General features: G+C 38.6%; 2 protein-coding genes across 9 annotated transcripts; one reads left to right on the forward strand and one right to left on the reverse strand.

The window, feature by feature from the left end:
* Nucleotides 1–15,170: 15,170 nt before the first annotated feature.
* On the forward strand, nucleotides 15,171–189,736 carry MEF2A (myocyte enhancer factor 2A). Of its 8 annotated transcripts, XM_032621895.1 has the most exons (13): nucleotides 15,171–15,650; nucleotides 40,737–40,822; nucleotides 48,130–48,167; nucleotides 96,813–96,995; nucleotides 111,977–112,180; nucleotides 143,867–144,004; nucleotides 146,142–146,361; nucleotides 147,106–147,165; nucleotides 159,682–159,869; nucleotides 176,460–176,483; nucleotides 180,431–180,557; nucleotides 184,210–184,336; nucleotides 185,648–186,653. In XM_032621895.1, the coding sequence occupies exons 4-13, from the start codon at nucleotides 96,942–96,944 to the stop codon at nucleotides 186,009–186,011; spliced, it is 1,506 nt and encodes a 501-aa protein (XP_032477786.1). In that variant the 5' UTR covers nucleotides 15,171–15,650; nucleotides 40,737–40,822; nucleotides 48,130–48,167; nucleotides 96,813–96,941; the 3' UTR covers nucleotides 186,012–186,653. The 8 variants fall into 8 exon arrangements, with proteins under 8 accessions (XP_032477786.1, XP_032477784.1, XP_032477789.1 ...); XM_032621893.1 differs by lacking the exon at nucleotides 48,130–48,167 and having other exon boundaries at nucleotides 185,648–189,736; XM_032621898.1 differs by lacking the exon at nucleotides 176,460–176,483 and having other exon boundaries at nucleotides 15,173–15,650; nucleotides 185,648–189,736.
* A 28,705-nt stretch (nucleotides 189,737–218,441) lies between these two features.
* LYSMD4 (LysM domain containing 4) lies at nucleotides 218,442–224,540 on the reverse strand. The gene is given in 5 exon segments (XM_032624188.1): nucleotides 218,442–220,335; nucleotides 220,337–220,497; nucleotides 220,500–220,908; nucleotides 222,997–223,286; nucleotides 224,413–224,540. Coding segments are annotated over 4 exon segments (891 nt in total). The 5' UTR covers nucleotides 223,279–223,286; nucleotides 224,413–224,540; the 3' UTR covers nucleotides 218,442–220,296.
* Between the last annotated feature and the right edge of the window lie 47,086 nt (nucleotides 224,541–271,626).

Below are 271,626 nucleotides of genomic sequence, written 5' to 3' on the forward strand. Positions count from 1 at the left end.
AGAATGATGGTCACTTGTTTGGGTTGAGTCACCTGCTGGATGGTGATGTTTCCCAAGATGGGGAAGCCTGGGTCAGGTTGTGTTGAGGGGTCAATCAAGTCCAGTTTTCAACATATTAAGACTGAGATGAGGTTGAGGTATAAAGCAGTCACCTGGGCAGTAGGAGAGCAAGCTTACCAAGGAAATGTAGTCCGATTGCCACAAGTGTTGGGTTCCCATTTGAGGTTTAAAAATCATGAACTAAATATCAAGTTGTGTCTAGCCATATTCAACTGCTTAGGTGCAGTGAGCAAAAAGTCAGGTGATGGGAATTCCCTGGCAGTCCAGTAGTTAGGGCGCCACGCTTTCACTGTTGAGGGCACAGGTTCGACCCCTGGTCAGGAAACTAGGATCCTGCAAGCCATGTGGTGCGGCCAAAAAGATAAATAAATAAATAAAGCTGTTATAAACATTCATGTACAGGTTGTGTGAACATAAGTGTAAAAACAAAAAGGCAGGTGATGACTTAATCATAAGTTAGGGTGTTGTCAGCTACTTGTAAAGAATGCAGAGAAGGGCTAGAGAATTGAAGCTATTTGTTTGCAGGAAGCAGCTATAGTGATGCAGTAGAGACTACAGTGGTTCATCAAAATCCATTTTCCTCTTCTTCTTGGGAACATAGTCGGACTATATTTCCCAGATTCCTCTGCAGTTATATGTTACCATATGACTAATTCCTGCCAATGGAATGAGAAGAGAAGATCTGAGGGCCACTTCTTAGCCTACCCATTAAAACTTTCCTCCTGTGCGTTTCCATGTTCTTGTCCCCATTCAGCTGACTGTTTTGGTGACCCCTAGGTGAACCTTAGCTATTGTTGCAGATGGCAGAATCATAGTCAACTCATGTGTCTGAGACCTGTAGAAAGCAGGACATCCCCCAGCCGCACACATAGACACCTTACCCTGCTACCTGGATTGTTACCTGAGCAAGAAAATTTCTCTTATGTTGAGCCAGTACACATTTGGGTATATTTGTTACTAAAACTGTGCCTGCTCTAACGAGTACAATAACAGGTCATATTAGAGCAAGAAGAAAGGGTGGGGACTAATGGATCAGAGGACCACATGGGGGCCCATTTCCAACTGAAACCTCAATGAACTGAGTGGATTGCCTGGAAGAGCTAGGGCAGTGTTTCTCAACCAGGGCTGCACATTCAAATCGCCTAAAGATTTCTAAAATCTTCAATATCCAGACTGCACCCCAGGCCAATTAAGTCAGAAGATCCGTGAGGAAAAGTGGGGCCCAGACATTTTTTAAAGCTTCCCAGTTGATTCCATTGTGCAGCCAGAATTGAGAACCACAAAACAAGGATGAAAGTCTAGATAATCTGATTCATGGATCTCTGTCCTATAAGGTTTTACATGCATTTTATGACCAGTAGGTCACCTGGAGGAGCCTCACAGCTGGGAGAGGGTCACTGCATCCCCACCTCAGAAAACACCAACCAGAGTGTACTGCGAATCTTTGGGGGATGCCAATTGGTTACAGAGAATGGCCATGAACCAGTGCCCCCCTTCCCCACCCCAATATAGGTGAATCTCAGGGAGAAGGAGGGGGATTCCTGAACTGGATGCAATTCAAAATGAGAAATAACTCATTTTGCTGCCAGTTGGCTAAGATTTACATTATCTGCTATCAGAAGGAATTAAACAAATGATATATTTAGACACTGGATTACATAGCTTGGGAAATGTGGGCCTGCTTGAGTGCATTTTAATCATGAGCATTTTATTTTAAATCAGCCTCTGTTGTCAACTCTAGGACTCAAGGGTAATGGTGGCGATTTCAGGTCCTGGTCTATCTGAGGGAGATGTGGCAACTGGTCCTCAAACCAGACTGGCCTAGTTCATGGGCCTGATCCTCACTAGGGAGCTGCCTGAGTCCCTAACCCTGGTTAGCTAGCTTGCAGACATAATGTAGTGTAAATTTGTCACTTTAGCTGGCATGTGACTCAAGGGGTCTGTGTTCACATCTGACCCATCTTTATCTCTTTTGTAGACTTAACCACAATGCTTTTTGCTTAGAGTACACACTCAAAAATACTAATAGATCAAGGGATAATAGTAAACATAACAACAACAACAACAACAAGATGTTGTATTCAAATTTGTTCAATGGCATCACTCATATCTGAAGGCTCATATATATGCCCTTTTACTGTACATTGATTTGGCTCTATGTAATTTTAAAGAACAGTTTTAAATTGTCTATTTAATTTGACCATCCCTGGCCTCTTTTACATTCTGATTTTTCTAAAATTTTCTTTCATAATATATGTCATGTGCATTTTTATAAACAAAAAGGAATACTGAAAAAAATTTTAGAAGGTGCATGCTTTTGCCATCCTGATAACCTCTGTTGAAAAAAATTTTTAAATAATGCGTGCACATGTACATGGTTAGAACATTAAAAAGCATGTGAGGGTATGAAATACCAAGAGAACTGCCTGTAACTCTCCCTATCCCCCTGCCCTCAGTCCCTTTCACCAAAGAAGCTACTGTTAAGAGTTTCATATTATTCTTTCCAGAAAGCAAAACATGCATATGCCAAGATGGAATTTTAAGTATTTCTTTTTTTTGTAATTTATACAGAAAGAAGCCTATCGTATACATTGTTCTATAACTTGCTTTTTTCAAGTGATGTATCTTAGAGATCGTACCATATCAGCATGTGTGGCTCTATCTCATTTTTTTAACAGTAGCAGAATATTCTGTAGAATGACTTAGATATAGTTTATATAATATCTTTCTCCTGGATACTTTTCTTATTTTCAGATTTAGATTTATAAACAATGCTTCAATGAACATCCTACTTTGGCAAACTTTTGTGGGTAAATTTTTATTTGCTAAACTCAAAACTGTGTTTAAAATATTTTAAGGGGTAATTTATTATTTGAAATATAAAAACTGCACATTCAGGCTATTAGAGAGGTATATCCCTGAGTTTACTTATTTTATTGATACATACGGGGAAGGAAAAGAGCCTTTGCCTTTCTACACCAAGTTCTAGAATCAACATGAGCAGAAACAAGCAAAAAGAAAGTTACACTTTACTTTTAGAGTCAACACTTCAGTGATATTTCTGTCCCTGGGTGAGCAGAAATGGCCCAGGAACTTGTTAATACAAAGTACTTTTTCTCATCTTCAAGCTCACTTATGGTGTTTGTCATTTGCTCAGAGCAAAGACGAGATCTGAGGCAAGAGAAGGCAGAGAAATGGTTCCCACAGAGCCTGTTACTTTCTGATACCCTGCCTGAGAGAGCCTGGGAATGAACATTTTCAAACTGCTTCATATGGAGTACATTAAGTGTGGAATATACACATCTATACAATTTCCTTCAGGACAAAGTGTTACATTCAGTCTTCCAGTTTCCCTTCTCAGAGACAGCTACTATTGTTACTTATGGAAACTTCCAGATTGTCTGGGAGAAGGGTTTCTCATCTTCAGCACTATTGAGGTTTTATATGTTATATGTTTATATTTCTAGATAGTTATATGTTGTTGGAGAGGAGGAGCTGTTCTGTGTACTGTAGGATGTTTAGCAGCATCCCTGGCCTCTACCCACTAGGTGCCCTGTCCAGTTGTCTCCAGATATTATCAGCTGTTCTTCCTATTGAAAACCACTGGTCTTGGGACACACACACACACACACACACACACACACATACTGCATGTATGTGTGTGTGTGTGTATATATATATATATATATATATATATATACACATATATATATGTACATATATATCTACATATATATATATTCAGCTATGTATATATATGTATATATATGGTAGCAGAATAGTATTTGCTTGTATGATTGTACCATAAATTATTTACCCAATCTCACTTTGATAAATATTTATTTCTTTTTAAAATTATTTTGCTGCTCTAAACAATTCTGCCATGAATATATGTAAGCATCTCTATGGGGGTAAATTCTTAGATGTGGAATTGCTGAGCCAAATGTACGTGTATTTAAAATTGTGATAGATATTAACTAAATGGCCTTCCAAAGAGATTGTACCAATTTTCACTCCCAGTAACATGGTACCAGAGGGTCTGTTTCTATATACCCTTGCCAACTCAATGTGTTAACAAACCTTTTCATCTTTTTTAATCCAAAAGGTGAAAAAAAGGAGTCTTTCTTTAACCTCAGCTCTGCCACTGTGTTCAGTTCTAGAAGAGGTATTCTGAAGAGAAGTTGCTCAAAAATGCAACTTTTATAGATCCAAAGACCAGGAAAGAGAATTCTGGTGAAGAATTTTGATAAAGCTCTTCAGTTTTGTTTTGTTTTGTTTTGGCATGCTGAATCTAATTTATCCAAACTCTTGGAAATTGCAAGTGATTCTCAAGGAGAGAACCCAGCCCCTTGAAACTGTGTGCTTAAATCACACAACGTGTTGAAGCATGATTTCTGGAAAGACTTTTTGCATTCCTGTAGATATATATATATATATATATATATATATATATATATATATGATAAATATTTTGTTATCATTCTTCTGTGGTGCTAAGAGGTGCTGTCTGCTTTAACGTATGTGTAGAATTACAGATATACCTGATCAAATAAAGTCAAGACAAGAATCAAGCCTCATAAAAATCTTGCCTACAGCATGTACCAAAAAATGTCAGTCGTGCCAAGACTATGCAGGCCAAGCAAACCCAGGGGTTGTGCAATTACCCGGCAAAGGTTGAAATTTCTGACAAAAACAGGGACCTCACTGAAAACAGCATGAAAATGAAACCTCATTTCAAAAAACAAAGGTCATTTTGATACTTCGCTAATGTGAACATTGAAAACCATGGCTTCTGACCTCCAGTATTTCCTTTTTCTGTAAAGCCCAGGATAAAATAGATTTTCCATTCTCAGATTTTCTGGGTTGGTCACTTTGACTCTAACTTAAACCAAGTTTTCAAGGGGTTGCGTCAGATCAGAATGTTCCACACTTTGCCATTGCCTGATTGAAGACAAAGATCCATTCTTTCACTCAGGGACCAGTTATTGGAAGCCTACTATGTATCAGGTCCTCATCTAGACTCTCGAAAAGGCACTAATGAGCAAGATGCCATGCCTGATGGCCAGATCTCATATTAAAGAAGATCATCTGGGAAGAGAGGCTGGGAACCAGGGGTGTGGAGAAGTCTGCCTGTATATGCAGAGGCCCCCAGGACTCACAAGCAGGAGCTCTCAGGGTTTATCAGAGTCCAGAGGGCTGAAATTTACTGACCAGTGCAAATGGCTCAGACTACTCTTAGAAAAGCTATTGAGGTCTGTGATCTGATCACCCCCTATTCATCCCATTGGAGCAGGAGGGATTTCCTGCCCTAAAAAATATGAGATGGCCAAACTCATGACATCCAGCAGTGGACAGATGAGACTGGCAACAGATTATGAGTCACATGTACTCAGAGCCTGAGGGAGGAGGAGACTGAATGCTGTGCAGGGCCACACTGGGCTTGCACTCAGGAGCTGGGTGAGAAATGCTCTCTAGTAACAGGAGGGTGAGATGCCCACTAGTTCCTGCAGGAGAATGTGATTTGCTTGTTTGAATAATTGTGTGGGATGGCAGGGACATGAAACCTATGAGGTTTAGAACTGGGTGGGGTCTGGCTGGCCTGGCTGGTCTGGCTGATAGGGTCACCAGGTGGTTAGGGGCCATGCATGTCTGGTAAGAACAGGGAACTCATGGTTAGGACTCTGCAGCCCTGTGAGGCTCAAAATGTCAAGGCAGAACATGGAATTTCAGGCTTTACAATATAGTCTGTTAGGTTTCTTACTGATAATTTTCTTTCTGTGTCTCTTTTCCATTAGGAGCCCAGGGTTAGCCTTGAGGGTAGGAACAAAATTTCTCCACTCACAGTCTAAATACAAACATACAATCAACTCTTGCCACTCAATTGTTGTGATGTCTGTAACTGAGCAGGACCCTATGGGGCCTTTCCAGAACAGACCCCCTCCCAAGTCCTCTGCCTGCCTTTTGTCTGCAGAAAAACTTTATAATCAAAGAATAAATTTAATCAGAGAAGTGAGAAAATGCAGAAAGAAAGGAAAACAGTCGAGCAAAACAAAATAATGATCGTTTAGCCATTAAACAAAGTCAAGGAACTTTAGTTCATCTTCAAGGGCTATAGAGAATATTCTGAGTCATGTCCTTTGAGCTGTTTTGCAGATACTGAAATGCCCACCAGGTAGAAGAAGTTAACTGTATGCTGCCCACAAGCACGTAGACCCCAGACTGGTTGAAACCAGAAGGTTGATGATGTTGACTCCTGATTACCTCACCACCAACCAATCAGAAGAATGTCCACGAGCTGATCACACACCCCACAACCCCCCTCCCTTACCCTGTCTTTAGAAACTATTCCCTGAAAGCCTTCGGGGAGTTTGGGCCTTTCGAACACTAGCTGCCTGGACTCCTTGCTTGGCACCTGCAATAAATGCTGCACTTTCCTTCACCACAACCTGGGAGCAGTAGGTTATCTTTACTGTGTCCAGGCAAGTGGACCCAAGTTTGGTTTGGTAACAATGTCTATTTTCTCTCTGGCACACAGGTCCCCTTCAGATGATAGCTCAATTTGTGGGGAACTACTCCACCCACTCTCAGCCCATGTGTTCCTGGGTTTTTGGTGAATTCGATTCCCCGTCCAGGATTCTAGTGGTGGGTAATGACCCAGATGTGACCCATCAGAGCATTCTATCACCCTGGCCACAGTGATTGGTTCAGAGAGAGATGTGTTAGCCAGGCCAGGCTTAACTCTGGGACTTTGATTGATAGAAATTTAAAGAAAGCTCTTTCTCAGTGGAAACTGTCTTAAACTGTTTGGCCTGCTATAACAGAATGCCATAGACTGGGTGGTGTATAAATAACATAAATTTATTTCTCATAGTTCTGGAAGCTGGAAAGTCCAGGGTCGAGGTGCTGGCAGATTAGGTGTCTGGTGAGAGCCTGCTTCCTGGCTCATAGATGGCCTTCTTGCTTTGTCCTCACATGGCAGAAGGGGAAAGGGAGCTCTCTGGGTCTATTTTATAAGGGCACTAATCCCATCCTGAGGCCTCCACTCTCACAACCTAATCACCTCCCAAAGGCCCCACCTCCTAATACCATCACATTGGGGATTATGTTTCAACATATGAATTTGGGGCACAGAACAGGGTAAATGAGAGAGAGGGAGAGAGGGAGGGAAAGAGAGGGAGAGAGGGAGAGAGAGAGAGAGAGAGAGAGAGAGAGAGAGTTTTAGTTTCCAGTCCAGCAACGCTGGAATTAGAAATGGCAGTGAATTTTCAGTCGAACGAGCCAGTAAATTCTCCCTATTTTTGGTTTAAGCTGGTTTGACTTGGGTTCCTGTTACTTATAGCTAAAAAACTGCTGACTAATAGACTGACAGACAGTTGCCTCACTTGTCCCTTTTGAATGTGAAGGGAGCAATGTACTAACATGCTGGTGATTTACTCTGTTGTTTTTTCATTGTATTCCCACTTAGATAACAATGCCACAGCAACAGCCCTCCAATGGCTTAAAAACCATCCCAGGCCCCCCAGTCTTGCTTCAGCCATACTTGCCTTCTTTCTATTCTTTGAACGAAATAAGCTCAGTTGCACCCTGGGGACATTGTCCTTCCCTCTGCCTGAGACACTCTTCCCCAGGTCTTCACCTGTCCAGCTCCTTTGTCACCCAGTTTAAATGTCACTGCCTCAGAGAAGCCTTCCCTGAACCCCTAGCTAAGATCTCCTCTCAATGGCTCTCTCATGATCTTGTGTTATTTCATTATAGCCCTTATTGCCATCTGACATCTTCTTGTTTACATATATTTTTTATTGTCTGTGTACCTGCATGACTACAAACTTCCTAAGAACATTGATCTTCTCTGTATTCCCCATGCTTAGGACAGTGCATGGTACACAGTAAGGGCTCAGTAGAAGTTTGTGAAATCAATCAGTGAACGGCCAAACATGTAGCTACTATTTATGCATGCAGATTATGTAAGCACTTTATGTGGGTTACTCAGTCCTCAAAACAACCTTGAGGAAGGATTCCTATCATTTTATAGGTAGGAAGATAGAGGTTTGGAGAAGTTGAGCACCTTGCCCAAATTTACACACCTGGGAAATGGTAGAGGCGTGATTTAAACAAAAGACCACTGGACTCCAAAATTTGTAGTCTTATTTTTTTCAGTGACTCCCAGATTTATTTCAAATTTCAACATTCTAAAATCCTAACAGATAAAAATCTTTGCTAGATCATAAGTAGCAATTTGGGAATGATGTGTATAATGTGGCCATCACCAAAAGAACTGACCTTCCTCTCTCTATGAGATCTTAGGGACACATAGGCCCAAAATAGGTCTAAATGGAGATCCTAATAGACAGGTAGAGCTTGGTAATGCCTGGGATGCATCTGGAAATAAATTATTGAGGGGGAACTAGGGCAATTCCAGGATTTAGAAGAAATACCTGTGACAACAATATATAGGCAAAGAGGACAGGAGAGAGATCATGATCTCATATGCAAGGGGTAGATGTGGGTGGCATATTGGGAGGGATATTGCTGTGAAATGCAGCCTCTCTTTGGATGGAATACAAAAAGTGAAAAGAAAATAAACTGAAGGTTGGGACTTACTATAATTGACATGCGAATGTATTGTTGGTTGTGGAGAGGATCACAAAGTCAGAATAAACTCTGTGCAGAGGAAAAATATATATAACAAAATAACATATCATAGAAATTGAAAGACTTATTTGAAGTTCGATTGTAAAAAACATCCAGCTGTCAAAGACTCGATTTCTTATATTTTTGAAGTTTGTTTAATCTTCATGTAGACTTTGACATGTAAGATTATAAATTGAGCAAAGGAAACGTCTTTTATCCTCTTCTTCGAGAACCTGAATTCATCCTTTTCATCATAAGGCATTCAAGAATAAAAGCCCATGACATAAGGGAAGTGAAAACAACATTTTTATTGCTTGAAAAAGATGTAATAGGCAATGTTAGAATTTATATGTGTGTTTCACTTTCTGGTGTTTAGGAATAGCCATAGACATGGCAGTCATGGATCCTATTGCTGTAATAAATGGAAACATTGCTATATTCTGTGGGGTTTTTTTCTCAATTCAGAATATTGGCCACCTCAAAACATTCATACTTATAAATATTTTCCCAATAGTTTTAATATTGCCTAATTTGAAGTTGAACTTTCCATTGTAAAAATGTTTTATATGAGTTATTTAAACGCCACATGATGGTTGTTATTGGGGAGTTGAGTAAATTATAGAATACTAAAATATTTTGTCACTTAAAAGTTTTTTTTATCTTGAAATACTTTCAGACTTACCAAAAGTGAAAAACATAGTGCAGAGAATTCACCCAGCTTCCTTGAATGTTATCTTACATAAGGATATTACAATTATCAAAACCAGGAAATTAACAGTGACATAACACTATTAACTAAACTACAGGCCTTATTCTAATTTCACCAGTTTTCTCACTAACGTCTCTTTTCTGTACCAGGATCCAATCCAGGGTCCCATTTTGCATTTAGTTGTCATGTTTCCTTGGTCTCCTCCAATCTGTGACAGTTCCTCTGTCTTTCCTTGTCTTTCATGATCTGGACACTTTCAATGAATACTTGTCAGTTATTTTGTAGAATGAACCTCGATTTGTGTTTGTCTGAGGTTCTCTCATAATTAGATTCAGGTCATACATTTTGGGCAGGAATACCAGAGAAGGGACGTGCCTTTCTCATTGCATCATACACATAGGGTGCATAACGTCGATAAACATTGTTGCTGGTGATACTAGCCTTGTTCACTTGGCTCAGGTGGTGTCCTCTGGGTTTCTCTATCATAAAGTTACTATTTTTCTCTTTGTAATTAATAAACATCTTGCAGGTAGCTACTTTGAGACTATGTAAATGTCCTGCTCTCATAATTTTTTTCCCACCAATTTTTGCATCCACTGAACCTCCTTGCCAGCAAGAAGTTATTAACTGTGGTGTTTGCCTAATGGTGGTTTTTATGTTGTTCTCATTCCTTCTACATTTTTTTAAATGGGAATTCTCCTGTAAGTAAAATCTATACTTTCTCTCCTGTTAATTTATTCAGCCAATTATTTATTTGTATCAGTATGGGCTCATTTTATTCTATAGGTTATAATCCAACACTAGCATTATTTACTTTGTTGCTTCAATTGTTCCAGCTTTGGCCATTGGCAGCTCTTTCAGATTGGCTCCAATGTCCCTTTGACCTATCCATCATTTTTTTGAGAACTTCCTTGCTTTCTGGAACCATAGGTTTATCTAGGTTTTTTTTGTTTTGTTTTGTTTTTTGTTTGTTTGTTTGTTTTTCCTTCTCCAATCCTGAAATCAGCCATTTCTCCAAGGAGCCCTGGTTTCTTTTATTGGAAAATGCCATTTAGATCTGGGTGTTTGTCATGGAACTTGCAATAGAAAAGGAATGCACAAAAGGTCTCTTTCTTTCACATATATGTTCGTGATTTTAACTCTAAAGCACTTATTGTGTACAGTACAAAGTAGATTATGCCTTTAGCTTTAGGTTTAATTTAAAATGTGGAATTTTGATTTTCTGAAATATTTACAAGTCATTAGATCCTATGTCAGATTTACAAGTAAAATTTACAATCAGGTAACTTTACAAGCAAGATATTTCTCTTAAATATGATATTTCTCAACAAGACACAAATTCTTACACAAAGTTAAATTTGGAGAATTTGCTAATTTGAAACACATTTAAAACCTTCAATTTTTAATTATTTATAGTTGTACAAGATTGAGACATCATGAAAAATGTTACTTTGCCTGGTTCACACCATATTTAATAAATATCAATTCTGTGTAAGTGTGGGGACACAAGACTGAACATGACATGACCCCTATCTTCAAGCAGCTCACAAACTGAAACCCCTGTGAGGCTCTTTTTAGTTTCCCTCATTCAAATAAACTTGCTTCCCCCCCACCCCCCATATGAATCCTTTTTTCTTTCTTTCTTTCTTTTTTTTGTTTTTTACTGTCCATCCCTCTCATTGTCATTCTGATACGTAGTTATGTTTTTTCTCCAGCCCATATACCACAGCTTCAAAATTCTGTTTAAAATTCTCTTCCCCCAGGAAGCCTTCCCTATATTGTCCAGTCTCAACTAGTTGTTTCTTTTTCCAACCCCACGAGGCTAAGGATACTTTGTCCCACAGGCATGTCAAATTCAACATGAGCAGAATGAAACTCATCGTGCTCCCCTCATCCAGCTTCCTCAACCTCACATTCCTCCAGTGTTCCCCACTTAAATGATGCTGCTATTATCTACTCAGGAGCCTAAGCCAGAAACCTGGAGGCAGCTGAGACTCCTCTACCTTCCCTGACCCCATATTCAATGGTCAGCAAGCAGGTCAGTTCTCCTTCTAGCTCCATGTTTTGCTTCTGCCCTCTCTTTACCATCAGGCAACCGTCTTCATTCAGGTCCTCCTTCTTTCTTATCTCAGTTGCAATTTGTCTTAAATGGGTCATCTGAAAAGCAGACCCCAAAACAAGGATTTTGGTGCAGGTGGTTTCTTTGGGAGGTGATTCTGGGAAGCGCTCTGGGGGAGTGGGGAAGACTTGGGAAATGAGGACAGACATCAGAACTGTGCTAATGAGTGGATCACAACTGAGGACAACTGGGGCCCAATCCACTGGGGCCCCTGAGAGACTTTGGGGTACATGCCTTAGAATTGTCTTCCTAAGGTGTGACAAAGCTGGAGTCTTTATCTCCTGACCCAAGGGAGCCCTCTCTTGGGGCCAGAGCCTCAACAGACACAGGAAGTCATCAGCATGTGTGGGGAAAGTCTGCGGAGATGTCCAGGGATGGGAAGGGTGGGGGGCTCTGCCAGCAGCGGCTATACCATCAGTGCATTCTAACTGGTTGTCCTGCCTCCAGTCTTGCTCCCTCCCACCCACCTCCAACTACTGCCCTCAGTGATCCTTCTAAAATGCCAAATAGATCTTGCTATCCACCTGCTTGAAATCTGTCAGTGCTTCCCTTTGCTTTCAGAAAGAGATCCAAATGGCCTGGCTTGATGGGCTAAGGCTCTGCACCGTTTCACACCTGACCACTCCCCAGCTCTTGATCAGACTCCAGGCTCCAGGCACACTACTCTAGCTGTGGTTTTTCTCTTGAGCCACACTCATGGGGTCCTTGCACACATCAATCCCTCTGCCTAAAGGCTGCTCAGAAATATTTAACAAACATCTGATTGTCTACCACACGCTAGGCACTGTGCTAGATATGGCAAATCAAGTAAGGAATATATCACATTTCTTGTCTTCAAGGGGCTCATTCACCAGAAGGAAGGAGACAGACATACATATAGAAATACACTTCAACTAAGCACTGTATTAGAGAAGCGTTCTTAGAGAAGATGCCTAGTGGAGACTTGATGGATAAAAAGGGGTTTACCCTGCAGACATAGGAAGTAGCCTGGTGTGTGTTTAAGATTCCTGAATGCAGACAGTGAGGTATCTGGCAGGAAGGGGTGAGAGTAAGGCTGGCCAGTGCTCAGGGATCTCTGCCTCCCAGGGAGCTTGGGCTTTATTCTTCAGATCAAGACATAATGAGAGGACCCCTTTTCATCCTTCTTTGGAGGCTTTTTAGATTCACTGTGGGGTTGCCTCATCTAAGAAGCCTACCCTAATTCTCTTCCCTTCTTAGATATTCATCTTCTGTGCTCTTCTAGTACCCTTGGAAACCCATCTCTTGGTGCTTACCAGGCTGGCTTGTGTTTTAAGGTGTATGTCCCCCACCATGGCCTGCCAGCCCCTTTGAAGGAAGGGCTGCTCTTCCTTACCTCTATATCACAGTGCCTAGTACAATACGGAGCCCCTTCAGTTGAGGCACACTTGGACACCTAAGTGCTTTAAGGAGGACAGAAAGAGTTGGAAGACTAACAGATGCTGCCCTTCAGACGTTCCTTCCAAGCCAGTGGCGCATGGTCTAGACCCAGCTGAGTGCAGCAAGTTGCTGGACTTCAGGTACATGTTTTTGAGACCATAGGGGCTATGATGATTTCCTAAAATTGGTTACTTTAATTACAAACAACAGTGATTATACCTTGCTAATGGATTTTACAATAGCTGTGCTCTAAAATTCTTAAATTTACTTTTTTTCCCTCTCTTCTTTCCTCCCTTCCTCCCTCCCTCCCTTCCTTCCCTCTCTCCCTCCTTCCTTCTTTCCTTCTTTCCTTCCTTCCTTCCTTCCAACTCCCTGTAATTGTTAGACAAGGGCTTTGACTTGCAGGGGGTAGTGGGGAAAGAGGTGCTCTCTTAGGTGATGCAAACACTCTTCATTTCTGCTTTGGCTGGACTCAGAGCCAAGTTCTCTGCCTGGCTTTCTGGAGTGACCAACAGCATTTGAACAGGTAGGGGATGGGTAGTCTGAGCTGAGTCTTCTCTGCCCCAAGAGGGTCAGCTTCTGCCAAGGAAGGGAGATGGGGTGAAGCAATGAGCGTATGAAAACCTCTTTCAGAAAAGTCTAGTCTCATTGTTCCTCTTCTCCTTCCAGGGCAGGTGGGAATAAGGGAGCCATTGGTCATGGCCCTCCCACCTCACCTTTTCCTTTCTGAAGGAAAACTGTTCAACTCTTCTATTTTCTTGGAGCAGAGAAGCCAAATCCAGCTGGCTTTGCAGCTTCTGGCAGATTAAAAAGTGTGCATTTCCACATGACTTGCTGAGTTACACCAAATTCTAACGTGTTTTTTAAAAAACCTCCCTGCTGCAGGCTCCTCTGAACGCTGACATTGTGCAGCTCTGAGCACAACTCCAGGTTAATTTTCCAGTGTCTGGTGTTTATGTGTCACTTTCGTTTTGGGTTCTCCCCAGTACATTGCCTTGTCCTTGAGGGAGGAAGCCTGTTAGTCTCCAGCTTCCTTTGTAACTTCCCCAGTTCCTCTGCCCACAGCCTCTGCGCATCTGCTCACCCACCCCAATCACTTTGTTTCAAAGTGCTGTGCGACTGAATTTCTCATCTTCAAATGAAAATAATTATTTGGCTTTGTATCCACTGCATAGGTACCTCTGGGTGCATAGATAGGCAGCGTGGCCGTAGAAACTCCAGAGGCAAGCAGCCTTCATGATGCAAAGACTACAAATGGCTCACCTCCTAACGACCTCCCTCGGCAAAAACCAATAGCCCCCAAACACATTTCCTTTGAACTGCTCTCAGAAAAGGCAGTATGTAGAGTGGTCAGGAGTTCAAGTGCTCAGTGCCCTTCTCTTAAGCTGTAACCTCAAAAGGTCACTTTAGCGCTCAAGCTTCCCTTTCCTCCTATGTAAAATGGGAATAGAAACTGAAGCTACTTTATGGGGATGTTGTAAGGATGATGAGCTATCATATTGCAAACTATTCAGCACACAGTTTAGGGCTCAAGGAATACTAGCTGTGCCTATCAGTAACTAGCTATTACTAGTAGTTAAGATTAGTAGTTTGAGTCTCTCCCCGGACGTGGCGAGCTTGGCTTGGGTCGAAAGCCAGAAAGGGATCGCCCGCCTTCCCGCCTTTCAGGCCCCTTTAAGTCCTACTGTCTGGGGGCCGGGGTACGAGCCGCCTCGGCGCGCCAGGGGCCTGAGTCCCAATTGTGCTTGCTCAGTGAGGGTGACCCGGTGGCCGCGCAGGCGAGGGCACTGGTGCGGTCCCAACCGCAATGTGGGTGTGGGCGCGGGCGTGGCGAGCGGAGATCTAGGGCGCCAAGCTTGCCCCGAGGGCGGGGGTCTGGCAGCGGCTCCAGGAGCCCGGCAGGGGGTGTCTGGGGCCTCCCGAAGGACGCCGTCTGGCACCGAACTCCGGACGACTGACGGACTCGCGCCCCGAGCCCCGGCCCCGCCCCTAGGACCCCGCCCCCCGGCGCCCCGGGTTGGCTGGAGCCGGCGGCCAAGCGAGGCGATTTGCCACGCGCCGCGTCTCTGGAGCGGCTCTGAGCCTGGCCCCCGCGGCTGGTCAGGGAGGCAGCAGTGGGGGAGGCAGGGCTACAGGGCGCGACGCCGCCGGGCTGCCCCGCCCTAGGAGGCGCCCGGGTCCTCATCAAGTGACCAGTATCCCTTCCAGGAGAACACGGTCCTTCAGAGGGAAGCGAGCTCCAGCCTGTAGCCCCGGCGCCAAACCGCCGTCATCTCCTTCCTGTGCCGGGTGATCCGTCTCCTCATCCACAAGAAAACATAGTCCGCCCCTCATGTCCTTGTGGGGTAGTGCTCGCTTCCAAACAGTGTGACTCTCTTTGCCCGCACCCTTGTCTTTCCCACTCCAAGTGCTCTAGGACCCACCAAGAGGATAAATCAGCTCTATGAAGAAACCTTAAGGGAGAAGCCAGAGAGGGTGCGAAGGGAGGTGAAGGAAAAGGCGAGATTGGCGGAGGGACACAGAGTATCGTCGAAATAGTGCGCACGCGCGCCGACAGGAACGAGTTCCGGTCTGGCCCGGGCCTCTCTCCTAAAAATAGCCCCGGTGTGGGGATCCGTGCGCTGATGTCCCGACGAGTCCCGGGCTGAAGGAGGCGGCTCCGGGCGGCGCGGAGCGCTGGTGGCGGGTCCCCGTTGCGGTTTGTGTGCGCCCGCCAGCTGCGCCGGAGAGACGGTGAGGGCCGCGGGCGGCAGGGCTCAGTCCGCGGGGCCTGAGGGGCGGCGTCTCGGCGAGGGGGCTGGGGGCGCCGGGGAGGGGGGCGACGCGGCCCAGGAGGGGCGCCTGCGGGGCACCGGGGACAGCGGGACGGTGTGGTGTCCGGCTGGCTGAGAGCAGGGGTCGAGGCGCGCGGCGGCGGGGCGGGTGGGGTGAGGGGAGGCGGCAAGCGGTGGTCGCGTCGGGGTCGGAGGCGAGGGGCAAGGCGCCTGCGGAGGTGGGGGCGGGGTGCCCCGAGGGCGGGCCCGAGGTCTGAAGGGGTGTCGCGGGCCGGTGGAGGGAGGCTCGGCCGCGCAGGCTCGGCGCGAGGAGCCTCCCAGGGCGCGCACCGTGTTTGGGGCTGGGGGGCGGTGGTGGACGTCGTCTCCTTGAAAGTTGAAGGAGTTCCCTGGGGGCCCGGAGCCTCTCTGTAGGGGAACGCCCGAGAGCCGTTTTCCTAATCTTTCAGTGTGAGGCCGGGGTCTCCCCGAAGCGGTTTACCGGGGGGTGCGGGGGGCGTTTTGCGCTGTTGTTGGACTCGAAGAAGTTCCCCCACTTCTGTTTGGGAGAAGGTTGGTCTAACGGAGTGGAACTCTGTGTGTGTGTGTGTGTGTGTGTGTGTCAGTGGTCGTGTGTGTGTGGATGTCAGTGGCCGGGTTGGTACTTGGGGCCAGGAGGTGGCCCGGGCTGGGGGCACCTGCGGGTGCGGACGCCCGACAGTGCGGGGAGACGTCGCGGGGAGGGAAGGGGCTACAGAGGGAACCGCTCGCTGCCCTCACCCAGGACGTCCATCTAAGTAGATCCCGGCTCGCAGGGAAGGTTTTGTGTGATAAGAAACTTTGCCTTTTAGTTCGATTCCATCTGTCTTTGATCAGTGAGGATTTATTAGTAGGTGAGATAGTGCAAACGAGTTTGGAAAAGATGAGCATTTCTGAATTAGAAAAGCAAGGGATTTTTTTTTGTTGTTATTTTGTTTTTTTTCCCATTTAAAGTGTAACTATAAAAATGTCCTCAGACCTGATGACTGAGATAAGAAGCGAGCCTTCTGTCATGATCCAGTAGGGAACCATGTGTAGATTGAAGACTAGCAGCACCGTGTTAACCTGCATTTTATTTTACAATGAGATTGTGATTCCAGTAAGTGTGCTTTTAGAAAGGCCTGCTGTGGTGTGTTGACAGTGTGTGTATTTTAAAACAAATACTGTCTAAAAATTTTCAAGTTTTAGCACAGTATGTTTTCATTGTGTCTTGTATCTATTACTGTATGGAGACAAGGTTCTCTAAAGCTGTAATTAGGTGTACATTACAGAAGAGCACTTTTCCTTTAAGAATCCAGCTGTGTTGTTTTGGCATCTGCCAAGTACTCCAGTTGTCAGTTTTAAAATCTGTTACCTTGGCAGTCCTTGTACAGTCTGTGGAAAAGTTAAACAAAATAACTTAAAGATTTTTTCTGCAAACACAAAAACGGCATTTATTTTAATAGTGTGAATTTAGGAAATGAGGATAAAATAACTCTATTGTGTTATTATGGCTTTTGTATATGTCTTTTGGTTTGGGGTGTTTTTTGTTTTTTTGGTTTAGGTTTGGAAGGCTCAGTCTTCACTCATTTCTTTTCCTGTGAATGGCAACTTTTAAGAAAAAAGTGTTTTCACTAAAGTGGAAGACAATTTTAGTTAGACTTTATATAACATGTGTTCACTATGTTTGATATAAAACATTAAGATTAGTTCTATATGATGATGCACTAACTGATTCTGGAATCACTTCTAATTCTCAGTGAGCGTCGTAGTAAAAAGTTGTGATAATGGTGTTAAAATGAAAATACTCTGAAGAGCCAAAACTAGTGATTTAAATACTTTGCAGACACGGGCTTTAATAATTCTGTTGGAAGAGTGCTTCCAATTGAAACTTATTTACTAAAGCTGTCAACAATTGTGAGATGGTAGTGACCTCTCTAAACACAGGTTTTTCGTTTAATTCACACTGTTGTTATAGATGAAACTGGTTTTATTCATACTGGAGCAAAGGTGATAAAATCATGTTAACTCCTTAAATTGCTTCCTAGCAAAAGTCCAATAAAATTTTTTAGGGCAATGAGTGAATGAGTGGTGGGGAGTGCTCAGTAGAAGGAAAATAGCTCTTTGGGGCTCAGAAATAATAATTGTAAAGTCACCATGTTGAATTAGGGATTGAGAATAATCTTCTATATTATTAGAGTTTTTATGTTTCCTTAATGGGTATGTTTGACAAAGGTTATTTTGTAAATGCAACTGGAAATAATCTTTTAAAGATGAGTTGTTTTGAATGGTGATGTTTTATTTTTCAAGGCAGTTGCATTATTGCTTTGTATTTTACATTAAGAAAGCAGTGCAGGTTAATATTAATTTTATTAATATTCAAGCAGTAGCAGTGTCGTCACTCATTAATTTTTTGGTTACCAAGAGAAATATCTAAGTATATTCTGAGAGTGGTTAAGTAATTGTGGAAATGTTTATTAGAATGTGATTTTGAAGTTTGAAATATTTTAATAAAATCTTTTTAGTAGATTTGTTTTCCGATTTAGGAGGGGGAAGCCATAAGTAAATTTGTTACTGGGAAGTAGCATGCTTATCAGTGTGGTTTTGGGAAGCCACTTTTTTTCCCTCCCTTTGCTGCTTTTATAAAGTCTGGCAAGAGGAATTTAGAGTAACACACAATGATGATGGTCCTAGATTTTCTTTGGGCATTTCTAATTTTATATATTCTGTCTTGTAATCAGACTATGCACCTATTTTTTGTTTGTTTTGGAAGATATACTCATGGTACATATGAATGTTACAAAGTCTAGCTGAAGTTTTCTTTTATCAGCGATGGGGCAATGAAAATACTGCTTTGTGGACTGAAAATGATCAGCATTGCCTTTTTCTAGATTAGAAAGAAAATTTCTGAATGTTCTTAGTAAATTGAGAAGCGAGTGCGCTCTCAATGTTTGAAGTAATAAGGGAAGTGTAAATATGGAAAATCAAATCTGTCTTCTAGTTAGATAACTTCCTGCATAGAACACTCTAATACTGTTGTGCTGACTTGCAAGTCCTCATAAAGGAAGGCTGCTTGACTTTGTCATCAGATCTTGGTTCTGATCCCAGCTCTACCATTGAGTTATGAGACGTCTTCTGTAAAATGGGAAGGAATTACACCACCTGCCCCATAGAATTGTTAGAATTAAATGAAATAATGGTGTGATAGTTCCTAGGGCGTTCCCTGAGACTTGATGTACAAAAATGCATATTGCCTCGTCTCCTTTCATCTCTTCCTGCATACATCCCTTCCTTCCTATGTAGATTGTATAGGTACTCTGCCCAATACCTGTACCTTTAGTGTTTGTTACCAAAAGGACTTCATGTAATGTATAAATACAGGAGAATGCTCATATATTTGTTTGGGATAAAATATCCCAGCATCTTAAATTCATTGTCAGATTAAACATAAAATGTTTAGTTGACTGATCTGCAATCATTGTTGGATTCTAACTTCCATGAGCTCTCTACATAAAAAAAAAAAAAAAAATATTTTTCCTACTTTTCACTGAAACATGTCGTTAAGGAATTATCTGTGGGAGTTATCTTTAAGATATGATATTTAAAATTTGAAATTACAAAAATATTTTTATAACATACCTGGAATAAGTATATCTAAAAAATAGGTTTTCTTTAGTTGGTAATTTTAATTTTTTATTCTTCATTTTACTTGCTTGGTGGAACTAAATTATTTTATTTAGGTGTGCTTTATCTGTGTATGGTTTATCTGTATATTCTATGTTAAATGGATCCTGTGTCCAGTCTATTATAATTGAAAGTATAAGCTCATTTGTTAATAAGTCTCATGCATGGCACAGGATATGTGTTGGCACATATTTAATAAGTACTGTATTATTGATATATGTTATTTACTGATTTTAATATTTTTGTATTTACTAAATTGATATTTACTGAACTTAGTATTTTATTTAATATTGAATCATCTTAGTAATCACTCAAGATGAAATCATAAGCATATGAGTTAAGAAAATTAGCTGGTTTATGAAGTGGAATACCAGATTTTTGAATATTGGTGTATGACAGCAGATAATTTACTTCTTCATCAGTTTAATACCTGTTGATGCTGAAAGCCAGAGGAATTGTTAACATGGGTGAAAAACAGACACTAGCTGATCAGACTTCTAATAACTATCAGCCAAGGCACATCTTTTTATGGTTGTCTTGAATCAATACTAATTTTGTTTTCTTCCTTACACAAAAATGTAAAGCTTTAATTTATGGGCTTAAAGTCAGCCATCAATAAAGTTACATTGTTATATGTTTTGAGAAACGTTTTGGTAGTGGGTGGTAAATTTATATTGCATGAGCTGGACCTTTTCACCAGGTTATTTTTGTTGCCAGCAGCATGCATGTGGAGCTTGACTTGGATTAGTTTGAGGTATGATTTGTGACCCTTGGAACAAAAGGATACTCTCCATTTAACCTGGTAAGATAACTTGTAGCTGTTGGCTTATTAAAACAAGGTGCTCTTGCATTGACTAATATTGTATTTGCTTGTTTCACTTTTTATCCCCAGCCCTAGCAATCCATCTTTTACATAGAGATTAGGATTACATTTCTAAAATTCAGATCTAAATTGCATTCTTCTTTAAAAAAAAAACTTTGAAGGCATGTAAAATCAGTAAAGAGGCAGTAATTTAAAAGATAAGAGGTTAACCTCTAAAATCTGACTGCCCAAGTTTTAGAATACCCACTCTAGCACTTTTTCTTTGGCAAGTTCTCAGTCTTCTTGAGGCTCAGTTTATAAAATAGTGATTATAATGTTATTTACTTTGTAGAGTTGTTGAGACGATTGAATGAGACGTGTATTGTCAAGCTTTTAGCACAGTCCTTGGTACCTAAAATGCGGTAATTTTTTCTCCTGCTGTTACTATCATTACCACTACTGCTGTTGCCATTATTAGTCACGGTTCACTTCATAGTATGATTCTATCCTATCTTTCTAGGCTCATTGTCAGCCACAACTCTTCAGTTTCTATGACCCAGTTAAGGCCAGCTATTTGCTCCTCTCTGAAAAGGCTATTATTTTCATGCTGATGTCTCCCACTTTTATTTTTCTAGCCCGGAATTTTCCTGAGCTTGATATTCACTTGGAAATCTAGTTGGGATTTCAAACGTAATGTTAGCCACGTGACTAAGATATAGCTATTTATTCCTCTCCCCCAACCTTCTTCCTCTCTCCTACCCTCAAACCCTGGTGTCTCTACTGGCCCTCCCCATCTCAGTAAATGGCAGGACTCAAGCCAGAAACCTAAGATATCATTTTGGATTCTTTTCTTTAATCTCAGATCCAACCCACCCACACATTATGTTGTACCTTCAGAATCTATCTTGAGCCAATCCACTGCTCTTAGCCTTCACTGCCTTCACCTCTTTATTTCAAGGCATCATTATCTCTTGCATGAATTACTGCAGTAGCCTCCTGACTGGGCTTCTTGTTTCTTTTTCTGTTCCTCACAAGTTCTTTATTCACACAGCAGCCCTAGGAACCATTTTAAGAGCCTCAGTCATGTCATTTTTCCTTAAAATCTTCCAGTGACTTCCTATTCCTTTCGAATGGCCTGTATCCTTTTCTGCGACCTGAATGGCCCTGAATGATCTTTCTCTCCTTCTCATTGTTCTTCCCTTCATTCACTGGATGCCAGCCACTTGCGCCTCTCAGTGTTCTTTAAACGTTTTACTTCCTTTTTAGGGTCTTTTGCACTTCTTGTACTACCTGCTTGAGATGCTTTTCATAAGGCTGGCCTGGCCAAACTCTTTGGAACTTGGCCCAGATCTCACTTTCTCACTCAGACCATCCTGTTTAATGTTGCAGTCCGTTAGTTACTCTGTCACACATCTTGTTTATTTTCTTTAAGACACTTAGTATAATTTGTACATATCTTGTTTAGTTATTGCTTAATTATGGTTTTTCTCCATTATCTGAATGTAATATATCTATATCTTCATTCATGTTTTTGCCAGGGATTGGAATGCTCACTTGCTCATATTTATCTTTTAAGTTGTAGCTCAGATGTTATCTTGATACCGATTTTAATGTTTTCCTCCCTTGCTCTTGATGCACACACTATTTGTAAAATCCATTATAGACTATTTAAAGTATTATAATTGATGTCATTCTCTTCTGCTAGGCGGAATTCCTATGTCAAAGACTGTTGCTCTTTCTGTATGCTCAGTACCAACCAGTCTGTCATGCCACATATTAAATCTCCGTAAATGCTGAATTGAGTGGAAGTTGTCCTAATCGACTGAAATGACCAACACAAACCAGTTTTCCCAAATGAGACTTTAAAAATTATAAAAGTACTTTCCAGATTATAAAATACTAGTTTGTGCATTTCCTGTACATATTAATATATGTATTCTGGGTCAAGGCAGGAATCCCAGAGTTATCGAGCCTAAGTATAATAGCATTTCCTGAGATTCCATTTTGTGAGAGCTTTCGTGGCCAGCATTAGGAACCTAACAGCTATTTGTAATGGTGAAGATCATTCCACATTCTAAATACCTAAATTACAAATGAGCTTTTGGAACATAACCTGTTTGCAAGTTGGGGACTATTTTAGCAAAATGTTTATTTTGATGCTGAAAACCTTTTTCTTAATGGTGTTAAGCTTATTTTCACATGAATTATGAAGGGAAAGGGAGAAAAGAATCTGGGAATTGAGATTTTGTTTTTCAGAAATGGCTCGGTTTTCCCAAAGTAAAGTTTTGGTATTGGCAGAAGGTGGTGGTTGTTTTAATGTTTTGCTTTGGGAAAACCTTAGAAGTTACAAGACTAGTACAGTGAACTCATATACCTGTCACCTAGATTCACTGATTGTTAATATATTTAGCATATTTGCCTTATGATTCTCTGTATTTGCAGAGTGGCCCCAAACTCTGGAAACAGATACTATTATTTTATTTTATCTATAATTTGAAGCTCCTTGATTACATTTTCTGGAGTATGCCAAAGATTCAAGTTTATTCAGTTAAAGTCAGAAGCATATCATCTGAGGCAGAACATCACAGATGCATACAAGGGATAGATTGGAAATGCTGCATTAATGTACTTTGCTAACAAGGAAACCACATATTAAACATATTAATGTCATTCAGCATATCATGTATTGTGCTGTAATAGCAGGAATCCACTCTGTAGATCTTTTTCCTCTTCTTTTTTTTCTTTTCTCCTTTTTCTTCCTTTTCCTATTATAATTATTTTTATTGTTAACCATTTGAGAGTAGGTCTCACACATCATGATCCTTTACCCCAGGTGCTTCAGCAATATTGTCTAAGAACGAGATATTCTTACATAACCACAGTATGATGGATTCAAGAAATTTAATATTGATACAATAATTTACTATACAGTTCATGTTGAAATCTCTTCAGTTGTGCCAATAATATCCTTTAATAGTGTTTTTTTTTCTAATTCAGTGTTATTTATTGTATTTTAGTTGTCCTCTCTCCTTCAGTCTGAGACAATCCTTCAACATTTTTTTTCCTCTGGCATGAATAGTTTTGAAGAGCACAGGTCCTTTGTTTTGTAAGATGCAGGAATATCACGTAAGTGATGATATATCCTTCATAAAAAAAGGCAATATAATATAATGTTTGACCCATAATATTGTTGTTTACTTGGATCACTTAGTTAAGGTTTGAAAACTCCATGTAAAAGTTTTCATTGCTCCCTTTGTTATTGTTGAATAATCTTTGGGGAGACCCTTTGAGACTGTGTAAATACTCTGTCTTCCCCCAGAATGTTCACATAATGGTTTTAGCATTTGTTGATGATTCTTGCCTGAATCAGTTATTACACAGCAGTTTCAAAGTGGTGTTTTTATATTATTCCTTCTATATTTGTTAGTCGGCCTTCTATTCAATTGTAAATTAGAGCTTTTCCTTTTCATTGCTTATTTAATAACAATATAAGTTTATAGATTCTTTTTTTATGAAGTAGGTTATACTCTATCACCTGTAAGTATTTATTTTTAAAAAATATTTATTTATTTTTGGCTGCGTTGGGTCTTCGTTGCTGCACACGGGCTTCCTGTAGTTGCAGCAGAGCAGGGGCTACTCTTAATTGTGGTGCACGTGCTTCTCATTGCAGTGTTTCTCTTGTTGCGGAGCACGGGCTCTAGGCGCACGGGCTTCCGTAGTTGTGGCTCGCGGGCTCTAGAGCGCAGGCTCAGTAGTTGTGGCGCATGGGCTTAGTTGCTCCATGGCATATGGGATCTTCCCAGACCAGGGGTCGAACCTGTGTTCCCTGCATTGGCAGGCAGATTCTTAACCACTGTGCCACCAGGGAAGTCCCCTGTCAGTATTCATTTTGATGTTCCAAATTAACTCAGGTTTGGTCAGTGGGAGCTCCTTCAACTTAACTCATTGATTGTTTTGACATGTTTCTATCATTTTTGGAGCACTTCCTTACTTTGGGGACAGAAGATACTCCAGACTCATCTTCTTCCTTTCCTGCAGCTGTCCTAGGATCAGCCATTTCTTCAGGGGGGTCCTGGTTTCTTTCATTGGGTTAAGAGTATTTAGAAGTCAAGAACTGGGCAGTAGGTATGCTCGTTGATACTGGAATATCATTGTTTTAGAGCCTTTTCAGCTGACCAAGCTGAGAAATTTTGAGTTTATGCTGATTGCTCAAGCAGTAGATTGTAATTTTTCTTGACGTTCCTGGAACTCCTTAGCACAGAATCTTTTCTTTTGAAACTGTTAACAGTTTAAGTGACTAATTTGTCATGTAATTTTTCTGTTTAATTCTGTAATGGTTGGGTCTCGATTTCCAAAACTTATTTTAAGGTTCTTGGGAATAGGAGTCCTGTTTTATATCTCTTTGTATGTTCAGTGAATATGTTTCATAGTGCCTTGAGCATGATTGGTACCCATAGGTGGTTTATAATGTATAAATATAATAATGACTCAATATTATGTTTATTACTCTTACACCATAGTTAACTATTCTTGTGTTTTGTTGTAACATTTCAGGTGATTTTGTGGAAACTTTTAAGTTAATTGGTGATTTATTTGTTCTGTTTTTACTAACTTTGTTAACCTTGAAGTAATGAAACATCTAAAAGTTTTTCAACTTAAAAATTTTAAAAACCTAATTGTTGAGATTAAAGTATATAATTAAAAGAACATCAAAACGACTAATTTTGACATTGCTGTTTTATAGTGTTTTGTTCTTTAGCCCTTTCTGGGATTCACTTTAATTATAGTGAGATGATATCTAGATCCTTTTTAAGTCTAGGTTACATGCTTTATATATAATTAACGTTGACTTGTTTATGAAAGTGAAATTAAGTGCTACAAAGTGTAGTGGAAAGAATATTGTGCTACTGAGCCAGGAGTCATTGGGTTCTAACTCTTTGTAAACATTGTGTTACTTTGGCAATTTCACAGTTTGATTTTCATTATCCTATTCATTCAGTCTATGGGGCTAGGTGATGAGGAATAAGAGTGAAAAGGCATGGCTTTCACAGTCATGTGGGAGTATGGATACATATAGGTTTATAATTCACTTTGCTATGTGCTTGATATGTATAGTACAGAGCGCTACAGGAGCACATAGAAGGGGCAATTAACCCAGTTTCAGGGAAGCCAGGAAAATTTATTCCACTGGAAGTGACATTTTCAACTTAGGATGAAGTCTAAAGAGTGAATAGGACTTAGCCTTGTGAAGAGAGTAGGTAGAGTTTACTAGACCTGTTAAGGGCAAGAGATACACTTAAGAACCTTGGGTTGCTTGGAGAAACTCAAAGAGTACACTATGGATGGATCAGGCAGTGCCAGAGAGATTAGACTGGAGAGATAAATAGGGACCAGATTATGAAGAGCCCTTAAGCTGTGTTAAGGAGTTTGTACTTTATTTTAGGGAAAATCTAAGCATCTTAAGCCTGGGAGGAAATTAATTTAAAAGGTGATACTGATTGCACTGTGTAGACTTCTTCAAAGAGAGTTAACAACTGGTAGGCAGGGCTTCCCTGGTGGCGCAGTGGTTAAGAATCCGCCTGCCAATGCAGGGGACATGGGTTCAAGCCCTGGTCTGGGAAGATGCCATACGCTGCGGAGCAACTAAGCCCATGCGCCACCACTACTGAGCCTGCTCTCTAGAGCCCATGAGCCACAACTACTGAAGCCCGTACGCCTAGAGCCCGTGCTCCGCAGCAGGGGGAGCCACCGCAATGAGAAGCTAGCGCACCACAACGAAGAGTAGCCCCCACTCACTGCAACTAGAGAAAGCCTGCGTGCAGCATCAGAGACCCAACTCAGCCATAAATAAATAAATAAATTTAAAAAACCAAAAAACTGGTAGGCAAGGAGAATAATTAGGAGGATGTTACAACAAATTAGTTAAAAGGGGTTAAGGTGGCCTGGACTGTGATAGTGGGATGAGGATTGAAGAAATAGTTGGATTTGAGGAGATATATAGGAGGTAGAATGAAAGGACTCAGTGATGGAGGGCTTGTGGAAGATGAAAGAGAAAGAGTTAAGGGTAATGATTAGGTTTATGGCTTGGGCAACTGAGGGAATGAATGGGTGGTTTACTGAAATAGGAAGCACAAGTGGAGATTTAGGCTTTGGAGAAAGATGATGAATTTACTTGTGATAGAGTGCCTAGATGGATAAAGAGGGTATAGTCAGAGAGTGGGATGTATAACTTACTCTCAGAAGTGAAACAGTTCCTGTTAATGACAAGGCCTAAGGAGTTGTTTGAAGAGGACTGGAAGTGAAGGTGTGTAGTGGTCCGGGAACAGAGAGGATTTATCTATTAAAAAAAGCCTATGGATATGCCTGCCCTAAGGCAGAGCACCCTGTTTTAGATTATCTCAAGGTTTTCAGCATTTTATCTTGGAAACTAGAAGTGAGAAATTTCAGATACTGTGGTCTTAATAAGATTGTCTTAAGTTAAACAAAAAAGCAAAAAAAAAAAAAAAAAAAAAAACCCCACAACAATAAACATTTTTTTCTGAACAAAGCAGGAGACTGTTTAATTGCTCCAGACTCATCTTGTATTTTACCTTTCCCAATCCTGGAATCATCCTCTTTTCTGAAGAGCCCTGGCTCCTTTCGTTGGAGGATGGCATTTAGAAACCAAGATCTGGGTGCTAGGTGTGCTCATTGCTCCTGGGGTGTCATTGTTTCTAGGCCTTTTCAGCAGAGATAAGAAATATGTGTGTATATACTAACCCACACATATATATATGTGTGGGTTAGTATATGATTATACATATACAGTCACTTCTACTATGGCGTGGCATGTGTGTTCCTGAAAATCACTGTGTGATGCAAAGTTGTATAATAAAGACCACGGGGTTCGTGGCATCAATGGAGCTAGGAAAACAATACTCAGAAACTTTGTCAGTGACACATTAAAGAGAAAAGATAGGAACCTAATAAACCTATTTAAAATAGCAGTCATGCTGTTAAACATGTTAAATGGTTAAGTATTACATAAAGAGTAAATATGGCTCTTTGCTATGAAAAAGACATGAAGTTTGCTTATGTAGGTGAGTTTTGGAAAGGTTGTGGCTTGTGAGTTATTTTGAAGTGGTGGATTGAGAGTTATCTGAAATCAAATGAAACACCACCAGATGTGGATGGATGTGGCTCATAACACATGCTGTTATGTTATGGACTGTGGTAGATCATTTTCATTTGAGTCAGTTCTCCCTTGGGTGCCTTGCAATTTATTCTTCATTTCTGCAATAATTTTTTTTTCTATTTCTTCTTTGAATTCAGTCAGCTTTTTAAGTTTCTCATTTTTGTTTTTAGTTTTTCAGTTTCTGTCTGATTCAGAGTGGTTTTCATATCTTCAAATGCTTGTTTGAATATGTTTAATCCAATTATTAACATATTAGGAATAATATATTAACAGAATATATTTAATTCTATTTGGAATACTGACTTACAGAGTTTTTGCTGCTTTGAGGTTGTTTTTGGTAGGAGGTTTTCCTCACATGATATGTCAAAATCTGTTTCCTGATTTTCTGGATTTCACTTTTCTTTTGTTCATTTTTGTGATATTGGGGGGTTTTAGAGTATTCCTAGTTTAATGGTGCCCTTTTCTGTCAGTATAAAATAGTCCTGTTACTTCAGTAGTTCTTATTTGTTTGTTTTAATGGTTGGAGAGAAGGGTTGTGAGACTTCCAATTTTATGATTCTTTTTGGTCTTGCAGGACCTTAAATTTTCCCCTTTTTCTTTTTCCCTTTACCATCCAATTGCCAAAGGACACTCTTTCCTTCCTTTTGCCTGTCTTCTCCCAGAGGCCATGTGTTTCAAGGTTGTGCCCCCTTACATGGCGGCTAGCGCTTTAAATGGCACCTGTTCTTTAAATCACCAGAAGTTTGAACTTCCTTCCCTGTACTCTGTATTCTGATCTGCCCATTTTCCCAGTATTTTCCCAGATTTAGGGTGGTTTTAATATTTTTGGTGGTCCTTGCAAATGACCCTTAGGCCTGTTTGCTGGCACCAAGACACTTGGTGAGTGGGGGTGGTGTGACAGCTTGGGAGATCAATCAAGTACTGGGATTTGGTGAGTTTTCTGTTTCCATTCATAGAGAGCATTTTTTTTTTTTTTTTTTGTCTTTAGGCTATGCTGAAAGCTTGCTTTTGTGTAGGATTTCCTTTTCCACCTTGTTTTTTCATATGGTTCAGGGGAATATTTTTAGTTAGTTAGATAATGCTACCACCATTGTCCTCACTAAAGTGTCTACTTTTGGGGGAGGGGGAGCAGGAATCTATTGACTTATGCTAAGGTTTTAGTAAGAAAAGACATAGGTAGTCAACTTAACACTGGTGAGCTAGAGATGTTAGAAAGTACCCTGTAGGAGATATAAACCAATTTAAATACTCTTGCTTCATTCTGCTAGCATGTAAATGCAGGTTCTAGGTTATTGCAAGAGTCTTAAGTGATTTTTTTCTGTAAAGTAAGGTTATTAATTCAAATATTTATTTCTGTAATGTATATTGGAAATGCTTTGGTTTTATTTATAACATGAATGAGTTACAGGCCTATATTCAACCTAGCACTTCTTTGGTACTTCTTTATTCTAATGACAATCTAATATGTGAAGTTTTCAGAAAAGGTAATTTCTTTTTTGGAATTTAAATCATTTTTAATAAAATTTTTTATACTTAGAGGTGGAGATGTAAATAATATATAAGAAATCTAATGGTATATAAGGAATAATAAAATATTCACTTGTGGATCTACTGCCTCACTGAAAAAGTAAAACTACCAGTATTGTTGAAGTCCCCTGTGTGAACATTCATAGTCTTATTTCTATCTCTAACCCCAGGATTAAGAGTTGTTAAGAATTTGTGGTTATTATTCTCTTGGCCTATATTCTTAAGCAGGATACTATTAGTACATGTAGCTAAAGTCCATTTATTTTCCATGCCCTCACATGCCATTGTGTGACTACTTCACAGTTTATTTATCCATTCTATTTGTTTCCTTGCTGGTTCTGTTAGTAGGATAGTAGATTTTTTTTCTTTTTTTTTTTTTAGAAAGGTAACTTCTAAACTTGGAAATTGATCTGATAGATGTGAACTTCTTTGAAAGTTAAACTACTTGTATCTCTTCTCTTTCTTTTTCTACTCTTTTGGCTTTCTCAGTTTTATTTTATGATTGAGCTGTTGTCCTTTGATTACAATAAATTGTAGGTGTCGTGTTATTTCTTGGCTATACACTTTTATTGTGTTTAATAAGATGGCACTGTATCTGTTGATTGTAGTTGAAGTTAACTGGTTCTCTGTCTTATATGCTTTATATCTATGTCTTTTTAACATGAGAAATTTAACAAAGTTGGAGTTATGTGTGGAAGTTCTTTATGCTTAGTTTCTAGAATTTAGTTGCTTAAAATATTTATTACCTTTAAGCATTTCTTTCCCTAGAATTAACAAGTTTTTTTTGTCAGTGTTTTACGTTGTTGGGGTAGAAATTGACTTGTTCCATTAGTCATACATTTCTTTTTAAAAATATAAACCAAAATTAAAAGGCCTATTGACTTTAAACATCAGAAATCTTTCATAATATAAATTAAAACCTTTGCTATTAATGATGTGTTTTTGGAATTCTCCACCTGGCTTTTTAATGGTGTTTAAAGGCAGTCAGTACCTATGCCCAGCTGTCTGTCTTTGGAACCTCATATATGAGCTTTCATTTCTTTTTTCGTAGTTTCCCCAAGTCTTAAGTAATGACTTGACAGGCTCTCTATACAATTTCTTTTTACTGCCCTACCCCTTTTCTTTCAGCTGGCAAATATGGTAGCCCCAAAGCAATGTCCATTGCTCTGCTCCCTTACCCCTTCCTTTAGACTCTATTCCTTTTCTATTTTCACTACTTTAACTATTGTTTCTGTATTGTTGTTGAAGAAATATAAACACATTTAAGATATAGCTCTTTGCTTCTAGTAGGTAATGGTGTAGAAAGGGTAAAACCCCATTAGTTACTATACTACATTAATTACCAAGTGATGTGTAAATCTTAGACACAAGGCATGGATTAGGGAGTTCAGGGAAGGAAGAGTTCAGAAGTGACCAGGGAATGCTTCATGGAAGAATTGATATTTGAGCTGGATGTCAGGTTTTATCAGAGGTATAGAAAAGATATTTCACATAGAGAAATCATTTTGAGCAAAAGAACTAAAACAGAAAAGTGAGAGGTATGTACTGGACACAGTTTGGCTAGATTGGAGGGTGTTTCAGAAGTAGAAGATGGTAAAGTGGGAAAGAGAGCTTGAGACCAGATTGTAGAGCACGTTGGATGTTGAGCAGTTTGGACTTTGTTCTTCAGCTAAGGAAGAGCTGTTGAAAAGCCTTTTAAGCTTGGAAGTGACCAGGGCTGTCTTTAATATGCCCATATAACAAGATAACAAAGATGACATTATGTCCTTCCTTATTAATAAAGCTTGGTTCTGTAAAGAATAATGCTCAACAACACTTGTTTAAAAGGACAGTGCTAGTCTCATTCTTAATTTGATTGTTTGAAGGAAATTGGTGGGAATATATGCCTTTCAAGTAGAAGACATGAATAAAGATAGATGATTCTCTTCTCATTCTCCTCTGTATCTCACTTCTTGAGCTCCTTTCCCAGGTCAGGCCAAATGCTGTGCTTTCCATAAAGAACTGATTCCTTCCATTTAGAAGAGTTTTCTTTTGAAATCCTTATAGTACTTCTTAACTGTCTTATTGTACTTACCATGTTTGACCTTATAATAAAGGGAGTAAGTGTATACATAGTGCATTGAAGGTTTTTATGCTTGTGTCTTAGTTGTTCTTGCATTCTTTTCATGTAGATTCTCAGTAAATATATAGTAATCTATTAAGTCTTTCACATGACCCTAGATTTTACATGAGGATTTGTGCTGAACTAAGGTTTTGGACTGAGCTTAAAGTCTTTAACACTGCTGGTCTAGATCAGTAGTTCTCAACATGTTTTCTGCTGTGAGATACAGTAGATGAAATTTTGACACATGGACTCCCATGCATCTACTTAGCAGGGAAGTAAAATGTTACAGTGATTTATAATTGCCACAACTATCCTAGGATTTGTTGTCAGTGTAACAAGTGGTAGATGATGTATATAGTTCTTAGGGCAGTAGCTTTAACTCTTCCCAATTCTCTTCCACTTAAGAAGGCATACCAGAATGCAAGGAAAGGTAGTACTATGAGGATAATCTGAAGCCCCCTCTCTCTATTTTATGGTTCAAAGCAGCACTTTAGAAGTATCAAATTATTTGCAATAAAAATCCCAAGTTATAGTATCCATCTTTCAACATAACTTTAGGGTTTGGATTTCTTCTTTTCCATTAGTGCAGATATTTTTGTTGTTAGTATTCGTTTGTTTGAAATGGGTAGAATCCTGTTTTGATGCGGATTAGACTTGTAGTCTGGGTATTACTCCTGGATTCCATTTCATTTCTGTTAAGTTTTAGAGTTTGTGTTTCTAAAAAGACCTCTGAGGCCTCTTCCAGTTGAAAACTTTAGGAAGTTGCAGAATATCGCAACTTGGTGTTCAGACTTTTTCTAGAATCTGACCAACATCCTTATTAATACGGACATCTGTTTGACACCCTTTGCCAGCTTACCAGACTTTAACCAAAGTGATGTATATTTGGCCATTTTTTATGTTAAGTGCCTAGTGTCACATTTTAAAGTGTGCTCGTTTTTGAACTTTGTTTTTTTGTGGACAAAATATACTTTTTGTTATTGGGGTGTAGGTGGTTGAGGACTGTAAAAATGATAGGTTCCAGTAACTATATGCCTGACAAGGAATACTAGGAGTGTTAGCCCTTAGTTTGGGTTGAGGCGCGTAGAACAAATGGAACTTCAGCATTTAAGAAGTTACATCCTCCACTTGATGAATGATAGCATTATCAGAACATGTAATAAATATTAAATATCAGTGTGTACACTTCCAGTATGGTTGCTGATTATAGATTGGGGGGTGATAAATTATTTGGGAAAATAAAATAGGAACTAGTAATTTACCTAAAATGCCTTATTATTTGTGGCATAACCACCGGTATGCGTATCGTTATGGGGAAGATGTTAGATACCATAATGAAGTAGGATGATAGAAAATAAAATGTGAAGGCACTCTAAGTTATTTTATTATAAGAGTAGAAGCTAAAAATAAACACATATACCCACACAGAAGCTTGTATACCAGTGCTTAGAGCACCATTACTAATAATAGGCAAAAAGTGGAAAGAAATGTCCATCAGCTGATGGATGAATGAATAAATAAAATGTGGGGGCTTCCCTGGTGGCGCAGTGTTTGGGAGTCCGCCTGCCGATGCAGGGGACATGGGTTTGTGACCCGGTCCGGGAAGATCCCACATGCCGCGGAGCGGCTGGGCCCGTGAGCCATGGCTGCTGAGCCTGCGTGTCCGGAGCCTGTGCTCCGCAACGGGAGAGGCCACAACAGTGAGAGGCCTGCGTACCGCAAAAATAAATAAGTAAATAAAATGTGGTATTTCCATAGAGTAGAATATTATCTGGCAATAAAAAGGGATGAAGTATGAATGCATGCTACAACATGGATGGGTCTTGAAAACATTGTTAAGTGAAATAAGGTAGTCATGGAAGATTATATATTATATGGTTCAATTTATATGAAATGTCCAGAATAGGCAATTCTATAGAGACAAAAAGATGCCTCACTGCTTAGGGCTGGGGTGTGGGGTGGGAATAGGGAATGGGGAGTGACTGCTAATGGGCACAGGTTTCTTTTAAGGGTGATGAAAATGTTCTGGGATTAGTGGTGATGGTTGCACATTCCTGTGAATATAAAAAAATTCAGGTGTATACTTTAAATGGGTGAATTTTATGGCATGTGAATTATATCTCAGTAAAGCTGTTTGCTTTTTTATTTTTTAAAAAAGAACTGAGGCTGTGTGAGGAGGTGTTTTGGACCTAATGGGTACTTTGGGAGATATAGATGGAGGTGGAAGGGCATGGGGGAAAATAGGCATTTCTGGCATTAGTATACTATCACTTTGTAACACCAATGCTACCCTCTCTGTTTGCTGGCTAAGAATGTAATAGGTTGTGTTTTAGTGGGCATTGTAAAAGAACGCAGCTTTTTAACCTTACCTAACGCTGAGACTGGAATTGTACATTATTCCACTTGACAGGATTAGTCTTGCCTTTCTCTTATTTGTGTATTTTTTGTCATATTAAATTCAAATGTTTTCCTGTTTTCAAGGTAGTGCATAATTATGTTCTGCACATCTATCCATAGTACACCCTGCTTTGCTCTTTTTGTTCACACCTACTCACATTTGTGTCATCTTTTTACCTCCTGTAATTGGAACAGTCCCTAGTTTCATGTGTGCTTGAAATCACTTTCTTTCTTAAATGCTTGCTTCTGTGAAATTAACTGACTTGAAGATATTGTTTCTTGTGGCTTAGTCTTTTTATATGTTTATAAATCTATTCTTTTAAGGCCTTATTAGTATCGTTTTTAATTCTAGAGTCATATTAAATGATTCCAAATATATTCCCAAACTTCTCATTTTGCTTTTGCTGTATGTAGTGTTTGCCTTTCTGATTTCTTCAACAGTGATGACTCTTTAATAGGAACGATGCTAACCAATTGACTTCCAGTGGCAGTCTCCATTTGTTTCATTTGCCCCCTTTTCTGGGTTATTTCTTTATGAAGCTAGCACTTATTGAGCTCATACTGGCACTATGTGAAGTAATAGTGTAGCATATATGCTTATTTAATAACAACTATTTAATTAATTTAACAACTAAATTTATGAAGTATACAAACTATTGCTACACTGTTTTACAGATGAGGAAACTAAAACTCAGAAGATGATGATTGTTCTTGATCTTAACTGTGTAAAGTCAGAAAAATCTTTTAACTATGTATGTATAGCTTCTCTGTGTTGAGTATCTGTTTTCGTAATGTGTATGTATTTGTACGTATTTGGTGGTTGCTCAAAGTTTTGCAGATTTATTCCTAAATGGAATCATACAGTATGTACCCTTTAATGTCTGGATTTTTTCCCTCACCAAAATGTTTTTGCAGTTCATCCATGTTTGTGTCTATCAGTATTTTGTTCCAGTTTACTGTTGCCTAGTGTTCCTTTATATGTTTATACCACAATTTCTCCATTCCCCTTTCATGGACATTTTGGTTGCTTCCAATTTGGAAATAAAATTTTCTCCCTCTCATTCTTTGTGCTATTTTTGTCATCCATTTTATGCTGCATGTTTTTACTTTTATACATTATTGCTACGTTTGCTTTAAAAACCATTATCTCTTTAAAAAGTAAAAGTAAGAAAATAAAAGGTAAACTCACATACTTACCATTTCTATTGGTCTTCCTTCGTGTAGAAATAGGTTTCTGTCTTTTGTTTCTCAGAGCAGTTTTAGGTTTACAGAAAAACTGAACAGGAAGTACAGAGTTCCTATATACTCTCTCTCTCTTGTCTCTCCCCCTTCCCTATTAGCATATTGCATTGGTATGGTACATTTGTTAGAGTTGATATTGATGCATTATTATTAACTAAGTCCATGGTTTACATTAGGGTTCATTCTGTTGACAGATTCTCAGCCTTTGTTTGTCTGAAAATGTTTTTATTTCTCCATCTATGGAGGATATTTTTGCTTTATGTAGATTTCAGTTTACAGGTTTTTTTTTTCTTCTTAGCACTTTAAAGGCGTTATTCCTTTGCTTAAACTTGTTCACGTTACTTTCTGCAAGGAGTCTGTGGTAATTCTTTGTTCCTCTATATGTAATGTGCCTTCCCCTCACTTTGGTTGCTTTTAAGATTTTCTTTACTGGATTTCAGCAGTTTGATTGTTAATTATATGCCTTGGTACAGTTTTTGTGTGCTTAACCTGTTTTTTGTTCATTGAGTTTCTTGAATATATGGGTTCAGTTTTCCTCAGATTTGGAAATTTTTTGGCCTTTGTTTCTTCAGATATTTTTTCTATCTCTCCTTCTGGGACTACAATTATACCATTTTTAGACTGCCCTTGATATTCTCACAGGTCCTTGATGCTCTGTTCTTTGTTTCTTTTTTTGCTTTCTATTTTCACATCTTCAATTTAGGGATCTTTTTTTCCTACACTGTAGAATCTGTTGCCAAGTCTATCTAGTTGTTTTTTATTTGAGATACTGTATTTTTCTTTAGAAATTCATTTGATTCTTTTCAAAATAGTTTTTTTTCTGTTTTTCATTAAATCCTTTAATATATTTATAAAATTTTAAAGCTTATGTCTTTAAAGATATCATCATCTTGTTTCTGGATCTGTTTCTTTTGTCAAATTTTTTCCCCCTGGTATAGGTTACACATTTTTCCAGTTTCTTATGTTGAGTAAGTTTTGATTGACTCTTGGATGTTCATCATGCTGTTGTCTGGATTTTGTTGGTTTCTTATCAACAGGCTTAAATTTTGTTTTGGCAGTGTATTCCATTTCTTATGAAAAAGTAGTAGTAGTTTAGCACTACTACTAAGGAGGTGATTCTGCATCAGCGTCTACTCGTTGCGCCAGGTTTCAATGAGATTTTTCTTTCCTCTAGTTGGAATTTGAACATCTCCAAATCTTATGTAACCTCTGGTAACTTTTGAGCCTACTGCTTCCTAGTCATTATTCTTTGCCTGGCCTTGTAGAGTTTCACTTTACTAATGCTGCAGCTTTATTTTCAGCAAAAAACTGTGTTGTCAAGTATGATAGCAATTAGCTATATGTGGCTTTTGAGAGCTTGAATTGTGGCTAGTTCAAATTTAAATATTCTCTAAGTATAAAACATACTGAATTTCAGGAACTTATGGAAAAACGATGTAAAATATCTGTTTTTTAAACCAATTGTATTCTGAAATGATAACATTTTGAGCATTCTGGTTAAAGGAATTATGTTAAAATTAGTTTCACCTGCTTCATTTTACTTTTTTTAAAAAATTTACTTATTTTTTATTTTTGGCTGTGTTGGGTCTTCATTGCTGTGCATGGGCTTTCTCTCGTTGAGGCAGGTGGGGTCTACTCTTTGTTACAGTGCACGGGCTTCTCATTGTCATGGCTTCTCTTGTTGCAGAGCGCGGGCTCTAGAGCGCAGGCTCAGTAGTTGTGGCGCACGAGCTTAGTTGCTCAGAGGCATGTGGGATTTTCCTGGACCAGGGATCGAACCCGTGTCCCCTGCATTGGCAGGTGGATTCTTAACCACTGTGCCACCAAGGAAAACCCATTTTACTTTTAAAATGTGATTATTAGAAAATTTTAAATTACATTTTGGGCTCATGTTATGTATGTTTTGGACAGAGCTGCTGTAGAATCCTCTGTGCAGATTTCAGGTGCAGTTTGTCTTCTTGAACTGTATTCTATTACTTTCCCACACAGTTTCCGGCTTCCTTAGCCTCCCTAAATTTCAGTTTCTGCCTCTTTTACTCGCTTAGTCCACCATATTCTGCTTGGCTTCTCATTTCTGCACTGCTCTCCTGACTCTTCATTGTAGGGTTGCAGTCCCCAACCTCCTTTCTGGCACCAGAGACCGGTTTTGTGGAAGACAATTTTTTGATGGGACGGGGCGGGGGGGTGGGGGTGGGGGATGGTTCAGGTGGTAATGCAAGCGATGGGGAATGGCATGTGAAGCTTCGCTCACTCCCTTGCCCGCCGCTCACCTGCTGTGCGGCCTGGTTCCTAACAGGCTGCAGGCCAGTTGTGGTCCGTGGCCCCCGGGGTTGGGGACCCCTGTTGTAGGGGACACTTTCCGTTTTCTCAGGTGTTGCAGTGCTGAGCTCCTTTTTGTCCAGTGTTTTAAAATTATAGTTTTATATATATATATGATCAGTTTTCTCGTTGAGTTCACTGGGAGAGCGTGACTGGTACTAGTTACCACATCATGGCTAGTAGCAAAAATCTTCTTAAGGCACGAGTAAGTTGACCACATATGAGAACATGAATTAAAAACACCATTTTTAAACCTCAGTTTTGATTACAAAATGAAATTCATCTTTGAGCAAATAAATACTTTGTATTGTGTTTATAGACTGTACTTTATGTTTTGGGGTTTTTTTTTGCCTGCTTCATTTTTATCTTAATCTGGATTGATTTTTAAAGCTGTTTGTTTTCATATAGAAACCTATTTTCTTTGACACTACATTATGCTCAAGGCAGAAACTGATAATTTCCAAACATAAAGCAGTAATTTTCTTCATAATTGTATCGATAATTTTAATCAAGATTTGAGGAGATACTTTTTAGGCCCTCAAGATTTGAAGCTAGGAATGTCAGTATCATGTCAGCAGCACTTTGGTTTCACTTTGCTTTCTAGTTTATTGGCATTCACTGATTAGGCACTTAAATAACCAGCAAATATGGCAAGAGATAGGAGTTAGGGAGCAAATTACTTATTTTAGGCCATTCAGGTCTTCAGTTGTCAGCAGTTGTGCTGGGTTTTGTCTGTTTGCTTTGTAAAGCGTATTTGGGACATTTGAAGAAAGGAGTTTTGAACCTTGGTCATTTCATTTAACCCTTTTTTGTTAATATGGAAAACTGGAAGATGACAGTAACTTGTGCCACAGTATAAAATATGATATTCAACATTTGTCACTGAAATGTGACAATGAAAAGCCTTCAAAGGTCTCATTTGTTTCAGAGGACCTTTTTTAAAAGTTTTCTTTTTTTTAAATGACCTCTCCATGTGCTTTTTGTGATATTGTTTGTATAATTTTTAGTTCTGGTAGTTGTCATATAGGAGCTTAAAATGTATTTTTAAAGTTATAGAGAATTATCACTGTTTATAATTTTTGTTCACAGCAGGCACCGACTTGTTATTTGTCAGGATGTCTTCATATGTAGATATTGATGTGCATTGTATATCTGAAGCCGCTCAAGTGTATCAGTCCTCTGAGGCTGATATGCTTTGCTCTCTTTTGAGTCTGTTGCTATAGTATGCATTCGTTTATCTCACTTATTAAATTTATTCAACAAAAGCATTAACTGAACTGTGGTTAAAAGCATGCCTGGGTTCTAATCCTGGCTTTTCTAATCCTGGCTTTACCACTTTACTGGTTTAGCTGTGTGACCTTGGCTAGCTGCTTCTTAGTCTTTCAGTTTCATCTTGAGGATAATAGTGAGGTTATTGTTGGCTTTACATCACTTAATATGTGTAAAGCAATTAGGCTACTGATTAGCATATGATAAATACTTAAATGTTATTGCTGCTGTTGAAGTTATTATTACTATTATTGTTATGTTAGGCCTTTCTTGGACACGTTTTCTCAAATTTTAATCCCCTCCATATGACAGTACTTCCTTCTCTGCTTTATTTTTTTTTCATTAAGGACTTTCCACTAGCCTGCTGTATACACTATATATCCCTTATTCACTGTGTGCTGTAGGTCTCCCCCACTAGAATGTAAACTCCATAAAGTCAGGAATAGATATAGCGATTTATTCCTAGCACCTAGAGGAGTGTCGGGAGTATATTGGATGCCCAGTAAATGTTTTCTGAATGGATAATGTTGAATTGTGTGCCAGGTATTGACTAGATATTGGGGATATAGAAATGAAAAAAGTGCAAAAAGGTTTCTTCTCTTAAAAAGCATGTAGTATAACAGAAGAGACTCATACCTACAAAACTAACTATAGTTATTTTGCCCCATGTAAGTGATGGTGATGGTGGTGGTAAAGGATATCTGAGGATGGCCTCATAGAAGGTGTCAGTTGAACTGGACATTTGATCCAGATAAGGAAGGTTGTTTCCAGGCAGAGGTAAAATCTTGAACAAAATTACAGAGTTTGACAGTTTGGGCAATGGCTTGTAGTCCAGGTTAACAACAGTGTAGGTTAATTAGAAGTAGAGGGAGCTAGGAAATTGGTTGGGACCAGGTTTGGGAAAGATAGCTGTTAGAGGTACAGGTTGTCTAGCTCTTACCTGGACAGAGTAATGGGATTTTTGATGTTCAATATGTGAAATTTAATGATAACTGGCTGTAGCACTAACATTTTAGTTTTGGTTTTATTTTTTGAAGGTGAGAGTGTATTTCTTTATAGATTGTTATAAACAAACTATAAAAACTTGGTTTTTAGAATATTGCTTTTTAGAAACTATTTGAGAGTTGTGTACAAAACAAACTTGTCAATAATGGTTAATTTATAGAATTGAGGAATTAATATTTTTTGAATTAAGAATGTGTACCACGTGTGTAATTATTAAATTTTTATTTAATCTGTTATTTCCCATGGGTCAAATTGCCAAACTTTAATTCCTACTGTGGCACTGACACAAAGCTGGTGTCAAAATATATTTAAAAATAATTAGTTTTGTTTAGAATGAGAACACATGAAAAATAGTTTCATTTTGAATTATTGGATTTTAGAAATTGGTAATGTATTGGTATTTGAGGAGATTGTTCTGTATTTCGGTACAATTAGACTAAAAGCTGAAATTGGCTTTTTAAAGCAAGCTCCTTTTAACCTTGGCAAAAAAAAAAAAAGGCTTATTTATGTGTGTGTGTGTGTGTGTGTGTGTGTGTGTTTTAAAGTTCAAGCTTTTAATGCTTAATTCGTTAATATAAAAAGAATATTTGGCAGACTGTGGCTTCCCCCCTCCTGCTTCTAGAGGGGTTGTACATTTCAAATAGAAACAAAATTGTAGTATCACAATAATTAGTATTGCTGAACAAGATTCAAAAGACTGGTGTTTGTGTGGAGAAATTACCGTTTTCATTTGATGAAGCAGATTTACTTGGGGATTGTCATAATTACCCAATCATGCAATTCTAAATTATTAGATTAGCATCATAAATTGATCCTGGCCAGTCAGGGTGAGGAGGCTTTTACCATCTTTCTCTTTCTACCTAAGTGTCTTGCTACTATTTCCAAGCAAAAGTGTAGCAGGACTGGATTATTCTTTATGCACTACTGCATTGGTTAGCATTTATTAGTGTTCCTTTATTAATGTGAATTATTGACATTAATCTGTTTTTGGCATTTTTATGTTGATTTTCATTTCATTGTTCCCTTTAAAAGAGCGGAAGCTATAAGTATACACATAGCATTTGAATATATACACATTTTATGGCAATGCAAGTCACTGACCCATTGACAGTTTTTTTTTCTAAATGAGAACGTAATACAATGAACATTTTCAGAATGTAACTATTTTATCAAAACGTAAATTCAGTAGGCTGTGTATACCAGTTAAATATAAAGTATATCATGTGATATAGAGGATAGGAAAGTGGGACCTAGGACACCAATTTGTGAATCTTGGCATGGATAGAATATTACTGAACATTTAAGTAATACTTCCTGAAAAAAATGGATCAGTGACATTAGCAATGCCCAATTGGCTAACATTGTGTTTTTATTATACAAATTTTAAAAAATTTATTTTTCTATTATTCAGTAAGTATTAGTGGAACTATCTGTTGATTGTTGAAATTTGTAGTAATGAAATTATATTTAATTTTGTTTTAGAGTTAAGAATAATTACCAATCTAATATTTTTTTCTTTATTAAGGAATTGGATTTTGTGAAAAAGTAACAAAGAAGAATTCTCTGCAAGGATCACATCTAAGTGCACTTTTTGCTGATACATCATTTCTAGTAAGACATTTTTCCTTTTTTCTATGTTATGAAGTAAATAAACAAAATGGGAATTTTTTTTTTTAATAAGACTGTCTTGTAACCTTGAATAGCAGTCACTTTGGAGTTCATTTGGGGGATTAAGGTAGATTAATTAAGGAAATTCATAAAATCCTGTTGAATATACATACATATGTATGTGTATATACACACACACACACAAAATATACATAATGTGGTATAGTGACAGTTTCTCATATAGTGGCACCGCTGAGATAATCCCATACTTTTACATCTTTTCCACTTCCATTTTCCATGTCCATTACATGTATTTGAAAACAAGGAAAAAAAATCTAAAGTCCATATTTACTGTGACAGTAAGTTGGAGGAAGAGAGGGTTTGAGGACATGAGTTACGTATTATGAGGAGAGATTTTCAAATGAAAGACAAAGTGGACAAATCTAGCCATATTTCTTGAAAGGTGGAAGGGTTGAAGAAAAAAATTAAGCAAATTTAAGAAATCTTTTTAAAATGTAGACTTTTTTTGTGACTTGGAATTTTTTGCCTTAAGTCGTAGGTCCACATTTGCAAAGCTCTGGAGTAGGCAGTTTTGATTTAAAAACTTACATTGGCCTAGGTTAATGGTTCCAATATGCTAGTAAGATGTGTAGTTCTCCTCAAAAAGCTTTCATAAGTGAAACTTCACTTGAATTCTACCTTCTATTCAAAATGGAAAAGAATTAATACTACAATATTTCAAAATAATGTAATTTCAGAGAATGTTAGGGGATAGTTTTTGGTGTGTTATATATAATATGTGAACATTCTGAATGTTAGATACAGTTGATCAAGCCTGATGGTTATGTCAGTAAAAACTGGGGAAAGCTACTTACAATATTTGCTCTTGTTACTCTTGTTTTAAGAATACTTCGCTGTTTAACGTTTAAATTTTTTCTTGAATAATTAAACAGTAGAAAGAACTTTTATGAGCTTACAAAATGAGTTTTTGTTAAAATACTTTATTCCAGTGTCAGTTTCTTATGCCCATATATTTTTCTTTTTAAACCTTGACTGCAGAACAGCCCATTTTATCATATCCTTCAGTTTGGGGAACTAGGGGAAAAGGTATTGTTTTTCCAATTGAAAAGTATCCTTCAGTCGAAAAATTGTATATGTACAGGAAGGATGGGAATAATGAAGTTTAGTTCACATTTTAAAATATAAACTTTGGTTAGTCTTCTGTATATCTTTTAATGTTTATTTTTTTTTCTTTTCTTATCTTTTTTACATTTCTCATATATATATATATATATATATATATATATATATATATATATAGTTCAGTAACTGCTCAACACTGAGTGATTTGAATTAAAGCACTATAGGAATTTAGACATTCTCATTCCAGAGAATTTCACCTATAATTTCCCTATAATTCTGTACCTTCTCTGAACCTCCGTGATGGCTCTGAGCATAACTTCAGTTGTTATATTTGGGTTATGTTTAAGCTTTTGGGTATCCTCTATGATACTTTTTTCACTAAGTTCTGAAGATATAAACAGTGTCTTATTCTTTATGGCAGGTTTTGCATGGTTCTGAGGGCTGTGATTGAGTTAAGAGCTACTTGTTTTGGAGTTACTCTGAGTACTTAGATGGGAAACACTCTTTCCTTTTGAGTAGTTTCAAATACTGACTGAAGAACTTCAGATTTGTTTTCCCTATAATTCTGCCCTAATTCTGAGTAGAAATTGGAGGAGTTGGCACAGACATTGGGCAAAATTTTTTCTACCTTTTTTCTTTTCCTTCATGTCTTAGAACTGCTTTGGGCGCTTATATTTTAAGTGTTTGGTCCCCTTTGAGTTAATTTTTATATATGGTATTAGGTAAGGGATGAGATTTATTTCTTTGCATATGAAAATCAAATTGTTCAAGAAGCATTTTTGAAAAGGCTATATTTTCCCCTACTGAATTACTACCTTGGCACCTTTGCTGCAGATCAGTTGACATTATATGGGGGTCTATTTCAGGATTCTATTATGTTCTATTGATTTATGTATCTATCCTTATGACAATACTGTACTGTCTTGATTACCATAGCTTTATATTAAAATCAGGTAGCGGGGCTTCCCTGGTGGCGCAGTGGTTGAGAGTCCGCCTGCCGATGCAGGGGAGAAGGGTTCGTGCCCCGGTCCAGGAAGATCCCACATGCTGCAGAGCGGCTGGGCCCGTGAGCCATGGCCACTGAGCCTGTGCGTCTGGAGCCTGTGCTCCGTAACAGGAGAGGCCACAACAGTGAGAGGCCCTAGTACTGCAAAAAAAAAAAAAAAAAAAAAAAAAAATAAGATAGTGTAAATCCTCCAAGTTTGCTCTTCTGTTTCAAAGCTGTTTTTCTATTCTAAGTCCTTTCCATTTCTGTGTATTTTAGAATTAGCTTGTCATTTTCTACAGAAAAGCCTTAGTGGGATTTTGATTATGAATGCTTTTATCATAGAGGCTAATAGGGAGATAGTTAATCTCTTAAGGATGTTGAGTCTTCTGTTGTGTGAATTTGGTATATTTCTCCATTTAAGCTGTCTTTAGTTTCTCGGCAGTATTTTGTAGTTTTCAGTGTAAAGGTATTACACGTATTTTGTTGAATTGATCTCTGTTTTCTATTTTTATGTTGTTGTAAATGGCGTCTTAAAATCAGTTCCCGATTGTTTGTTGTTAGTGTATAGAAATATAATAGATTTTTACATAAACCTTTGTAATTTATGATTCTGCTAAACTCACTAGTTCTGGTGGCAGTTTTGTGTATTCCTTCAAATGTTCTGTGTAGACCATCATCTTGTCTGTGAGTAAAGACTATTTTACCTCTACCTTTTCAATTTTTGTACCTTTTATTTCTTTTGCTTGCTTTATTGCACTGCCTAGTAGTCCCAGTGCAATGTTGAATAGAAGTGGTGGGCTCACATTGTTGCCTTACTCTTATTTATTTATCTATTTATTTATGGCTGTGTTGGGTCTTCGTTGCTGTGTTGGGTCTTCGTTGGTGCACATGGGCTTTGTTGTGGTGCATGGGCTTCTCATTGCGGTGGCTTCTCTTTGTTGCAGAGCATGGGCTCTAGGCATGCAGGCTTCAGTAGTTGTGGCTCACGGGCTCTAGAGTGCAGGCTCAGTAGTTGTGGCGCACAGGCTTAGTTGCTCCGTGGCATGTGGGATCTTCCCAGAGCAGGGCCTGAACCCGTGTCCCCTGCATTGGCAGGTGGATTCTTTTTTTTTTTTTTTTTTTTTTTTTTTTTTTATGCGTTACGCGGGCCTCTCACTGTTGTGGCCTCTCCCGTTGCGGAGGACAGGCTCCGGACGCGCAGGCTCAGCGGCCATGGCTCACGGGCCCAGCCGCTCCGCGGCATGTGGGATCTTCCCAGACCGGGGCACGAACCCGTGTCCCCTGCATCGGCAGGCGGACTCTCAACCACTGCGCCACCAGGGAAGCCCCGGCAGGTGGATTCTTAACCACTGCACCACCAGGGAAATCTGTTGCCTTACTGTTGATCTTAGGTCAAAACCATCCAGGCTTTTACCATTAAGTATGATTACCATCATACTTAATGTAGGCTGTAGGTTTTTTATAGATGTCCTTTATCAGATTGAAGAAATTCCCTTATATTCGTAGTTTGCTGAGAGTATTTTTTTTCTTATTATCAGTGAGTATTTTTATCAAATGGATTTTTATCAGATGCTTTTTCTGCATCTTGAGATGATCACATGTTTTTTTTCCTTTTGTATGTTAATGTAGTTGATTGATTTTTGAATATTGAATGAATAAATCATACATTTCTGAGATAATCCCCACTTGGCCATGATGTGTTAATACTTTTTATATATTGCTGGGTTAAATTTTTTATATTAAGAAGCCGTTTATTTTGGTGAGCTATCCCAAGAATTATCTCACTTTCAGTCTTTTTAGGTCTGTGATACAAAGGCATAAAATAATTCCGATGTTGAAGCCTTGAAGAAAGTTGTTACAGATACAGATAATAGACAAAAATTGCAAATATGTAAATGTTTTCTGGTATCTTGAAATAAAGGTAATTTTGAGTTAAATTGTTGTGTAAGTTCAGATTTGTGTTAATGAGAGATTTTTTTCATCTGTGTTCATAGTAGACATTGGTATGTAGTTTTTTAATAATGTCTTTGGTCTTTGTATCAGGATAACAGGGTGAGTTGGAGAGATTTCCTCTTCTGGAAAAGTTTTCATACAGTTGGTGTTATTTCTTCTTTAAGTGTTTGGTAGAATTCACCAATGAAGACCACTGGCCTTGGAGTTTCTTTGTGGGAAGGTTTTAAACTATGAATTCAATTTATTGGATTGATATTGGGCTATTCAGATCTGTATTAATTCCTTTTGAATAAGCTTTAGTTTTTTCCGTCTTCTAAGGAATTTGTCTATTTCATGTAAGTTGTCTAATGTATTGGCATGAAGTTTTATGTTATATTTCTTTATTCTTTTAATGTTTGAAGGATCTGTAGTGATACCCTCTCTTTCATTCTAGTATTTGAGACCTTCCTACTTTTTCTAAAGGAGCATTTAATATTTAAAACGTTTCTCTGTCTGCATTCTGCAAAGTTTCTTTACGTGTGTTTGTTTACATGGAGTTAATTTTTAAGCTCCTTTGTGATTTTTTTTGGACCTATATAATTTCCAAGTATTTTGTAAACTTTCCAGATATTTTTCTCTAATAGGTTTTTAATTTAATTCTTTTGTGGTCCACATATTTTGCTTTGTGGGTTTATTATAGAGTGCAGAATGTTGTCTGTATAAATGAATGTTTTGTGTCCACTTAAGAAGAATTGTATGCTGTTGAGTGGAGCTTTCTAAAAATATTAGGTCAAATTGATTGATAGTGTTCGTCAAGATTTATCCCTTCTGATTTTCTATTTGTTTATAGTAATTGCTGAGAGAAAAGTCAACTTTAATTATGGATTTGTCTGTTTCTCCTTTCACTTACTGGTTCATGTATTTTGAAGCTTTTTTAATAGGTGCATACATATCTTTTTTAAAAAGTGTATTCTTGATGAATTGGGTCTTCTGTCTTGTCCCTTTCTATCTCTGGTAATATGTTGCAAAGTCATTTCTGAAATAGCTTGTATAGTTTCTGACAGAAAGTCTGCTGTTATTTTTACTTTGTTGCCTCATATGTAAATTTTCTATTTTGTTTGACTGCTCTTCAGTCTTACAACTTTTTTAGTGACTATGATGTCACTTGATTATAATGTGCCTTCATATGGTTTTCTCTGTGAAAATCCTGTTTAGTTTTTTTGAGTTTTTTTTTTTTAAACCAAATTTAGAAACATATTGACCACTATTTTTTCAGATATCCCACTTATCCCAGGTGATATTTTGGAGGGGAGGGAATTTCAGTTATACTTTTGAGATTGTCTGTCTCAGCACTTAACTCCCCCTTTTTTTTCATTCTTCTTTTCCTCTCTGTTTTATTTGGATGGTTAATGTCATGTCTCACGGTTCACTGATTGTTTTTTCAATATATAATCTGTTCTTAATATCATCCAGTATGTGTTTTGTTTCTAATAATTATTTTTTATCTCTGGAAGTTTTATTTTTCATTTTTCTCCTCATCATATTCTTATTTTTCTTTACCTTTTCTAACATATAAAACTTACTTATAATCATTGTTTTACTGTCTTCATCTGTTAATTCCATTAACTTTATCGTTCCTGGTTCTCTATATTGATTGCCTATTATTTATGGGCCACATTTCCTGCTTTTCGTTGTTTGAATGCTGGACATTGTTGGGTATAGCGATTTTTTGGCACTTTTTATACAGTGTTGAACTTTGTTTTTGTACACGTTTAAGTTACTTGGTATCAGCTGAATCCTTTTGAGGCTTTTTTTCTTTTTTTTTTTAAAAGCTTTGTCAGCATTGGTCCAGAGTAGCTTTTATTGTGGGGTTAATTTGGCCATCCATTAAGGTTATGTTTTTCTGAGGGTTATAATCCATTTTGAGCATTATTCTCAATTCATTGTAATCCCAATGGATATTATAAAAAAATTTTATTAGTTTGTTTCTGTTTTGTGTTTTAAAGGAAATTTTGTGGTCTTCCCAGGAATAGCTTAGTCACGAAAAAGAAGATCAAATCAGAAGACTTTCTCTACTCAAAGCCTATAAAGCTACAATAATTACTTTCATGAAATAATGCCACAAGGATAAACAAAAGAAATAAAGAGTCTGAAAGAGGATCAGTTTGTACATGCGCACTTACTTTATGACAAAACTGGCACTTTAGAGTGGTAGGAAAAGAATTATTCAATAAATGATATTGGAACAATTGGTGATAAAGCAAAAATATGACTCATACTCTATACCATATGCAAAAATCAATTAAAGATTGATTTGTACATCTCAGCGTGAAAGGCAGAACTATAAAACTTTAGAAGCTAAATGTAAGGAGAACATGTTCATGATCTCTGGACAGGAAAATATTCTTAGAAAGAAGTAAAAAGTGCTGATATAAATAACACAATTTATAAGTTTGATTACCTTACAATTAAGAAACTTTGTTCTTGCAAAGTCACCATTAGAATAGAGAGGGAAGGCAGGGTGGAAGATGATATTTGCAACACATGTAACAGACAAAATGTATATATCAGAATATTCAAAGCACTTCTGCACATCAGTGTGACAAAGACAAAAAATCCAATAGAAAAAGGGGTAAGAGACATAAAAAGGCACCTTCTGGTTTTTTTTGGCTGCACGACACAGCATATGAAACTTCCCCGATGAGAGATTGAACTCACATCCTCTGCAGTGGAAATGCGGAGTTTTAACCAGCGGACCACCAGGGAAGCCCCTTAAAGGCACTTTCTAAAAGAAATACAAGTATTCAAGAAATATGTGAAAAGGGTGCTTAACTTCATTAGTAATCTGGGAAGTACAAATTAAAACTGCAAAGAGGCTCCATAAAACACTAGAGTGTCTGAATTTAAAAAGTAGATTGACAGTACAAGTTTTGGAGAGGATGTTAAGTTATAGCAACTCAGTAAACACTGCTGGTAGGAATGTATGTTACTACAACTGCTTTAGGAAACAGTTTGTTACTTGCTTACCCTTGTGACCCAATAATTTCCTTCCATGAGTATACCCCTGAGAGTAGTGAATGAACATGTGTACCAAGAGATATGTTGATAATATTGGTGGCAGCAGTGTTTTAGTAGCTTCAAACTCAATTCAATATCATCAACAGTTGATTGAATAAAATTGTGATATGTTTATATACAGATAACATATATATGTTTATATATATATTTATATCTGTTTATTTTATAGCAATAAAAATGGATGAACTACAGCTACATACTACACAGGTAACACAAATCTGTTTCTCAATAGAAGCTAGAAACAAAAAAATTCATTATTTGTGATTCCACTTATGCAGAGTAAAATCAAAGCACATAAAAATAAAAACACGTAAAATGTATACATTTCATGCTTGTGTATATTTTATGTTAACACCAAATATGCCAGTTTTAGTTGTATTGCATGCCTACCCATATTGCTATACTTCTTTTCAGATTCATTTAGAAATCTTCTGATTCTGAATATAATGGTATATGCCAAATCATATTTATCTTTATAAATAAAGATAAAGTTAGACCTAGAACAGCATTTATATACAGGTTTGATTCAGGTGATACAAGGTTAAAAGATTTAAATGTATTTTGTATTCGTAATAATATAGAGAATGGAGATGGTTTCTAGTAAGGATAATTTATCTTTTTACAGGATGCAATTATTGGCAAAGGTTTTTTTCCAGAAATCATTATGATCTGGGATAGGTATAAGAATCTACATTTTAAAAATGACAGAGTGCTAATATTGAAAGTGAGTTGGTGGTGGAGGACTAGAATCTCATTCTCATTTTCACACCTTGCCTTGATGTGTCCTTTATTTTTTCTGTGTGTCCCATGTGAAGACGACATTGCTCTTATGTATGTGTAATTAATCTGGGAATGAAAGGTCATGAATGGATGGGATTTAGTCTTAATAAGGGCAGTTTACAAAATATCCTTTTCAATAATAATTTTAATAATATGGTGCTTATCTCTGAGGAGCCCAAGGTGCCCTGTGCTTATATCCTCATAATTTCCTGCAAGAGTTTCAGCTATATTCTTGCTCCACTTTGTACAACTGATTTGAGTAGTGAAGATATGAGTCACTAAAAGTCACATGGCAATTCATTGGTATATCTAGAAATAAAATACACATTTTATAGGCTGGTCATTCTGATAAAAATTTCAGTTATAATGTCTTTTTAGTCAGTAGATTGGATTATTTATCATGATTAATAATTTGTATCATTTAAAAATGTGTGTCTTTAAGGAAACACAATTAAAAAAAAATCTTCAAACTCCCTGTACCATTAAATGAAAGGAATGATAGTGACCTTAAAAAGATTACTTCTAGTTTCCGTCAAATTTAGTTAATACATAATTTTTCACACTATATATGTTGTGTAAAATAAGTTGTATATTTCTCTATTAGGAATAGGTTCTTAACAATATACCCCTAAGCTCTCCTCTAATTTTTTAGCATTCAGCTTTAAAATGTCTCTAATCTGAATATATAACCAGTTATTAATCAGAGAAATCCAAATGAACTAGAAGGATACAATTTTAGAAGTTTAGATGATTTCTCCCCTCCCTGAACCTATTTATGTTTTGCTGTATTAACGCTTTTACCTAAAACATTCAAAATAAACTCACAGTGAGAAGTGATATTTTGGAGTTAATGATTTTAGGAAGGGTACCAATATTTAGTATTTCAATTGTCCTAATTTTTCTAAGAACTAGTTGTTTGGATGTGTTACAGCCAAGTCACAGCTAGCCCTTGCAAAGTTAGAAAAAGGCTCTTCTCCCAGTTTTAGGTGGATGCTGCCCTCTGCTAGGGTTCAGGGTTTAGAGAGTGGAGAACAAACTGGATTCAGTCCCCACTTGCCTTCTCTTGGCCCTATGCCCATGTGCAGGGTACAACCTCCACCATTGTTCAAAGTGCCTTGAGTCGTAATGATTTCTTGCCTTTCTTTTGATAGACTTATATCATTTAAATTGTTTTTCAGGCCAGAATATCTATCATGATACCCATGAATTTGTTAAGCAGTCCCTTTTGTAGTTAGTATGGGATTATTTTCTCAGTGATATCTATGTTTCATACTTTTATTGATCATATGTTAATGTTTTTGAATTTTATCTAAAATTTATAACCAAATATAAGTCAGAGCTTTATAAAATTAAGTGTAATTGTTTGTAGGGCATGTTCTGCCTTTATGAAAGTTATATAATACAGAAAAACTTTTCAAGTAATAGCTATAAGTTCAAAGTAAAGTTTGTTTTCCTTATTGAATCATACCTTTAAATACTGAGTAGTAGCCATCATTAAGTTCATACAACATATTGTATTTTAAAAATGTGTAATTAGATATAGCATGTGCAATTCTGGCTGAAATGGAATGCTTTGCTCATTTTCCATAAAACAATAGTTAAATGATAGTCTTAATTTAGAATTTGAATTTCTGGCTGGATTTAATTGTTTGTAAACAGTAATAAAAATATCCTATTTTACAGTGAAGAAAAATGTTCTTGTATTAAAAGTAACTGAAAGATAAATCTGTAAGAGCAAAGAATCTCTAATCACATTGAAAATTACAGTAAGATAGTCTCCCTCAAGTTCGTGCGACTAAGGGAATAGCGGTTATTTTGTTTATATAGTTAATAAGGGAACGCAAGACATCATTTGTGACTGTGTGTATGTGTGTGCACATATGCGTGTGCATAAGGTAGTTGCATTGCCCAGTACTGAAATTGGGATTAAAATTGTTTGGCATTGCTTGATTCTGATTTTTTAAGATCTTTTAGCAAAGTGGATGGCTATTAGGGTTTCTTGCTTATTTAGATCAATTTTTTCCCCCTTGTAGTAGATAAAAATTAGAGGACCCAAGGCAATTCGTGTTTAACTGCAATAAAAAAAATTAACAACATGCTACTAAAACACCAATGGGTCAACAGTGAAATCAAAGAGGAAATCAGAAAATACCTTGAGACAAATGACAGTGAAAACAGAACATTACAAAATCCATGGGATGCAGCAAAAGTAGTTCAAGGAGGGAAGTTAACAGTGATATAGACCTTCCTCAAGAAACAAGAAAAATCTCAAACAACCCAACCTACCACCTAAAAGAATTAGAAAAAGAAGAAACAAAACCCAGAGTCAGTAGAAGGAAGGAAATATGAGAGAGGAAATAAATAAAATAGAGATCAAAAAGCAGTAGAAAAGATCAGTAAAACCACGAGCTGGTGTTTTGAAAGGGTAAACAAAATTGCCAAGCATCTAGCTAGGGTCACCAAGAAAAGAGAGAGAACCCAAAGAAACAAAATAAGAAAAGAAAGAAGAGAAATAACAACCAATACTGCAGAAATACAAAAAACCGTAAGAGAATACTGTGAACAATTATATGCCAGCAAATTGGACAACCTGGAAGAAATGAACAATTTTCTGGAAACATACAGCCTACCAAAACTGAATCAAGAAGAAATAGATCATTTGAATGGACTGAATACTGGAAGTGAAATATAATATGTAATTTTAAAAAACTCCCGGCAAGCAGAAGTCCAGGACCAGATGGCTTCACTGGGAAATTCTACCAAACATACAAAGAAGGACTTACACCAATCTTTCTTCCAAAAGATTGAATATGAGGGAACACTCCCAGAGTCATCCTATGAAGCCACCATCACCCTGATATCAAAACCAAAGAAACTACCAAAAAAGAAAATTACAGGCCAGTGTCTTTGATGAATGTAGATGCAAAAATTCTCAACAAGATATTAGCAACTTGAATCCAACAATACATAAAAAAGATCGTATACCACAATGAAGTTGGATTCGTCCCAGGGTCACAAGGATGGTTCAGCATACACAAATCAATCAATGTGATACACCACATTAACAAAAGACAAAAACCACATGATTATCTCAATAGATGCAGAAAAATTATTTGATAAAACTCAGCATCCATTCACGATAAAAACTCTCACCAAAGTGAGTATAGAGGGAACATATCTCAACATAATAAAAGCTGTTTATGACAAACCCACAGCCAACATAATACTCAGTGGTGAAAAGCTAAAAGCCTTCTTCCTAAATTCTGGAGCAAGACAAGGATGCCCACCCTCACCACTTCTTTTCAGCATAGTATGGGGAGTCCTAGCCACAGCAATCAGACAAGAAAAGGCAATAAAAAGTATGCAAATTGGAAGGGAAGAGGTAAAATTGTCATTATATGCAGATAACATGATACTCTATATAGCAAACCCTAAAGACTCCACATAAAAACTAATATATGAAATCAGCAGGGTAACAGGATACAAGATTAATATACAGAAATCTGTTGCATTTCTTTACACTAACAATGCAATATCAGAAAGAAAGTTAAAAAAAATCCCATTTAAAATCACGTCAAAAATACCTAGGCACATATCTAACCAAGGAGGTGAAAGACCTATATGCTAAAAACTATAAAACATTGATAAAGAAAATTGAAGACAATTCACAGAGATGGAAAGATATCCCATGTTCTTGGATTGGAAGAATGAATATCGTTAAAATGGCCATACTACCCAAAGTAATCTACAGATTTAATACAATCCCCATCAAAATACCCATGACATTTTTTCACAGAACTAGAACAAATAATCCCCAAATTTGTATGGAACTATAAAAGACAAAGAATTGCCAAAGCAATCCTGAGGCAAAAGAACAAAGCTGGAGACATAACCCTCACAGACTTCAGAAAGTACTTCGTAGCTATGGTAATCAAAATAGCATGGTATTGGCACAAAAATAGACATATAGATCAATGGAACAGAATAGAGAGCCTAGAAATAAACCCACACACCTATAGTCAATCTTTGACAGAGAAGGCAAGAATATACAATGGAGAAAAAAGTCTCTTCAGTCAGTGGTGTTGGGAAAGCTGGACAGCCGCATGTAAGTCAATGAAGTTAGAACACACCCTTACACCATGCACAAAAATAAACTCAAAATGGGTTAGAGATGTAAATATAAGACATGTCACCATAAGACTCCTAGAAGAGAACATAGGCAAAACATTCTCTGACATAAATCGTAGCAATATTTTCTTAGATCAGTCTCCCAAAGTAAAAGAAATAATAACAAAAATAAACAAATGAGACCTAATCAAACTTAAAAGCTTTTGTGCAGCAAAGGAAACCATCATCAAAACAAAAAAAACAACATACAGAAGGGGAGAAAATATTTTTAAGTGATGTGACCGACGGGCTTAATTTCCAAAATATGCAAACAGCTTATAAAATACAGTATCCAAAAAGAAAACCAACTCAAATCAAAAATAGGCAGAAGACCTAAGTAGACATTTCACCAAAGGAGATATACAGATGTCCAACAGGCACATGAAAAGATGCTCAACTTTGCTAATTATTAGAGAAATGCAAATCAAAACCACAGTAAGGTATCACCTCACACTGGTTATAATGGCTATCATCAAAAAGTCTACAAATAATAAATGCTGGAGAGGGTATAGAGGAAAGGGAACCTTGCTACACTGTTGATGGGAATGTAATTGGTATAGCCACTATGGAGAACAGTATGGGTGTTCCTTAAAAAAACAAAAATAGAGCTACCATAGGATCTAGCAATCCCATTCCTGGGTGTATATCTGGAAAAGATAAAAACTCGTAATTCGAAAAGATACATGCACCCCAGTGTTCATAGTAGCACTATTCACAATAGCCAAGACATGGAAGCAACCTAAGTGTTGAATGGATAAAGAAGATGGGTGTGTGTGTGTGTGGGTGTGTGTGTGTGTATATACACACACACACACACAAAATGGAATATTTCTCACCCATAAAAAAGAATGAAGTATTGCCATTTGCAGCAACATGGATGGACCTAGAGAATATCATACTAAGTGAGGTATGTCAGACAGAGAAAGACAAATATTTATATATGCAATCTAAAAAATAGTACAAATGAATTTATTTACAAACAGAAACAGACTCACAGACATAGAAAACAAACTTATGGTTACCAAAGGGGAAAGGGGTAGGGAGGGATAAATTAGGAGTCTGGGATTAACAGATGCACGCTACTGTATATAAAATAGGTAAACAGTAAGGATTTACTTTATAGTACAGGGGACGATATTCAGTGTCTTAAAATAACGTATAATGGAAAATAATATGAAAATCGTGTGTATATATATATGTATGTGTAGATACATAACTGAACCACTTTTCTGTACACCTGAAACTAATACAATATTGTAAATCAACTATACTTCAATAAAAAAACTTAAAAAATAAATATAATAAACTTCTGATTACTCTTTTTAAAATGTCATTCTACATTTTTGAAGTCAAGAATCATAGAGTGAAAGCAGTGATATCCATAAGTGAAATTAAGAAAACAGTTCTATTTATAATAGCATCAAAAGAATAAAGTACTTAGGAACAAATTTAACAAAAGAAGTGCAATACCTGTACTCTGAAAACTAGAAAACATTGTTGAAAGAATCTAAAGGCAACCTAAGTAAATGGAAGACATACAGTGTTTATGAATTAGAAGACTTACTACTATTAAGATTGCAGTACTCCCCAAACAAATTCAGGGCAATCCATATCAAAATGTTAGCTGGCTGTTTTTGCAGAAATTGACAAGCTGATCTTAAAATTCACGTGGAAATTCAAGATACCTTGAATAGCCAAAAACCAGTCTTTAAAAATAATAAAGTTGGAGGATTCCCATTTCCTGATCTCAGAACTTAACTACAAAGCTATGGTAATCAAGACATTTTGCTACTGGTGTAGGGATATACATAGAGATTAATGGAGTAGAATTGAGAGTCTAGAAATAATCCATACAATTTATGGTGAATTGGTTTTTTTGATGGGGGCGTCTGGAGATTTTTATTTCATAAGTTTTTTTGGTTACAAAATCAATTTCTTTAATAGATACAAAGTTACTCAAATAATCTCTTTGATCTGTTTTGAGTTTTGTTTTTGAAGAATGGATCACTTTGCTCCAAAGGTATAGAATTTATGTGTGAAGCATTGTTTCTAGTAGTCCCTTATTTTCCCTTTAATGTCTTAGGGGTCTGTAGTGATATTTTCTCCTTCATTTCTGATATTGTATTTTCTCCCTTAGTTTGTCAGTCTTATAAGAGATTTATCAATTTATTGGTCTTTTCAGAGAAACCATTTTTCATTTCATTGATTTTCTCTATTTTTTTCCCTTTTCAATTTCATTTACTTCTACTCTTATATCTTCTTTCTTTCTTTGCATTGGGTTTATTTTGCTCTTATTTTTCTAGTTTCTTAGATTGGCAGCTATGATTGTTAATTTGAGACATTTTTACTTTATAGTATAAGCCTTTGAAGTTGTACATTTCCTTCTAAGCACTGCTTTAGCTGCATCCCACGTATTTTGCTATGTTCTACTTCATTTTTGACTAGTTAAAAACGTTTTCTAATTTCCCTTCATTCATGAATTATTCTGACTTGTATGGTTTATTTCCCAAGTATTTGGAGATTTTTTTGTTACAGATTTTAGTTTTAGTGGGACACCTAGATATACACATGTAAATGAACAAAGTTGTTTCCTAGCTTTACGTCATATACAAAAATTGGCTCAAAGTGGATCAAAGACTTAAATGTAAGAGCTAAAACCATGTAAACTTAAGTTTTCAAGACCTTGAATGAGGCAGTGGTTTCTTAGATATGACACCCAAAACGCAAGCAACCAAAGAAGAAATAAGACATACTGAACTTCGTCAAAATTAAAAACTTTATCCTTCTGGGGACACTGTCAAGATAGTGAAAAAACAGCCTGCTGAATGGGAGAATATATTTGCAAATCATATTTCTGATAAGGGTCTAGTATCCAGAGTATATAAAGAACTCTTACAAGGTAACAGTGACAAGCCAAATAATCCAATTTACGAAAGGATTTGAAATATACGTTTCTCCAAAGAAGATATACAAATGGCCAATAGGCTCATGAAAAGATGCTTTATATCATTAGTCATTAGAGAAATGCAAATGAAAACTACATTGAGATACCACTTCACATCTACTAGGATAGTTGTAATAAAAAAGACAATAACAAGTGTTGATGAGGGTGTGTAGAAATTGGAACCGTTGTACATTACTGGTAGGATGGCAAAATGGTTCAGACCCCTTGGAGCACAGCCTGGTGGTTCCTCAAAAAGTTAAAGATAAAGTTACCATGTGACCCAGCAATTCTTCTCCTAGACATACACCCAAGAGAATTGAAAACATATCCACACAAAAATCTGCATACCACTGTTTATAGCAGTTAATAGTTAATGAATGGAAGCAACCACATATCCGTCAACTATTGAATGAATAAATAAAATGTGGTATATCCATAAAATACAACATTATTCAGCCAAAAAAAGAATGAGGTACTGATAATACTTAACATAGATGAGCCTTGAAAACATTATGCTAAGTGAAAGAAGCCAGACACAAAGGGCTGCATATTGTCTGATTTCATTTTATGAGATGCCTCAAATAGGCAAATCTGTAGAGTCAGAAAGTAGATAAGTAATTTTCAGGAGTTGGGCAGAGGAAGGAATGGGGATTGATAGCTAATGGGCATTGGGCTTCTTTTTAGGATGATAAAAATGTTCTGGAATTATATTAGGGATGGTTGCAAAAAAAAAACCAACAATGAACTCTGAATTGTACACTTCTAAAAAGGTGATCTTAATGGCACACATGAATTATAACTCAATTAGAAATCACATAGAAATGAAAACAGTGGCCTACTTCTGATATAAGTTATCATCAAACCAGGATATCCTTGAGAGTGAGGAGTCTTGCTTAATAATTATACCCATACAATAAACATAAAGCTGGCTGTCCCAGGTACACCAGAGTGTATGTTCTCCTTGCTTCTTGGTGTGTTTAAGCTATTTTCTTTCTCACATAGAAGACATACGAGAGAGATAAAATTTTTCTTGTCCTTCATTATTGAATGTGGAAAAAGAAAAAGACTAAGACAGCCATATTATTCAAGGAAATAGAGAAGGTATTTCTGTATGGAAATGAATGTAAATGTGTGTATGAAGTGCAATGTGTAGCTATAATACAATTAGATCTTTATTCATTTATATGATTTTGTCACTTAACTGTCACACATAACCAACCAGTGTTTGAATGAATAAGAAGTTTAGTGCTGTAACATAATAAAACAGTTGCTCTGAGCTAGGGATGTGCATCATAATAATATGTGGAGCTTTTAAAAATTACTCTTGCTTGGACATCAGTCTCAATTATGATTTGATAGTTTTGTTGTGGGGCCAGGGTAAGTTCATGCATGCAAAATATATGTTATAGCTGCTCAGTTGAATTTAGTATCCATTTAATTTGAGAGCCACTGCATTAAATCAGTTTTATTGATTCATTTATTGAAATATATAGTTATTACTGTTTGGTGGATAAATAGTAAACAGCTGTAGGACCTGAGAGAACCTTAGTCTAAACAATACCCACCTACCTTTTTCCCACCCAGGGCTACTAGCCCTGTTGGTAATCCAGAAATTGTGATTCCTCTACTCCTCCAAGAACAGAGATTGGGAGGGATCTTATTTATTTATTTATTTAGGTTACATTGAAGCAGGAGCAGTAGTGGGAAGTAGGTAGAGGCTCAAGTTCCTTTGCAAATGCTTGAAACTTATATCCTTGGCAGACAGGGAAGGGTATTTTCATCACTGTGTGGAATAGGAGGGATTGGAAGATGGAGACCTTGTAAGAGGTCAGAACTCTTTCATTTAGCTGATAACTGCCTACGGCCTTTGTTTTTTGACAGCCCATTTTAGTGCCAGATAAATTGCCCTCTGATGGTGGAATGGGGGGAGGACATAGTGCAATGTTGTGGTTTCTCCTGTACAGCCACACATCGTTTAGAAGACATTATCTTAATGCTAGACTCATGAAATTGGAGTTGCGTTACTCCTTGAAGATTTTGCAGTTTAGCTTATTTAGTGATGGATCATATATGTACAAAAATGTCCCCATGACATTTTTAATTGATAGCCTTTCTTCAGCCACTGCTTAAATTGTCCTACTGGTGATGCTATACTGTTATACTACACATGGCATTAGAGCCAAAATTTTAACTCTGCCTCCTTGTGCTGACTTTGGATGAGAGCTAACTATTTTGGCCTCAGTTGCTTCACCCTAGAAATGGAGCAAATGCTAACTACCTCACAGGATGATTGTGACTACTAAATGAGATACTGTACATTAATTTCTGACACAGCTGTTGGTACATGTAGACATTGGATAAATGTTAGTGACCTGTAAGTAGTTCAGTGAAGAACAGCTGACTGCCTTCAAAAGGTTGGCTTTTAGAGAGTTTTCACAGCCTGGGGCCTGAAATCTTTCTTACACTTTGATTTACTGCTTCCATTCGTTAACTAAGCAATTGTTTGTTAACCATCTGTTTTTGGGCTAGGCACTTCGGTAGCTTCTGACGTTTTAAGGGCAAATGCAGCAGACGTAATCCTCTCCCTCCCTGAGCTTGCAGTCTGGCAGGGGGAAAAAGAAATTAAACATTCATTTGTACAAGTAATTTATTTGTGGTAAATGCCATAAAACAGAAGTAAAGAGAGCTACGGAGGAGAGCGCAGCAACAGGGGTGCAGAGGGAAAAGCGGAGAGATTCCTGCACAGAGGATCGGTGCCGACCAGCACTCACCAGCCCAAGAGGCTTGTCTGCTCGCCCTCCGGGACAGGCCGGGGCTGGGAGCTGAGGCTCAGGCTTTGGTCCGATGCAGGGAGAGGACTGGGGTTGGCAGCGTGAAAACAGCCTGAAGGGGTTAGTGCACCATGGCTAGCCAGGAGGGAGTCCGGGGAAAAAGTATGGACCTGCCAAAGAGATAAGAGACTTTTCCTTGCCTCTTTGTTTCCTGGTGCGCGAGGAGAGGGGATTAAGAGCCCTGCTTAAAGCAGCTCCAGAGACAGGCAGAAACTGCAGCTATTGTGGCAGACCCCAGAGAGGCGCACGAGTTTCTAAGGCTGCTGCTGCCGCCACCAACAAGACTGTGTATGAGCACAGGTCACTATCCACACTTCCCTTCCCTATCCACACCTCCCCTCCCGGGAGCCTGTGCAGCCCGCCACTGCCAGGGTCCCGTGATCCAGGGACAACTTCCCCAGGAGAACGCATGGCGTGCCTCAGGCTGGTGCAATGTCCCGCTGGCCTCTGCCGCCGCAGGCTCGCCCCGCATCCGTAACCCTCCCTCCACCTGGGCTGAGTGAGCCAGAGCCCCAGAATCAGCTGCTTATTTAACCCTGTCCTGTCTGAGCGAAGAACAGACGCCCTCAGATGACCTACACGCAGAGGCGGGTCCACTTCCAAAGCTGAGCCACAGGAGCTGTGGGAACAAAGAAGACAAAGGGAAATTTCTCCCAGCAGCCTCAGAGGCAGCGGATTAAAGCTCCACAATCAACTTGATGTACCCTGCATCTGTGGAATACCTGAATAGACAACGAATCATACCAAATTGAGGAGGTGGATTTTGGGAGCAAGATATATTATTTCTTCCCCTTTTCCTCTTTTTGTGAGTGTGTATGTGTATGCTTCTGTGTGAGATTTTGTCTGTATAGCTTTGCTTTCACCATTTGTCCTAGGGTGCTATCCGTCTGTCTTTTTTTTTTTACCTTTAAAAATTCTTTTCTTAATAATTATTTTTTATTTTAATAACTTTTATCATACTTTATTTTATCCTCTTTCTTTTCTTTCTCCTTCCTTCCTTCCTTCCTCCCTTCCTCCCTCCCTCCCTTCCTCCCTTCCTCCCTCCCTCCCTTCCTTCCTTCCTTCCTTCCTTCCCTCCCTCCCTTCCCTCCCTCCCTCCCTCTCCCTTTTATTCTGAGCCGTGTGGAGGACAGTCTCTTGGTGCTCCAGCCAGGCGTCAGGGGTGTGCCACTGAGGTGGGAGAGCCAACTTCAGGACATTGGTCCACAAGAGACCTCCCAGCTCCACGTAATATCAAACAGTGAAAATCTCCCAGAGATCTCCATCTCAATGCCAAGACCCAGCTTCACTCAACAACCAGCAAGCTACAGGGCTGGACACCCTGTGCCACGCAACTAGCAAGAAAGGAACACAGCCCCATCCATTAGCAGAGAGGCTGCCTAAAATCATAAGGCCACAGACACCCCAAAACACACCATCAGACGGAGACCGGCCCACCAGAAAGACAAGATCAGCCTTATCCACCAGAACACAGGCACTAGTCCCATCCACCAGGAAGCCTACACAACCCACTGAAACAACCTTAGCCACTGGGGATAGACACCAAAAACAATTGGAACTATGAACATGCAGCCTGCAAAACGGAGACACCAAACACAGTAAGATAAGCAAAATGAGAAGACAGGAAAACACACAGCAGATGAAGGAGCAAGGTAAAAACCCACCAGACCTAACAAATGAAGAGGAAATAGGCAGTCTACCTGAAAAAGAATTCAGAATAATGATAGGAAAGATGATCCAAAATCTTGGAAATAGAATACAGAAAATGCAAGAAACATTTAACAAGGACCTAGAAGAACTAAAGATAAAACAAGCAACAATGAACAACACAATAAATGCAGTTAAAAATATTCTAGAAGGGATAAGTAGCAGAATAACTGAGGCAGAAGAAAAGGTAGGTGATGTGGAAGATAAAATAGTGGAAATAACTACTGCAGAGCAGAATAAAGAAAAAAGAATTAAAAGAACTGAGGACAGTCTCAGAGACCTCTGGGACAACATTAAACGCACCAACATTCGAATTATAGGGGTCCCAGGAGAAGAAGAGAAAAAGAAAGGGAGTGAGAAAATATTTGAAGAGATTATAGTTGAAAACTTTCCTACTATGGGAAAGGAAATAGTTAATCAAGTCCAGGAAGCACAGAGAGTCCAATACAGGATAAATCCAAGGAGAAACACGCCTAGACACATATTAATCAAACTATCAAAAATTAAATACAAAGCAAACATATTAAAAGCAGCAAGGGAGGGCTTCCCTGGTGGCGCAGTGGTTGAGAGTCCGCCTGCTGATGCAGGAGATATGGGTTTCTGCCCCGGTCCAGGAAGATCCCACATGCCGCGGAGTGGCTGGGCCCATGAGCCATGGCCGCTGAGCCTGCGCGTCCGGAGCCTGTGCTCCACAACGGGAGAGGCCACAACAGTGAGAGGCCCGTGTACCACAAAAAAAAAAAGAAAACAGCAAGGGAAATACAACAAATAACACACAAGGGAATCCCCATAAGGTTAACAGCTGATCTTTCAGCAGAAACTCTGCAAGCCAGAAGGGAGTGGCAGGACATATTGAAAGTGATGAAGGAGAAAAACCTGCAACCAAGATTACTCTACCCAGCAAGGATCTCATTCAGATTTGATGGAGAAATTAAGACCTTTACAGACAAACAAAAGCTGAGAGAGTTCAGCACAACCAAGCCTGCTTTACAACAAATGCTAAAGGAACTTCTCTAGGCAAGAAATACAAGAGAAGGAAAAGACCTACAATAACAAACCCAAAACAATTAAGAAAATGGGAATAGGAACATACATATCAATAATCACCTTAAATGTAAATGGGTTAAATGTTCCCACCAAAAGACACAGACTGGCTGAATGGATACAAAAACAAGACCCATATATATGCTGTCCACAAGAGACCCACTTCAGACCTAGGGACACATACAGACTGAAAGTGAGGGGATAGGAAAAGATAATCCATGCAAATGGAAACCAAAAGAAAGCTAGAGTAGCAATTCTCATATCAGACATAATAGACTTTAAAATAAAGACTGTTACAAGAGACAAAGAAAGACACTACATGATGATCAAGGGATTGAACCAAGAAGAAGATATAACAGTTTTAAATATTTATGCACCCAACATAGGAGCACCTCAATGCATAAGGCAAATACTAACAGCCATAAAAGGGGAAATCAACAGTAACACAATCATAGTAGGGTACATTAACACCCCACTTTCACCAATGGACAGATCATCCAAAATGAAAATAAGGAAACACAAGCTTTAAATGATACATGAAACAAGATGGACTTAATTGATATTTATATGACATTCCATCCAAAAACAGAATACACATTTTTCTCAAGTGCTCATAGAACGTTCTCCAGGAGAGATCATATCTTGGGTCACAAATCAGTCCTTGGTAAATTTAAGAAAATTGAAATCGTATCAGGTATCTTTTCCGACCACAACACTATGAGACTGGATATGAATTACAGGAAAAGATCTGTAAAAATACAAACACATGGAGGCTAAACAATACACTACTTAATAACGAAGTGATCACTGAAGAAATCAAAGAGGAGGTAAAAGAATACCTAGAAACAAATGACAATGGAGACACGACGACCCACAACCCATGGGATGCAGCAAGGGCAGTTCTACGAGGGAAGTTTATAGCAATACAATCCTACCTTAAGAAACAGGAAATATCTCAAATAAACCACCAAACCTTACACCTAAAGCAATTAGAGAAAGGGGAACAAAAACACCCCGAAGTTAGCAGAAGGAAACAAATTATAAAGATCATATCAGAAATAAATGAAAAAGAAATGAAGGAAACGTTAGCAAAGATGAATAAAACTAAAAGCTGGTTCTTTGAAAAGATAAACAAAATTGATAAGCCATTAGGCAGACTCATCAAGAAAAAAAGGGAGAAGACTCAAATCAATAGAATTAGAAATGGAAAAGTCAAAGTAACAACAGACACTGCAGAAATAAAAGGATCATGATGGATTACTACAAGCGACTACATGCCAATAAAATGGACAACCTGGAAGAAATGGACAAATTCTTAGAAACGCACAACGTGCTGAGACTGAACTAGGAAGAAATAGGAAATATGAACAGACCAATCACAAGCACTGAAATGGAAACTGTGATTAAAAATCTTCCAACAGGGGCTTCCCTGGTGGCGCAGTGGTTGAGAGTCCGCCTGTCGATGCAGGGGACACGGGTTCGTGCCCTGGTCTGGGAAGATCCCACATGCCGCGGAGCGGCTTGGCCCGTGAACCATGGCCGCTGAGCCCGCGCGTCGAGAGTCCGTGCTCCGCAACGGGAGAGGCCACAACAGTGAGAGGACCGGGTACTGCAAAAAAAAAAAAAACCTTCCAACACACAAAAGCCCAGGACCAGATGGCTTCACAGGCGAATTCTATCAAACATTTAGAGAAGAGCTAACAGCTATCCTTCTCAAACTCTTCAAAAATATAGCAGAGGGAGGAACACTCCCAAACTTATTCTACGAGGCCACCATCACTCTGATACCAAAACCAGACAAAGATGTCAAAAAGAAAGAAAACCCCAGGCCAGTATCACTGATGAACATAGGTGCAAAAATCCTCAACAAAATACTAGCAAACAGAATCCAATGGCACATTTAAAGAATCATACAGTATGATCAAGAGGGGTTTATCCCAGGAATGCAAGGATTCTTCAATATATGCAAATCAGTCAACATGATACACCATATTAACAAACTGAAGGAGAAAAACCATATGATCATCTCAGTAGATGCAGAGAAAGCTTTCGACAAATTCACGCATTTATGATAAAAACCCTGCAGAAAGTAGGCATAGGGGGAACTTTCCTCAACATAATAAAGGCCATATATGACAAACCCACAGCCAACATCATCCTCAATGGTGAAAAACTGAAAGCATTTCCACTAAGATCAGGAACAAGACAAGGTTGCCTACTCTCACCACTATTATTCAACATAGTTTTGGAAGTTTTAGCCACAGCAGTCAGAGAAGAAAAAGAAATAAAAGGAATCCAATCGGAAAGAAGTAAAGCTGTTAGTGTTTGCAGATGCCATGATACTATACATAGAGAATCCTAAAGATACTACCAGAAAACTACTAGAGCTAATCAATGAATTTGGTAAAGTAGCAGGATACGAAATTAATGCACAGAAATCTCTGCCATTCTTATACACTAATGTTGAAAAATCTGAAAGTGAAACTAAGAAAACACTCCCATTTACCATTTCAATAAAAAGAATAAAATATCTAGGAATAAACCGACCTAAGGAAACAAAAGACCTGTATACAGAAAATTATAAGACGCTGATGAAAGAAATTAAAGATGATACAAATAGTTGGAGAGATATACCATGTTCTTGGATTGGAAGAATCAACATTGTGAAAATTACTACCCAAAGTAATTGGCAGATTCAGTCCAATCCCTATCAAACTATCACTGGCATTTTTCACAGAAGTAGAAGAGAAAGTTTCACAATTTGTATGGAAACACAGAAGACCCCGAATAGCCAAAGCAGTCTTGAGAATGAAAAACGGAACTGGAGGAATCAGGTTCCCTGATTTCAGACTATACTACAAAGCTACAGTAATCAAGATAGTATGGTACTGGTACAAAAGCAGAAATATAGATCAATGGAACAGGGTAGAAAGCCCAGAGTTAAGCCCACGCACATATGATCACTTTATCTTTGATAAAGGAGGCAAGAGTATACAGTGGAGAAAAGACAGCCTCTTCAATAAGTGGTGCTGGGAAAACTGGACAGGTACATGTAAAAGTATGAGATTAGAACACTCCCTAACACCATACACAAAAGTAAGCTCAAAATGGATTAAAGACCTAAATGTAAGGCCAGACACTATCAAACTCTTAGAGGAAAACATAGGCAGAACACTCTATGACATATATCATAGCAAGATCCTTTTTGACCCACCTCCTAGAGAAATGGAAGTAAAAACAAAAATAAACGGGACCTAATGAAACTTCAAACCTTTTGCACAGCAAAAGAAACCATAAACAAGACCAAAAGACAACCCTCAGAATGGGAGAAAATATTTGCAAATGAAGCAAGTGACAAAGGATTAATCTCCAGAATTTACGAGCATCTCATGCAGCTCAATAACAAAAAAAAAACAACCCAATCCAAAAATGGGCAGAAGAGCTAAATAGACATTTCTCCAAAGAACATATACAGATTGCCAACAAGCACATGAAAGAATGCTCAACATCATTAATCATTAGAGAAATGCAAATCAAAACTACAATGAGATATCATCTCACACCAGTCAGAGTGGCCATCATCAAAAAATCTAGAAACAGTAAATGCTGGAGAGGGTGTGGAGAAAAGGGACCACTCTTGCACTGTTGGTGGGAATTTAAATTGATACAGCCAGTATAGAGAACAGTATGGAGGTTCCTTAAAAATCTACAAATACAAGTACCATACAACCCAGCAGTCCCACTACTGGGCATATACCTTGAGAAATCCGTAATTCAAAAAGAGTCATGTACCAAAATGTTCATTGCAGCTGTATTTACAACAGCCGGGACATGGAAGCAACCTAAGTGTCCATCAACAGATGAATGGATAAAGAAGATGTGTCACATATATACAATGGAATATTACTCAGCCTTAAAAAGAAATGAAATTGCGTTATTTGTAGTGAGGTGGATGGACCTAGAGTCTGTCATACAGAGTAAAGTAAGTCAGAAAGAGAAAAACAAATACAGTATGCTAACACATATGTATGGAATCTAAGACCAAAAAAAAAGTCATGAAGAACCTAGGTGTAAAACGGCAATAAAGACACAGACCTACTAGAGAATGGGCTTGAGGATATGGGGAGTGGGAAGGGTAAGCTGTGACAAAGTGAGAGAGTGGCATGGACATATATACACTACCAAGTGTAAAATAGATAGCTAGTGGGAAGTAGCCGCATAGCACAGGGAGATCAGCTAGGTGGTTTGTGACCACCTAGAGGGGTGGGATGGGGAGGGTGGGAGGGAAAGAGACGTAAGAGGGAAGAGATACGGGAACATATGTGTATGTATAACTGATTGACTTTGTTATAAAACAGAAAGTGACACACCATTGTAAAGCAATTATACTCCAATAAAGATGTTAAAAAAATTTTGTTTTTAAAACCATAAATACAAGTGAATGTTGTATAAGTAAATGATTCAAGCTCTATGTTCCCAGAATTCTGTGGGAATGGGACTTTGAATAGGATAACTGAGCAGTCCCTGTTACTATTTAATTTTCAAAAATTCCTTAGTGTTGGAAGTCATTTACATGTTCGTTTCATCTTTTTGCGCTTAGTAAAGAGCTGTTTAGTTTTCATGTTGTACTTTTAGAACTAATAAAAAAAAAAAAAGAGAGAAGTACAGTGTGCTTTGAAAGTGTGTTCCAACATAGTTTGGAACATTTCTTGGAGGAAATAATGGTAATACTGAGACATAAATGATGTGTAGGACTCTTAGTAAGAGGAGTTGTTTGGGATGAGACCTAGCAAGAGATAGCAAGCTGGTAGTATGTATAAAGGCCCTGTAGCAGAAAGGAGTTAGTTAGCTTTCTAAGCATGGAAAGGCCTGTGCTCAGAAGTTTACTGGGCAAGAGAAAGAGTGGGAGGGGAAGAGGGTGGTGGGTAGAGACAGGGCGAAGATTAGCTAGGGCTTTCTAGGCCATGTTACAGGCTTAGACTTTAAGAACAGTGGCAAATGACATTACTGCATTTTAAAATCGATCTAATGAAAATGGGGAAGTTGGACTGGAGAGAAATAAGAATGCCTGCTGAGACCAGGTAGTGGGCTATTGCACGGCCTAGGTTAGAGTGGTTAGTGGCTGTTCCTGGAAATGGAGTACTGTGCTGTGACTGGAGACATGAGTTGGAACCAGATGGCTTTAATCTTGTAGGCAGTGTGGAGTCAGTGGAGATTTTATAAATGGGAATGATTTGGCTAGATAAGATGTTTAAAAAACATTACAGGTAGCAGTGTAACCATTGGATTGGAGCACAGCAGGAATGATGTGAATACAGAAAAGAAATAGACTTGATGTGTTTGGTTTTAAAAAACGTTGGATTTCAAGATACCTGTAGGACATCCAGGTTGAGTAGTTGAGAATGTGGTTGGGAATAGAGGGCCCTTAGGACAGCCATGTGGTTCTGGTGTTCAGGTGGTGGCTGAGGCCTTTGTAGTAGGTTGATAACCTGAGTTCCTGGTATTTGTCTTCTATGCATATTTCACAACAGTTTAAATGCATTTGTTATGATTTTTTTAACATTTGTAAACTTGTTTGTGCTGCATGCTAAGGTAGGTACTTTATATATGTTATCTCTTAATTCTTACACGTGTATGAGCATTATTATTATTATAATATTTTAAAGATGTGGCTGTTGAAGCTTAGAGAAGTTGAATAACTTCCTCGAGGTTACACATGGAGTAAGTGGTGGAGCTGAGGTTTGAATCCAGGCGGGCTCACTGCAGAACCTGTCCTCTTAACGACTACCATAAGCTACTCTGTGATTTTTGAACCAAACGAATAAACAAAACTGAGAATGACTGAATGAGAAAGCATTTATTGAACTTTTATGGAAGACCTGTGTATACTATACATTGATTGTGCTATAGATGCTTTAATATACTTCCTCATTTACGTTAACATTCACATGCTCTGTGAAGTATTTGGTATCTGTTCCATTTTAAAAATGAACAAACTGTGGCCCAGAGAGATTAAGTGACTTGCTCAAGATCATTGGTTAATGGCAGGGCCGGGGTTTAAAATTGGCTCTTTTGACTCCAAGGCTAGTATATTTGCTATTTTACTACTTAAAAATAAGAACTGTGTTGACTTAAAAATGAGAATTTTTCCCTTGGGGAACATGATTGAATTTAATGGTTATGTATCAAACTACAGTCTTGTTCTTACAAATAAATTATAGATCTTCTATGTTTAAAATTATGTGTTGAACTTAGAGGATAAACAGCTGAGAAAATTAAAATACTTAAAAATAATAACTTTTACTTGAAAGTGAAGTAAAGCCTTTTACTTCATTAAAATTATTTTAGAAGAGATAGAATGGGAAAATACTATCTAGCAAATTCATGTCCATTTTATAATATCTCTGAAGAAATCAGACAAAATTACAATACTGATATCTTGACTAGCTTTTCATAGTCAGTAGATAATTGTTAGCATTTGTAAAGGCCTACATCTTGATCTTAATTCAGTCATTTAATTTCATTCTTTTTGTTTTTCCCTTAGTTTTGAGAGGACAAATGAACATTGAGGTAATGAGGTGACACAGTATAAATGCATCTTAAATATTGGCTTCTCTTAACACCAGAGTTCAAGACTTTTATTTTACTAGTACTTGTTACTGTCTACTAAAAATCAGTGAAAGGCAATTAAAATAAGTATTAACTGTTTCACTGCTTTTTCAGGATCTCGGTTTGGAATAAATATTCTTTTTCAGTAAGCCCTTTTCAGAAAAGCTTAGTCTGAGGCACATTCTAAAAAAAAAAAAAAAAAAAAAATCACCTGTCAGCTGCCTCCCTTTTATGCTGTCAGTTGATGTAGAATGTCTTTTGGGTACTGAAGACCAGTAAAATAATGCTATATTCATGTTTCTTTTGGTTCATGGATACTCTAATGAGAGCTGTAGCCATGGGGTTTCTTACTACAGTGAAGAACAAACCTATCTCACTATGCTGGCAGAACCGTTCTGAAACAGATACTGAATTTTGATTGGTTGGCTGGATGTGAGAGAATTTTGAAGCAGTCTTTTAAGGTACTTTGGAATTTTAGAAAGCAATGAGTAGCTAAATCAACAAGCTTACTGTTCCACTATCTCTATCTTTGTTACAGTCATTTATTAATTTGCCTTTAAATTTGCATATGATTATGATCTATGTATATTACAAGAGTTGGTTGCTCATCTTGTTTTTTAATAAATTTATTTTTTTAATTTATTTTTGGTTGCATTGGGTCTTCATTGCTGTGCACAGGCTTTCCCTAGTTGCGGCCAGTGGGAGCTACTCTTCCTTGCAGTGTGCGGCCTTCTCATTATGGTGGCTTCTCTTGTTGCAGAGCGTGGCTCTAGGTGCCTGGGCCTCAGTAGTTGTGGCTCGTGGGCTCTAGAGCGCAGGCTCAGTAGTTGTGGTGCACGGGCTTAGTTGCTCCGCGGCGTGTGGGATCCTCCCAGACCAGGGCTCGAACCTGTGTCCCCTGCATTGTCAGGCGGATTCTTAACCACTGCGCCACCAGGGAAGTCCCTGATTGCTCATCTTTGAATGCTGCCTTCTGTCACCCAATACTATTGTTGTTTAGCAGTCTTTAATTGTGTGCTCAACTCACATCATTTCTTGTAAAGACTGCTATACTGGGTGCTTGTAGATACCAGAAACGGTGAGCTTTCTTTAGACTGCATAGGAAAATCTTTCATTTTTTTAAGCTATATATGTGTTTTGTTGCATGGTCTATATTTATTTACAAGGTATTTTTGTTTTCTATTTTTAGCTTTCTGTATTATCTGGTATTTTGACTTAGAAGGTTTTGGCCTTATGAGCATTTGCACATCTTTTTTATGTCTAGAATAAAAATTACAAAATGAAGCGATGGATCAAAAGAATATTTATGATTTGATGTGAAAATAACCTAACTGAAATATTTTTAAGTGATCTATAATTTACTTGTCTTTTTGGGAGCAGATTATAATCAGCTCTTAAATTGTCAGCATTTATGCATCAGGTAGGATGCTTTCTGTTCCAAGTAACAGAGAGGCTAATCAAAACAGTAAGGATTTTATCATCTCATCTAACAAGAAGTTCAGAGTTAGGGTGGTTCCAGGATTGGTTAACCTAGATCCCTCTTCTGTCTTTTCTGTGCAGTTTTCATGTTCTACTGTTTCATTCTGAATTTCTTGATTTAGTTGTCCTTCCCTACTAGTATAGTCCCTAGGCAGTGTGTGGTTGACCTAGACTGTGTTTATGCCCATGAGGAGAAAAAAATGCTCTGGATTGCTTCTAAATATCCTAGTTTATTTTTGCTTTCATCTTTTATTTTCATCATTGAAACTAAAAGAATATGAATTTTCTTCTAAATACCTAATGGTGTTTATTTTTCAATTACATATATAATTAAGGAAAATGAACATTTAAAAAAACATAGAGAATAACAAATGTCTCTCTGTAGTCAGAAGCCCCTCAGACAATAAAGAATCCTGTCAGTAAATCCAGTTCACTCATTGTGATGTCTGTGGTATAAAATTAAAATGCGTTAAAGAGGGTAAATGCTCATGATGAAAATACAGTGTATGTAAATCATGAACTTTCAATCCAGGTAAAAGATAATTCTTCCTTTCATAAAAGAGAATCACCATTTTCTTCCAGATAACTACCTTTTCCTCTCATTGTAAGTCTTTTATAGGTTTACAATATCTGACGTATTTCTCTAAATAGTAAGTTAGCAGAATTTAAAATTGATCTTTTGTTTGTTTATGTACTTCTGTTTTGGGGCTTCGCTGTTTAGATGTTCCCTAGGTGGCAGCCAAGCCTAAGCTGCCCTCATTAATTTTATGATCAACAAATGGGTACTTGGAGTTGGAATATTGAATAATGACTATAAACTTTTAAGCACCTGATATTTGCCAAGTGCTAAACAGGTACTTTATCTCGATGAATCCTCACAAAACCCTATGTGAAATATATTATTCCCATTTTACAAATTTGAAAACGAAGGGTAAGAGAAATTTACTTGACTTTAGTCCAGAGTCATGTATCTAGTAGACAACTATGATATCTGGTAAGTAGACAGGAATTTGTATTTGGGTGTCACCAGGGAGGCCTCGCTCGCATGTTTTCTACTGTCCCCCAATCTTTCTTGTGGGCACATAGAAAAGAATACTAACACCCCTTTGTTTGGGGTTTCCAGAGATTCTAAACTGTCACACTAGCCCACTTAGCCTTTAAGGAAACATTAAAATGTCAGCAGAATTCTTTTTTATTGGCATATAGTTGCTTGTAGTAATCTCTCATGATCCTTTGTATTTCTGCAGTGTCAGCTGATTTCTCCTTTTGTTTTTCAGCTTAGCACCTGATTCATCAAGTAGTTTATTTAATTAATATTTAATAAATAGGTGCCAAGTCCCTAGGGTGTGTCAGACTCTGTTCTGGGAATACAGTGATGACTAAAATCAGACATGGCCTCTGCCCTCCTGAAGATCACATTATAGTGGGGTAGGGGGGAGAGGGGATCTATATATATAGATATATATATATATTTTTTGATCATTTAAAAAAAATTTATTGGCATATATTTGATATACAATATTGTATTACTTTCAGATGTACAGCAAAGTGAATCAGTTACACATATACACACATCCACTCCGTTTTTTTTTTTTAGATTCTTTTCCCATATAGGTCATCACAGAGTATTGGGTAGTGTTCCCTGTGCTATACAACAGGTTCTTATTAATTATTTATTTTATATATAAAGTAGATATATATTTTATATATGTAATGGCCTATATGGGAAAAGAATATACAAAAAGAGTGGATGTATGTGTATGCACAACCGACCCACGAACCTCTATAGCTCTTCTTTGCTTTTTTTTAACATCTTTATTGGAGTATAATTGCTTTACAGTGGTGTGTTACTTTCTGCTTTATAACAAAGTGAATCAGTTATACATATACATATGTTCCCATATCTCTTCCCTCTTGCGTCTCCCTCCCTGCCACCTTCCCTATCCCACCCCGATAGGTGGTCACAAAGCACCGAGCTGAGTGCTCTGTGGCTGCTTCCCACTAGCTCTCTACTTTATGTTTGGTAGTGTATGCCATTACCAAAGAGAGTCCATGCCACTCTCTCACTTTGTCACAGCTTACCCTTCCCACTCCCCATATCCTCAAGTCCGTTCTCTAGTAGGTCTGTGTCTTTATTTCCGTCTTACCCCTAGGTTCTTCATGACATTTTTTTTTTCTTAGATTCCATATATATGTGTTAGCATACGGCATTTGTTTTCTCTTTCTGAATTACTTCACTCTGTATGACAGACTCTAGGTCCATCTACCTCACTACAAATAACGCAATTTCGTTTCTTTTTATGGCTGGGTAATATTCCATTGTATATATGTGCTACATCTTCATCCATTCATCCGATGATGGACACTTAGGTTGCTTCCATGTCCTGGCTATTGTAAATAGAGCTGCAATGAACAATTTGGTACATGACTCTTTTTGAATTATGGTTTCCTCAGGGTATATGCCCAGTAGTGGGATTGCTGGGTCATATGGTAGTTCTATTTTTAGTTTTTTAAGGAACCTCCATACTGTTCTCCATAGTGGCTAAACCAATTCACATTTCCACCAGCAGTGCAAGAGTGTTCCCTTTTCTCCACACCCTCTCCAGCATTTATTGTTTCTAGAGTTTTTGATGATGGCCATTCTGACCGGTGTGAGATGATATCTCATTGTAGTTTTGATTTGCATTTCTCTAATGATAAATGATGTTGAGCATTCTTTCATGTGTTTGTTGGCAGTCTGTATATCTTCTTTGGAGAAATGTCTATTTAGCTCTTCTGCCCATTTTTGGATTAGGTTGTTTGTTGTTTTGTTATTGAGCTGCATGAGCTGCTTGTAAATTTTGGAGATTAATCCTTTGTCACTTGCTTCATTTGCAAATATTTTGTCCCATTCTGAGGGTTGTCCTTTGGTCTTGTTTATGGTTTCTTTTGCTGTGCAAAAGGTTTGAAGTTTCATTAGGTCCCATTTGTTTATTTTTGGTTTTATTTCCATTACTCTGGGAGGTGGGTCAAAAAGGATCTTGCTGTGATTTATGTCATAGAGTGTTCGGCCTATGTTTTCCTCTAAGAGTATGATAGTTTCTGGCCTTACATTTAGGTCTTTAATCCATTTTGAGTTTATTGTTTTGTATGGCGTCAGGGAGTGATCTAATCTCACACTTTTACATGTAGCTGTCCAGTTTTCCCAGCACCACTTATTGAAGAGGCTGTCCTGTCTCCACTGTACATTTCTGCCTCTTTTATCAAAGATAAGGTGACAATATGTGCGTGGGTTTATCTCTGGGCCTTCTATCCTGTTCCATTGATCTATCTTTCTGTTTTTGTGCCAGTACCATACTGTCTTGATTACTGTAGCTTTGTAGTATAGCCTGAAGTCAGGGAGCCTGATTCCTCCAGCTCCATTTTTCGTTCTCAAGATTGCTTTGGCTATTCGGGGTCTTTTGTGCTTCCATACAAATTGTGAAATTTTTTGTTCTAGTTCAGTGAAAAATGCCAGTGGTAGTTTGATAGGGATTGCATTGAATCTGTAGATTGCTTTGGGTAGTAGAGTCATTTTCACAATGTTGATTCTTCCAATCCAAGAACATGGTATATCTCTCCACCTATTTGTATCATCTTTAATTTCTTTCATCAGTGTCTTATGATTTTCTGCATACAGGTCTTTTGTCTCCTTAGGTAGGTTTATTCCTAAATATTTTATTCTCTTTGTTGCAGTGGTAAATGGGAGTGTTTTCTTAATTTCACTTTAAGATTTTTCATCATTAGTGTATAGGAATGCAAGAGATTTCTGTGCATTAATTTTGTATCCTGCTACTTTACCAAATTCATTGATTAGCTCTAGTAGTTTTCTGGTAGTATGTTTGGAATTCTCTGTGTATAGTATCATGTCATCTGCAAACAGTGACAGCTTTACTTCTTTTCCAATATGGATTCCTTTAATTTCTTTTTCTTCTCTGATTGCTGTGGCTAAAAGTTCCAAAAGTATGTTGAATAATAGTGGTGAGCGTGGGCAACCTTGTATTGTTCCTGATTGTAGTGGAAATGCTTCCAGTTTTTCACCATTGAGGACGATGTTGGCTGTGGGTTTGTTACATATATGGCCTTTATTATGTTGAGGAAAGTTCCCTCTGTGCCTACTTTCTGCAGGGTTTTTTTTTTTTTATCATAAATTGGTGTTGAATTTTGTCGAAAGCTTTCTCTGCATCTATTGAGATGATCATATGGTTTTTCTTCTTCAATTTATTAATATGGGGTATCATGTTGATTGATTTGCATATATTCAAGAATCCTTGCATTCCTGGAATAAACCCCACTTGATCATGGTGTATGATCCTTTTAATGTGCTGTTGGATTCTGTTTCCTAGTATTTTGTTGAGGATTTTTGCATCCATGTTCATCAGTGATACTGGCCTGGGGTTTTCTTTCTTTGTGACATCCTTGTCTGGTTTTGGTATCAAGGTGATGGTGGTCTCGTACAATGAATTTGGGAGTGTTCCTCCCTCTGCTATATTTTGGAAGAGTTTGAGAAGGATAGGTGATAGCTCTTCTCTAAATGTTTGATAGAATTCGCCTGTGAAGCCATCTGGTCCTGGGCTTTTGTGTGTTGGAAGATTTTTAATCACAGTTTCAATTTCAGTGCTTGTGATTGGTCTGTTCATATTTTCTATTTCTTCCTGATTCAGTCTTGGCAGGTTGTGCTTTTGTAATAATTTGTGCATTTCTTCCAGGTTGTCCATTTTATTGGCATGTAGTTGCTTGTAGTAATCTCTCATGATCTTTTGTATTTCTGCAGTGTCAGTTGTGACTTCTCCTTTTTCATTTGTAATACTATTGATTTGAGTCTTCTCTCTTATTTTTCTTGATGAGTCTGGCTAATGGTTTATCAATTTTGTTTTATCTTTTCAAAGAACCAGCTTTTAATTTTATTCATCTTTGCTATCGTTTCCTTCATTTCTTTATTTCTGATCTGATTTTTATGATTTCTTTCCTTCTGCTAACTTTGGGGTTCTTTTGTTCTTCTTTCTCTAATTGCTTAAGGTGCACAGTTAGGTTGTTTATTTGAGATGTTTCCTGTTTCTTAAGGTAGGATTGTATTGCTATAAACTTCCCTCTTAGAACTGCTTTTGCTGCATCCCATAAATTTTGGGTCGTCGTGTCTCCATTGTCATTTGTTTCTAGGTATTTTTTTATTTCCTCTTTGATTTCTTCAGTGATCGCTTCGTTGTTAAGTAGTGTATTGTTTAGCCTCCATGTGTTTGTATTTTTTACAGATCTTTTCCTGTAACTGATATCTAGTCTCATAGCGTTGTGGTCGGAAAAGGTACTTGATACAATTTCAGTTTTCTTAAATTTACGGTGGCTTCATTTGTGACCCAAGATATGATCTGTCCTGAAGAATGTTCCATGAGCACTTGAGAAAAATGTGTATTCTGTTGTTTTTGGATGGAATGTCCTATAAATATCAATTAAGTCCATCTTGTTTAATGTATCATTTAAAGCTTGTGTTTCCTTATTTATTTTCATTTTGGATGATCTGTCCATTGGTGAAAGTGGGGTGTTAAAGTCCCTTACTATGAATGTGTTACTGTCGATTTCCCCATTTATGGCTGTTAGTATTTGCCTTATGCATTGAGGTGCTCCTATGTTGGGTGCATAAATATTTGCAATTGTTATATCTTCTTCTTGGATTGATCCCTTGATCATTATATAGTGTCCTTCCTTGTCTGTTCTAATAGTCTTTATTTTAAGGTCTGTTTTGTCTGATTATGAGAATTGCTACTCCAGCTTTCGTTTGGTTTCCATTTGCATGTAATATCTTTTTCCATCCCCTTACTTTCAGTCTGTATGTGTCTCTAGGTCTGAAGTGGGTCTCTTGTAGACAACATATATATGGGTCTTGCTTTTGTATCCATTCAGCCAGTCTGTGTCTTTTGGTGGGAGCATTTAATCCACTTATATTTAAGGTAATTATCGATATGTATGTTCCTCTTCCCATTTTCTTAATTGTTTTGGGTTTGTGATTGTAGGTCTTTTCTTTCTCTTGTGTTTCTTGCCTAGAGAAGTTCCTTTAGTGTTTGTTGTAAAGCCCATTTTGTGGTGCTGAACTCTCTCAGCTTTGCTCGTTTGTAAAGGTTTTAATTTCTCCATCATATCTGAATGAGATCCTTGCTGGGTAGAGTAATCTTGGTTGCAGGTTCTTCTCCTTCATCACTTTCAATATGTCCTGTCACTTCCTTCTGGCTTGCAGAGTTTCTGCTGAAAGATCAGCTGTTAACCTTATGGGGATTCCCTTGTTTGTTATTTGTTGTTTTTTCCCTTGCTGCTTTCAGTATGTTTTCTGTGTATTTAATTTTTGACAGTTTAATTAGTATGTGTCTTGGCGTGTTTCTCCTTGGATTTATCCTGTATGGGACTCTCTGTGCTTCCTGGACTTGATTAACTATTTCCTTTCCCATAGTAGGGAAGTTTTCAACTATAATCTCTTCAAATATTTTCTCACTCCCTTTCTTTTTCTCTTCTTCTTCTGGAACCCCTATAATTCGAATGTTGGTGCGTTTGATGTTGTCCTAGAGGTCTCTGAGACTGTCCTCAGTTCTTTTCGTTCTTTTTTCTTTATTCTGCTCTGCAGTAATTTCCATTTTTTTATCTTCCACGTCACTTATCCGTTCGTCTGCCTCAGTTATTCTGCTACTTATCCCTTCTAGAATATTTTTAATTGCATTTATTGTGTTGTTCATTGTTGCTTGTTTTATCTTTAGTTCTTCTAGGTCCTTGTTAAATGTTTCTTGCATTTTCTGTATTCTATTTCCAAGATTTTGGATCATCTTTCCTATCATTATTCTGAATTCTTTTTCAGGTAGACTACCTATTTCCTCTTCATTTGTTAGGTGTGGTGGGTTTTTACCTTGCTCCTTCATCTGCTGTGTGTTTTTCTGTCTTCTCATTTTGTATATCTTACTGTGTTTGGGGTCTCCTTTTTCAGGCTGCAGGTTTGTAGTTCCCCTTGTTTTTGGTGTCTGTCCCCAGTGGCTAAGGTTGTTTCAGTGGGTTGTGTAGGCTTCCTGGTGGATGGGACTAGTGCCTGTGTTCTGGTGGATGAGGCTATATCTTGTCTTTCTGGTGGGCAGGTTCACATCTGGTGGTGTGTTTTGGGGTGTCTGTGGCCTTATTATGATTATAGGCAGCCTCTCTGCTAACGGATGGGGACGTGTTCCTGTTTTGCTGGTCATTTGGCACAGGGTGTCCAGCACTGTATCTTGCTGGTCGTTGAGTGAAGCTGGGTCTTGGTGTTGAGATGGAGATCTCTGGTAGATTTTCACCGTTTGATATTACGTGGAGCTGGGAGGTCTCTTGTGGACTAGTGTCCTGAATTTGGCTCTCCCACCTCAGAGGCACAGCTCTGACTCCTGGCTGGAGCACCAAGAGCCTTTCATCCACATGTTTGAGAACAAAAGGGAGAAAAAGTAGAAAGAAAAAAAGGAAGGAAGGAAGGAAGGAAGGGAATAAAATAATGTAAAAACTATAGTTATTAAAATGAAAAATAATTATTAAGAAAAAAAATTTTTTAAAAAAGTGGACGGACAGAATCCTAGGACAAATGGTGAAAGCAAAGCTATGCAGACAAAACCTCACACAGAAGCATACACATACACACTCAGAAAAAGAGGAAAAGGGGAAAAAATAATATATCTTGCTCTCGAAGTCCAGCTCCTCAATTTGGGATGATTTGTTGTCTATTCAGGTATTACGCAGATGCAGGGTCCATCAAGTTGATTGTGGAGATTTAATCCGCTGCCTCTGAGGCTGCTGGGAGAAATTTCCCTTTCTCTTCTTTGTTCCCACAGCTCCCTGGGTTCAGCTTTGGATTTGGCCCCGCCCCTCCATGTAGGTCGCCTTTGGGCGTCTGTTCTTTGCTCAGACAGGACGAGGTTAAACGAGCAGCTGCTTCTGGGACTCTGGGTCACTCAGGCCGGGGTGAGGGAGGGGTGCGGAAGCGGGGCGAGCCTGCGGCGTCAGAGGCCGGCATGACGTTTCACCAGCCTGAGGCGCACCGTGCGTTCTGCTGGGGAAGTTGTCTATGGGTCACGGGACTCTGGCAGCGGCGGGCTGCACAGGCTCCCGGGAGGGGAGGTGTGGATAGTGACCTGTGCTTGCACACAGGCTTGTTGTTGGCGGCAGCCGCTGCCTTAGCGTCTTATGCCCGTCTCTGGACGCGCCAGTCACTGGAGCTCCTTTAAGCATTGCTTTTAATCCCCTCTCCTTGCGCACCAGGAAACAAATAGAGAAGAAAAAGTTTCTTGCCTCTTCGGCGGGTCCATACTTTTTCCCGGACTCCCTCCTGGCTAGCCGTGGTGCACTAACCCCTTAAGGCTGTGTGTTCATGCTGCCAGTCCTCTCCCTGCTCTCGGACTGAATCCTGAACCTCAGCTCTCAGCCCTCACCCGCCCCGGAGGGTGAGCAGACAAGCCTCTCGGGCTGGTGAGTGCCCGTCGGCACCGATCCTCTGTGCGGGAATTTCTTCGCTTTGCCCTCCGCACCCCTGTTGCTGCGCTCTCCTCCGTGGCTCGGAAGCTTCCCCCGCTCTGCCACCTGCAGTCTCTGCCTGCCAAGGGGCTTCCTATTGTGTGGAAATCTTTCCTCCTTCTCAGCTTCCTCCCATGGGTGCAGGTCCCATCCCTATTCTTTTGTCTCAGTTTTTTCTTTTGCCCTACCCAGGTACATGGGGAGTGTTTTGCCTTTTGGGAGGTCTGAGGTCTTCTGCCAGCGTTCCCACATCTTCTTTATCCATTCGTGTGTCGATGGGCATTTAGGTTGCTTCCATGACCTGGCTATTGTAAATAGTGCTGCAATGAACATTAGGGTGCATGTGTCTTTTTTTTTTTTTTTAACATCTTTATTGGAGTATATTTGCTTTGCAATGGTTTGTTAGCTTCTGCTTTATAACAAAATGAACCAGTCATACATATATATATATCCCCATATCTCTTCCCTCTTGCGTCTCCCTCCCTCCAACTGTCCCTATCCCACCCCTCTAGGTGGTCACAAAGCACCGAGCTGATGCATGTGTCTTTTTGAATTATCATTTTCTCTGGGTATATGCCCAGTAGTGGGATTGCTGGGTCATATGGTAATTCTATTTTTAGTTCTTTAAGGAACCTCCATACTGTTCTCCATAGTGGCTGCATCAATTTACATTCCCACCAGCAGTGCAAGAGGGTTCCCTTTTCTCCACACCCTCTCCAGCATTTGTTGTTTGTAGATTTTCTGATGATGCCCATTCTAACCGGTGTGAGGTGATACCTCATTGTAGTTTTGATTTGGCATTTCTCTAATAATTAGTGATGCTGTGCAGCTTTTCATGTGCCTCTTGGCCATCTGTATGTCTTCTTCGGAGAAATATCTATTTAGGTCTTTCCCCCATTTTTGGATTGGGTTGTTTGTTTTTTTAATATTGAGCTGCATGAGCTGTTTATATATTTTGGAGATTAATCCTTTGTCCAATGATTCATCTGCAAATATTTTCTCCCATTCTGATGGTTGTCTTTTCATCTTGTTTATGGTTTCCTTTGCTGTGCAAAAGCTTTGAAGTTTCATTAGGTCCCGTTTGTTTACTTTTTTTACCATTACTCTAGGAGGTGGATCAAAAAAGATCGTGCTGTGATTTATGTCCTCTAAGAGTTTTATAGTGTCTGGTTTTACATAGGTCTCTAATCCATTTTTAGTTTATTTTAGTGTATGGTGTTAGGGAGTGTTCTAATTTCATTTTTACATGTAGCTGTCCAGTTTTCCCTTATTGAAGAGACTGTCATTTCTCCATTGTATATCCTTGCCTCCTTTGTCATAGATCAGTTGACCATACGTGCATTGGTTTATTTCTGGGCTTTCTGTTCCATAGATCTGTATTTCTGTTTTTGTGCCAGTACCATATTTTCTTGATTACTGTAGCTTTTTTGTATAGTCTGAAGTCAGGGAGTCTGATTCCTCCAGCTCCATTTTTTTCCATCAAGACTGCTTCAGCTATTTGGGATCTTTTGTGTCTCCATACAAATTGTAAGAGGTTTTGTTCTAGTTCTGTAAACAATGCTATTGGTAATTTGATAGGGGTTACATTGAATCTATAGATTGCTTTGGGTAGTATTGTCATTTTCACAATATTGATTCTTCCAGTCTAAGAACATTGTATATCTCTCCATCTGTTAGTATCATCTTTAATTTCTTTCATCAGTGTCTTATAGTTTTCTGCATACAGGTCTTTTGTCTCCCTAGGTAGGTTAATTCCTAGGTATTTTATTCTTTTTGTTGCAGTGGTAAGTGGGAGTTTTTCCTTAATTTCTCTTTCAGGTTTTTCATCATTAGTGTATAGGAATGCCAGAGATTTCTGTGCATTAATTTTGTATCCTGCAACTTTACCAAATTCATTGATTAGCTCTAGTAGCTTTTTGGTGACATCTTTAGGATTCTCTCTGTATAGTATCAGGTTATCTGGAAACAGTGACAGTTTTACTTCTTCTTTTCCAATTTGTATTCCTTTTGTTTCTTTTTATTCTCTGATTGCCGTGCCTAGGACTTCCAAAAGTATGTTGAATAAAAGTGGTGAGAGTGAACATCCTTGTCTTGTTCCTGATCTTAGAGGAAATGCTTTTAGTTTTTCACCATTTAGAATGATGTTTGCTGTGGGTGTGTCATATATGGCCTTTATTATGTTGAAGTAGGTTCCCTCTGTGCCCATTTCTGGAGAGTTTTTATCATAAATGGGTGTTGAATTTTGTCTGTAGCTTGTTCTGCATCTATTGAGATGATCATATGGTTTTTATTGTTCAATTTGTTCATATGGTGTATCACATTGATTCATTTGCGTATATTGAAGAATCTTTGCATCCCTGGGATAAATCCTACTTGATCAGGGTGTATGATCCTTTTAATATGTTGTTGGATTCTGTTTGCTAGTATTTTGTTGAGGATTTTTGCATCTATGTTCATCAGTGATATTGGTTTGTAATTTTCCTTTTTTGTAGTATCTTTGTCTGGTTTTGGTATCAGGGTGATGGTGACCTCATAGAATGAGTTTGGGAGTGTTCCTTCCTCTGCAATTTTTTGGAATACTGACAAGGATGGGTGTTAGCTTTTCTCTAAATGTTTGATAAAATTCACCTGTGAAGCCATCTGGTCCTAGACTTTTGTTTGTTGGAAGATTTTTAATCACAGGTTCAATTTCATTACTTGTGATTGGTGTGTTCATATTTTCTGTTGCTTCCTGGTTCAGTCTTGGAAGGTTATACCTACCTTGCTAAGAATTTGTCCATTTCTTCCAGGTTTTCCATTGTATTGGCGTAGAGTTGCTTGTCGTAGTGTCTTAGGATGCTTTGTATTTCTGCGATGTGTGTTGTAACTTCTTCTTTTTCATTTCTAATGTTATTGATTTGGGTCCTCTCCCTCTTTTTCTTGATGAATCTGGCTAATCAGTTTTGTTTATCTTCTCAAAGAACCAGCTCTTACTTTTATTCATCTTTGCTGTTGCTTTCTTTGTTTCTATTTCATTTGTTTGTGCTCTGATCTTTATGATTTCTTTCCTTCTCCTAACTTTGGGTTTTATTGGTTCTTCTTTCTCTAGTCCCTTTAGGTGTAAGGTTAGATTGTTTATTTGAGATTTTTCTTATTTTTTGAGATACGCTTCTATTGCTATAAGCTTCCCTCTTAGAACTGCTTTTGCTGCATCCCATATGTTTTGGATCATCATATTTTCATTGTCATTTGTCTCTATGTATTTTTTATTTCCTCTTTGATTTCTTCTGTGATCTCTTGGTTATTTAGTAATGTATTGTTTAGCCTCCATGTGTTTGTGTTTTTTATGTATTTTTTTCCTGTAATTGATTTCTAATCTCATAGCATTCTGGTGAGAAAAGATGCTTGATATGATTTCAGTTACCTTAAGTTTACAGAGGCTTCATTTGTGACCCAAGATGTGATCTATCCTGGAGAATGTTCCGTGCGCATTTGCGAGGAAAGTTTAATCTGCTGTTTTTGGATGGAATGTCCTATAAATATCAATTAAATTTGTCTGGTCTGTTTTGTCATTTAAAGCTTCTTTTTCCTTATTTATTTTTATTTTTGATGATCTGTCCATTTGTGTAAGTGAGGTGTTAAAGTCCCGCACTATTATTGTGTTACTGTCGATTGCCTCTTTTATAGCTGTTAGCAGTTGTCCTATGTATTGAGGTGCTCTTGTGTTGGGTGCATATATGTTTATAATTGTTGTATCTTATTCTTGGATTGATCCTTTGATCATTATGTAGTGTCCTTCCTTGTCTCTTGTAATTTTCTTTAAAGTCTATTTTATCTGATATTAGTATTGCTACTCCAAGCTTTCTTTTGATTTCCATTTGCATAGAATATCTTTTTCCATCTCCTTGCTTTCAGTCTGTATGTGTCCCTAGGTCTGAAGTGGGTCTGTTGTAGACAGCATATATATGGGTCTTGTTTTTGTATCCATTCAGCAAGCCTGTGTCTTTTGGTTGGAGCATTTAATCCATTCACGTTTAAGGTAATTATTGATATGTATGTTCTATGACCTTTTTCTTAATTGTTTTGGGTTTGTTTTTGTAGGTTCCTTTCTTCTCTTGTGTTTCCCACTTAGAGAAGTTCCTAATTTAACATGTGTTGTAGAGGTGGTTTGGTGGTGCTGAATTCTCTTAGCTTTTGCTTGTCTGTAAAGCTTTTGATTTCTCCATCGAATGTAAATGAGATCCTTGCTGGGTAATCTTGGTTGTAGTTTCTTCTCTTTCATCACTTTAAATATGTCATGCCACTCCCTTCTGGCTTTTAGAGTTTCTGCTGAGAAATCAGCTGTTAACCTTGTGGGAGTTCCCTTGTATGTTATTTGTCTTTTTTCCCTTGCTGCTTTCAGTAAGTTTTCTTTGTACTTAATATCTGCCAATTTGATTACTATGTGTCTCAGCTTGTTTCTTCTTGGGTTTATTCTATATGGGATTCTCTGCGCTTCCTGGACTTGGGTGGCTATTTCCTTTCCCATTTTAGGGAAGTTTTCCACTATTATCTCTTCAAATATTATCTCTGGTCCTTTCTCTCTCTCATCCTTCTAAGACTCCTATAATGAGAATGTTGTTGTGTTTAATGTTGTCCCAGAGTTCTCTTAGGCTGTCTTCATTTCTTTTCATTCGTTTTTCTTTATTCTGTTCCACAGCAGTGAACTCCACCATTGTGTCTTCCAGGTCACTTATCCATTCTTTTGCCTCAGTTATTCAGCTGTTGAGTCCTTCTAGTATAGTTTTCATTTCAGTTACTGTTGTCCATCTCTGTTTGTTCTTTAATTCTTCTACGTCTTTGTTAAACATTTCTTGCGTCGTTTTGATCTTTGCCTCCATTCTTTTTCCGAGGCCCTGGATCATCTTCGCTGTCATTATTCTGCATTCTTTTTCTGGAAGGTTGCCAGTCTCCACTTAATTTAGTTGTTTTTCTGTGGCTTTTTCTTGTTCCTTCATCTGGTACATAGCTCTCTGCCTTTTCATCTTGTCTATCTTTCTGTGAATGTGCTTTTTGTTCCACAGGCTGCAGGATTGTAGTTCTTGTTTTTGCTGTCTGCCCTCTGTTGGATGAGGCTATCTGAGAGACTTGTGCAAGTTTCCTGATGGACTTGTGGTGGGTAGAGCTCAGTAAAACTTTAATCCACTTGTCTGCTGATGGGTGTGGCTGGGTTCCCTTCCTGTTGGTTGTTTGGCCTGAGGCGACCCAACACTGGAGCCTACCTGGGCTCTTTGGTGGGGCTAATGGTGGACTCTGGGAGGGCTCACGCCAAGGAGTATTTCCCAGAACTTCTGCTGCCAGTGTCCTTGTCTTCACGGTGAGAAACAGCCACACCCTGCCTCTGCAGGGGACCCTCCAACACTAGCAGGTAGGTCTGGTTCCGTCTCCTGTGGGGTCACTGCTTCTTTCTCTGGGTCCCACTGCACACGCAACTTTGTGTGTGCCCTCCAATAGTGGAGTCTCTGTTTCCCCCAGTCCTTTCGAAGTCCTGCAATTAAATCCTGCTAGCCTTAAAAGTCTGATTCTCTAGGAATTCCTCCTCCTGTTGCCAGGCCCCCAGATTGGGAAGCCTGACATGGGGCTTAGAACCTTCACTCCAGTGGGTGGACTCCTGTGGTATAAGTGTTCTCCAGTTTGTGAGTCACCCACCCAGCAGTTATGGAATTTGATTGTATTGTGATTGCTCCCCTCCTACCATCTCACTATGGCTTCTCCTTTGTCTTTGAATGTGGGGTATCTTTTTTGGTGAGTTCCAGTGTCTTCCTGTTGATGATTATTCAGCAGTTAGTTGTGATTCCGGTGCTCTCACAAGAGGGAGTGAAAGTACGTCCTTCTACTCCGCCATCTTGAACCAATCTCGGGAGCACGGTTAATCTGGTCCAGCAGACCACCAGAGAAGTCCCTTAATTTACTTTTTTATAAGGTGTAATCTTAGATACCAATTTGATATTCAGTTATTGAAAATTAGCTACAAGATAATGTTTTTCATTTAATTTTCTTCTCTTGATTTCTATTGTATATGCAAAAAAGGTATAAATACATTTTAAGGGAATAAATATGTGAAATAGTGGACAGTAAATAAAGTACTCATTTTCTAATCATAAATATTAATGTAACACATTATATCATGCTTAAAAATACATTTGTTAGTAGTAATAATCACTTTTCCTCAAATATTTGTATATATACAGTATTCTAGCCTTGTGTAGTACTTATAGCATGTATAATTTCAATTTTCCTGTTATAAAAAGTCACTTTTCCTTAGAAACTGTCGTGTACCAAAGGTTGTGCCACTACTTTAGTGACATTGTCTGGAGCCAGGACCCATATTTTCTCACTTCACTTGTTATAGACCTTCTCAGTCATATAGTGCTTTGAAATTGCAAGCAAGTTATGAAGAAAAAGTAATTGGAAATTGCACAAAATGCTAAAGTAGAAGGAACGTTTCAGTAAGGTTTAAAGTTCATGCCTTCTCTCTTTCAGGATTTTAATTTTCTGACTAATTTTAAAAGTAGCCATTAGTTTTTTGTTGTGTGTAATAACTTTTTTCCTTATCACAACGATGTTTATTTTGGAAAAAATAAAATGAAAATAATTTTTAAACACTGGCCACAGTTTATTAATTTCGGTAACATGAATATACAGTGCCATCTTGTATCTGTGCATACCATACCTACAAAATTTTAAAAGTAATACTAGAATTATATATTTTCTGCCCACAACATTATATTGTGAACATTGTTATAAAATGTTCATTTTTAATGGCTGTGGTATTTCATTATATAGACAGGTCATGCCTATATGCTTATAGTCTTTTCCCTGTTCGTTTTCACTGTTTTGGGTGCATTGGGATGAACATCCATAAATGTATATATATCTTTGTCATTGTCTTATTATTTCCTTAGAGTAAATTCTTGAAAGTAGAATGGTTTTTTCAAGGGAGGCTGAAAGATTTCTGTTTGAAAATTTTTTTTAATGTTGGCCAAGTTGTTTAAAGCCTTATGTCTTAAGGATAATTTGGGGCTATTCATTTGCAACAATAATAATAAATGTTCCTTGGGGCTTTCACTCTCCCTCTTCATTTTACATTTTATCCATAGGTGAGCACACTGTTTTTCACAAGATGCCCCAAAGTGTATTTTTTTGCTCTAAGGTCTGAGTGTTATATCTAGCTTCCTTTTTGACATTTCCAGCATATGATCCCTGACTATCTCAAGTTTATTATATCCAAAATTGAATTCTTAAGTTCTCCTCTTTTATTTATTTATTTTTAAGTATTTTATTATTTACTTATTTATCTAATTTTTGGCTGTGTTGGGTCTTAGTTGCAACACGTGGGATCTTTGTTGTGGCATGTGGGCTTCTCTCTAGTTGTGGTATGTGGGCTTCTCTTTACTTGTGGTGTCCGGGTTTTCTCTGTCTAGTTGTGGTACACGGGTTTTCTCTCTCTAGTTGTGGCATGCGGGCTCCAGAGCATATGGGCTCTGTAGTTGCGCACACGGGCTCAGTAGTTGTGGTGCGTGGGCTCAGTAGTTGTGGTGCACGGGCTTAGTTGCCCTGTGGTGTGTGGGATCTTAGTTCCCCAACCAGGGATTGAACCTGAGTCCCCTGCAATGGAAGGCAGATTCTTTACCACTGGACCACCGGGGAAGTCGTGTTCCCCCCCCACCCCCCCCCACCCCCCGCCTTTTAAAGAGGTAATGAATCATTAAAGATTTTCTCTTAATAGAAACCTGTTTATCTGTTAAAAAGGTTCAGTTGTTGATTATACATAGTTACTTTTATTACAAAGTTTATTTTAGTAACTTTTGAAAAAAATTAATAAATAATTGATTTACCAGCATCACCAAAATGGGGTGTTCTGATAAACTCAAAGATTGGTGTTAATAAAGGCCAAGTTTAAAAAGTAAAGATTCACCTTCTGTTTAAAGTCCATGCTCTTAAAATATTTATTTACGTAAGCAGCAGAGTTCTTTAAAACAGTAAATATAATTGATTTTAAAAGACTGAACATCTGCAATCAGTGTGGTCTGAGTCTGAGTGCCAGATTCTGTGATATCTCTTAAATTAAGACAGTAGATCCCAAACTGGGAATTTTTCAGAATTTCTTTAAAAAATTTGTTTTGAGGTATAGTTGTTTTACAATATTATATAATTTTCAGGTGTGCAACATAGTGATTCACAGTTTTTAAAGGTTATATTCCATTTATAGTTATTATAGGAAATCTTTTTGAAAATCTAGTTCCTGCTTTTAATAAAATGACATACTAAAATTTTTTTTCAGTTAACTGAAAGTTCAGTTTAAATTAATTTTTTTTACTGTATTAACATTACCTGAATACATTTAATTAGAGATTCCTTTTTCCCCCTCTAGGATATATATTACTTTCTCTGTGGAAAAAATACCCATCTGTGTTTGCTAAAGATAGGTTTTAGTTCTAAAGGTAGGTTTTAAATGTTGCCATTTCTGGCAAAAGTCATTGTGCAGAAAAATCAGTACTCATTTGACCTAAAGAGTTAGTGGTTATGTTGAATTAATAAAATCTGAATACTGTAATCATTTTAAAGGTGTGTACATACTTTTCGGGGGAGTATTTGTATTCTTTTAAATTGTGGTAAAATATACATAGCATAGTACTTACCATTTTAACCATTTTTAAGTATTCAGTCAAGTGGCATTAAAATAAATTCACATTGCTGATCAGTGATCACCACAGGCCATCTCCAGAACTTTTTCATCATTCCATACTGAAACTCTGTACCCGGTAAACACTAACTCCCCATTCGTTCTTCTTCTCCCTATCCCTCCCCATCTCTGGCAATTCACATTTTACTTTCTGTCTCTGAATTTGACTATTCTAGGAATCTCATATAAGTGGAATTACATAGTATTTGTGTTTCTGCAACTGGCTTATTTCACTTAGCATGATATTTTCAAAGTTCATTCTTGTTGTGGTTTGTGATAGGATTTCCTTTTTTAAGGCTGAAAAATATTCCATTGTATATATATATATATATATATATATATATATATACACACCACATTTTGCTTCTTTGTTCATTTGCCAGTGGACATTTGGGTTGTTTCTATCTTTTGACTATTGTGAATAATGCTTCTATGAACATTGGTGTACAAATATGTTATTCGAGTCCTTGCTTTCAGTTCTTTTGTGTGTATACTTAGAAGTAGAATTGCTGGTTCACGTAGTAATTCTATATTTAATTTTTTAAGTAACCGCCATACTTTTTTCCACAGCAGGTGTACCATTTTATATTCCCCAAAACAATGCATAGGGGTTCCAGTTTTTCCACATGTACCTTAACACTAGTTTTCTGTTTCTTATTTTTCTTTTTTATTTGTTTCATAAAATAGCTATCCAAATGGGTGTGAAGTGGTATCTCGTGGTTTTGATATGCATTTGCCAAATGATCAGTCATGTTGAGCATCTTTTCATGTGCTTATTGGCCATTTGTATATCTTTAGAGAAGTATCTATTCAAGTCCTTTGCCTGTTCTTAAAATTGGCTTGTTTATTTTTTGTTGTGGAGTTTTAAGGGCGCTTTATGTATTCTGGCTATTAATCTCTTATCAGATATGTAATTTATAATTATTTTCACTCATTCTGTGGGTTGCTGTTTTACTCTTTTGATAGTGTCCATTGACACTTTTTGACATTTGACCATGTATACATGGATTTATTTCTGGGCTCTCTGTTCTGTTCCATTGGTCTGTTATGTCTGTCTTTATGCCAGTACTGTACCATTTTGATTACTGTAGCTTTGTAGAAAAATTTGAGATTAGGGAGTGTGAGTTTTCCAATTTCTTCCTTTTCAGTATTGTTTTGGCTGTTGTTTCTTGATATACTCCATATGAATTTTTGGATGGCTTTTCCTATTTCTGCAAAAAAAAAATTGGAATTTTGATAGGGATTGCATTGAATTTGTATTGTCAGGTTAACAAAATTGTCTTTCAGTCTATCAACGTGAGATGTCTATTTATTGTGTCTGCTTTAATTTCTTCATCTTTTTTAGTTTTCAATGTGCACATCTTTCACTTCCTTGACTAAAGTTTACTCCTGAGTATTTTATTCTTTTTGATGCTATTGTAAATGGAATTATTTTACTATTTCAGACTATTAGTGAATAGAAATGCAGCTGATTTTTGTGTGTTGATTTGTATCCTAGTATTTTGATGAATTTACTTATTCTAACAATGTTTTTTTGTGGAATCTTTAGGGGATTCTACATATATGATCATGTCATCTTCAGACAGATAATTATACTTCTTCCATTCCAGTTTGGATGCTTTTTGTTTGTTTTAGAAGTAATGAAATCAGTCATCCTTGTTCCTGCTCTTAGAGGAAAAGCTTTCAGTCTTACACCATTGAGTATGGTGTAAGCTGTGGGTTTTTCTATTATATATTTTTATTAAGTTGAGGTAGTTTCTTTTCCTAGTTGGATGTTTTTATCATAAAAGGGTAGTGTGTTTTGTCAAATCCTTTTTCTGCATCAATTGAGATGGTTATGTGGTTTTTCTCCTTCATTCTCTTAAGGTGGCATATCACATTGATTAACTTTAGTATGTTGAACTGTTCTTGCACTCCAGCAATAAATCCCACTTGGTCATGGTGTACAGTCCTTTTGCTATGCCACTGAATTTAGTTTGCTGGTATTTTGTTCAGGATTTTTGCATCATTGTTCATAGGGATATTGATCTGTACTTTTCTTGTACTGTCTTTGGTTTGTTATCTGGACAAAGCTGACCTTAGGAAGCGTTTCTTCCTCTTCAGGTTTTGGGAAGAGTTTGAGAAGGATTGGTGTTAGTTCTTCTTTAAATCTTTGGTAGAACCCACCAGTGAAGCCATCAGGTTGAGTATTTTTCTTTTTCAGGAGATTTTTGATTACTTATTCAATCTTCTTACTAATTGTAGATCTATTCAGCTTCTCCTCCCTCCCTCCCTCCCAGTATTGGTAGGTTTTGTGTTTCTAGGAATTTGTCCATTTTATCTAGGTTATTCCATTTGTTGGCATACTATTGTTACAGTACTCTGCTACTATCATATTTATTTCTGGTAAGTAATGTCCCCACTTTCAATTCTGATGTAAGTTATTTCAGTCTTCTCTCTTTCTTAATCCATCTAGCTAAAGGTTTGTCAATTTTTTTAACCTTTTTCAAAACCAACTCTGGTTTTATTGATTTTTTTACTCTGTTTTTCTATTTTCTCTCTCTGTTCTGCTGTTTATTATTTCTTTCCTTCTGTTAGCTTTGAGTTTTCTCTTGGGGCACACCATCTTAATTTCTATATAGCTTTATAAGTCGTCTGGTAAATGATGGTATGTGAGTCTAAGCTTTACCCTTCAAGGTAGCCTTCACTATTCTTATACCTTTGTATTTCCAAATGGATTTTAGAGTAATACTGTCAGTTTCTGCATATAGTAAAAGAAAACCTGCTGGTATTTTGATTAGGATTGTATTGAATCTCTAGATTAATTTGGGGAGAATTGACATCTTTACAAAATTGAAACTCTGAGAATCTGCAAATGTGAATTTGTTATTTAGTATATTTTAAATTTCTCTCAGGATCAAGATTTTTTGTTTGTTTTCTGTGTTTTGTTTTAGGTAAGTGAAATAATAGCATTTTTTTTTATTTTTTGGTGCCACTGGGAACTCTTCAGTATGGAAGAAAAAATTGACATTGAAGGAAAGAAAAGAAGAATTGTTGGAGTCAAGATCTTAAAAGGAAGGAAGGCAGAGTATATGAGACAGATGCTGGTGGGTTGATAGTTGTGATGGCAGGAATTTGAGGAGCTTCTCTTCTGATTGCTTTTTTTTTCCTGTCAGTAGAATAGGTAGCAAAGTTATCAGCTGAAAGTGAGGATTAAGGATGGGTATTGCAGATGTGAAGAGATAGAATATGGTATTAAATAATCAACTAGGAAATTGGGAAATGGAAGATTACTGGGCAGTATGAAGGGAATATTTAAGATTTGAGGTTCATGACCTTCATGAATTTTGTCAGATTAATTAGCCTAGTTAGCATGGTTGTTTATTTTTCAGCCATATTCAGCTACATAGGAGCAGGCCCTCCTCAGGGGTGAATTTTCTCCCAGGAAATGTGGCGGAAGGAGGGAGAGTGGGAGCCAAGGGACTAAGGATATATGAAAATTAAACTGGATAAGGAGGCATGTAAGAAACATAGAGTGGGTGAGGGACAGTGAAAACATGGTAGGCTTAATAAATTGTGGAACCTAGTGGGATCAAAAGATTGTTGGAATTAGGTTACTAGAGACTGTAAGCTGGAAATACAGGAGGTGGTGGTTAGAGTCCTACATGCCAATTTAATTTCATGCCAGTAAATAATTTACGGTACTGTCAGATTTTTGTTGGTTATTGTTTTGATATTAATCTTTGTTTGATAAATATATGTATAGGACAGTCCAGATTCCTTTATCTAAGACCTTTGGGGCCAGATATGTTTTGGATTGCTTCCTTTTTTCCTCCGTACTCTTTTCAGGAGTTATCAATTTTTATTTTTCAAAAAACTAACTTTTGGCTTTGTTAATCTCTGTTGTATGTTTGTTTTCTATTTCATTACTTTTTGCTCTTACCTTTATTTCATCATTTATACTGTTCTGGGGTTTAGTTTGTTCTTTTTGTTACTCTTTCAGATGGTTGCTTAGAACATTGGTTTTTGGCCTTTCAAGTGTATATGTATTTTAAAGCTAAAATTTTTCCTCTTAAGAATAGTTTCAGCTGCATTCTGTGTATTTTAATAGGAAGTGTTTTAATGGCATTCCATTAAAATTTTTTTCTAATTTTCACTGTGATTTCTTCTTTGACCCATGGGCTATTTAGAAGTTTATTGCTTAATTTTCACATATATAAGGATTTTCTAGTTATATTGTTGTTATTAATTCATAGCTCAATTTGAGCTCAGAGAAACATGTCTGTCCTTTGAAATTTGTTAACACTTAGTTTTGGTCCAGCGTATGGTTGTTTTTGGTAAATGTTTTTTACGTACTTACAAAGAATGTATTTTCTGCATTTGTTACGTATAATGTTCTGTATGTCAGTTAGGTTGTTAATTGTAAAGTTCAAATCTGTTCCTGTTTCTTCTAGTCCGCTTGTTCCTTGTTTTGGTGTGCTTGTTCCTTTCTCCTTTACTGAGAAAGCTGTGTTAAAATCAACTTGCTAGAATTGTGGACTTCACGTAGTTCTTTTCATGTTGGCTTTATATACCATACTCTAGTTTCTTAGTTTACGTTTATTTAGAAAAAGTATTTTTTAATCTGTAAAATTCAGTACAATATTTTAGCAAACTGGTCTATGGGGGAAAGTCACAAATTACCTTCCAAATGTAATTTGTTGAATATTAGAAGCACGTGTAGACATTTTGAAACATCTGCTTAGTGTCAACAAAGGGAATATGCATCTCTGATGTTTCTGTCAATAAGAAAGATATTACAGTATTGTAAGCTTTTGAGCTATTACCTGTCATGAGTGTTTGTTTTGAATAAATTTCTAATTGCCTTTCATATTTGGTCCTTGATTTTGCTTAAATTTGTAGAATGCCCCAAACATGATGAAAAAATGTTAAATTGTGGAGAAGGAAAACAAAGCCAGGGAGAAAGTTATTGCATATGAAGTCATATAGTGTGCATTTTACATCCTAACCATGATAATTTACTATGATAAATGGACATTTTCTATGTTTAGTTAAATTTTAAAAGAGAAGTGATTGGGGGTTATCAGTTGATATGTAACATAATTTTTCCTATTTAAAATATTGGAAAACAAGTTCCTGGTTAGGGTTTTGCACAGAATATCTGCTTTTCAGGAAAAGATACCTGACTTAGGTGTTACCAGGTGCATTCAAGTTTAGAATTGCTGTGCCTTCCTGGTGAATTGAACTTTATTGTAATGAAATATCCCACTATATTCTTATCCATATCTATCTGTCTATCTATTTCATGCATCAAAGTTTTCTATGGTAAAGTATAGCCACACAAGCTTTCTTTTGGTTTGTGTTTTATAAAAGATATCTTTCTCCATGCTTTTATGCTTATTCTTTCTGTATCCCCATGTCAGATATATCCTCTATAATCATCTTATAATTAGGTTTTATTTTTTTAAAATCTTATTTGGATTATTTATTAGTCCATTTTCCCCCTCTGTTAGCTTGTTAGCTGTACAGGTGGCTCTTCATGTCTGCGGGTTTTGTACCCGTGGATTCATCCAACTGTAGATTGAAAATATCCAGGAAAAAAAATTACAGAAAATCCCAAAAGCAAAGCTTGAATTTACTGCATGCCAACAACTATTTACATAGCATTTATATTTTATTATGTATTATAAGTAATCTAAGGATGATTAAAAGTATATGAGAGGATTTGTGTGGGTTATATGCAAACGCTATGCCATTTTATATAAGGAACTTGCGCATCCTCAGATTTTGGTATCCTCTCAGGGTCCTGGAACCAATCCTCTACAGATACCAAGGAACGACTATATATACTCTTACTGTCTTTCTAGTGGTTATCTCAGAGATTGCCACATGCATCTTTCATGTTTTGAAGTCTAAAGTAAATGAGAACTTTTTCCATTTCCTAATCAATGAAAGTGTTTTAGAACACTTTAACTTCATTTACTACCCTTCCCAATTATGTATTGTTGTGCATTGTAATATTTTAAATTCCACAAAATACTGTCATTATTTTATTTAGTCAGTATTCATTTAGAGTTACATATTTAGCCCATTCATTATATTTCCTTTTTTTGGTGCATATCCAAGCTGTATCTGCAATCCCTCTTTTCCTTCTTGAAGAAGTCTCTTCAATGTTCCCTGGTGACAAATTTTCTGATTCTGTTTGGCTAAAAATGTCTCTATTTTGCCTTTATTTCTGAAGGGTTTTTTTTTTTTTTTGCCAGATACAGAGTTCTATCTTGGCATTTCCCCTGTTCCGAGCGCTCTGAGGATATCATTTTGTTGTCTTTTGGCTTCCATTATTTATTCAAAGAAGCCAGCTATATCTTACTGTTACTCTTAAAGTTAATTTTTCTGGCTACTTTTAAGGTCTGTTTGTGGCTGTTTCTGTCTCTTTGTTTCTGTCCCTCCAACCTCCCCCTTTACTTTGATTTGCCTAAGTGTGGTTTTCTTTGTATTTGTTTTGCTTGGGAGTTTGTAGATATTCTTGGATCTGTGGCTTGATGTCATTGATCAGTTTTTTAAAGTTTTAAACTATTAGGTCTTTAAATATCTTTTCTTTCTCATATGTTCTTGCCTTCCTTTCTGGGACTCCAGTTACATGAATTTTGGATCTTTTCTTCATGTTTCATAATATTTTCACACTCTTTTCTGTATTTCCCATTCTTGTGTCTTTTTGGGCTTCAGTGTATTTTCTTCTTTCCTATCTTCTGGGTCATTGGTTCTTTCGTCAGCTGTATCTAACCTATTGTTAAACTCATCCATCAATTTCTCAATTTCTGTTTTTAAAATTGTATTTTTCAATTCTCTGTTTTCCATGTTTTTAGTGTTGTTTGCTAAAATTCTTCATTTTAAAAAATCCTTTTAACACATTAGATTATTTTAAAACTGTTTTCTGGGATTTCCTGGTTTTGCAGTGGTTAAGAATCTGCCTGCCAATGCAGGGGGACACAGGTTCGAGCCCTGGTCTGGAAAGATCCCACGCGCTGCGGAGCAACTAAGGCCCGTGCACCACAACTACTGAGCCTGAGCTCTAGAGCCTGTGAGCCACAACTACTGAGCCCGCGTGCCTAGAGCCTGTGCTCTACAACAAGAGAAGCCACCACAGTTAGAAGCTCACGCACCACAAAGAGTAGGCCCCGCTTGCCACAACTAGAGAAAGCCCACGTGCAGCAACAAAGACCCAGCACAGCCAATAAATAAATAAAGTTATTAAATCTGGTCAAAAGTATGGATCATTAAAAAAAATAAAAAACTTTTCTGCTAACACCATTATCTGAATCTATTATGGGTCTATTTCTGGTGCCATTTTAAAGTCTTAGTTTTCAGTCAGATCTTGATGGGTTGTTTTATTTTAGACATTTCATATGAAAAATGATAGGATAATTTGAATTTTGGAGTCTTCTTGCTGATAAGATTTACTTTTGCTAAAACCTTTTGGGAAGATTTTACTGGCATGCAGCTAGGCTAATGATACTAGGTAGCCCAGATTACCTCAGTATAGTCAGATTGAGAAGATTTGAAGCTATACTTCTTTCCTTTTGTAGCCTGGTCTATTTCTGGTTTATCTTTTACCTAGGGTATAGTCCTTTAGATTCCCTCCAGCTTCCCAGTGTGTTTACTGGAGCTATTCCTCCTAGCCAGGCTCTGAATTGAATTTTCATGTCCCCACCCAAAAAAGTGTGGAAAGCTCTGCTTAGCTTCTCAGCCTCTCAACTAGTGTTTTAAGAATTTATGAATGATTCTAGGGGAAAACGAGTCTAAAGTCTGGCACCACCTGTTTCTTCTAGGTCCCAGTCCTGCAAATTCTCACTGTCCTGAAAGTTCTTCAGTTGTTTTAAACAGGTTACTTTTTTTTTTTTTTTTTGGCGGTACGCGGACCTCTCACTGCTGTGGCGTCTTCCGTTGTGGAGCACAGTCTCCGGACGCGCAGGCTCAGCGGTCATGGCTTACGGGCCCAGCCGCTCCGCGGCATGTGGGATCTTCCTGGACCGGGGCACGAACCTGCGTCCCTTGCATCGGCAGGTGGACTCTTAACCACTGCACCACCAGGGAAGCCCAAACAGATTACTTTTTGTTTTGCTTTTCTGGTGGTTCTCAGGGAAAGACAGGTTTGAAGCAACCTACTTCACCATTGTCAAAAGCAAAATGCTCAGATATGTTCAGAATTTTTCAGATTATACAAGTGCATATACCTTATAGGAGTTAACATATTATCTCTGTGGTGAAATGTGTGAATATTTACGTTGCCTGCTACAGTGCAAGTTTTCATAATGGGAATTGGATGTGCTGTGATCTATTATAGAACATGATTTGGAGTAAGCCAACTTCTATTGTTTATATTGCAGTCTGTTGAGAAAACAGAAACACTCCACAGCACAGCTGCTTGTTTAATTGATTCCTACCAGTGACTAGCCATCTTTCAGTTCCTCTCATGTTTCCTGCTCATCCTTGTCATAGGGTTTTTGCACATGCTATTCTGTCTGCCTAGTAAGTATATGTGCATACTCAGGTTTGAGTATGAAGCAGTTCTCAGTGAAGCCTGCCCTGACCATGAATTTAGGTCAGATAAAAGAACTTTTGTACAAACTCAATTATATGATGGTTTGCCTAATGTCTGTTTTCCCCTACTAGACTCTGGACTGTGAGATCAGAAATTATGCCTTTTTTCCTTGACCATTTTATCATATGTACCTAGTTCAGTGTTTGGAAGTACCTGTTTTGCAAGTAGGTGATCACTGAATAGGTTATCAGTTGTTAATAGTTGAGCAATTAATATTTGTATAAATAAAGAAATAACAGAATGATAAGGGAAGATATGTAAGAAATGCTGTGCTGATGATAATGATGGTTGTGATAAGAATGGGAAACTCACTGCTTTTGAGCAAAAGCCAGATTTATTTAAACACTGGATTTGCATAGTTCAGTTGAACTTTTATAGAGTTACATGTACAATATTAAAAATACTTCAAAAAATTCCCTTGAGAAATTGTTATTATGTTATAACATTTGTCTCCCATCCCCCATCCCTCTGTAAATATTTTATTATGTAAATTTTGAAAGTACTGGGTTTTTGACACAACTGTCATTCAGAGCATGACAAGTTATATCATTGCCAGTCATTCTACTGTAGAGATAAATGGAATAAAAAATCATTGTTTTTGAAAGATTCACAGTCTCAAAGGGAAATAATCTTGGAATTTATACAGATGTACCCACAAAATAAGGTGGTATGATTTATTCTACCAAGGGGAATATTAGTCTTGGCTTCATCAGGGTGGTAACATTCAAAGTGAATCTTGGCTGATAAGGAGGAGATAATTAAATGGCCAAAGGAATAGTGTTTCATTTAGGTGCATATTATTATGAAAGTATATAATGTCTTTGTGGATTGACAAATAGTAATTTTGCTAGTGGCTAGGGCAGTTTGCAAGAAGAATTTGTAAAGGCAGATTGGGGCTACCCAGATTATTAGTTTATCCTTTGACATGGAGGCTATCAAAAGCTTTTAAGGATATTCCGTAATGTTTGAGAGTAGAAATTCTAGAGACTCCCTGAGTTCATATTACAAGCTCTGCCTCTTACTAGCTGAGTGACCTTGGGCACATTACTTAACAGCTCTCTGCCTTAATATCCCTATTTATAAAATGGAGATGATAATTATAACTCAAAAGATTGAAGTTATGATTGAATGAGTTAAGGCATATTAGGTACTTAGAAAAGTGCCTGGCACATAGAAAAATCTCAGTAAGTGTTGCTCTTGTTTTGCTGTTATTATATTCATTGAGGAAAAACTCAAAGGTTATATATAATTGCACTCTTTTAGCCAGAACTAGAGGCATGAAAAGTTTCAGGAGATATTTTAAGGGTAAAATTAACAAGGCTTCAACTTGTTTACTAATTTTATGTAATGAAAAATTTCAATTAATAATGGAGTCTGTATGCACTATAAAGGCAGGTTTGAAATTTGTATAATAACATTTTCATGAGTTGCAAACTTATAGAACTTAAATTTTCTAATTTGTGTTTTCTTTTATATCTTATAGAAAATTTCAGCTGTAGCCCTTGAACTAGAAGCTGAAATAATAGAAGCTGTGTACCATGCATTAGGGTATTGAAGAAAATTAATTTTTGAATTAAATATTTGGAATATAAGGAAGGAAAGGTGACTGAAAATGGGGCGGAAGAAAATACAAATCACACGCATAATGGATGAAAGGAACCGACAGGTAAATGAAATTTTTAATTATCTATTTAATTGGTGTAAATTTTTTTAAAAAGGAGTGTAGGATAGAATGGTTGATTTTTTTTAAAAAAATTGATTTGAAGTCTAAATATTTTTATTTTCAGGCTACATTAAAACATTTAGCAATCAAAAGCTTTTGACTTTTCATCATGTGCTTTAAAGAAACTTTTTTTCTTATTATAGAAATCAGTTTTGTTCATTATAGAAAACATAAATAAGCAGAATAGGAAAAGTAAAATCACTGCAATTCCACTACTACCATCCATTGTGTAGGTTTATCATAATATATTTAGTCTTCTGTACACTTGATTATGTTTGTTAGTTTTCCATATATTGATGATTATTTTAAATTACCACCTCTGTTGTCATAATTAGGTAATACCTAAGTTAACTGTGGTTATCAGTGAATGTGTTCTGGTCAGTTAGATTTTCTGATTCACCAACAAATAATGAGAATTTTTTTTATAGCTATTATAAATATTTCTAAGTCATTTATGTATATATCTCAGCTTTAATTGATAAAATATTATTGAACTTAATTTTCACTACAATGTCAGTAAACCCTTACAAATTCAGGACAGTTATAATGATACTGGTATATGAAGCCCAGAAGTTGTAAGAGTTTGAAGCAGGGGGTGGCAAACTATGTTCCATGGGCTGGCTGCCTATTTTTTATTTTTATATATAAATAAAGCATTATTAGGACATTGCCACGCCCATTTGTTTACATATTGTCTTTGGCTGCTTTCACACTAAAACCACAGAGTTGAGTAGTTGCCCCAGAGACTGTATGGCCCATAGACCTAAAATCTTTACTCCCTGGCCCTTTAAGAAAAAGTTTGCCAATCCCGTTATTTAAAGGAAGGAAGGAAAAATAATATCATAGACTATTGTAAAGGAACTACTATTGAAAGCGTATGCAGAAGGGAGGGATACTATCTCCAGAAAGGTTGCATATCAGAAGTTTCAAGAACAGCTGGTTTTTGGAAGCTTACCAGGAATAGAACAGTACTAAAGATGTGTACTGTAAAGTCTGAGTAGTAGTTCATCCAGTAATACAGATGCAATTGGAGACAAAACTCAACTGAGCAGCTGGTAAAGAAGTTAGTGGAAGTGGTTAGGGTTGCTGATAGACCAAACTGAAGAGGTCCCCTTGTTTCAGCTCATGAAGATTCCTTAGCTAAAGTGTTAAGGCTCACACAGTATGATTCGTTATGAAGGTTGATAAAATAGTGAAGACTGATAAAATAATCATACCATCATTCCAAAGGAATGATTCTAGCAAGATTGCAAGTAAATTTCCCTCCACAAGTCTGAGGATTGTGACATGTAGAGGGGGCATGGGGACCTGTTTCATGATCATGTGCAGCATAAATGTAAAATAGGATTTATTGGGGAATAACGTACAAGCAGAGGAGCACCTAAGATCCCTTCAGCTCTCGGTATCCCATACAGAGTCATGTTTAAATTGAGCATAGATAGACTAGAACTACTAGTGGAAAGGACTCCACATGTTTAGAGGGAAAGGACAACTAGGAATATGTAAGTGACTGTGTAATGGGAACTTTTTAAGTTAAGGAAATGACCTGGTTAAAAAAATGGGGCCTGCCACTATATCTCAGCAACTAGAAATAGCCTATTCTTGTGTTGAATTTACCTGCTAAGTCAGCTTCTTGCCAACCTGCCAAATGGGACAAGGGTATCTGAATTTCTCCTCAGATGATTTTGGCAAAAAAAAGTGCAGAAAACATAAAAAAGAGGTAGTTAGGTAGTTTAAGGTTAGATTAGGAACAATTTGTCATAAACTAAAAGGGTATCTTAATTTTACTGATTTTGGAATTTGTGGATTCTGAGTTAAAAGTTTCATTATTCTTGCATTAAAGAGAAAATATCGTTCCCATGCAGAAGAGATGTCATTTATTTCATCCACATTTGAATACCTACTTTATCTGAGATACTGCTAGGCACTGGGAACTCATTAAATACATTTAAGTGTATTGCAAATAGAAGTAAGCTTAGGTAATAGAAGTGTTTATGGAAGAAACCACCAACCTCTGATGGTGGGGTAGTTCAGGGAGCAGTTACTGAAGGAGGTAATAGCAAATAGAGTTTTGAATTACTAGAGTTTTTGAGCTAGTAAGTTAAATAACACACTTAAAGTCATTGGAACATGACGTGTTCTTTTGTGCAACATTATGTTTGTGAAATTCATCATTGTTGTTGCATGGAGATGTATTCTATACATTTTCATTGATGTATAATATTCCATTGTGTGACTAGAACACAGTGTATATATTTATTCTCTTGTAAATAGGCTTTTGGATTTTAGATCTACTATTCATTTGGAATTTGTTTTTGTGTGTGGTTTGAGGTGTAGGGGTCAAAATTTGATATTTTTCAGATGGATTTTCAGTTGATCCAGTGCAATTTATTGCAAAAACCATACCAAGAAAGCAGAAAAGAACACATGCTCTTCATAAAAAAACTCAACAACAGGCATAATTAATCTATGATGCTAGAAGTTAGGTTAATGATCTTCCTTGGGACAAGGTGATAATGACTTGGAGACAGGACAAAAGAGTGTTTCTGGGGTGGTGTATACTAGATTTAAGGCCATATTCTTTTCTTTGAAAATTCACTGAGCCACACACTCAGGATTTGTGAGCTTCCCTTTATGTTATGCTTTAGTACAAAGTTTACATTTTAAAAAGAACTAGACCAAGAAGGACAAACACACAGTTTCATCAAAAGCTTCTAAGTGGAAGTGAAGTCTTTCATCCCTCTAAAGTTTTGGCATCTTCAGTCCTTTTTGCTTCAGCAGCTTTGTCATGTCTTAGAACAGGTATTTGGTGTATTTCACTCTTTTTGTAGTTGATCTCAGTGGGTTCTTTGGTCTTCCATCAGTCACTCCATTTTACTTAGAGACAGACATCCTCTTATACTTTAAATAAAAAATGAAATAGAGTTTAAAAAATTATTTTAAGGCAGAATACAGAGAACAAACAATACCTCAAACACTGTTACTTTCATTATCCAGAAGTAGTGTATGTCAATTCTGACATATTTGCTGCAGATATCTTCCCTTGTAGAAGAAAAAAATTTAAAATTTACTGTCCTCTATAATTTTTCCTAGTCTCATTCCTCTTTGCTTCCCCAAAGTAACCCCCATCATGGATTTAATTTGTATTTTCTTTATTACTTAAGCACATATTATTGAATATTGTTTCAACATGGTTTAAAAATTTTACATAATAGCATTATTATCTGCACATGCTTTTTTACTAAATGTAGTGTTTTGGAGAGTTGTCTGTGTAATTCATTTAGTACAACTAGTTCGTAGGAAAGAATATGCCTCAATTCATTTATCAGTACTTCTATCAAAGAACATTTAGGTTGTTTCCAGTTTTTTAGAAATTTTGCTGCGTATGTTATGTTAGAAATGATGCTAAAGCTACATCTGTGGACATGTCTCGGTGATAAATATCTAGAGGAGTTGCTGGGTTGAGTATGTCTGTCATAGCTTTACTGTGTGGTATTCAAGTTGCTCTCCAAAGTGGTTGTACCAGATACACTACAGTAATTTATGAAAATTTCTTTTACCTATACATTTTGCCTTTCTCCTTCCTTTCTCTCTCACTTTATTTTTTCATTTTTTAAAATATATTTTTTGGTCTAATGAAGGTGAAATGTTACCTGTTTTTGTGATTTGCCCACTTTTTGCTGGATTGTTGATTTTTTTCTTAAAAGTTCTTTATATATTTTAGATATTAATTCTGTATGTACTTAATCTGTTTCAGATACTATCTTTCAGTCTTTACCAAAACACTTTATAAACACTTTAATGATAGAACTTATTACAGTGTTTTATAGTAGTTTATATTGCCTTTACCAATAGATTGTGAACACTTTAAAATGTGTTAAGGCTTGTTTAATTTCCTAAATCATGATCAAGTTTTGGTAAATGTTCCAGGTGGACTTGAGATAAATGTGTATTCTTTTAATTGTTGGATGCAGGATTCTACATATGTCTATTCAGTCTTATTCTGTGTTCACATTATCTGTATTCTTTGTGTTTTTTTTTATGTATTTGGTTTTGGCTCATTGAGACCTGTCAGTAATTGCACTTACCACAATGATGGATTTGTCAATTTCTCTCTATATTTTATTAGCTTAATACATATTGTTTTATATATTTGGGGAATATTTCATTAGGCTCATACATATTTAGAATTGTTATATCTTCTTGGTGAATTTTTTAATACATATTGACTTTTTCTGTCCTCAGGAAGGCATGTCTGTCTTAAATCTACTTAAATCTACCGTCTCACATTAATATAGCTACATCTTTCTTTTGGCTAGTATTTTCTTGATAGGTCTAGTTCTCTACATTTACATTCAACCTATGTCTTTATGCTTTAGGTATATCTTTTGTAAATAGTGTATGGCTGGATTTTGTTTTTTATCTAGTCTGATAATATATCTTGACTCACCATTTTACGTGGATCTTATTCTTTGTCATCCTTTGTATATATATTTGGACTGGTTTATACCATCTTAGTTGATTATTTCAATTTACTGTGAGAACCTGTTAAATAGAGGTCCTGGAGGTAAAACTCACAAAGTGTAGGTATGCCCTCCCAAGACTGGGTCCCCCTAGAGTTCTTAAGTTTTATACTTGTCCACAGTGATCCTCCAGCAACTTATCAATTACAGTTAAGATTTTCCTACCCCTGTACTGGTTCCTCTGGAGCTCATGGCTCTGGTAATTTATGATTTGTAGTATCTGCCTGTCTGTCTCTAGTTTGGGAGGTAGAAGTTGCCCTGGGACCTCAACTCTCTGAGGGATCTAAGAAGAGTTGTTGATTTTTCAGTTTGTTCAGCTTTTTACTTGTTGTTAGGACAAAGTGGTGACTTCCATGAGTATTAAGTGCTGGAGCAGAAACTCAAAGTCTCTCCTGGACTTTTAAATTCAACAATGAAATAAAGTATGTCTAAATATATATGATGTGAAAATCTTTACAGGTACTTGGGATTTAAAACATAGAAGGTCTTTTAGAGATGGTACAGTTCAACCTTCTTGAATTCAGAGAATTATATTAGTCCCAGATTTTACCCAAAATCAGGAAAGCTGGTTAGGTTAAAACCAAATGTGTCTCAGTTTACAGAGGCACTGAATTTTGTAGTCTAGCCCTTTAGTCCTATTCTTTTTCTTTATAGTTATTACAGTACTGGAGTAAAACAACAATTTAAAAATAAAATTTATGGGACTTCCCTGGTGGTCCAGTGGTTAAGAATCTGCCATCTAATGCAGGGCACGTGGGTTTGATCCCTGGTCGGGGAACTAAGATCCCACCTGCTGCGGAGCAACTAAGCCTGCACGCTCTAGAGCATGCATGCTACAACTAGAGAGCCTGCGTGCCACAACTAAGACCCGATGCAGCCAAATAAATAAACATTAAAAAATTTTTTTTAATAAAAGTAAAATTTATGTTTATTTTGCCTGATACTGAAATAGCTTTATTAATACTGATATTTTTAAAATTTCATCATATTTAAAATAAAATGAAATTAAATGTTTAATTTGTTTCAAGTAAAAAAATTTTTAAGCCTGTTGCAAAACAAAGATTCAAATTTATAGGAGGAATTCTTAGTAATTAAAGGAATGGTGGCTGCATTAATCCTGACTCTTCCAACATAATTTCTTCAAAAATAGATACAGAAAAACAAGAACAAATAAAACCTACAATCTTGGCACAACTAGAAGACAAAGCATATCTAAATTTTACATTACCTCCAAGTAGAAAATTATTACCAAGTCACAGTGTACTGTTTCTTGAACTTCTACTGTAAGTCTTTGAGGTGAGCAAGCATACATCAGGAAAAAGTATGTGGGAAAGGAGAAGAGGAAACCTTGTAGCTATCTTAAGATTGATTTGAAATCACTACCAAAAAGAGGAATTCTACCCTAAGTCCAAAAATTCTGAAAAATACTATTTGTAGGTCAGAAGAGACCACAGGTAAAGAAAGAACTTAAATGTATGTAGTGCTCAAGGAAGTATTATATATAGTCTTGAAAAGGTAACTATTTGAGGGAGAAGAGGGTAAAAAGGAAGGCAGAGGTACTCTTTGGAGAATGCTAGTTGAATGGAAATGAATATATGGATGTATACAAATGGATAGATGTATATATCCTTCAAGACAAAAGAATATGCAAATATATATAAATATACATATATATTTATTTATCAAAGGGCACAAAGCTCTTCTCCCCACTGCCAGTACCCCCCCCCCAAAGCCTTCCATTATAGGGACCATACTTAACTCCTTTAGAAGGAGAGGTGATCTTGAACTAAGAATATTTAAAACCACTCCCCACTGTTTGTTCTTTCCATAGAAATACAGTGATGCAAGCAGTATTCTCCTATATATACTATTATAAAGAAGAAAACAAAATGATATTTACTACTATTTGGGTGATAAGATTGTTCTCCCAACAATGAAAAAGTGGGAAAAAACTGCTATATGACTTTCCAACCTGCAATAAATTTCCTTCAACAAGTATTTAGGAATGTTACAGACAAAAAAATCATGATTCAGAATTTTGAAATACTCAGAATGGAAGTGGATTTTTTTTATAAGCATGGATGAAACAGAAAGTGATTGAACTCCAGAAAAAAAAAAGATAAAGTCATATCAAAACAAAGACTAAATTACAAAGTGGCCAAGGAATAATAGATTCAAATGAAACCTTAATAGTGATTGAAGGAAGGCAGGGAAACAACTAAATGAATGAAAATGAGATAAGTAATTTCAAAGGGTTTGAGAGAAGTGGTTGAAAAGGGAGATAGATAAAGAAGATCGAACTTATGTATAATTGCAGTCCCTGAAGAAGAAAAATGAAACCATAGGACTAATATTTAAACTATAATTAAAGTTTTCATAAATAAGCGAGAAAGTAAGATGCCAAGGATTAGGTGGACCTGCAGAGATCAACTCTGATACATATCCTACTGAAACTATTGGATTTTAAGATAAAAAAAAAAATCAGGGCTTCTAGGTATAAAACAACAACAAATTTATAAGTGCAGAGAATTAGACTGGCATCGAATTTTGCAAAATCGAGATAATAAAGCACAAGGCAACAGTAGAGCAGCATTTTCAAAAAATGCAGGGAAAAAAGTCTGAAGCAAAGATTTCATTTGCAGTCAAGCTGTATTCAAATACAAAGATTATAAAAGCAAGTTTTAAACATACTAGAGCTCAGGGAATTCTGTACTTATGAGCTGTTAGTGTACAATCTAGTAGAGGATAAGCTTCATACAACTGAGAGATGTCTGAGGAAATAAACAAAAAAATACATGATCAACATTTAATATACTTAATTATAGATTTTAGCCTAAAGCAACAGTGGGGGCAGGGGTAGAAGAATAATGTGTTATATATTATTTATTATATGTTACTTTACTGTGATAAAATAGAAATAAGGCAACTGAGACATGGTAAGAAAGGAGAGGGAAAGAGGAAAGTAGAATAAGCACACTGGTTATCGTTTAGGCAATAGGTGGGAGTTAAAGAATATCATTAAGATTTGACACATCAAATAGTGAAAGATTAAACATGAAAACAGGAGACCAAGGGCATTTTTAAAAGCTGTAACTACAAAGGTAACCACTAGAACAAAAATGCTAATCTTTGTTAAATTTTTTTAAAATAAAGGAGCAAAGAAAACACCTCATTTAGAGAGAAGGAAAAAAATAGGAAATATACATAATATGTATAAGCATTAAATATTTATTAAAGTATTAAAATGACAGTGAAATCTCTAAGCATTATCAGTCATATCAATAAATGTGAATAAGACTGTTTATTAAAAGAAAAAACATTTCCAGTTTAGTTCACAAGCTCCAAATATAGGCAAAAAGAGACACACCTAAAATGGAATAATCAGAAAGACTAAAAGTAAAAGTATGGGAAAAGGTATACCAGACAAATGAAAACAATGAGAAAACAGGTTATAATCCTGATATTAGATGATGTAGGATTGTAGACAGAAAAGCATTAAATGGGGCAAAGAAGGATACTTTTCAGTGCTGACCTTGAAGATGTAAGAATTAGGAATAATGGTATACTAAATACTACCTTTATCAAGCAGAAACTGAAAGAGATACAAAGAAACATAAATGGAGACAAACTAGTAATAAGATACTTAAACATAGTAGTCTTAGTATGAAATAGATCAAATGGACAAAAAATAATTGATGGTAAACCAGATATAAACAGCATAATCAATAAAATTGACTTTAAGTGATATGTTGAACACTACACTTAGAAAATAGAGTATATGAGGGTACAAAGAGCATTCACCAAAATTGATCATATATTACCTAACCAAAGAAACACCAGTAAATTCAATAAAGGAGAATATTACAAACATATGCCGATTACCATGTAGTAAAACCAGAAATTAATTTTGTTTAATGGTTTTTTTGAAAGCTAATTCTACATAAGAATTTCTTTTTTGAAAAGTTTGATGCCAGTCTAACAACTTCTGGGTAAAAAGGGAAATATATAACTAAAATAACATAATTTCTAAAAATAAGAAAATAGTACACATCCATATTTATGGAATATATTTAATGTAGGAATCAGAAGAAAATTCATAGCCCTAAATACTGTTATTAATGAAAGTATAGTAAGGCTGTGAAGAAGTAGGCAGTCCTGTGCATTGCAGATGGGAATACAGATTGGTATAGCAATTTGAGGGGACGGTATTTGACGATATCTTACCAAAATTGTGTATGCATTTATCTCTTGACCCAGTCCTTCAGAGTATCGATAAAAGAACTGTCTTTTGTTTCTAGATGGTAGGTTTGTTTTTCATAGTGTGGCTTAGCAATTTGAAAACTACTTAAAGTGTAATCTAAGAATGAGCAAATAAGTAAGTGTATTGTGGTTAATGGGAGCTGGGTTTCTTACTGTCAGAGAAGGGAGTTAGAGCTATGGAAAGGGAGAAGCCTGTAATAAACCCTATGACATAGAATTAGAATTGGAAGTACCATGGATTTTAATATATTTTGATAAAAATAGAAACAGATATTGAAGTGTGTTTGTGTATGTGTGTACATATACATATTTCCTAGTTCTCTCTGTTGAGAGGGCCTAGAAACAGTGACACCCGAGTAACTTAGCCTCCATATCTTAGTTTCTAAATACAGTTCTCTACCAAAGGAATCAGAGCTTCCTGGTGAAATGGCTGATTCTAGGACTGGGGCAGGGAAAGAACAGGAAGAGCCTGGAGCATTTGACTGTGCCAGGAAGTTCAAAGAATACTGGGAGCATGTCAAATGGACACAGGAAGCCGACATAGAGGATCTCTCACTGCTGAAATAAAAGACAATTTGAACATCAGAATGAGTAAAGATACGAATGAATTATAACCCATAGAATAAAATAAGAATCCATGAGTTGTTGCTGACATAAATGAATGAATGAATGAAGGGAAAAGAAAACTCTCACAGTAAAATGCCAGTTAGTAAATGTAGATAGAAAATGTAATGGAATTAGAAAATTCCCATTTGACAGCCATCATGGTAATAATTTTTCAGGCAGTATTCATCAGTGGATGCAAAAATCAGTTTGTTAAAGTTTGATGAGAAAACAGAATATTTTCATAGAGATCTTCACAATATACTTACTAATTATAGGGGGGAAATAGTAGCTTTGCTGGGGGGGAAAAACTGGCAGACACTACCTTAATCAAGCTAACAATACTATTTAGGGGGTAAATAGATATGTGGATTTTCATGGGATGTATTGAGGACACATTGCTTCTAAACTATTCCTGTTCAAAATGTACAATCTGAATATAATCAGAAAGAAACAAGACAAAGCCAAATTGAGATACATACCACAATGTAAATGACCTGTATTCTGCAAAAGTGCCAAGGTCCTGAAAAACGAAGACTGAGAAAGTGTTTCAAATTAAACAGGATGCAGTTAAATGCAGCATATGATCCTGGATTGGATTCTGTGCTAGAAGGAGAAAAAAAAGCAAACCATTTTTTTTTCCCCTATGAAGGAAATTAGTGGGAAAATTGAGAAATTTGAATAAGGTTTATATATTAGATAATAGTGCTGTATCTCCATGTTGGTTTTTTATTTTGATAATTATATTTGTCCTTGTTTTTAAGACAGTATTTAGAGGCAAAGGGACCTTATAACCTGCAGCTTAGTCCAGAGGGTTCGGAGAAAAACTTATGTGTGTTTAGAGAATGAAAATGTGGTAAAATGTTAACAGATAATTTGGTAGAAGGATATTTGAAAGTTTTGTACTATTTTTTTTAAACACCTTTATTAGAGTTTGCTTTACAATGGTGTGTTAGTTACTGCTTTATAACAAAGTGAATCGGCTCTACATATGCATGTATCCCCATATCTCCTCCCTTGTACTACTTTTTGAAACTTCTCTGTATGTTTGAAATTATTTCAAAATAGGATGACAAATTTATAAGAATACAAAGTTAATTTTATATTACTATTGTTATAAATTGTTAGCAATAAACCAGAGTGTTTAAAAATAGACTTAAGCACTTATAGATAAAATAAGATTTAATTTATGAAGCTTGAAAGTAAAATATTAAGATTGTAGTTTTCACTGTTATGTCTTTGGCTTCACTGTTGAAACGTAAGTGTATTTTGTGCAAATCTTTCTAGTTGCTGAAAAAACTCTTTTTGGTCTTACTGTAGTTGGAGTAAGCTGGAGGAATGGAGGAGAGGAGGTTGTTATAAGCTAGGTCTCCTCCACTAACTCCATCCTTCAACTCCTTCTAATAGATAACTTCAGAGAAATATTTTGTATAAGTATTTTTGGAAAGGACAACAGGGTTTGTCCTAATTTTACTGTTAGTGAACTTAAGTTTTTGTTTTAGAGAATTTTCTTCAGGCATGCTTATTAGATATTCTGAAGCAGTATTGCCTGTCTCATGTCTTGTTCATATCTCACTTATTTTGAAATCCTTTGACTAGAGTAGGAATTATTCTTGCAATAAATGCTTTCCTTTGCTGATTGTCATTTTCTCCAGTTACTAGGAGTAAGGTAAAACGTTTTCTAACTGCACCTTTGATGAATTCAAATTTTTAATGCAGCAAGTATATCTGGGTGCATCTCAAAATATAAGTGATTTTGATTTCATTGTTTTAAAATAGTATGTTTTAATAGTGGTATTCTTATATTCACTATATTCTTACAGTGGTATAATAACTGCCAAGATTTTGAAGAACAGTAATACAATCAGTTTATAAAAATTTAAAACTTTTAAATGACAGATATGTAAACAAAGGTAATATATAATTGAGAAATTTGGAAAAGTATAAAACATGGTTAATATACCTGTACAAGGAGCTCTCAGACAAGTAATAAACAATTTATAAAATAAGAAAATGATCAAAATATGGGCAGCTTAGAACAAGCAAATCTCAAATGGCAACAAATATAAAAAAGAGATGTTTAATCACTGCTAGTTAGGAAAATTCATATTACAGAAACGAGATTTTTATTTTGCACCTAGCAAAAGAGTGGTAACATTTATATGAAATTATTCAAAAGAGTACCTTAGAACTATACCATTTGACTTAGAGACATATCCACAAGGTATAGTTAAATGAGTAAAACAAAATAAAACTGACAAGAGTCCCAGTTTTGTAAAATGCTAACAAGATCTCTCGTATGTGTATACATCTAAATGTGTATATGATTATATGGTCTTATACAAAAGTGTGGAATGAAAAATACTAAGTTGAAAATGTGTGTTAAGAGGTTTATGTTGGTGCAAGGGGAAATAGGGAGGCAAGCAAAACACATTATATTCCATAGATGCATTCATATAAAGTCATATATTTGTGTATTTATATTGTAAGGACTTGTTTAAAAGATTAAATAAAGATGAGAGATTTAGTTTTAAAAGGAGAGGGAAGGAACCATTAGAAAGATATGGTGTGAAAGTGTTCCACAGAGAGGGAAGATAGCAAAGTTCCTAAGGTGGAAAGTAGCTTCTGGTTAAGGAAAACACATGCACATGTGTACACACGCAGACGCCAGTGCAGCATGATGGGTGTAAGAGAGAGTGATGAGAAATAAGGTCACATAGTTTGAGGCCAGATCATTTATTCTGTTTCCTTAATAAGTTTGGTTTTTACTTTCAGTGCAGTGAAAAACTCTAAACTCCTACTTACACATTTTGATTTATGTTTCACATATATCACTCTGTCAGGTATGTGGCAAATATACTGTGGGGTACAATAGGTAAAGCAGGAAATCTAATAAGAAGCAGCAGCGTAGCACAGGGAGATCAGCTCGGTGCTTTGTGACCACCCGGGTGGGTGGGATAGGGAGGGTGGGAGGGAGGGAGATGCAAGAGGGAGGAGATATGGGAACATATGTATATGTATAGCTGATTCATTTTGTTATAAAGCAGAAACTAACACATCATTGTAAAGCAATTATAATCCAATAAAGATGTAAAAAAATAATAAGGTGATTATATAAATAATACACATGAGAGATTATGTAACTTAACCTAGGGCGATATAGTGGTGTAGATAGAAGTGGATAGATTTGGGATATGTTTTAGAGGTGGAGCTAAAACAATTTGCTGAAGGATTGGTAGGGTAGATTATTGTGATAAGAGGGATCAAGGATAACTCTTAGATATTATTTGGTTTTGTTTGAATGGATGACGATTCCATTTGCTGAAATGGAGAAGACTGTGGAAAGAGCATATTTGTTGCTTTTAAAATCATGAGGCTGGCTGCAATTACCTAGCAAGGACTGTGGGGGTAAAGAGGAGAAGGGAGCCCAAGTCTAAAGCTCACAGGCACTTCAGTGGGTAGAGGCTGAGCAGAGGAAGAGGATATAGCTCTAAAAGCTGAGAGGAAGCAGTCACTGAAGTAGGAGGAACACCAGGACAGTGTTGTGTCATAAACAACTGGAAAAGAAAATGTTTGAAGAGTGAGAATATGGTCAGCTTTGTCAAACGAGATGTATAGTAAGGTAAGAAAAAAAATGACTGTTGACTTTAATCACATAAATTGAAGGTCACTGTAATGATATTGACAAGTCTTAGTGGAATCTGGGGACTGGATGTCTGATTGCAGTAAGGTTGAGGAGAGATAGGTGATGAGAAGTTAGAGCCACCAACTATAGACGTTTCTTTCAAACATTTTTACTCTGAAGTAGAGCAGAAAGAGGGGTGAAGAGAAGGGGTGGTAACTGAAGGGGCAGCGTGGAGTCAAAGGAGATGCTACAGCATGTTTCTAAGCTTGTGGTCTTTGATAGGGAAACCATGATGAGGGAAGAGCATATGGAAAGGAATAGGAACAGAGATGTCAATAATGACAGCAGAGAAGGGAGAGTGTGGAAAAGTACAGATGAAACAATTGAATTGATAGATTTGGTGATGGGAAGTGAGATAGTTGCTGCTGATTTCTGTTTTCTCAATGGTTTGAGGCAAGGTTATCAGTGGAGAGTTGATTTGAGGGAGAGAAGGTAGGAAGTATCTGACCTGGAGAATGGGATAATGGGACAAATAAGCCAAGTTATAATGTCAGGCAATGTTAAGTGTTAGTTGAGATTTATGGTCATCAGTTTAGAAACACAAGGGGGATGTGGGTGTGAGTGTGCACGCACACTTAACATTTCCAGTAATTGTCAGCCACTTGCATAAAGATAAAAGGATAATTGGGTAAATGTATGGGGCGTCAATACTTGGTTGGGGCTGTGCTAAGCAAGTATCTTAATGAGAGAAGAGTAGAAGTGAAAAAATAGTGATGGACCATGGAATCTAAAGAGAGAAGAAAGGGCATGAGAATATGTAGATAGTAACAAAGTGGTGAGGTAAATGGATTGGAGGACTTGATGAAGGTTAAAGAATTTCTGGAGAGATAATACAAAATAGGAGAGTTGCATAGAAGGCAAAGTGGAATGCGTGAAATTGAGATTTTGGAGGTGATGTGATTATTGTTTATGGCAGAGTTAAGGTATGGCAGTAGGAGTGCTTGACATGTGGTGGTGGTTGATCATTTTGGAGGTTGGGAGATAAAGGAACTGAGAGGCTAAGGTATTTGCACTAATTTTTTACACAGATGCTGAAGTCACCAGAGATAAGAGCAGGATTAGAATGAGAAGTAGTTATGTGATACTTATCAGTGCATGAGGGAGAGGGAAAGTGACCAAGGGTCACCACAAAGATTTTTGGGGTGGTATAAATTTCATGGCTTGAGCTTCAGGATATCTGGGGTTTTTAGAGAAGAAGAAAGGAAAATTGAGGAGAGAATGGGGAGCAAAAAGGACATATCTTCCAGACCCATGAGTACAGGAGATGTAGTATTTAAAAACAAACTAATTAGTCTCTATTTGAGAGGGCTTCAGGTGACATGTTTCAGTTAGAGAAAGAAATATTCAAAGAAGAATTTGAGGACATTGGGGAATTTGCTGATCTAGACTGAATTTCAGTGGGTGCAGTAGAAGAGCTTGGGAAGGAGGAGAAGTATAAATTAGATTAGTGGATGTACTTTGTTGTTTAGGGATTAAAGTCTGAGTAATGAATGGATTACTTGAGGTGGGACTTGGTTTTCTAATGCCATTTTAAGCTGGATGATAAGGGGCCACTGATCAACTGTTTCCTTCTCTGGTTCTTTGCCCACTGCAGCAGAGTGGCAACCAAGGATAAAGGAAGCCTCCTCAGGAGACTGCTCTATTAGAGCCCTTGGAGGTACAGAATATATGTAGGATTGTAGGCCTTTGGCAAATTGGGGAAGAAGACTCATGTGGAGTATGAAGCTAGGAACCTTTTTCAGCTTTGAAATCAGACTCAGTGTTAAAAGAGAACTCATCTTCAGGTAACCTGTATTCAAGTACTACTAATAACTTGTAATAAAAATATACTTTTTTTTTTTTGGATTGTCTAGGTTACTTTTACAAAGAGAAAGTTTGGATTAATGAAGAAAGCCTATGAACTTAGTGTGCTCTGTGACTGTGAAATAGCACTCATCATTTTCAACAGCTCTAACAAACTGTTTCAGTATGCCAGCACTGATATGGACAAAGTTCTTCTCAAGTATACAGAATATAATGAACCTCATGAAAGCAGAACCAACTCGGATATTGTTGAGGTAACATATATCTAGTAATGCCTGAATTGTAGATAATAATTAAATCTTGATTTAATAACTTTAACTGTCAGGTTGCTTTTTATATTCAAAATATAAATCGGTTATAGATATAGCTTTTCTCTGAATTGTTTCTTAGAAGGGTCTAATTATTACTATATGATGACCCATTTATGTTATAAGCATATCCTAATCATTGAGAAAAAATAAACTAGGCTGTTGTACTATATACATCAGTATAATCTAACATTTCATCTATGATTACTTATTTTGTATGACTTTTTAAATTAATATTATAAGAAGCTATCACTTTAGACAGTATGAAGTTATAGTTTTAACATGTCTTAATTATTTCGTCACCTCAGTGACTACCCACAACTTTAAACACTAATGAAATGGAAGGGAATGATGTAAATATTATTTCTATTTTGTTAACAGTGCTTTGGTTGTGGGGGGGAAGATTGCCTCATTATTTTTTTTAATCTGTTACCCTTTGGTATCTCTCATAGTTCTACCAACCTAATTAAGTGAAAATAAGAAAAGGAGTTTTATAGAATGATTTCAGTCTATTCAGAAAGTGTTTTAAGACAAAACCTTCAAAAAGAAGAACCAATATACTTTCCCATTCAACTATTTTCTGTTGCAAAAATCTTATAAAAGATAACTTTCTATGTATATTTCTAATAACATTTTAAATTAGCATTCTTATTTACTTTTATCTTTTTTGTTTATACTTCGAGGTTTTATTTTATTTTTGTTCGAAATGGATTTTTTTTTCGCTGCTTGAAAAGACATAATGTTTACTTAGTTTTGTAATATTAGAAAACTGTTTCAATAAATTAGAGATTTCCTTGCTTAAAGTACTGAAATCATGGGAAATGATTCAGAACTAGCCATACAGAACTAGCCATAAAAGAAGAAGTCCAAATTTAGATTTTATTTGAGAAATTGAAATTAAGATAGAGAAATATACTTTATTGTATAGGAATCTGATTTATTTGCCTCCACAGATTATGTTATAGTTCTGAAAATGCATTTTAAATTTCCCCTATATTTTTCTACCTTAACCATTCCTTTTTGGGCAGTAATTGATTGATTGTTACTGCAAAAAAAAATTCTGCTACTTTTATTAGAAAAATACTTAATTTTTAGCAATTAATTGTTTGAAATGAGAAGTAAAAGTGTAGTATAATTAGAGCTACAATTCCTCTGTTGCTTGATTTTCCCACCATTTTATTTGAGTGGCTCACTCCAGTGTTTATGAAGCTTTTGATCTTGCTTTTGTTGATCACTTCAGTTAAACTACATGGTTACATCTTTGGCCAAACTCCTTAGCACAGTTGTGTTTTAATCAATTGTAAGTTATTTTATATCATTTAGCTTTTATGGTATATCTTATCACTTATGTGCCATATAAACTGCTTAGTAGACTCTCCCCCGGTTATGTATCATAATGCATTTTGAATCGTAATTTTGTAAATTAGGGGATCTTGGTTTGGGTGAGCTTCATAAAGAGACTTTGTAACGGGCTTTCCTTGAAATAGAAGGTATCCCTGGTGTTTAGTTTAAAATGACATTTTAAAAACCTCTGTGTCTTATCAAAAGCTCCACTGCCTTAAGTCAAACAAAAAAATAGAGTTGACTTTAATAGTGTCAACAAATAGATGTTGAAGCTAGTTTCATTATAGAAGGCAATCACCTCCTTAACCCTAACTACTCTGCTCTTTCATTGCAGCAGTTGTTGTTCTTGGCCCCCGGAAGTTGAGGGTACTTCGCACAGCCTAAAGTTTACTTCCTTAGAGAATATGAAGAATATAGTGTGATTTAATCCTCACAGAATTTTCAGACTACCTCAGTCTTCATCTCTGTTGTGGTCAGCAGTCAAAGTGTAAGAGAGTAAATCCCAAACATTTTTTAGCACTCTCCTATATTATAGTTTGCTTTAGTGTGAAGCAAATTGCCATCAATTGCCATTTTGATGTTTTATTTTTTTAATTGAATTTCTTAGATATAAATGAACATGAACCTTACCAGTAGCTCTTTTTGAAGTTCTGAATTATATAAATATAAGACACATTATGTAAATACAAGACAGAAAACATTGGATTATAAGGGATTTAATTTGTTGTGGTAGGATAAAATTATAAGGCTTAATTCACCTTTCTTGTATGTTAATGTCTTACTGAGTTAATCTTCATTATAAGACAGTAGTGGTTACCCTTGTAAGATGGTCTTTATTCCACATGTAAAGGTGATGCAACTACATCCTCACTAGTAGTGCATACATACCTGAGTTCTTTTTATCAGTTGTGGTGATGACTTTATGCTAATGCAGCTACCAAGATTGTTGTGAACCAAACTAAATTAACAGGATAAGAGTAATGACAAATGCTTATATAAAGCTTCCTATGGGCCACTTTCTAAGTGCTTTACAAATATCTTATTTAAGGATATTTTTAGAATATCATTTTAAGTATTTTTTCCTTTTACATATAGTTTCCTTTCAAACCGTTGTAATAATTGGAAGCAAACTTGTTGACGTGCATTTGTTCATTTGACAAAAATATTTGAGGAACTTCTGCATGCTAGGGACTCTGCAAAGTGATATTATTTAGAGATTTCTAATTCAAGCCACGAGACTTTTTTTTTTCTCCTACCTACAGTTCTGTAAAACATTGAGATACACTTTTACCAGTGGAAGATTTTATATTAAACCTCTAACAAATTGGTTCTGGACTCTTGAGCCATCTCATGATGTACTCATTCGCTGAGTACATCAACAATAAATGGAGGCATGAACAACTATAAGTGATCTACTTTAGAGTGTTTCCTTATGCAATATGACCAACAGTGAAACTAACTGAAAATTTTGTGAACAGCTTTCATAAGGCCTCTAACCTGAATTCACCCATTTCCTGTTGCATATATGTTAGTCTTTAAAATTAGCAGGGTTTTGCTTTCCCCCAGAACTGAAATATTCTTTGACATAATCTTACATATATTAAAATGGAGTCTTCTGTAGATGTACCAATTTTTCTATTCTGCTGGATCCTACACACAGGCCCTTTGGGGATGTACTGTGGAGAGAAGAGGGATGGGTGCCCTGTATTGTTAACCACATCTGCATAGTCCATGGCATAAGGATGCACATGTTTTTGCCTGTGGAATTAGATCTAATATGTTTTCTGGGAGCACTATAGAATAAATATAATATAGTAAAAGTAAAAGTAGTTGGTATTTGAATATTGTGACGATAAACAGAGGAATACATGATGCTCACATTGATCTACAGGTATTTTTAACCACAGGTATTAGAAACACATCTACAGAGTAGTGTTTTCTATCTTTGCTTTTCCTTGTTTCGTATTATTTATATTTTAAAACTAGTCTCTTAAAATTTTAATCAGTTTTAACATTTTAATCATAGTTGATAAGAATTTTTTCTGTATAGCTTTGTTTTTTTTTTAATCAACAGCATTTACATATTTTAAATTGCATTTAGGAATTTTAAATCAAGGTCTGCAATGTCTTGGATGTATATATCTCCTGCGTTGAGAAAGCTAAATACATGAAAATGGAAATTTACACATTGGTAAATTAGGAGATTGTCATTGGGGTAAACTTTGTAAGAGACTTCATAACTGGATTTCTTTGAAAGGGGAGTATCACTGTTGCAGTTAAAATGACATTTTATTTGAAAATGTTTGTGTGCTGCTTTTCAGGAATATATTCCTTTCAAAAAATGAGTTGTATTACTTCATTCCCTATAGTTCATTAGGAAACATCAAAGATATACATTGTATCTTTTTATATTGGTAAGCATTGACACAAAGAAAGGTGGCTGATTTTTGTTTGGTCCTACAAAAGGTAGTAATTTAATTGAAATGTACAAAGAAAATGTTATAACCCCCAAATCTTCTTTTCAGTAAATTGATTTAAAAACTTGTAAACAGTATTATGCAATTTTATAAGAACATTAGATATGTCCTAGAGTATTAGAAACTAGAAATGAAAATCACCAATCTAATTAGTTGCCATTATTCATTCACTTTGAATTTATACTGAATAAAAGCCTAGAACCAATACAAGGGTTCTGCATCAAAATAAAAATTATGCTAAAGGCATGAAGTGAGGATGTTAGCAGCCGCTACACAATAAATGCCTGAGATTACTTTTGTATCTACTTTTCTTTCACTTTGCAATAATATTTGAAATATTAAATATATCTGCTCATAATATATTTAAAATAGCATTATATATTTAAAATAGTGACTTGGTGGCATTGGACATTCAGTAAATAGCTTGTGTGGTGATTCAGATCATTGTGCTGTCATTTAAGGGTGTAAATACAGGGGCCATGGCCAGTTATATCTCTTATTAATATCTTGTGAACTGTTCCCAGATAGAGGTATTTTCTTCACCACAGGAGTACTACAGTACTTAAATTATTATTATTTTTTCACTTGCATTATCTCATTTGATCTTCATATCCAAGATAAGCTTTTTCAGAAGCAGAAATTGAGACTAGGGTTTGACTTGCCCAGAGTCATGTAGCAATTTAGTGGGAAAACTGGGATTAGAACCTAGGTCTTTAACATTACCTCCTCCCTTTGTTCCCCAGTTTACCGAATCCATTGGAGCTCTGGGACATTGCACCGTAAATAGATAAGATTTTATACATATACCAGTAATGTATAACATATAGTAAACATGAATAAGTTTTCCTCAATAATGAACAGAAAATTAGTGAAGTAATTGCAACAAGAATAATATACAACATTTATCAAGTACTTATTATGGCCTGGTACTCTTCCCAGGGCTTTTATTTATATTATCTTATTATATTATTGAATCCCTCTAATTATTCCCATTTCGTAGTTGAGGAAATTGAGGCACAGTGATAAATGAAGTAAGATGATGATAATTTGTGTTCTAAAGGAAGAGAAAATCTGCTTTTTTGAGTCTTAATAGTTCTTCCCTGCTTTCAGATTACAAAGGAATTTGGAAATAATATCTCTGAAGATAGGGAATCAATATAAGATGCATCTATCAATTACTAAATAAAAACAGCTGGTAGTAAAAGTGATCATGCCAGGAGTACATTATTTAAAATCAATAGTTCTCAAAGTGTGGTGCCTTTAGCAGCAGCATCAGGATCACCAGAGCACTTGTTAGAAATCTAAGTTCTTGGGCCCCACCTCAGACCTACTGAATCAGAAACTTTTGAGATGAGGCCTAAGCAATCTTGTATTAACTTGAAGTAACTTGTCCCAAGTGCAGTGAGACTAAAAGCTTCAAGTTAGCATGCAATGTCTTGGCAGTGGTTATCCAGCTTTTAAAATATTTTTATCCCTAAGACTATCCTCTGAAATAATTTCAAGCAGTGAGCAAGCACAAATTGTAACTTTTAAGACCTTCTAAAGAGCAATTCAAAGTAGTATGCTGATTTGGTGTGAATTGCAAACTAGGGAACACATTTTTAATGGGTGACCTTTCGATTCAATTCTTTATGGGTTATACGTGCTTCTTTGAGTGTATTTAGGGGGTCTGGTGGGGATGGGTGGGGAGATGGACTCCAGTTCCTCAGCTGAGCAAAAAAGAAAGAAATGACTTTTGTCTCCTGAGATCATCTAGTTACAGAATTTGGAGGCATGATTATGTTTAGGTTTTCTGACAGGATTATTATGTCCTCAGAGAGCCTTTTTGAGCCAATCAATTTTTTTCTCCCCATGTTACAGATGAGGAATGGAACAGACAGGGAGTGTTTAAGAGGCTTGCCTAATGTTTTACAGGGCTGCAGTGGAGCGGCAGGGAAAGGGAAAAAATAATGAAACATCTGAAGACAAGACAAAGCTTTCCTCCACCTCCAGCCCCCTGCCCTGCTCTTTTATTCCTAACAGAGCCTGAAGCAGCAGGATGGTGATTCACAGGGTGAGGCACGAAATCCTCATGGCCCTCCTCCTCTTCCCACATGTCCTGCACCATCACCTCACACAGCAATCACCATAGCTCTTACAATTTCAGTTTTACTCTTTTCATTTTGCTATGTATTTGAATATTATTATTTATCATACAATTATTGGTTTTCATTTATGTGCTTTTTATAAGGAACTATGCATCTCTGCGTGTGATTTTTATTTTCTTGAGGTCAGGTTTTTCTCCATCAGAGATTGATGTTGCTGATATATAAACAGGAATTCATGGGTGAAAAGGGTGATATATATATATATATATATATATATATATCACTTCATAATATGGCTCACATTTCTGTAATGCATTTCTTGTGATTATTGATGAATACTTTTGTATCCTTTTTATGTCCCTATGTGTCATGGATTGAATGTTTTAGTACTTACGATGAGATAAATTGTTCTTTTTTTCTCAGGAAGTTCTTTGATACATTGACCAAATTTTTGACCAGTGAGAAAAGGAAGGTACAGAGGATTGGGAGAATGGTCAGAGAAAACTTCCTCTAGAGGTGACACCATCACCTGAGTCCTTTAAAGGATAGGGTTGGAGAGAGAAAAGGGGTTAGAAGAAAGGTGTTGTAGGTCAGGGGGGACAGCTTATGTGGAAAGTAGGAAATGAGGTATAGCATACTTATTTTATGGAATTAAAATCAGCTATGAATAGCTGTAGTGTAGTGTGAAGAGTGGAAATAGCTAAAACCTGAGAAGTAAACCAGATTCCGAAGAGACGTATAATACTTTTGACTTTCTCCTGAAGGTTTGGGTGCCTACTGGAAGAGCCTAATAGAATACCTGCCTGCGGTTTTACTGACTCTCTTGCACTTCCCAAGCTGTAAATTCTGTTAGGATTGCATTGTAATTTTTTTGAAAGGGGCTGAAGAGAAAAGGGTAAAAGTATTGAATGTAATGCATTATTTCTTCATTTTTTAATTTATTGAACTGATATTTATCATATATATGAGACATTGTACGGGACACTGGGAATATGGTGGTAACTGGCCATATTTCTTCTGTTTTTCTAACAGGATTATGTGTGGCTATTTTATTATCTTACTTCAGAAGTCCCTTTGTTGGATACACTTCAGTATGGATTCAAGGCATTTAGAATCCGAAGATTTTGATGTTTACCACCAAATATTAACCATTCAGCATATAAATATTATATTAGTATTAGAGCTGGAAGCTCATTTAGAGCAAAAGCTGTAGAGTACTCACTGTATTTAACAATGTTATGGGTATGCCTGAAAAGGAGATATATCTATAGTCTAAGTTGTATTTCAGTTCTCTTTTATAAAGGTAGCTAAGGCAGACATGCAGTATACAGGCAGTATGGATATATGTGCAGTATACATATAGAAAAATATAAACCAATATTCATATCATACATATCATATATGATATGATATATCATATCATATAGTTGATGGAATGCCTTGAATACCAGGCTGTAACATTTGATATTTGTCCTATGGGCATTGGGCAGCTGTTAGAAGTGTTTAAAAGTTTAGGCAGTCAAACAGTTGTTGTAAGAATACTCATCTGGCAACAGATAATTAACATTTTAAAAGAAGTTTATAGTTTTAAAAATAGACTGTTACCTCACCTCTTAATTATGGTAGCTTTTTAGTAATGTTGAGATTTGTATGATGATGAATGCTATTCCAGTTGGTTTGAATGGGGAAGAGGGATTAAAGTGGGGATTTAGGCTGTGTTCTAAAGTGTGTAATGTATTCACACATGACACTTTTTCTTAATTGAGCTATAAAAATTTTGAGTACACCGTTTGTAGAAAAGGAAATGTTTAGAATTTGACCATAATGTGAATATGGTCAAATATTATTTTATAAATAATCTGTACAATGTGATCTCCTTTAATATAGCAATTTAAAGTATTTGTACTTAAAATCACTTCATTATTATTATGCAAAAATGACAGAATGACCAAAATTATTGTGAAAAGGAGTTTGTGTTATGAAAAGGTTTGGAAACCTTGATCTAGTTCTGTACTTTATTTATTTTTTTGCGGTACGGGGGCCTCTCACTGTAGTGGCCTCTCCCGTTGCGGGGCACAGGCTCCGGATGCGCAGGCTGAGCGGCCATGGCTCACGGGCCCAGCCGCTCCGCGGCATGTGGGATCTCCCCAGACCGGGGCACGAAGCCGTGTCCCCTGCATCGGCAGGCGGACTCTCAACCACTGCGCCACCAGGGAAGCCCAGTTCTGTACTTTATTTAATTGATAAGGAAACTGGGGTCCAAACAAAGTAAAGAACTTGTCCAGGATCATACCAGTACATAATGACAAAACCAAGACTTAAATAATGTTCTCTTGAAAGTCTTGGGTCTATCTCAGTGGTCCCCAACCTTTTTGGCACCAGGGACCAGTTTTGTGGAAGACAGTTTTTCCACGGGGGCGGGCGTGGGGGATGGTTCAGGCGGTAATGCGAGCAATAGGGAGCAGCAAATGAAGCTTCACTCCCTAGTCTGCCGCTTACCTCCTGCTGTGCAGCCTGGTTCCTAACAGGCCGTGGACTGGGTTGGGGAACGCTGGATCTCTTTGAAAGACTGTAGATCCTTTAACGCAAAGACTTTGAGAAACAGCATTAGTATTCTTCCTGGTGGATTCCCACAGATCCAGCACATGGCTTAATAGTGACCTATAAAACTGAACTAAAAGCAGTGTTGCTCACTTCAGTGTTAATTCATTTATGATACTCTTAAAAATCCATCAAACGTTACCCAAAGCTAGTAAGGACAAAACCATAAAGTATCTTTAAGTGGAAATAAAGCTCAAGAATGAACAGGATGTGATTTCCTTCGCTCTGTAACACTGGAAACGATACTTTTTTTTTGTTTTTTTTTTTTTTGTTTTTTTTTTTGTTTTTTTTGTGTGTGTGGTACGCGGGCCTCTCACTGTTGTGGCCTCTCCCGTTGCGGAGCACAGGCTCCGGTTGCACAAGCTCAGCGGCCATGGCTCACGGGCCCAGCCGCTCCGCGGCACGCGGGATCCTCCCAGACCGGGGCACGAACCCGTGTCCCCTGCATCGGCAGGCGGACTCTCAACCACTGCGCCACCAGGGAAGCCCGAAACGATACTTTTGTTTCAGTATCTCTCCATCTTCCACATCTCCTCCCAGTATATATATCTTCCAGCTTTCAGACAAGTAAACAGACTTTAAAAGAAAAAAGTACAAGTGCTTCCGGTGTAGTGCAGTTTATGCATTCCTGAAAATTTTTACAGACTGCAAAACCTATGCAACTTTGTGTTCTGAGCACCAACATAAACTAAAACTAATTACTAATTTAGAAGATAGTTTGAACTGCTCAGTGAGGCACCTTAGTGAAGCTAGTGATGACAAGAGTTGGTATGATAAATTCACCAGATTAATTACTTGAATAGAAATGCTGGCAGCACTTTAATTAGGATGGAGATAGTGAGTATTAGGACAGTACAGATGGCAGTGTAGCAGTGAGCCATGGGGGGAAGAGGGGGTTAACGTTAAAGTGGGCATGGGAACCTGCAACAAGGCTGGGAGTACTCCTCTGAAGCCCTCATTTAAAATTTTCTTATAATACAGATAAATGTTCCTGCTGTCAGGAGGACATTCTCCTTTCCTCCTGAAGGTTGTGATGCTGTTCCCTCTTTCCTGGCTGCCCTTTCCTAGGAAAAATCACCAATGAACCAAAGTGACTTCTTTATTATACTGACATCATTCTCTGTTTATCAGTTTCATATGAGCTAATTTGCATTCCAAAACATGTTTTATAGTAGAGCAGATTACTGTTTAATCATAGAAGGGTTTTTTCTTCCCTCCCTCCCTCCCTCTCTCCTCCCTCCCTCCCTCTCTCCTCCCTCCCTTCCGAGATAGCGTTCATCAGCTTATGTTCATCTGAATAAACGGCTGCTATGTAAAAGAAAATTATTCAGAGATGGGAAGTTGTATTATCTTTCTAGTTTCCTTTGCAATATAAAGAAGGTTTTCATAGATTTTATTGGCTTTTGTTTCATATAGTTCGGTTCATTGTAATCATTTTTTTTAACATCTTTATTGGAGTATAATTGCTTTACAATGTTATGTTAGTTTCTGCTGTATAACAAGGTGAATCAGCTGTATGCATACGTATATCCCATCCCTCTTGCATCTCCCTTCCACCTTCCTTATCCCACCCCTCTAAGTGGTCCCAAAGCACCGAGCTGATCTCCCTGTGCTATGCAGCTGCTTCCCACTAGCTATCTATTTTACATTTGGTAGTGTATATATATCAGTGTTACTCTCTCATTTTGTCCCAGCTTACCCTTCCCCCTCCACGTGTCCTCAGGTCCATTCTCTATGTCTGTGTCTTTATTCCTCTCCTGCCCCTAGATTCATCAGAAACATTTTTTTTTACATTCCATATATCTGTGTTAGCATACAGTATTTGTTTTTCTCTTTCTGACTTAACTCTGTATGACAGACTCTAGGTCCATCCACCTCACTACAAATAACTCAATTTCGTTTCTTTTTATGGCTTATATTCCATTGTATAGATGTGCCACATCTTCTTTATCCATTCATCTGTCGATGGACAGTTAGGTTGCTTCCATGTCCTGGCTGTTGTAAATAGTGCTGCAGTGAACATTGTGGTACATGACTCTTTTTGAATTACAGTTTTCTCAGGGTATATGCCCAGTTGATAATCTTAATATACCTGGATATAGGACTCAATAGGTATAAATTCCAATGTGATGATTATTCATAATGATAATAATAAACATTTCCAAAGTTTTTAGTAAGCTGCATGAAGTACTTTCACACTACTTGGTATTTTTATAAATCATTGCCTCAGGTATCTTTCATTATGTGAAATTGAATGCTCAGTGAGGCAACTTTGTGTTGCTAGTGGCTACCACAGTGGGTATTATAGACATACTTGAGATTAACATTTTTTGTTCTTTTTATTGAGATATTCACAGACCATAAAATTCACCATTTTAAATTATACAGTTAGTGATTTTTAGAACATTCACAAGTTTGTACAACCATGAATGCTAATTCCAGAATATTTTCATCAGTCCAAAAAGAAACTTGGTATCCATTCATTTCCCAGTTCCCCTTCCCCCCTGCCCCATGGTGGCAGCCACTAATCTACTTTTTGTATCTATGGATTTGCCTGTTCTGGATATTTCATATAAATGGAATTATTTAATATGTGGTCTTTTGTAACTGGTTTCTTTGATTTAGCATAATGTTTTCAAGGTTCATCCATATTGTGGCATGCATTGGTACTTCATTCCATGGTTAAATAATATTTCATTGTATAGATATACCACATTTTGCTTATCCATTCATCAGTTAGGAACATTGGGTTGTTTCACTTCTTGAGTGTTGTGAAAATGTTACTGTGAAACTTGTGTACAAGTTTTTGTATGGACATATTTTCATTTCTCTTGGGTATCTCACCATGAGTAGAATTTGCTGGTAGCTCTTTGTTTCTTTTGGGGGAAGTTGATGATGGAACTCTGGAAAATGTGGAATTCTTTTCAACATTTAACTTTAAAAAAAAACAAAAAAAATCAAAAAACAACTTTACGGGTGTCATTAAAAAATACTTGGCTCATCTTTTCCTAAAAATGTTGACCTTTTTAAATTTCAGTAACATTAGGCCAGGTTATCTGGACCAGTTCTTCAACTGAAGACAACTAAAAACGCTTGATGAGTTGTACAAAAACTTTGTTTTAGCATCAAAGAACTGTTAAGGAATATGCCAGGCCAAAATTAAGAAAATGTTAGAACCTAAAAGGTAAAGAAGTATTTAAAGCTCTGGCTACCCTGAATCATTTGCCCATTTGGATAAAACAGCTAAGAAACTAAGCTTCAGGTTTCGGTGGATTCAGAGGCAAGAGGACAGTTATTACTTCTAGGTTTCTGAGTCTAATTGATTGCTTCTAATTGATTGCTTGGACATCAAGCTGGGACCTCAGGAAGAGGGAAGCTCACTGCCTTTTCCCTACTTGCAAAGGACTGCCAGGAGAATTGTGCTGACCAGATAGGGCAAAGAGGAGAAAAAGAAAAGAAAGAAGGAGAACCTATCTCTGAGAGGTTGTAAAATAAGTTACCAGCATTGTGCAGAATCACAAAACAAAGGAATATAACACAAGAAGTCTGAGAAGAGTGGTGTCCCAGTTACCTCGATGAAGCAAATATATATCCTTTTTGAATAAACGCACCTTATTGTAGGCATCAAAAATCTTCAAGTAACCTTTCAAGGTCATTGAGCATCTGTCATACAGAGATGACCAAACGTAAAAGAAAACAAGGCACAATAAGCAAAATGCAGCAAGAAATAGCAGAAACTGATACCTAAATATTTCAGATATTGCTATTATTATACATAGATTATAAGCAATTTCACTTACTATGTTTTAATTTTTTAAAAGCTTGCAAATGTCTGTATGAAACAAGAAATTATAAAACAAGTGATATAGCAGACTTGAATGAAATACTTCTGGAAATGAAAAAAATATAATGGCCAAAATTAAAATCTTAGTAGACATATTGCAAGTATATTTGACATAGCTGAACAGGAAATTTGTGAACTGAAAGAATAAATTATCTATAATGCAACACAAAGAGATGAAAAGGTGGAAAATACCAAGAGGTTGAGAGAAAAGGAGGATTGTTTAGAAATTCTAGCCTAAATTTAACTGGCATTCCTGGAGGGAAGAGAATGGGGCAGAGGCAATATTTGAAAAGATAATGACAGAATTTTCCAGGATTAATGAGAGTCTATAGTTCTCAGATTTAAGAAGCCCAACAAATCCCAGGCAGAGTTAAAAACCTTTTAATCTCTACATAGACATATTACAATGAAACTGCAGAAAACAAATGACAGAGAAAAATTTAAACACATTATCTTCAAAGGAGTGCTGACTGATTCTAAACAACAGCAAATGAAATCTGTAGTCAGTGAAATGATATCCTAAATGTGCTGGGGAAAAAGGAGTTGGAATCCAAGTTAGAATTCTATATCCATAAAAAATATCTTCAGAAATGAGGGCAAAACACCAGTGTATCAGCTTTGCAACTAAACCACCTCAGAGTTTTGAAGAAAGGGTCAAAACCAAGTCAAGCCAGACTGCTGTGGTAAGAAAGCAGTCTTCATGCGAAGATCATATGACCTCTACAAGCTTCACGTGGACAGTGATCCATGTCTGTTTTTGTTTTTTTTTAACCTCTTTATTGGAATATAATTGCTTTACAATGCTGTGTTAGTTTTTGCTCTATAACAAAATGAATCAGCTATATGTATGCATATATCCCCATATCCCCTCTCTCTTGTGCCTCCCGCCTACTCTCCCTATCCCACCCCTCTAGGTGGTCACAAGCACGGAACTGACATCCCTGTGCCATGCAGCTGCTTCCCATAGCTATCTGTTTTACATTTGGTAGTGTATATATGTCAGTGCTACTCTCTCACTTCATCCCAGCTTACCCTTACCCCTCCACGTGTCCTCAGGTCCATTCACTACGTCTGCATCTTTATTCCTCTCCTGCCCCTAGATTCATCAGAGCCATTTTTTTTTAGAGTCCACATATCTATGTGTTAGCATATGGTATGCTATTTGTTAGCATATGGTATTTGTTTTTCTCTTTCTGACTTCACTCTGTATAAGAGACGCTGGGTCCATTCATTTCACTACAAATAACTCAATTTCGTTTCATTTTATGGCTGAGTAATATTCCGTTGTATAGATGTGCCACATCTTCTTTATCCATTCATTTGTCATTGGACACTTAGCTTGGTTCCATGTCCTGACTGTTGTAAATAGTGCTACAGTGAACATTGTGGAACATGTCTCTTTTTGAATTATGGTTTTCTCAGGGTATATGCTCAGTAGTGGTATTGCTGGTTCATATAGTAGTTCTATTTTTAGTTTTCTAAGGAACCTCCATATTGTTGTCCATAGTGGCTGTATCAACTTACATTCACACCAACAGTGGGAGAGGGTTCCCTTTTCTCCACACCCTCTCCAGGCTTTATTGTTCATAGATGTTTTGATGATGGCCATTCTGACCAGTGTGAGGTGACACCTCATTGTGGTTTTTGATTTTCATTTCTCTAATGATTAGTGATGTTGACCATCCTTTTCATGTGTTTGGCAATCTGTATATCTTCTTTGGAGAAATGTCTATTTAGGTCTTCTGCCCATTTTTGGATTGGGTTGGGGTTTTTTTGATATTGAGCTTCATGAGCTGCTTGTATATTTTGGAGATTAATCCTTTGTCAGTTGCTTCATTTGCAATATTTGCTCCCATTCTGAGGTTGTCATTTCTTCTTTATGGTTTCCTTTGCTGTACAAAAGCTTTTAAGTTTCATTAGGTCCCATTTGTTTGTTTTTATTTCCATTTCTCTAGGAGGTGGGTCAAAAAGGATCTTGCTGTGATTTATGTCAAGAGTGTTCTGCCTATGTTTTCCTCTAAGAGTTTTATAGTGTCTGGCCTTACATTAGGTCTTTAATCCATTTTGAGTTTGTTTTTGTTTATGGTATTAGGAAGTGTTCTAATTTCATTCTTTTACATGTAGCTATCCAGTTTTCCCAGCACCACTTATTGAAGAGGCTGTCTTTTCTCCATTGCATATTCTTGCCTCCTTTATCAAAGATAAGATGACCATATGTGCGTGGGTTTATCTCTGGGCTTTCTATCCTGTTCCATTGATCTATATTTCTGTTTTTGTGCCAGTACCATATTGTCTTGATTACTGTAGCTTTGTAGTATAGTCTGAAGTCCGGGAGCCTGATTCCTCCAGCTCCATTTTTCTTTCTGTAGATTGCTTTGGCTATTCAGAGTCTTTTGTGTTTCCATACATATTGTGAAATTTTTTGTTTTAGTTCTGTGAAAAATGCCATTTGTGGTTTGATAGGGATTGCACTGATCTCTAGATTGCTTTGAGTAGTATAGTCATTTTCACACTGTTGATTCTTCCAATCCAAGTCATGGTATCTCTCTCCATCTGTTTGTATCATCATTAATTTCTTTCATCAGTGTCTTATAGTTTTCTGCATACAGGCCTTTTGTCTCCTTAGGTAGGTTTATTCCGAGGTATTTTATTCTTTTTGTTGCAGTGGTAAATGGGAGTGTTTCCTTAGTTTCTCTTTCAGATTTTTCATCATTTGTGTATAGGAATGCAAGAGATTTCTGTGCATTAATTTTGTATCCTGCTACTTTACCAAATTCACTGATTAGCTCTAGTAGTTTTCTGGTAGCATCTTTAGGGTTCTCTATGTATAGTATCGTGTCATCTGCAAACAGTGACAGTTCTACTTCTTTTCTGAGTTGGATTCCTTTTATTTCTTTTTCTTCTCTGATTGCTGTGGCGAAAACTTCCAAAACTATGTTGAATAATAGCGGTGAGAGTGGGCAACCTTGTCTTCTTCCTGATCTTAGAAGAAATGGTTTCAGTTTTTCACCATTGAGAACAATGTTTTCTGTGGGTTTGTCATATATGGCCTTTATTATGTTGAGGTAGGTTCCTTCTTTGCCTACTTTCTGGAGAGTTTTTTTCATAAATGGGTGTTGAATTTTGTGGAAAGCTTTTCCTGCATCTGTTGAGATTATAATGTGGTTTTTTCCTTCAGTTTGTTAATGTGATGTATCACACTGATTTGTGTATATCGAAGAATTCTTGCATTCCTGGGATAAACCCAACTTGATCATGGTGTATGGTCCTTTTAATGTGCTGTTGGATTCTGTTTGCTAGTATTTTGTTGCAGATTATTGCATCTATGTTCATCAGTGATGTTGGCCTGTAGTTTTCTTTTTTTGTGACATCTTTGTTTTTGGTATCAGGGTGATGGTGCCTTGTAGAATGAGTTCGGGAGCATTCCTCCCTCTGTCCTGTATTGGAAGAGTTTGAGAAGGATAGGTGTTAGCTCTTCTCTAAATGTTTGATAGAATTCACCTGTGAAGCCATCTGGTACCTGGCCTTTTCTTTGTTGGAAGATTTTTAATCACTGTTTCAATTTTAGTGCTTGTGATCAGTCTGTTCATATTTTCTATTTCTTCCTGTTTCAGTCTTGGAAGGTTGTGCTTTTCTAAGAATTTGTCCATTTCTTCCAGATTCTCCATTTTATTGGCGTATAGTTGCTTGTAGTAATCTCTCATGATCCTTTGTATTTCTACAGTGTCAGTTGTTAGTTCTCCGTTTTCATTTCTATTTCTATTGATTTGAGTCTTCTCCCTTTTTTTCTTGATGAGTCTGGCTAATGGTTTATCAATTTTGTTTATCTTCTCAAATAACCAGCTTTTAGTTTTATTGATCTTTGCTATTGTTTCCTTTATTTCTTTTTCATTTATTTCTGATCTGATCTTTAGGATTTCTTTCCTTCTCTAACTTTGGGGAGTTTTTTGTTCTTCTTTCTCTAATTGCTTTAGGTGTAAGGTTAGGTTGTTTGAGATTTTTCTTGTTTCTTGAGGTAGCATTGTATTGCTGTAAACTTCCCTCTTAGAACCGCTTTCACTGCATCCCATAGGTTCATCTTGTTTTCATCGTCATTTGTTTGTAGGTATTTTTTGATTTCCTCTTTGATTTCTTAAGTGACCTCTTTGTTATTTAGTAGCATATTGTTTAGCCTCCATGTGTTTTTATTTTTTACATTTTTTTCCTGTAATTGATATCTAGTCTCATAGTGTTGTGGTCGGAAAAGATGCTTGATACGATTTCAATTTTCTTAAATTTACCGAGGCTTGATTTGTGACCCACGATATGATCTATGCTGGAGAATGTTCCATGAGCACTTGTGAAGAAATTGTATTTTGTTGTTTTTGGATGGAATGTCCTGTAAATATCAGTTAAGTCCATCCTGTCTAATGTGTTATTTAAAACTTGTGTTTCCTTATTTATTTTCTGTTTGGTTGATCTGTCCATTGGTGAAAGTCGGGTGTTAAAGTCCCCTAGTATTATTGTTTTAGTGTCGATTTTCCCTTTTATGGCTGTTAGCATTTGCCTTCTGTATTGAGGTGCTCCTATGTTGGGTGCATAAATATTTACAATTGTTATATCTTCTTCTTGGATTGATCCCTTGATCTTTATGTAGTGTCCTTCTTTGTCTCTTGTAATAGTCTTTATTTTAAAGTCTGTTTTGTCTGATATGAGAATTGTTACTCCAGCTTTCTTTTGATTTCCATTTGCATGGAATTTCATTTTCCATCCCCTCACTTTCAGTCTCTGTGTGTCCCTAGGTCTGAAGTGGGTCTCTTGTAGACAGCATTTATGTGGGTCTTGTTTTTGTATCCATTCAGCCAGTCTGTGTCTTTTGGTTGGAGCATTTAATACATTTACATTTAAGGTAATTATCGATATATACGTTCCTATTACCATTTTCTTAATTGTTTTGGGTTTGTTATTGTAGGGCTTTTCCTTCTCTTGCGTTTCCTGCCTGGAGAAATTCCTTTAATGTTTGTTGTAAAGGTGGTTTGATGGTGCTGAATTCTCTTAACTTTTTGCTCGTCTGTAAAGGTTTTAATTTCTCCATCGAATCTGAAAGAGATGCTTGCTAGGTAGAGTAATCTTGGTTTTAGGTTTTTCCCTTTCATCACTTTAAGTATATCATGCCACTGCCTTCTGGCTGCAGAGTTTCTGCTAAAGATCAGCTGTTTACCTTATGGGAATTCCCTTGTATGTTATTTGTTGCTTTTCCCTTGCTGGTTTTAATATATTTTCTTTGTATTTAATTTTTGATAGTTTGATTAATATACGTCTTGGCGTGTTTGTCCTTGGATTTATCCTGATGGGATTCTCTGCCCTTCCTGGACTTGATTTACTATTTCCTTTCCCATGTTAGGGAAGTGTTCAACTATAATCTCTTCAAATATTTTCTCAGACCCTTTCTTTTTCTCTTGTTCTTCTGGGATTCCTATAATTCGAATGTTGGTGCGTTTAATGTGGTCCCAGAGGTCTCAGACTGTCCTCAATTCTTTTCATTCTTTTTTCTTTATTCTGCTGTGCAGCAGTTACTTCCATTATTTTATCTTCCCGGTCACTTATCCGTTCTTCTGCCTCAGATATTCTGCTGTTGATTCCTTCTAGAGAATTTTTTAATTTCATTTTTTGTGTTGTTCATCATTGTTTGTGTGCTCTTTAGTTCTTCTAGGTCCTTGTTAAATGTTTCGTGTATTTCCTTCATTCTTTTGCCAAGAGATTGGATCATCTTTACTGTCATTATTCTCAATTCTTTTTCACGTAGACTCCCTGTTTGCTCTTCATTTGTTTGGTCTGGTGGGTTTTTACCTTGCTCCTTCATGTGCAGCATATTTCTCTGTCTTCTCTCTTTGTTTAACTCACTGTGTTTGGGGTCTCCTTTTCACAGGCTGCAGGTTCGTAGTTCCCATTGTTTTTGGTGTCTGCCTCTAGTGGTGAGGTTGGTTCAGTGGCTTGTGAAGGCTTCCTGGTGGAGGGGACTGGTGTCTGTGTTCTGGTGGGTGGGGCTGGATCTTGTCTTTCTGGTGGGCAGGGCTGCATCTGTGGTGTGTTTCAGGGTGTCTGTGAACTCAGTATGATTTTAGGCAGCTTCTCTGCTAATGGGTAGGGTTGTGTTCTTGTTTTACTAGTTGTTTGGCATGGGGCGCCCAGTACTGGATCTTGCTTGCCGTTCGGTGGAGTTGGGTCTTAGTGTTGAGACGGAGATCTCTGGGAGAGCTCTCAGCGATTGATATTATGTGGGGCTGGGAGGTGTCTGGTGGTCCAGTGTCCTGGATTTGGCTCTCCCACCTTAGAGGTTCAGGGCTGACACTCAGCCAGAGCACTAGGACCCTGTTAGCTACATGGCTCAGAAGAAAAGGAAGAAGAAAAAGGAAGAAGAAAGTAAAATTTAAAAAATATATAGAAAAAATAATAAAATTTTAAAAAATAAATAAATTTTAAGACATTAAAAAAAGAGAGCAACTAAACCAATAAGCAAATCCACCAATGATAACAAGCGCTAAAAACTAAACTATGATAAACATAAAAATCAGAAACAAATCAGCCGCAGACCGCAAACCTCAAGTCTACAGTTGCTCCCACCGCCTCAAATTTGGGAACATTGATTGTCTATTCAGGTATTCCACAGATGTAGGCTTCATCAAGTTGATTGTGGGGATTTAATTCGCTGCTCCTGAGGCTGCTGGGAGAAATTTCCCTTTCTCTTCTTTGTTTGCACAGCTACTGGGGTTCAGCTTTGGTTTTGGCCCTGTGTCTGCATGTAGGTTGCCCTCAGGCATCTGTCCCCGCCCAGACAGGAGGGGTTAAAACAGCGGCTGATTAGGCTTCTCTTGCATTTTCAGGCAGGGGAGAGGGAGGGGTACAGTAGTTGTAATTGAAATGCGGGGCAATCCTGCAGCAGTAGAAGCCGATGTGTCATTGCAACAGCCTGAGGCGTGCCATGTATTCTCCGAGGGAAGTTGTCCCTGGATCTCGGGACCCTGGCAGTGGCGGGCTGTGCAGGCTCTCAGGGGGTGGGGGTGGCAGTGGCAGCAGCGTTAGCGTTCCATGCCCGTCTCTGTGGTCCAAGCTGATAGCCGCAGCTCGCGTCAGTTTCTGGAGCTCACTTAGGTGGTGCTCTGCCTTTTCTGGGCACACGGGGAAGGAATCTTCTCTCCTCGCACATCCTGAAACAATGGTCTCTTGCCTCTTCAGCAGGTCCAGACATTTTCCCTGACTCCCTCCTGGCTAGTTGTGGCTCAGTAGCCCCCTTCAGGCAGTCTTCACACAGCCAACCCCAGTCCACTCCCTGGGGTCTGACCTCTGAAGCCTGAGCCTCAGCTCCCAGCCCCCACCCGCCCCAGCAGGTGAGCAGACACGCATCTCAGGCTGGTGAGTGCTGGTCGGCACAGATCCTTTGTGCGGGAATCTCTCCACTTTGCCCTCTGTACCCCTGTTGCTGCGCTCTCCTCCGTGGCTCCTAAGCTTACCCCCTGCCCACCCCCTGTCTTCACCAGTGAAGGGGCTTCCTAGTGTGTGGAAACATTTCCTCCTTCACAGCTCCCTCCCAGAGGTGCAGGTCTTGTCCCTATTCTTTTGTCTCTGCTTTTTCTTTTTTCTTTTGCCCTACCCAGGTACGTGGGGATTTTTTTGCCCTTTGGGAAGTCTGAGGTCTTCTGCCAGCATTCTGGCAGTAGGTGTCCTGTAGGAGTTGTTCCACATGTAGATGTATTTTTAATATATTTGTGGGGAGGAAGGTATCTCCACATCTTACTGCTCTCTGTCTGTTGATTCTCATGACTGTTTTATCAGTGAATATCAGAACCTAGTAGAGTGCTGTCAGTAATATTTGTTGGATTAAAGGGGAAAAAAAGGATAAAAGTAAATGAAGTCATTTTTGCAGTTTAAGTACACACACATACACACACACACTCACACACACACACACACACACACAGATAGTGAAGAACCAAGAGCCAGGGCTTTGAAGATATACTTTCCTGATTTCACAGTACTCCAAGAGCCAACTCTGTCAAAGTGTTCATTTATATGTGGAGTTCTGCAACAGAGTTACATTATCCCTGTGGGTAAAATGAGACTGTTGGGCTGTCTAGTATCTAGCTCCCGGAAGACAAGGGCCCCAAAACTGTTTGTTTTGGGTGGTGTTGGGGAGAAGTATCATTACCATTTGCTGACACCTTTGCCATCAAACTTGGGTATATACTGGGTAAGACCTTAAAATTCAAAGAAATCATAGCTTGAACATCACACACTTCTAACTGAGATAGATATGGATAAGGTCATAGAAGAACTGGGGAAGGAGTCTGAAAGCAGTGCCTACAACCACGTGCACAAGAAGTGTGCTCTCTTTCCAGTAGTTGAAGTGGTTCCTGATCACAGTCCTCTATGCAGTCTCCCTTTTGTTTGTTGACTGATTAATGCAGTCTCAACTAACACAGTGTATTGGAAAGACCACTAGACTGGACATCAGAAGACTTTTATTCTAGTCCCAGTACTGCCACTTAATAGCTGTGTGATGTGGTGGGGTTGGGGGGTGAGAACTTGGGTCTCTCCTAAATTTAATCTTCTCTATAAAGGTAGGAGGTGAACTAGATGATCACAAAGGTAACATTTAGTTTTCTATTCAACAGCTATTTTAATATAATTTTTTGAGCACATATAATCTCAAGATTCCATTGTGCCTCAAAATTTTGACTCAGTGGACAAATTTTGAGAAAAATATAGTTTAACAAGATGGAATCAGGAAAGATATAGAAAATCTGAGTAGTCTTATTGTCAAGTTTACCACAGAGAAACTCCAAATCCAGATGGCTTTGTTAAGAAGTACTAGCAGAATTTTAAAGAAGAAATAACGCCAATATTTCACAAACTCTTCCAGAGACTAGAAAAAGAGGGAGCTCTCTTTATATGAATCTAGTCTAATCTTGATAGCAAAACAACAAGGAGAGTTCTAAAATGAAGAATCTCACTGAATGTAAGTGCAAAACTCCTAAACATAATGTTAGTTGACTTTTTTTTGAGTTCACAAATTTTTTTATCAGAGACATTTTTTTCACATTAAGTCATTTTCTCCGTTGCTTGGGCACACATCTAGACTATCAGCCTGCCTTGCATTGGAGTGGTCTTGTGACTGAGTTGGCCAATGGAATGTTAATAGAAGTGATTCATGCTACTTCCATGCCTGATCTGTAAAATACCTTCCACGTGATCATCATACTCTCTCTTCTCTGTTTGTCAGCCAGCTGCAGAGAATCCAGATGGGAACTCTTGAGATCTCATGTGGAACCAAAAGATAAATGACTGGGCTCTGAATAGTTTCACCTAAGGCTCTCTGAGATAAGAAACATCCTCATTAGCCTTTGTGTGAATAAGAAACTTTCATTGTGTTAGGCCACAGAGACATGTGTTTGTTAAAGCATCTGACATCACTTATGCTAACTAATACAGAAATTAAATCCAGCAATATATAAAAGTCATACACATTATGACTAAGTTGGATTTATCCCAGGAATGCAGGGTTGACTTAACAGAGTATCCTAATATCATGGACTGGAAGTCTCAATATTGTATATGTCAGTGCTACATGAATAATCCATATAGAGTCAAGTAATGCCTGTGAAAATTCCAAGGAATTATTTTTTTTAATAATTCAAAAACTGATTCTGAAATATATAGGGAAATTCAAGGGGAAAAGACACTCTGAAGAACAGTAAGATGAGAAGCTTTGCATTACAATATATTGCGACTAATTTTATAGCTACAGTAATGAAGATACTGTGGCATTGGCATGAATGCCAAACATATCAATGAAGTAATAGCTCAGAAACCATGCACATATATAGATAATTGTGGTATCACAAATCAGACGGGGAAAGAACAAACTCTTGAAGCAGTGTTGCTGGGACAGTTGGTTACAGATAACATGGGAAAACGGTGAAAGTGAACCTACATCATATCTTACACAAAATCTACCTCCAGGAAGATTATACACCTAAATGTGAAAAGCAAAATTATAATACTTTTAGAATATAATATAGGAGAATATCTTCATGATTTTCAGGTAGGGAAGGATTTCTTATACGAGACATAAACATTACTACCGTAAAGGATAACTGTAAAGGGACAAAAGTATAAATTTGGTTTTATTAAAGTTAAGAACCTGTTTTCATCCAAAGACAAGTGTTAAACATGCCACACAATAGGGAAGGATTTTTACAATACATAAAATTAACAAAGAATTTATGTTGATTACAAATAAAAGAATGACTCTAAAGTAATAAGAAAAAGACAACTCAATAGAAAAATTGGCAAAGTACTAGAACACTTGGCACTTCACAAAAGAGAAAATCTGAATGGCCAATAGTTATGAAATGTGCTTCATTTGCTTGGTAATCAAGGGAATGCAAGTTAAATCCTCTTTGCAGGTAGAAATATACATTGATACAACTACTTTAAAAAAGAGTTTTGCATTATTTAGTTACAAACTTATGATTCTGCTCCTAAGAATGTACCCTAGAGAAATGTGTGCAGATACGCAGTAGACTATGCAGAAATGTGCATTTTGACATTTTCATGATAGCCAAAATATTGAAGCAACTCCAATGTCTATCTGTAATAGAATGGATAAAGTTTTTTTCCCATATAATACAATATTTAATAAAAATGTATAAACTGTAACTATATGCAATCCTATGGATGTAATAAACATAAAGTATAATGAAGGAGGCCAGACAAATAATATATTGCATATATTACATTCACATGATATTTAAAAATAAGCAAAGCTAAATTATAGTTTTAGGGATATGTATATGGTAAACCTATAGAGAAAGTACAGATAGTTGACATCACAGATTTAAGATGGTATTACCTATAGAGGAGAGAGGGGAGGGTTATGTGATTGAGGGAGATATATAGGGTCTGGTTTATTTTTTGAACTGATTAGAATTACTATTGTTCACTTTATAATTGTTGAATTTTATATAAATTTTTATGCACCTTTCTTTATGTATGTCCAGTTTTAAAAATTAAATGTTTTTGTGTGTTTTTAAAGTGTCTAGGAAGAATAAGAAGTATCTTTCAAAATTGGAAATTTATTAAAAATGGGGAAAAGGAGAACTTTTCATTAAAAAAAGTTCTAAAGTCCAGTTTAAGTTGCTTGGAACTCAAGACATATTCCTTTATTTTACAAGCACTCATTTATTCCTTATAAGCTAGAGCTGACAGATTATCCATTCAGCTGGTGTTTATGGAGCTGCTTAGCTGCTTCACAGAAATGAGATAGGTGGGTGGTGATATTGTAGATTGGTTCAGTTGATGAGGTCATCGTGCATTTTAAAACTATGCGTATATACCTTTTGAGTACTTTTAATTCCCTAGTTTCACTTCTAAGTGCTATGATTATTATTAGTATGGAATGGAATTTGACAGTTGTCTTTATAAAATTGAGCATATGTTAAAGTATATTTCAGTTCTTGATTGATGTTAAAAATGCAGTCTGACAGGGGCCCTGGTAAACACTCAGGCAGTATAGACTCCTGAATCCAAAATTCAGCATCATATCTCAAGATTCCAGAAAATGCCAGTCCTCTGGGATTTTTATCAGTTCTTATTTCAGATTCCACGTGATGTAAATATTTATTTAAACATATTTACAATGAAAAATATCCTGAATACTAGATTTCTTCACTCTGTAAACAAACACCAGAGTATAGTGTATGTATATGTATTAGTGCGTATATATTTATTGATATATATATATATACACACACACACACGTGTGTGTATATGTAATTTCCATGGGGAATAAATGTGTCTGAAATTTTAAATGTTATTTTTTGCTGATGACAGAATATAAGCTGAAAGAAATCTATTTAAAATTAGCTGCCTCTGCCTAATTTATAATCCATATTGAAATATGTTTTTTTAAGTTTATTGTGTAAAAAAAAAAAAAAACCTGGCTATACTTAGAAAAAAAGTCTAAACAGCATTGTTCTTGCCTTCTCAAGTTTCTTTTCCCTATCTCCTTTCTACTTTTCCCTTACTCTTTCTATCTCCAGTTTCACCAACAGATTTAGTAATGTAGACTAGAAAATGAGAGGCAAATGTTCAGGGCCTGCCAAGCAGTGTTTTTATATATACCCAGAATTCCAGAATTCTAAAAGTGTTTCCTTGAACTTGAAAGATAAGGTTGCTAAAACTTTATAAGTAGAACAGTAGAACACATGACTTTAAAGATCGTTGTTTGAGTCAGTTTTCTCCAGGTTAGGGATCTTTTCTAGATGCTAGGTTGTGGAGGCATTAGCCAGACTTGTTTGGGGACTTAGATGATTTAGACAGATAAGGAGACTTAACTCATGACTCAAAGAATTGTGACAGTTTTTTTTTTTTTAATCAAGGTTCTTTGATTATAAGGAATAGAAATTCAGTTAAAGTAGCTCAAACCAAAGGGGGACTTATTGAAAGAATATAGGCAGATTGCACCCAAGGCAGGAAGCAGTACCTGCCTCCTTAAGGCTGGAAATCAGGAACTCCATCTCAAGATCTACATGGTCCCTCATCTCTGCCACCATGGCTAGTTTGCAAGAGACTCTCCTGAAGGCACAACTGATGGTCTTCATGTAAAAATTGATGTTCTGGGTTCTTATCCAATTACCCATTTTTGTAACCAGAACATAATTCCCAAATTTAAAAAAGCTTCAATTATGATACTGTCTTACTGATACTTTCTCAGTAGGAGAGGAGATTTGGTGAGCTGTGGACACTTATCTCAGTGCTAACATAATTTTTTTTTTTTTAAACTGGGTTGATCCTCTATAGATGACATGGAGTTTCCCTTAGTTAAGAAAAGTCAAGCTTTTGGTTTTTAGATTTCCAGGTTTATACTTCAGCCTTCTGTGTTCAAAATAAGATCCAGAATCAGAATCTTTGGCTCTTAGTTGATTATAGCTAACTGTACATTCAAAATAAGAAGTCTTCTTGCACTACCAATTCTAATCTTTCCTATCCAAAAACCCACTGGAGAATATCCCAGCAGCTTTCAGAGTATAGGCTATTGTAAGTTAAACTTATATATGAAATTATACATATGAAATGGTATTTTTGTAGTTCAGAAGCAGTCAACTATCAAGGATTTCTGTGGATCAACCTAGTTCAAACTAATGTTTCTGGATTGCCTTATTATTTAAGTATATTATAACAAATCCATAATTTTATGTTTTAGAAGACACCTGAAATAACATCAGAGATCATCCTGATCTCTCCTTTTATGTTTTTTTTATTGTGCAAGTATTAATAAATACGTATTTCATGTGTGTGTAGCACCTTGTTTGTCTAGACTCTGAAAATGTAAAGCAATCTAGACTTCAGTCTTTGATTTGAAAGTTCATAGATTAGTTGAAGAATACAGAAAACATACAGAAGATAAGTAAATACAATGTTGCCTGTATTACACGAATGCTCTATAGAGTAAGTGCTCTTAAAATTTCAGCCTAGGAAGCAGCAGGGGAAGAAAGTTTCATGGAAAGATGGAGTTCAAACTAGGCCATAGTGAGCTATAAAATAGTCATACAAATAAGAGAGAAGACAGGGTTTCAAACAAGTGGGGTGACATCAGTGAAGGGATTTTTGTGCCTGTTAGGACAATAATTTTGACCACTTTGTCTGGGTCAGGTTTCAGGAAGCATAAAAATGGGGAAGGAAAAAAAAACGTAAGAGCTAGGCTGTTAGGTGACTTGCAGTTAGGCTAAGGAACTTTGATTTTGTACTCTACATCTGTTATTTCAGGAGGGATGTAAGATGTATAAAACTACTAGGGTTCAGGGAGAAAATAATGGAAATTATATTTCATCCTAAGATATGGCATGTTAATATTTGAAAAGATTGACTCATTCATGCATATAATTTTTTCATTGTATGCATATATTGGGGGCTGTGCGTGAAATATGTTTAGAGATGGGGTGGATAATCTAGAAAGTTTAGAGGCTACTGTTTTTAGATCACAGAGAGCCATCAGAGATCTAAAACAAAGGTGACAAGTACAAAGTATTGAAGAGAACTGAATCTGTAACAATTTAAGGGACAAATCAGAAGAGAGAGAAAAGAGAAGGAGGATATATAGTCAGTGGAAATGGAAATAATAATCTACAAAATTTGGAATTCCATGTTAATGTGGGGAGAGAACAAAGAGTGAACAGCAAGATTGCTTGCTGTGTTGACTAGAATAGCTAAGTCCAAAAAGGGAATCTATTTAATAAAAGATAATGAGTTCCATCTTGGTTAAACTGAAATAGAGATATTAGCCAAATATCCAAATGGAAATGTACAGTAGTCAGTTGGGACTGTAGGTCTTCAAAGTTTCAGATTAGATTTGGAAGAAGGTATAAAATCCTTACTCTCATTCAACTATAAAATGAACATGTGTCAGATATTTTAATTAATTAACGAGTGAACCAGTAAGATGTCACAGCCAGTTCAAAGAAGAACTCAGAATACCACACATCAGTAAAGAATGCTGAAATGATTTTTTTGGGTTGGCCAAAAAGTTCATTCAGGTTTTTCTGTAAGATGTTATGGAAAAACCCGAACGAACTTTTTGGCCAACCCAATACATGGGGAAGCAAAAATTGGTCAGTATCCACAATGTGATAATCAGTGACATTCCACAGAAAACAATTTCTATGAACAGGAATTATTTGCAGTTACTGTGAGTTTTCTGATACTTTTAAACTGATATCCATCTCTACAGAATTGTAAAATAACCTAGTCAAAGAATAAAGATTGATGCAACCTAAATGGAAGTTCTAGCCAGGATACCCACTAAATTTCAGTTTTTTAATGTTTTTCCTTAAGTTGGTATAGAAATCTTAAATTTAAGAACCTTTCTACCTATGAGGTCTTTAATCAGTAGGTAGAAGTCTTTAAGTTACTCTTCATTTGGGTAAAACTGATTTAATTAATACCAAAACCAAAAAGAAAACATCCTCTTGTAAGTTTAATTTGGGCCTATCCAGCTCAGAAAGTTTAGATGTCATGTAGGGATCCCTTCTCCCTGGAAATGCTTACAGGCAAAACATTACCTACTCTTTTCCCCAACAGCTTGAATTTTACTTTGGAACTCGTTAGCTTCAGATGGAGAGGAACCCTGTTTCAAGAGATTGTGGGGTTTGCAGTTTTAGATGGTTACACTCTTAATACTGTGATATGAATAATATTTCATTTATGAATTGTCACAAAAATTAAGGATTATTGTCCTTCTTGGAGAGAATTGAAAGGTCATAATCCTTCTCTGATCATATTTCCTTAATTTTTGATACCATAATAAATTAGTACAGATTATTAATCAGACAATTAAATATTTTCAAAAATTTTAAATAACAAACAGCACATTGCTTTTATCTTTAAAAACCGATATACAATACTAAGTTCTAACAAGAGCAGACTCTTTTCCCCTGAGTTTGGATCTGCTATGAATCACGAGTCAAGGGTGGTTTCACTCTTACAACTGTTAAACAGTTTTTTTTCAGAAAAGGTAAAATCATGATTCTTAGGCAGCTATAAAATGAACATGAGTCAATACTTTTAACTCATTAATTACTCAGGGAACAAGAATAAAATGTTGCAACTGGTTAAAGGTAAATCCAAAGATTAAAGAAATGCATAAGCCCATCAAGAAGACAAAATGAATTTTCTTCATAGGTGCAAAATTGACATCTTCCACAGTGAGGAAAGAGGTCAGTTGAAACCTCCTTCAGACAGAATCTATTTGCGTGTTTATAGACACTAATTATTTGCATTACTATCAGCTTTCCACAAATAAACTTCTATCTACAGAGTTGTAAAATAGCTTGAAGACAGGCACAAACCACAAAGAATCAGATAACCTGGGAGGATGTGTCCTAACATATGCATTGTTTTAGATTAAAGACACTTAGCAATTATTTTTTGATCCATTTAAAATTTTTTCACAATTTGTCTCTATGTAACTAATGTTGAAGGTAAATGTTAGCTAAGGGCATTCATTATTTAAAATCTACGTAAAATTTCCCAAAATCACAAAAAGAAAGGCTATTAAAATCCTAATAGAGTTTAACTTTGTTGTGACAAGTAGAAATGTTTGTCTTTTTAAAGGTGTTTAACTGACCCTCCAAAAATAAAATTTCTGTTTTCTATAGAAATGGACTACTGAAAATTGTAGGTATACTAATTTTATGATTTCATGTAAGTAATCTTGCTAGTTAGAATCTTTAAACATGTTTAGAACACTGATTTGAAGGACACAGAACAGGTTGTATCAAGTCAGCTTAAACTGATTAATAATTTAATTGTTCATCACCACCGGTCCCTTTAGCAATTCATAATCTGTGTTTCAGAATACAGTTATTTAAGAAAAGCAACTGGGATACATCAACTTAAATGGTATACGCCCCTGAAATATGAAATTATTTTGGCACTATGGAGTTTCCCCCTTAAGTTTGCCATAATGGCACTGAAAAACACAATCATATGTACAAGAATAAAGTACTTTTAAAGTCCTGTTTACTTAAGAGTGGAACATTATAATCATCAGTAATATCTATAGAGAGTGCACAGTGCTAATACTCTTGAATATTTTCCCACTTAAAAGCAGATTCCTCCTTAGTGGTGACCTTTCAGACTGTTTTCTTCATTGAGCAAGTGTTTTTATTGTGGCTAACTTGAAGCACGTAAGGAAACTGAAGCTAGCCTGTTTCTTATATGCCTCGCCTGGCCTTGTTAATAGATACAGCATTCCACTTGTTAGTACCAGTGACACAGGAGAAACTTTTATTATTATGCTATGTGGTAAGATAAAGAAGACAGAAAAAGTCTTTTTATGGTAGTTGGGTCCTCAAAACAACTCTTCATATTCTTGTGATAAGAAGACACAAGTTGGATATCCAACAGAGGTACATTAGCTTGTTATCTACAGAGCTGATACAGCCTCTTAAATTCTCTCACAATGACAGGAACCCCCTCTAAAGTGAAGACTTGCAGAGCTGGAGATACCAGAGCACTATTCTTCCTCTTAGGTACAAGTAGAGTTAACCCTACTGTTGTAGGATAAAACTTCTGTGTAATTACTAAACAAAGGCCATATTCTTTTTCTTCTGTAATTTAAAAATGTTCAGAGACCATACTTGGTGATTGCTATTAGTGGAAGAGCAAGGCTGTGAATTACTTAGTCTTAAGATATATGAATATGAGGGGAAAATATCCAGAGATTTCAGGGTAGAATAAATCAACTTCATGATAAAATCTGTGTGTAGGCGACTACTATATTTGTTCTGCTTCTAGAGCTGTGTTGGTTATAAGAGTTCACTGTGTTCCAGTATTCTGAGTGTTAACATCTTCATTGCTGATAGCAAGTTGCAGAGCTTTGGCAAGCAGAACTTGCTACAACGAATGGGGGAGGATACGTGTCCACCTTTTAGTTCTAAACAACAGGACCTTTTATGGCTAAGTACACATAAAAGTTCATGTGATTACTTGGACCCATAGAACTTAGAGCCATGGGGCTGATACTGGGGAAATAGGTGTAGTGTTTGCTGTATGCTCATGTTTAGTGATTGTGTTGTGGTGGGAGTTTCAGGCATTGTGTATGGGATTCCTAGTGCATGCCAAGCAATTTGAGAAGCTAACACAGCTATACCACTGATTTCTTATGATCCTTTAAGCATGCAAAAAAAAAAAAATCGAGTAAAGTGAAATTTTAAAATAGACTTCAGAGAAATTAAGAAAAAATTCTCAAATCTTAATGTATTGTGTGTTTATGTTCTTTCAAGAAAAAAAAGAGTAAAATAGCGTTCATAATTATTGTAAATCATGTTTTAAAGGATACCAAGATCTATTATTATGAATTAATTTAAAATATACCTTAAATCTAATATAAATAATCATTTACAAATGCACTCATCTAGTACTAATCTATTGTTCAAATATTTCTTAACCTAAGTAGGTAGGCTTACTTGGAGAATTTTAGCTTCCTAAAACTCCTCTGTGGTTGGCTGGAAAATCAGCAAGTCTCAAAGCTATCTAAGTTGTTGAACCCCAAAATTCTACTTTAAAATAAGACCCATCAGGATTTTTAAAAACTTAGTCTGTAAGTGAATTAATATTCTATAGATTATCAAGCCCTTGGTTTTAAGTGTATTCTTTTAAATACTAAACAAGTCATTTTGTGACGATTTTAATTAAAAAAATTAAAACTCAGAAAACCAACCAATTTGTACCCCAAAGTAAGAAGAAAGGAAAAGAGTCAATATGGTCCAGGGGATACTTTGATAACACTCAAGAAAATTCTCCAGAAAGTCAATTCAGTGGACTAAATCAGTCCATGAAGGCACTCTGTAGAAAGAGCTAGCAAAGTGTGGAAAAGATCATGCTGAATTAGTTTTTTTTACAAAATTTAAAGATATGTGAAGTCACTAACGATACGTACATTCTACGTAGGAAAGGGTCATTACTGTCATATGTAAATAAGTATTCGAGTTTTTATACTTCAGAGTTATGTAGTAAAATCACAGTATTTAAGAACAAATTAGGAATGAAATTATTGGGATATTGAGCCTATTCTTTATGTTGAATGGGATAAACTCTCAGGCGGAAAGGAATGTCAGTAGATGAAGTTGCTGAAATGTTCATTTTATAAAGGTAACTTTATATATATATATCATCTTGATATATTTGTATTTCAGGGTCTCACACTCATTGATCCTATCAGATATGTTGATCAGGCTGTAATCAGATTTGGATTGTAACTGTCAGAGCAGTGAGTAATTTAGTATTATCTAGGAAGTTTGGAAAGGAAGAATCCAAATATATAAATATTCCTTTTCTCTTAATGTATAATGGGAACATAATTTTGCTTATATCTAAGGTTTACTTTATTTGAAGACTTAGAGTGCATTGTGATCATTTAAAACCATTTCAGTGGCTCTTGTATTACCCAGTTCATTCAGTCTGTGCTCTCATAATAGATTTTACAGAAAAAACTCATGGCAAGTTAGTATCATTTGTGTGTGAATTTTCCAATTGTATTTCAGACTTTAAGAAAGAAAGGCCTTAATGGTTGTGAGAGCCCTGATGCTGACGATTACTTTGAGCACAGTCCACTCTCGGAGGACAGATTCAGCAAACTAAATGAAGATAGTGATTTTATTTTCAAACGAGGCCCTGTAAGTACTTTTATTTTACCTCTACTTTTTATTTGTTGATCCTTTTTGTTAACTTCATTATTTAGGCTCTGAACAAGAAGGAACACAGAGGGTGCGACAGCCCAGACCCTGATACTTCCTATGTGCTAACTCCACATACAGAAGAAAAATATAAAAAAATTAATGAGGAATTTGATAATATGATGCGGAATCATAAAATCGCAGTGAGTACTAAAGTATGGTTTGTGATCTTATCTTGTGCATGAAGAGATAGACAACACATCTTGTTTATTTTCATAGTGGGTGATGACAGCAGTAAGTAGAAGGGGGAAAAGTATTTTATTAATTTCTTTTGGTTTTATAGAACTTCAAAATAAAATTGCATAAATCTTACAATGGTACATCTTCTATCTTGAGTGTCTTAAACATAGAAGTGAAGAGAAAACATCCTAATACAAGCTCTGCTACTTACTGTCCCCATGTCTTTGGATAGGGCATCCTATCCTAAACATCCTGGATTCCAATTTCATCATTTGTAAAGTGAGTGAGTTGGCTCACATAGATTTTTAAGGTCCCTTCCAGGTTTAAATTTCCATGATTTTAAATACAGGGTGCATATGAGACTTCCCTCTCCCTCCGATAACTTTTAAAATATTGCATGTACTTAAGTAGATCTTGAGAATATAAAATGTAAAATGGCTGGATTTATTATAAAATGTGGTGTTTCAAAATTATCTTTAATTATTTTATACAGTTGCTGTAATAGTAGCTTACTATTTGGCTCTTTGTTAATGTCCCCAAACAATTTGGTGACAGTACCTCCAAATTCCTATTCTTTTCTTAACACTGTAGGTATTGAGGAAGAGAGCCTTGGCTCGATTTTAATTTAAGGAAGCAGTGTTCTTAAACTGGTTACAAAACAAATAGTTGGTTTAAAGTTTTTCCATGCTCACACATTTAACCGTAGTGAAACAGTACTTCTTTGAGTTCATACTCCTTTGATAGTTCTTCAGAGAGTTCTCATTGAAGCACCGTTGGCAAGAGCTGCTTAAGACAGTTATTCTGGATACATATCCAGAATACTACATATGTGTTGTAGGCTTTGTGGAACAAATTGGTTCCAATGCTGATATTTCTTTCATTACCAGAGTTAATTCTTTTAAAACTGTGCCCTAAAGTATGCATCATGGATTATTTCTTCAAAGTAGTCCTATGCTATAAGAAGAAGCCCATGGAAAACAGATTTAAGGAGGTATTTTTTGTGCTAATACCATTCTTAAGAAACAAAACAACTGAAAAAAAATCCCTTTTGAACATATGGATGTTGGTGACCTTGCAGTTAACGTTAAGCTGCAAAAACATTGTTTAAGTAAAATTGCTTTACCTTTGAAAACATTTTATCATGTATCCATTGTTTTATACTTTTTAATGAGTTATTTTCTACCTGAAATAAACTATTGAATAAAGTACATAATTATTTACATTCTTTCAACTTTGAATTAGCAGTGTTACCTTACTTTGCAAATCACTGTTTTAAAATGTAGGGAGAGGAAAGTTTTCTATTTTCTCTCACTTTAAATTATAAAGAGGATTGTTATTTATCATGGTTAACAAGTGGTCTGTGGAGGAAATGCAAGAGGAAAATAGAAAATATTATTTTTAAGGAACTATGGAATATTTTGGAGGGAAATAAGATAACAATATTTGTAATTTAATCTTTATACAGTTTAAAGATAACTTGCCAGTAGTTAATTTTGTTTAGTTTTTTTTTTACATTTTTATTATACTCATTGCATTGTGTTATATATATAAAACGTGATTTTTTTTTTTTTTTTTTTTTTAGTTTTGTCCATTAAGAATGTTAGTGAATTAAATCAGACCAGGGCAAACTTGATGTATGAAGTTTATAATATATGTACATACTTTTCCCCTTTTGTTATATTTGGAATCTCCCAATAGAAATGTAATGTTACTAAACTGATTTGCATTTAAGTGCTAATTTATGCTTTCTTGGTAGCAATGATGTATTTTATAATGTGTAAACGACAACACAACTTTAATATCAGGTTCTGATCTTTCATTTTCATCTCTGAATATTTGAAATACATAATATATACATTATACTAGTATATATGTATTAATATATAAAAAATGGAAATTGAAAATGTTCATGTTAAACATTCTCATGTCCAAATATAATTGTAAAGAAAATAGCTTAAACCTGCAAATTGATTTAGTAAGAACCTATCCCCATCCTCTGCTTTTAGTGTTACCTTATCAAATTAAAGTTCGTAAGTTATCAAATTTAATATAGATGAAAATGAAGCTAACAGTTTTCTCTTCCTTTTTCTTTATTTACAGCCCGGTTTGCCACCTCAAAACTTCTCAATGTCTGTCACAGTCCCTGTGACCAGCCCTAGTGCTTTGTCCTACACTAACCCAGGGAGTTCACTTGTGTCCCCATCTTTGGCAGCCAGCTCAACATTAGCAGATTCAAACATGCTCTCTCCACCTCAAGCCACATTACATAGAAATGTATCCCCTGGAGCCCCTCAGAGACCACCAAGTACTGGCAGTGCAGGTATGTCCTGATATTTATTCTTCCGATTCTTTAAAAGAAAGAAAAATCTAATTGCTAACATAAACAGTTTCTTATTCTGCTACTCTTAATTTTATTGCTTTGATGAGCAAAGAATCACTACTGCATAGTTGCCTCCATTTTAAAGTATTATTTTGAAAATCTGTGGCTCTAGCCTTGTACTAGGCTTTGTGGAACAAATAAAGCTTTCCTTATCCTGGGAAAGCTTTCCTTATCATGGGAAAGCCATACTAGACAGGCAGAAAATTTATTTAGGATATCATGGGCAAAGATTTAAAATTGAGTGTGAGCCATTTGTGTTAAAAATGTGGAGAGATGACTCACCTGATTGGAGTTAGAGCGTTTTCTCCATCTCCCCCTGTCTGATTTGTTCATTAATTCAGCAGAAATTTTCGGTGCATTTACTGCGTCACTGTGTGTAATGCAGTGTCTCCTCTCCCATTATTCCTAGATTTTATAGCATTCCATTAGCACTCCCCCCATTCTTATCAATATGCACCATTTGGTATTGATAACACAAGAAGGCAGACATGTCCAGAGCTTGATAGGCGAGTGACTGTATATTTGACTACATCATATTACTCGTTAACGCCAAATTCAAACTGGGCTAGTTTTTATTTTTGTGTTTTTTAGGAATAGAGTGAGAGTTACCTCTGTTCAATTCCTTGTTACTCAGATAAGGAGAGCCAATTCACATTCCCTCTCTCCTCTCTCTAATGTTGTTAGGTGGGATGTTGAGCACTTCAGACCTCACAGTGCCAAATGGAGCTGGAAGCAGCCCAGTGGGTGAGTGAATTCCTACTGTTTTACTTTGTAGGCATCTGTCCTATCTGAGATAAAAGGAATATTTTACCTCAAACAAGGCCTTCTACCAAATGAAGAGGAAAATATGGGGATATATGACTAGAGTAGACATGTCCCTTTGCGCTTTGTTTAATTAGTGCTTTCACTAATACTTAACATTTTTTCATATCCCTGTGTTATTCCTTATACCTTGGCCTTACGTTCAGTTACTCATTCATTCAAATATTTATTGAGTGCCTCTTTCATAGCAGACATTGTTCTTTTCTAAAGACTAAATTGCCTTAATACAATTTTTACATCAAGACAGTTTCTTATGGAGAAGCTTTCTGTGTCATCTATCCTTACCAGAGTTAGACTGTTAGCAGACTGCTGTATCTTATAATTGTGTGAAATGTTTTCAGAGAAATTGCAATAGGAAGAAATGGTGGGCCTACTTCTAGAGACACAAAGAGAATTGAGAAGTTTGTCTCTGAAGGATCTGTTTTGGTAGTCACATGTAGAACATTCACATTTTGTTGTGGTTGCTGCCAGATTGGCTCTTTTGCTTTGGGACCCCTGCCAAGATGACTAGCAGTTTAAACATGTCATAAATGTGTCTGTCTGCCTAGCCCTGAAGTGCTGGTAAAGATAGATTGTGATCTTGACATTACAAAAACATGGCATGTATGTCAGAGAGTCAAAAGGATAACTGTATCCCTTTGGATTATCATCACATTTAGTCGTCTTGGTCTCTTCATCTGTGATAATCACAGTTATCATCATTTTTATCTGAAAACAAGGGCAGTAATTCCCTCCCTGCTTCTAGATATTGTGTGTTCAAAGAGACATCTGAAAACAGATCACTTATAGGAAAAATTCCCTATTACATATATTCAACCCATTTATTCCAAAAATGTGAGGAACTTCTGCCTTAAGAAAATTTTGGAGATGATTGAATAATTTAAAATGATGAGAAAGAAATAAATGGACATTATTGAGTGAGACAAGTTACAAAACATGTAGTGACCTCAAGTAGGAATAAATACCTAATTGTATCTGCCATTGTATTAATTGCTGTTTTAATGGAATTAAACAGATAAGACCTGTTGTGGGATATTTTATTAACAGATAATTAAATGTGGAAAAATTCATTAAGGTCTTACCAGTTATACATTAGGACTGCTATCCTTGTATGTGTATTTCCTAATATTTATAGTTTATTTCTTTTCAGCTCTATTTTAGTTGTTTATGTGCCCGTATACTCTTTTTATATTACATTTTCCCATATGCTTTTTTTTAAATATTTTTTTTTCGGCTGCATTGGGTCTTTGTTGCTGCATGTGGGCTTTCTCTAGTTGCAGCGAGTGGGGGCCACTCTTCGTTGTGGTGCGCAGGCTTCTTATTGCGGTGGCTTCTCTTGTTGCGGAGCATGGGCTCTAGGGGTGTGGGCTTCACTAGTTGCAGCACACGGGCTCGGTAGTTGCAGCACGCAGGCCCTAGAGTGCATGGGCTTCAGTAGTTGTGGCGTGTTGGCTCAGTTGTTGTGGTGTGTGGCTCTAGGGCACATGGGCTTCAGTAGTTGTGGCTTGTGGGCTCTAGAGCACAGGCTCAGTAGTTGTGGTGCACGGGCTTAGTTGCTCCGCAGCCTGTGGGATCTCCCCAGACCAAGGATCAAACCTGTGTCCCCTGCACTGGCAGGCAGATTCTTAACCACTGCGCCACCAGGAAAGTCCCTTCCCATATGCTTTTATTCTTCCAGCACTATGCATCTTGCTCTCCCTTCTACTTTGCAACCTGGTTATGGCTGGAATCAATAATTTCTGTTTTATTTAATGTTAATTTTGACTAGCTCTTGGTGTTATTTCCAAAATTATTTTTATTTAATGGGGTTTAACTATTTGAAGATTTCTAATGTGTTTTTTTCCTTTGCCTTTATTTTTTTTTCTCATACCTCTGGCTTGATAAACATGGCTCTTCCTCCTATCAAACAAGTGTTTCAGTTCTCTTTTTGTTCTTTTTTGGGTTTTGTACTCTCCACACTTCCCTAAAGCTTTTATACTATTCTTTCTTATCTGCCGTGCAACTATAAATCTAGACTTGGTCTTTGCTCAGTTTTCTGTGTTCCCTTTGGTAATTTCAGACTCAGACTTTGTCATCCTAATTTGACCTTCTACATATAATCTAATCCTGTTGCTTTTATTTCTTTTTTTAAATTCATCTTTCTTCTTTTGTAAGCTTCCTTCCCCCCTTTCTAGGCCATCAGGTTTGGAGGGTCACATTAGTCACACTCCTCAGATCATGGCACATATTCAGTGGTTTGCACAAAGCATCTCTCAGAATGTTATTCACTTTTCCCTTTATACCTCTATTCCACTCCCATTCTCTTCCTCTCCCCACACCCTCCATTCCCCAGTCATAGGCAACTATTTTAATATGTTTAGTGCTAATAGTGTTAATAATCACATTAATGATCATGATTAGTGAACATGAATTTTTATAAAAATTTAAGATTCAAGTAAGTATTAAAATATTTAAGTGCTTAGTGAGTTACTTAAAAGTCTATTTCTATTACTACATCCACACAGAGATAAATCTATTTTTTTTAACATCTTTATTGGAGTATAATTGCTTTACAATGGTGTGTTAGTTTCTGCTTTATAACAAAGTGAATCAGTTACACATATACATATGTTCCTATATCTCTTCCCTCTTGCGTCTCCCTCCCTATCCCACCCCTCTAGGTGGTCACAAACCACCTAGCTGATCTCCCTGTGCTATGCGGCTGCTTTCCACTAGCCATCTATTTTACGTTTGGTAGTGTATATATGTCCATGCCACTCTCTCACTTTGTCACAGCTTACCCTTCCCCCTCCACATATCCTCAAGTCCATTCTCTAGTAGGTCTGTGCCTTTATTCCCGTCTTACCCCTAGGTTCTTCATGACCTTTTTTTTTTCTCTTAGATTCCATATATATGTGTTAGCATACGGTATTTGTTTTTCTCTTTCTGACTTACTTCACTCTGTATGACAGACTCTAGGTCCATCCACCTCACTACAAATAACTCAATTTCGTTTCTTTTTATGGCTGAGTAATATTCCATTGTATATATGTGCCACATCTTCTTTATCCATTCATCTGTTGATGGACACTTAGGTTGCTTCCATGTCCTGGCTATTGTAAATAGAGCTGCAGTGAACATTTTGGTACATGACTCTTTGAATTATGGTTTTCTCAGGGTATATGCCCAGTAGTGGGATTGCTGGGTCGTATGGTAGTTCTATGATAAATCTATTTCTTATAACAATCTTATAACAGTATAACCTCAGACTTATATCAAGATTGAATGTCTTGATTCTTCACTGATTCATACTCTTATATACCTATTTAACCTGTGCTAGATGTAATTCTGCTTGTTTGGATTATATCCTAGGTGACATTTTTTTTATTACTGCTTTTTAACATGTGCCACCTCAGAATTCATATTCAACTAACTAGACATCGTGTATCACTTAATTCAGGTACCAAATGGAAGTAATTATTTTTGTGCAGTACTTATAGCATACATGGGTTTAAAGTGTTTCTTGCTGTAAATTTCCCTCCCCGCCCAAAATAAATGGTCTGTCATAGGTATTTTAGAAGTGTTTTTTTGTTTTTTTTTTTAATTAATTAATTAATTTTTATTTTTGGCTGCGTTGGGGCTTCATTGCTGCGCACGGGCTTTCTCCAGTTGCGGCGAGCAGGGGCCACTTTCGATGCGGTGCGCGGGCCTCTCATGGCAGTGGCCTTTCCTGTTGCAGAGCACGGGCTCCAGGCATGCCGGCCTCAGTAGTTGTGGCACACGCCCTAGTTGCTCCGTGGCATATGGAATCCTCCCGGACCAGTGTTATTTTTTTGCGAAGAAGAGTCAAATAATGTATTTTAGCCCATTTTCAACAATGGTGCCATTTTGGTTTAGTAGTTTGGAAAAATAATTTAAACTCAGTTTTATGCCTAAAGTCTTTATGAATGAAAAGATTAAACATTTTTAAATTCCCAGAGAAATTTAGAAGAAAATATATTAAGAACTGTGGATATGATTTCTTATCTACATTTTTCAAAGTATGTTTCCTGGAACCATATGAAAAGAAGGACTTACCTATGTGTTTGGCAAACCTTGTGCTAAATAAAACTAAACCAGTTTCTTTACTGTAGGACTTACCAGAGCCTTTAAAATGCTAACCTGTTTTGTGAATCTTTAAACATGGTTACTCAAAGTGATTTCACAGTAGAACCCTTCCTTTTTATTTTCCTCATGAAAAAGCATCTTTCAGAATTAGTGTCATATAAAACATATTTTGGGAAAGACAGGTCATTTGGGCAGACTTGGTCATTTGGACCAACTCTTTTGCTGAGGACAACTAGAAATGCTAGGCAGAGTATTTTTTAAAATCTGCTTGAAAGCATTTCAGAGCTAATAAGGTAATGAGGAATTATTGGCTCAAGATCCAGGGAATGACAAAGACAGAGACTCAGAGAGGTGAGCCCAGGGCCCACAAAGAATTGGGAGGGCCTAGTATATTATTCTCACTTTGGATTGAGTCCCTAAAAGGCTGGACCCTAGAAGTAGCATGAATCAGAGGTTATCAGTCCCTCATAGTAGATACATCTCCTATTTGCATCATCCCACTTCTTGAAGTTAGATTATGGTGATATATTGTTAGGGTCCCCAGGATGCCTGGGAAGGCAAATACTCTTTAGAAAAATAATATAAGGGTAAAACACCATCCCAGGCCTTATTATTTGTACTTGACATACAAGCAGATTACTAACTAGGCACAGTCAGGAGCAGTACAACATAAATGAAAGCCTGCAGAAAAAAATGGACAGTAGAACCTGCCTACTGGGAACTCCAGAAGTTATTAGGCACAGACTTTGACTTTAACATAACAATATTTACTGTATCAAGAAGATAAAAAATAGATTAAGAATTTTGGCGGAGAACTGGAAACTTTAAAAATGGACATTTTAGAACTAAAAAAAGAGTATTAAGAACTGACTGGATGGGTTTAATAACAAATTAGACAAAGCAAAAGTGAGAATTGGTGAACTAAAAGACAGGAACAATATTCAGAATTTTTGAGACATAAAAGGATGGATAATTCAAAAGAAGAGTAAGACCTAGAGGATACAGTGAGAAGGTCTAACATACTTAAAATTGGAGTCCCAGAGGCAAAAAGAGAGAAAATTGGCCAGAAGTGGTATTTGAAGAGATAATCACAGAATTTTCCAAACCTAACAAAACACATTAAGCCATAGATTCAAGAAGCCCTTTAGAACCCATGTGGGATACAGTTAAAGCTGTGCTTTAAGAGGAATTTAAGTCTTTATGTGTATGAGAACACAGACATTTCACAAAAGAAGCTATCCAGGTGTCTAATAAATGTGTGAAAAGATGCTTGATTCAGTAATCAAGGAAATGCAAAATTAAAACCACAGACAGCATTAGATACCCACCAGAACGGCTAAAGCAAAATAGATAATACCAGTTGTTAACAAGGGTATGGAAAAGCCCAAACTCTCATACACTGGTGATGGCAGTACAAATTGGTGCAGTCATTTTGACATTATCTACTAAAGTTGTAAATATGTGTATTCCATGACCCAGCATTTTCTCTCATAGTTATATACTAGAGAAATGCATATATGCACCATGAGCACCAAGAGATATGTAAAAGAATGTGCATGGCATTATTTGTTACAGCCAGCATCTAGAAATAATTCAGATTTCTGTCAGTAGTAGAGTGGATGAATATGTGATAGTACCTTTACATGAAGTAATACTGTACTGCAATGAAAATGAAGGAACTATGGCAGTAATCAACATGTATCAATTTCACCAAACTAATACAAATGAAAGAAGATAGATGCAAATACGAAATGATTCTATCCACATAAAGTTTGAAAAGCAGATGAGCAAAGCTATAGTTTTAAGGATGTCTATGTAGGTAGATGGTAAAACTATAAAAAACACGAAGTTACTGTAAAAGTCATGATATATGCCACTTTGTAGGTGGAACAATAGGAGTATTTTGGGGGCCCAATTATAGAAACTAGCAATATTCTTTGGGGTTCTGTGGTTACATGGTTCATATGATAAATCCTTAATCTTTTAAGTTTTTGTTTTGTACATCTTTCTGTATATGTATTATATTAAAAGTTTTTAAAATAAATATAATACTTTGATATAAAATAATTATAATCACAAATGTGGAGGCACTTTTAAAACTATGAGAATGTAATGTACATTGTAGTTATACTCTTTTTTTTTTTTTTTTTTTTTATGCGTTACGCGGGCCTCTCACTGTTGTGGCCTCTCCCGCTGCGGAGGACAGGCTCCGGACGCGCAGGCTCAGCGGCCATGGCTCACGGGCCCAGCCGCTCCGCGGCATGTGGGATCTTCCCAGACCGGGGCACGAACCCGTGTCCCCTGCATCGGCAGGCGGACTCTCAACCACTGCGCCACCAGGGAAGCCCCATTGTAGTTATACTCTTAATTCTGAAATCTAGAGAGAAGAAAGTTCACACACACATACATTCACACTCACAAAGATTGGCAGCGTTTTGAATCTTTGAACATTATTGTCTGCATTGGCAGCTAGATATGCAGCTTCATCTTGAGATCATGAAGCAAGTCAGTATAAAAGGACAGGCCAACAAGCTGAGGATGGCAAAGTGGAAAGCTGGAAAGACTGGGTCCTCTGTGTTGAGCTGTTGAAGGCACTGAGCCTGCAACCACTTTTCCCCAAGTCTTACGTGAGATAATAGATTTTTCTCATTCTTAAGAGAAAAAGTGAAATAAAATACAGGCCACATCTAGGGGAATATTTGATAAATGAATAGGCATTTAATGTACTTAAATGTACAATTCAAAAAAGAAACCCAACTAGTATTTTAAAAATTGAAAAGCATGTTCATCGTTGATAGTAATCATGAGATTCAAATAAAAATGAAAAAAAACCACAACAACCCCACCTAGTAATTGCCAACTATTACCACTTCTATTGTGACATGGAAAGCTGATGAAGGTGGCTGAAACTGATGATCTGGTTATGTGTTTGTGGCATTGGAAATTAGTAACAGTCATTCTGGAAAGTTTTTGACAAGATGTTTCAGTAGTCATAAAAACCTGTTTTCCTCTAAGCCTAGTAATCCCATTTCTAGGAATCTCTCCTAAAGAAATCAATCAGACTATGCAAAGGTTCATTGCAACTTTATTTATAGTAGGGAATAATAGGAAAATATCAACATATTCAACAGTAAAAAAATTAAGTAAATTAAAAATTTCAACTGAATTCCAATTTTTAGTTGTGATTTAAAACTATGCAAAAAATATACACATGGAAGATAAAAGAAGAAATCCAAAATCATTGTAATAGTTTTGTTAGAATAGTGGAAGTATGCGTTTTCCCTCCTGTTTTCTAGTTTCTGAACTTTCTGTGATGCTATATTGATATGGTACATCTATAGTCATAACATTATTATAGTAAATTGAGCATTCTTTTGTTTTTTTCCTTGTAAAGTGATTTTTTTGTATTTTATCTATGTTATCATCCAAATAAAACCTGCTAGTTTTGTATGTATTGTAGATTGTATATATCTTTCATGGAGGCAATCTGCTTATTGCTTATGGTTTACTAGGTAAATTTCTCTACTGAGAATTTACATTTAATACTCAGATAATACTGTAATTCACATGACTTTGGGAACTCTTTTTAACTTTGGGCCTCTTTTCAAAGATCAAGCATAATGTAAAATTGCCCAAATCCAGCAGTTTCACTTTTTTAAAAACATGTTGAGAAAGAGAAAAAAATACACTGGACTAGAAAGAGCTCAGCAAGCTCTTGGAGTTGATATGGGTTGAGTGAAGGTAATAAGGATTTGCATTATAGCAGAGGCAGTGGCAGTTAAAAAGAAGAGATGGGTAAGGAGAAAGGTATTATAAAGAAAGAATAGCAAAGCTTGATAGCTCTGTGAAAGTGGGGATGGAAGTGATGGAGGATGACAGTAGTACAGGTGTTTAAAACAGGTTGAGTTTGAAATAACAGCAGCATATCTAGGGAACAGTGCCCACCAGATAGTTGCATGTGGATTGGAAATTAGGAGACACAAAGCAGAACTACAGATTTAAGAGTCATATTGAGGCAGTGGTTGAAGCCATGGGGGATACATGAAGTCTCTGAAAGAGAAGGAGACATGTAGCCTCTTTGGGGCTGTGTACATAGGAAAGATTGAGAGGGAATACAGAAGAACCAGAATCTCATGATTGTTTTAGATCATAAGTTTCTAATGGACAGAATCCATGTTGTTCATCATATAGGAATTTCCACTGAGTCAAGTAAATATGTCATCAGTGATTTTAAAACCCATGGTCTTTTTAAATTTTAGAAAACTCATTCACTTCTTTGTACAAATGACATAACTTTATAGACTTTTAAAGTATATTATTTTTTTACCTATTTATTGAATAATCAGCTGAAAGTTTGTCAGATTTTATGAAAAATTTGTCGAATATGATAAAATTAATTCTTGAACCTTGCTTTGGATGAATTTTTCAGAATCTTTTGAGATTTTCAAAATCCTTTGCATGTCAGTTCAACTTCTCAAATGGATTCATAGTAATAGCCCTAAAAGAGTAGTATTAAGAACGTGGGAGTGCTTTCCAGCCACTTCAGTGCAGTATTTCAGATGATACAATATTCTGAAATAGGAGCCAGATTGATATAATTGAATGACTTGCCTTAGAGTTGTAGGACCATAATTAAGATCAGCTTTGTCAAGTTTCTGGAAGCATTAGTATGCAGTTTGCCCGAAAGCATTTTTGTCACATTTGTGTCGGGGCATAAGTTATCATAAAGCTTGAAAACACATTTTAACAAAAGTCACATTAAATTGGGTTTATTCATTTAGAATCAGTACTTTATTCCTAAATTTGTAGGCTGTGACAAGATGAGTTATATCCTTAAAGTATATACCTCAAAAGTCTATCCCAACAATACTTCATTTTTGTCATAAAAAACGAACAGGAGGTAAGAAGGCACACATTAGGAAGTATATCACTACACTCCACAAAATAACAAATGGTGCATATAAGATTATCTTGTTTCAATCTGGCAAGTTACCAAACTCTTACATCATCCTGTAATCATCTGCTGCAGACTCTGACTTTATACTCAGAAATATCGTGCTTTTAGGTCCCCTTTCACTCTTGTAATTTGATTCTCATGGGTTACTATGGTACCATGTCTAGCTGAAAAGCATCATAGATTCCACATGGGAAAAGCACATTAGTGCTTCTTAATAATGCGTTTTTCTCAATTACACCTTTGCATCATCTTATAATGTATTTGAGAGGAAATACTGCTTTATCCTTCAGATTTGAGTGCAAATCAAGTAAATAAGAATCTTCTATATATTATCAGAGAAATTAAGAACACACATTCATGCCATTATTTAAGAGAAGCATTTTAAATTTGTACTTACTTTCTACTGGTTTCTGTTAAACCTTCAGGTTTTTGTATAAAATTATTTGATGAGCATTTTATATCCAGATGACTTGCTTAGCAGTTAACCTCTGCCCAATTCATGGATGAGCTCTGCTCCACAGGGGATGGCCTAGTGCAGAGCTTGTTTTTTTAACAGCACTGCTTTCTGAAGCTTAACAGAGTGCAGGAAATTGCTTTCTGAGGTGTGGAAAGGAGATTCAGCCCAGATTTAATACATACCCCTTCAAGATAATGGAAGCAGAATGCAGGAAATAACCTCATAAGGTTAACTGAAGTATCAGTCCCCACAACAAAACTAAATCACATAATGAATTAAAAATGGTAGGTCACTTGGTAAAAGTTTTGGAGAAAGCAAGAGGAATTGGGTGAGAGTAAGTTGGAGGGGGAAAGAAGCACTGATCATCTGGAATCCCAACATTTTGAATGACAAGTGCTGAAGAGATACAGGCCAGTTCCTAAATGCTGCACCTCACTTCTCTGTTTTCTTTGTCCCTTGAAAATGTTCTGGTTAGGATCCAACAAAGTTGATTATATCACATTAGCAATACATTAATTTTTAGTTTCTCCTATAAATAATTCACCTAAATAACATATCTTTTCAAACTCTTATATAAGCAAATATACTGAAGCATTCATTTCCTTCAGCAGAACTTCAAGAACTTAATCTCTTTCTAGTTATATTTTTTAATTTTAGAATTTACATATCTATTCATCAGTTGACCCTATTCGTTATATATTCTGTTCCTGAGAATGTTTTATAAACTGCCAAACACTATGTGGATTTTAGTGGGTTTAATTATTTCTCTTCCATTCAAGAAACTTTTATAGAATTAAAATGATCTGATAACCCAATACAAAAGCTCTTAAACTGAAAAATATGTGCAGTACATAATTGGTTTTTGTCATTAACTCATTGCAGTACTCATTGTACTACATTTCACTTCTTAGAATAGTCTTCTCAGGGTGAGATTTTAGGGAGGTTTTAGGCCGGTGTTAAGCACACAGCAGATATACTTAGTTTTGGTTAGTCCCTGCGTGTATTTAACACAGACATGTGTTATATATATGCGATATATATCACATATATATATGTGATGTATTTGTAATATCTGGTGTCTGTTTATTTTTGGAGGATTCTTTTTTTTTAATTTATTTATTTTTGGCTGCATTGGGTCTTCGTTGCTGCACGTGGGCTCTCTCTAGTTGCGGTGAGCGGGGACTACTCTTCGTTGCAGTGCATGGGCTTCTTGCAGTGGCTTCTCTTGTTGCAGAGCACGGGCTCTAGGCACACGGGCTTCAGTAGTTGTGGTGCATGGGCTTAGTTGCTCCGCAGCATGTGGGATCTTCCTGGACCAGGGCTCGAACCCATATCCCCTGCATTGGCAGGCAGATTCCTAACTGCTTCGCCACCAGGGAAGTCCTTTTTGGAGGATTCTAAAGTTGTCTTTTTTGCTTTATACTGGAAGGAAAAGAACAGAATAAATACAACTGCCCTTTCCTTGTGACAGTCGCTGAAGCCATGGACTCTGTGCTTATCTGCCCCACCATTCCTTGGTCACACTTTGTTCATTCATGCTTTAGTGTATTTTTCTCACATTTATTCATAATGCCTGCCTTCTGTCATCTTTTGCCCTTTCAGACTGCTTAAATAGTTGATCCCACAAAGCCTTCCCTAATTAAAAGCCCACATGCCTGTATCAGTGCTTTGCTTTCTATTTCCTTGTAAATTTTGTGTGGTTACATTTCATTGTGTTGCCCATATCTTAAGTATAATTTTGACATCTTCATGTCTCTGTGGTGTATGCCTGTTATTGCTAACTAGGTGAAAAGCTGCTTGAAGACCATGTAGGGTTTTTTTTTTTTAATCCCTTCCTATAACCTCCTCACTGCATAGTGCTCTACACCTAATAGACATTTAAAAGTTTATTTCTAAATTGTAACGGTAGTTCTGTGTTGTCTGATTTTAGATGGTTGCTACTATTGATGTGTGAATGCTGAGTCCCACCCAGAGAATTCAGGAGGCCTCTTCAGCCCTCCAGGAACTTCTAGTTCACTATTCTGAATATTTTGTTTTTGGTCAGCTTGTAATAAACCCTAGGAGTGGAATTCTTAAGCCAACAAAGTTTTCTTTTATTCGGTGCCCTTAAATTAACATCTATATACTGTAATATCTGTGGCAAGGGGGATTGAAGTGGAGTCAGCCCTACCCAAGCCACATGGCTACACATGAGGAGGACTAGAATGACTGCAATATCCATGAAAATAGGGATGATCCCTTACATTAATTTTCTATCTCAACTGGTGCCCAAAAGTACTGTGTATATACAATAGAACCTATACCACACTGTATCTTTTTCCTTATTTCCTATCTAAGAAAGATAGACAATTCTTTAGGGAAAGTTAAAAAGTAGGAATTAGTTGATTGAAGTCAGATAAATAACAAATACTTAAAGAAGACCTTAATGGTAGTTAAAGAACAGAACAGGTACAGGTAGAGCTATAAGGAAGAAGTACTTGGTGAAAATAAGGCATTAGAGCTGAGTGCTAAATAAGCTTCAGTTAAGGAGATGCCCTGATACCTAGTTCTGTGCCCAGAACTTAGTAGGAGTGCCTTTGTTGTTGTGAGAATGAATGAATAGGCTGGTCTCAGGCATCTTCTTATATATCCCCATTATCTTGGTCCCCAATAGGAGATGCCCCATTAGAAACATATTTTGTGTTTTAAGTTTCTGTCAGCAGGTCCAAGCAGTAAGACTGGAAACAAGTGGCATTAGTCTTAAACTTCATATGTATTTCAGACTTGCTTCACTCTCTTTGCTTATTTTTAAAATATTCAAAGATGACATGGTTAGATATTCATGAGTTTTATTATAAAATTCACTTGAAACTGGGACTGGGGAAAACTTGTATCATATTTGTACCACAGTATTTTAATGACTCGTTTCATGTTAATGAATGGTATTTCTTTTTTCCAGGGAATGGATTTGTAAACTCAAGAACTTCTCCAAATTTGATTGGAACTACTGGTGCAAATAGTTTAGGCAAAGTTATGCCTACAAAGTCTCCCCCTCCTCCAGGTGGTGGCAGTCTTGGAATGAACAGTCGAAAACCAGATCTTCGAGTTGTCATCCCCCCTTCAAGCAAGGGCATGATGCCTCCACTGGTACGTTAAACCTTTCTTCAATTTCATTCTTTAAAACATGTATTGTATACATAGTGTATGTTCTCCTTTGCAATTTACTGTACTTCCATAGACTCTAGACCTTTTCCTAATGAGTATTTCTATTTGAAATTAGCATTTGAAGAGACAAGTCTATTTTAAATACACAGGAATCAGATTATGAAAAAACAGGAAATAAATCTACCTAATGGTTATTTAAAATTAAAGCTAAATATGGAGAAGTTATTATGTTAATTTTAATTTACCAAACTGGAATCTTTGCATAGAGATCTCATCCTCAATTTGATAAATTAAACCTGACTTAAGTACTTCTTCTCTGTGCTCTGCATACTTTGAGTAATTTTTTCACATACTTTTCTGTAAGAGAAATACTAAATTATTTGTTAGAAAATTCTACATACCAAAGAGAACTATTGTAGAATAGGAAAGAATGCATAAAAACTTGGATGAGTTGTTCTCATAATTTTTGTTTATTCCTTCTCAAATAACCTTCCCATTTAACTCTTATAAGAATACAGGTCTGCCCACCCCAGCCCTTAACAATGTTCCAGCCTCATTTGCTTTTGAATCCTGTGTTTATAAGAAGAGGACAATATGTCTACCCCCCTTAGCTTTCTATAGAAAAAAGTTAGAACATATATGCAAGTTTTAAAACCATTCTGATTTTAGCAGCTGTTTGACTACTAACAATCAATGTGATGTGTCAGGTGGTCTTTCTACTATGCAGCTGCTAAACTGGCCATTTGATTGTTTGCTAAGTGAAAGTAATGCTATCAGGCTTTAGATAATAATTCTACATTGTATAATGATTTATAGATTCCCAAACATCTTTATATGCATTGTATCATTTGATTCTCAAACAGTGATCTTGGCAGGTAAGATAAGGAAACCGAGGGAAGGTTAGTACTGGTCCAGGGTAGCACAAAAGAGAGCCAGAACCAAAACCCTTTAAGTCAAAAAACAAAGTGCTTTTTCATTCGGAGATACAGAAAATTGGAAACTTGCTCCCAGCCTTACACTGAAAAAATGTTGGACAAACAATTTCATAGTTTTCCTTGAACACATTGTAGTGCTGAGATTTCAGGGCAAACAACTGGCCTAGACTCTAGGGAGAGACAGATACTGCAGGGAGAGGACATTGGAGCACTGACTTTATCTGGGCAAGACACAGATAATAAGAGTTAAGCTAGGGTGATTGGTGAATTGCTGGAGGCCACGTGTTCACTGGCAGGACTCTGTAAAACCCCTGGGACTGCTATGTAGGGAGTCTTAAGCCCTCTTGCAGGCTTTTTCTCCATGAACCCCACTGGGTGCTCACAGAAAAAATTGGGAATATCCTGAAAAAGTCTCCTCTGTGGTGTGCAACGGGAAGAGAGGGGAAGAGCAGCCACTGCACTAGGGGCAAAAAGTTTTGCCTGGATCCTTCTCCCCTTTCACTCCTATGGAACAGAAGTCGTAAGCTGTGAGGAGATGAATGACATAAATGGTCATCCTTAGGCATTGGTGAATTCCCATTGTATCTGGGGAAATGGAAAAGGAAAACTCTCTCAGCCCATGGTGGAGGAGCAGGAACAATGTCATGAACATGGCAGAATTTCTGAGAAGGCTGCAGCCTGAGGCACAGCACAAAGGGGAAGGCTTAAAACTGAGAATGAGCAGTCTTTGGGGAAAAAACAAATAAACAAAAAACCTCTAGCCAACCAATCTTCCATTCCCACCAGAGGGATTTGAGGCCTGTGGTGGATACACTGAGGGTAACCATAGCAACAGTGAAGCTCAAACCCAGCCCAGTTCTTAATTAAATTAACTCAAACTCTGTACTAAAAGGCCTAGCAGGAGGAAAGACCTGTTACAGGTCTTCAGGTCAGTAGGAATTACCCAAACTGAAATATAAAGAAAAGAATCAAAATAAAAAAGAAACAGAACAAAGCCTCTAATATTTGTGGGGCTTTTTCAGATGATTTAACATGTTTATAATTAGAATTCCAAAAAGAGAAGAGAGAGAGAACAGAGCAGAAGAAATGTGTTTGAAGAAATAATAACCAACACCAAACACACACACACTCAGACTACTAAAACAGAAGACAAAGAGGAAAATCTTAAAGGCAACCAGGGAAAAGAGACACATAAATATACAGAGGAATGAAGATAAGAATTTATACCGTACTTCTTTTCAGAAACTATGCAAGCTACAAAACAGTGGAGTAATCTAAAGTGCTGAAATTAAAACAAAAACCAAAAAACTTTCAACCTAGAATTCTGTACCCAGCAAAAATACCTTTCAAGAAATGAAAGAGAAATAAAAACATTCTCAAAAAAAAATTGTGGGAATTTATTGCCAGCAGACATACTCTACAAGAAATGTTAAAGGATTTCCTTTGGAAGAAGGAATATGCTACCAGCAAACTCTTGGGTCTATACAGAGAAATAAAGAACAATGGAAATGGAATAAATGAAGATAAAATAAAATTCATTTTGTCCTTCATTTGATAAACTTTAATTTTAGAACAGTTTTAAATTTGTACAAAGATTGCAAAGGTGGTACAGAAAGTTCCCATATGCTGCACACCCAATTTTTCCTGTGACTTAACATCTTACATTAGTATGGTACATTTGTTACAACTAATGAATCCATATTGATACGTTATTATTAACTAAAGTCTACACTTTATTAGGATACCCTTAGTTGTTAACCCCATGTCTTTTTCTGTTCTGGAATCCAATCCAGGAATACAACATTGCATTTAGTAGTCATGTCTCTTTAGGCTCTTCTTGGCTGTGATAGTTTTTCTAAGACTTTAATGACCTTGACAGTTCTGAGTATTGGTCAGATATGTTGTAGAATGTTCCTGAATTGTGGTTTTTCTGATGTATTTCTCATGATTAGACTGGTGTTATATGTGTTTGGGGGTGGAAGGCTGTGGAACTGAAGTGCCATTTTCATCACATTATATCAAGGGTACATACTATCAACATGACTGTCGATCACTTTGGTCATCTTGCTGGTGTAGTATTTCACTGGCTACTCTTTTCCCCCTTCCCATACTGTCTTCTGTAGAAGGAAGTTACTGTACAAGGCCCACACCTAAGGAGTAGTGGGGGTTATTCTCCTACCTCCTTGAGGGCAGACTACATACATTATTTGTAGTTCTTCTGCACAGGTGACTTATCTGTTCTCTCTCATTTATTTGATCATTTATTTATAGCGAATATTAATATGGACTCATGGACATTTATTTTATACTTTGGGTTATAATACTAAATTCTGTTAATATATGATTCTATCAATACCAATATTAGTTTATTCTGTTGCTCAAACTGTTCCAGCTTCAGCTGTTGAGGACTGTTCAAATGGTTCCTGTGCCTCTTTTATGTACCCTCATCTTTGTGGGGTTTTTTTGGCAGGGAGGAAAGTAGGGGTTACTATTTTATTTTCTGGTTACTACAGAATGCTCCAGGCTCATCTTGTATATTTCCTGCCCCAGTCCTGGAATCGGGCATTTCTCTGAGGAACCTTGGTTCCTTTTATTGGAGAATGATAGAAACCAAGATCTGGGTGTTTTTCCTCTTCTTACTTGCCCCAAAAGATAATTGGCTTTCTAAAGCAAAAATAGTGGCAATGACTTTTGTGTTTATAGCATATGTAAAAATAAAATGATGACGGAGGGATTAGAAATATACTGTTGTAGGTCTTTACACATGATGAGGTGTATATTTGAAGGTGAACTCCAATTAACTGAAGATGTATATTGTAAACCCTAGTACAGCTATAGGAAATAAAAAGAGGTATAAATAAGTCAATAGAGGAGATAAAATAGAAACATAAAATATGCTCCAGTAGCCCAAGAAATGGGAGAAAAAGAGAATAATAAAGAACAGATGGAACAAATGAAATATAGCTAGCAAGATTGTAGATTTTAATCCAACTATACAAGTAAACGTGGTCATAAACATCAGTTAAAAGACAAAATGTCAGATTGGTTAAAAAAGGAAGATCATACTGTCTATAAGAATCCACTTTAAATATAAAGACATAGGTAAAAGGATAGAAAAATATATACCATGCAAACATTAACCAAAAGAAAGCTAGTGTAGTCATATTAATTTCAGGCAATGTAGACTTCACAATAAGGAATATTATCAAGGATAAAGAAGGATATTAAATAGTCCATATTCCAAGAAATAAGTATCTTTAATGTGTATGCACCTAACAGCACAACTTCAAAATACATAAAGCAAAAACTGATACAACTAAAAGGTGGAAGAGAAAAATCCACAATTGTAGTTGGAACCTTCAACACTCTTCTCTCAGTAATTGATAGAACAAGTAGGCAGAAACGCCTAAAGTTAGGCGTTTAGGTGACCTGAGCAATATTAACCAGCCTGATGTAAGAGACAGTTATAGAACACTTCACTTCACATAGCAGAATACACATTCTTCTTAAGGGCACTTGGTACATTCAGCAATTTAGACCATATCCTCTGCCATAAAACAAACCTTAGCAAATTTCAATCATACAAATTACAGTCTCTGAGCATAATAAAATCAATAACAGGAAGACAACAGGAAAGTCTCCACATATAGAAATTAAATAACATACTTTTAAATAACTCATGGGTGTAAGAGGAAATCTCAGGGGAAAATTTGAAATACATATAGCATATCAGAATTTTAGGGACCACCTAGGGTAGCATTGAGAGGGGAAATTCATAGCACTAAACGTTTATATAATAAAAGACGAAGTTCCCAAATCAGTAAGCTTTTACTATAAGAAACTACGGAAAGAAGAGCAAACTTAACCCAAAAGGAGCCAGAAGAAAAGAAAAAAATGAGGAGCAGAAATTAACGAAACTTAAAACAGAAAGACTGTAGAGAAAAGGAATCAAACCAAAGGCTGTTTTTTTTAAAAGATCAATAAAACTGCTAAATTTCTAGTCAAGGTTACCGAAGAAAAGGAGAAGAACACAAGTTATCAATATTAAGAATGAAAGAGGTTACATAACCCAAAGATACTGAAAGATACTGCAAACGATTATTGTACAGAAGATAAGCTACAGAATAATACTACAAACAATTATTGTATAACAGTTAATCTAAAAACAAAACAACACTACAACTTAAAAAGGGGGCAAGGGGAATACTACAAACAACTCTATTCTAATAGATTTGATAGTTTAGATGATATGGGTAAATTATTTTAAAAATACAAATTACCAAAGAATTATTAGACTCACTGAAGAAGAAATAGTTAACCTAAATAGTAAATATCTATTAAAGAAATTGAATTCCTAGTTTTAAAACCTTCCCAAAAAATCTCTAGATGCAGAGAGTTTTACTGCCAAATTTTACCAAACATTTAAGAAGAAATGATATCAATTCTACATAATTTATTTCAGAATAGAGGCAAGGAAGGAACACCTTTTCTTTTTTTTAAGATTTAATTTTATTTATTTTTTTGGCTGCGTTGGGTTGCTGCACATAGGCTTTCTCTAGTTTTGGCAAGGGGGGGCTACTCTTCGTTGCGGTGCACGGGCTTCTCCTTGCAGTGGCTTCTCTTGTTGAGGAGCATGGTCTCTAGGCCCGCAGGCTCAGTAGTTGTGGCTCGCGGGCTCTAGAGTGCAGGCTCAGTAGTTGTGGCGCACAGGCTTAGTTGTTTCATGGCATGTGGGATCTTCCCAGACCAGGGATCGAACCCGTGTCCCCTGAATTGGCAGGCGGATTTTTATCCACTGCGCCATGAGGGAAGTCCCAGGAGGGAACACCTTTCAATTCATTTTATTAGACCAGCATTACTCTAATACAAATCAGAATAAGACATTACAAAAAAAGTATAAGCCAGTATCCCTCATGAACTCGACATAAAATCCTCAACAAATATTAGTTTATTAGTAAATAAATTCATCAGTATCCTAAAAAGGATAATATATTAAAACCAAGTGGGTTTCATTTCAGGAATACAAGGCTGATTCTAAATTTGAAAATTCATCAATATAATTTACCATGTTAACAGAATTCAACTTTTATTCATAATAAAAATAACTTTCATCAAACTAGGAGAAGAAAGGAAGTTTTTTAACCTAATAAAGAGTATTTTCAGAAATTCTACAACTAATATACTTAATAAGGGGGAAACAGTCTTTTGGTAAAATAATATTAGGAACTAGACAGTGGTGTTTATTCTCCCACTCATATCCAACACTGTACTGGAAGTCCTAGATGAAACAGTAAGGCAATAAAAATAAATAAAATGTATACACACTGGGAAGAAAGAAGTTAAACTCTGTTCACAGAAGATAGTATTTATGTAGAAAAGCATAAAAGAACCTACAAAAAAACTTCCAGTGAACAATTGGAATATGCAATTTTAAAATACCATTTAAATATTACTCAAAAAAATGCCTACAAATCTCACCAAATATTTGCATGATTTTCATGCTAAAACTACAAAACATTGTTGAAAGAAATCAAAGAGCCAGATGAGAGAGATATCATATCAATATTGTCAAGATGTCACTTCTTCCTAAATTGGTCAACAGATTAAAACACAGTCCCAGTTTAAATCACAGCAAGGTTTTTTGTAGATATCAACAAGCCAATTCTAAAATATGTATGGAAAGGCAAAGGAACTACATTGGCCAAAACAATTTTGAAAGAGAACAAAATAGGAAGACTAAGACTAACTGGTTTCAAGACCTACAATAAAGCTACAATAATAATGTGTGATACTGGCAGAAAGATGCGCACATTAGGTCAAAGAACAAAACAGAGAGCCCAGAAACTAGACCCACAGAAATATATTCAGTTGGTTTTTTACAAAGGTAGTAAAGCAAATTCAGTGGAGTAAGGATAGTCAGTACAACTAATGGGGCTGCAGCAATTTAGCATCCATATGCAAAAACAGAACCTCGATGTATAATTCATAGCTTAGACAAAAATTAACTTAAAATGTATTATAGATCCAAATGTAAAACACAAAACTCTGAAACTTCTAGAAGAAAACATTGGAGAATTACAACATAAAGAAAAAATTGATATATTGGTATTTAACAAAATTTAAGTTTCACTCCATGAAAAGGCCCTGTTCAGAGAATAAAAAGACAATCTACAGATAAGGAGAGAATATTTGCAAAATCACCTATCTAGTAAAAGATTTTTATCCAGAATGATACAACTACACACCTGTTAGAATGACTAAAATTACAAAAACAAAACCAAAAAACTAAAAATGCCAAGTTCTGGTGAGGATGCAGAGCAGCAAGAATTCTCATGTATTCCTGCTTGGAATTCAAAATGGTACAGCTACTTTGGAAAACAGTTTGGCAACTTCTTATAAAGTTAAATATGTACTTATCATACAACCCAACGATCCTGCTCCTAGAGTATTTACTCAAGTGAATTGAAAACCATGCTTATATAACTTATATTTTTCATAATCTCCCAAAAGTGAGAACAACCCAGATATCCTTCCAGCAGATAAATGGGTATACACACTCTGGTACATCCATACAAAAGAATATTGCTCAGCAATACAAAAGGGATGAAGTATTTATTCACAACAATATAAATGAATCGTAAATGAATTTTGCTAATTGAAAGAAGCCAGATCCCAAAGACTACATAGTATATATATGATTACATTTATATTTCATAATGGAAAATGCAAAACAGATAAGTGGTTGCCAGGGGTGGGGAGAGGAGTTGAATACAAAAGGGGTAGTATAAGGGAATTTTTGAGGGGATGGAACTATCTGTGATACTGTATTGTTCGATACATGAATCTATGCTTTTGTTAAAACCTACAAAACTGTACAATACAAAGAGTGATTTTTTTACTATATGCCATTAAAAAAAGTCAACCAGGATTCCAGGGGAACCCAAGATGAAGTACAGACCATGATACATGAATATAACGTTATTACAAATGAGTGATATGATGATACTGAAGGGGATACTGAAGAGCTGCTCTAAATAACTTTGGAAACTCTTCTGACTGGATACCATAAGTATGGAGACCAAAAAAAATTGCATGAAATCACAGTGCTCAAGATGGTAAATTTGTTACACACATACACACCCTTAAGCAAGCAACTACTATACATTGTAGATAAAGAAAGCCAGGTTTCTCGAGAAAAAACTTACAATAAAGCAATGTGGGTGGGGAACGCTGTAAAGAACCCTGTTTTTCAGGGTTGTATTTGGAGGTTTCAGTATGAACTTTTTTTTTTAACATATATACAGATAGATAGATACAGAAATAGATGTTGTGTACACATGAATTCATATACATCATATATTTCCTAGCTGTAACTGCTGAGAGGGTCTTAAAACAATGACACCTGGTAACTGAGCACACCTCGCACTCAGATCTTAGTTTCTAAACACTATTCTCCAATAAAAAGAATCAAGACTCCTTGGAGAAGTGACTGATTTTAGAGCTAGGGTCAGGAAAATACACAATGAACCAGAGGTGCCAGAGTATAAGGAAATGTATGTCAAAAGTCAGAGGAGCCCAACCTTTCAGAGGAGCTCCTAGTGGCCAGATCTAGAACAATTTAAGCAACAAAATAAATAACAATATTATTGGGTTATAACACAAGAGGAATAAAAGAATTAAAAATACTGAGACTGTTACTAAGTAATTGATTGAATAAATAAAGGGAGAAGGGACAACTCTTCCTCAGAGAAGAATTCTAATTAAATACAGGTAGAAAGAATGAGAGAAATGGCAAATCACCATTGTAACACCACAGTGCAGACCTTGAAGGCAAAGTCAATGGATGAATGCTAAAATTAGCAAAAATTTAAGGAGAAATGGGGTATTTAATAAATCTCAGAATGTCTCTCCCCAAATAATCGTTGATTACAAAAAGAAAAATAGTGATTTTATAGTGGAGAATCCTGGAAGACACTACCTTAACCAGAAGATCAAGGTTAACATCACTGGAAATGGGATGACATGTGCCTTCTGATATCATGTGCTAAGAGGATCACGTCATCCCTGTGGTCTTCTTCCAAAAGTCCATGCTATCTGTCTAACTATGAGAAAATATCAGACAGACCCAAACTGAAGGATGATCTCCAAGATACCTGACCAGTACGCTTCCAAAGTTGTCAAGGTCAGTCATGAAAAACAAGGAAAGACTGAGGGAACTGTGGAGACCAGTGGAGACTAAGGATACATGACAGCTAAAGGCATGTGAGATGCAGGATCTGATCCAGGACCAGAAAAAAGACATTCATGAAAAGACTGAAAGCCAAGGAAAGTCTATAGCTTTGGTTACTACTACATGCAATTTTGACAACTGCATCCTGTTTCTTCAGGGTGTTAACTTTGGAGGAAATTGGATGAGGTGTGTGGTGGTGTGTTCTCTTTGCAGCTGCTCTCTAAGCCTAAAACTGTTTCAGAATACAAACTTAAAAATACATACATAGAGGCACAGTTGATTATGGAAGATTCTCACAAGAATAACACTTCAGAGACAGCACCTAAATCTGGTTCAACAGTTCAGGGAGCTCATATTTCTCATATTCATCAACAGCCGTGTGGCTGATGGGGTCTTGGTGCAATGGCCTGGTGTCAGGCCTGAACCTCTGAGGTGGGAGAGCCGAGTTCAGGACATTGGACCATCAGAGACCTCCTGGCCCCACGTAATATCAATCAGTGAGAGCTCTCCCAGAGATTTCCGTCTCAACACTAAGACCCAGCTCCACCCAACAGCCAGCAAGCTCCAGTGCTGGATGCCTCATGCCAAACAACTAGCAAGACAGAAACACAACCCCACCCATTAGCAGAAAGGCTGCCTAAAATCATACTAAGTTCACAGACACCCCAAAACACACCACTGGACGCAGCCCTGCCCACCAGAAAGACAAGATCCAGCCCTACCCACCAGAACACAGGCACTAGTCCCCTCCACCAGGAAGCCTACACAAGCCACTGAAGCAACCTCACCCACTGGGGACAGACACCAAAAACAACGGAAAGTACAAACCTGCAGCCTGCAAAAAGGAGACCCCAAACACAGTATGTTAAACAAAAAGAGAAGACAGAGAAATATGCAGCATATGAAGGAGCAAGATAAAAACCCACCAGACCAAACAAATGAAGAGGAAATAGGCAGTATACTGGTAAAAGAATTCAGAATGATGATAGTAAAGATGATCCAAACTCCAATAGAATGAAGAAAATACAAGAAATGTTTAACAAGGACCTAGAGGAACTAAAGAGCCCACAAACAACGATGAACAACACAATAAATGAAATTAAAAATTCTCTAGAAGGAATCAATAGCAGAATAACTGAGGCAGAAGAATGTATAAGTGACCTGAAAGATAAAATAGTGGAAATAACTACCACAGAGCAGAATAAAGAAAAAAGAATGAAAAGAATTGAGGACAGTCTCAGAGACCTCTGGGACCATATTAAATGCACCAACATTCGAATTATAGGGGTCTCAGAAGTAGAAGAGAAAAAGAAAGGGTCTGAGAAAATATTTGAAGAGATTATAGTTGAAAACTTCCCTAACATGGGAAAGGCAATAGTCAATCAAGTCCAGGAAGCGCAGAGAGTCCCATACAGGATAAATCCAAGGAGAAACACGCCAAGACACATATTAATCAAAGTATCAAAATTTAAATACAAAGAAAAATATTAAAAGCAGCAAGGGAAAAGCAACAAATAACATACAAAGGAATCCCCATAAGGTTAACAGCTGATCTTTCAACAGAAACTCTGCAAGGCAGAAAGGAGTGGCAGCATGTAATTAAAGTGATGAAAGGAAAAAATCTACAACCAAGATTACTCTATCCAGCAAAGATCTCATTCAGATTTGACAGAGAAATTAAAACCTTTACAGACAAGTAAATGTTAAGAGAATTCAGCACCACCAAACCAGCTTTACAACAAATGCCAAAGGAACTTCTCAAGGCAGGAAACATGAATGAAGGAAAAAACCTCCAAAAACAAACCCAAAGCCATTAAGAAAATGGTAATAGGAGCATATATATCGATAATTACCTTAAATGTAAATGGATTAAATGCTCCAACCAAAAGACATAGACTGGCTGAATGGATACAAAAACAAGACCCATATATATGCTGTCCACAAGAGACCCACTTCAGACCAAGGGACACATACAGACTGAAAGTGAGGGGATGGAAAATGAAATTCCATGCAAATGGAAATCAAAAGAAAGCTGGAGTAGCAATTCTCACATCAGGCAAAATAGCCTTTAAAATAAAGACTATTACAAGAGACAGAGAAGGACACTACATAATGATCAAGGGATCAATCCAAGAAGATATAACAATTGTAAATATTTATGCATCCAACATAGGAGCACCTCAATACAGAAGGCAAATGCTAACAGCCATAAAAGGGGAAATCGACAGTAACACAATCATAGTAGGGGACTTTACACCCCACTTTCACCAATGAACAGATGATGATCCAAACAGAAAATAAATAAGGAAACACAAGCTTTAAATGACACATTAGAGAAGATAGCCTTAAGTGATATTTATAGGACATTCCATCCAAAAACAACAGAATACACTGTCTTCTCAAGTGCTCATGGAACATTCTCCAGGCTAGATCATATCTTGGGACACAAATCAAGCCTTGGTAAATTTAAGAAAATTGAAATCATAACAAGTATCTTTACTGACCACAATGCTATGAGACTAGATATCAATTATGGGAAAAAAACTAAAAAATACAAACACATGGAGGCTAAACAGTACTCTACTAAATAACCAAGAGATCACTGAAGAAAACAGAGAAATCAAAAAGTACCTAGAAACAAATGATGATGAAAACACAACCCAAAACCTATGGGATGCAGCAAAAGCAAAAGCAGTTCTAAGAGGGAAGTTTATAGCAATACAATCCTACCTCAAGAAACAAGAAAAATCTCAAACAACCTAACCTTACACCTAAAGCAATTAGAGAAAGAAGAACAAAAAACCCCAAAGTTAGCAGAAGGAAAGAAATCATAAAGATCAGATCAGAAATAAATGAAAAAGAAATGAAGGAAACAATGCTGAAGATCAACAAAACTAAAAGCTGGTTATTTGAGAAGATAAACAATATTGATAAACCATTAGCCAGACCTATCAAGACAAAAAGGGAGAAGACTTAAATCAACAGAATTAGAAATGAAAAAGAAGTAACAACTGACACTGTAGAAATACAAGGGATCATGAGAGATTACTACAAGCAACTATATGCCAATAAAATGGACAACCTGAAGAAATGCACAAATTCTTACAAAAGCACAACCTTCCGAGGCTGAACCAGGAAGAAATAGAAAATATAAACAGACCAATCACAAGCACTGAAATTGAAACTGTGATTAAAAGTCTGCCAACAAACCAAAGCACAGGACCAGATGGGTTCACAGGTGAATTCTATCAAACATTCAGAGAAGAGCAAACACCTATCCTTCTCAAACTCTTGGAAAATATAGCAGAGGGAGGAACACCCCCAAACTCATTCTACGAGGCCACTATCACCCTGATACTAAAAGCAGACAAAGATATCACAATAAAAGAAAACTACAGGCCAATATCACTGATGAACATAGATGCAAAACTCCTCAACAAAACACTAGCAAACAGAACCCAACAGCACATTAAAAGGATCATACACCATGATCAAGTTGGGTCTATCTCAGGAATGCAGGGATTCTTCAATATATGTAAATCAATCAATGTGATACACCCTGTTAACAAATTGAAGGCTAAAAACCATATGATCATTTCAGTAGATGCAGAAAAAGCTTTTGACAAAATTCAACACCCATTTATGATAAAAACTCTCTAGAAAGTAGGCATAGAGGGAACCTACCTCAACATAATAAAGGCCGTATATGACAAACCCACAGCCAACATCATTCTCAATGTTGAAAAACTGAAACCATTTCCTCTAAGACCAGGAACAAGACAAGGTTGAGCCCTCTCAGCACTGTTATTCAACATAGTTTTGGAAGTTTTAGCCACAGCAGTCTGAGGAGAAAAAGAAATAAAAGGAATCCAAATCAGAAAAGAAGAAGTAAAACTGTCAGTGTTTGCAGATGACGTGATACTATACATAGAGAATCCTAACATGTTACCAGAAAACTACTAGAGCTAATCAATGAATTTGGTAAAGTAGCGGGATACAAAATTAATGCACAGAAATCTCTTGCATTCCTATACACTCATGATGAAAAATCTGAAAGAGAAATTAAGGAAACACTCCCATTTACCACTTCAACAAAAAGAATAAATCACCTAGGAATAAACCTACCTAAGGAGACAAAAGACTTGTATGCGGAAAACTATAAGACACTGATGAAAAATTAAAGACGATACAAACAGATGGAGAGATATACCATGTTCTTGGATTGGAAGAATCAACATTGTGAAAATGACTATAGTACCCAAAGCAATCTACACATTCAGTGCAATCCCTATTAAACTACCAATGGCATTTTTCACAGAACTAGAACAAAAAATTTCACAATTTGTATGGAAACACAAAAGACCCTGAATAGCCAAAGCAATCTTGAGAAAGAAAAACGGAGCTGGAGGAATCAGGCTCCCGGACTACAGACTATACTACAAACCTACAGTAATCAGGACAGATGGTACTGGCACAAAAATAGAAATACAGATCAATGGAACAGCATAGAAAGCCCAGAGATTAAACCCACACACATATGGTCACCTTATTTTGATAAAGGAGGCAAGAATATACAATGGAGAAAAGACAGCCTCTTCAGTAAGTGGTGCTGGGAAAACTGGACAGCTACATGTAAAAGAGTGAAATTAGAACACTCCCTAACACGGTATACAAAAATAAACTCAAAATAGATTAAAGACCTAAATGTAAGGATAGACACTATAAAACTCTTAGAGGAAAACAAAGGCAGAAAACTCTGTGACATAAATCACAGCAAGATCCTTTTTGACCCACCTCCTAGAGAAATGGAAATAAAAACAAACAAATGGGACCTAATGAAACTTAAAAGCTTTTGCACAGCAAAGGAAACCATAAACAAGATGAAAAGACCACCCTCAGAATGGGAGCAATATTTGCATATGAAGCAACACAGGATTAATCTCCAAAATGTACCACCCTCAGAATGGGAGCAATATTTGCATATGAAGCAACACAGGATTAATCTCCAAAATGTACAAGCAACTCATGCAGCTCAATATCAAAAAAAAACCCAATCCAAAAATGGGCAGAAGACCTAAAATAGACATCCAAAGAAGATATACAGATTGTCAACAAACACATGAAAGGATGCTCAGCATCACTCATCATCAGAGAAATGCAATTCAAAACCACAATGAGGTATCACCTCACACCAGTCAGAATGGCCATCATCAAAAAATCTACAAACAACAAATGCTGGAGAGGGTGTGGAGAAAAGGGAACCCTCTTGTGCTGTTGGTGGGAATGTAATTGATACAGCCACTATGGAGAACAGTATGGAGGTTCCTTAAAAAAAGAAAAATAGAACTACCATATGACCCAGCAATCCCACTACTGGGCATATACCCTGAGAAGAGCATAATTCAAAAAGACACATGCATCCCAATGTTCATTGCAGCACTATTTATAATAGCCAGGACATGGAAGCAACCTAAGTGTCCATCGACAGATGAATGGATATAGAAGATGTGGCACATATATACAATCGAATATTAGCCATAAAAAGAAACGAAATTGAGTTATTTGTCGTGAGGTGGATGGACCTAGAGTCTGTCATACAGATTGAAGTAAGTCAGAAAGAGAAAAACAAATACCGTATGCTAACACATATGGAATCTAAAAAAAAAAAAACTTGGTTCTGACGAACCTAGGGGCAGGACAGGAATAAATACACAGATGTAGAGAATGGACTTGAGGACACCGGGAGGGGTAAGTGTAAGCTGGGACGAAGTTAGAGATTAGCACTGACATATATACACTACCAGCTGTAAAATAGTTAGTGGGAAGCAGCTTCATCGCACGCAGAGAGATCAGCTCAGTGTTTTGTGACCACCTAGAGGGGTGGGATGGGGAAGGTGGGAGGGAGGGAAATGCAAGAGGGAGGGGATATGGGGGTGATATATATATACATATAGCTGACTCACTTTGTTATACAGCAGAAACTAACACAACATTGTAAAGCAATTATACTCCAATAAAGATGTTTAAAAAAATACATACCTATATATAACAGAGAAGTATATCCCCAAGAAAAGGAGTTGAGAAAAAATGACATTTAGGATAGTCATTTGGCTCACCTTTCATGAACTGGATGTGGAATACCTGCCACTATCCTTCAGAAATAAAAACTATAGGAAGTTTCATTTAAGGTGTAGAAATATGTTTGTAAGAATTACTAATAAACTGCAAAATTTAAGGACAAACTACAAGTTTGACATTTAGCAACTTATCAGTTATCTTGATCTTTTTTTTAAGAGATCTTAAAAAGCATCTCTGTGGAATTCTTAAAATTTGCCACAGAAACTATTTACACCCTTATCCCTGTAAGTAATAGTGAAAACTGTACACACACCCATATTATTTTGATGTGTCTTACAGTTGGAGATGTGAGAAGACATCTATAACAAAACAGTTGAAGAGCATTTTGCGCACATTTGAAATAGAAGTTTATAGGCCAGGTGGTTGTTTTTCACAGTAAATAATGAGGCTTCTTCCTATTTTACACCATTGTCTGCTTTCAGATTGGGGCTTCATGTATCAGTGATGCTTATAAAGACACCTTTCGCAGATTGACATAGAAGCTTGACTTACTCAAGTAAAATAATAAAAAACCTAGATAGTAGATTGTTTCTAGCATATTAATACTTTCTAGATGTGTAGGGGAAAAAGGAGCAGTATGTTTCATTCATCTTTTCTGTATGTGATTTATCAGTTCATTTCTCCTCCAGTCTCATTTTCTTCATATATGTGGTTTTTCTCCATTGAAATTATTATATTCATTTGAAAACTGTATTTGCAAATGATAAACATATAAATTTGTATTATTTAAAACTATACTTACTAAATGTTTGAGTTCTTGTTGTTTCATAACAGTGTGCTTAGTTACTGTGGGAAATAAGAAAATAAGATAATTTCTGCCCACCAAGGAGCACAGAATCTAGTATAAGATAAATGGACATGTGTGACCAGGTAGGGTAGGGATGGGATGATTTTGATGTAAGTATAGATTTAATATTCTCCAGATTCCAAATAGAAACTAGTTTCATGATTAGGAAATACTTTTATATATTGTCACAGTAGCATGGCCATGTGTAGGCGAGGCCAGCATAAGAGCAGACCAAGTTGGGGTAGGAATGTCTAAATCCTGGCCCTAGAGGATTTAAAAGAATCTTTCTAGTCTTTTGAAGTCAACTACAGGTACAGAAACAATAAATAATTTATGTTTGTACTTACTGCATATATAATCATCTCTTTAGACTTCCAAACAACTGCTAGTGTTCAGATAACATGTTTTTCTAAAGAAATATTTAATATTCGAGTACCAACAGTCTTAGTAACTCTCTTATCCCTCTTATGTGCTGAGTGCAGTCGGAGGAAGAGGAATTGGAGTTGGTGAGTGTGGGTTTCTGATTGAAGGGAGTTGAAAAAGATGTAGAAAGTACTAATTCTCTTCAGTGTTTTTATCTAATATCCCCTTTGTTACACAGATTTTTTTTCTTGCTATTAAATACTGTCCAAACATTTTGAATAACTAAACCAACCTACGGGTACTGCAGAGTCTGGTTTTCCTACTTATAATTGTATATCTTGACCCATTTTATTTGTTATAACTTTTTAGGGAACTTTGGGATAGAGCTTTTATAAACAATAGCTGTCCATGATGAGAAGACACATTAAAGAACTTTTTTAAGGAAAGATACAGAATACCTTTTATAGTTCCCCAAATTATTAATGTATTTTTAGAAAATGACTTCACCCTCACAGTTCCTCAGATTGTAACACACTGTCTTGTGTTTCTCTTTCTTTCAAAAAGATTACATCATTTTTGGTGAGGTCACCTTTTTTCAGAGTTAGAATTATTTCATCCTGCATGAGACGATCTGAACCACAAGGGGGTTCCCTGTTTATTAAAATGAATGTCTTTAATTTAACATACACAAACTTATTTTTTTTCTATCAGAAGATATTCTGTTCTTAAAAGTAGCTATTACCTTTTTTCCAAAACAAATGATTTCTATTGGCTTTTTTTCTAGAAATTAAATTTGACTAAAAATAACTTTCAGTTAATATATTTCTTTGGGAGCTAAAACTCAAACCTCACAGAACTGATCTTCTGATTTCACAGTCAGCTGCTAATTAGGTGACCTTAAGGGGAATAAAAACTTGAAAATGTTTAGTTTTTAGCATGGACAGAGGTTTAGATTGCATGAAAGCATGGGGGAAAGGCATCTGTTCATTTTGTTTACATTTTATTATTATATATATATATATGCATGCTGGTATGTTTTGCACAGTTGCTTTCTTTTCAGATAAGGTTGTCTGTGCTCTGTCCTCAAAACGAGAGATTGTTCTTTAACTTTGTGTTTACTCTCACAGTTTTGGATGTGGTTTCATATTGGTTAACTAAAATATACTAGCCAGCTTTTGTTGTGGTGTTGGATTATATCATGTGCAGATTTTAACTATCTTTTGGGGAAATACTGTACTTAATGATACAGTAATGATTAGCAAATGGATGTTTATAGTTCAAGATAAAATAATTCATCTTAGATTAAACCTCACTATTTATACCCTTAAGAAGTTATCATAAGTGCTTCCTTGTGAACTTATGGATTATCTAGCAATATGTTGCCCTCTAGTGGTTGTGGAAATCAGTGCCATTGAGCTTTAATGGGTAGAACCGATATATTGGAGTGTTACTGTTTTACAAACACACACACACCCCATCCCACCCACCCCCCCATCTTGAGGTCACATCAGTAGATTTCCATGGAGGTGAAGCTATGGCATGAATAAAGCTAGACCAAACCATGTTGTACTGTATTTTTCACCTAGTATTTGACTCTTAAAGTTTCAGTGACCAAATCTGTGAGAACAAATTAAATCCAAAGTAGATCTGTCTCAAAAATTCATTAAAATTTTTAACTTGATGCTGAGACAAAAATGTATTCCTTTCCCCATTCCTTAAAGTATACCCTCAATTACAGAATCTCAAAGGTAAATTTCTAAGTATTTGAAGACTATAAAATCTAGCAATCATAAAAATAAATACTTGTAATTAAGAAACAAATATATAACCAAAAATTGTATAGTCATTCGCATTTCTAAAACTTAAGCTAATTCAGACTCTAAAACTTAATCAATTTAAAATGCAGAGCTTTATGTGTCAGACCAAAATATAATCAGAAACACAATCTATTAGAATTCGGAAAGTTGTATAAATTGGCTTGAGCTCTAAAATATAATCATGAATGGCTCTGACCCCAAGTGAAATAAAGACAAGTGCCCGGAGCCTACACTAAAGACTCCTTTAGAACCAGGCTACAGAGATTCTTTTAGAAGCCTTGCAATTCTAGAACAACTCTACTTTATGACAGCTCCAGGGGAATAGCTATGGATCAGAAGGAATAAATATATTTACCTTTTTTTTTATACAAGTTATGTAGAAATCTTGGGCCAGAGGGTTTCTTAGAGTAATAATTTAAGGGTACTATCTTACCTTCCTGTAGTACTTCAGTTGTCTCAAAGCATTTCCCATCTGTTACCTTACTAGATTCTCACAGTAGTACTACAAGGCAGGCAGCACAATGATCGCTATCTTCCCCACTTTACAACTGAAGAGGTTTGGAGAGGTTAAATGATTTTCCCAGTGCTTAGGAATTAGTGAATCTGGGACAAGATCCAGGGCAGTATACCTGAATGGTCTTTCCGACATCCTCTAATTTAAGATTGGATAGAAAATACAAACTAAAAAGAAATAAAATGAGATCTGGATCCTTATCAAATGATCAAAAGTTCAAATATCTAGATCTAACCAAAGGCCTTTATCTGATTACCCTTTGAGATGGTGATAGAGAAAACTGAATCACATCCTGACTCTCTATAACCTTAAGGGCACTGAATTATACTTTTATTCATATGGCTTAGTACCCCAAATGTCAGTTATCAGGCTGTAATTTCTTCAGTTAGAAAAAAATAACCCTGGAGTTATGCTTTAGCCTTCTTGTGTTCTAACCATGTGGAACTTGGAGTCTGTCCTGTTCCTCTGATCCTCAGTTTTAGAAAGTGTTCGCTTAAGGCAGTGTCATGAGAAACTGCCCTGTCATACCCCTACACATAGAGAATGGTGACTATCTTAAACTGACTTGATTATTCAATAGTTGATTTCTTTTTTCATTCCCATTGTAGATAGGATACTATGTAGATGCTGTCAGTTGGCAAGCATTTACCATTTTTCATGCAGCCCTGTCAAAAGTACTTTATTCAAGAGCTCTCTACCCAAAGCTTCTCCTCTCATAAGAGTCAGGAGACTGTGTGTGAATCTGCCGTTAAAAAACAGTCAATAGGGACTTCCCTGGTGGTGCAGTGGATAAGACTCTGTGCTCCTAATGCAGGGGGCCCAGGTTTGATCCCTGGTCAGGGAACTAGATCCCACATGCATACTGCAACTTGAGTTCGCATGCCACAACTAAGGAGCTCGCCTGCCACACCTAAGACCCCAGGCAACCAAATAAATAAATAAATATTTAAAAAAAAAAAAAAAAAAAAAAAAAAAAAAAAAAACAGTCAATGTTGGATGATGTGGATGATGGGAGAGGCTCTGCATGTATGGGGGCAGGGAGTATATGGTAAATCTCTGTACCTTTCCTTCAATTTTGCTGTGAACCTAAAACTGCTCTTTTAAAAGTCCTAAAAAATCTATATCTAAATATATACATACATATACATGTACATATATATATGTGTGTGTGTGTGTGTGTGTGTGTGTGTGTGTGTATGTGTGTCAACTGCAGGATCACAGGGAAGGAAATATGAATACAAGCTGCACTTTAGTAAGCCATGGCTTAAAACCTTGTTAAATTAGTAAGTGCTGCAAAAAGTAGTTTTGATCCCTATATGCTCATGGACTTATAATCTCTATATATACAAATGACCTTGCTATCCTCTGGTATTTAAAATCTACACATATTTTATTTAGGGTAGTTTGGCTATCTTTATAGTGGCATCAAGTCGTCATTTATGCTAACACATAAGTGTTATCAGTCCTAATGCAGTTTTCTATTTTAAGGGTATATCTCTGACATCAGTAAACTCTATGAAAAAGACTCTAGGGGAAACTGAATAATTAATGTAAAATACGTCCTTTAAAAGGAAATATTTAGTTATTCTTATTAGTATTTTTAAGGTTTTCACATGATCACTGCTTCAGGGAATAATGACATTCACATCATAAAACTGTGAAAAATGTCACTTTTAAATTGAATGTTATTTTTAAAATATTAAGTTTGAATATAAATACTCACAGAATAACACTTTTACTTTTTTCTTCTCTCTCACAGAATACCCAGAGGATAAGCAGTTCTCAAGCCACTCAGCCCCTAGCTACCCCCGTGGTATCTGTGACAACCCCTAGCCTGCCTCCACAGGGCCTGGTGTACTCAGCAATGCCGACCGCCTACAACACTGGTAAGCCTACTCTGTTGCCTTTTGTGGGTTTTATTTCTTTGTTTTGTGCTCAACATGTGCTTTTATAATTTTTAAATAGTATATTTATTGAAATAAGTTATTTGCAGTTTCTTAGATTCACATTTGGATATGTTAAAGAAACACATGCTAGTCTTGAAAAAAATTAGAAAATACACATTGATCGTAGAAAGATTTCCCAGCATGAACTTTTACTTACCCCTGACGAAGAAACAACTAGCTGTTATCAAAATTATGGTATGCAGCAAGCGGAGCAAAAGGCTCGGCATTTTCTATATAGTTCTTGTTAAACAGCATCTCACTATTCCAGGCTTTTAAAATGAGGTGTTTTTCTGTATGCTGTGTCAACCTACCTTGGGAAAGACTGAGTCCCTTTGGACCTCAGGGCTCGGGGAGGTGGAGCTGGGTGGCTGTGCCAGCAGGTCATGTTTTCCTCCGTGTGACACCCCTTTTGGTTTCTGCTGTTTGTGCCTGAGGGGCAAGACCAGGAGCTTTCTTGTTTCTCCTCAGAGTCTGTCACTCGTCACCTCTGAGGGGAGCTTTTCACTCATTCATGCTTATTTAGACATTTCACTCCCAAATACCCTATTTGGAGGGTATATCAGGTAAATTTAAGAATGCTGCAGTGACTGAAGGGGTGCTTTCAGCCACGCAGGCTGTGTGGAGAACCCGACGTGCACAGGTTTCTCTAGATGTGCCATCATAGGGAGCGGCAGAGGACACATGGGGCTTCACTTTCTCACCAGCTGAGCCAAACACCTGATGCTTCAAAAGAAGGAAAAGAGGGAAATAGTTAAAAATACCTTGCCAGTTTTTCAGAGACTACAGTGCAGAGAATTTATTCTTTTGTGATTCTAATAAGGAGACTAATAAAAATCATCTAATTTTAGACTTCAGGATAAATGCTGTAGCACGGTGCTTTCACCCTGCTCTCTGGAGCTCCCAGAGGGGTGCAGAGCCATCAATACATTTGATTGCTGCTTTAATTCCAAGTAGTTCTTTTAAAACAGAAATAACTTTAAAAGGTTTTGTTGAAAAAGAAAGCCTCTTAGAAAATGTCTACTACCTTTTCCAACAATCAGTATGAAAAAAATGTCCAAATCCATCAGCTAAATCTAGAGTAAAGCCAGGGATTATGCATTCATATAAATTCTGTTTCATTGTCCTGATCACCAGCTATATGAGCAACACTATTCTAGGGACATACATTTTCTCCCAAGTTTATTCTGGAAAAGGAGACGGGACATACCTAAGTTGGTAACTATGGCAGGGAAGTCCTGAGTTGTTGAGGTTACCAGCTCATGCTCTGATCTCGAGAAGGTGAGGAAAGAAGGAAATCTGTGAGCTAGAATGTTCAGAGGAGTGTTGGCTGAGGAGATGGGGCTTGAGCAGGGTGTCAACATTAGATTACAGTTTACTGAGCATTTCATGACAGGTTTTTCCAATATTCAACTTAGATATCCCCCTGTATTTGTTTTTAGAAATGCCATGGGATTTAAAGAATCTTTTAAGTCCAGAAGGAATTACCAAAACATAAAAAATGGAGTCAGGTTCTGTCGAAACTGTCCATCACTTAGCATCAATCTCACTCCTTCTTTAACTACATAGTCTTTGCTCTCTCTCAGAGCACCTATTCTGTTTAATGTTACCACATTATCTTTAACGTATTTATCTATTTGCCTTTTTAAAACATGCGTCCATGTTTTGTCTTTTGTTAGTATATCAGCTGCGTTGTATGTGTGGCATGTGTCAGACACGTGCCAGTCAGTACAGGGATGAATGAGCAACATTTCAAAGAGTACAATAGTTCTGTGTGCAGGAATCATATAGACGCTTCCTCATGCCCATCCATAACACTCCCAGCTTCTCCACTTATTCATGGATCCATTCAGCACATATTTATTGAACACGTACTGTGTAACAAGCACTGTGCCAGGCACTGGAAATACAAGAGTGCGTGGTTAACAGTGGAATGTAGGGTCTATCAGAGGAAAAGACACAGGACAAACAGCTCTAGGAATAATTTATTACTGTCGTGTTAAGGGCTTCACTGAAGCTTCAACCTGAAGGAGCACGCGTGACTCAGCCAGGCAGAGTAGGGAGAGTGTTCCGGGAAGAGGGAGTACTGTGTACAAAGGCTAGGAGGTAGCAGGAGCGTGGCTGGAGGGATGGGACGGCTGTAGAGTTGAAACTACAGAGGTAAGTAGGGATGCATAGGCCTTGTTGAGGACTTTGGACATGAGAAGCATTGGGAAGCAATAGAAAGGTTTTAAGCAGAGAGGTATCATGACCATATTTTTTTTTGAGATCACCTGGCTACAGTGTGCATGGGGCAAAAGTGAATTCAAGGACACCACACAAGAGGCTACTGTGATGGTCCAAGTAATGGATACTGATGGCGTGAACTAGGGTGGTGGCAGTAGAGACGGTGAAACTTGGGCAGACTTGAGGGACAGTAGCTAGTCAACCAGACATGATGGTTGGTGGTGGAAGTAAGTACCAAGGATAACACCCACAGATTTCTGGCACGAACAGTCATGTGAAAGTTGGTTCCATTTACTAAAGAGAAGCAGGTTTGGAGGAAATGATGAGTCCAGTTGGGGTCATGTCAGATTTGAGGTGTGTCTGGAGAGACATCCAAGTAGACATGTCAAGTAAGTAGTTGGAAGGACTTGGAGGCACTGTGGAAGGCACAGTGTGATGGACCCCCACCCCAGCTTCTGTGGGGAGGGACAAGGCAATCTTAGAGAACACTAAATGAGAAAATATCCTAAGCAGAGCTATGCTGTTTCAACTCAGTTTCTTTTTTTAAAATGCTAATTCACTAGGAAGACCAATTTCTTTAAACACCTCTCTTGAGACATGAAAAAGAAGTTAGAAGAGTTTTTGCCTCCTCTCTTTAGAACTGGAAAAGACAAGTGTTAATGATGAACTGAAATAACTGTACGTGTGAATGATAACTAACATCCCACGACTTGGTCACAACGATTATGACTGAAGCATTCATGTATATTATGTCTTGTAACAGTTTTTTGATGAACTTTCATTTTGCATGCAGTCAGGGATCTTTGACAATTCCTGTACTTCAAACAAACGCAGTCATTTAATTGCGTGATAATGTAAATACTGTCTACGTCACTAAGCTTGGCACCCCATGAGAAGGGGTCCTGAGTCTTTCCTGCTCCCCCTGTACTTCAAGAATATGAGATGTGCTGATTTAGATGGAGTCAGGGTGAGCTGGAGTGTTTCTCTTTGTTCAGGAGGGTAGCAGTGGGCATATTTATTTAAAATAACAATTGTATAGGAACATCCTTTAGTGATGGCATTTTTATTATTTCTATTTACAAGTCCGGAAGAAGTATCTCAACTTCTTGTAAAATAATAAACTATAAATTATTCAGTACAAAATTTAAACCTTTTTTATTGAAATAATCCCAGACAACTGAATACAGCTAGGTCCTATAAACCTCCCCAAAGAAAAAGTTTTTGTGGGTTTTAGACCCATAAGTGCGTTATTTGATGTTATGAAGTACCTGGCTTCTCTCAACATAAAACTTTTGAAGCAACTAATTGAAAAACAGATTTTGCATGGTCCTTTTATTACACACACAAGCAACATTTCCTTCTTTTTTAGATTACTCACTGACTAGTGCAGACCTGTCGGCCCTGCAGGGCTTCAACTCCCCAGGAATGCTGTCTCTGGGACAGGTGTCAGCCTGGCAGCAGCACCATTTAGGACAAGCAGCCCTCAGCTCTCTCGTGTGAGTAACTAGAAATTTTCCCCAAATCTGTACCCCTATTTCCCAACCCCTGTCTCATTCCACTGCCTTTGAAGAAAGGCAGCCTGAAGGTATTCCGGCCTACCTACCACCCTTCTCTTTTTTTGCCTTGGTTAACATCAACAGACAAAGAGAATAAGAAAATGAGCTGTGCCCTTTGCTTTCTCCCCGGATCGTAGGGGTGGAGTGGTATCGTAGGGGTGGAGTGGTAGGGCTTGGGTATCTTATGTATGAATCAAGCTACATGGGATTCATGTGGTTGATCCCAGCCCACTGCATACACTGTATACCTCACCAAGAAGGGTTCACAAAAGAGAATGTTCCTTATGGACAGTGTGTGGGGATATAAGTGAAAAGGGTTTACAGTGGTGCCCAGGTAGGACCAGGCATCACCAGCAGAAGGAATGGTGCTTCAGTAGAACCAGAATAGTCAGCCCACAGAGCAGCTAGAGGAGAACATCCTAGATGAGGGGACAGCATAGCAGGCCCACGTGGCCTCCACGAGGGTTGGCTGCCTCACCCCTGCTCAGGACACTCGGGACACCCAGCCTACTAGCCTCCTGCCCTGAAAATCCCCAGAGAGCTTCCCTGCATCCTGAAATAGCTCCACAATGCATACTGTTATCAGTCGTCTTGGGAATTATGTCATGGTGAAAGGCACAGAGTATCTGAGGGAAATTTCTTTGCCTACACAGGTGTTTGGCCCTCGGGCCTTTGCAGAGCATCCTAACTGAACACACTAAAAATAGCCATGCAAAGGCAAGTGGAAAAGGCTTGGTGCTCAGACTGGGGGGAAAGCCTGTATACACTCTACTGTGTCCTACTCTGAGCAAGTGACTTAGCCTTTCTGAGACACTTTCCTCATCTGGAAAATAGGGTGACATGACTGACTTCTGAGAGCTGCTGTGAGAATAGGTGACATGTTGTGCCTGTCACAGAAGCAGCAGAAAGGAAGAGAGGAAGCAGAATTCAAGTTGCCATATTGTTCCTCTGCCATTTTGGTCCATGTACAGCATTAGTCACTGACACTGTTTTGGATCCTTCAGCTACAGAAGTACCAAGACTGGGTAACAGGACCAGTCACTAAAAATCTCAACTGTACTTGTTTTTTGTCTACCAGGGATATATAATTTTTTTCTGTGCCAAGCACTGCAGGAAACACCAAAACTGGTCTTGGGGAATTCTGACAGTATTCCAGACCCTGGACTCTTTTCAGTCGGGTGGTGTCTGTAATATTCCATTTATGCAGATGCACTCACAAACCATCTACCATATCTTTTTTTTTTCCTTCAGTGCTGGAGGGCAGTTATCTCAGGGTTCGAATTTATCCATTAATACCAACCAAAACATCAACATTAAGTCAGAACCAATTTCACCTCCCCGGGATCGAATGACCCCATCAGGCTTCCAGCAGCAGCCGCAGCCACCGCCGCAGTCACAACCCCCCCAGCCGCAGCCGCAGCCACAGCCGCGGCAGGAAATGGGCCGCTCCCCTGTAGACAGTCTGAGCAGCTCGAGCAGCTCCTATGATGGCAGTGACCGGGAGGACCCACGGAGCGACTTCCATTCTCCAATTGTGCTTGGCCGACCCCCAAACACTGAGGACAGAGAGAGCCCTTCCGTAAAGCGAATGAGGATGGACGCGTGGGTGACCTAAGGCTTCCAGGCTGGTGTTTGTACTTTCTGTTACTGCAGTGAACTGCTCTACATATCTAAGTTGGTAAATAAGGACATGAGTTAAATATATTTATATGTACATACATACATATATATCCCTTTACATATATATGTATGTGGGTGTGTGTGTTTATGTGTGGGTGTGTGTTGCATACACGGAATCAGGCACTTACCTGCAAACTCTTGTAGATCTGCAGGTGTGCATCCCATGGCAAACAGAGCACCCTGTAGGCAGAGTCTAGTCTGGCACTTCATTGGACTACTTGTTTCATAAGATAACCAGTTTTTGCAGAGAAACGTGTACCCATATATATAATTCTCCCACACTAGCTTGCAGAAACCTAGAGGGCCCCTACTTGTTTTATTTAACTGTGCGGTGACTGTAGTTACTTAAGAAAAATGCTTTGTAGAACAGAGCAGTAGAAAAGCAGGAACCAAGAAAGCAATACTGTACATAAAATGACATTTATATTAATTACCCACCTGGCATGGGTCTCTGTTGCAAAGAGGTGCATGGGAAAGGGCTGTTGATATTAAAAACAAAAAACAAAACAAAAAAGCCCCACACATAACTGTTTTGCACGTGCAAAAACGTATTGGGTCAAAGAAGTGATCTTTAGCTAATAAAAAAGAGAGAGAATAGAAAACACGCATGAAATATTCAGAAAATATTAGCCTAGAAATATAGAGCATTAACAGTAAATTAATATATTAAGTTATAATTGGAATATGTCAGAAGTTTCTTTTTACATTCATATCATAAAAATTAAAGAAACTGATTTTAGCTCATGTATATTTTATATGAAAGAAAACACCCTTATGAATTGATGACTATATATAAAATTATATTCACTACTTTTGAACACATTCTGCTATGAATTATTTATATAAGCCAAAGCTGTATGTTGTAACTTTTTTTTTTAGAGAATAGCTTTATCTTGTTTTAACTTTCTAGTTTTATTTTAAGAGGGGGAAAAAAAACAAACAAAAATATCTTGCAAGCAGAACCTTGGAAAAAAAAAGCCATGAACACTTATTACTCTATATGTAAATTAAAAGTTGAGCCAAACTCTTTGTGTATATAGAATCTTAAATATATTATCACCTTTGATGTAAGTACCTATGTATTGTATGGTCACCAGATTAAAAAGTATATTTTTGTGGATTGCCGCCAATTTAGGGGGAAAAGGCGAGATCCTTATTAAGTAGAGTATTCACTGTTTAATATTTACTATTTTGTTAAATATACTGTACTTTGGATTTTAATTATTGGCCCAGTCTTTTCAGAGGATTGTATAAAGGGGTTTCTCCCCTCACTGGTGGTGAATGTGTGATGTTACATTGTAATCTTTGTGCTGTATGGGTTGAGCATCATTATATATTTTATATGTGTATATAAATAGCAAAGTGGCAAAAAAAATTGGTGTTAAGTTCATCCTGCATAAATGTAAAATGTGTTGTGACAGATTTTATAAGGCATTATTTAAAACTTGCCTTTTGTGAGGAAAAAATATAGTAGAAAAGCTGACCTAATTTAATTAATATTAGAGAAAATGGCAAAATAGTTGATGAGCACAAAGGTTTTATAAGTGGTAAATGATTAGGAAAAAATATTCATGGGGAAAGGGGTCTTTTTTCCTTGACCCTCTAAAATAGCATGATGCAGCTGGTTACAGAATACTACCATGCCGGACACTCTGTGCATCGAATGACACTGCAGTGTGGGGAGCAGTCCTCTCATGGTGCCGATTCTTGGCACAATTCTTGCCATCCTGATGCCCTCAGCTGAGATGCTGACCAAGGCCTTACTCTCACAGGAAGACAGCTAAGTGGTAACAGCAAGCTTGGCAGGTCCCTGGGCTTGTGCCATGAACAAAATTCAAAGTCCTGTATGTCTTTCATCATCGATTTTTAAATACTCCCTTTCCTGAGAAACTCAAAATAAGGGTTTAAAATTACTGCTATTTTCTATTTTAAACTTAATATTAAGCAGCTACCTACAATTTTTACTTATGTTTTGGTTTTTCCCCCTAAATTGCATTCCTTGTGATGTTTTCCTCCTATGCTCTTTGTGACAAATCATCAGCCAGACTTCCTGGCTGACACATAGGTAGTAGGTACAGGATAAACGTGTGGCATTCCCAGCTGCAAAATGGAATTCTGCTTTTAATGACATTTTCGGTAGTAAATTTTGATAGAGGCCAAAAAAGGGAGGGCAATATGCTTTGTCCTCTTGTCAGTTTAGACATTTGGCTCTTATTCAGAAAGGACTGGTTTTTCTTTAAAATATACTTATTTTACTGAACTACTTACAGGCACATTTCTTCATGAGGTCACACCTAATTGAAAGAAGACAGTTTCCCAACACTGAATTTCCAGGATAATCCTTACCACTTTGTAAACCATTTATAGCTTTGGAAGTGTTCAGTGCTTCTTTGGTTGTTATTTATGCATGTTCATGAACTTCTGCTGTACATGGGATAGGAGTTAACACATTCACATTTACTGTCTATTTTCTTGTGTGCCTTATGAGATGGCTTTTCTGACTGTATCTCAATAGTCTTTCTTTCTATGCAGGTTTATAATCAGTACAACTACTGTTTTCTAAAATAATATTACGCAAGGCTCGGAGTTTGTATTTCAATTACACTGACCAAGTAACAATGTATTCTGTTTTCAGGAACTGAGTATTTGACTGTTAACCCTTTTCCCATATACCCAGTGTGACTTAGAGCATATGGACTTGACAGAGATGCCCTCACCCAGACCCCATGTACGAGCACATAAACATACATGTCTCCTGTTGGAAACCAGCTCAGAGTGGGGAAGACACTAACTGTGTCACTTTAGAACCTACTTTTCTACCCTTTTAGACTCATGTGTTTTGTATGACACCATCATAAGAAATTTTATCCCTGCAGATGAAGTATTTTATTACTAAAAGACAAAAACAAAAAAAGCTTAAATTGCACTGGTTAAAGTATGGTTTCCAGCAGCTGTACTTCCTTCAGCAGTCTACCTGGTACTACATTGAGAGTGAAAGTCACCACTGTACATTTACAGATGGTCCCAATCAAAAATCAACCTTTTGAGCCCTAATTATGTCCATTGTGTTAGAGACTAAATCAGGGGTTTGTTCTAAAAGAACAATATATGTTTTACCATTTCCTTTTACTGTAAGGACAACTAATAAAGCATTAACATATTTTCTGTATTAACCATCATGCGCACAAGAAATACATAGTAAATAAGGAACCAGAAAACTCCTGGCATTGGATCATAAGAAGCTAGATGATTAGAATGTGAAAAAGATTTTACAAATGTAAAACTTTTATTTCTCTGTAGAAACTTCACTTTGCTGTGCAAGAAGACACTGCTTTGCTATATTTAAAATGGCTTTTTTAAAAGAGATTTATGTATTTGGTAAATGTTTGTAGTCAACAGTTCACACAAGAAGCTGTACACGGTTTGATCATGTAAAACCGTTTGGCGGCACAAGCTGGACTTTGTTGCCATCCTTGAGATGAACCTTTTAAGAAAAATAAGTTAATCTCAATTTTTCCCTGAATGTGTTTTTTTTCTTCATTATACAATAAATATTATAGTGAACTTTTTATCAAATGGTTAAGACAATGTTAGAGGTTGTTGTAAACTCTTTGTATCCTGCACTCACTACAGTAAAGATGGACTGGCTTTTCCTGTGTACTCCAGACTCTGTCATGTTTGCCACCAGTCGTCCTCTTTTCCCTTCCCCTTCCTCTCTCCCTCCCCTCCCTTTCCCTTTCCCTCCTCCTTCCCCTCCCCTCCCCTTTTCTGCTTGCAGGTCCCTTTCACATGCTTTGAGATGTCAGGGAAACTGTTGGCGGCACCCCGCCAGCCTCCCTGTATTGGCTCCCGAGGCCTCTCCTCCTGGGGCGGCCCTGGACGCTTTAGGAAGCAGCCAGGGATCCAGTCCCAGCATCAGCCAGCCTGGCCGTTCTGTGCATGCTGGTGTGGATACATTAAACCCATTCAGTCTCTGATCGCGGCTTCCTGCAGGATATGCTACTAAAGTGTGGGGGTGGGGCATTGCGGCACTTACTATCGTCCGAGTCTATTTCTCCCTCAAGTTTAGGTGGTGAAATAATTTGTTTTACTCAACATGCATACAAAATACTGAGCTGGGGTGGCAGAAGGCAGATTTACTAAAAAAAATTTTTATTTTCAAAAGTGATGTGAAAAATTAAACTTGCAGCAGAAAGAGTTCTTTTCCTCTGATTCGCTTTCTAAGCCATCTCCCAGCTGAGCAGATTCTTGCTGTCAAAAGCTAAATTTCTGTGCTGGCTTTACTTGCTGGCTACTGTGAGACTCTTACTAGCAGGTTTTGAAAGCTGGTTGAGGCCTGTGGCTAAAAATAATCACACCGGCAGCTACTTAAAATCAATTCATTGCGATTTCCTAGTTGGCTCCCATGGGTGCTGCCTCCCTCTAGGCTCTGTCTTGTTTTTCAGTTGATTCTGTGACTGACACCAGCCAAGAAAATAACTTTTCAGTGATGTCTTCTGCCAGTGGGATGGCTCCTCCTACCTGCTCCCATCTGCCTGTCCAGTCTCTCACAAGGGGGTCAAAGTACCACTTGGCTGTAGAACTGAGGAGGCAGCGGTCTTCCTTTCAGCTGACACAAGAGTTGGGAGGTTCCAAACAGGCACCTGGAACACTACGGGGAGGGGCTCGTGGGTGCTGAGTGGACACGTGCCGCCAGGCAGAGCGTGCTTAGCCCAGCGAGTGAGAGGTGGGCCCCAGCCCATGACTGCACGTAGCTGGGGTCAATTCCCACCTCCACTGCAGTGTCTGCTTCCTAGAGGACCCAAACTAACAGGGCGGCTTACCCCGCTTTGAGAACATGCCCTAGACTCCAGTCACTGTCTTACATAGTCTGCCTGCTCTGTGTATACCAAAGCGGCTGAATGCAGCTGGGGAAGAAAAAAATCAGTTATACTAACTGGTTTCACCATATTATCCTCCACCACGCTTTTTTTAAACTTTATTTTGAACTAATTTTTTAACTTACAGAAAAGTTGGAAAAATAGTAGGTTCCATATGTCCCTCACTTAGCTTTCCCTAATGTTAACATTTACATAACCATAGTACCACTATCAGAACCCAGAAATTAACATTGATACAGTGCTATTAACTAAATGCCTTATTTGAATTTCACCACTTTATCCACTATCTCTGTTCTAGGATCCAATCCAGGATCCCACATTGCATTTAGTTATGTCTCTGTAATAGTTCCTCAGTCTTGTCTTGGCTTCAAAAAGACAAGACACTTTTGAAGAATACTGATCAGTTACTCTGAATAGTATCCCTTGATGTGTGGATTTGTGTTTTCTCATGATTGGAATGAGTGTGCATTCACAGAAATAATGTATCCTTAAGGCATCATGCAGTTCATGTCATATTTTGTACAGGTGATGTTGACCGTGACCACTTGGTTAAGTGGTTTCTATTGGGTTTCTCCACTGTAAAGTTACTATCTTTCCCTTTGTAGTTGGTAAGTATCTTGGGGAGATACTTTGAAACTATACATAGGTTTTTCAAACTTTCACCTACTAATTTTAGCATCTTGTTTAGAACAACTATTTCTGTAGTAGTATTTGCCTGTTTTCTTCTACATTAATTGGACTTCTGAAGGAAGAGCTGTCTCTTCTCCCCACTAATTTATTTGATCATATTAATTATAGAATCATGGATATTTATTTTATTCTATGGGTTATAATCTAGTACTATCATTATTTTGTTCCTTAAATTATTCCAGTTTTGGCCATTAAAAGCTCCTTTAGGTAGACTCCTGTATTCTTTGGAAAAGCTCCTCCCCACTTTTTAAGTATTTCCTTACCTACCTTACTTTCTGGCAAGATGTTAAACACTCTCATATTCATTCCCTGTCCAGGTACTGGAACTGCCACCTCTCCAAGGATTCCTAGTTCCATTTATCGGAGAATGGCATTGAGAAGCCAAGATTTTGGCACTACATGTGCTCACTGCTACTAGAGTCACTGCTTTTTGGCCCTCTCTGCCAACAAAGCTAGGAAATAATGTAGGTATGCTCACTCACAGACACACATCCATATTCTGCAGCTAGTTATTGAAACGTGTATGTGAAAAAACATGAGCTTACAGTAACACTTCCAATTTCAATTCAACATCACAGGGTTCATTTTAACCTTTCCTTATTTGTAAATTCTTTCTCCTAAGGTAAGAACCTGGCTCTCATTATCTGCAGTCTTTTCACTTGTTCCGTTCTATCGTACACATAAGGTAGTTTCAGAATTGCCAGTCCAAGGACTTCCCTGGTGGTCTAGTGGTTAAAACTCTGCGCTTCCACTGCAGGGGACACGGGTTTGATCCGTGGTCGGGGAACTAGGATCCTTCATGACGTATGGCATGGGAAAAAAAAAAAATTGCCAGTCCACACCTGCGTGACAAACACATTTATTGACCAGATTAGAGCATTTGTGTAGTTCTTTTTCCCTCTGGCTTTACATTATCCAGTGAGGACAGTGTTTTCCATGGTTACTTTATGTTCCCAACCACTTTCAGTGTTACCATTATTCAATATAATATAGTTAGGATCTCTTGTTGGCTTTTATTTCATTTCAGGTACTCCCCCTCATACTTGTTGGTTTTAATTTATTTGATAAGTGAATGGTAACTGAAACATTATTATGTTCTAAGAGAGCTATACAAAAGATACAGTAATGTCACTCTTTTCTCACCCCTGCTACTACATCCCCCTCCCTGACTTTTCCCACCAGCCCTCTACAGATAACCAGTCTCTAGCTTCTGGTTTAATCCTTCCTGTATTATTTCTTTTGCATAAATTAGCATTTTGGTGGGTTTCTTTTTGTTTCTTTTGCTTTCTTCACTTAACGGTATGTCTGGTATAAACAAGATATAAACTACACACTCCTGAACAACTAATGGGTCAAAAACGAAATCAGTCAAAAGGGAAATCAAGAAATATCTTGAAACAAATGCAAGTGGAAACAAAACATACCAAAACCAATGGGATGTTGCAAAAGCAGTTCATTAAGGGAAGTTTATAGTGATAAGTGCATTTATAAACAAAGAAAGATCCCAAATAAACAACCTAACTTTACACCTCAAGGCACTAGAAAAAGAAGAACAAACTAAGCCAAGGTAAGCAGAAGGATCAGAGGGGAAATAAAGGAAATAGAGATCAGAGCAAAAATATAAAAGATTCAAAACCAAGAGCTGTTTTCTTTAAAAACAAAATTGACAAAACTTTAGCTAGACTAATTAAGAATAAGAGAATACAATCAGAAATGAAAGAGGCAATATCACAACTGATAACAGAAATACACAGCATCATAAGACATTATAAGGAACACTTGTATACCAACAAATTGAACAACAGAGAAGAAATGGATAAATTCCTAGAAACATACAACCAACCAAGACTGAATCAGGAAGAAACAGAAAATCTGACTAGACCAATAACAAGAAGATTCAATCAGTAATCAAAAACCTCCCAACACAAAAAGCCCAGGACCAGATGGTTTTGCTGGTGAATTCTACCAGTTAAAAAATCCTTCTCAAACTATTCCAAACAACTGAATTGGAGGTAACACTCCCAAACTCTTTTTATGAGGCCAGGACTACCCTGATAACCAAAGCCAGATAAGGACAATACAAGAAAAATTACAGGCCAGTATCCCCAATGAACAGAGATGCAAAAATTCTCAACAAAATATTAGCAGAACAAATTCAATGGCACATTAAAAGGATAATACACCATGATCAAGTTAGATTTATCCCCGGGATACAAGGGTGGTTCAACATGCAGATCAATCAATGTGATGTATCACATTAATAGAATGAAAGGTAAAATTCATATGATCATTTCAATAGATACAGGAAAAGCATTTGACAAAACATCCTTTCATGATACAAATGCTCAGTAAAGTGGGTATAGAAGGAGCAAACCTCAATATAATTAAGGCTTTATATGACAAACCCACACCCAACCAACCCACAATCATATGCAACAGTGAAAGGTTGAAAGCTCTTCCTCTAACATTAGGAACAAGAAAAGGGTGCCACTCTCACCACTCTTGGTCAACATACTGGCAATCCTAGCCAGAGCAATCAAACAATAAAACAGAAGAAGATTCTGGAAAAAATGCCTATGTAAAAGATCCTGGCTTCCCTGTCCCTGAGCAAAGATCAATGATTAGGCAGCTATCCACAAACAAAAACAGCTCCAGGAAATCTCTAGAATCCACTTACGAAATTTTAGCAACATGGTGGGGGAAAAAAAAACAAAAAAAAACCTGAGAATAACTGCACAAGAAGAGAAGGAAGACAACTACATTTTGCGTGTATCATCCCATCCTCCAAGACAGTATTCAGCACCAAGAAGGCCAGCTACTAAGAGTGCCTCTGAGTGGGAGACCTGCCCTGCAGACAAGCTCAGCAGCTTCCACCACTGATGAAGTCACCAGCCAGCTGCTCAGATTTGCCAGCCATACTACAGGTATTTACATTCCCTAATGCCAGCCAGTCGAGCTTCAGTTCAATCCCTCCCTGCTTCCTAACCCCCTCCCCCCAACCCACTGCCTCCTGCAAGAGGCTGGACCTGCACCAGTAGCCATCCAAGGTCTCTGTGGCTGCACATGGATAAGAAGTCAGACACCTGAGTCCCTCCCCACCCCCACCAGAGCCTGGGAGCTACACTTAGAGCAAACTGGCTTCAACAGCTACATGAATGCAAGACAAATGCCGTCAGCTGACGCCCACCACTGGCTCTGTGCTAGGGACTAGACCCTCCAGCTGCCCACCGGTATGCCACCAGCCTGATGGTGGTCACCGGTCTCCACTGTAGCACATATGCAGGGAGAGGAAACAGTACAGCCACAGGTAAATACACTGACAGCCAGGCCCCCTGATGCTGCTTTTGGGCAAGGATCAGGCCCTGCCTTCCCTCACAGGGAAGCAACAAGATGCCCACCTATAGACAGCCCCTCCAGCTTTGCTCCAGCATGCCAATGCCCAACCCCCATCACCAGCCCTCACTACAGTGTGCACAACCCATGGGGAGACTGTAGCACACTGACATCCAGGGACCCTGCAGCTGCCTGCAGGCCTGGATCAGGCCTGGATCATGCCCTGCCTTCTGTCTCTGGCCAGCACCACCACACCTACCTGTAACTAGCCCCTCCAGCAGTACACATGCATGCCCCCAGCCTGACTCCCACCCCTGGCCTTCACTGCAGTGTGCATGCCCAGGGGAGAGAATACAGCCACAGAAGAGAACACCAAGGACCAGGGCCCCTAGCAGCTGTTTCTGAGTCCAGATGAGGCCCTGTCTTCTGTTGCTGGCCAGCACCACCATGCCCACATGTAGCTAGTTCATCCAGCTGAGGACCTGCATGCCCCACAGCCTGACCCCTGTCACTGTCCTCCACTGTAGTAAACATACCCGGGGGTAGAGTGTGAAGCCATAGGAGAACATGCTGACACCCAGGTCCTCCACAGATGACAGTGAGCCCATAGCTGGCCCTGGCCCTTGCTACCTGCCCTGACCCCCATCACTTCAAGTGTGCCTGCAAATAACCTCTGCCACTACAAAGGCATCTGCAGCAGCCCCTGAAGCAGAGTATGTGCACACCATTGGCTCCAGCCATCACTGCTGCCTGCCCTGCTCCCTAGCAGGGGAGGCATGGCTTAGAAGCCCAACATCCCTTGCAGCCATTTCAGATTCCCTGCAGTGCTCACCCAGGAATACATAGTTGTCAATACTGTAGATCCTAGTGGCTTGAGACAAAGAGACATCACACCCGCATTGGATCCAGTGCTGCCATGTGCCCTGTAGAGCTAGATCTGGGGTCACCACACAATCTGGTGTTCCCCTATCCACAGGTAAGAGGCTTCTCTTACCAAAATCAGTCCATAATGTCTGGAAGAGGTGACTACCTCTTCAAATGCTCGGACACCTACACAAGGCTACAGGGATCACAAAGAATCAGGAAAACTTGTTGCTACCAAAGGAATACAGTAAACCTCCACTATCCAGACCAAAGAAATGGAGATTCATGAATTGCCCAACAAATACTTAAAAATAATTGCAAAAAAAAAAAATTGCCTACAGATGCTCAGAGAGCTAGAAGAGAACACAGATAAACAATTTGATAATATGAGAAAAATAAAACAAGAACGAAATGAGAAGCTCAATAAAGAGACAGAAAACATAAAACAGAACCAAACAGAAATTTTGAAGCTAAAGAATACAATGACTGAACTGAAGCCTTCAACAAAGAGCTTCAACAGCATATTTGAACAAATAGAGGGGAGAATCAGTGGACAAGAAGACAAGTCAACTGAAACTGTACAATTAGAAAAGCAAAAAGAAAAAATAATGTAGAGGAACAAAGAAAGCCTACAGAAGTTATAGGACATAATCAAAAGAAATAATGTACACATTACTGGAGTCCCAGAAGGAGGAGAGAAGGAAAAGGAGTAGAACACACATGAGAAGAAAATTGGACATTCAAGCTCACGAAGCTAACAGGTCACCAATCCAAAACATTCTTCTCCAAAACACATAGTGATAAAATTTTCTAAAACCAAAGACAAAGAGAGAATTTTAAAAGATAAAGAGAGAATTCTAAAAGCATCAAGAGAAAAAAAATTCTCTTATACAAGGGAGCCCCCATAAGACTATTAGCAGATTTCTCACCAGACACTAGGCCAGGAGAAAATGAGATAATATATTCAAAGTGCTAAGAGAAAGAAACTGCCAACTAAGAATACTTTACCAAGCAAAGTGGTCCTATAGAAATAAAGGTGAAATAAAATCTTTCCCTAATAAACAAAAGCTGAGGGGACTCATCATCACTGAATGTATAGTACAAGAAATGCTGAAAGGAGTTCTTCAAGATGAAAAAAAGGCCACTAATTAGTAGCTTGAAAACATGAAAATATACAACACACTGGTAAAGGATAGAGTAAGATTTTGAATACCTTAATACTGTAATATAATATGCTAACTACTTAACTCTAGATAAAGGCTAAAAGGCAAAAGTATTAAACATAGCATTAGCTTCAACAATTTGTTAATGGATACACAATAAAAAATGTAAATGGTATCATCAAAAACCTAAAAGGGGAGGGGAAGGGGGAATAAATGGATACAGCTTTTATATGCAATCAAACTAAATTGCTATTAGCATAAAATACACTGTTATATTTATAAGATTTTTTTTTAAACTTCATGGGAACCCCAAAGCAGAATTCTACAACATATACATAAAAGATAGAGAGGAGGGAATTAAAACATAACACTGTGGAATATCATCAATTTACAAAGGAAAGCAACAAGAAAGGAAGACAAGAAAAAAATGGAACTATAATAACTGTCAGAAAACAATAAGATGGCATTAGTAAGTCCTTACCTATCAATAACTACTGTAAATGTTAATGGATTAAATTCTCCAATCAAAAGACACAGACTGGATGGATAGATTAAAAAAAAAAAAAAAAGACCCAACTGTACTCTAACAAGAGATCTCAGCTCTAAGGACATGCATAGGTTCAAAGTGAAGGGATGGCAAAAAATATTCCATGTAAGTGGAAGCCAAAAGAGCACGGGTAGCTATACTATATCAAACAAAATTGACCTTAAGCCAAAAATAGTAACAAGAAACAAAGATGGTCATTACGTAATGATAAAGGGTTCAACTCATCAAGAAGATATAACAATCATAAATGTATATGCGCCCAACATCAGAGCACCTAAATATATTAATACTAACAGATCAAAGGGAGAAATAGGCAACAATACAGTAATAGAAGAGGATTTCAATACCCCACTTTCAGCAATATATACATCATCCAGACAGAAAATCAATGAGGAAACATTGGACTTGAACTATACTTTAGACCAAATGGACCTAACAAATATGCGAACATTCCAGAATATACATTCTTCTCAAGGGCACATGCAACATTACCCAGGATAGATCACACGACAGGTCACAAAAAAGTCTTACCATATTTAAGAAGAATGAAATCATACTAAGTATCTTTTCTAACTGCAATGGTATGAAACCAAAAATCAATAACAGGAGGAAAGCTGGAAAAATCCCACATATATAAGACTAAGCAACATGTTCCTGAATAAACAATGGGTTAAAGAATAGAAAAGGGAATTAAGAAATATCTTGAAACAAATGAACATGGAAGCACAACATATCAAAACCTATGAGATGTTGCAAAAGCAGTCCTAAGAGGGAAGTTTATAGTGATAAATGTCTGCCTACATTAAGAAACAAGAAAGAGCTCAAGTAAACAACCTCACATTACACATTAAGGGAATAGAAAAAGAACAAACAAAGCCTAAATTTAGTAAAAAGAAGGAAATAAAAAGATCAGAGCAGAAATAAATGAAATAGAAACCAGAAAATTACTAGAAAAGATCAATGAAACCAAGGGCTGGGTTTTGGGTTTTTTTTTTTAAATAAACAGGATTGACAAAGCTTTTGCTAGACTGAATCAGAAAATGAAATAAAAGATATTACAAATGATAGCACAGAAATACAAAGGAACATGAGCAACTACTATGAGTAATTATACACCAACAAACTGGATAACCTAGAAGAAATGGAAATTCCTAGAAACACAGAACCTACCAAGACTGAAGATATAGAAAATCTGAGCAGACCAATATTAAGCAGATTGAACCAGTAATCACAAACCTCCCAACACAGAAAAACCCAGGACCAGATGATGGCTTCACTGATGAATTCCACCAAACATTTAAAGAAGAATTAATGGCAATCCTTCTCAAACCATTCCCCAAAAAAAACTGAAGAAGAGGGAACATACCCAAACTCATTTACAAGGCTACCATTACCCTGATACCAGAGTCAGAAAAGGATACTACAAGAAAAGAGAACTACAGGCCAGTATCCCTGATGAATAGAGATGCAAAGAATTTCAATAAAATACTAGGAAACTAAATTCATCAGCACATTAAAAGGATCATTTACCATGATCAAGTGAGATTCATCTCTGGACATAAGGTGGTTCAACATACGCAAATCAATCAATGTGCTACACCACATTAGTAGAATGAAAGATAAAAATCATACGATCATTTCAACAGATGTAGGAAAAGCATTTGACAAAACAACATCCTTTCATGATAAAAATGCTCGACAAACTGGGTATAGAAGGAACATACCTCAATACAGTAAAGGCCATACATGACAACCCCATAGTCAACATCATGCTCAACTGGTGAAAGGCAGAGAGCTTCTTCCCTAAGACCAGGAACATGACTAAAGTACACACTCTCACCACTCCAATTCAACATAGTATTGGAAATCCCAGCCAGAGCAATTAGGCAAGAAAAAGAAAAAAAAAGACATCCAAATAGGAAGGTAAAAAGTAAGACTGTATTTGCTTGCAGATGATATGATCTTATATATAGGAAATCCTAAAGACATGACCCTAAAACTGCTAGAACTATTCAACAAATTCAGTAAAGTTGCAGGATATAAAACCAACACACAGGGCTTCCCTGGTGGCGCAGTGGTTGAGAGCCCGCCTACCAATGCAGGGGACGTGGGTTCGAGCCCTGGTCCGGGGGGATCCCACATGCCGCGGAGCGGCTGGGCCCGTGCGCCACAACTGCTGAGCCTGTGCTCTGGAGCCCGTGAGCTGCAACTACTGAGCCCGAGTGCTACAGTTACTGAAGCCCGCGTGTCTAGAGCCCGTGCTCCGCAACAAGAGCAGCCACTGCAGTAAGAGGCCCACGCAACGCAAAGAAGAGTGGCTCCCACCCGCCGTAACTAGAGGAAAGCCCACGAGCAGCAACAAAGACACAACTCAGCCAAAAATAAATGAATGAAATAAATAAATTTATTAAAAAAAAAAAAACCAACACACAGAAAATAGTTGTGTTTCTATACACTAACAACAAAACATCTGAAAAAGAAACAGAACAATCCCATTCAAAATAGCATCTAAAACAATAAAATACTTAGAAATAAATCTAACTGAGGAGGTAAAAGTTCTTTTGCCTGAAAAGTACAAATTTGATGTAAGAAATTGAAGACAACACAAATAAAAAGATAACCAGTATTCATGGATTGAAATAATTAATATTATTAAAATGTCCATACTATCCAAAGCCATCTATGGATTCACTGCAACCCATATCAAAATTCCAAAGGCATTTTTCCGAGAGATAGAAAAAACAATCTTAAAATGTGTATTGAGCCACAAAAGACCCTAAATAGCCAAAGCAATCCTGAGAAAGAAGAATAAAGACAAACCCATCATACTTAACTGATTTCAAACTATACTACAAAGTTATAGTAATCAAAACAGTGTTGTACGAGTATAAAAATAGACACACAGGAAATTCCCTGGGGTCCAGTGGTTAGGACTTGGTGCTTTCACTGTGGTGGCCCAGGTTCAATCCCTGGTTGGGGAACTAAGATCCCACAAGACACTTGGTCTGGCAAAAAAAAAAAAAAAATTAGACACACAGATCAGTGGAACAGAATCAAGAGCCCAGAGTCAAGAATACTCAGTGGGGAAAAGATAGTCTCTTTCCTCTAAATGGTGCCGAGAAAATTTGATAGTCTCTTTCCAACCAATGGTGCTAAGAAAACTGGGTATTCATACATAAAAGAATGAAAGCAGACCCCTATCTTACACCAATCAAAACATTAACTCAAAATGGATTAAGGACTTAAACATAAGACCTGAAACTATAAAACTCCCAGAAGAAAACACAGGGGAAAAGCTCTTTGACATTGGTCCTGGCAACAATTTTTTGGATATGACACCAAAAGCACAAGTAAGAAAAGCAAAAATCAACAATTTGGACTATATCAAACTAAAGAGTTTCTCCACAGAAAAAGAAGCAATAAAAACATGAAAAGACAACTTAACAGAATGGGAGAAAATATTTGCAAACCATATATCTCATAAGGTTTTAATAACAAAAGTATATTAAAGGGGCTTCCCTGGTGGCGCAGTGGTTGAGAGTCCGCCTGCCAATGCAGGGGACACGGGTTCATGCCCTGGTCCGGGAGGATCCCACATGCCACGGAGCGGCTGGGCCCATGAGCCATGGCTGCTGAGCCTGCGCATCCGGAGCCTGTGCTCCGCAACGGGAGAGGCCACAACAGTGAGAGGCCTGCGTACCACAAAAAATTTAAAAAAAAACATGTATATTAAAGAACTAATACAACTCAATAGCAAAAAACAAATAAACAATCCAATTTAAAAACGGGCAGAGGATCTGAATAGACATTTTTTTCCAAAGAAAACACACAGGTAGCCAACAGGTAGCATGAAAAGATTCTCAGCATCACTAATCATCAGGGAAATGTAAATCAAAACCACAATGAGATATCACCTCATACCTATTAGATTGGATATCGTCTAAAAGATGAGATAACAAGCTTAATGAGGATGTGGAGAAAAGGGAACCCCTATGCACCACTGGTGAGAATGTAAATTACTTTAATCACTATGGAAAACTGTATGGAGGTTCCCCCAATTTTTTTTAAAACTACCATATGATCCAGGAATCTCACTTCTGGTACATATACAAAATAAATGAAAAAAAGATATCAAAAAGGAATCTGTACTCCCATGTTTCTTGCAGCATTATCGACAACAGCCAAAATATAGTAACAATCTAAATGTCTGTCAATGGATCAATGGATAAAGAAGATTCAGTGGATACCCTGTGCCTCCACTGACAGCATCAACCCCTAGCCTAGTGCCTAAAGTCTGTAATATTATAAAAATGCTAATCCAAGTCTAAACAGCAGGGTTGAGACTAGAGGGATGAATGAGGAACTTGCCGTGTGTGCAAAATCTAAGAGGTGCCGAAAATCTCAGTAATCATGAGGAATAATATCTTAATAAAATATTTCAGGGGAGATGGAGACAAAATCATGGAGTAGAAGGACATGAGCTCCACGCATCTTATGGAAACACCAAAATCACAACTGCTGAACAACCACTGACAAAACAAACAAACAAAACAAAAATGCTGGAACCTACCAAAAAAGATATTCTACATCCAAAGATGAAGAAGCCACAATGAGAAAGGAGAAGGGGCACAATCATGATAAAATCAAATCCCATACCTGCCGGGTGGGTGTCCCACAAACTGGGAAATAATCATGTCACAGAAGTTCTCCCACAAGGGTGAAAGTTCTGAGCCACATGGCAGGCTCCCCAGCCTGGGGGTCTAGCAATGGGAGGAGGAGCCCCCAGAGAATCTGGCTTTGAAGGCCAGTGGGGTTTGATCACAGGAATTCCATGGGACTGGGGGAACAGCAACTCCACACTTGTAAGGCGCACACAAGGTCTCATGTACACCAAGACCCAGGGAACAAAGCAGTGACCTCATAAGAGCCAAGGCCAGACCTACCTGCAGTATTGGAGGGTCTCCTGTGGATGCAGGGGACAGCTGTAGCTCACTGTGGGGAAAAAGACACTGGCAGTTGTAGTTCTGGGCAGCACTCATTGGCATGAGCCCTCCTGGAGGCTGCCATTTTCTCACCAAGACCTGGCCCCACCCAACAGCCTGTAGGCTCCAGTACTGGGATGCCTCAGGCCAAACAACCAACAGGGTGGGAACAGAGCCCCACTCGTTAGCAGTCAGGCTGCTTAAAGTCTTCCTGAGTGCACAGCTGCCTGGTAAACACAACCCTTGACATGGCTCTGCCCACCAGAGTGACAAGAGCCAGCTCCACCCACCAGTGGGCAAGAACCAGTTCCAACCACCAGGAAGCCTGCACAAACTTCTTAGACAGCCTCATATACCAGTGGGGGAGACAACAGAAGCAAGAACTACAATGCTGCAGCCTGTGGAATGGAAACTACAATCACAGAAAGTCAGAGAAAATGAGACAGCAGAGGAGTATGTCCCAGATGAAGGAACAAGATAAAACCTCAGAAGAACAATTAAGTGAAGTGGAGATAGGCAACCTACCTGAAGAATAATTCAGATTTATGATAGTAAAGATGATCCAAGATCTCTGAAAGAGAATGGAGGCACAGATCGACAAGATACAAAAAATGATTAACAAAGACCTACAAGAGCTAAAGAACAAACAGGGATGAACAATACAATAACTGGAATCAAAAATACACTACAAAGAATCAATAGCAGAGTAATTGGAGGCAGAAGAACGGATAAGTAAGCTGGAAGATGGAATGGTGGAAATCACTACCACAGAACAGATAAATAAAAAAGAATGAATAGAAATGAGGACAGTCTCAGAGACCTCTGGGACATTAAATGCACCAACATTTGAATTATAGGAGTCCCAAAATAATAAAAGAGACAGAAAGGACCTGAGAAAATACTTGAAGAGATAATAGTTGAAAACTTCCCTAACATGGGAAAGGAAAGTCACCCGAGTCCAGGAAGTGCAGAGAATCCCAGGCAGGGTAAACCCAAGGAGGAACTCGCCAAGGCACATAGCAATCAACTTGACAAAAATTAAAGACAAAGAAAAATTATTAAAAGGAACAAGAGAAAAGCAACAAATAACACATGAGGGAATCCCATAAGGTTATCAGCTGATTTCTCAGCAGAAACTCAACAGGCAAGAAGGGAGTGGCAGAATATATTTAAAATGATCAAAGGGAAGAATCTACAACCAAGAATACGCTACACAGCAAGGCTCTCATTCAGATTCAATGGAGAAATCAAAAGCTTTACCGACAAGCAAAAGCTATGAGAATTTGGCACTACTAGACCAGCTTTGCAACAAGTGCTAAGTGAACTTCTCTAGGTGGAAAAGAAAAGGCCACAACTAGAAATAAGAAAATTACGGATGGAAAAGCTTACTGGTAAAGGCAAACATACAGTAAAGGTAGGAAATCATCCACACACAAATATGATATCAAAACCAGCAACTTTGAGGACAGTACAAGTGAAGGATATTGGAAATGCATTTGAAATTAAAAGACCAGCAACTTAAAACAATCTTGTTTATATATAGAGTGCTATATCAAAAGCCCATGGGGGACATCCCTTGTGGCACAGTGGTTAAGAATCCGCCTGCCAATGCAAGGGACACAAGTTCAATCCCTGGTCCAGGAAGATCCCACATGCTGCAGAGCAACTAAGCCCATGCACCACAACTACTGAGCCTGTGCTCTAGAGCCTGTGAGCCACAACTGAGCCTGTGTGCCACAACAACTGAAAGCCTGTGTGCCCTAGAGCCCACACACCGCAATTACTGAGCCCACATGCCACAACTACTGAAGCCTGAGTGCTCTGGGCCCATGTGCCACAACTACTGAGCTTGCATGCTGCAACTACTGAAGCCTGTGTGCCTAGAGCCTGTATTCTGTAACAAAAGAAACCACCACAATGAGAAGCCCGTGCACCACAACAAAGAGTAGCCCCCGCTCACTGTTACTCGAGAAAGCTCACTTGCAGCAACAAAGACCCACCACACCCCCCAAAAAAACCCCATGTTTACCACAAACCAAAAATCTACAACAGATACACACAGAAAAAAGAAAAAGCAACCCAAACAAAACACTAAAATTGTCATCAAATTACAAGAGAACAAAAGAGGAAGGGAAGAAAAAGACCTACAAAAACAAATCCAAAACAATTAACAAAATGGCAATATGAACACATATCAATAATTACCTTAAATGTAAATGGATTAAATGCTCCAACCAAAAGACACAGACTGGCTGAATGGATACAAAAACAAGACCCATATACATGCTGTCTACAAGAGACCCACTTCAGATCTAGGAACACATAAAGACTGAAAAGTGAGGGGATGGAAAACAGTATTCCATGCAAATGGAAATCAAAAGAAAGCTGGAGTAGCAATACTCATATCAGACAAAATAGACTTTAAAATAAAAACTATTACAAGAGACAAAGAAGGACACTACATAATGATCAAGGGATCAATCCAAGAAGAAGATATAACAATTATAAATATCTATGCACCCAACATGGGAGCACCTCAATACATAAGGCAAATGTTAACAGCCATAAAAGGAGAAATCAACAGTAACACAATAATAGAAGGGAAATTTAACACCCCACTTGCATCAATAGACAGATTAATCCAGACAGAAGATCATTAAGGAAACACAGGCCTTAAATGACACAGTAGACCAGATGGACTTAACTGATATTTATAGAGCATTCCATCCAAAAGCAGCAGAATACACATTCTTCTCAAGTGCACATGGAATGTTCTCCAGGACTGATCACATGCTGGGCCACAAAGCAAGCCTCAGTAGATTTAAGAAAACTGGAATCATATCAAGGATCTTTTCTGACCCTAACACTATGTGAATAGAAATCAACTACAAGAAAAAAAACAGTAAAAAACACAAACACATTGAGGCTAAACAATATGTTACTAAACAACCAATGGATCACTGAAGAAATCAAAGAGGAAATCAAAAAATACTTAGAAACAATTGACGATGAAAACACGATGATCCAAAACCTATGGGATGTAGCAAAAGCAGTTCTAAGATGGAAGTTTATAGCAATACAATCTCACCTCAAGAAACAAGAAAAATCTCTAATAAACAATCTAACCCTACACTTAAAACACCTAGACAAAGGAGAACAAAGAAAACCCAAAGTCAGTAGAAAGAAAGCAATCATAAAGATCAGAGCAGAAATAAATGAAATAGAAACAAAGAAAACAATAGCGAAGGTCAATAAAACTAAAAGCTGGTTCTTTGAGAAGATAAACAAAATTGATAAACCCTTAGCCAGACTCATCAAGAAAAAAAGGGAGAGGAAGAAAATCAATAAAATTAGAAATGAAAAAGGAGAAATCAAAACTGACACTGCAGAAACACAAAGGATTGTAAGAGACTACTACCAACAGCTATATGCCAATAAAATGGATAACCACGAAGAAATGGACAAATTCTTGGAAAGGTACAATTTTCCAAGACTGAGCCAGGAAGTATTAGAAAATACAAACAGACCTATCACAAGCAATGAAATTGAAACCGTAATTTAAAATCTTCCAACAAACCAAAGTCCAGGACCAGATGGCTTCACAGGCAAATTCTATCAAACATTTAGAGAAGAGCTAACACCGATCCTTCTCAAACTCTTCCAAAAAACTGCAGAGGAAGAAACACTCTCAAATTCATTCTACAAAGCTACCATCACCCTGATACCAAAACCAGAAAAAGATATCATAAACAAAGAAAATTATAGACCAATATCACTGATGAACACAGATGCAAAAATCCTCCACAAAATACTAGCAAACAGAATCCAACAGCACATTAAAAGGATCATACACCATGATCAAGTGGGATTTATCCCAGGATGCAAGGATTCTTCAATATACGCAGATCAATCGATGTGATACACCACATTAACAAATTAAGGAATAAAAACCAGATGATCATCTCAATAGATGCATAAAGAGCTTTTGACAAAATTAAACACCCATTTATGCTAAAAATTCTCCAGAAAATGGGCATAGAGGGTAAATACCTCAACATAATAAAGCCATATATGACAAACCCACAGCAACCATCATACTCAATGGTGAAAAACTGAAAGCATTTCCACCAAGATCAGGAACAAGATGAGGATGTCCACTCTTGTGAATCTTATTCAACATAGTTTTGGAAGTCCTAGCCATGGCAATCAGAGAAGAAAAGGAAATAGAAGGAATCCAAATTGGAAAAGAAGAAGTGAAACTGTCACTGTTTGCAGATGACATGATACTATATGTAGAAAATTCTAAAGATGCTACCAAAAAATTACTAGAGCTCATCAATGAATTTGGTAAAGTTGCAGGATACAAAATTAATACACAGAAATCTCTTGCATTCCTCTACACTAACAATGAAAAATCAGAAAGAGAAATTAAAGAAACCACCCCATTTACCAAAGCATCAAAAAGAATAAAATACCTAGGAATAAGCCTACCTAAGGAGGCAAAAGACCTGTACTCTGAAAATTATGACACTAATGAAAGAAATTAAAGAGGATACAAACAGATGGAAAGATATACCACGTTCTTGAGCTTCCCTGGTGGCGCAGTGGTTGAGAGTCCACCTGCCGATGCAGGGGACATGAGTTCGTGCCCCGGTTCAGGAAGATCCCACATGCCGCAGAGTGGCTAGGCCCATGAGCCATGGCCACTGAGGCTGCACGTCCAGAGCCTGTGCTCCACAATGGGAGAGGCCACAACAGTGAGAGGCCTGTGTACCGCAAGACAAAAAAAAAGATATACCACGTTCTTGGGTTGGAAGCATCAATATTGTCAAAATGACTATACTACCCAAGGCAATCTACAGATTCAATGCAATCAAATGCAATGCAATCAAATCCCTATCAAATCACCAATGACATTTTTCACATAGAACAAAAAATTTTTTAATTTGTATGGAACACAAAAGACCCCAAATAGCCAAAGCAATGTTGAGAAAGAAAAATGGAGCTGGAGGAATCAGGTTTCCTGACTTCAGACTATACGACAAAGCTAGAGTCATCAAAACCGTATGGTGGACCTGAGTCAAGATGGCAGTGTGGGAAGATGTGGAGTTAGCATCGCCACAAAACTAGGGTGCTTACTGGCCACTGGTGGGGACTCTGAGGCCCAAGGAGACGGAAGGAATCCCAAAGTGAACCAGTAGGACATAGGGGGACTGAGGGGGAAAAGTGGAGGCCGGACAGGATCGGCACCCCTGTGACTAGGGAGATCAATAGAGGCAGGCAGGAGTGACTCTCCAGGAAGAGTGGGAGAGGAGCAGAGGGCGATCGCCTGGCCCACTTGGGCCAGGAAGGCTGCTGAGCTCCCAAGCCAGTACCCCCCCCTCCAAAACTGCATCCAGGCCGTGTGGGTCCTGGGGGCATAGGAGGGAGGCTGGGGAGATCAGGAGAGGCAAGTGGGAGGGGCCCTCCAGGAGGAATGGGAGAGGATGGAGGGTGATTGCTCCACCCACTCAGGCACGGGGAGCCTGCTGAGCTCCCAGGGCAGTCCCCTGCCCTCCAAAGCCCCATCCAGGCTGCGTATGTCCTTGGGGGCATAGGAGGGAGGCCAGGGAGATCAGGAGAGGCAGGCAAGAGGGCCCCTCCCAGACCAGAGGAGGAGCAGGGGAAAGGAGGGAATTTGCCCTGCCCACTCGAGCCCAGAAAGCCTGCTGGACTCCCAAGTGAGGTCTCCTGCCCCTGAGACCAGGGGTGCGGGGCACGCCTGGGACCCCTCTGTTCCTTGAGCCTAAGCCCCACCCCCCACAGCCCCTAGGGCCTTTTCCAGCCCTGTGGGTCCTGAGCATTGGCCCTGCCCACTGCCCAAGCCTCACCCTTGCTTAGGCCCCGCCCTCCACCAATCAAGGCCATCCCCCCCCCCTTTTTTTCCTACCTCCCCCTCTTTTTTACTATTGTGGTACTGATGTACCTTCCGGTTGATATTTTTATTTTTATATTCTTCCTAACATATCAGTTAGTTTCCTAGTCTAATTTTGTTTTTTGCTTTGTTTTTTTTTGTTTGTTTGTTTGTTTTTGCCACCTCATGCGGATTGCAGGATCTTGGTTCATGAGCTCAGGGTCAGGCCGAAGCTCCTGCAGTGGGAGTTCCGAGTCCGAACTACTGGACTAACAGAACCTCAGACCCCAGGGAATATTCATTGGAGTGTGGTCTCTAGGACTTCCTCATCTCAGAACCAAGACCCACCTCTACCCAATAGCCAACAAACTACAGTGTTGGAAGCCTCAGGCCAAACAACCAGAAAGACATGAACACAATTCCACTCATTAAAAAAAAAAAAAAATGAGATGGCAAAAAAATACGTCACAGATGAAAGAGTAAGGTAAAAACCTACACGACCAAATAAATGAAGAGGAAATAAGCGACCTAACTGAAAAGAATTCAGAGTAATGATAGTAAAGATGATCCATAATCTTGGAAACAGAATGGAGGCACAGACTGAGAAAATACAAGAAATGTTTAACAAAGATTTAGAAAAAGTAAAGAACAAACAGAGATGAATAACACAGTAACTGAAATGAAAAACACACTAGAAAATATCAATAACAGAATAACTGAGGCAGAAGAATGAATAAGTGAGCTGGAAGACAAAATGGTAGAAATAACTACCGAGGAGCAGAATAAAGAATAAAGAATGAAAAGAATGGAACACAACCTCAGAGACCTCTGGGAAAACACTACACGCACCAACGTTCAAATTATAGGGGTCCCACAAAGAAGAATAGAAAAAGAAAAAGTGTCTGAGGAAATATTTGAAGATATTATAGTTGAAAACTTCCCTAATATGGGAAAGGAAATAGTCAATCAAGTCCAGGAAGCAGAGAGAGTCCCATACACAATAAACCCTAGGAAAAATACACCAAGACACATATTAATCAAACTAACAAAAATTAAATTCAAAGATAAAATATTAAAAATGGAAATGGAATGGAATGGAAAACAAAAATAACATACATAGGAATACCCATAAGGTTATCAGCTGATTTTTCAGCAGAAACTCTGCAGGCCAGAAAGGCATGTTAGGATAAACTTAAAGTGATGAAAGAGAAAAACTGACAACCAAGATTACTCTACCCAGAAAGGATCTCATTCAGATTCAATGGAGAAGTCAAAAGCTTTTCAGACAAGCAAAAGCTAAGAGAATTCAGCACCACCAAACCAGCTTTACAACAAATGCTAAAGGATCTTCTCTAAGCAGGAAACACAAGAGAAGAAAAAGACCCATAAAAACAAACTCAAAACGATTAAGAAAAAGGTAATAGGAACATACATATTGATAATAACCTTGAATGTAAATGGATTAAAGGCCCCAACCAAAAGACACAGACTGGCTGAATGGATACAAAAACAAGACCATATATATGCTGTCTACAAGAGACCCACTTCAGACCTAAGGACACATACAGACTGAAAGTGAGGAGATGGAAAAAGATATTCCATGCAAATGGAAATCAAAAGAAAGCTGGAGTAGCAATACTCATATCAGATAAAACAGACATTAAAATAAAGACTATTACAGGAGATAACGAGGGACACTACATAACGATCAAAGGATCAATCCAAGAAAAAGATGTAACAGTTATATATGTTTATGCACCCAACATAGGAGCACCTCAATAAATAAGGCAAATGCTAACAACCATGGAAGGAGAAATCAACAGTAACACAACAATAGTAGGGAATGTTAATACCCCACTTGCATCAATGGACAGATCAACCAAACAGACAATAAATTAGGAAACACAAGCTTTAAATGACACAATAGACCAGATAGATCTAATTGAAATTTATAGAACATTCCGCCCCAAAGTGTCAGAATACACTTTCTTTTCAAGTGCACATGGAACATTCTCCAGGACAGATCCCATCTTGCATCATAAATCAAGACTCAGAAAATTTAAGAAAATTAAAATCGTATCAAGCATCTTTTCTGACCACAATACTATGAGATTGGAATCAATCTTGTGAACATGATTACACTACCCAAAGCAATCTACAAATTCAGTGCAATCCCTATCAAACTACCAATGGCATTCTTCACAGAATTAGAACAAAAAATCTTACAATTCGTATGGAAACAAAACGAACCCCGAATAGCCAAAGCAATCTTGAGAAAGAAAAACGGAGTTGGAGGAATCAGGCTCCCCACCTTCAGACTATATCACAAAGCTACAGTAATCAAGATAGTTTGGTACTGGCAGAAAAAGAGAAATATAGATCAATGGTACAGGATAGAATGCCCAGAGATAAACCCATGCACATATGGGCACCTAATTTACAACAAAGGAGACAAGAACATACAATGGAGAAAAGACAGCCTCTTCAATAAGTGGTGCTGGGAAAATTGGACAGCTACATGTAAAAGAATGAAATTAGAACACTACCTAACACCATACACAAAATAAACTCCAAATGGATTAAAGACATAAATGTAAGACCAGACACTATAAAACTTTTAGAGGAAAACAGAGGAAAAACATACTTTGACATAAACCACAGCAAGATGTTTTTGACCCACCTCCTAGAGTAACCGAAATAGAAACAAAAATAAATGGGACTTAATTAAACTTAAAAGCTTTCACACAGCAAAGGAAACCATAAACAAGACAAAAAAACAACCCTTAGAATGGGAGAAAATATTTGCAAATGAAACAACAAAGGCTTGATCTCCAAAATATACAAACAGCTCTTGGAGCTCAATATGAAAAAAACAAACAATCCAGTTAAAAAATGGGCAGAAGACCTAAATAAACATTTCACCAAGGAAGACATACAGATGGCCAAGAGGCACATGAAAAGATGCTCAACATCACTCATTGTTAGAGAAATGCAAATCAAAACTACAATGAGGTATCACCTCACACCTGGTCAGTATGACCATTATCACCATTATCAAAAAAGCTAGAAACAATAAATGCTGGAAAGGGTGTGGTGGAAAGGGAACCCTCCTATACTGCTGGTGGGAATGTAAATTGATACAACCACTATGAAAAACAGTATGGCGGTTCCTTAAAAAACTAAAAATAGAACTACTATATGAACCAGCAATCCCACTACTGGGCATATACCCTGAGAAAACCATAATTCAAAAAGAGACATGCACCACAATGTTCACTGCAGCACTATTTACAATAGTCAGGACATGGAACCAACCTAAATGTCCATCAACAGAGGAATGGATAAAGAAGATGTGGCACATATATACAATGGAATATTACTCAGCCATAAAAAGAAACGAAATTGAGCTATTTGTAGTGAGGTGGATGGACCTAGAGTCTGTCATACAGAGTGAAGTAAGTCAGAAAGAGGAAAAAAAATTCCATATTCTAATGCATATATATGGAATCTAAAAGAAGAAAAAAATGGTACTGATGAACCTAGTTGCAAGGAAGGAATAAAGAGATAGACATAGAGAATGGACTTGATGACATGGGGTGGGAGTGCCAAGCTGGGGCGAAGTGAGAGTAGCATTGACATATATACACTACCAAATGTAAAACAGTTGGCTGGTGGGAAGCAGCAGCATAGCACAGGGAGATTGGCTCGGTGCTTTGCGATGACCTAGAGGGGTGGGACAGGGAGGATGGAAGGGAGGCTCAAGAGGGAGGCGATATGGGGACATGTGTATGTATATGGCTGATTCGCTTTATTGTGCAACATAAACTAACAGGGTATTGTGAAGCAATTATACTCTAATAAATATCTATTAAAAAAATAAACAATGAAGCCCTACCATAGAATAGGGAACTATATTCGATATCTTGTAATAAAACAATAGAAAAGAATATAAGAATATATATATATATATATATATATATATATATAACTGAATCATTTTGCAGTACACAAATATTGTAAATCAACTACACTTTAATAAAAAATTAAGAAGAAAACAAATAAACAAAACTTTTCAGGCCAGGAATAATATATTCAAAATATTGAAAGAAAAAACTTTCAGTCAAGAATTCTATACCCAGCAAAGCTGTCCTTCAGAAATAAAGGAGAGACAAAGACTCTCCCAAACAAACAAAAGCTGAGGGAGTTCATCACCACTAGACCTGTCTTACAAGAAATGCTAAAGGAGTTCTCTGAATGAGAGTAAAAGGACACATATTAACATCATTAAAACATAGGAAGGTAACATAAAATTCACTGGTAATGGTACATATATAGTCAAAGTTAGATCCTGTAATATAGTAATGGCATGTAATTCACTTGCAGCTCTAGTTTAAAAGTTAAACAAATGTAGTAAAAATAACCATAACTGCAATAATCTGTTATTGGTTTACACAATATAAAAATATGTAAACTTTAACATCAATAACCTAAAATGTGAAGGGGAGAAGTAAAAGTGTAAACTTTAACATCAATAACCTAAAATGTGAAGGGGAGAAGTAAAAGTGTAAACTTTAAAAATCCTATAAAAGTTAAGTTTTCGTCAGTTTAAAAGAGTGTTATAATTTTAAGATATTTTATGCAAGCCTCATGGTGATCACAAGGGAAAAACCTATAGTAGTCACACAAAAGAACATGATAAATAAGTCAAAGCATAATGGTACCAAAAGACACCAAAACATGAAAAAAGACAGAAAGCAGGATTAGAAGCAAGGAAAAATGGATCTACAAAACAGTCTGAAAACAATTAATGAAATGGCAATAGTAACTCCTTACCTAGTAATAATTCCTTTAAACATAAATGAATTAAACTCTCTAATCAAAAGACAATGACTGAATGGATAAAAAACAAAAACAAGATGCTTACTTTAGCCTTAAAGACACACATAGACTGACAGTGAAGAGACAGAAAAAGATATTTCAAGTAAACCAAAACCAAAAAAAAAAAAAAAGCAGGGTTAAACTAAAAATAGTAAAAAGTGACAAAGAAAGTCACTATTTAATGATAAGGGCTCAATCCATCAAGAAGATATGAAATTGTAAATATTTATGCACCCAATATCAGAGCACCTAAATGCATAAAGCAAAAACTAACAGAGCTAAAAGGAGAGAGTACAGCAATGCAATAATAGTCACAGACTTTAATACCTGACTCACAATGGACAGATCATTCAGACAGAGAATCAATAAGAGCAGATTTGAATGATCCTATATATGGATCTAAGACATACATAGAGAACATTATATCTAACAACAGAACACACATTCAAAGCACCCATGGAACATTTTCTAGGAAGACCATCTGTTAGGTCACAAAACAAGTCATAGCAAGTTCAATAAGACTGAAATCACACCAAGTATTTTCTCTGAATACAACGGTATAAAACTAGAAATCAATTACAGGAAGAACACTGGAAAATTCTTGAATACATGGAAATTAAACAACACTCTCCTGAACAACCAATGGTACAAAAGAGAAATTAAAAGAGAAACAGAAGTTTCTTGAGACAAACCAAAATGGAAACACAACATACCAAAATGTATGGGATGCAGGGAAAGTAGTTCTAGAGGGAAATTCATAGCAATAGACACCTACATTAAGAAATAAGAAAGAGCTCATATAAACCACCTAAATTTACTCCTCAAGGAACTAGAGAAAGAAGAATAAATTAAGCTCAAAGTTAGTAGAAGGAAGGAAATAAAGATTAGAGGAGATTAAATGAAATAGAGACTAAAAAGGTAATAAGAAACTAAGAGCTGTTTCTTTGAAAAGATAAACAAAATTGACAAATCTTTGGCTAGACTAACCAAGGAAAAAAGAAAGGACCCAAATCAATAAAACTACAAATGAAAAAGGAGACATTACAACTGATACAAAGATATATGAAGGATCATAAGAGGCTACTACGAACAATTATATGCCAACAAACCAGACAACCAAGAACAAATGGAAAAATTCTTAGAAACATACAACCTACCAAGACTGAATCAGGAAGAAATAGAAAATCTGAACAGACCAACTATTAGTAAGGAGATTAAATTAGTAATCAAAAACCTCCTAACACAGAAAAGCCCAGATGGCTTTTCTGGTGAATTTTACCAACCAATTAAAGGGGAATTAATGCCAATCCTTCTCAAACTATTCTCAAAAATCAAAGAGGGAAAACTCCCAAACTTATTTTACATGGCCAGCATAACCTGTCCTGAAAAGGACACTAAAAGAAAAGAAAACTACAGATCAGTGTTCCTGTTAACTACAGATGCAAAAATTCTCAATAAAATATTAGCAAACTAAATTCAGCAGCACATTAAAAGGATCATTTGCCATGATCAAGTGGGATTTATTTCAGGGACTGAAAAATGTTTCAACATTCACAAATCAATGTGATACACCTCATTAATGAAATGGATAAAAATCATGTAATCATCTCAATAGATTCTGAAAAAGCATCTGACAAAATACAACATCTGTTCATGATAAAAACTCTTAACAAATTAGGTACAGAAGGAACATACCTCATAGAAACAAAGATCATATATGACAAGCCCACAGATAATATCATGATCAATAGTGAAAAACTGAAAGCTTTTCCTCTAAGGTCAGGAACAAGACAAGGGTGTCCACTCTCAAAACTCCTATACAATATAGTACTGGAAATCCTACCCAGAGCAATCAGGCAAGAAAAAGAAATAAAAAGTATCAGAAGTGGAAAAGAAGAAATAAAAATGTCAATACAAAATTCTAAAGACTCCACCAAAAAACTGTTAGATTTAATGAACAAATTCAGTAAAGTTCCAAGATACAAAAGTAACAGTAGTGTTTCTATACACTAACAATGAATTATCTGAAAAACAAATAAAGAAAATGATCCCATTTACAGTTGCATCAAAAACAATAAAATACTTAGGAATAAATTTAACCAAGGACATGAAAGATCTCTACACTGAAAACTATCAAAACAAGACATCAATGAAAGAAACTGAAATAGATACAAATAAATGCAACGCTATCCTGTGCTCATGAATTGGAAGATTTAAAAAATTTCCATATTACTTAAAGCCATCTATAGATTCAATGCTATCCCTATCAAGATTCCAATGGCATTTTTTACAGAAGCAGAAAAAACAACACTAAAATTTATACAGAAGCACAAAAGACTCTGAATAGCCAAAGCAATCCTAAGAAAGAAGTACAAAGTGGGTAGCATCACATTTTCTGATTACAAGTTATATTATAAAGCTACAGTTATCAAAACAGTATGGTAGGGCTTCCCTGGTGGCGCAGTGGTTGAGAGTCCACCTGCCGATGTTCATGTCCCGGTCCAGGAAGATCCCACATGCCATGGAGCAGCTGGGCCCGTGAGCCACGGCCGCTGGGCCTGCGCATCTGGAGCCTGTGCTCTGCAGCGGGAGAGGCCACAACAGTGAGAGGCCCATGTACCGCAAAAAAAAAAAAAAAAGTATGGTAATGGCATTAAAACAGACACACACCAATGGAACAGAATCAAGAGCCCAGAAATAAACTCAGTGATATACAGTCAAGCAATATTTCACAAGGGAGCCAAGAATACTCAATGGAGAAAAGACAGTCTTTCCAATAAATACTGCTGGTAAAATTGAATATTCACATGCAAAAGAATGAAAGTAGATGCCTATCTTACACCACACACAAAAATTAACTTGAAATGGATTAAAGACTTGACTGTAAGACTAGAAATGATAAAACTCCTAGAAAATAATATAGGCAGTAAGCTCTATGATATCAGTCTTTGCAATGATTTTTTGGATATGACAAAGCACAAACAAAATAAAAAATAAACAAGTGGGACTACATCAAAAAAAAAAGCTTCTGCACAGCAAATGAAACCATTAACAAAAATGAAAGGATAACCTACAAAATGGGAAAAAAATATTTGTAAACCATATATCTGATAAGAGGTTAGTATCTAAAATATATAAACAACTTGCAACTCAACAGCAAAAAATAAATAATAATCTAATTAAAAACGGGCAAAGGACCTGAATAGACATTTCTCCAGTGAAGAAAGATATGAAAGGCTAACAGGTACATGAAAAGCTGTCACCATCACTAACCATCAGGGAAATACAAACCAAAACCACAATGAGATACCACTTCACACCAATCAGAACGTCTTAACGTCAAAAGGACAAGAGATAATAAATGCTGACAAGGATGTGGAGAAAAGGGTACCCCTGTGTACTGTTGGTGAGATTATAGATTGGTACAGCCACTATGGTGAACAGTATGGAGGTTCCTCAAACAATTAAAAAGTACAACTACAACATGATACAGCAATTCCACTTCTGGGAATATATCTGAAGTAAATGAAAACACTATGTCAAGGAGATATCTGCACCTCCATGTTCATAGCAGCATTCGTTTACATGGAAACAACCCAAGTGTCCATCAAGGGATGAATGGATAAAGAAGTTGTGATACACACACAGATGTTATTCAGCCATAAAGAAGGTGGAAATCCTGGGACAACACAGACAGATCTTAAGGGCATTATGCTAAGTGAAATAAGTCAGTCAGAGAAAGACAAATACTGTATGATCTCATTTATATATGAAACCTAAAAAAAAGAAAAAAACCAAACTCGTACAAAAAGAGATCAGATTTGTGGCTACCAGAGGCAGGGAGTGAGGTGGAGGGGAAATTGGAAGATGTGGTCAAAAGGTATAAACTTCCAGTTATAAGATAAATAAGTACTAGGGAAGTAATGTACAACATGATGACTATAGTTTACACTGTTATATGGTATACATCAAAGTTGTTAAGGGAAAAAATCCTGAGTTCTCATTACAAGGGAAAAAAATTTTTCTCTTTTTTTTTTTGTATCTACATGAGATGATGGATGTTAACTAAACTTGTGGTAATCATTTCACAGTGTATCTAAGTCAATGCATTATGCTGTACATCTTAAACTTATATAGTGCTGTATGTCAATTTTATCTCAATAAAACTGGGAAAAAATGTTAAAATCCCCTTTATAAGCCATCATCTCAGGGCGCATAGCATTCTCCCTCAAACTCAGGCTTTCACAACTAATGCAGAGGCAATGTAAAGAACTAGATTGCTGAGGAGGGGCTGTGTCATGGCTGTGGCTGGGTAGTCCTGCTCTGGGTGACCCTGAGGCTTCTGCTTCGTTTCTGCAGCCTTGTCTCCCCAGAATAAAATGGGAGCATCATTTGCCTGATGACAGATTCCCTAGGCTTTTGCAATATTAGGCACTACAGTTCAACAAAAAGGACTGAAGACTATCTAACAAATCTAATTATTCCTTTACAACATTAACTCCCAAAACACACTAAAAATGCAGTAAAATATATAGAAAATGAGGTCCATGGTATCTCTTATGTATACCTAAAACAATTTTAATATTTATTTATTATTTGGCTGCGTCAGGTCTTAGTTGCAGCACATGGGATCATTTCTGTGGTATGCAGGATCTTTTGTTGTGGCACACGGGCTCTTCTTTGCAGTGCCTGGGCTCAGCAGTTGCGGTGCACAGGCTCTCTAGTTGTGGCATGCAAGCTCCAGAGCATTCAGTGCGGTGTACAGGCTCTCTAGCTGTGGCGTATAGGCTCCAGAGCGTGTGGGCTCAGCAGTTGCAGCACACAGGCTTAATTGCCCCCCAGCATGTGGGATCTTAGTTCCCCAACCAGGGATCGTGTCCCCTGCATTTGAAGGTGGATTCTTAACCACTGGACCGCCAAGGAAGTCTCCTTAATAAAAGTTTTAAAGTATGTTATGCAGACCAATCAGCAAGACTGTACTTGTTACTACCTGTTCTTCACCTGCTGGGGTAACCTTGGGCCCAAGCCCTGGACAGGCCTCACCCCTTGGACATGGACACTTCCATTTTCTCCAACATCATCCCACATCTTTTAACTCTGAATTACCAGCTCCCTTATTAAAAAGGAGGAATCAATTTTCCCTCACAGAAGAAATTATTTTATTCCATTTGAAAAAAAGTATACAGATATTCATTCTTTGCCTGGCAAAAGTCATTTTCTCATGAGAGTCTGAGTCCTGCCTGGTGAATTTAATGGTGACAAATGGTTAGAGAAACCTGTGGCCCTCAGGGGCACAGTGCACACAAACGTTTGGCTGGAAAAGCATTTACATGATCAAAACATTTCCTGTAGCAAAGGCTGATAAGTTCATTTTATCCTGAAGACCATTTGCTTTTGAAGAAAACATTTAATTTTGAAGATAATTTAAATTTGCTAATTGAACCCAGGGCAACATAGTTTTTCACATAACTGGGAGGAGAATGAAACTGGAAGCCCATCTCAGGTACTTCTTCGCCACATTCCCCTCCTCTTACATGATGAGCTCTTTTAAATTGATCTCTAGGCTGAATGTGTCAAATGCCTTAAACCTGCCTAAAACCCAAGAGCAGCATGTTTTTCTCCCTGGAGACAGATCTCCCTAAGGCTGAGCCACCAGCCACCCTGGCCAATTTCCACTCCTTCAAAGGACCGAGGCAGGCTCCTGCCCTCACCCCATTCACCCTTGCTCCACCAGCAAGGTCTCAGAGGCCAACCCATGCCCTCCACGAGCCTCTGAACTTAGCACCACTGCTGCCTTGTCATAGAAGGAGATGGGCAAACCCCCAGGCCCCTCTTTTTATGGTCTTCCACAGCAAGGGTCACCTCTAGGCCCTCCATTAAGTGTTCAATATTTTAACATTATGAGCTACACTGTATTCACTCAAGGAAAAGTGACTGAGCCCCGTTCCTGTTCTGTGGCTCTAGAAGTCCTAAGGATGGAGTCAAGGAAGCAGCAGATAGCAAGCCCATTCTCCCTGTACCACTCTTCCAGACACATACAGGAGCCAGCAAAAGCTGGACTGATGACTGTTCAGCCTTAGAAGTGTCACATGTTGGGACCTCGGTGAGAGGCACTCATCCTTCTCCCTATACCTACTCCACTCCAGACACTGACCTGAAAGAGCTCCTTCCAAGAATGCTGACTTGGGGGCTCCAGTTAGCAATCACTGTGGAAATGCTTCTCAGGTGAAACAGGGCCATGGCCTCCAAATGTCCTGGCCAGGAAGTGCTTAAAACATGCCTGCGTGTCAGATTAAGGAGCTCTAAAATTACAAGGAACAGAACTGCTATTTATTCAGTATTATAGCAATTCAGATTTAGGGCTTTTTAAATTCTAGATATGACATTGCCTCAAAAAGGCTGTCTGAGGGGGGCAAATGTGAAGTAGGGCTTATTACAATGTCATGTGTCACACTCTGAAACAGGGTGACATCCCATCGCTATTGCACAACACCTTTGTTGAGGGGGGACACAAAACTTCATTTGTCAGAGCCAGTCACTCCTCCACAGCAGGCAGGGGACAAAGCAAACATCCAGACAACCAAAGCTGATACCAGGGGCTCCCATACTGCAGGTCCATCTGCCAAGGCCATTCATCTCCCTCCAAGCATGTCCAGCTTGGGGACCTACACAGTGCTATTGTGAAGACACTCATGGCCAGTCCACTAAACGCCTTCAAGGAACAGCATCTGTCATGTGTAAATGTCTCTCCTGCCGCTCCTCTTTAGATGTAGGAGGTTGAGGACGCTGGTGTTTTGGCTCCCGCAGCCTTGGATCAGGCGAGTCTATTCCCCATGATGACTGTGATTGACATGATGGTGGCTTCTGAAACGCGTCCATATGTCACAGAAAAAAAAAAATGCAGCACGCTAAGATATGGCCAATGTCGGCTGATGCACATTAGGGAGCCCAAGTGCTAAAGCTGCCCTGATTCCTTAGAAACAACAAGAGCTAGTTCTTCCCGTGGGTGGTCTGACTGAACTGGCTGTCCTGAAGAGGGGATGGTTGGCAATGGAATCGCTAATTTGGGGGATTGCCCTAGAACTGCACTCACTGCCATCGAGCCATTAGGGACAGCAGTTGTATTCAAGATACTAGGGATCTCACTAGTAGTTTGTATTTTAAAATAGACCAAATAAAACACTGGTAAACAATTCCAATCAGAAGCATGATAAAAACAGCATTCCACCTCTGAATTCCACAGTCTGCACCATTTGTAGGTATCTTCGGAGGAGTCGGAAGCAATGGCTGACTGGAGGTCTCTATGCAGCAACTTTCACTCAAAAAGATTTCTGACTGAACTGCATGCTCAATATTCTGGTCAATGCCCTTAAAGAAATCCGTCAGTGGGTTAGACGAGGCACCGGCACTGACAGCTGCTCTGTCTGGGTCTGGCTGCTCCTCGAAGGTCACTCTGGTCTCTGTAGATGAGCTCAGGAGGGGTCTGAGTTCTTTGTGGGTCTCTGTTAGGATCCCGTGGTTTTTCACTGGAATCTTAACAGATTTCAAAGCATATAAGTCTTGTTCTCTGATGAAGTTGTTGACTTTCTTGATATCTGCAACCTAGGGAAGCCATGAAGACAAACATCACGAAATGATGTAAAGCTCCTTAAAACTAATATCCAAAAAGTGGTGCTTAACCTTTCTGCGTGACGGTCCAAGCCCACACAGCTTAAGAATCTGATGAACACTGGAAAACTGTACCTACACACAAATTTAGTTTAGGCTGAGTAACTTCGTTTTTTTGGCTTTAAACTCAGCCTTAATGTATAGCTTAATCATAAGATTTTTTATAGACTTACAAGTTGAACAACTCAAGATTAGTTTTGGAAAAGACTTTGTTTGTTTAAAGTGTGCCTTCAACAAAATGCTTTTAGGTGAAACACATCATGGTAAAAGAAGGCTGCACCCTTTCTACATTTAACTTTTGAGAAAACAGTGCCCCCATCTGGGTGACTCTCTCCTGCATCAGAACTTAATTTAGTAGCTGTAGTAGACATTAGCATTCAGCAAACACAAAGCCTCAGCCAGCTCTACAAACACTAGAACCTAGTTCACCTGTAACAACATTTTAAAAGGTGTGCCCTCATGATTATACGACGTTTTCTTTCCCAGAAGCACTGTATGGCCTATAAACTTATTTTTAAAATAAAAGCGACCTAGAGTTAATTCACTTCAAGGATTTCACAACACTTCTTTTCACTAGAAACATGCAGAGAATATGCATCAACTTGAAAACTATAGACTGAAATCTTCTATTCCAATATTAGGACTTGAGGAGAAAGGAACACGACTGCGAGTTTTAAAAAGTAACAAAGTTTACGACAAATTCCTCTCATAATCAAACCTTAATTTTTAAAAAGTAGGGGGAAATATAAGTCAAAGATAGATCCTCCCTCAAGTTATTGTTTGAAAACTTACCAAAAGCATCAGAGATGGACTCTAAGGTTCTAACTCCTAAGTCCACTTAAACTAGAGTGTAAATACAGCCAACAGACTTTATTCAAATCAATCATCTTCATTATTTTCATTACTTAGCAAGTGCTTTTATCATTTAATTGAATTGGGGTGGTGGACATTTTTAATTTATTATATCCTGAAACTTAAGGTGCTTGAGATAGTTTTGTTTTTGATCCTAATAAACTAACATTAAATTTATTTACTTCAAATAGGAAAACTATTCACTTCTTAGATACATTATATAGTCCTTTTGGATTTATTAAACACCACTGTTCCAAGAAGCCCACTGCATCTATTCAGGTCTTTGTAGGACAGGATTCAGTTTTCAACCCTTGCTCTATAAACCATATAGTATGTCTACAGAAGCTGAAGAGTCAAATATAAATCTCAGTACAGTTTACAGACACTATGCGTCCCTGGAGACCAGTTTATTTCCCTGGGAAACAACACCTCCACACAACATGTTGAGTCATTTGATCCTTGTTAGGTAAATGACAGACCCTTCAAGGATGAAAAGATTTTTTTAAATAAGTAGCTTATATAGCCTTAGAGAAAGCCATAGTAGCAGCACAGTGCTAGCAAACTGAAATAGTTTCTATCCAGGAGAAAATGCAGCAATTCAATAAATACCTTCCTACTTACTTTGCCATTGTTAATCACGCTGAATGCTAAAAATATAATTAAAGAGAGAAACAGGGTTATATAGATACACAGCATACAAAGGATAGATCATGCAGTTCTAAAAGAGAGAAGGCAAAACTTTACCAATCAAATAAGCTAAAACCAGCAAGAAAGGTTTAGAAAAAGAAAAGTAGCAAAAAAAATAAAGCAAGCACACCAAAGAAATCTTGGATAAACTCTGCGTGGCATCTCTGGCCCCATTATGTCTTAAAATGTGCTCAAAAGAAAAAGCTTTCAGAATTTCATTTTGGAGAGACAAGGAAGAGGTGCAGAGAGGGAACTGCCCTGTCACCTGAAATTCCTGACTAATTCCCTCTCTCTCTGAGGAAGGGAAGGTACTTCCACCTGCCTTCCATCTCTAGTTAGACAGGGGTATCCTTTACTCTAGAGCAGGCTTCCTCCAACCACCTCTGGGGTCAGAAAGGGTCCCCACCCTTCAGCGAGCTCCTCTGTTCCTCTAAACACAGGGGCTGAAGGGCAGGTGGCGCCTTCACCTGTGGGGTTTCTTACTTTGCAGCCATACTGAAGAGCGAGCTTGTTGAGGCTGTCCTCCTGGGCCAGCTCCCGCTGCAGCAGCACCACGTCCCCTGCTCCTGGCTGGTGAGGGTGGTGGGCACCCTTCTTCTGGCGCTCCTTGCCCCGGGGCCGCAGAGCTACTTGGTGGGACTCTTCCTCAGAGGAGTCCCCGGAGTCCCCAACACCATTCTCAAACATGTAAATGTGGCTGGTTGGAGTCCTACAGACCATGGCTGGGCCTTGGAAGGTCTTGGCTAACACTTCCTTCTGCCTCATTTTCTTAACTGAAAACCAAACCCCAGGGTTAATTCCACACAAGGCATATTCATTCCTCTGTGGCTACACTGAAGATAAGTGTCTTCTTGTTGTTAGAGATGACTCCTTTCCCTAATATAAATACTCAACACATACCATTGGCACAAAAAATGTCAAAACGTGTTTACGCTGGCTGAGATGGAGAGAGAGGCAAATAAATACACTCTTTTTTTCCTAATTGCATACTTTTTACGCAGAAAACAAGAGAGTCCTCTTTCTTCTCCCCTTATTCCTCATCCATAGCTATGTCTCCCCAAAACCCACATATGCAGATAAACAACTTCTCTTTTCGGTCCCAGAGCAGTAAAGAAGCAGCTGGGATCACTGCTATGAGAGGTAAAGACTGTTCCCAACTTCCTTCCTTGCACAGACCCTTTGTACAAAAAAATTCTTGCTCAACACTTCAAGCATTCCAAAGTAGCTTCACTTAAGGTCAAGACTAAGGTCACTTACTTAGAAGAACTATGAGACTAAATAATCTTGATTTTGAAACGACTTGAATTATATAACATATGAGGCAACCTGGGGGAAGACTTCTGTCAAACTAAGAAATTCGTCCAGTTTCTCACAGGTCCCTTGGCCTTCAGAACCTCCCCGTGTCTGGTTATTTTCACTTCCCGACCAGTGCGGAAGCCACAATACAAGCATTTCCCCTCTCCAAGTTGCTCGAATGAACTTCCAGAAATGAAATCTCCAACCCGGGAACGAAAGCTTCAAAAAGGGTTGGCTCCGGGTTTCTTCGGAGCCAGGAAGATATGCGGCCCCCTCGGGACAGCGTGGCCACGGAGCGACCCCCCCCCCCCGCCACCTCGCCCCAGCCCCCTCCCCGCACTCCGGGGGCTCCGCCGGCCCGGATGAGGGAGGGAGGAGGCGGCTCTCCGGGTGCCCGAGGGTCACCTGCGACGGCCCGAGCTCGGGCGGACCTTCCCGTCGGAGCTCAGCGCCTGCCAGGAGCCCCGGCGGCTCGCAGGCCTGTTTCCCTCGGAGCCCCTTCCGCGAAAGGGAGCTGGCTATAAAAACCGAGAGCGGCCAGCCTCTATGCTTAGACGGGTGGGGCCCCAACATTCCACAAAGGCACGACCTCCGACCTCTGACCTCCACCCCAGAAATCTCGGGTCAGTCCTCGACGGTCTGGGACGCTGCACCTCCAGCTGCAGGACGGTGACCTCAGAGACCCAGGAGTGGCGGCTCGCCACCCAGCCGACGAGCTGGGCGACGCCGCAACACCGCAACAGGCCCACGCAATGCCCCCTCCCACAGGCCGGGTACCTCAGCGTCCCGGATCCGCCGAGACCTAGCGCAGCCGCCGCTGCTGCGCCTGCCGATTGGCTGCGGAAATCAGCAGGTTCCCGGGGGCGGGGACGGCGAGGCAGCCAATGAAATCAGCGGTGGGCAGGGACTGGGACGAGCCAGGCAGTGCTGAGAGGTCAGCACAGGACCTGCGGGGAGCGAGGCCCCGGGGGCGGGGCCGGGGCCGGGACCCTGGGTCTGGGGCGGGGCCTCAGCTCCTGGACTGACGCTCGCCATACACGCCTGCCTGCAGCTGCTGTCCCGGCTAGTTCTGTCTCAAGTTTGAGCCTCTGCTCTCCCTCCAAGCTTTCCGCTGAGCCTCGGCTTTTTCACCGCCCTATGTCCATGGTCTGTAACGAGAGCTCAGATACCCAGTAGAGTGGGTGTCACCAGCTGAGGCCTCCGGTGGAGAAGGAGCCCCTCTGGCTCGGCCTAGGAGGGTGAGGGGTCTCCGCATGCTGAGCCTTCTCTGGCCAGAACACAGGAGGAGTTTGCTTCGCCGCGCCCCGCCCAAGAGGATAAAAAAGAAAAGTCCACCAATGTAAAACACTGAACCACACAAACACGGACCAAGGAAACATAATTTATCAAGTGTCGGATGGCAGAGGACTCCTTAAGCTTAAACGTGCTGGATGAACTCTTTCACACACTAAAGCACAAAAGTTTAAAACTGCAAAAGATTAAAATCCTTAATTGAGAGAGACCTCATTGAATTAATAAGAAACACACTAAGATTCCAGTAGATAAATAGATGAAGAGCATTGAGTACGCAATACTGCAGAAGCAGAACACAAATGGCTATCAGGGAAGAGAAATTAACCCTCACTAGCAATCAAATTAAACCACAAAGCAAAAGGATTAAAACAGTAAGATCTCAGAAACCCCTTCTATGGCTTTCCATCCCACTTAGAATAAAAGTCAAGTTCTTTATCTTGGCAGACAAAGTCCAGGGTGGTGTGAGGGCTCCAGCACAGTCTACCTGTTCCTTTCAGCTACGCCCCACTTTTCTCTGGCCTTTAAACACCCAGATCTCCCACCTCTGGCCCTTCACAGGAATGTCCTTCTCTCAGCTGCTGGCATGGCTAGACCTTCTGACCCTCAGGCCTCAGATAAGTCACCTTCTCAGCAGGTGTCCACCCTACATACATGTGTGCTCCCTCCGTGTTCTGGCAGATCAATTTGTTTCTTCATTGCACTTCCCGCTTAATTTACTTGTTTTATTGCCAGAATCCTCCTGCCCCTAATTATCATCTCTGTTTTGCTCACCACTACCAGTGCCCAACTCTGCTTGCACTTAGTAGGTGCTCATTAAATAGTGGTTCAATAGGAAAGACATTAAGTGACCTCAGTAAAGTACACAGGAAGGAAGTAACAGCACCAAAATCCAGTTCCTTCTGTGTTTGATTCCAAAGGCCCGGCTGTCTGGTCCAGAGCACCTAGCCATGGCCTAGTAGATTTGGCAAGCCTAGGAGTCAGAATTTAAAAGTGTGATTAATGGGAGAGGAGTCAGAACAGAACCTGCAAATCTGAGTTAATATAGTCACGCTCTGATCAGTTATAGTTGCTTCTTTCATTCAGCTGTCCAATAAAAAACAAATCCAGATTCAGGAGGGACTTTTTTCAAAAGGATTACTGCCAGAGGAGAAAGGGACTGTTGCAGTGGGGGAGGAGGACTATTGCAATAGAGAGAAGGTCTATAATGCCTGCAAGCATCTAAGAGTTAGGCAGAAAGGGTTGCTCTTTTATAAAGAGGAATAAACAAGACTAGAAAGAACCAGGTGTGGGGAAGTGGGATGAAAGGGTGGCAGGACTGGATAGTAAATCCAGCCTATTCTCAGGTGGGACTGTATGCTGGCTCAGGCTGAGGCTGGGCCAAAGTTCATTCAGGGGCCTGGACGACGGAGAGAGGCTTAATGCAAGTTTGGTTAACAAGAATTTGTTTCCAATTGACCAATGGGGACAAGAGGCTCAGCTCATCATTTATGAGGCAAAGAAAAGAAATTTGTTTCTGACCTTGACTTAGGTAAACAAGGGGGGCATCTGTGAGTCTTTAAGTCATATGGGGAAGGAAGGATGGTTCTTTGCAATAAGCCATTTTCCAGAACACAAAAACTTTGGGAGGTTGGTCTTAACCTTCATTGCTTTACAGGAGCACATGGCTTGGGTAAAGTTCAACATTGTCCAGCTTATATCAATGAATCTCTGTCTGCGTGTCGAGCACTGGGGCATAGTAGGAAGTGAAGCTGGCAAGTCCTAATGGGGCTTACATTTCTAGAGGGAAGATGGGCAAAAACAAAGATATATACAGAAAAGAGCACTACAGATTTCGCTAGAGCTTCGATGGTCGTGTCTGTTAACAAAAATTATCCAAACTTCATAAGGGCAAAAGGATGGTTGTATATCCTCTCAGTGCTAACCAAGTCCCAGCTTGGTTAGCAGACCTGTGCAAGAATTATCTGATTCTCTAAGGCAGAGGTTCCCGAAGTGTGGTCTAGGGACTCTGGGAATTCCTGAGACTTTTTCAGGAGGTCTGTGAGGTCAAAACTATTTTCATAGTAATGCCAACATTATTTGTATTTTCCACTTCATTCTCTCTTGATAACCAGTAATTGAGCTAAAGTATATTGAGTCCTTCCTGAGTACCAGGTAACACAACAACAGTATATGTAGGTATTATTATAATCCCCAATTTCCAGATGGAAAAACTGAGTATGAGAGAATTTCAAGTTGCATATCCAGTATCCATTCTAACCTTTTACTTAGGAACAAAGCCGTAACGTTATTTGGGGAAACAATGTGCCAAGCTGAGACTACATTTCCCTTCCTTGCAATGGGGTGTAGACATGTGAATAAGTGCCAGACAATGAACTGTAAGAGGAAAATGTTGGATGGGACTTCTTAAAATGCTTTTTAAAGGAAGACATCTGCAAAAGCTCTGTAAAATATTTTTACCCTTGCTCCTGCTGCCTGGAATGTGATGGCTAGAGCACCTACAGTCATCTTGGATCATCTTGGCAACATTGGAGGTGGAATCCATGTGCTAAGCACGCCAAAGCAGAAAGATGGAAGGTGTGTGAGGAAGAAATAAATACCTCTGTTGCTTAAGAGGTTGTGAAGATCTCTGTTAGTAGCAGTTGAAGTATTTCCTAATTTATATACTTAGGCACAGAGGTTAAGTTACTTGTCTAAGATATCATAGCTAGGAAGTACAAGAGGCAAGATATAACCCCAGACAGTGACTACAAAGCCCACGGTCTTATGAAAGCTTCTGAGCAGGGCTCAGTTTTGCTTTATCTGCTGCCCCAGCCCAGCCAAAGAGACCTGCTAACCTGGTTAACAGTTTCCTCTGAAACATACCCTAGTTTGGTTTCTCCCCTAGTTTTCGTCCCAGGCCCTTGGCTAGACTGGCTGAGATGCAGTTCTTCAGGGCTGAGTGAAGCCAGATAGGAGGTGTTGGAAAAACATGGCTCATCTACTGAAGTGTGCCAGAGTCACATCCGCCAGAGACAGTCCCACTTCTTCAGCCCTGAGAAAGCTATGACCAACCAAACATCCACAAGCAAACCTGCCTGCTCAGATGTCCCTCATACTCCGGCCAAACCTAGGCCATCATGTCCCTGTGTCAGCCTGCTATGGACTGAATTGTGTCTCTCCCCTAAATTCATGTGTTGAAGCCTTAACCCCCAATGTGACTGTACTTGAAAATTGGGCCTATAAGGAAATAATTCTGGTTAAATGAGATCCTGAGGGTAGGGCTGTGATCCAATATGATTAGTGTCCTTATAAGATGAGACCCCCAGAGAGATCACTCTCACTCTCTCGCTCTCCCTGCTCACACTCAGAGGAAAGACCATGTGAGGATCCAGCAAGAAGGTGGCCATTAGTGAGCCAGGAAGAGAGCCTGCACCAGAATCTGAACCCTAATGGACCTTGATCTGGGACTTCTAGACTCCAGAACTGTGAGAAACAAATTTCTGTTGTGTAAGCCACCCAACTGTATTTTGTTACGGCAGCCTGAGCTGACTATGACACTGACCTTGTCCCCAGGACGCCCCAGCAAGGGCAGGAGAGATGGATGGGAGCAGATGCTATGTGGCTGTTTTCCTGGATGTTTCAAAACACCAGTGAGTACAGAGCAGAGAATTGTATTTGCAAAGCCATTAGAATTTCTTACATCACAACTTCTCATTTTTTAGAGAGGAATTTAAGATCTATAGACACAGGGGACTTGCCTGAGGGTGCGTAGCCGGTTAGCAGTAGTTTTGAGGCACTATGGAAAATGAATGGAGTCCTATGCCAGCTCTGCATTTACCAGCTGCAAGGTTGATCTTCCTGTAAGCTTTCTGGACCTTTGTCCCCTCTTCTACTGTGTTGTCCCCTATGCCCAGGATGGCCATGCATTCCCTCTGCCTGGAACAATTCCAGGTTATGCCTATTGTCTCAACACAATTATAATTAACACCCCTTCCCTTCTCATAGTGTCTGGACACACCTTCTACCCCTGTGGCAGTTTTCAAAGCACATACTCTCCACCCACCACCTGGCAGACATTGCTAGTTCATCACCGAAGCCCAGACAGCTGTTAGGCCTCTGCATGGAATATACAGGACAGCCATGACCAATCAAGCAATATTGTCAGAGGAAGTGAAGTTGGTTTGCCATACCTACTCTGTGGAATCTGGTAGTCTTAATCTGGTTTCTTAGTTGTGGTTTCTCTAGTGACACAGGAAAATCCATTGGTCATTGTGGCTCAGTCTCCTATCCACAAAATGGATAAATCAAAACCTCCTGACTTCTTCCACGTGTTGTAAAGTCATTGTTAGAAAAGAAGCCCTTGGAAGAAATGTGGCAGTGAGTGTTAAAGCTCACAGCTCCAAAGATGTCACCAACTGTAGGAATTCATGGGAAAGTGTAGAAAAAAGGTTTAAGAAATAGATTGCATTTGGTACAGCAAAAAAGTCATTAAAAAGTTAAAAGGCATATGACAAATCAGGTAAAAAATTTGTTGTCTTTGATATGTTAATATCTTTAATATATTAAAGGCCTTCAGACCTTAATAAGAAAAAACAAACACTCCGTGGAATAATGATGTAAACAATTCACTAAAGAAATACACATAGAAAAAGGGTGTTAACTTTACAGATAGTCAAATCAGTGGAAACTCAGATAGCTGCAAGAAGCTGAAAAACTCAAACCTAAAAGGATTGTATGGTTGCACAGGTTGGGATAGGGTACTCTCAGGCCCTGCTTGTGGGAGTGTCCACTGGGACATTTGCAGCAATAGCTTTTAAAATGTGCACATTCCCTGATTCTGCCTCCCACGTTTAGGAATTTACCAAGGAAATAATTAGGACATGTAAAAAGATTTGCTATAAGAGTATTCTTAGTGGTGAGAAATGAGGGGGGGAACCCAAAAATGTCCAATAAAAGGGGATTAGGTTGAACTCATTTAGGTCGTTTATGAAATGGAATAAAATATGTACACGCATTTAAAATACTCTTGTAGAAGAGTAGTTATAGACATGGAAGGATGTTTATGAATAAAAAGCACTGTTTTAAAAATCTCTAGAAAACAAAGTAAGGGGCGAATACCCACGCATCACCCTACATCCATCCGAGGTTGTAAAGCAGAATGTTCCTAGTAGTTCTTCCTAGGTGACTTTAATTGCCTTATTTGTGTGCATTTGCATTTTTAAACTTGTCTCTGCTCCACACATTTATCTTGTTATGAGGAGGTGATGGACCTGCCAAGCAGCAGCTGAAGCAACAGGTGCTCAAGTTAGTCGTCCAACTTTGAATCTAGAGCCATACCTTAGGACCTGTAGGAAAATTCTGTGACCTCCACAAGCCTCAGTTTTCTTGTTTATAAAATGGGATCTGAAAAAGAGTATATATATATATATATATATCACTTGCTGTACACCTGAAACTAACACAACATTGTAAATCAATTATACTCCAAAATAAAATAAAATTTAAAATAAAGGATCTGTGATAGACCCTGCTGTTCTCCAGATGACTGGCATACAGTGAGCATTCCGGGAATGTGGCTATCATTGTTACCAAGGGGGAAACCATAAAGGTGTAAAAGTCATTTTTCATTAAAAAGTACATTCCCACCCTAACTTAGGTAGCTGGAGGTGGTTTGTGAGGCTCAGAACTGCTCTGATCTGGAGACAGGTTTCTCAGGTGAGTTTTTGTGTTTTCTTAAATAAATTTATTTTTGGCCGTGTTGGGTCTTCATTGCTGCTCGTGGGCTTTTCTCTAGTTGTGGCGAGTAGGGGCTAATCTTCGTTGCGGTGGCTTCTCTTGTTGCGGAGCATGGGCTCTAGGCACGCGGGCTTCAGTAGTTATGGCTTGTGGGCTCTAGACCGCAGGCTTAGTAGTTGTGGTACATGGGCTTAGTTGCTCTGCGGCATGTGGGATCTTCCCTGACCAAGGCTCGAACCTGTGTCCCCTGCATTGGCCGGCAGATTCTTAACCACTGTACCACCAGGGAAGCCCCCAGGTGAGTTTTAAGTCTGTTCGTCAACAGCTTTATTTGTGTCAGATTTCATATCCCCGTGGGCCAGGGTGTGGGGAAGTGCCTGCAAACTGCAAACAGGGCTCTGACGAACCAGGCAGGCTGTCATAAGCAGTGTCAGCGGGGACACCGCCCTCAGACCCAGTGAGCGCCTGCCTGAGAAGCCCAGTGCCTGGCCCGAGCTCCCAGGCCATCCCAGGCTGACTCCCACCTGGGGCTGCTCTGTCATCTCCACCTTGGCAGGAAATTTGGTCTCCAGTTTTGGTTTCCCAGAGTAGCAACACCCACAAGACCTTGGTGTATACAACAGGGTGTTTAAAAGTTTCATAGACACATCTTAACACCTCTCAGGAGCAAAACCTCAGTACTCCTCCACCCTCACCATTTTCCAATCTCCTTGCTTTCTCTGGTGCCAACCTTTAAACTCAGCTCAGGCTCCCCTGGGCATACCTGGGAGTTATGCCTAGGGTCAGAGGGCCTGCTCAACACCTCCATGGTCCCCATCTCCTCCCAGTCCCCTGGGGTTGGGTGGGGGACAGTTCTCGTTTATAATTTTTAGTATGACTTACATGGTAAAATCACACTATATTAGATATATTAAGTTACAGAAAATATTAAAAACAACTTCACCTCTTAGTTACTTTTTAATGTGGCTACTAGAAAATTTAAAACTGCATCTGGTTCACCTTATATTCCTATTGGACAGTGCTGCCTGCAGTGCCTGAAATCCAGTGTTCAGAGCCTGCATTTGTCTGGAGGCCTCCGTGTTCTCTAAAGGTTAACATGCAGGTGTCCTGACCATTCGAGTCGGTTCCAAGCTTGGCCAGAATGTCAACAGCGGGGCAGGGATGAAGGGAGGCAAGGATGGTGCCAAAGGGACTTCTTTGGCATGCCCACCCCCTCCCTCCCCAGACATTCCAACCAGAACCCTTTGACCTGAAGTTCCGCTCAGGTGGTGGTAGGCTGGGAGCAGCAGGGCTGGCTGGGCAGGTGGGAGGTCTCTCAGATGAAGACTCAGGGCACTTGTACCAGGGGGAAGGTCCAGGAGGAAGCCGCACTCAGTGATATTTCAGACTGCAGAGTGAGAATGGGCCACCCAAATAGAGTGGGGGGCCAGGGGCAGCTGTTGGAAGCAGCGCCTGGAGCCAGGGTGTGGGACTGAGGGAGACGAGAGGCCAAGGGCAGCCAAGGTAGCTGAAGGAGGGCCCTGGACTCCCCAGCCCAGCATCCTGCCCAGAAGCTTCCTCATGGTGCCCTGGTGGGACCACCAGGGTTTTCTGCCTAGAGAGACTTTTCGGCTAGTGTTCTGTGTTACTGCAGGTCAGAGCATGAACCTGTGGAATTGTAGGCACCTTTGGTAACGCCGCTCCGCCAGGACCCCTGGGCTACAAAAGCTTTGATCACACGCATGAGCATGTCGGGCCCCTCAGCAGGACTGTTCTCACCTCCAAACAGACATCAAACTAATGCATCCTGTATGTACAAAGTAGGTGCTTAAAACCAGGTTGTAAACATCTTCTTAACCCCATGATTAGAACCCAGAAGGGGCTCAGCAAAACATCCATGTAACTGATTTGAATATGTACTTGACTAATGCTCCTAAAGCATGAAGCTACCATCGACTGAGGGGCTGCTGTGTCTCTAACCAAACCTTTCAGCATCATTTCCAGCCTCAGGTCCTTTCAGGAACAGTGGACCTCTCTACAGTCAGGATTTAACCAAGAAACAACTCAGAGTATTCACATTAGAGGGAACTGCATTCAGGGATTGGGGTCACTGGTAATGGATGAACCAGTGGAGGGCATTAGCCACCATGGTGGAGCCACCATCCCCCTAGGCTGGGGGGCATTAGCAGGAGGTGATGTCATGGGAGCCTACTCAGTGGGAGCTGGAACCTTGGAGGAGACAAAAGTGCTGTGGAGCTACCTCGTGAGGCAGCGAGGGAGAGTAGAACAATGTCTTCAAAATTTTAAAGAGAAATGGCTTTCAATCTAGAATGTCTAGATCCAGCGAAACTATCAATGAAGCGAAAAGATGAAATAGAAGTATTTTTGAATATGTGGGATCTCCCAGAATTTACCTCCAGTATACCATTTCTCAAGATGCCACTGAAGGATTTGTCACTCCAAAAACAAAGGAGTAAAACAAAAGTGATGAAAAGGCATCCAGGAAACAGAGACTCCATCACGGAAGGATGGGTGGTGGTGAAGGGTATGCATGAGATGGCGGGGGTAGCGGGGGTGGTCACCCAGTCTAGAGTGAAGCAAGTCAGATATGTCTCAATGTATTGAAAGAGATTGGGAGAGAGTTTAGGATTAGATTATTGATAAAAACATAGAAAACTAAATAGATGTTTAAAAAATCCAACAATCATGATTCAAAACGACCCATAGAAACTAGTGCAGGATCTAAAATTAAGAGTGTCATACTACATGCCTCAGTTGTGAGGAGTGTGCTGATCTAACCCAGTCATAACCCTACCTGACGTGGGGGGTGAGGAGGGTCTCTGTGGCATACTGGGGCACAGAGGACATCCACACTGCACAACGTCAACTGCCATTTGCGGCAGACAGTGGACATGGTATGTAATGGGTTGAATTATGTCCCCACAAAAAATATGTTTTTTGGAGTCCTAATTCCCAAAACCTGAGAATGTGACCTCACTTGGAGACAGGGTCTTTACAGAGGTTACCAAGTTAAAATGAGGTCATTAGGGTGGGCACTAATCCAATATTACTGGTGTCCTTACAAAAAGGGGAAATTTGGGCACAAAGACAGATGTATACAGAAGGAAGACAACGTGAAGAGACACAGGGAGAAAACAGCCATCTACAAACCACGGAGCGGGGCCTGGAACAGATCCTTACCCCATGGCCCTCAGGAAGAACCAGCCCTGCTGACACCTTGGTCTGGGAATTCTAGCCCCCAGAACTGCGGGAAAATAAATTTCTGTTGTTTCAGCCACCCAGTTTGTGGTACTTTGTTACAGCAGCCCTAGGAAAGTAATACATGATATATTGGGAAGTTGCTATAGACTGAATGATTGTGTTACCCCAAAACTCATATGTAGAAACCTAATCCCCAATATAAGGGTATTTAGAGGTGTGGCCTTTGGGAGGTGATTAGGCCATGAGGGTGAAGCTTTCAGGAATGGAATTAGTGTCCTTATAAGGAGAGACAGGGGAAAGAGGGTCTCTTTCTACCATGTGAGAACAACAGCAAGAAGACATCTGTCTGCAGACAAGGAAGAGAGCTCTCACCAGGAGCCAAATTGTCCAGCCCCTTGATCTTGGACGTCCCAGCTCCCAGAACTTCTGAGGATCTTGGGGGAAGGATCTGTTTCAGCCTCTCTCTGTGTTTTTTTTTTTCTCCCTGTGACTCTTCACATCATCTTCCTTCTGTATGCATCTGGCTTTGTGTCCAAATGTCTGTTGTTTAAATCTGCCAGCCTATGGTATTTTTGTTAAAGCAATCTGAGGTAATACACTACCCCAGTACCCACCCCATGACAGTTGCCCATTGCATCGTAGCAGCACGCCAGAGGTTACTAGCGCTCCAGCTCCCACCAGTGATGTGGTCTTCGTCGCTGGCCGGAAGGTGATCCAGCTCCAAAATTCCAGGAAAAGAGACCCACCAAAATCTTGAAGGATGAAATGAACTTACCACACAAATCCAGTGGACCCAAGTGACACAAGGAATAGACAGTAGTGGATGCTATGGTGCCCCCTGCCCCTCCAACTGCCAGGATTATTGGTCAGGGTGGCTCACAGCTGAGTTTCACTCTGGGGATTGCTGTCTGCTGAAGGTTAAGTCCCATCCTGGGGGCATCCAGGTTAGTGGTTAGTGTGGAGCTGGGACAGGCTGGGACCTGGGACCTGGGACCCTCTGCTGCAGTGCTTGCACCTGGACAAACATCTCTTCAAGCAACAAAATACAAAGAAACTATACAGGACTAAGAATACCTGTGTGCATGCACGGTTGGGGCAAATTGTGAACAACAAGATACAAAAATACCAAAAACCCAACTGCCACTTCTGAGGAGCCAGGAGCAAAAGCAGGGTACTGCGCATGCCCCCCTGCACACACCACCACCTAAGCCAGCACACTTGCCCGACCCCTGGACACACCCCCACCCTCACCCCATATCAGGAACCAGCTCGCCCCCCACTCAGTGAGCAAGCAAGGGAAACTTTAACCTGTTTTCACTCCCTCATGCTGCAGCAGGAGTCCCAATAAAGCCTTGCCTGAATTTCTTGTCTGGCCTCTTATCAATTTCTATTGATCAAGGAGGCTAAGAACCCTGGTCAGTAAGAGAGGTCCAAAGGCCTGTCCCCTTGAGCTCAATTCTGGGCAATGCTGAAAAGCCTCTCCAGCTCCAGCCCTTTGTGGTTTGGCAGAGACTTCTCTCATAGGGTAATTCCCAAGGGCATTTCCCAGTAACCTTCCTGTTCGCCAATCCCAGCCTTAGAGTTTATTTCCTGGGGAATCAAACCTGAGACGATGTTATTCAAGTTGTGAATGAACCGTAAGTCGTCCAACCATCTCCCTGTCAATAGCATTCACTTTGTCTCCTATTTTTCCAATATAAAGTTAATATCCATGCAAATATAGCCCTATATATATATGGATTCCTTTATCACTCTCATTCCCAGGAATGGGATTGCTGAATTGAAGAGTTAATTTAATTTTACTAATAAATTGAATTGAATTGAATTTAAGAGTAGATTTAATTTTACTAGGTATTACCAAGTTGCTTTGCAAAAATGCCACAATTCACATTTCAGCAACTCCTTTCAGAGTTGCCCTGCATCTTTGCCCACAATACACAATACACATCCTGCATCTTTGCCCACAATACACATTAACACTTATTTTTTTTAAATCTATCTGTTGGTTATAAAGTGAAATGTTGTTTCTTTAATTTACATTTTTCTAATTACTAACAAGTTTGAGCACCTTTTTATGTTGGCCATTTAAATTTGCTCCTCTGTAAATTGCTGTGTTAGTTGGGTTAGGTTCAGCTGCATACAGCAGAAAACCCCCAAAATAGCAGAGGCTTAAATTGGATAGAAATTTATGTGTCTCCTATAAAAGGATTCTGGAGGTTGGAAGTACATGGTTGGAATCATGGCTTTACAAACTTGTCAGTGAATCAGATGTCTTCCGATGCTCTGTTTTGCTCTCTCCGGTATGGCTGTGGTCCTCAGCCCCCTGTTCCAAAATAGCTGCTGGTATCATACCCTCATTCCAAGCAGCAGGAGACAGGCAGGCACAAAGGACGGCACACTCCCTCCCTTTAAGGAGATTTCCTGGACATAACACACAATACTCCTGTTTGCATATATTCAGTCAGAACTTAATCCGGTGGCTACACCTTGTTGCAAGGAAGGTTGGGAAATTTAGGTTCTGAGTTACTACTCTGGGTAAAATCAGAATTTTATTACTGAGAAAGATGGAGGTTTAGGGAGATGGTAATTGGAATAAGCAACTAGAAATCCCTGCTATAATTGCCTTCTTTTTGCCTATCATTTCCATTTTTTCTTTTGCCTTTTTTTATGTCAATACTGTATTATGTTGAACTGTATGAAATTGTTAATATTTTACTGTTATGACCAATGAAAACAGCAAGTTCATATGATTCACCCTAGTAGATATGAACGCTTTGCCTTTTAGCATGGCAAACCTTTTTTCTAAAATTGCTGTTTGTATATCAAATTTGTTTGTGGTGCCTTTTGCCATTCAAAATTTTTTAATTTTTATATAATCAGATGTGCTTTTTTTATAGCTTCTGGGTTGGCTGTTTCGCCAGATAAATTTTCACGTAGATTTAATCCCTTATATTTTCTTCTAAGATTTGAACTGCATTACTATTTCTTTTACATTTAAATCTTTCATTGTTCTGGAATTAATTTTTGTGTATGATGTAAAATAAAGTCCAACTTGATGGTCTTCAGCTGGATGGCCAACTGTGCCAGACCCATTTATTAAGTAGCTCATCCTTTTCCTGCTGGGTTGAAATACCATCTTTGGTGAACACTAAAATCATATGCACAATGGGATCCAGTTGGAGACTTTTTCGGTAACATGAACTTTTTTTTTTTTTTTTTTGAACTTTTAAACTTTATGACTTATTTGAAACGAACGAGCTTCCCGCCCTCCCTTTCTGCCTCTTCAAAGGGTGGCTGGTGTGAGACTGGTGATGCTCTGGAGAAGGTCAGATATGAGTCAAGTGGCCAGCTTCTTAAGTCATCCATGGCTTTCTTTTTTTCATAACCTGATTTAAATCCTTGGCCCATGTCATAGATAGTTTTGCAACAGGCCATCAGTTTGTGTGATGAATGGCCCATTGATTCACATTCAAGTGAATCACGTTCTAGCTTCCTTGCAATGCACCCCCCAGCCACCCGGGGCTCCATTGTTAAAGGGTAGATGGGCCTTGTCAATGTGTGTCTACACTGCAGCAATGGTAGCGAGCACCAGCTTCCTCTACCCTCATAACAGCTGTCCGAAACAGGCCTTCTTGTTGTGATCTCCATCTTACAGATGAGGAAACTGAGACTTGGGATCACCCAGAGGCAGAGCTGGATGTCTAACCACAGAGCTTGGGCAGTTAACTCCATGCCAGGCTTGCCTGTTCATCATGAAGACAAAAGGCAGGAGGGACCCAGGCCCTAGTCCAAACTCAGGTCAGGTTGCCGTGTGGCAAAACAGGGGGCAGAAGGGTTACAGAGCCCTGAAGGAGATGCTGATGTGGCTCTTTGTGTCTGCTGTGTGGAAGAAAAGTAGGAGAGGAAAAGAAAGAGAGTGACTGGCCTGCCTATGGCCATGCTCAGCTCAGGCCTGCATCACGTGTGCTGGGAGACGGTGGCTCCGGGTGTCCTGGGCTCTGGAGCATCACACCAGCCTCTCTTGTTCCTCTGCTGAGAAGCTGCTCTGCCATCTCCTCCCCAACAAGCCTGTGTCCCATTGGGAGACACTTCTCAAGGAGTTTCTCCCAATCTTGCACATCTTGTGAGCAGCGGCACCCATAGTCTTTGACTCTGGACTAACTTTTCAAAGACGTTTGTAAACATCCTTGGAAGATGGACCTAGTGTCTCCCTCTATCAAGCAAGGGCAGAAGTGTGCTGCTGTCCAGTATAATGAAGATGATTTCTCCCTCTGGAGCAAAGATTGGGCAGAATTGCTTGCAGCTTATTATAAAAGAATGAGGATTCCTGAGCTCAGGGTTCCTCAGCTGTGATGCAAACCCACTAGATGCACAGAAGCCACCTGTACCTGCCTTGGCATCACCCTGTGGAATCTGCGAGTATAGTGGGTTGAATCATGTCCCCACAAAAGACATGTTCAAGTCCTAACCCCCAGTACCTGTGAGTGTGATCTTATTTGGAAATAGGGTCTTTGCAGATGTAATCAAGTTAAAATGGTGGATTAGGGTGGGCCCTAATCCAATGACTGGTGTCCTTATGAGGAGAGCCGTAGAGGCGATGCAGGGGCAGAAAGCCATGTGAAGACAGAAGCAGAAACTGGAGTGATGCCAAGAAGTAGCCAGTAACCTCCAGAAACTAGGATGGAGGCATGGAGCAGATTATTCCTCAGAGCCTCCAGAAGGGCTCAGCCCTCCTGACACCTTGATTTTGAACCTATGGCTCCAGAACTGTAAGAAAATTAATTTCTGTTGTTTTAATCCACAAAGTTGGTGGTGATTTGTTGGGGCAGCCCTGGGAAACTAATACAGGAGGGCAAGAGAAATTATGCCAACATGAAGTTTATGGTGCTGCTGTGCTGTGAGCAGCAAAGTCCCTTTCCTCTGATCCAGAAGGCTTGTATCTTTGGCCAGCGTGTACGTAATTGTGGCAGGTTGACTTGTTAGCTTGCAAGTAGTGTGAAATCTCAGACTCTTGCATAGATCTGGACAGTTTTTGGTAGTGAGGATGGGATGACAACAGAGACAGGGCTTTCTGAAGAGAAAGGACCAGAGCCTCTGTGGCCTGGGTGAGGGGACATGAGGAGGCTCCCTGGGGTCCAGTAGACACTCTCCCCCAAGTGATGGGTGAGGGTCAAGGGAGTAAGGGCCCCCACTGCTCTACCTGTTAATGAATGTTTAGCAGCTGAGCAGTGATGGGGAGGATGGGAAGAAGCAGCTGGAATAATATGCTGCTTGTTGCTGGCTCTCCTCTGGGAGGAAGGAGGAAAGGAGGTGATCATGACACTGAGGCAGCTCCACCCCCCAGTCAGTGTGGTTATGGCTGCTGAGTCAAGGAGTCCCCAAAGCTGAACACAGCAAGAGGGAACTTGCTCTGCAGTGTAGAGCTTTGGGTAGACCCCAAACAAGTTCCTTTAGTTGATCCTAGTCCACTATTGGCCACTTGAACCTGAAAGTAAACGTAAAACCTTGCTAACTGTGCAGAGCACTCTCTCCCTCTGTGCCCCCAACCCCTTCCATCCCCTCTACTCTGACCTCAGCCACTTTAAGGAAAAAGCTGAGTATTGGGGGGAACTTCCAAGGGGGGAGGGACTCAAACTTTTATGGCTCTATTGGATAAATGTGCTCAAGTCACCATCACACCTGATCCTGTTGTGGAAGGAGGTGCCCATATTCCACTGATGGGGTTTGGAGTCTTCCTCATTGAGGAAAATGCCTGTCCTGGTGTGGTTCTCCCAAGTGCCTTAAATTTAACTGATGCTAGAGGTGCCATCCCTTGCCAGACAGCCCTAACCACGATTTGATGGCTGCTCCTCTAAACCTTTGTCTTTGTTAACAGCGGATGATGGCCCAGCTACTGCATTTTGGGGCAGTCATGAGTTAACTCAGCAGGCCTTGGTTGCCCAGACTCTGCACATTCCAAAGGTCTTCAGAATTGGCCCTTGACCAGCTCCTGGGGGATAGCCTCTCAGCCCTTGAATACTCTACCTGAAAAAAGTGTCTTTGATTACCCGGGGCCTGGGGCCACAGCAGGCGGTTGGTGCTAACAATGTGATTTATGGTGGGTGCTTGGGCCACACTGTATCAGTCTGACCTCTGGGAGGCTGAAGACTGAGTGACTAAGGTCAGGCACATGGACACTCCATGCCTACGTAACTGGCCCCCAGTAAAAACCCTGGACACCGTGGTTCAGGTGAACTTCCCTGGTTGGCAATACTTTGCACCTGTTGTCACATGTCATTCCTGGGAGAATTAAGCACCGTCCATGTGACTCCACTGGGGGAGGACAATTGGAAGCTTACACCTGGTTTCTCCTGGACTCTACCTTATGCACCTTTTCCTTTGCTGAGTCTAATCTATATCCCTTTGCTATAAAAAATTGTTAACTATAACAGCTTTTCTGAGTCCTGTGAGTCCTTCTAGCTAATCATTGAAACTGAGGGTGGTCTTGAAGTCACCCTGACACAATACCCCACGCCAACCACTTCCCTAGATGTTCATTCGGTGGAGTGGACAAATGCCACCCAGTTGGTGGTGTGGACAAATAGGACACATAAGACAGGTGGCCTGAGGCCAGTCATCCCTCCAAAACAAGGGCTCACTCAGTTATTCAAATGGAACTGGGACCTGGAAGACCATGTTGGAGGCTCTGCCCCCTGTCCCCTGATTGATGGAGGTTTCACTTGGATTGTTGGTAACAATTATAAACACATTTTCTCTTCAGGGACACCATGCACACCTCGGAATCCTGCTTATGTGAAATCCAGGCAATTAACTTGTCTCTCTTCCCCAAACACAGGCACTTGCACCCTAGAGGTGTTCATAAAAGACTCCAACTATTTAAGGGAACACCACCAGCAGAGCGTGTGGCCCTCCAATGACTTCAGAGATCTCTCCAAATGAGATGACCCTTGGTTTCTGAGGGCAGCTTCCTGGAGGGATTAGTGATCGTTATTCAAGTACAGCCTGCAGGCAGTTTTCCCTACAAGGAGTACATCCGATAGAAAGGGTGGTACAAAATTTGCCCCTGACTTTAGCTGAAATGATAAGTGATGCCACCTCTGCCCTGGAAGTGTTCAGTCTCAATGTTGGTGTGCCTGGGACAGCTCTAAGTGACTTGAGCATCCTCTCAACAAACTTATCCTAAGATCCTTAGGGAGGGACCCCAAGACCACCTCTGAAGCCTTGGGGCCAGATACACTTTAGAATTCTAAAATTTTGATTTTAGACATGATTTTAGAAGCTTTTATTATATAAAACCCTGGCAGGATCCAGAAGAGCAACTTGTTAAGCACGTTCATATTTTTGCAGCAAACTTATGAATACACATACCAAGTAGGATTAAATGAGGGATATTAATGTCCTCAGATCAATGTAGTGAGGTCTTCCCCAACTTATTACAACCTTTCTCATTTCTTTGAGACTTTTTGGATTTTGAAATTTTGACCTGTATTATCACCCCCATTTTACAGATGAGGAAACTGAGGCACAGAGAGGTGAAGTAACCCCTCAAGGTCACAGAGCTGAGGCCCAAGTCAGGATTCATTGTAAGATGCTGGCAGTCTGGCCCAGAGTCCTGGATTTGTCCTCTTTAGCGACATGCTGCCATTGCAATGGCACAATTGGCGACAGGCCCATCTCTGGCCAGAAGACGTCCCCTCAGCCCCTCCCAGCTAAGAGTGAGCCCTCTGGCCTTGTTGCACGTGCCTGGCTCCAGGCTGCAGGACCTCTCAGCTGGCTGGCTTCTGGGGGAGCTCTGTCCTCCTAGGAAGAACCAGCCCAGCCTGAGAGTTCAGGGCTCACCTGACCCTGTAAATCTGTGCTGTGGAAGCCCCAAGCAGCCTTAGGCAGCCCCCACCCTTGGAAACATACTTCCCAGACTCTGGCTTCCACCCCTGGATTACAGATCGATGGTGTTCCCAGCACCAAGCCCAGGTCATTTGCTTTGCTCAGAGGCTGTATATATTTACTTATACCACTGCTTGGGCTTTTAAGAAACTTAAAATTCCCTCATTCCACAGCCCTTTTCCTTTGTGACTCTGCTGGGGACAATGGCAGTGAAAAGGGTGAGTAGACCCTTAATCCATACAGGAACACAACCCTGTGCTCTGGTTCCTCTACCAAGAGTTGCTCCTCCTCTGGTCGCAGCCTCTGCTGGATGGAACGGTTTCCATCCTCCTTCTGGGTGCCTGCAAGTGGTCCATGACTGCTCTCAATGAGCCCATTCTCTGAGCTTTCTCCATTTATGATTTTTTTTTAGATCTGGATGCCAGAATTGGCAAGGTTATTGCTAAAGTACAACACGGCAATAATTGGGGTTGGGAGGAATCTTTATGACACCCTCCACCCTCCCCACCCACCCCCACCTCCGCCTGCTACAATCCTGATGACATTGCTTTAGAAACCTAACCTGGTTGTGTCAAGTAGAAACTTATGGGGCTCTCACGGAGGAGTGGGCGGGCGGGGGGGGGGGGCACCCAGGCAGACCACGGCCTCCCAAGCACATGCCTGCAGTATCCCAATTGGAAACAGTGTTTTTCAAACTGTTATGACCATGCCCCACACCATCCTTTCGACCTGGGACTCATGTCCACACCAACAGAGATCTGTTTGAAAGAAACCATCCCTCCCCTGCCGACATGTGATGGTGCCCTTTGTTCTTTTCTAGCTCATCATTTTCCATTTTGTAAGATGCCGGCTGTGACCCACTCATTCAATTTCATGGCCCAGAACTGGGCATGTCTGCAACAGCTTGGAAAACACCACCCTCGGCTGAGAGCCCTCTGAGGACAGAGCCCTCTGTGACTGGCCCTAGGCCTGGCACACAGTAGGTGCTCAGTGAAGGTTTGAGGATGTCAGCGAACAAGGAGGGAGGCCGGGGGAGGAATCTTTGAGGTGTTATCGTAATGAGAATTATGAAACTTGGGATGTGTCCCTTGTTGCCCTAGCTGCCAGAAAGTTCAGGGCAAAACCTAAAGCTTAACCCAGAGACTAACTCTCATAGCTTTTTGTTTTTTAATTTTATTAACCAATTATATGTCAATTTTATGAGTTGCCTCATGTTTTTTTGAAAAAACTGGGTATTTATAAGCAAACACACACACACAACAATAAACAAGTGGATATGTTGCCAATTTGGAAGCACATTCCTGGATTTCTATTTGGATCTATTTCTCAGCCTGGCACAGGCCAGGTTCCCAGGCCTCCCGTGTAAAAGAGGATGCCTGACTGAGGCCCTTATCTACGTTAGAAAAGGCAGGATTAATCTCTATCAAATTAAACCCCAAAGGTTCCAGCTTCCACTGGGGCTGCTGCTCTGACAATAAAACTCAGAGAACTTCCTCCCGGCACCAAGACGAGTAACCTCGGCTAGTTGCAGCCCCTGAATTGCCCCAGCACAGTCCGGAGCTGATTCACAAAGCTGTTCAATGAACCCGGAGGCTGGTCCACACCCCTTGCCTGAATGTTCCCTACACCCACTTCCCCAGATTAGCTCAGATGTGGTAAACACTCAAGGTTAAAATCAGGTCAGTGTCACTGGCCCAAGATGCTTGTATTTTAATGAGAGACAGTTGTGGACATGATCCAAAGGGTGAAATGTCAGGATCTAGTGACCAGCTAGTAGCACAGCTTAGCACCCTGCAAATTAATCCACAGAGGCGGCTACCTTCTCAGTATGTTTTAAAACTCAGTTTATCTGTGTTAACGGAAATTATGCATCTTAGTATACCAAATGAGCCTATTCAGATGATGGTATCTAATATTATGGCAAACTTCCATTTCTTGAGATTTGCACTTGGAAGTAAACACAGCTTTTACAGAGGGAAACCTCTCATTGGCCAGCCCAGCCCCCAGCATGTCCCCCTTACTTCCTTCTCCCTGGGCCCCCCTCAGGTAGGGCCCCGGCCTCAGCAGTCCTGCCTGCAATTCCTCCTCTGCTAGGTCCTGCCTTCTTGCTTCAGCTGGACCTTCTCATGCCATTTCACATCTCCCCTTTGTTCTACCAGGAACACCCTTTTCCTTTGGTCTGCTGGAGGGGTTCTGATTTCCTTCTCAAGACTCAACTTAACTGATGTTCTCTGAAAAAATCCCTGAGCCCTCCAAGAAGAGTTAACGCCTCTGCCCTGGGCTCCTATTAAAGCGTGGGCCACAGAGCATTGGGCAGGAGGGGGTGACCTGAAAAGGCCTGTGGCTGCTGCTACTGCTGCTGCTGCTGGGGGAGGATTTGGCTGTGTGCCCTCCGGGGAAGATGACCCAGCACGGATCAGTGGGCTGGATGGACCTGGACTCCAGGGTACCCAGTTGCCCCTGTCAGCTGGCCCCACATGACCGCTGTGCATTGCAGACACTGAGAAGGAAGCAAAGCCTGTCCAGAGATAGCTGGACTGCCCAGGACACACAGATCATGCCCAGGGCCTGTGGTCCCACAGCTGTGGGAGGAAGCCTGGCCTAGGAGAGTCTGTCCTTACTTGTCCCTTCTTCATGATGGGAGCTGATGCTGGCAGGAACCCCACACCTCCTTCCAGCCAGGAAGAGGGTGGCCCCATTTCAGAGTTGCTGTTCTTGTCATTCTCAACACTCCCTTTGTCATCTGCACAAAGCCCAAGTTAAGATATTAGATGTCCTTACTGATGGCACCTGGGCTAGGCTGATAGCCCTTAGTTAGTATCCCCATCCAGGGGTCTGTACTGTGCCTCTGTCATGGCTACAGCTGTCGCACAGGCCACCTATATTCACATCAAGCACAATCCACAGCTTTCTCTTCTACATTTCCAGGGCCCAGCCTGGGGCCTCAATGATAAGCATAGTAAAGGTTTGTTGACTGACTGACTGAGTGAGTGAATGAAAAGTTTCAAAACTTCCTGTTGCCTCAGGAAATTTCCACCAGGAAAAGAAGCTTTAACACATATCTGTTGGAGGATGGCCTGCTCTGTGTCTCTGGCTCCAAGACTTATATGGCTAAGGAAGTCTGTCTGTCTGGGGTGTGTTACTGGTTCTCCTGTCTGCAGATGTAAGCCACATTTTACAATTATGGTGACATTTTTACTTCCTATTGGTTGCCTCCTCTGGCTCTCAACAAGTTCTGGACCTGGGCAAGATTGGAGCAGCTTAATGGGAGGAGGCCCCCCCTCAACCCCAGCTCCTGGAGGGCTGTTGAAAGGAGAGAGTCTGGCGCCAATAGCTGCTTGGCAGATATTATCCTGCTGTATGCGATTTTCCCTGTGCAGGTCCTACTGCTGATGGGATAAGTGACTCCCTTTCCCTCCTGCGGGTCTCATGTGACACTCAGGGGCATCTGTGATTCTGCTGGAATGGCATCTTCTGGCTGGGAAAGGGGCCTTTGTGGAGGGAGGTGTTAGCATGCCCTCTGTTTGTGAGGGAGTTAGGAGCAGATGCCGGGGTCTGCAGTGGGGACCATGGGTGCCTCTGCAGTCAGGGGAGGGGGTGGTGTGTAAGGGAAGGAAGCAGGCTGAGGTGGGTGCAGCACCTGGCCCTGTGGAGGAGGGCCCGCAAGGGGAGTGCAACATGAGAATCACCCTCAGAGCACCTGGCAGGGCAGCAGAGGGTGGGCACCGTCCTCCTTGACCAGGTCACTTAGCCCTTACATGTGCCAGGTGGTGCAGGGCCACTACATGAGTTACTTCACTCTGCATGTGAGGCTGGCATTATCCTCCCCAGGTTGCAGATGAAGAAACTGAGGCTCGGAGGTTTGCTCCAGCCCAATCCATCCATGAATGTGTCTCTGGCCCCACAGGCTGAGGCCTCAGAGAAAGAAATGACAGTGTCTTCTGTGACACTTGCCGAAGATGTGGAGACCGTCCCACAAAATGCTTTGTAAACATCCTAATTTTTTTTCACAGACTGGGGATTTCCCAGAGAAAAGCCACTTAATATGGATTCCCAGGTTTTATAACACTTTCTCTAACTCTGCTTGCGTCAGTTGTTGTGGAATTTATGTCATAAAACCCATCTTTCTCAGATCCAGTTTCTCCTGGGGGAGGGGCATTCCAGATCCTTCCTTCACTGTGATGGGTTGAATTGTGTCTCCCAATAATTCATATGTTGAAATCCTAACCCCCCAGTACTTCAAACTGTGGCCCTATTTGGAGAAAGGATCATTGCAGATGTAATTAGTTAAAAGTCATACTGGAGGGCTTCCCTGGTGGCGCAGTGGTTGGGAGTCCGCCTGCTAATGCAGGGGACACGGGTTCGAGCCCTGGTCTGGGAAGATTCCACATGCCATGGAGTGGCTGGGCCCGTGAGCCACAACTACTGAGCCTGCGCGTCTGAAGCCTGTGCTCCGCAACGGGAGAGGCCGCAACAGTGAGAGGCCCGCGCACCGCGATGAAGAGTGGCCCCCGCTCGCCACAACTAGAGAAAGCCCTCGTGCAGAAATGAAGACCCAACACAGACAAAAATAAATAAATTAATTTAAAAAAAAAAAGTCATACTGGAGTGGAGTGGCCCCTAATCCAATATGACGGCTGTCCTTATGAAAAGGGGATATTTGGACAAAGAGACAGACATGGACAGAGGGAGAACACCATGCAGACATGAAGGCAGAGTCTGGGTGATGATTCTACAAGAGAAGGACTGTTGAAGTTTGCCAGCAAACCACCAGAAGGCAGGCAAGCGGCCTGGAACAGAGTCTCCCTCATGGCCTCAGAAAGAACCAACCTGCCAACACATTGGTCTCAAACTTCCAGCATCCAGAACCGTGAGAGAATAACTTTTTCTTCTTGAAGCCACTCAGTCTCTGGTACTTTGTTCCAGCAGCCCTAGGAAATGAATAATAATCTTATCACGCACTCCATGGGCCCCTCAGGCCCTCAGGCTCCCTGCACAGTGTTTCTCTGCTGTGGACCCAGGAAATGCTGTGTTGCTTCTGGGAGGTGCTGACAAGGCCTCCCATCTGCTCTGGCTGCCTTTCCCTCTTTGACTTTTCCCAAAACAAACTTGGCTGTCTCCCAAGGCTCATTAATCTCTGTGTCTAGAGAAGCTCAGCATATAAATACTCTCCTTGCTGTTGAAAGTGCTGTTTCTTTTACCTCAGGGTCCTTGTGTCAAGTTGATTATCCTGAGGAAATTTCCAGGCTCTCCCTTTCCAAACTGACTGTTCAGCAGCTTCAGTGTGCAGCAAGGCCTCCCCGGGCACCCCCCAACAGTGAGCGGGGTTGAGAGGTGCCCTCCTCCTTGCTAACAGATGGAATTTCGGAGAATGTTGTACATTTTGGCTAGATGCTTTAACAAACATCACTACTGCTGAGAGTCCTTCTGAACTGGCAAAACTGAAACCACAAGGTTCCCCAATTGTCAGATAGATCTAAAGGACCCATCCCACAGGCATTATAAGAAATGACATGCACAAGGTGTTACTGGTTAGTGTCCCTCCCCAGGGGCTGGTATAACAAACTGCACATCCATGCAGTGCAGCTTCTAAACAGAAGAAGCGTTTTAGGAGCAGATGAACAAACATCACCCAGGGTATTGTTAAGTGAAGAAACAAGGTGCAGAACAGTGCATAGCGTATGCACTTCCCAACTCACATAAGAGGGGAAGTTGAAGTATAAATTTGTATTTCCTTCTACTTGAATAAAGAAATAGTGAACGGTCAAGCTGAAAATTAATAAAAAGCATTATGAAGGTTAATTTTGTGTGTCAACTTGACTATGCTCTGGTACCCATGGTACCTAGCTGTTTGGTCAAACATTAGTTTAGATATTGCTGTGAGGGCATTTTTTAGATGAGATTAACATTTACTTTTCATTTATTTATTTATTTTAAACATGTCTGTCTCTTTTTTAAAATTTTATTTATTTTTGGCCGTGTTGTGTCTTCGCTGATGTGCACAGGCTTTCTCTAGTTGCGGCGAGTGGGGGCTACTCTTTGTTGCAATGCGCGGGCTTCTCATTACGGTGGCTTCTCTTTGCTGCAGAGCACAGGTTCTAGGCACACGGGCTTCAGTAGTTGTGACACGCGGGCTCAGTAGTTGTGGCTCACAGGCTTAGTTGCTCCACTGCATGTGGGATCTTCCTGGAGCAGGGGTTGAACCCATGTCCCCTGCATTGGCAGGCGGATTCTTAACCACTGTGCCACCAGGCAAGTCCTGAGATTAACATTTAAATCAGTAGACTTTGAGTAAAGCAGATTATGCTCCATAATGTGGGTGCAAAGACTGAGGTCCCCTGTGGAAGAGAGGATTCTGCTTCCAGACTGACTTTGGATTCAAGCTGCAACATCAGCTCTTCCCTAGAGTTGGTCTCTAGCCTACTGGTCTACCTTGCACAATTTGGACTTGCCAGCCCTCACCATCACATAAGCCAATTCCTAAAACTCTCTCTCTCTCCCTCTCTCTCTCTCTCCTCTCTCTTTCTCTCTCTCCCACTTGCAGAACCCTGACCAGTACATGCATTACCTAGAGTAAACTACTGGGGTCAGGGCAGAAAGTGGGAGTGGGATCGAGGAGGATTGCTCAATGTATTCTTTTTTATATCATTATTTTTGAAGCTTATGCATGTATTTCCTATTAAAATTTTAATTATGAAACAACTTAACAGATGAATGGTTAAAGCAACTGTGGTATATATATAATGGAATATTATTCAGCCATAAAAAAGAAGGAAAACCTGCTATTTGTGACAAACATGGATGAAACTTGAGGGCATTATGCTAAGTGAAATAAGTCAGACAGAGAAAGATAAATACTATATGATCTCACTTATATGTGGAAGCTGAAAAAGCAAAACTCATAGACACAGAGAACAGATTGGTGGTTGCCAGAGGAGGGGTGCGGGGTGGGTGAAATGGGTGAAGGTGGTCAAAAGGTATAAACTTCAGACATAAGGTAAATAAGTCATTGGATGTAATGTACAGCATGGTGACTGTAGTTAACAATACTGTAATTGCATATTTAAAAGTTGCTAAGAGAGTAGATCTAAAAAGCTCTTATTACAAGAAAAAATTTTGTTAACTATGTGAGGTGATGGATGTTAACTAGACTTATTCTGTGATCATTTGACAACGTGTGCCTATGTCAATCGTTATGTTGTACACCTGAAACTAATACAATGTTATATGCCAATTATATCTCAATTTTTTAAAAAGGGGACAAAAAACTTAAGAATGATGGGCACACAACTTGTTGAGACAAAGCTGTTCTGGAACATGTCAGGAGGTAGGGCAGCTTTCCTTGTTTTATGGCAATCTGGGATCATCTCTAGAGCACATGATGAACAGAGGTGGGTGGTTTTTGATTCTATTTATCAAAAGAGGCCCCAGGCAGGCTGGGCTCAGTGGGAAATGAAGAACCCCAGGACTGTGGCCTTGGCTTATGTGGGGCAACACATAGGCTATTTCATCCTCCACTTAGAGAAGGTCAGGCATACCACCAAACACGTACCTGTCTTGAGTGTTTTCAGAGGTGTCAGCCAGCACCCTTCCATTTCAAAATATCCAAACAACGGGCCATGATTTTGCCTGGCATCATCGCAATGCATCCTACCCTCGGACCCACCAGCAACTCCTGAGAACTTGCCACAGGCTGGGCACTGCACTAAGCCCAGGGACTCAGCAGCATGAGAGAGACCACTTATCCTCACGGAGCTCACAGACGAAAGAAGAGGACAGGAGATAACGTAAACATGATGGATGGTGAGGATGATGATGCTCCAGGAAGATGAAAGACAGGCTCTGGGAGTAAGAGGAGGCTCTTTTCCGTAAGGGAGGAGAGGGACAGCTTACGTGGGCAGAAGACATGAGAAGATGAGAAGGAGCCAGACTGGTGATGATTCCAAGGAGCAAGGACCCCCTTGCTGCAGGTTGAGGGATGCAGAGGAGGTGCAGACACCTGTCCCCTTTCTGCTCTCCAGGTGCCTGAGACATCAGGGTGATTGAGGACAGGGGAGAAACCAAGGCCTGGAGGAGAAATGAGCTGTCCAATGTTCCTGGGCTCCCACCCACGCTGGATGTGGGCACCCTGTTGTGTTTACTACTAATTTCAATGGAGGAGTGGTTCTCTGCTCATGTCCTTTTGCAGCTTCCGGAATTTTCCTGAAGCCACAACTGTGCACACTTGAGAGGCTGGGTGGGGGTACTAGAGCCAAAGCTGCATGGGTTCAAACCCTGGCTCTGCCACTTCCTAGCTGTGTGCCCTTGAGTTGGTCATGGGTCTTCTCTGGGCTTCAGTTTCCCCACCTGAGAAATGGAGGATTGTTAAGAGGATTAAGTATGAAATCGCAGTGTATGATATGCCGTGGGTCTTCTCTGTGCTTCTCTTGCTCTGTTCATGTCATTTTCATAGAAAATAAAATGAAACAGGAGAGAGAACACGTGTGAGGGGAGGGCATGGGAGATGTTTTGTAGGTGGAATTTTGAGAAGAGATTTCAATTGGTTCTTTGGAGCCTCTGAAATGGGGGATCCCTCCAAGGACAGTTCTGGGGCCAGCATCCCTGGCATCCCCAGGAAGTTAGAAATGCAGAACCTCTAGACCTCACGCAGAAAGGTGAACAAGAATCTGCATCTTAACACCCAGGGTGGGTGTGCACCTTAATTATAGCTGAGAGGCCCTGCTCTACTACTGGAACTGTTACCCATGCACTTTGGCCTTGGCTGGACTGGCCCCTGTGCCATCTCTCCACTGAGCCAGCATACCCAGCTCCTCTCTGGTTTATTCTCAGGAGTATTTTTCTGCTTCACTTGGTGTTGCCTCATGCATGCTCTAATTCATTACCCTTTGCAGATCCCTCCCTCCCCAAGCAATATGAATTGGAGAGTGGTGAGAGAAGGAGGGGCCTCAGTTGTGGGGACCATGGTGAGTGTGAGTAGAGCCCATTTCCTCCTCTCCTGACAAGAGAGTGGGCGGGAGATGTGTCCCCTGAATGGGTCCATGGTTGAGGAGCCTCAGGCCTTCCTTGGTCTAAAGCGTTTTGGAGGGAGGTTCCCTAGAAGAAGTCATGCCCTCAAGGCTGAAAAATAGGGGCATGGCATGTCTGGGAAGGAAATGGGGGACCCCACCACCACCAGCCCAGCACTCTAAGCCCTCAGAGGGAGCAGAAGAATTCCTCATGAAGGAACTTGGGCAGAGGGACAGAAGCCATGGGGCCACTGGGGTGGAGAGGAGTTTTATATGGGAGTTTGAGAGTAAAGATATAACAAATGAACAGGATTGAATCAAAATCCCTAGAATGAGTAACTAAGGGAGGCCGAACGGTTATAGCTCCCTAACAACATCTTAAGGAGCTGCTAACCAGTGGGAATGGGGGTTCTGCAGTTGGTGGCAGGTGCTGGAGGAAATAAACCATTTCATGTATAAACTAAGGGAATAAGGACTCCTCAACCACATGGCCTTGCTGACCTGTGGTGAGCATGAAATAATGGATGAGGACTGAGGACCCTGTAACTGGATCAGTAAATAGCTCTGCCCCCTCAGGGCAGTGTCCCCTCCTCTGGGCCCCTTCCACCTACTATTTCTCCTGTTCAACTCTTCCATCTGTCCACAGAGCCCTTTCTTTCAGCCTGAAGAAAGGCTTTATCTTCCTACCACTACCATTCCCTAGGACCCCCTGTATTAGTCAGGATTTTTCAGAGAAACAGAATACACACACCACACACACCCCCAACACCACACATATACATTATAAGGAACTGGCTCACACAATTATGGAGGCTGATATCCTCAAATCTGCAGTTGGCAAGAGGAGACACAGGAGAGCTGATGGTGTGGCTCCAGTCCTAAGGCCAGCAGGCTTGAGACCCAGGAAGAGCCAATGTTTCAGTTCAAGTCTGAAGTTGAGGAAAAAAACCCTCCAATGTCCCAGTTTGAAGGCAGTCAAGTAGGAAGAATTCCCTCTTACTTGGGGGAGGGTCAGCCTTTTTGTCCTATTTAGACCTTCAACTAATTAGATGAGGCCTACCCACATTGGGGAGGGCAATCCGCTTTACTCAGTCTACCGATTTAAATGTTAATCTAATCCAAAAACATCCTAATGCACACATTTAGAAAAGTGTTGACCAAATGTCTGAGTACCCCGTGGCCCAGTCAAGTTGACACAAAAAATTAACAATTACATCCCCAAAACAACCAAGCAAAACCAAAACTAAAAACTTTTCCCTAATCATGGCTTCCTGCTGGCCACTTTCCCTCTCTACTCTTGGTCCCCATCAAACTTCTGGAAATGTTGTTTTCCCTTGCTCATCCACTTCCTCACTCCCTGCCCCTACTCTGGACTCCTCAGCCCACTCCATTCAGGCTTCTGCCTCCAGCACTGTCCTTGAGAGAGTGGCTCATGGCTCATTGCCAAAGACAATGGACATTGGCAGCCTCATCTTATTTGACCTCTTTGAGGCCCTTGGTCAAACTGACCATGCCCTGCCTTGGATCCCTTCCTTCCTTTGGCCCTTGAGGTACTGCTCCCTTTCCCAGTGTTCTAACTGTGCTGATTGCTCCTCTCTGGCAGTCCCCTTCAGCTCTTTTGCTGGCTCCTCTTCTTGTGTTCAAACTTTAAACATTGGTGTTACCAGAGGTGTTTTAGGTTCTCTTCCATCCATGGCCTTTTTCCTGGGGTGGGTCACACTCCTTCTGCTTATACACCAAAGGCTCTCAAACCTGTCCCCATCCTTGACTTCTTCCCATGTTCCCAGTCTGTGTCTCCCACTGTCCACTGGATATTTCTATCTGGATACTTCAAGACACCTTGACACAAAACCTGCCCCAAATCTAAGTCCTCTTCTTCCCCTTTCCTCTCCCTTCACATGACTAATGGCACCACCACCAGCCCCATCACTCAGAAAATCCAGTCATCACCACCCTGTCCATCTCCCTCTCCTCAGGGTCAATGGTGCATCAACCCTGCCAACTGGACCTCTAAATCCCCATCATACACATTCCTTCTCACCATCCTCACCAACACTGCAAGACATCCACTGCTACTTCTTGCCTCCTTTCTCACCTCCCTCCCACACATTTCCACACATCCACTGGAATGACCTTCCTAAAATATAATTCATTTGTACATCCCCATCTTGCACCATTGGTTCTGCACTGTCCACTGGACAAAATCTAGACTTTTCCTTGGTATTGACTACAAAGCTCTTCCAGATCCACTTTTCCATCTCCATTTCCCCCCCTTTCTTCCTACTAAACTATGGAACAATTACACAGAATTTCCCACCATTCTATGAAAGTGTTGTGCCCTTTCACATATCTACATACCCTTAGCTCATGTCATTTACCCATCCTGGTATGCCCTTTTAACTTTTCTCTGCCTTGATGTAAATGCCTAGAAATAATAAAGATTGGAGCAGAAAAAAAAGAGAGAAAAATAGAAGAATGATAGAGAAAATTAATGAAATCAAGAGGTGGTTCTTTGAAATGGTCAAAAATGACCAAAATTAAGCTAAGCTGACCAAAAGAAAAAAGAGAAGACTCAAATTACTAAAATCAGAAATAATATAGGTGATTTGACTACCAGCCTTCAAAAATAAAAATGATTAGAAGGGAAGAGCATGAACAGTTGTATGCCAACAAATTACATTAACTAGACAAAATGGACAAATCCCTAAAATGACATGAACTGCTGAGACTGACTGAAGAAGAAATAGAAAACTGAAAAGACCTGTACACTTGAAGAGCTTGAGTCAGTAATAATAATAAAAAAGCTTCCAGGGCTTCCCTGGTGGCGCAGTGGTTGAGAGTCTGCCTGCCGATGCAGGGGACGCGGGTTCGTGTCCCGGTCTGGGAAGATCCCACGTGCCGCAGAGCGGCTGGGCCCGTGAGCCATGGCCGCTGAACCTGCACGTCCGGAGCCTGTGCTCCACAACGGGAGAGGCCACAACAGTGAGAGGCCCGCGTATCGCAAAAAAATAAAAAAAATAAAAAAAAAAATAAAAAATAAAAAAAGCTTCCAAAACAACAACAAAAATCCAAAGGCTTCACTGTTGAGTTCTATCATATGTTTAAAGAATAAATAATGCAAATCATTTATAGACTCTACCAGAAAATAGAGCAGGGAGCTCTTCTCAAGTCATTCTATGAGGTCAGTATTACCATGATACCAAAACCAGACAAAGATTTCATAAGAAAACTACAAACCAATGATACTTGTGATTGATGCAAAAATCCTCAACAAAATATTAGCAAACTGAATCCAGAAACTTATCAAAAGGATTACAAGCCATGTAACTTTGGGATTTGTCTAAGAATCAACACATTAAAAGGTTGATTCAACATATGAAAATCAATCAATGTAATATACCATATTAATAAAGGAGAAGGCCCACATGATTATTTCAATAGACACAGAAAAAGTATTTGATAAAATTCAACACCTTTTCATGAGAAACACTTTCAACAGACTAGGAATAGAAGGGAACTTCCTCAACCTGGTAAATGGCATCTGTGGAAACCCTATATCTAACACCATATTTAATGAGGAAAGACTAAAATCTTATCCCTTTAAGATCAGGAAAAAGACAAGGATACCGGCTCTTGCGGCTTCTCTTCAACAATGTAGTGGAGGTTCTGGCTAGGGCAGCTAGGGAAGAAAATGCAATAAAATGCATTCAGATTAGAATTAAAGAAGTAAAACAATCTCTATTTGCAGATGACATGATCTTGTATATAGGAACAACCCCCCTCAATCCATGAAGAAACTATTAGAACTAATGAGTAAATTAAGCAAGATTGCATAATACAAGATCAATATGTAAAACTTGATTGTATATCTATATACTTGCAATGAACATTCCAAAAATGAAATTAAAAAACAATTACACTTACCATTAGCATCAAAAAGAATAAAATACTTAGGAAGACTTGTACACAAAAACCACAGAACTAAAAAGGGCTTAAATAGATGGAAAGATACCTTATGTTCATGGATTTAACAATTTAATATTTTTAAGGTGGCAATTCTCGCCAAATTGATTTATGGATTCAATGCAACCCCTCTCAATATTTCAACTGTCTTTTTATTGTAAATATGGACAATCTTATAATTCATACAGAAATTCATGAGACCAGAAGAGCCAAAACAATATTGAAAAACAAGGACAAGATTGGTAGACTCACAATTCTCAATTTCAAAACTTACTACAAAGTTACAGTAATCAAAATTGGCATAAGAATAGACATATAGATCAATGGAATAGAACTGATAGTTCAGAAAAATCCTCACATTAAAGGTCAATTGATTTTTGATGAGGGTGTCAAGGCCATTCAATAGACAAAATAATAGCCTTTTCCACAAATGGGACAATTGGATATCCACATTAAAAAATAAATTTGCATCTCTACTGTACATCATACATAAAAAATTAACTCATAATGGATCAAATATTTAATTTAAGAGCTAAAAGTATAAAATTATTATAATAAAACATAGGTTAGAAGATTTGTGATTTTGGATTAGGCAAAGTTCTCTTAGATATGACACTAAAAGGACGAGTAATCAAAGAAAAAACAAATTGGAGTTCATCAAAACTAAAAACGCTGTATATCAAATAACATTATCAAGAAAGTGGAAAGACAATACACATTCTAGAAGAAAATATTTGCAAATCACATATCTGATAAGTATCTAATATCCAGAATATATAAATAATTTATACAACTCAACAATATAAAAAGATAAATAATCTACTTAAAAATGGACAAAGGATTTGAATAGACATTCCTCCAAATACAACATAGAAATTATCAATAAGCACATTAAAAGATACTCAACATCATTAATCATTAGGAAATGCAAATCAAAACCACAATAAGATACCACTTCATACTCACTGGGATGGCTATAAAAAAAAAAGTGTTGACAAGGATGTGGAGAAATTGGAACTATCATACATTGCTGATGGAAAAGTAAAATGGTGTAGCAGTTGTGTAAGTTTGGCAGTTCCTAAAAACATTAAACATATAGTTACTATGTGACCCAGCAATTCCACTCCTAGGTTTAGATCTAAGAGAACTGAAAACAAATGTTCAAGTGTATATGTACATATGTATAAAAACATGTATGTGAATGTTTATAGAAGCATTATTCACAATAGCCAAAATACAGAAAAAAATCCAAATGATAAATAAAATGTGGTAAAACCATAGAATGGAATATTATTCAGCCATAAAAAGATATGAGGTACTAATAAAATGCTACATCATGGATGATTTTGAAAACATTAATGAAATGTTCATGAAAAAGAAATGAAAGAACCCAGACACAAAAGGCCGTGGATTGTATGATTCAATTTATGTGAAATTTCAAGAATAAGCAAACTCCTAGAGGCATAAAGTAGATTCATGGTTGGCAGAGCTTAAGAGGAGTAAGGAATGGGAAGTGACTTCTAACAGGTAAAAGTTGTGGGGTTTTTTGGCGGGGAGTGATGAAATATTTGGGAATCAGATAGTGATGCTGTTCATACAACTTGGTGAATATACTAAAACCCACTGAATTTTATCCTTTAATATGATGAATTTTATAGCTTATATCTAAAAAAAAAATCTGGAATCTAATTTAGGCTCACACATTGCATTCACTTGCCATATTTCTTTAATATTTTTTAATTTAAAACCTCTCTCTCTCTCTTTCTACTCCATTTTTTTTTTATAACTTTGACATTTTTTAGGAGTCTAGGCCAGTTAGCTTATAGAATGCCCCACAGTCTAGATCTGGCTAGTTTCCTTATGATTAGTTTCAGTTTAAACATATTTTGAGGAAGATTCTTATTTTCTTAATACTTGTTATTGGTATACAGAAATACAATGTATTTTTTATAGTGATTGTATAGCCAGTGACTTTGATGAATTCTTTTATTAATTTTAATGTTTTACCTGTTTTGTTAAATTTTTATGCACATAATCATGTTATCTGTAAATAATGACAGTTTTACTTCTACCTTTCCAAGCTTTACATTTTAATTGCTTTTCTTGCTTTATTGCAACAGCTATCTCCCCAGTCTCCTAATACTAACCACAGGCAACCACTGAGTTGTTTTCCATCTCTGCAATTTCATCATTTCAAGAATATTATATAAATAGAATCAAATAGAATGTAACCTTTTGAGATTTTTGTTTTTCTTACTCAGCATACTCCCCTTAAGGTCCACCCAAGCTGTTGCATGCCAATATCCATATGATTTTTAGAAGCATATTGCACAGATCTATTTGAGGAGAATTGATACCTTTCAATATTGAGTATGCCAACTCATGAACATAGTATGCCTCATGAATTTATCTTTAAATTTTTCTCTCAATGTTAATTATCATATGATTTTTCTTATTCTTTTTCCTGTTAATGTGGTAAATAACTCTGGTTTTATTCCCTCTTTTCCTATGCTTTGGAAGATTTTGTAAAAAATTAATATTTTTTCTTCCTTAAATGTTTGGAAGAATTCACTGGCAAAATTGTCTGCATCTGATTTGTGGTAAGATTTTTAACTGGAATATCTTTGTAAAAGTTTCTACTGGTAATGAGTTTCTTGGTGCTTTTTGTCTTTAAGCCTCTTTTTTTCTCCTTCATTCTTTAAAGGATATGTCACTGGATATAGAATTCTAGTTTGGCAGCTATTGTAAGTTGTCATTCCTTTGTTTTCTGGTTTCCATTGCTTCTATTTCAGTCAGTTATTAGCATTAGTATTGCTCCTTTAAAGGCGATTTTTAAATTGCTTTCATATATTTTCTTTTTGCCTTTGTTTTTCATCAGTTTATTGTGCCTAGATATGGTGTTGCTTGTTTTCATTCTTCTTGGGAATTATAGTGCTGCTTTAATCTGTGGCTTGATATCTTTTATCAGTTTTTTTCAAATTCTCTGCTTTTATCTTTTCAAATAGTACTTCTGCTCCACTCTCTTTTCTCCTTTCTTTCTTGGATTCTAAATTACAAATATACTAGATATTTTCACATATCCCAGATGCCTCTCACATTCCTTTCTCTGTTTTCCAATTCTCTGTCTTCCTATGCCTCAGTATGGATGTTTTCCTCTAATCTATCTCCCAGTTCATTAATTCTTTCTTCAATTGAATTCAAACTCCTGTTACACCCATCTATCAAGGTCATAATTTTAGTTATTTTTAAAAATTCTATTTTGAACTCTTTTTATACTTTATAAAATTCTGTTGTATTTTAATTCTTTTTTTTTTTTTTTTGTGGTACACGGGTCTCTCACTGTAGTGGCCTCTCCCGTTGCGGAGCACAGGCTCTGGACGTGCAGGCCCAGCGGCCATGGCTCACGGGCCCAGCCGCTCCGTGGCATGTGGGGTCTTCCCAGACTGGGGCACGAACCCGTGTCCCCTGCATCGGCAGGCGGACTCTCAACCACTGCGCCACCAGGGGAGCCCTGTATTTTAATTCTTGAACCAATTAATCATAGCTATAAAGATGTTTGTTTCTGATAACTTCCAATCCTGGATGATCCAATGGCCCATTGCTACTTTTCATTGATTATCTTGTGTTTTAATGATATCTTCTTTTGTTATGCTTGGGTCCTTTTGATTGAATGCTGGTCATTGTAGGTAAAAAATTTAAGAAGTAATTTGAGGCTCTGGGTTATTGTATCTAAATTTTGAGAGGATTACTTTTTCTGCAGGCAGCTAGACTAGAGGAACTAAGTGATCTCAGGTCATCTTAATCTAATCAGGGATTGGCATAATTTTTGAAGCTAGGCTTCAGTTCCTATGAGGAGTAGTCTCTTTTTAGTATCCCATGGTCAAAATGGCCTCAAATTCTGGGCTGACTTCTCTGGAATTCTCTCCTTTCCCCATAGTTTCTCACTGACTTGTTGGCTGTCCAGTGATGTCAAGACCTCCTATTGTTATCAGAGAAGAGTTGGTCTGATCCACCTGCTCTACCATTACTGGACACACAACCTATCTCACAGCAGTTTGTTTCTTCATATGTTTGTGACTTTTTTTGTTTGTTTGTTTAAATAGTTACTCTCTTTTTATTTGTTTATTTATTGGCTGCCTTGGGTCTTCATTGCTGCTCACGGGCTTTCTCTAGTTGCAGAGAGCAGGGGCTGCTCTTCATTGTGGGGCGTGGGCTTCTTTTGCTGCGGAGCACGGGCTCTAGGTGCACGGGCTCAGTAGTCGTGGCACATGGGCTCAGCAGTTGTGGCGCGCGGGCTTCGTTGCTCCGCGGCATGTGGGATCTTCCCGGACCAGGGCTGGAACCCGTGTCCCCTGCATTGGCAGGCGGATTCTTAACTACTGCACCACCAGGGAAGTCCCTGTTTGTGACTTTTGATTATGAAGTCATGGTCTTTGAAAAGTCTTTAAGGCCTGGACTTAAATCTTCCCCAGAGAACTTACATTTACTTTTGCTAGGTGCCAGGAAGCACTACCAACTTCAAATCACTCTCAACTAAAAGTACCATTTTGGAGTGCTTCAGTTTTCACAGAGAATGTGAATTCTCACTACCTACCCAGTTGAATACGTACAGTCAAGGATTTCTCAGGGAGAATGTTGTACTACCTTCTTCCTGTGTTCACCCACTGAAGGTGGTGACCTTCAAGAGTCCTGGCTTTACACAAGGGACTCTGACTAGAATTCTTCCCCCAACCAACCCACTACTCTTACTTTTGTCTCTTGTGTCCAGCATAGCTCAGTGCAACTGTGGCTCTAGACTACCAGGAATCAGTGGATGCCTTCAGCACAAAAGTCAGTTCACTTCTATGAAATTTTGATTTCATTGTGATTCCTGCCCTCTGATTGTTTTCCTTACTTTATTGCTAGCTCTGCCAAACTTTCAATATGTGTAAGCTAAGTAATTTTATTTGTCATTTTAATATATAATGATCTGGGAGGAATTCTTGAGCAGATGTAGTCTGCCATTATGCTGTATGAATTTCATGATGTTAACTCATCATTTAAAATTAATAAAATAAAATTAAGAACAAACATGGTAATAGTGGTTTCCTTTGCTCCTCTCTACTTTATCCAGTAATCAGCATATTGTGGGGGTCGGCACTCGGAGCACAGAATTTGGAGTCAATAAACCTGAGTGCCTCCCAACTCCACCGGAAACAGTGGAATAATTTCATGCAAACTACTTGCAGTTTTAGCATCTATAAAACAGAGAATATAAACCCCTCAATATTAAGGGAAATTTGAGGGATAAGTCAGATTACTAAATCGTGAACTCCTTCAGTCAATAAATACTAACTGAATACCTACTATTTCTAAGGCATTTTTCTTAGTACTAGGGATACAATAGAAATGTGTGTGTGCACACATGTGTGGTAACAGATATTAAAATGAGAAAAAGCAAATTAAATGATATTTTAGATGGTAATAAGTGCTATGTCAAAATATAATGCAGATGAAGTAAAGGGGAGAGGAGTATGTGTGTATGTGGGTGTGCTCGTTGTCTCTTCATCCCAAACACCAGAACACGACCTGGCACGGGGTAGAATCTCAATGAACGCTTGATAGATGAATTACTAGCTCACAAGATACCTATTACTTGTATGGCAAATAACAGTAGCTTTTGTTTATAGAATGGATATAATTGCTACTGGACTCCCTCTTTATGCCCAGTTGATGGCAGGCTTAGGGGTCCATTGAGGCTCACAAAGCTGTGCTTGGCTCAGAAGTTATCCTGAAGAAAATTGGGGTAGAAATCCAACTCCCTTCCTCCTGTCCACCGCCCTGCAGGGCTGTTGAAGAGCCCCCTGTAGCTTTCCTCCCTCAGGGGCTGACACCTTCCTGTCTGTGTTCTCTCTTCCCTTTTAGGCGACGCGGGAAGACTTAGGTCCAGGTTGATGGCCCTGACGTGGCATTGCGTGTCCTGGTGCTGGCTCAGGTGTGGGCCCAGGTGTGCGCCCAGGTGGGTGGAAGGCGGAGGAGCGTGGCGACTCAGCCTGGCCGAGAGCACGGATTGAGGGCGCCCGGCCGGCAGGGGGCACTGTGACGTCGCGGTGGGTCCAGCCTGGCAGAGCCTCCTCACTGCTTGCTTTTGCTGGAGATCAGGCAGCTGGTGAGTGGCAGATCTTGGATTTAAACTCGCATATCTTTGATACCAATGATCGTGGTTTTCCTACTGTCCATGGCTCAGTTTCCTCCAAGGTAGGCTGCGGCTTGTCACTCAGAAGGCTCCGGGTTCCAGCACAGGCCTTCCTTGTGAGAGATGCGGGAAAGCTGACAAAAGAAGCTCCACCGGTTTTGCCAGACCTTCTATGCTCCTTCCCCTGGATCTCACCTTTAAACTGGGAACTTTCAAGAGATGTGTTTCTGAGCAAGCCCCTGACCTTTAGGGCCTCTGATTTCTTATGTGTCCCCAAGTCTCATGCTGGGCAGAGACTCACGTGCTTGAAGGCTGCAGGTTGAAGCTGGAAGCACAGAGGGATTTAAGGGCAGCAGCTCCAAACATCTGGCCCACAGGGTCTGAAGGTGTCCCGCTGTGGCCCTCCCTAAGCCAAGATCCTGGACTTAAATCTGAAATCTCTGTTGTGGATCTCATAGATGAATTGGTCCCAAGCCAGGGAGACTTGTGACACTCTGATGCTCCCATGAGCAGACTGGGGAGCAGAATAATGCTCTGCTAGGGGAAGGTCACAGACTCTGCCTAAGGTTCTACTACTAATTGCCCTGGGCCCAGCCAGGGGAATGCCCTTGTTCTTCTGCAATTGTTGGCCTGGCTCTTTCTCTTTCTTCCCCTGCCTCCCTCTCCCTTTCAATTGTGGAAGCTGCCTACCACCCCCCCCAAGTCACTGGGTCCGAACGTCAGAGGCCAGAGGAGGTTCTGGTCTCAGCTTAGCCACTCCCTGGAGGCAAATCACCTGACTTGCAATGAAGGTTTTCATCTTTTCACACCCCTGTCTGTTACGCAGGCTGCTGTGACTATCAGATGGATTCCTGGGCAAGGGAGGAGGATTTGAAGGCTTCTCCTGATGGCTCATTGTAGGCTATACCTCATCTCTCTCCTGGTGCAAACTGCAAAAGCCACTGTCCCTCATATGCCAAGTGTGTGTTGGGGAGGCAGTGTAGGGGGATGGGAATGTTTGGGGATGAGGAGAATTCTGTCCATCAAGGAAGATCCTAGGATATAAAAAGATGGGACAGGATGTCCACTCAGAAAATGCCACCTTTCAGGAGAAGAATGGCAAGAGCAGACATCCTTGTCTTATTTCTGATTTTAGGGAGGAAGCATTCAGTCTTTTACCATTAAGTATGATGCTAGCTGTGTGTTTCAATAGATGTTCTTTATCAGGTTGAGGGAGTTCCCTTCTCCCTAGATTATCAGGTTGAGGGAGTTCCTTTATCAGGTTGAGGGATTTCCCTTCTCCCTAGATTATCAGGTTGAGGGAGTTCCCTTCTCCCTAATCCCTAGATTATTGAGTGTTTTCATCATCAAAGGATGTTATATTTTGTAAAATGCTTATTCTGAATTTATTGAGATGATTATATGTTTTTTCCCTTTTATTCTATTAATATTTAATTCCATCAATTCTATCAATATCTAATAACATTCTATTGATATTATCCTATAAACATGTGGTATGCTAAATAATGACACCTCAAAGGTGTCTGAGTCCTAGTTTCCAGAACATGTCAATATGTTATTTTACATGGGAATTTGCAAATGTGATTAGGTTAAGGATTTTGAGATGGGGAGATTTTCCTGGATTATCTGGGTAAAACTAATGTAATCTCAAGGGTCCTTATAGAAGTAGCATAGGAGGATCAGAGTCAGAGAAGGTGTTGTGATGATGAACAGAGAGAGAGATATTTAAAGATGCTTAATCAATTTGTGTTGTTTTTAAGCCACTAAATTTCTGGTAATTTGTTACAGCAGCAATAGGAACAGATACAATTACACTGACTAATTTTTGTATGTTGAACCAACCTTGCATTCCTGTGATAAATCTCACTTGGTCATGGTGTACAATCTTAATATACTGCTGGAATCTGCTAGTATTCTGTTGAGGACTTTTGTACCTGTATTCATAGGGAATATTGATCTGTAGTTTTTCTTGTGATGTCTTCATCTGTTTTGGTGTCAAGTTTATACTGGCCTCATAGAATGAGTTAAGAAAAATTTCCTTTTCTATTTTTTGGAAGAGTTTGTGAAGTATTAGTGTTAATTCTTCTTAAACATCTGGTCCTAGCCTTTTCTTTGTTGGAAGTTTTTGATTACTGGCTCAATCTCCTGTAGATCTGTTTAGATTTTCTACTTCTTCTTGAATTAGTATTTGTAGTTTGTGTCTTTCTAAAATTTTGTCCATTTCATCTAGGTTATCTAATTTTTTGGCATTCAATTATTCATAATATTCCCTTCTTAATTCTTTGTATTTCTGTAAGTTTGGTAATAAAGTCACTTCTTTCCTTGTTTTAGTTATTTGAATCTTCTGTTTATTTGTTTATTTTTTTGGTCATTCTAGCTAAAAAATGTCAATTTTGTTAATCTTTTCAAAGAATTTTTAAGTCTTGATTTGCTCTTGTTTTTATGTTCTTTGCTTTGTTTATTTTTACTTTCATTTTATTGTTACCTTCCATATGACTGCTTTCAGTTCAGTTTGCTCTTCCTTTCTATTTTCTTTCCTTTTTTTTTTTTTTGGCCATACCATGTGGCCTGTGGGATGTGGAGTCTTAGTTCTGCAGCCAGGGATTGAACCCAGGCTTAGGGTATTGATTTGAGAGCTTTTTTCTTTGTTGACATAGACATTTGTAGCTATGAATTTCTCTCTGGACACTACTTTAACTGCATCTCATAAGTTTTGGAATATTGAGTTTTCATTTTCATTCATCTCAAAGTATGCTCCAGTTTCCCTTTTGATTTCTTCTTTAACTCATTGTTTTGTTTTGTTTTGTTTTGTTTTTATGGTACGCAGGCCTCTCACTGTTGTGGCCTCTCCCATTGTGGAGCACAGGTTCCAGACACACAGGCCTGTGCAGGCTCACGGGCCCAGCCACTCCGCGACATGTGGGATCTTCCCGGACCGGGCCATGAACCCATGTCCCCTGCATCGGCAGGCGGACTCTCAACCACTGCGCCACCAGGGAAGCCCCCATTGGTTATTTTTTTTTAATCTATTTGGCTGCATTGGTTCTTAGTTGCAGCACGCAGGATCTTTGTTGCAGCATGCAGGATCTTTTGTTGTGGCATGTGAGCTTCTCTCTAGTTGTGGTCTGCAGGCTCCAGAGCGTGCGGGCTCAGTAGCTGTGGCAGGTGGACTCTCCAGTTGTGGCACATGGGCTCTAGAGTGCGCGGGCTTAGTTGCCCCATGGCATGTGGGATCTTAGTTCCCTGACCAGGGATCAAACCCGCATCCCCTGCATTGGAAGGTGGATTCATAACCACTGGACCACGAGGGAAGTCCCCTCATTGGTTATTTAGTACTGTATTTAATTTCAACATATTTGTTTATTCCCTAAATTTCTGTTATCGTTCTCTCATTTCATTGTGGTAGGAGAACATACTTTGTATGATTTGAATCTTTTAAAAATTTACTTAGACTGTTTTTATTGGCCTATTGGTCTTTCCAATGTACACACATGTTCCATATGTACTTGAGAACAATGTGTAACTGATTTTGGGTGGAATATTCTATAGAATTTGTTAGATTTAGTTGATCAGTAGTGTTGTTCAACTCTTCTATTTCCTTGCTGGTTTTATATCTAGTTGGTCTATCCATTATTGAAAGTGGAGCATTGAAATCTGCAATTATTATTGTTGAATTTTCTAGTTTTACTTATATTTTGTCAGTTTTGCTTCATGTATGTTGGGACTCTTGTTAGGTGTGGATATAACTGTTAGATATTCTTGATGGACTGCCCCTTTTATCATTATAAAGTTTATTCTTTGACTCTAGTAACAGTTTTTGCCTTAAAGTCAATTTTCTCTGATATTAGTATAGCCACTCCAGCTCTTTTATGGTTACTTTTTGCATGGTTTATCTTTTGCCATCCTTTTATTTTCAATGTATTTGTGTCTTCGAATCCAAATCAAATCTCTAGTAAGATTTATATGCTGTAAATCCAACATATAGCTGGATCATCTTTTTAAAAAAAAATTTAGTCTGACAATCTTTGCCTTTTAATTGGAGAGTTTAATCCATTTATATTTAATGTAATCACTGATAGGGTAGGATTTATGTCTTCCATTTGCTGTTTGTTTCCTATATGTCTTATGTGTTTTTATTCCTCAATTCCTCCATTGCTGCCTTCTTTTGTGTTAAAAAGATATTGTCTTCTAGGATTTTTATGGCATCATCTCTTATGTTCAAGTCTTCAAGTCATTTTGAGTTTACTTTTGTGTATGGTGAGATCACAGGCAAAACATTCTCTGACATAAATCACACCAATGTTTTCTTAGTTCAGTCTCCCAAGGCAATAGAAATAAAGACAAAAATAAACAAATGGGACCTAATCAAATTTACAAGCTTTGGCACAGCAAAAGAAACCATAAACAAAATAAAAATACAACCTACAGAATGGGAGAAAATATCTGCAAACAATGCGACTGACAAGAGATTAATTTCCAAAATATACAAACATCTCATACAACTCAACAACAAAAAAATAACCCAATTGAAAAGTGGGCAGAAGACCTAAACAGACATTTCTCCAAAGAAGAAATACAAATGGCCAATAGGCACATGAAAAGATGCTCAACGCCACTAATTATTAGAGAAATGCAAATCAAAACTACAATGAGGTACCACCTCACACTGGTCAGAATGGCCATAATTAAAAACTACAAATAACAAATTCTGGAGAGGGTGAGGAGAAGGGAACCCTCCTATACTGTTGGTGGGAATGTAAGTTGTACAGCAACTATGGAAAACAGTATGGAATTTCCTCAGAAAACTAAAAATAGAATTACCATATGCTCCAGCAATCCCACTCCTGGGTATATATCCAGACAAAACTCTAATACATGTACCCCATAGCAGCACTATTCACAATAGCCAAGAAATGGAAACAACCTAAATTGTCCATTGACAGATGAATGGATAAGGAAGATGTGGTACATATATATACAATGGAATACTACTCTGCCATAAAAAAGAATGAAATAATGCCATTTGCAGCAACATAGATGGACCTAGAGTTTATCATACTACGTGAAGTAAGTCAGACAGAGAAAGACAAATACCATATGATATCACTTATATGTGGAATCTAAAACATGTCACAGATGAACATATCTATGAAGCAGAAACAGACTCACAAACATAAAGAACAGACTTGTGGTTGCCAAGGGGAAGGAGGATGAGGGAGGGATGAACTGGGAGTTTGGGGTTAGTAGATGTGATCTATTACATATAGAATGGATAAACAACAATGTCCTACTGTATAGCACAGAGAACTATATTCCATATCCTAAGATAAACCATAGTGAAAAAGAATATATATATATATAAAACAATGTATGTATATGTATAGCTGAATCACTTTGCTGTAGAGCAGAAATTAATACAACATTGTAAATCAACTATACTTCAATAAAAAAAATGTTTCATACTTGGAAAAAAAAGATATTATCTAGTGTACCATTTTAATTCCCTTGTTTCTTTTATTATATATATTTTGAGTTATTTTCTTAGTAGTTGCCGTGGGAGTTACCATTAACATCATAATTTATAACAATCTAGTTTGGAAAAATACAAACTTAATTTTAATAGTATGCAAAAACTTTGCTTCTACATAGCTCACTTTCCTCTTCCTTTCTTTATGCTCTTGTCACAAATTACACCTCTATACATTATGCACCCATCAACACAGACTTAAAATTACTGTTTTATGTAGTTGCCTTTTAAATTATATAGGAGAAGAAAGGAGTTACAAACAAACAAAAAAAATTAAATTCTACTGTTGTCTTAGTCAATGCAGGCTGCTATAACAAAATATCATAGACTGAGTGGCTTAAAAAACATTTATTTCTCACAGTTCTGGAGGCTGGGAAGTCCAAGGTCAGGGTGCTGGGATGGTTGAGTTTTGGTGGGGGCCCTCTCTCTGGCTTGCAGATGGGCACCTTCTAGTTGTATCCTCAACGTGGTGGAGAGATCTCCTGTCTCTTCTTTTTTGTATAAGGGCATTAATCCCATCACAGGGCCCCACCCTCATGACCTAAACTAATGCTAATTATCTCCAAATATGATCCCATTCCACTGGGGATTAGGGCTTAACATATGAATCCTGGAGGGATACAAATTTCCATTTCATAGCAACTGCCTATTATATTTACCTATGTAGTTACCTTTACCAGTCCTCTTACTTCTTCATGTGGATTCATTTCTTTGCCATCTGCCTCTTCTGCCTTCCTGTTCATTCCTCTTCACTAATTCATCTTCTTTCCCCACAGCTTCAGGCATCCTGTGGGGCTATAAGAGTTTTACTTCCTATCTGTGCAACCACTGACCTCTGCTGGTTTCCAAGGCTGCCTTCTCTCCCTGCCTCATCCCAAGTGCCATGTGAGGACATCTATTTCCCAAGCATGTAGGAACATAACCCACTTGAGGGAAAATTGACTTTAAAAATATAGTATTTTCCATCTTGTCTTTAGAAGGCTGGGGCAGTAACCTCTACATTGTCTATACTCCTCTAGCCAATTGCACATAGTTAGTAACCATTAAATAAAGCATTTGCCCCCTTTAGTAGATATTGGGCTCCGGCACGGATGCTGTAAAACACAGGGTAGACTTAGTAATGGGTTTCTGGTAGGAGCAGACCACCAGGGCTGGCCATTAACACCACATTATTCAGGGCCATTGTTAAAGAACAAATCAATTGTAGATTAGAGTTTGAGCCATGTATAACTTATTCATGGCATGGTGTCACCATTAATCATGTTCCTGAGTGCTGAGAAAAGACTAAAATGAGCTAAAAGTTGAAGGTTTAAGGTTTCTTGAAACAAAGCTCATTTAATGATATTCATGAGTAGATGACGTATTGTGGTAACCAGTCCTTGGTATTAGTCCAATTCCATCGGTGATCCCAGGGGCTAGATAGCTGCCCAGATGCTGAGTTTTCTGGAAAACAGTGATTAGTATTCAGCATGTGTCTGGGGAGAAACCATATACAGCATATCTTATATATTCAAAGCTCTAAATGGAGACCAAATGAGAAGGAGTGGTTTAAGATTTCCACATAAAATTCAAAAGTTGTATTAGGCTGGAGAGAAGGGCCAGATTTCTTTGCAGTTGGGGACTTAATTCCTCAGAGCCCCACAGGACCAGAAACTTTGGAGTGGCAAGACACAAAGCAAGCTTGGAGTTGCATACTGCTAAGGCACTTTTTAATGCTACTGGTCTAGCTACTATTATTATCTTGAACAATAACACCGACCACCATCTCTTTGGATCTGCTGTGTACCAGGCTCTGTCTTAGGCTTCTTTTCCAGGCTTTTGTACACATCAACATATGTAGTTTAATTTTCAGAGCAATCTTTCATGGTAGGTTGTATTATCCCCATTTTAAGATGAAAAGACCATGCACCTCACATACCTGTGGCACACAAAAACTCCATGGTTGGGGTGATCATGAAGCATCTTATTGCTGCCTCTTCACTGTTTCTGTAAATCCACTCTGTGAGGCTCATTCTTCCCCTGGATGAAAATTTTGGCCCATGAATTTTCTAGTCTCTCCTAGGTAATAAAAACAGTTTTCCAGTCACTTTCTCAAGTCAATTAAAGTTGCAAAATATGGTCTCAATTCAGTAATAAAAATATCTAGTTCCATTTAATAATCCAAGCTCTGAACTTATTTAAAGTTGAAACGACTCCTCCTTCTTTGGTTTGGGCCACAAACCTGCTTGGGGGAGGGGGTCCATGGTAAGTCTCTTTGAGCTTTCCCCACCTGGGCATTCTTCTTCCTCTGTGGACATGGGGAGGATGGAGAGAAAAGGGAAGCAGGAAAGTTCCTACTGATGCAACTATGTGGTAGAAGCATTCTTTGAGCCTTGCAGTCACTTAAGGCTGGCCTTTCTCCTAGAGCACATTCACGGGTTGTTTGGAGATACACACCCATCACCCCATCATCTGCTGGGATTTCTCACCTGTCCAGCTGTGTGGGAGACATACTTTTCTCCTCTTGTGGCTGACATTTCTTCTTCAGCTCCTGGGATGTTGACAGGTCACAGTTGGACCCTTGTTGTGGTCCCCTCACAACACAGTCTTCTTGGACAGGATCCATGGCCCCTACCCTGGCCCTCTTTCATATAGAGCCCACACATTCTGACACTCTCTGGAAATGCAGGCTGATCTTGGTGCAGCTGCCTCTCATTTGCTCTGCCATCAAAGCAGCTGACAGCCTGCTATGAACTGAATTGTGTTCCCCTGCCCCATTCATATGTTGAAGTCCTAAGCCCCAGTATGACTATATTTGGAAATAGGGCCTACAGGGAGGTAATTAATGTTAAATGCAGTCATAAGGTGGGACCCTGATCTAATAGGATTAGTGTCCTTATAAGACAAGATACAGAGCACTTGTTATACCCCTCCCTCCCTCCATCTCTCTCTTTTCTGCTCTCTTTCTCTCACAGCACACCAACAGCTCTCTCCAAAGAAATCCTTTAGTCATTAGTGCTTTTAGCTAGATTAAGTAGGTGAGGGGTTTAAGAGACATGTAACTGGTTTTGCCTCTTGGTTTGACAATTTTGGTCAGGCATCTGGTCTTTCTAGCAACCCAAACTTCCATTATAATGCTATATAATAAACAGCTGTAAGAAGCTAGATCTGTGTCTTGAATCCAGGTCTCTTTAAGATGTGATCTTTCTACTATATTGCACTGACCCTCTGAAATGGGAGGATTTCAGACCATAAGCTCATGAGGCAGGACTATGCTTGTCATATTTCCCACGTATGCTCTGACTCCTAATGCCCTTAGCACAGAGCCTAAACTATTGTGCAGGTGACATCAGCTAGCACAGTGCCTGGCACACAACAAGCGCTCAATGAATATTTGTTAAAATTATCGAGTGGAACTGGGCAGCCAGCTTTCCAGTGCCAGAATGAGGGATTGGGAATCACATAAAGATGCTGGAGCCTTCCAGAGGGTCCAAGGAGGTGTTTGTGAAGGGAGCCTCCACGGGACACAGCTGGGAAATGTTACCACCTGAACATTGCCAACAGGGCTGGGCCAGGCCCATAGTCACTTGGGTCCAGCTCACACCTCTCCCTGCTTTTTTCCAGACATACGTGAGCCATCTCCTCTCCCTTCAGGGGCTGTAGTCTCACCTACCCCCAAAGCAGACAATCGCAGAGGACAGAAGCACACTGCTGTGAGCTGGGGGAGAGGGACGCTGTGCCGGGCCTAGACGTCAGATAGGGCCTTGGCCACGGTTGGTAGATCAGCCTTGGCCCTTGGCTGAGGCAGGGGAAAAAATACCAAGAGAAGCATAGTTAAGATAGAGGCTGAGGGTCTTTGCTGCTTTTACCCCTAATGTGCTGTGTGACCTTGGCAAAAATCTGTACTCTCTAAACAAGCTGGGGAGTGGGAGTCTGCTGGCTTATGCTTTGCATGTGTATTTTGCAAGAAATAATGAGACAAGTTCCATGAACCATATTTTGTCCTTGAGGGACAAACAGTACAAGCTATTTATTTTAGGGACATGGCTTAACCAGCTCCCCTCACTCAGCCCAGAAACACGCATGGCTATCCTGGCATGGGCTCTCAGAAGCAGCGAAGTCTAATCAGGTGTCCTTTTCTGCCTGGAGCCCAGCCAGCCTGCTTCACGCAGAAGGCAAAATGCTGTTGCTCAGGCATTTACGGTCCCATGTGTCTGACCACAGCCACCTCTTGTCCTCGTTCATTTATCCAGAAGTCTTTATTGAGCCATTCATCTGTGTCAGGCCCAGTGCTGGGCCCCAGGGGTGCAGAACTAGGAACATACTGGTCTTTGCATCTCCATGTTCAACTCCTGTCACGTCCACAATACTGCAGCCCGAGTTCCAGCAACTTTCCATCCATCTCCGTTCCCCAGCACGGTCTGTCCTTTCTGCCCAGAATGCCCTTTCCTCTCCTCTGCCTGCCAAATCCTTACTTCTCCTTCAATAACCTCTCTGTGAGGTTTTTCACATATTCTATTAAGCAGAGCAAATCAGTCTCCACTCTCGTTTTGTGAGAGGTAAAGACAAGAGCGCCTCCCTGGTTGGGGCATCCCTGCTGGTGAAGGTGGTTGCATTCACTCTGTCTGTAGAGTGATGGATGCCCTGGGTGTCTCTTTATTACTCAAAGGTAATAGGACTTCATTTTGAGGTGCTTTCACCCAAAAATCTATCTCTAGACCTAGACCCAGCAGCCAGAATTCCTTCAGGCCTCTGGGGGGTGGTTTTGAATTCTGATAGGTGCATTGTGGCTTACAGGTGGCTGGAGTCCAGGGTGGGAGACAGAAGGTTCAAAACACCAGGAAGCTTGCATGATAATGAGATAGAATAAATATTTTGGTATTATTTATTAGTATTTTCTCTTTCAAAGGAGAGCCACCACGACTCAGGTGCATTTCTCACACCAAGAAGGAAGTGCAGGTCATGGGTCAGCTGAGAGTGGGTGGGCTGAGCGTGGCAGGGCAGGAGGTGGCTGTTGACCACTTGCTTAGACACAAGCCCTTGACCCTTCTACTTCCCTTCCATGGAACCAGGCA

The sequence above is a fragment of the Phocoena sinus genome, chromosome 2, assembly GCF_008692025.1.
Source record: "Phocoena sinus isolate mPhoSin1 chromosome 2, mPhoSin1.pri, whole genome shotgun sequence".
In the NCBI taxonomy this organism is placed as follows: domain Eukaryota; kingdom Metazoa; phylum Chordata; class Mammalia; order Artiodactyla; family Phocoenidae; genus Phocoena; species Phocoena sinus.

What these genes read in the sequence shown, in the direction of transcription:
- MEF2A (XM_032621893.1), top strand. Translation starts at nt 96,942, where the DNA reads ATGGGGCGGAAGAAAATACAAATCACACGCATAATGGATGAAAGGAAC. An exon ending in AGCTGGAAGCAGCCCAGTGG is followed by an intron (nt 147,166 to 159,681) that starts GTGAGTGAATTC and finishes TCTTTTTTCCAG; the next exon opens with GGAATGGATTTGTAAACTCA. An exon ending in AGGGCATGATGCCTCCACTG is followed by an intron (nt 159,870 to 176,459) that starts GTACGTTAAACC and finishes TGCTGAGTGCAG; the next exon opens with TCGGAGGAAGAGGAATTGGA.